Here is a 248,098-nt window from a genome sequence, read left to right on the forward strand (position 1 = left end):
TTTACATGTCAGCAAGGATGTGGAGCAACTAGACTTCTCATACACTGCTGGTGAGACTAAAAGAGGGTATGGGCACTTTGGAAAACAGTCTAACAGTTCCTTTAAAAATGTAACATATAGGAGCGTCTGGGTAGCTCAGTTGGTTAAGCAACTGCCTTCAGCTCAGGTCAGGATCACGGAGTCCCAGATCGAGTCCTGCATTGGGCTCCCTGCTCAGCGGGGAGTCTGCTTCTCCTGATGACCTCTCCCCTCTCATGCTCTATCTATCTCTCAAAAAAAGAAAAAAAAGGTAACATCTATCTACCATATGACCTGCTATTCTGCTCCTAAGTTATTACCTAAGGGAAATGAAAGCCTCTGTCCATACAAAGACTTGTACACAAATATTCATAGCAGCTTTATTATAATACCCCAAACTGGAAACAATCCAAATGCCCACTGAATTAGTCACTGTTCTCCAAAGAAATAAAACCAATAGGAGATACAGACATAATATAATTTATCATTAATATTTTATGTATTAATATTCAATGTATTAATTTAATAATATTTATTTTAATATACGTGAGATTTATTATAGGAATTGACTCATATACTTATGGCAGCTGAGAAGTCCTACCATCTGCCATCTGCTAACTGGGGAATCAGGAAACCCGGTGATCTGATTCAGTCCATGTCCAAAAGGCCTGAATCCTAGGGGAGCTGATGAATGTTCCAATCTGAGTTTGAAGAACCAAGAGGAGCTCCAAGGGCAAGAGTGTATGTCTACTCAAGCAGAGGACAAATTCACCCTTCCTCTGCCTTCTCTGAACAGAGGCTTCTGTTCATGTCCTCAGCACATTGGATTGATCCCCAAAGGATTGGATTGATCCCCAACTGGATGAGGGTGATCTTTTTACTCAGTCCACCAATTCAAATGCTATTCTGGAAACATCTTCACAGACACACCAAAAAGTAATGTTGTTTTTTTTTTTACCAGCTCTCTAGGCATCTCTTAGCCCAACCTGAGACATAAAACTATCACACCCATCAAGTAAATGAATAAACAAATTATATTATATCCATACAGTGGAATATCACTCAACAGTAAAACGGAACCAACTATTGATACTCAAAACTGCATGAATGAATCTCATTTTTGTTGAATGAAAGAAGCTGGGCCAAAAAAAAGGTAAACTCTGTATTACTTCATTTATATAAAATTTTAGAAAAGGCAAACTAATACAGAGTGACAGAAAGCATCCCAGTGGTTTCCTGAGTGAGGAGAAAAGGCTGCATTACAAAGAAGCAATAGGAACTCTGGGAGGTAATATATATGTTTATTATTTCAATGCAGCTATGGTTTCATGCATGATTACACACTACCAAAACTCACCGTTATACACTTCATAAATGTACATTTCATTGTGCCTTAATTATATTTCAATCAAGCTGTTACATGTTCGCTGAATTAGTGAGTCTCACATACTAGGAACTCTACAGACATTCAGGTATACTGACAAGTGATACAAGAACATCTGTTACATATCCAAATCACATTCCTTAGAGACAGAATGGGTAAGTTTCTTAGTTTTTTCTTTTGTTTCCATAGAAGCAGAGCCTGAGAGAAGGGCTTGGATTTTGTAGTTCATTTGGGAGACGCTCCTGGGAAGAAGTAAAGGAGTGGAGAAAGTGAACTAAGGAGAAAAGCGGACCGGGGTTGCCTGCAGATTGATAGAGGAAAGGGCAGTAATCAGATGGCTAAGGGGCTCAAGAAAGATTCTGGGGGTTGGATGGATACCTTCGTCAACTCGACTGTGGTGATGATTTCATGGTGTATACGTATGTCAAATCTTATCAAATTTACACTTTAAATATATGATCTTGTTATGTATCAGTTATATTTTAATAAAGCTGTTTTTTAAAATATTCATCATGTTTTCCAGTGTAAAACAGACTTGTGTGAATATTTTGTCCAACTTGTTCTGTCCTCTGGTAAAACAAATCTGTTGGATTCAGCTTCCAGCTCAAAGAATTAATACCAGATCTGTCCTTCTGCTGAAGGATAAATATACTTTGTGTAGAGAACTACACAAAGAATATTAAATGACTACTGATTGTACATTATGCATTAGTTTGCTAGGGCTGCCTTCATAAGATACCAGATTGGATGGCTAAAATACCACAAATTAATCTTCTCATAATTCTGGAGGCCAGAAGTCACCAAGGTGTCAGGAGGTTTGATTTCTTCAGAGGTCTACTTTTTTGGCTGGCCAGTAGCATTGTTTTACTGTGTTCTCACATGGCCTTTGCATATGACCTTTGTATCTCTTCCCCTTCTTATAAGGCCACCAGTCTTACTGGTTTAGAGCCCAAACTTATGACCTAATTACCTGTTTAAAGGCCCTGTCTCCAAATACAGTCACATTCTGATATGTACTGGAAGATAAGAGACTTCAATATATGAATTTGGGAGGGATATAAGTCAGTGCAAAACAAACTGGAAAACAGACTATGCAGTACTGTGATCCACGAGAAAAGAGTAATAAATGAGGTAAGTGCTTGTCACAGCCATCTGCCTGGAGGCATTATTCAATTCGCTGCATAGGAAGGAGGCCCCAAGCAGAGCTGATGGTCTTGCTGCATTGAGAAGAGATGGGTGTTTGATGAGGCGGAAGCAGCTGGAATCTGTGGAACAGACTACTAGAATGGAGGGAGCTATACAAAGAAAGAAATCTGTGTAAGGCTTTTTAAAAAAAAGTATTTTATTCATTTATTTGAGAAAGACACAACGAGAGAGGGGAACACAAGCAGGGGGAGTCGGGGAGAGAGAAGCTGGCCTTCCAACCAAGCAGGGAGCCCGACGTTCAATCCCAGGACCCTGGGATCATGACCTGAGCCAAAGGCAGACGCTTAACTACTGAGCCACCCAGGCGCCCCTGTATAAAGCTTCTTTTGCATTCTTGGCAGAACACTAAACTATGCACATATAGAATGAGACTCCATCAGGTCAAAGAACAACTATTTAAAATTGAACAGCCAAGGCACTATAAGACGAACCTAGAGCTTCCACAGACCTGGGAAATAATGGCATTCTGTCGATCCAAAACAGAAGAACCTTGTTACACACCTGGGGCATCTGGCAAACACTAGAATTAGCTCTTGGGAAAAGGCCATATATACATATGTCATTTTCCCTAATTTTCAGATTTGTTTAAAATATATTTGAGTATTTAGGCAAAAATAATATTTTTCTAGGGGTTATAACACAAGTAGAAATAAAGTATGACAATAACACAAAGGATGGGGAAAATTTATCTTAAGGTTCTAACTTCTCTGTGAAGAGGCATATATTTGATGGTTAAGGAGTGGTAAGTTAAAGGCGCATACTGAAGCTCTAGGGCAACCACTAAGACACACTGAGAGGAATAACTTAAGTCAATAGAAGGAATAAAATGGAATACTAAAAATATTCAGTGTAGCCGAAGGATAGCAGGAAAAGAACGAAAAGGAAACAACAGAACAAATAGAAAACACATAATAAGATAGGAGACTTAAGTCTAACCATATTGGTAATTATATTAAATATATGGTCTAAAGTAGACTCCAATTGAAAAAGATTATCAAATTGGTTGAAAAAGCAAGCTTCAATATACTGTCTGAAGAAATGAACTTTGGGGACACCTGGGTGGCTCAGTCAGTTAAGCGTCTGGCTTCAACTCAGGTCATGATCTCAGGGTCCTGGGATTGAGCCCCTCATTGGGCTCCCTGCTCAGTGGGGAGCCTGCTTCTCCCTCTGCCTGTTACTTCCCCCCTGCTTGTGCCCTCTCACTCTGTCAAGTGAATAAATAAAATCTTTTAAAAAAAGAGAGATAACTCAAATCTTATAGAGGATGGCAATCTTACAGAGGACGGCAAGACTCCAAGAAAGAGGACTAACCAAAGCAGCTCAGGAGCTTGCCAAAATTCCGTATGTGCTAAAAATGAAACTCAATGGGTCCGAATAAAAATATGAAATTTTTTATAAAGTAAGCTCTAGTGGTGCCGTGGTGGCTCAATCAGTTAGGTGTCTGCCTTCGGCTCAGGTCATGAACTCAGGGACCTGGGATCAAGCCCCACTCAGGCTCTCTGCTCAGTGGGAGCCTGCTTCTTCCTCTCCCTGCTGCTCTGCATGCTTGTACTCTCCATCAAGTAAAGTCTTCCCCAAAAAATTAAAAAATAAAGTAAGCTCTACGCCCAACAGAGGGCTTGAACTCAAAACCCCAAGATCAAGTCGCATGCTCGACTGAGCCAGGCAGACACCCCAAGACAGGTTCTTTTTACTCACAGCACAGCAAACAGCAGGGTAACACCAGATGCCTTCCCTACTCGTCCCCCTGGTTTCAGAGAAATAGAAAATCCTCCTGCCAACGGTGATCCAGCTACTTGCACTCTAGACTCTTTCCTCTGCCTCCAAAACTCCAAACTTTTGTTTTACAGAGTAACTTCTTGCCTATCCTTAGTCTCTTTCATGAGATTTTTTTTTTTTTTTAAAGATTTTATTTGAGGACTCTGGGATCATAACCTGAGCCACCCAGGCAGTCCTCTTTCATAACTATCATCTAACAGAGAGACACAGTGAGAGGGAACACACACAGGTGAGTGGGAGAGAAGAGAAGCAGGCTTCCCAGCTGAGCAGGGAGCCCGATGCCAGGCTCGATCCCAAGACCCTAGGAACATGACCCGAGCTGAAGGCAGACACTTAAGAACTGAGCCACCTAGGTACCCCTTTCATAAACTCTTAGTTCCAGAGTCCTAGTGTTCTCAGCGGTGAATCCTCAGATTCTTCATCTTGTATATGCTCCCTGGACAATCTTACTTGGGTGCATGACTTCAACTGTTACCTATAGGCTGATGAGCCCCAAATACATATTGCAAGCGCACTAGTCTTCCCTGAGTTTCCTGTGAACATACAGGGTTTGGATTCTGGTATACCATGAAACACCCCTTTCAGAATTGAGTCCCTTGCTCCCCCAACTTTCCTACAGGCTCCTAACTCTATCCCTTTCTGGGAACAGTCCTCAGTTGAGGGGTCTCTTCTGAGTTTATGCCCACCCTTCCCCACATTCCACTAGAGTCAATATCCAGCGGGACAAAAAGGCTCAGCCCCTTACAATCACTTTGGGACAACTCTGAAGGGCCATTTCATGGATTGGCTGAGACCTGTTCTATGTCAACTTCAACTTTCCCATCTAAGCTTGTTTCCTTTTTACCCCTTACATGTTATTGCTGAGTGCACTGCTTGTTAAGTCTCCCATCTAAAACAATACCCTCAGAGGATCTGGCTGGTTGTCAGTTGAGCAGGAGACCCTAATCTTGGGGTCATGAGTTAAAGCCCTGTGCTGGGCATAGAGCTGAGAAAAGTAAAAAAATACCCCCCAACTGCCTAGTTACATAGATCATTCCATTTCCATGCTTCAGCGGTATGCCTAGGACTAGAGAATGGTTGTGACAATAGATTAAACTTACGTAACCTACATAAAGGCTCTGACACATTAAGTGGTACATATATTTTGTTTCTCCCCCTTTACACCTACGTAGACCTCCCCACTAGAACATCCTTTCATCTCTGTTATCTCCATTTTAAGTATGTATCTGGCACAAAAGAGACAAAATGTCTTGCAGATAAATGTCCTTTTGGCTAAATCAAGTGTATTGCTGATAAATGAAAAAAAATGAATAGTCTATGAATATCAAGACGCTAGCGGTCTCAAAACATCTGCACTTTGCCCACATCAGGCTCTCTGCCTACTTGAGATCAAATAAAATGTTTAAAAGAAAATACTTAAGAAAACAAAAACCCAAAACTGTACCTGCAAATTCTCACACTCCTTCCATTGAGGGATGGGGGGGGGGGGATTTCCCCTCCCCATTAATCTCATTGGGACTGTGACTGTTTCTACCAAGTGTAGAAGTGACAAACCTAGGTCAGAGAGGTCACGTCATGCAGCTTCCATCAGGGTTTCTTGGGATGCTTACTCTGAGGGAAGGCAGCTGCCACCTAAGTTTGACTACCCTGGTATCTCACATCACAGAGATTATGACCTGAGCTGAAGGCAGACTCTTAACCAACTGAGCCACCACGGAGCTCCAACTGCTAAGTCTTTAAATCCATGAACATGGGATTTTTTTCCCCAATTGAACCTTTAATTTCTTCCCAGTCTTTTTCATGCTCAACCTCTTGGTAGTTTTTCCTTGCTAGGCTTCCTCTTGCACAGATTTTCAAAACAAATCCCATGGGAACAGTGACTGCTTTGGCTTTCAACTCTCTTCCTTTGTGCTTTTTCAAGTAACACTGAGCAAGATGTTCTAAATTCTGAGTTTCCTCTATTTAATTACAGCAAGCTAACAAATTTTGCACTCTAGGTAACGTGGCCCACAGAGACAAATCAACAGAATTACCTTTTAAACATGTGCTTCATACCTTTTCCTGAATAAATGATTAAGCTGGTGCCAAACCACCCTTTGACTAAACTTGTCAAGTTTCAACGAAATAACTAGAGTGAAGGGAGAAAAGCAGATTTTACTTCCAAATTTCTTTATTGAGCTGATTTCACAGTCGATTCCAACAATCCTTCCCTTCCGCTTCTATTCAAAGAATCTACTCCTATTTCACACTGCTTATGAAATTCCAATTCATTTTAACTTCAAGAAATTGCTACTCAGGGTAACCCAAACATGATTATTTGGCAAGATGGAATACTAATTCAGTCTGTGCTTCTTTGTGAAGTAATGTCAATACTCTTTAACCGTCCTCTGACAATTCTTTGGGGAAATACAAAAGCAGGATACAAAATGGTATTATGACTGAAGCCCAATCAAGGAGGGGCATGTAGTTATAATTGCTGTATTTTATTACATGCGGATTTTAGGAATAAAACCTATAAAGATTCAAGGCAATTATAAAATATTGATGGCTTAATCAGTTAAGTTAGGACAAGAGCAAGGAAGGGCCATCAGGCTGATCAGTAATTAATGTTGAAGCAGCTCGGCCAGAAAGCCCAAGTCCTGAATCACTATGTTCCATGCCCATGTCACCTAAAAACAAGGTGATGACATATAAAGAAAATATTACAAACAAAAAGTCCTACTTAAACACAAAATCCAAAACAAATAAAAGCACAATCTGATTTAAAAATATCTTTATTAACAATTAGGCTGCTCATTCCTCTTTGCCCTGTTCTTCATTGGTTTTCTGGACAGAGTTCACCTGATCCTGCCAATTAAAAGAAACAATTACTCCAAAAGATGTTAAGAATCAGAGTTGTCAAACACTCACCGTTTAGCACTAACCAAGTAAACCTTTTAATATCAAAGTAATACTAATCAAGAAATGGGGTATTAACAGTATTTAATGATCATTAAGTATTGTTAATCTTAAGTATTAACAGTACTTACAGATCATTAAGTACTATATAGTTAAGGATTTAAGATGCAGATTATTTTACCACCAGCCTTTGTCACCAGCTAGTTGATTCACCTTTAATTCCATTTATTAGAACTTTAGTTGCAACCATTGAGAAGGGAGATCTCTTAAGACACTCCACTACCTGCCACCTCCCCTAGGTTTAAAATCCAGTCAATTAACTTAACACTATTTCTACCTTACTCTTAAATGATTATGACAGCCCTTTAACTGAGCTATAATCTAACTATATCCATTTGTATTAGATGATGAGACAACAGGCTACTGTCTACCTACTATTTTTTTTTATAAACTCTTGGCACGCAGCCCTGTCCCTTTGTTTACATACAGTCTATGACTGCTTTCCCAGCTACAACAGAACTGAGTTGCCCTTTAAAACTGCCAACCCTTCTAGGACATCATCAACTCTAGATGACCCCATCTTATAAGTATTTGATTAAAAAATAGACAATTTCCAATTTTCCAAACCTTCTCTTTTGCACAGTTCTATGTATATGGAGGCAAACAAACTCCTACAGAAAACTAAAGTCCCTTTTCTTTTTTTTAGAGAGATTTTATTTATTTGACAGGGACAGAGAGAGTAGGAACACAAGTAGTAGTGGGAGAAAGAGAAGTAGGCCTCCCACTGAGCAGGGAGCCCGACATGGGGCTTGATCCCAGGACCCTGAGATCTTGACCTGAGCTGAAGGCAGATGCTTCACGACTAAGCCACCCAGGCGCACCCCCCCTTTAAAAGATTTTATTTACTTGACAGAAACACAGCAGAAGAGGGAAATGAAGCAGGGGGAGTGGGAGACGGAGAAACAAGCTTCCCACTGAGCAGGAGCCCAAGATGGGGCTCAATATGGGGCTTAATCCCAGGACCCTAGAATCATGACCCGAGGCAGAGGCAGCCGCTAACGACTGAGCCACCCAGGCGTCCCTACAGTCCCTGTTTTTCTGAGGTTTGAGGCAAACCAACAACAATGCCTACAGCCTCAAGAGGGCTATTAAAAGGACTGTAAATATTTTTAGTAGTATAAAAACAACATTACTCCCTACAGTTATAACACAGAGTAAATTAAAATTAAATATTCACACACAAGTAATTATGTCTGTAACACCCAAGAGTTCTTCTGAAGGGAGTTTACAAAATAAGAAACATTCAACTTACCTAGATAGTTCCTCAGTCTTACAGGCTGTGGCTTTCCTTCTTGGTTCACATTGTGTGATGTCGTCTTGAGACTAATAGCTTATCCACCTATCATTAAAAATATCATCTTATTAAAATAACATGTATAGCATACTACATTTTCATTAACTATAGTGTGTACATCTTTTTCTCAAGATCACCAAGAGGCACATTTTTGGGCCCACCCAATCAGTGGTTTTTTTCTTTTGTTTTGCTTTGTTATTGCTTAGAAAAGACCTGGTCTGCACTACAGTTAGTCTTCTAAATTTCCTCACACACACTCAGTATTTTCCTCCTATCCAAGACTGGACTATTCTCTAAGTAAAAGAGAATTTCTTTCTTTTGACAGACAGAGATCACAAGTAGGCAGAGAGGCAGGCAGAGACTGGGGTGGGGTGGCGGTGGAGGTGGAGGTTGGGGGTGGAGCAGGCTCCCCGCTGAGCAGAGAGCCCGAAGTGGGGTCGATCCCAGGACTCTGGGATCATGACCTGAGCCGAAGGCAGAGGCTTTAACCCACTGAGCCACCCAAACACCCCAATAAAAGAGAATCTTAAGGGAGATTCTGAATGGGTCAAGAGTGGAATTTAGAGTTCTAAAAATATGGCATTTTCCCACTAATTCAAGCTGGTTTCCCTTTACACAATCTTTTATCTCTATTATTTTTGGATTTATTTATTTATCTGACACAGAGAATGCACAAGCAGGGGGAGCAGCAGGCAGGAGAGAGAGAAGCAGGCTCCCCACTGAGGAAGGAGCCTAATGTGGGGCTCAATCCCAGGACCTGAAATCATGACCCAAGCCAAAGGCAGACATTTAACCAACCAAACCACCCAGGTGCCCCAATCCTGTACCTTTTCTTAAAACTGAAACATAAAACACACAACAGTCTATTAGGTTTAGGTATACAACACAGCTTCACCCATGTACCTTCTGTCAACTTGTCTACCGTCTTGACACTTTTATAAATAAAATAGTCCCCACTTTCTCAAGCTCACACACCCAATTTTTTAAAAAATTTACTTGAGAGACAGCGTAAGTGCATAAGAGAACATAAGCAGGGCGAGGCAGAGAGAGAGGGAGAAGCAGGCAGAGAGAGCCTGATGCAGGTCTTGAACTCAGGACCCCAGGATCATGACCTGAACCGTGGGCAGATACTTGACTGAGCCACCCAGATGCCCCCTGCATGTTGTTTTCAAAAACCAAAACACAGGGACGCCTGGGTGGCTTAGTGGGTTAAAGCCTCTGTCTTCGGCTCAGGTCATGATCCCAGGGTCCTGGGATCGATCCCCACATCCGGCTCTCCGCTCTGCAGGGAGCCTGCTTCCCTTCCTCTCTCTCTGCCTACTTGTGATCTGTCTAAGAAATAAATAAAATCTTAAAAAAACAAAAACAAAAACACATGGGTATTATCTCAGAAGTAAACATCTTAAAAAATCAAACACATTTGGGGTGCCTGGGTAGCTCAGCCATTAAGCGGCTGCCTTTGCTCAGGTCATGATCCCAGGGTCCTGGGATCAAGCCCCACACTGGGATCCCTACTCAGCAGGGAGTAGGGAGCTCCCACCACCCCCAACCCCACTTGTGTTTCCTCTCTTGCTGCGTGTCAAATAAATAAGATCTTAAAAACCAAAAACAAAACCCCAAACACGTCTCACCCCACATAGCTAAATCACATTGTTTAACCTTTGTTAACATATCACACTCAAAAGTCTTTTACAGGTTAGGACTTCTAAGGAAACTTACTTGAAGTGAGTGAGTACTCCAGTATCAGCCAACCTCAATCATTCTTACCTAAAGAATAATAAGAGAAAGTTAATATAAAAGACAAGGGTATAAAGGTTTGAAAATGCTAGTTAACTTTAAAATTTAGAGAGTAAAATTCCAGAGACAAAGATTAGGGGCAAGTTACAGCATTAAAAAAAAAAAAAAAAAAAAAAAACCAAGAAAAAAAAAAAAAGAAAAGAAAAAAGGAAAAAAAAAACCAAAAAAAGAAAACAGGAAGAAACTTGATGGGGGGAAAAAATCTAAAATTATTTTTATGTAAAGTAATAAAGTAGACAGCTCAATTCAAAGAATAAAAACTGTATCTTATTTAAAATACAAAAGCCTATCTGCTATTTTCACCAGTCTGAGCACAATCAAGTTTGACTGCAACCCAAAATATACTATCCCTTATGTGAAGGTATGTGACAACGTTTACCTTACCAAATGAGTTTTAACATCAGCTCTCTTTTCATATGAAAGCACGTACCCTGCTCCCCATTCAAGTATGTCTTCCGGTCTCAGGTGGACTGACCACCTGCAGCAGGAGTCCTCCAAGAGTGCCCTCCCCCATCCACAGTACACAACAATGCAGTTGTTATCCTGCAATCCTCTGTATTTGCCTCGTTCTTTCCCTCCAAGTCCTCACTGAGTTTTCAGTTAGGGCAGGGAAGCTAGGCCTTATTTGGGACAGCAAGGAACCTGAGTTTTTCTGAGGGAGAAAACATTCACCTTCACTATATATGCCTGGCAGGGCCACGGTGCACAAAAACCAGAAAGATCAGCCTTAATTCAAGTTCCAGGTTTTTCTTCCTCCCTGATTATCAGTTACTGCCAAGGGGATTAAAAAAAAAAGCTCCCTGTTGCACATGTACCATCCATAAGGGATACTATATCGTTTGCATTCTCCCCCATTCTCCAGATTATCCTATCCTGCATCCAGCCCCCTTCTCACCCTCCAAATAAAATCTTTTCAGCACTGGTGTTCAAAAGCAACATTTTTATGGTTGATGGTTTACCAACTGTGAGATTTCCACAGTTGAGTCTTAAAAATTGCCAATCATTATCTAGCAGCAATGACAGATGATTAGGAACAGTCAAATCCTCAGAATTCTTTCCCTAATAGGCAGCCATTTGAGAACTGCACTAGCTGACAGAACACTGAAACATTATCAGCTAAAGCCAAAACCAAATAAAGGCCCAGAACAAACATCCTGGCTCTCTCAAACCTGTCCAAAATCATTAAGGGAAAGGCAGTAAATGCAGGACTGTGGATCATGTCACTGCAGCTGACAATGATTAACAATAGGAGACATGCAACCCCCATTTAGGTTAAAAGTCCAAACTAGTCACACGCATCTCTTCTCTAGGGGAAAAAAATGAGACTATTATGCATTCTTTGTAGGTTTTGCAACCTGTGTGAAGAGCACCCATTCCATTTCTTTCATCTTTCAGAAAGCACCGGTATCTGTTCCAAGGGCCTAACAGTACGAAAATGCATTCTGGCATCACACCTCTGAACTTTAGACCATTCTCATTAAAAAGAATAATTTGGGTTTGTAACAAGAAAAGACTATGAAATACAATGCAAGCACCTCGGTATAGTGTTGTTACTGCAACCCATTTATTCCCAGCTTTTTGAGTGAGTGAGACCCTCTACACTAAGATTCACAAATTATAGCTACATACAAATCGAAACTAGTAAGAATCGACTTAAGTCACAGGTTTCTCATTTCAAAGTGCAAAAACCTATTCATCTTGAAATAAGCAGAAATGAAGCAAAATTAACCGCCCTCCCCAGTAATGTTCCTCAAGTCCATAGATTATAACAAGTACGTTCTCTCAAAATTGTTACTGGCTATTAGGAAATAAACCTGAGCTTTTATTTCTAAGCACTCGAATCACTAAATTACGGCAGCAAGTGTTGGCCACCGATTTAATGAATTATGCCACAGGAAAACCCCATCAGGGTTGTATGTCAATTTAGTGACACTCTCGTCACTAATACTGAGCATTATGTTTGCACTGCATTGTACTATCAATATAGAACTAAACTAGTCACCATTTGCTTTTTTAACAGGAGAGTCAAGTTATTTGCTTGAACAGACTACATATTAAGTACCAATTTGTCCCCACCTTGTGAATTGCTTGCCAAAGAACAAGCCATTTTTCTTGATAGAGTGGAAGAAAATTCTCAGTCATGAAGAGTTTTCACCGGCATTTATGCAAAGTAAACCGAACTTTCCAGTTACAGAGCAGAAAGCATTATACATGATAGCGGTTTCTCATGCATGCTATCTAAAAACCAGCTCAGAGACCAAAGTTAAGTTGAATTGAGGTCTGGAACAACAGTTGATGCAAAGCTTACAAAGCTTAAGTCCTAAGCAACAAAAGAAGGTGCTTTTGAAGACTTTTCTTTTTCTTGGGTGAACATTTTGGATTATATAACATCACATCCCTAAAGCTAATAAGGGAACCAAATTTGAAAAGCTACTCTGAACATGTGCAGTTATCCTACAGAATACGACGAAGGCTTAGGATTGGGAAATGATTCCCAACATGTATTCAACTGCAGGCAAATCAACATGCCACACCACTTTCCCCCAGGTTTAGAGCAGAGACATTTTTAGATAAGTCACATAACTTGAACTATACACATTAGATTCCCACCTAAGCCCACATTAGTAACAAAGGTATTCATTCCCATGAAGCCCATAAAAAAAAATAAAATTTAAATCACATTACAAAAAAAAACTGTACTTTGTCTTAATTCACTCAACCTACAGAAATTACCGAGATTGCATTCTGAAATTGATATTGCTGACCTATGAGGTCAGTTTGCTACAACAGAGACTCAGTATCACAGGCTATACAGTCGTGTCAATATGCTTAAAAGCACTCTACTTCCCAAGTATGGTTTGATTCCCTCTCCCCCACACCACTGATATGCTCCAGGTTCTCTTCAGTTACAATGCAACTAAAGGAAACCACGCAACTGAATCAGACATACCAAAGAATCAAGTTTGCACTTTTTATCTGAGAACTGCAACAGCACTGAATTCTGCCTGACAAATTACAGCTCTAAGCCCAAACCCACGCAGTTTTGATAGAAACTAGCTTTACCATACAAGTGTTAGGTGCTGCACTGCAATTTCATTGTCAGAAGTGTGATGTCAGAATGCCCACGGAATAAAAGTACATAGCAAGTCACCAAGTTAGATTATATTGCTTGTTACCTACCTGTATGCAGTCGGCAATGAGAATCTTGGAGCAAGCAGGAATACTACATCCGGGTCCTAATGTCCATTGCCATTTGCGGTACTACGTTCCTCACAGTTACGCACTGCAGAAATGCTGGCTAAACGCAGTTATGTAGCAGGCCACTACTTTAATAGTGCATAATTGCAGTCCAAGAACACCAGAAAACATTCCGCCACAACAGAGTGGCGCCCAAGAAAAGCCAAGTATCTAAATTTTTGTCTGCCATAATATGCCACTTATAAAAAATTGCACAGGCGTACCGTTACAATTTCCCAAATTATTATCTGTTTATATTAGTGGTATAATACATCTATAAAGAGTGGTGGGGTTTATAGTACTTCTACTTAGGAGTTTAATTAGTGTTCTAAGTCAAGAGGATTAGGGTTTCACTGAATGTGAGCCATTGGGTTAATCTTAGAAGGTACCTACTAAATACACTGGGGTCTCTTAGAGAATGCAATTTCTTAAGATTAGGAGTAATTAGCTTAAAACGATCAGTGTTCCTCTTAACACAAAATTATGAGAGAAAGTAGAGGAGAGGAAATGGGGGCAGGTGATTACTTTAAATGAGAAAAATGACTAAAATACTTCAAAGGTACTACACTCCCTTTCCCACCCCACATTTCATTATCAGCTTTTAGGAAATTCCTTTTTAAGATGATTTCAATTCACATTAGTCTAAAAACTATCATATGCATTCCAAGACTTATTGAAAGTCTATTTGAGTAGCTTACAACCCTTGGTACACTGCTGTTTCAGTGATTAAAGGCAAAACTTAGTTGGAACTAAGCAACATTATTTGCTAAACAACGTTTAGCAATTCTACAGCCCACAGTAAGGCTATCAAAGCCACAAACTTTCAGGAGATTATCCATTAAGCATCCTTCACCACTCTTCAAAGGTACAGTACTACAAAAGCTTATTTTAGGGGTCTGTGCCAGCATCCCTTATAAAGAAAGGCATGTAATCTGAAAAATAAACTGAAACATTAATTTTATAGGCAGATTTTCCCACTTCCCCACCAGCCCCCGCCCACACACATTCAAGTTCACCCTCTATGGGTGTCCCATGAACACCCCTTATGTTATCATTAGTGGAGTCCCTACCATACAATTCAATCAGATTGTAATGGATTCCTTTCAAATCCACACCCTTGTTTCCATACAGATAACCTCATACATATCACCAATTGATGACTTAGGACAAAACTTCCTTATTGATAGAATAGTGGTAGAACTACTACCCATTTCCAAATGTCTTGGTGAAGAAATGATGATTTTCTAAGGAGACTCTCTTCCTTAATTAGCACACCATGTACCTGTCAGTCACACAAGCAGAACTGGGTGACACGCCTATAATTATATTCCCCTAGTGTTTTACTTTTAGTATTATCCAGTCTCCTATGCACAAAGTGCTCAACTGTTTCAACAATAGGTTTCCCTTTGTACTCAGGCACAATACTAAACTTCAGCATTTTAACCAAGATTTGATTTAGAATTTTACTTTTGCCAATTAGCACCAAGAACAGAGGTGAAAAAGAGGAAGACACATTCCATAGTGAGAGCTCTGTAATGTACAAATTTGAATGGAAACGTAACTAAGAACAAGCCAAACCGTTCGTTACTTTACCTACTTTTAGGAAACTCTTCCTCTGCTAACATATATGCACTGGGAAAACAGGTTCCCGTTGTACTAACAGACAACAGTAACGATCTACTTTAATAAAAGTCAAAATGTCTTTCCTAATGGAAGGAGATTCAATGAAGTTGACAATCAACTGACAACACCATCGAAACACTCCAAAACTTTATGGTGGGAAGAAGGGCTATTTGTACTGTGTAGCATAAGCAACTCTCTCCAGAATTAGTGCTACATCGAAAGTAAACTATGGAAAAACATGTTAACAAATATTTTACAGTAAGAATTATTATCTGCAACCCTATTTGTCATTAACAGTCACCACTAGTTCTTAGACAAGAGAACAAGTAGATTGTTACAGTCCTACAGATTTTGCCCACCAGCAGTAGCACAAGGAGATGTAAAAAGTTACAGAGTACAAATGCATACATAGCTAAAGCTACTTTATGGTTACTACGCTTCTTACTTTCCAGTTGCATTTTTCAGACTAAACCCCATCTTCATAAATCACTTGAATACATGAAAAGGCTTCATGTTTAACAATCTTTAATTCAAATGTGAAAGTTCAATACAAGCCATATGTAGGGCTTGGGACTTGTTCTTTTAAAAACAAGAATGGAGAAATGCAACAGAATGATCTTTCCACTTTTTCTTCAGAAACTTTCAAGGAAAGGATAGATCATAGGGCCATAAAGATCCATTTAGTCATACCCACTTTCTCTCCCTACCAATAGTCTTTCACCCATTCCATCATCTTAATACACATTCCCGAAGGAAGATTTACAGTTCAGCTTGCTTACATAACCATTTAAAAATACTTAGCACCAGCTTGCTTCCTATAATGCCAAACAAATCAAATCATGAAACTACTTCAATATGCATTTCTTCTTTTTAAAACAAGGGGGTACTTGTTTGTAGAAAGCAATACTTAGCCTACAGATACATTTCCCAGAAACGGCAGGTGCCATTTGAAGGCCTAGACACGCTCATGCTTTCAAAGTGGAATACCTAGCCTAATGTGCATAGAAGCATGAATGGCAAAGTTGAAGATCGATATTATAACTATTTTTTCTATTTATTTGAAGCACAGTAAAAAAAAATTGGTACACTTTGGAAATTCAGTGGCACAAGGTACACTGCCATAACTTGAGGGACATTATACAGTTAAAAAAAAAAGTAAATAAAAAGAAAAAAAAATTCCCGTTTGAAACACTGCATTACATAATTTTACCTGCCCAAACAGACCATTTACAAATATTAGGTCAATAAACTGCTAACATCCATAAAAAGGTAGCTTTCTTACTAAAATGCAAGAATTTAAAAGATTGGTATCTAAACAAGAAAAGACAAAAACAAACTGGAATGAAAACCTAGGTATCACATCTAAAATCGGGGCTTTTTGTTTGGGCCTTCATACTCTTCTCTCCCTCTACCATATCCTGCTGGAGTTCCAGGCCCCATTCCTCTAGGACCCTGTCCACCCACAGGTCCCGCACCTCCCTGCCCAAAGCGCTCAGTACGCTATTGGAACAGTAAATTAACAGTTCATTATATGTAGTTGATGTCCATGTGTGTTAAGTAAATATTTTAGAAGGTTCCGTAGTCAACGTTCGTCGATACAATCACCAATGAGTCGATCCACAGGTACCGGGAACATAGAAAGGAAAAAAGGGTAATTTGAAAATTAGTTTACGATAATACATGCCTTGTGGTATGTTCCCACTTGAGCCATTCTCATACACCTGTTTCAAAGAATAGGTCTTCCCTGTAGTGCTAAAAAATTTAAGCATTAGTGCAGATGTGAAAACCCATTCCAAAATGAGTTTTAAGAAATTTCACATCAGATTAACCCACTGGAAAAGCTTGCAAACTTCTCACTTTCAAGGTCTGAACAGGAAATTTATTTTCCAAGTAAGCCTAACAAGCCCAACCAGACAGATTCAATGCACTCAATGAAGTGACAAAGACCTACTCACCAGTTAGTGGCATGAGCTGCGTAAGAAACCTTGTGCTTTTCAAGATCTTAAGACACATCTGCTAACTTGCAGAAATCTTAAAAGGTTCAAAGTTTTAATAAAATGCTACCAGACTACAAAAAGAAAAAGCATAAAAGACTAACAGATTTAGTCACTTAACCGGCACAGTAACTTCATTAAAAAGTATTGCCATATTCTCACAGGTATACCACCTTCAGAACCATCACTACATAACCAGAGACAATTATATGTTCCCAGTAGTCTGTGTTGCTGCAAATTGACTGAATATACAGCCCACCCCCACACCGGCCCAGCTTTTTCTTCAGGTCTTTGAAAGTCCACTGGTTAGCTATGATTCCACGTTTTGGCTTTCTCCCAAACAACTAAACACCAAGCTCAAGTAACTGCAATAAAGCAGGATTTCATGATTCCACCTGGTTTTAAGTACTTCTAATCTGAGAAATCTATATTCCCCAAATAGAAAAACCCTATAGATATGCAAAGCACAGAAGCCTCAACTATCTTTCAAATTCCATTCAGAATAAATTACTGCGAGCATCACTCCAAAAATGCAGGGGGGGAGCATCAGGGTTTAACTGTTCCTATACATATTTCCAATAGGTTTCCTACTGAACACTATAGAACTACTTAAAAAACTAAACCTCAACCCTCTAAACTATTTCTCAAAATCCCATTATGCTGTGTATCTCAAAAGCTCTAAGAAAATTTTTGGGTTTCACGATTAGGGTTTTCCCTATCTGTTACAAGGGACATACAAAGAACCTTAATTGTGGGAACATCACGTCAAATTAGTTTTACAAATCTGATACAGACCTACAATCTACCTTTCAGAAAAGCATATAAACCAAAATGTTACCCACAGTATTTTTTTAAAACTTAATTTAAAGAAAGCTAGTAACACTATATTTTAACCCAACCAGGTATTTATGATTCTAATTCTCAAAAAACCTTATGGAGATTTTAAATAGACTAGGCCCCATACTAAATCCTTATACTCCTATATGTAAAATGAATCTAATAAGCTTCGTGCTAAAGCTTCCCTCCTTTGCCAAAAGTTTGCAGGTGAACCAATCAGATTCAGTTCAGTTGTGAAAATGCATTCTTCTCTAAACCCACCTCTAAATCCAATATTCAATTTTCCTACAATCTGTAAAGCCCTAACACAGCCACTCAGACCAACTCACTTGGTGGTTCTAAAGCATCCTGACAGGCTATCTGTACAGTTAAAATATGAAAGCATCAAGAAGGTTCAGATCAAATGCACACAACTAGTATGCTTAAAACTGTCAATGATTTTTGCTATCCTGTAGCAAAATAGAGATGTCAGTTTATTTTAGAAGGTGCACCTATTGACAGGCCCAACAAGTGGGAAACGACGAGTCAAAACAGTGAACAACTCCCTTTTCATGGGTAGAAACCACACCAAATATAGATCAAAGTCCTACACATCACTAGAACATGCCTAAAACTATAAACTACAAGTCTGATTCATACTTATGGCAAATATCAGCTTAATGAATGACAGTTTGCCATTTGATTACTCTCACTTGGATGTAGAATAATCAGGTACATCATCTAACATTTAGAATTTCAATTTGCCATGTGCTAGAGTGCAAAAGTACACAAGCAATATAATAGAAAGCACCTATGTCTATTTATTGCCAAAGAGAACTCCAACATACTACTGACAGCATTGACTTCTTGTTGGCAACCATTTCTGTTTAGGTTACCACACACTGAGTTCTTCTATGTTGCCAAAGTACTCCTCGAGATTATGATTTACGTGATAAGGGAACTAAAAAGAGGTCCAGTTACCTACTTAAAAAAGAAAAAAAAACCAAAAAACAAAAAACAAAACACACACACGTAAGTTGTGAAAAATGAGAATTTCCTTCGTACTACGTCATACAGGATACATTACCATGTCGCTTCCCATCATGGAACCACTCATGGTTGCTGGTGGGACTCCAGGATTAGCTTCATAACCTATGCCACCTCCACCACCTAGAGGTGGAAATTTCTGGCCTCCTGAACCATAGGGATCTAGGAAACAAAAATGCTGGTTACAACTCAACCAGGACACTGCTCTCTAATGGTACTGCTAATTTGATTTTCCTGCTTACCTCCCATGTTCATTGCTCCTCCACCACCCATTCTCATGTCTCTTTCTCTCTGCAAGAAAAAGAAATAAAAATGAACCCTTTCATACACCTGTACTATACCAAAAAATTTCCAAAACTTAAAAATCAGTTAAGACTACACGTAAAACCAGTATTCTGAAACCAAATGTTGAGAACTCAATTATCAGAAAACCTGTAAGGCTTCTTCCCAATCAGTGAAATCTTTAGGCCCAGCCAAGAAAATAAAACTTAAAAGTGTATTAATCATAATAACACACTCGTATAAAGAACGGCCGTCAAGTAAAAATGTCATTTATTTGAGCAAAGTTTCATTTGAGGTACCTCCAAGTTTTGTAGACAACTCCAATTACATTTCAAAAGAATTTTACTTACTGGATCCATGTAGCCCATCCGGCTATAACTTTCTTCTCTTTGGCGTCTCATTTGTTCTTCCATTTCACGCTGACGAATCATCATCTCTTCTTCCCTTCTACGTCGTTCTTCTTCTTGCCTGGAAATATTCACCAAGCATATAAACTAAAGTGTCATATGCATCTTTTAAAAGCCAATTTAAAGAAAGCTAGTAATGTGCCTCAGAGCTTTATTTACGAAGTCTAGATTACAGCAAACACACATGAAAGCGTGGAGTGTAGAAGAGACTTAGAAGCATTCTGGCAAAGAAAACAGACGTCATCAATCAAAACCTTACATTCTACTCCAACTTTGTGTTAAACCAACACTGACCAGTATGTAACCTCCCTGTTACATCAGACTCGCCTGCAAAATTTAGGCCCATCTTTCCCTCTGAATGTTAATCCAGAAGCAAAGGCTTATTAGCCTAACAAAATTTTACCTTAGTTGCATTTCTTTACGTTTCTGCATTTCTTGATTGTGAAGTTCTTCCATGCGTCTTAATTCTTCCTGGCGTCTCATCAGATCTGAACATTAGAAAATTGTTTTGAATTCACATCAATGGGACTATAAAAAAATTTCAAAAACCAACTGATCCCATCAGTGATATTTACACAAAAGGGTCTTTACCTTGACGCAGAAGATTTGCCTGATGCTCATGATAGGCATCTTCCATTTCACTTTCCAATTTGTCTTTTGCATCTTTCATGTTTTTTTCAACTTGTTCCCTTTGCTGTTTTTCCATTTCATCCAGGGATTTCCAACGCTGAGAATATTCATACTCAAATGTGCCGTGTTGGGCAAAACGAGGAGGCGTTTCTCTCTCCCTGACAGTATTTAAACATGAACCAGTTTGTGACACACGCAAGAGATACTACCTGATTGCCCTAAAAACAGACGTCCCCCCGGCCTATCACATGTAAGAAATCCCAAAAGGGAACAGCCTCCTTGGTTCATGTAAAACAGCCTACATTAAAAATGGCATGTTCCAGGGCCAGCTGCTTGGCTCATTCTGAGTCTTGATTTTGGCTCAGGCCATCAGAGTGAGCCCTGCCTCAGCAGAAGTCTACTTAAGATTCTCTCCTTCTACTCCCACCCACAACCACGCCACATGTACCTGGCCGTGCTAATAAACAAATCTTCACAAAGTTATAAATAACAGATCCCAGGACAATAAATCCTGGGAAATAAATCCCACCTTCCTCATTTCCTAATTTTATTTCCTCTACCCAAATTCCTATTCAAGGACTTTTTTTTAAAAGATTTTATTTATTTATTTGTCAGAGAGACAGCACAAGCAGGCAGAGGCAGAGAGAGAAGCAGGCTCCCTGCTGGACAGGGAGCCCCACGCGGGACTCGATCCCAGAACACGGGGATCATAACCTGAGCGAAAGGCAGCAGCTTAATCTACTGAGCCACCCAGGCATCCCTCAAGAGCTGTTTTTTTAATCCTTAAAAAGACAGGTATTCATCATGCAGTTGTTCAAAGGCCAAACAAAACTGCATATAAAACATTAAGCAACAAACATTAAGCATTTGACTATCTCTGCTTCAAAACCTCTAAACTTCCTGACCCTTATATTTCTATCAAGCACATGCATTTCAAAGAATCTCTCATTCTCTAAACAAAACTGAAAAACTACTACAAGTTCTCATCTGCAATTAAAAATTGCTCAGATAAAAAAAAATTGCTCAGATTAAATCAATCTTACTTTTGATACATTGGATTCTTCTGTGCAAGTTTTTCAGGAAGGCCATCTTCATCATCTAATTGTTCAAGTGGTTCCACAATGACTGGACGAGGAGTTCTAGTAACAGAAATGGTTCCATCTTAACTGCTTTCAGTTTTATCCCAACTTCCTCATCCAAGTTAATAAATAAAAATTATTGTAAGCATATGAACTTACGTTGTCAGTAAGAAAACACCTTCACTGCATCTTTCAAAGGCTTTTCTTGCTGCTGGTTTAGAAGCAAATTCAACAATGCCTTTCCCTGTAGATCTCCCACGATCATCCACAATTACAACAGCCCTTTCAATAGGACCAAATTGGCTAAAGGCTTCTTCCAACAGTTCATTGGAAACGTAAGGTGAAAGATTTCGAACGGAGAGAGCGGCAGCGTGTGTGGCAAAACGAACCCGAAGCTGTCTACCTCTCATGGGTGTATCATCAAGTTCAGCTTTGGCAATTTCAGCCAATGCCCTAGATTCCTGAAAGTATCAGACATACTCATGTTAACATAACTTCAACATCAGTTAACATCCACTCCAGAACGGTCAAAAGCTTAACTCCCTTCCCTTTCTCCAGCTTAGCTCAAGATCCGCAGGCAGCTCTCCCTGACACCACCCAGGGTAGGTAAAGGTCTTACCCACCCACTCCTGTCTTTTCTTAGTACCAACAATTATTCATAATACAAATGCACCTTTTTTGTAAATAACGATGAAAATTTTAAAGACCAACTTACTGCTGTTGGCTTGAACACTAGAGTTTGCAGTAGCAAAAAAACAAGGGAAAACCCCTGAAAACCCCTCTAAATCCACATTAAAAAAGAAAAAAAACTCACAAGTTTAATAAACCCAAATCCTTTGCCTTTATTGATAAAAACTTCTCCTGGTTCTCCATATTTAGCGAAAAGTCTTTTGAATTCATCCTCTGTGATATCAGCAGGTAGATTCCCAACAAACAACCGACAACGCTGAGTGTAAGTTTTCTCTCCAGGCCTCCTCAAGAGAGACAAGTTGGCTTTAAATCCCTAATGAAAAAGGAAGGAAATTTTCAGAAACCAATGAATGACCTTAACAGGTAGAAAAATCCAGTAATAATGTTCGCTTTCCCAGACTGGGTAATACCACCAATCGGGTTGCTTTTCTGTTCCATTTACAGTCAAAGTCAAGATTCCGTATCATAGGGATTTCCAACGTATTAACTATCATCAAATAGCCCAAACCATCCAAAACACTCGAAAATAGACCTATAGCCCTCTCCAAACTCGACTCAACACAATCAACATCAGCTGTATATATTAAGTATTCCTGGCAAACCTAAATCGTAGCATTAACACATTAAGTTAAAATGGCCACCGACTATTAAGTGAAAAAAAGGATGCGATGAAAATCCTGCTATCACCGGTACCTTTGTGCCTGCGCTTTTAAGGTCTCCCCCAACCTGGCCAACCCTGCATTTCACGCTCTACTCCGTCCCCAGGATCCTCTGGTTTTAACAGGGCCGAGCACAGCTTCTCAGCGCTGCCTCCTCAGGCCACCCACCCTCGGTCCTCAGCCAGCCGGGAGACTAGCCTGGGGCCAGGAAGAGGACCCACGCCTTCCGCCCCACACTCCGGCAGCGGCCCCGCCCTCCACCGCCCGCGCGCACGCGCCTTCCGGTCTCCGACAAAATGGAGGCCGGGAAGGGAAAGAGGAGGGGGCCGCCGCCATCTTAGAGAAGCCGACGCGTAGCTCCGGGAGACACTCACCTCTGAGTCGGAGATCTTCTCCTCGCTGCGGCCGCCTGGCCCGCCAGGCGGGGGGCCCTGGTGGTGCTGTTGGTGGTAGGGCGGGTGGTGCTGCCGACCTCCGCGGGGCTCCCCGCCGCCTCGGTGCGGCGGCTTGGGGTGGCCGCCAGGAGTGCTTAGGCCCGGGCCACCGCCGGGCTTCGGCCCGCCTGGCATTTTGCCGCCCTTCGGGCCTCCGGGTCCTGGGCCCTGCTTAGGCCCAGGGCCTGGGCCCCCTGTGGGTGGAGGCGGCGGGCCCCCGGTCTGAGGTGGGGTGGTGGGGACCCCGCTGCTCGGCGGCGCGGGCGGGGGCGCCCCGGGGGGCGCCGAGGTGACAGCGGGCGGCGGGGTCGGGGTGGGGCCCGGCCCCGTAGGGGCCCCGGAGGTCGGAGGAGTGGCAGGCGGTGCCGAGCCCGAGGCCGGCGGAGCGCTGCCCACTCCGGGAGCCGGGCCGGGTCCCTGAGGAACGACGGGCTTGGACGAGTCCTGTGGCGGCGGCGGCTGCTGATGCGGCGGCTGATGCGGTGGCGGCTGAAGCGGCGGCGGCTGCTGTGGTGGCGGCTGTTGCGGCGGTGGCTGCTGCTGTTGCTGATGCGGAGGCGGTGGCGGGATCGGGGGCTTGGGACCACCCTGGCCCGGGCCGGGCCCCATGGGTCCGCGGTTCTGATTGAGGCCCATGCCGGGTGGCGGGGAGCGGAAGTCGTGGAGGCCGCCGCGGCCGCCGCCTCCTCCGCGCCGGTGGAAGCCGCCACCGCCACCGCCACGGCTCCGGAACCGGTCCCGAGACATGTCTGTGATCAAGGGGCGGTCGAGGCAGAAGCGGAGAAGACGCTCAGGGAACGTGGAGGCCACCTTGCTTCGCACAAGATGGCGGATGACACAGGCGGCGCGCCGCCTTTGTCCTCGTCTTATATAGACCAGCTGGTATGGCCCCGCCTACTTCTCGATCGGTAGCTCCAATAGCCAATTGCAAGTACGGTACTTGATGACACTAAGTTACGGAGCGCTTATCTTTCCGATTGGCTTCCGGATGAGAGGAGGGAGGTGTAGGGGGAGGGGCTGAAGTTTCCAGTTGGCCAATGAGCGGAAAAGGAGTTGGCTGTAGGCCACTGTGATTTGCTGTGAGAAATTTGAATGGGTTCGCCAGAGCAATTTTCCCTGATAGCCAGGGCCCTATCAGCTCCTGGGGAGAGATGTTAGAGGACCCTTTTCTTTTCTTGATTACCCCCCAAGAGCTGCCTGCCGGTATTCTTGCCCGAAAAGAACAGATGTTCTCTGGTTCAAAAGCATAAATTACTTGTGCTTACTACCTACTCTACCTTGTGCTGGGCCAATTAAATTAGAGAAATAAAATCTTACCGATTTCACACACAGTCTTATTAATTTCATTTTGGAACCTCACTGGAGTACAGATTTGTTTTAGCAATATAAACTTTGGAATAGGCTTAAATTAGTGCACTCTTTGCTCAAAAAGAAAAGTTTTAATTGTGTACATATATGCGTGTGTATAGACTAGTAATTTACATACACAAATCACAGAATGAATATAACATTTTCTTTAACTCCACTAGTACTGGGGCATCTGCCTTCGACTCGGGTCATGATCCCAAGGGTCCTAGGATGGAGCCCCGCGTTGGGCTCCCTGCTAGGCGGGGAGTGTTCTTCTCCCTCACTCTCTCCCTCTGTCCTTGCTTGTGCTTTCTCTCCCTCTCTCTCTCAAATAAATAAAATAATCCACTAGCACTCAACACTTTGTGAACAGATTAAGATACTTTAAAATTACAATGTTAAAATATCTATATGGAATCAAACAATGGACAGTATCCTTCTTACTTCAAACTCTAAGTTTGGGGGTACCTGGGTGGCTCAGTGGGTTAAAGCTTCTGCCTTCGGCTCTGGTCATGATCCCAGGCTCCTGGGATCGAGACCCGCATCGGGCTCTCTGCTCAGCGGGGAGCCTGCTTCCTCTTCTCTCCTCTCTCTCTGCCTGCCTCCCTGCCTGCTTGTAATCCCTGTCTGTCAAGTAAATAAATAAAAATCTAACAACAACAAAAACTATTGGTTAAAAACAACAACAAAAAAAAACCCTCCAACTTTGAAGTACCCCAGCCATGTCCGTTAATACCCTTCCAAGTTACTGTCATCCATGGACCTTTTGATGGATCATAGGAAGGATCCTTTATTAATACTAGCTCATGGCTCTTTGTCTTCCTTTCCATCTCTACTTCTGCTCATCATTCAACATCTATTTGGATGACTGCCGGATATTCTGTTAATTCTTCACCTCCAACAATCTTCCCTTCCATCCTATAGTATCCACCTAACCCTCCACATAGTAATCCGGTGTTTGTTATTGCTAGTAACTATACCCTCTCTAAGATCTCCTTTTAAGCATCTCAACTTTCTGAACAATAGTAACTCTGATTTTTTTGACTTCCTCAAAACCTTCAGATCATTAAATGTATTACTTTTTCACTTTCACATTCTTATATTCATAACATCTGTCGCCAGGCTTAGATGTTATGATTGCTCACAAATACAGTTCTTGTTTTTCTCTTTCTCCATTGTACTCACTTGGTAAAACCCCAATTCTGAGTGGACCTAACAATTCACTTTCTTTAAAAGAGCTGAGGCTTTCACTTTAAATTCCTGACCACAAGCCTCAAAGGGCATTAGACTTTTCTGGCAATCTTACTGAATCTCACTAGTAAATTCACTTTCCCACTTCCCCACTTCCAGAGATAGTGTATTTCATGCTTTCTGTCTTCAAACTCTTATACCTTCTTCTCTCACTTCATCATAACTAATTTTCCTATTTTCTTTGAGAAAATACAAATCATCAGAGAGGAACACTCTCATCTAGATGGAAAGCCTCAAGCCTGCTTATATTTGTACCCATCCTCTCTGTCTTTCTTCCTGATACCACGAAAGATGTGTCTTCGCCCCTATCAAAGGGCAGACCCCTCCTCTAGTGCTGTGGATACCCACCCCCCGAATGTCTTCTCAAGGATTTTTCCTCGCTGTATCATCAGTTACTTCTACTGAGACACAACCATCTTCAAAATAAACAAAACTTTTATCCTTTCATCTCATGTCTTCATTCTTTTTTTAAAAAAAAGATTTTATTTGTTTATTTGACAGAGATCACAAGTAGGCAGAGAGGCAGGCAGAGAGAGAGGAGGAAGCAGGCTTCCCACTGAGCAGAGAGCCCGATGCAGGGCTCAATCCCAGGATCCTAGGATCATGACCTAAGCTGAAGGCAGAGGCTTTAACCCGCTGAGCCACCCAGGCGCCCTTTCATTCTTCTTTACAAGAAAACTAAAACAAGTTGTCTACACTAGAGGTCTCCACTTCCTCACCTCAATTTCCTCTTAAATCTACCCTAATCTGTCCACCCTTCTCCTCTTAAAAGATGCCTTGCCAGGGATGATAGTGATCCACATGTTGCAAAATTTAATAAACACTTCTCTATAATTAACTCTTTTTACCTGTTAGTAACCTTCCACATGGATGGCCCTCTGTCTTTGATGAAACACTTTTCTCACTGGCATGTGTGACACCACACTGATGATTTTTCTCCTGTTTCAGAGATCCCTCTCTGTCGCTGACTCCTCCCTTATAGCACTTCTAAATGCTGAGATATTTCAGAGCTCATTTCTAGACACTCTTTAACAACTAACTGTTCTCTCCTTATGTAGATAATCGCTTCAAGACCAAATACCACCTAAATGTTAATAATCTTTAAATGTATAATTCCATAGTAGGGTAGGTCTGTCCTTTGAGTTCCTATGTCATATATTCAACTACTTCTTAGACCTCTCCACTTGGAGGTCTTGCTGGCATATCAGATGGAGTATATCTAAAATGGACCTCTTGATTTTATCAGCCTAAACTGGTGGGGCACCTGGGTGGCTCAGTGGGTTAAGCCTCTGCCTTTGGCTTGGATCATCATCTCAGAGTCCTGGGATTGAGCCCCGCATTGGGCTCTCTACTCAGTGGGGAGCCTGCTTCTCCCTCTCTCTCTCTCTGCCTGCCTTTTTGCCTATTTGTGATCTCTCTCTCTCTCTGTCAAATAAATAAGTAAAATCTTAAAAAGAAAAAGCCTAACCTGTTCTTCCCCACAATCTTCCCCAGCATACTAAATAGCATCACCTAGTTAAAAACAACAAGGATTTGGGCGCCTGGGTGGCTCAGTGGGTTAAGCTGCTGCCTTCGGATCAGGTCATGATCTCAGGGTCCTCGGATCAAGCCCCGCATCGGGCTCTCTGCTCAGCAGGGAGCCTGCTTCCTCCTCTCTTTCTCTCTGCCTGCCTCTATGCCTACTTGTGATCTCTCTCTGTCAAATAAATAAATAAAATCTTTAAAAAAAAAAAAAAAAAAAAAACAAGGATTCATCCTCTTCATAAAATCCAGAACTCAGTTCTACCTACTAAGTGTATCATGAATCTATTTACCTCTCTCCATCTCTACCACTATAACCTAATCTTTTTTTACCTCCATCTCTCAGCTAAATTACTGCAACCACATTTTAATTTGTCATCTTGCTGTCTTTCTGGGTGCTCTCTAATCCATTTTCCATACGGCACCAAGGGTGATCTTTTAAGAAATATAATTCAGGGGTGCCTGCATGGCTCAGTTGGTTGAGTTTCCCACTCTTGATTTCCACTCTGATCATAATCTTAGGGTCACAGGATCAGCCCCTCATGGGCTCCCTGCTTAGTGGGGAGTCTGCTCAAGATTCTCTCTTTCCCTCTCACTCTGCCCCTTCCCCCCCCATGAATAAATAAATCTTTAAAAAACATATTTTGTTTATTTATTTATTCAAGAGAGAGAGAGAAAAAGTGCCCTTGTGAGAAAGCATGGGGGGGTAGGGGCAGAGGGAGAGGGAGAAGCAGACTCCCCACTGAGCAGGGAGCCACCCAGGCGAAATGTATATAAATAAATCTTTTTTTTTTTTTAAGATTTTATTTATTTACTTGACGTACAGAGATCACAAGTAGGCAGAGAGAGAGGAGAAAGCAGGACCCCGGCTGAGCAGAAAGCCCAATGTGGGGCTCGATCCCAGGACTTTTGGATCATGACCTGAGCTGAAGGCAGAGGCCTTAACCATCTGAGCCACCCAGATGCCCCTATAAATAAATCTTTTTTTAAAAAAACCATTATTCAGGGGCGCCTGGGTGGCTCAGTGGCTTAAGCCTCTGCTTTTGGCTTGGGTCATGATCCCAGGGTCCTGGGATCGAGCCCCGCATCAGGATCTCTGCTCAGTGGGAGCCTGCTTCCCACTCTCTCTCTGCCTACTTGTGATCTCTCTCTGTCAAATAAATAAAATCTTTAAAAAAAAAAACCCCATAATTCAGATGTTATTTTCTTCTCTTATTTAAAGGCCCTACAGTGGCTTCCCATTGCTCCTAGAATAAAATTTAAACACTAACTTACCGAGTTCTGATCTGATGTGACCCCTGTCTGCTTTCCCAGTCTTTTTTTTTTTTTTTTTCCATTATGTAAACTCTACTCCCCACACGGGAATTGAACTCACAACCCAGGGATCAGGAGTTGCATGCTCTACTGACTGACCCAGCCAGACTCCCCAACCAAGTCTTATCTGTCTAGTTGCCTGACAACATCCACTTGTTCTTAGGATTTATCAGGTTACTTTGTCTGGATGCTTTTTGCTTCAGGGTACTTGGACTTGCTGTTTACTCAGCCTTGGAGTGCTTTCCTCCTTCCACCACCACCCCCACCCCGCCCCCAACTTTCTACAGTTATAGCTTCTTCATTCTTCTATCTCAGCTTGAATGTCACCTCAAAAAAACTTCCCTGCCAACCACCACATCTAAAATAAGCCTCTGTTACACCATGCTGTACGTGGTGTCATGTACAGAACAGCTCTCTTCACACATTGGGTTTATTTTGTGTGTTTCTTCACTTGCTTATTGTTGATCTCTGTAAGACTGGGATTGGGAGCCTGAGGTGTTTTCTTGTTTTTCTGAGAGAGAGAGACAGCAAGAGAGAGCACCAGCAGGGGGAGGGACAGGGGAGAGAGAGAAGCAGACTCCTCACTGAGCACAGAGCCCCACAGGACTCAATCTGGGCTCAATCCCAGGGATCCTGGGATCATGACCTGAGTCAAAGACAGATGCTGAACTGAGCCACTCAGGCGCCCCTCTTAGACTGGGATTCTGAGTCTGAGTTCTTTAAGGCTGTACCACTGGTAGCTAACACAGACACCAGTACAGGGATGCTTCATAAACACGTGTTGAATGAATGAAATCATAACACTGAAAAACAGGCTCTGGTTCATCTCCGGGGCTTTGTCCAAGATCCTTCACTTTTCTTTCTTTTTTTTCTTTTTTTAACATTTTAAAAAAATTTATTTGACAGAGAGAGAGACATCACAAGTAGACAGGCAGGCAGAGGGGGAGGGGGAGGCAGGCTCTCGGCAGAGGGGAGAGCCTGATGCGGGGCTGGATCCCAGGACCCTGAGATCAGGACCTGAGATCAGGACCTGAGCCAAAGGCAGAGGCTTAACCCACTGAGCCATCCAGGCATCCTGATCCTTTACTTTTCTAACACACTCCCTAAGTGGTACCTATGGATTAGGGAATTTAGGAGGATTATGCGGAGTCTTCAGCGGTTTCTCAGCCCTCAGTAAATCTTAGCTATTGTTGGGAAAAAATCAGGGATCTCTAAAGGCATTTGAGTATTGAAGACAAGTAGAATTCAGTAAAGTCTTGTTAGTGTATTCTTGAAAGGCAGAGAAGTTTGGAACGATTTTTTCTTTCTTTCTTTCTTTTTTTTTTTTTAAGAATCTGAATTTATTTGGCAGCTCCTGGGTCACTGAGTCTGTTAAGCATCTGACTTTTTTTTTTTCTTTTTTTTTTTAGCAATTGACTCTTGATTTCGGCTCAGGTCATGATCTCAGGGTTGTGAGAATGAGCCCTGTGTTGGCCTCTGTGCTGTGCTTGGACCCTGTTTAAGATTTCTTTCTCTCCCTCAGGGCGCCTGGGTGGCTTAGTCGTTAAGCTCTGCCTTTGGCTCAGGTCATGATCCCAGACTCCTGGGATCAAGCCCTGTATCGGCCTCCCAGCTCAGTGGAAAGCCTGTTTTTCCCTCTTCCACTCCCCCGTGCTTGTGTTCCATTTCTTCCTGTGTCTGTGTCAAATAAGTAAATAAAATCTTAAAAAAAAAAAAAAAAGGATTCTCTCTCTCTCTCTCTCTCTCTGCCCCTCCCCACCCTTGTAAAAAATAAATAAAATAAAATTGAGTTCTATTTTATTTACTTATTTTTATTTATTCTTAAGTAGGCTCCATGCCCAGTGTGGAGCCCAATGCTAGACTTAAACTCAACGACCCTGAGATAAAGACCTGAGCTGAGATCAAGGGTCAGGCACACCAACTGAACCATCCAGGCACTCCTATTTTATGTGTTTATTTTTTTACTCAATAAATAAATATTTATTTATTGATTCAGTAAATATTTATTTATTTAAGACTTTATTTATTTGAGAGAGAGATAGGAAGAGAGAGCGTGAGTGGGGAGAGGGGCAGAGGGAGTGGGAGAAGCAGGCTCCCTACTGAGCAGAGAGCCCAAAGCAGGCCTAATCCCAGGACTCCAGATCATGACCTGAATCAAAGGCAGATGCTTAACAGGCTCAGCCACCCATAAAATAAAATAAACCAAATAAAATAAATTTTATAAATAAAATAAATTGTATTTTATTTATTTTATAAATAAAATAAATTGTATTTTATTTATTTTATAAATAAAATAAATTGTATTTTATTTATTTTAAAGCAAACTCTATACCCAATGTAGGGCTTGAGCTCATGACTCCAAGATCAAGAGCTGCATGCTCTACCAAATTCTCTAGCCAGGAGCCCCTTTCATACATTTTTCAAGAAAGTCTATTCTTGAATTCAACAGTAGACTAAAAGAATGATCCACCCCAGCTAAGTAAGGGTTTTCTTAGGAATAGTGGGATGTCTTGGGGTGGCTGGGTGGCTCAGTGGGTTAAAGCCTCTGCCTTCAGCTCGGGTCATGATCCCAGGGTCCTGGGATTGAGCCCCGTATTGGGCTCTTTGTTCAGCGGGGAGCCTACCTCCTCCTCTCTCTCTCTGCCTACTTGTAATCTCTGTCAAATAAATAAATAAAATCTTTAAAAAAAAAAAAAGGAATAGTGGGATCAGGAAAGTTATTAAGGTATCAGAAGAAAAGTATTAAGATAATACATCCCATCAATAAATAAAAACCAGGTGTAGGAATGCCTGGGTGGCTCAGTTAGTTAAGTGACTGCCCTCGGCTCAGGTCATGATCCCAGGGTCCTGGAATTGAGCCCACATCCAGCTCCTTGCTCAGTAGGGAGCCTGCTTCTCCCTCTGCCTGCCTGCTGCTCTCCCTGCTTGGCTCTCTGTCAAATAAATAAATAAAATTTTAAAAAGCCACAGGTGTATGCTGAAATGGCATTTGATAAAATTCAAGAATCATTGAGTTTTACACATCTAAAAAAATTGAAACAGGAGGATACTTCTAGAAAGTTTTTATTATATTATATTGAGTGAATTCAGATTATACCAACCACATTCAGACATGGAAAAGTAGTAATTTCATGCATTCTACATATTGGGATTATCTGCCAGTTAACGACCACTTGCTTTGTACCAGACACTCTACTATCTCCATTCATCTTAACAACAATGCTATGAACGAGATACCATGATTATTTCCATTTTACAGATGAAGAAACTGGGGCTTACCGAAATTTAGTGACTTTCCCAGCATTGCACAGCTCTAAATGACCTGGGATTTGAATCTGAATCTCTCTAACTTGACATTTCAAGCTCTGAGCCTTTCAAGCATCAAGCCTCTATCTTTCCTCCTCTTTCATTCCAGATGTTAATGCTTAGGTTCAATTTTAAGCTTAGTTATTAATTTTTAAAAAGTACACGAATAGTACACTCACACATGTTAAGTGTAAAAGATTCAGGTAATGAATACATTTCTAGAATAAAATCTGACCTTCATTCACTCTCACTCTATTGTTAAAAGTACCAAAAGGAAATTTCTTTAATATAGTAAGAAACAGCTGCCTCAAAAAACAGCCAATATCATAACAGTAGCCAAAATTAACTGGTCATTTACCATATGCTAGACACTTGTGTAAATATTTAATATTGAATTACCATTTTAACTATAAGATTGATGGTATTGTTTTCCTCATTTTACGGATTAATACACCACTGTAACCCCAGCGAATACAGTAACATGATTTTTCACCAAAGCTGCTTAAATGGAAATGGTGCTGTAAGTGCCCTCCTCCTTCCTATTTTCCAGGCAGCAATCAAAATCAACTTTTAAAAAAAACAAGACTGGGGCGCCTGGGTGGCTCAGTGGGTTAAGCCTCTGCCTTGGGCTCAGGTCATGATCTCAGGGTCCTGGGGTCGAGTCCCGCATTGGGCTCTCTGCTCAGCAGGGAGCCTGCTTCCTCCTCTCTCTCTCTGCCTGCCTCTCTACCTACTTGTGATCTCTGTCTGTCAAATAAATAAATAAAATCTTAAAAAAAAAAAAAAAAAGCAAGACTGATGGGGTGCCTGGGTGGCTCAGTTGGCTGAGCATCTGCCTTCAGCTCAGGTCATAACACCAGAGTCCTGGTGTCGTGCTCCACATCAGGCTCTCTGCTTAGCAGAGAGCCAGCTTTTCCCTCTCCTGGTCCCCCTGCTTGTGCTCTCTCTCTCTCTGTCAAATAAATAAAAAATTAAAAAAAAAAAAAAAGCAAATCTGATGCTTCTTACCCTACTCTTTAAAACTCCCTATTGGGAAAAAAAGAAACAAAAACTCCTTATTGGGGCATCTGGATGGCTCAGTCAGTTAAGCCTCCTGACTGTTGATTTCAGCTCAAGTCATGACTTCAGGGTCATGGGATCGAGCCTCGAGTCAGGCTCTGGTCTCCGGGCTCAGCAGGGAGTCTGCTTGAGATTCTGTCTCTCCTTCTCCATCTGCCCCCACCCCCAAATAAATAAATCTTTAAAAGAACAAAACGAAACACTCCTTATTGCCTTTGAGTCACCCTTAGGAGAAGCACAAAAAGCCCCGAAGTCCTAAGGCTGCCCTCCATTTCTCTGGCCATCACATTCTTCTTCCCTTGTCTCTCCCTCTCGCATCCTTTGCTCAAGTCACATGACTGCTTCTAAGTTAAATTTATCATGGGGCGCCTGGGTGGCTCAGTGGGTTAAGCCGCTGCCTTCGGCTCAGGTCGTGATCTCAGGGTCCTGGGATCGAGTCCCGCGTTGGGCTCTCTGCTCAGCAGGGAGCCTGCTTCCTTCTCTCTCTGCCTGCCTCTCAGTGTACTTGTAATTTCTCTCTGTCAAATAAATAAAATCTTTAAAAAAAAAAAATGTATCATGCTCTCACCTAAAATAGCCTCCCTCTGGCCACTCTCTTTCCACGTTTTGTTAGCTCCTATCCGCTGCTCAGGACTCAACTAGTACCTCTCCTTCTCTGAAGGCTTTCTGTGACCCCAGAGACCAAGCTGTTTCACTCGATTGTCACCCTGTTGTTTACTCTCCTAACATCATCTCACTGATCGTGGAGACTTTCTAAATCGTACCCTCTAGGCTGTGAGATCATGAGCGAGCAATGACTGAGATTCTCTGTTCACCGCCATAGCCCCAGAGCATGGTGTTGGGACACTCTATATGGATTTGGATGAATGAAGAGATGAGTGAATGAATGACTCCATTAATCTGTCCTTTTCTGAGCCATTGAAGAATGCCCCCAGTCATCAGTGACTAATTTCAGATCCTAAGCACAACTCTGCAGTTCACATGTGTGGCAAATTATCCTGGAAGGCACGTGGAACAATCTTCACCTTGTAATAGTCCGAATGTGGGTGAGCCTACAATTCAAAACTATAATTACAATAAATAAGAAGTATAATTATCCTCTGGTTCAACTTTCTGTGAGCCTGGAAGGGTGGGGGATGGAGATCATATGCTCGCTGAAACACACTGCTGCTCCCTAATGAATATTAATGGCACTGACTAAATTTGCATCTTAAACTGCATCCCAGGGCTTGAGAATCCATGTTGGTCCGCTTAATTTGGGTTCATTTAGCTTCATGGCTCCAACTTTGCAGAGGCTATTCAGTTTCCAGTTCTTTTGGCACTTGTTTCTGTAGCTTCATTGCCCGCAGCAGAGGCCTTAAATTACGTTTTGGGGAGGAGCAAAGAGGGCACCTAAGCCCCTCAAACGTACACTCCCCTGTAATAAATGTTTCCTAGACAAGCCCAACTGGCTAACTCTAACCGTGCAGTAAAGATCCTTGCCACTAGGTGTCTCAGTGGCCGTGCCACTTCCTCCATCTCCTTGGAAAGCAGCTAGCTGCACACACCATTACTCTATTGTTACTGAGTCTCCAAGCAAAGAACACTTCCGAAGGTTGATTTCAACACTGGGTTAATTTTCCAGCAGATCTCATGAGTAGTTAGATCGTCTCTCTTAATAATAGGAACAACTGGATTAATCGCAGTGTCTCACTCTTCTTACTTTCCTTTGTTTAGGGATGACATGCTGTGTTGGCTATACATGCATTTACTTGATTATTTTTCTATCTATGTATTTATTTTTGCAGGAATGAGTCTTCATCTGAGGTGATTATGATGTTCTACCTGATCTTGATCACCTCTCACCCCCACAATGAACTAAATGTCCTTCAGGCTCCCTGCACATAAGTACCATATTACCTTGAAGACATCCATCAGTCTTAGCTGCTAAATTGACCACTTGAACTGATCTTACAGGTGAAAAAAATAATTTAAAGAATCACCAAATGGAGGAAGATAGCACAGAGAAAGATCCCATATATATGAATTTTTACCCTAAGGTGACATCCAAAATGGATGAAAAATGAAATAAAAATTCAACAAATAATATTAGAATAACTTGTGCATACACACACACACACACACACACACATACACACAGATTATCAAACTAATTCCAGGTGGATTAAAGAGATAAAGATATTATTAAATCAGATTGTGAAAGAATGAGAAAGAAAGAAATGTGAATATCAATTCTTTGTCAGGAACAGAAATTTCTGAGATTTAATGTGATAAAATAAATGCAAAACTAAACAACAATAAATTTCCTGGAAATCACCATGTGGGAAAAAAAAAAAAACAAGAAATAACGATGGCTAAAAATTAAACTGAAAAAATAGTTGCAAAGAAAAATTAAGTGGTTAATACCTCCAATATATAAAGAATATACACACAGTCTTATAAGCCGAGATCCCAATAAACAGCCAAAATAAATGAACAAACATATGGAAAATATTCGACCTCACTGGTAATTACAGAAATGCAAATTAAATTGAGATACCACTCTTAATCTAGGTTAACACAAATTGAAACAGCCAATACTGATTTAGCATTTCCAGAAAATAATTTAGTATATCCTTCAGCAAATTCATTCTTTCTCTCTTCTCTCCCTACAGGCTCCCTCTCCCTCCAGCTGCTTCCCTCCCCCCCTTTCATTCATGCATTTTTATTCAACAAATACCCTCTGTGTGCCTGCTAGGTACTGGAATCTAGCCTAAATTCTAAATACAGGAAAAACTTTATGTACAAATTTGCTCACTTCAACATGATTAGTAATGGCCTCAAATTGAAAACATCCTACATTGTCATCCACAGACAAGGTAACAAAATGTCCTGTTTTGCTTGGGACAATCTAGGTTCATGCCTGATGTCCCCACATAATTAATAAATGGTGCCCCCTATTAAGACAACTTTCTGGCTTATTGACAGTTAAGTATCCTGAGGCAGGGCCAACTTTTGTAATTTGCACAAAAGCACCACTGAAATTAGCTGCTGTCCATTGAGTTACTGAGCTTGGGCAATTTCTGGTATTTTTCTCTATTTTTCTATAATTTCCAGATTTTCCAAAGTGGATTTTATATGCATATGGGCTTTACATGCATTAACTCATTTAATTTTCATAACCCTATAATTATTCTTCTTTTCTTATTTCACTGCCTTTTTTTTTTTTAAAGATAAGGAAATTGGAGTACTGAGATATTAAATTACTTATCTAGAGTCATGCAGTTTTTAAGTGGTGGAACCGAGAATTATATACAGACAATCTACCTCCATACCTTTAAACACTAAGGTGTCCTGCCCATAGTGATAACTCTATCAAAAGTGGGCTTCTTATACATTTATGGGGGAATAAAGACTACCTATGCTTATAAATGTTATTTGAGGAGTACCAGAAAGATTTCTCTTTATTTCATAGAAACAAAGTATTTCCCCTTAAATCCACCAATTAGAAGCATATTATAAATAACTGATTTTTAAGAAACCCTTTACGAGGCAAGTTCATAAAGAAATAAGTAAACTGTAGGAATCCCAAACATCACATTATGAATGTTTCTTTTTGATAGATGTTTATATGTCTGTTTAAATTTCAGCACAATTTTTTTTTAAAGATTTTATTTAGTTAGTTGACAGAGAGCGAAAGAAGGAATACAAGCAGGGGGAGTGGGAGGAGAAGCAGGCTTCCTGCTGTTCAGGAAGCCTGATTCGGGGCTCCATCCAGGACCCCAGGATCATTACCCAAGCCGAACGCAATTAATGACTGAGCCACCCAGGCGCCCCTAAATTTCAGCATACGTTAAATACACACAGTAAAAATATCTGTTTTAGGGTTGTCTGTCTGACTCAGTCAGAAGAGCATGCAACTCTTGATCTCAGGGTTGTGAGTTCAAGCCCCACGTTGCGTGTAGAACTTACTTTTAAAAATGTATTAAAAATACCTGCAGCAAGGGTTGCCTGGGTGGCTCAGTTGTTTAAGCATCTGCCTTTGACTCAGGTCATGAGCTCGGGATCCTGGGATCAAGCCCCTTGTCAGGCTCCTTGCTCACCTGGGAGTATGCTTCTCTCTGTCTCCCTCTGCCCCCCACGCCCCGGCTCTCCCTGCTCATGCTCTCTCTCTCAAATAAATAAATAAAATCTTTAAAAATAATAAACATATTGGTGGACAAATATTTTTCTTGTATCATTAATTTAAAATGAATTAAACAGGTGCCTGGATGGCTCAGTCAATTGAGCATCTGCCTTTGGCTCAGGTCATGATCCCAGGGTCCTGGGATGGAGCCCTGCCTGCATCGGGCTCCCTGCTCGGTAGGGATTCTGCTTCTCCCTTTCTTTCTGCCTCTCCCCCAGCTTGTGTTCTCTTTCTCCCACTCATTCTCTCTCTCTCAAATAAATAAAATCTTTTAAAAAAGAAAAAAAAAAAGAAACTGGGATGCTTAGGTGGCTCAGTCCATTAAGCGTCTGCCTTTAGTCTGCATTCGACTCCCTACTCAGTGAGGAGCCTGCTTCTTTCTCTGCCTGCTGTTCCCCCTACCTATGCAAGCTTGCTCTCTATCTCTGACAAATAAATAAAATCGTTAACAAAAAAATAAAAAGAAAAAACTTAAACATCTGGGTTTTTTTTTTTTTTTAATCATACATTACAGAAGGGCAAAACTTAAATTATTTCCCTAAAACAGATCCTGGTATTTTTAAATACCACCTCACCCATCTGAATATACTCTGCTGGCACCAATCAATTAAACTCCCTTTATAGGCTTGAGTTGGCTAAAGAGTCACAGATCATGTTGAAGGTTGGATATAGATGTCTCATCCATCATGTGTTGACATCTCAGAGTTTCATTCTCAACATTGGAAGCAGCATGGGTTGGCTATGGAATGAAATAGGTTCAGGTTCCTATCCCAGCTCCAAGTCAGGCTGTTTGTCCTGTTCAAGTTTCTGAACCTCTCTGAACTTCAGCTTCCTCATTCATACAATGGTAAGCTAATAATACCTCCTGTGTTGGCTTGAGGATTAACTGAAATGGGTCATACTAACCACTAAACACAGGGTCTGGCTTCTAGTAAGTTCTCAGTTAAAGTTAGTTATTATTATCATCATGACGTCCAAGTTGTGGGAACCCACCTGGAGCTCTCATGTGGTGACTCTAGTTGGATGGGATCGCATTTGAAGATAACTTCACAGGCTTGAGCAAAGAAGGACACAGCGGAAGCATAGCGTGGGTGACATTTCCCAAGAGAACACAAGGGAACAATCTAGAAGGGCAGGGCAAAACCGGCAAGATTATCAAGACTGGTTTTTGGCAAGCATGCTAGGTACTGCAGTGGGGGGTATCTGGGGCAAACCAGATTGAATTTTAATACCCCTCAGACCACAAAGGGGATAGACTTCCTGTCCTCCTGACACCACAGTACAAACCAATTGGGGCACTAGTCCTTCCCGCCTGGTCAACGGGACTGTAGTGAGAGCAGCAAACAGTCTTTGTTGCCTCTGCCTCTCCTCAGACATCCCCAGAATGGGCCTTAGCTCCAGGTTAAGTGCTACTACTGACGGCTCTCACGATCATCGAGTAACATGCCTAGAGGGTCCACGAACACTGTACCACGCTGCGGTTGCTGGGGGAGCACAAACAACATGGGAGGCAGCATGCCTCGAAATCCCTTTGCCACCTTTTGAAGTTCAACTCAGGATCAAGGTTGTAGGGCCCTGTATTTAGTACAGGGCCCAGCATGAAATGTTGGCTATTAATCGTCTGTGTCCCCATGCTCCACGTGACCTGGAATGCAGTGAACATTGGTTGACGACTTCTTTAGGCAGGGCCTGCCACTTCCTCTTTTGGGATCCTCAACCCCCTGTGCTTGGCTTGTCATCATACTTATCCCCCTACATTTAATTTCTATTATCTGCTGACTTACATGTTTCCTCCACGTGGCTGGGAGTTCCTTGAAGGCAGACACTGCAGCCTCCTCTGTGAATTCATATCTTAGTTGCTTAGTGAGTGTTTAAAGACTATTCACTAAAGCCATAAATATATATATGTATTTAATATATATATTAAATCTTTAATATATATATATTAAAGATTTTACTTATTTGAGAGAGAGTGAGATCACGAGCAGGGAGTCAGAGCAGCAAGCAGAGGGAGAAGCAGGCTCCCCGCAGAGCAGTGACACCCCCCCCCCCCGCAACATACAGGACCCCATCCCAGGACCCTGGGATCATGACCTGAGCCGAAGAGGATGCTTAACCGACTAATGTTCTTTTTTTTTTTTAAGATTTTATTTATTTATTTGACAGACAGAGATCACAAGTAGGCAGAGAAGCAGGCAGAGAGAGAGGTGGAAGCAGGTTCCCTGCTGAGCAGAGAGCCCACGCAATGTGGGGCTGGATCCCAGGACCCTGGGGTCTTGACCTGAGCCAAAGGCAGAGGCTTTAACCCACTGAGCCACCCAGGTGCCCCCCCACTAATGTTCTTGATGAAGCAGTAAAAATTGAAAGAAGTATGCATTTTGGAATTTTTATAGACCCAACTTGAATCCCAACCTTGTCATTAAAGCTGCGTGTCTCTAGTAGGTTACTTCACTCAGAGTCTGTTTCCTCACCTGAAAACAGGCATGAAAAACTCTCCCCCTTAACACTGCTTTAAGGATTAAACAGGATAGTGCAGGAAAGCCTAAGTACCACCCCCAACCTGGTCAGTTTTAGGTGCTCAGGAAATCAGTTCCCCTCCCCCTCTGGGAATTTACACAATAAATAAATAACTACATACATAAATACATAAATAAAATACCAATCTCCTGGACTCTGAGTTTCCTTTACTTTCTGATAGAGTAAGAATACCCAAGATAAATGAAAAAATACTCTGATGTCTTTGGCTAAGCAATGGGTGTCTCAGCTGAAGGAAAAATCTAAGGTGTTATCACTGTGGTTAATTAATCTTCTTTGACATTTTTCTATAATGGAAGAAAACACCTTCTCCTTGGGGGGTTCATTCAAGGGACACTACTCACAGGAGGGAAAGTCTGGGGCAGGAGTCATGGCGGGGTGGTAGCTCCACACCCCCACCTCAGGCAGCACCATCTCTTCCCAAGCCTCTTCACAGGCACTAATGACAGTGCCAGGCCCTGGTGAGTGCGCCCTCCTCCTCCTCTGGGGCTGCTCTGGGAGCCACCCCAACCAGACCAGAACTGGAAATAGGACTGAGGATTCATCAGCTCTGGTGGATGGCTGACAGCAGGGGCTGAGTCGGCCAGAGGGGGTTGGATTTTAAACAAACACAAATCTGATTGGACAGAGGTAAGAGATGATGAGAGGGGGGAGGCAAGCCAAAGGGGTAGAAGGAGAGTTCTCCACGAACGCCCGGTAAACCAGATTCTGAGGTTGCGCAGTAGCTCCTCCTGCAGGTCCTGCGTTTACCCAGCTTCCATCCCTCCCCCACTGCCTTCTTGCTGCCGGCTGAATTTAGACCACAAACCACGTGCCTGCTGCCTTTTCGGAGCCTTTCTGGGAGCGAGAATCTGACGCTTCTGAAGCAGCCCAGTGATCCCCGTCACAAAGTCAAACAGCCTGCTCCTTCTGTTTGCCACAGTTGGCCCCAGTCGTTTGGGAGGAAAAGATGCAGTCACACAAAAGATGCCTCTAGGAGCCAATGGCCTAGAATTCTGAACAGCATTGTCACAAAACTCAATGAAACCCATCATCTGCCCACAAACCCTTTGAGGTATCATTTCATCACCGCTCCACCACCGTTGGCTGCCTCCTTTCTCTTTCACGGTGCCTTCCCGCTGGGGCCTACTCAGTGCAGCACGGCCTCTTCTGCCCCCACTTCTTCCCCGAGTTAAAAAAAAAATATATATATATATATATTATTTATTTATTTATTCATTTATTTATTTATTTTTGCAGAAAATTACCTCAGCCTCGCAATCCTGAACCCATAATTTTGAAAAAACTCAAAACCTGTATTTCTAAAATATCCAACACCTCCAACCTCTTCTCTTGGGATATTTTCTCCAGCTCCATAAGAAAATTGCCCTACACTATGTTTCTCATGCTCTCAAAATTCTCAAGGAATTGTGTGCCTCTAGATATCTTAAATTACTTTCTGTTTTATAAAAGAACAACAGGGCGCCTGGGTGGCTCAGTAGATTAAGCATCTGCCTTTGGCTCAGGTCATGATCTCTGGGTCCTACTATCAAGTCTCAAGTTGGGCTCCCTGCTCAGTGAGGGATCTGCTTCTCTTCTCTCTCCTGGGTTGCACTGTTGCTTTCTCTCTTTCTCACTCAAATAAATAAATAAATAATTTTAAAAAATACATAAAAGAACAGCAACAATGAAATCAAGAATGTTTCAGGAAATAGAAGAAAAAACTCATTCCTGGGAAGCAGTAAATGTAGCTACTATTTTTTAAATTATTATTATTATTTTTTTTTTTTTTTAGATTTTATTTATTTGACAGACAGAGATCACAAGTAGGCAGAGAGGCAGGCAGAGAGAGAGGAAGGAAAGCAGGCTCCCTGCTGAGCAGAGAACCCGATGTGGGGCTCGATCCCAGGACCCTAGGATCATGACCTGAGCCGAAGGCAGAGGCTTTAACCCACTGAGCCACCCTGGTGCCCCTTAAATTATTATTTCTTACAGATTTTATTTATTTATTTATTTGACAGTGAGAAAGAGCACAAGGTGGGGGAGAAGCAGGGTTCCCACTGAGTGGAAAGTACGACGAGGGGCTCCATCCTAGGACCCTGGGATCATGACCTGAGCCAAATGCAGACGCTTAACCAACTGATCCACCCAGGCGCCCCAGTAAGTATAGCTTTTAAAAAGCACATAAATGGTACAGACTGACTGTCTTGGTTTGAATCCTGGGTCTGCCACTTACTAGTTATATGACTTTGCCAAGTCTGCGAACCTTTTTGGGCCTCCCTGGAAATATGGAGATGATAATAATAGTACTTACTTGTAGCATTAGGAGGATTAAGTGACTATTTAAAGCACACAGAACAGCATTTAGCACATGAAACATGCTATACAAATATATACTACCGAGGAGGTTGGCTGGCTTAGTTGGTAGAATGTGTGACTCTTGATCTTGTGGTCTTGGGTTTGAGCCCCACTTTGGGTGTAGAGATTACAAAAAAAATAAACTTAAAAAAGAAACTATTTAAAATACATACATACTATTATTTTACTAGAATGCAGATTTGAACTCCTCTATGTAGATAGCAACTGAGATTTATATCCTAGGTCTTTAATAGCTTAACTCTTCTGGTACATGCTGACAAACCACCATTCCTAGCTGTTCCCATTTAGACCCTGCTCCAACCTTTTACCTTTCTTCTGTTTGGCCAGCTGAATGCTCGTTCTTAGAAGAATAAAGTAACTCCCATCTTTGAAAGAAGAGAATGAACCCTTCTGGTCAGAATTTCTGCTTTGGTAAAACTGTAGTAGCTCAATTTCTAGGTCTGGAGGGATTTCAACTCATGAAAATGAGATTGGAGAGTTGAATGGAAGAACAGCAGCGCCCGCGCCTCCCCCACCAAAAGGAGACTCAGGACTGAATGAGTTAGAAGGGTCAACAGAGCCCATAAGCCTAGACAACAACCACCACAGGACTGCAGCTGTACTTTGAAAGGTCACTAACGTCCCTTTTGAGATAGTCCAGGACTTTATTCAGTTCTCATGCTTCTGGAGTCTTTGTAATTCCTTCTTGGCTCTGCACCAATGCCTGCAAGCTCCTTGGGAGGAATGTTCAGGGGGATGGTGGCAAGGACACCATCAAAAGATTACAAATTCCCATTGCAAGTCAAAAAAAATATAGCTGTGTGGGGATGGATATTTACTAGACTTACTGTGGGTGATCATTCCACAATGTATACAAAAATCAAATTATGTTGTACACCTGAAACTTAATATAATATGTTAATTATATCTCAATTAAAATTTTTTTTTAAAGGTTAAAAGGAGCCTCCACTAAAACAAGAGCAGAGATAATACATAAGCCAGAAAAGACAGAAGCTAGGGATGCAGCTGCACCAAAAGCCACAGGACAGACTTAAGGCCTTCTTTCTTTTTTCTCTTCTATTTGCTTTCCTAATGCTAAGGATAAACATTACAATGAGGAGAGGAGATACCTTTCCTGGGAGGAGAAAACAGGCTGTAAATATGTAGACAAGTTGATAATGTCTTTCTTTCATAGCACTTACCTAAGTTATCTTTTTATTAATTGATTCTGTGGCTTTTTCTTTTCTTTTTTAAAGATTTTATTTATTTGAGAGAGAGAGCGAGAACAGGAGCAGGGGGAGGGGTAGAGGGAGAAGTAGGCTCCCCGCTGTGCAGGCTCCATCCCAGCACCCTGAGCCAAAGGCAAATATTTAACTGCCTGAACCACCCAGGCACCTCCTCTCCTCTCCTCTCCTCTCCTCCCTTCCCCTCCCCTCCCCTCCTCTTCTTTTTTCTCTTTAGAGCGGGAGAGAGAGGAAGGCTGGGGAGTAGCAGAGGGAGAGAGAGAATTTCAAGCAGACTGTGCTGAGAACAGAGCCAGGCACAGGGATCCATCTCACAACCGGTCTCACAACCCAGAGATCTTGACCTGAGCTGAAATCAAGAGTTAGAGGCTTAACTGACTAAGCTACCTAGGAGTCCTAGTTTTGTTCACTTTTTCAATTATCCTACCACAATGTAAGCTCCAGGAGGGCAAGGCTTCCTTATCCCTATATCCTCAGCCACCAACACAATTCCTGGCATATGGTTACAGATTTTAAGATAGCAAACAAGCTATAAAAATACTAGAAAGAGATACTGGAAAACATTTATTTGGGGAGCCTGGGTGGCTCAGCTGTTAAGCAGCTGCCATTGGCTGAGGTCATGATCCCAATGTCCTAGAATCTAGTCCTGCATTGGGCTCCCTACTCAGCAGAAAGCCTGCATCACCCTCTCCCACTCCCCCTGCTTGTGTTCCCTCTCTTGCTGTGTGTGTGTGTGTCTCATATAAATAAATAAAATCTTTAAAAAAAAAAGAAATAAAACATTTATTTTTACATCCTTGGGGTACATAAAACCGTCCTAAACCAGAGAAAATCAAGAAGCCATGAAGGAAAAAAAAAAAAAAATAGATCTAACTACATTAAAAGAAAATACTGCCTGAAGAATAGTAATTATTTGTCCCTTTATATGTGCCAGTTTATCATCTAAGCATTTTATACATCTTAACTAATTTAAGTATCCTAATAAGCTTATTATCGTCTGCCTTTTACAGATAAGGGAACTGAGGCACAACAGGATTAAATATTTTAAGATTAACTACTAAGTGGTGGAATCCAGATTTGAACTCCTGCAATCAAGTTCCAGGGTCCGTGCTCTCAACCATTACCCTGAAGTTGTTCCTGGAAGAAATGATAGCAAAATTTTAAAAACAAGCACAAGACTGGAGGAAAATTTTTGCAACATGTATAGTAGACAAGGGCTTAATAGTCATAATATATGAGTTTCTAAAAATCAATAAGAATAATACAGCTATTCCAGTTGGAATACTAGCAAGGATTATGAATCAAAAATTCACTGAAGAGGGCGCCTGGGTGGCTCAGTGGGTTAAGCTGCTGTCTTCGGCTCAGGTCAGGATCCCAGGGTCCTCTGATCGAGCCCCGCATAGGGCTCTCTGCTCAGCAAGGAGCCTGCTTCCTCCTTTCTCTCTGCCTGCCTCTCTCCTACTTGTGATCTTTCTCTGTCAAATAAATAAACAAAATCTTTAAAGAAAAAAAAAATTCACTGAAGAAATAAATACAAACGGTCAATAAATTCCTCACTAGCAAGTAGTGATTCCTAAGCTATAACCATAGTGGACAAGACAAAAAATTAGTGTAAATACACAGAATTGGCAAGGGTATGGAGAAATAGAAAGAATAAATCAGTTAAACTGCTTTCCTGTTTTATTTAATGGGTTATTTTTCATCACTCTCATGAAATGATTGACTAATCAATAGTGATTGGCTAATCAGTAGGTGTTAATTTTTATTTTTTAATTTTTTAAAAGATTTTATTTATTTATTTGACAGAGAGAGGGGCACCAGCAACCAAAGTGGCAGGCAGAGGAAGAGGGAGAAGCAGGCCCCTTACTGAGTAAGGAGCCAGCTCTGGGTCTTGATCCCAGGACCTTGGGTTCATGACATGAGTGGAAGGCAAATGCTTAACCAACAGAGCCACCCATGAGCCCCATGGGTGCTAATTTTTAAATTGTCCCAGGTTTGACCAATGGGAGTTTCTTCAATACAGCACATGTATCCTTTTGACATGGTAAGTCCTTCTTTTTTTATTTTTTAAGATTTTTAAAATTTAATTGACACAGAGAGATCACAAGTATGCAGAGGCAGGCAGAGAGAGGGAGAAGCAGGCTCCCCACCGAGCAGAGAGCCAGTTGTGGGGCTCAATCTCAGGACCCTGAGATCATGACCTGAGCTGAAGGCAGAGGCTTAACCCACTGAGCCACCCAGGCACCACTTCCGTCCTTCTTTGAACACTACTTACTTTGTGGCATAACAAATATTTGCAGGTTCATTCTATCCCAGCCTTGTAATTGGTATTTCTCTAAGGGGTTCGGGTTCCTTGTAGAAACCAAGTGTATTCAGTGTTATTATATGTTATTATATATGTATATAATGTATTGTTTATCGATTATCTTATTTACCATATTATTAATGTTATTAATTATTAATAATATTGGGTGTGGGAATGGGTTAGCCTGGTGATGGGTATTAAGGAAGACACGGATTGCATGGAACACAGGGTGTTATATACAAACAATGAATCATGAAATTTTACATAAAAAACTAATGATGTGGGGCGCCTGGGTGGCTCAGTGGGTTAAGCCGCTGCCTTCGGCTCAGGTCATGATCTCAGGGTCCTGGGATTGAGTCCCGCATCCGGCTCTCTGCTCAGCAGGGAGCCTGCTTCCCTCTCTTTCTCTCTGCCTGCCTCTCCATCTACTTGTGATTTCTGTCAAATAAATAAATAAAATCTTTAAAAAAAAAACTAATGATGTACTATATAGTGACTATCATAACATAATAAAAATAATGTAATTGGTCATTAATATAATATGTATATTTTATTAAGTGTCATTATTTTTAGGTCCTCTCAAAGGGCTAGAAAGTGTATGTAAAAATGCTTCATGATGAATATTAAGTAAAATAAGACAGAAAATTGTACATAAGTATGGTAGTTTTCATTAAAAACACTGCTGGGTGGCTTAGTCGGTTGGGCATCTGACTTTTTTTTTTTTAAGGTGTTATTTATTTATTTGACAGACAGAGATCACAAGTAGGCAGAGAGGCAGGCAGAGAGAGAGAAGGAAGCAGGCTCCCTACTGCATGGGGGGCTCGATCCCAGGACCCTAGGATCACAACCTGAGCTATAAGCAGAGGCTTTAACCCACTGAGCCACCCAGGCGCCCTGGCATTTGACTCTTGATCTGAGCTCAGGTTTGATCTCCAGAGTGGAGCCTACTTAAAAGAAAAAAAGACAAAACACACTGACGATGCAGCAATTTTTCAAGTTTCAATTTGTATTCCAAATTTTCTGAAATGATTATTTCTTATTACTTTTTTGGTAACCTTTTATGTTAGAATAGATTTAGATTATAGAAAAGTTGGAAACATAGGACAGAGTTTCTTTATTCCCCATATTCAATTTCCTCTATTATTAACATCATTTGTCACAATTAGTGAATAAATATCAGTCATTATTATGAATGAAAATCTGTACTTTATTCAGATCTCCTTAGTTTTTGGCTAATGCCCTTTTTATGTTCCAAGATCCCATCAAAAATACCACATACATTTAGTCATTCTGTCTCTTTAGTCTCCTCTTAGTTGTGAAAGTTTTTCAGACTTTCCTTGATTTTGATGACCTTGGTAGTTTGGGGGAGCACTGGACAAGTATTTTGTAGGATGCCCCTTCAAGTGATTTGTCTGATGTCTTTCTGGCGACTGGACTGGAGTTACAGAGTTTTGGTTGGAAGACCATAAAATTAGAGTACCATTCTCATCATATCATATCAAAGGTACTTACATTAGTTGTTGGTATGTTACTTTTAAAATGAAAAAAAAAAAAAATAGAGGTGCCTGGGTGGCACAGTGGGTTAAAGCCTCTGCCTTCAGCTCAGGTCATGATCGCAGGGTCCTGGGATGAGCCACCCATCAGCTCTCTGCTCAGCAGGGTGCCTGCTTCCTTCTCTCTCTGCCTGCTTCTCTGACTACTTGTGATCTCTGTCTATCAAATAAATAAATAAAATCTTATAAAAAATAAAAAAAAGGAAAAATAAATGTGCTTTTTAAAAATTCTGACTAAGAGCAACAACAAAAAATAAAGTTCTGACTATGCAGAAAGGTAATCCGTTCTCTTATATATTAGTTTAGGATGAAATTTGGCTGCTATAACAAAAAGAAACAAAAATATTAAAACATGATAGAAGTTAATTTCTTTCCCTCAAAAAGATCTAGACAAAGCAGTCCAGAGCTACTAGGGCAATATGTTTAACAAGGTTGATAAAAGATCCAGTTTCCTTCTATCTCATGGTTCTGTTTTCCTCAACAAGTATCTTCCAGGGCTACAGTGGAAGCATCTGTGGTTGCAGGATTAGGGTGGGTGCTCTAGAGTTTGCCATCATATCCACTTCCAGTGGGACATGTTCAATATGCTCTTTCTTTTAAAAACAGACCTGGGGGGCGCCTGGGTGGCTCAGTGGGTTAAGCCGCTGCCTTCGCTTCAGGTCATGATCTCAGGGTCCTGGGATCAAGCCCCACATCGGGCTTTCTGCTCAGCCGGTAGCCTGCTTCCCTTCCTCTCTCTCTGCCCGCCTCTCTGCCTACTTGTGATCTCTCACTGTCAAATAAATAAATAAAATATTTAAAAATAAATAAATAAATAAATAAAACCACACCTGGAAGATGAGCATTTCATCCATTTTGTTCATTTCTCATTGGACAGAACATAGTCACATGACCATACCTAGCTGTTTCTATTCCACTGGTCGTGGTCATACCTAGCTGCTCATATTCCATTGGCCAGAACATAGTCCCATGACTATACCTAGCTACCCATGTTCCATTGACCAGAATATAGTCACATGGCCATATGTAGCTGCAAAGGGGACTGGGAAGGATAGTCTTTTATTTTTTATTTTTTTAAAGATTTTATTTATTTATTTGACAGAGATCACAGGTAGGCAGAGAGGCAGGCAGAGAGAGAATGGGAAGCAGGCTCCCCGCTGAGCAGAGAGCCTGATGCAGGGCTCGATTTCAGGACCCTGGGATCATGACCTGAGCTGAAGGCAGAGACGTTAACCCACTGAGCCACCCAGGCGCCCCAGTATAGTCTTTTAGTAGACAGCTCTGTGCTCAGCTGAAACTTCTATGATGATTAAAGAAAGGGAGGCTGGGTTTGGGGGAGGTAATCAGCAGTCTGTCAAAGCTCCAATGCAAGCATACTAAGGGTAAACGATGGATATGGAAAATCTAACACTTTAGTGACTATTTTTTTAAGACTTTATTTATTTGACCGATAGAGATCACAAGTAGGCAGAGAGGCAGGCAGAGAGAGAGGAGGAAGCAGGCTCCCTGCTGAGCAAGGAATTAGATGTGGGGCTCGATTCCAGGACTCTGGGATCATGATGGGATCATGATGGGATCATGACCCGAGCCGAAGGCAGAGGCTTTAACCCACTGAGCCACCCAGGCGCCCCCACTTTAGTGACTATTAGTCATTACCTTTATCACATTACCACCAAAAATTTCAATGCGAACACAAGACATTTCTTTTTCTAATGTCATTTTTTTTTTTAAGATTTTATTTATTTGACAGTGAGAGAGAGATCACAAGTAGGCAGAGAGGCAGGCAGGGTGGGGGAGGTAGTAGCAGGCTCCTTGCTGAACAGAGAGCCCGATGCAGGGATCTATCCCAGGACTCTGGGACCATGACCAGGGCCAAAAGCAGAGGCTTAACCCACTGAGCCACCCAGGCGCCCCTCTAATGTCATTTAGTTACATAGCCCCCCAGCCTCATGCTACTTCCGCATTTCTCTGCCCTATGCTATTCTCCTTTCCTCTCCCTCTCAGAGGCAAAACCAAACTCCTCCATTCACTTGATGTGGTTTATCCAGCTACAGTCACGACCATAGGGTTTCTCCTTCTACTTCAAGAGGATTTTCAAGATGTTTTCCCAAGATCTACTCTTAGAAAATTTCAGTACCTTTATGCACAGGTGAGGTAAAATTCCCTTGTGTCTGGTACTACCTGAACATGTCTTCATATGGCAACCAGGACTATAAGCTGAAAACCACTGTTTGCAGCATAGCCTTGGCCCATGTAGGACTATAATGTTGAAAAACTTTGTTCTCAGGTGATTTTAGTTTTTCGCTACACTCTTTGCCTTCCCCTAAGCTTTCCTCTTCTTCCTTTCCCTTCCTGGTACTCCCAAGCCTTCTTCCTGCCTTTGATTTTTCAAAATAATTCCTGAACTACCTTTGAATAAGGTATTAATAACAGTAAGGCCTCTAGTTACTGATTTAAGGGCTATTTACATTGTAACAGAGACTAAAGACTGAAGCCTAAGAAGTGAATGTCTAAAGGATAGAAGAATTTCAAGTATCTCAGAGTTCTCCGAGGAAACTCTTTATCCTTAATATCATTCAGGCAAAGGATGTGATAAAAACATACTTCTTAACTGCTAGTATGGACTAGGCCTTGTGTACCACATATTCACATAAGTCGGTGCATTTGGTTCACACATTAATCATGAGTGACATTATTTTTTTTTAAATTTTATTTATTTACTTGAGAGAGAGACAGTGAGAGAGAGCATGAACGAGGAGAAGGTCAGAGAGAGAAGCAGACTCCCCATGGAGCTGGGAGTCCGATGCGGGACTTGATCCCGGGACTCCAGGATCATGACCTGAGCCGAAGGCAGTCGTCCAACCAACTGAGCCACCCAGGCGTCCCCATGAGTGACATTATTGATCCTATTTCACAGACAAATTGAGGTTCAGAGAGATGCAACCATTTGAACCCAGCTCTCTCCAGTTTCCCAAATCTGCACTGTTTCCATTATAGCAGTTGTGACTATTTGCCTGAAGAAGAGAAATAAAGGATTCCCCAATCTCATGGGGACCAATCTTCTCTGGAATTATCCCCAGACAGATTTTGGACCAGAATTACCAAAATAGGGAGTGGTTGCAAGAAATAAGTAAATTCTATACCCAGCCCAGACCCATTTTTGCGGTGTCTCCCAAGAAGTGGCCTACAATAGAATCACTGGGGACTCTTTATCGAAATGTGGTCTCCTGAATCCCTTCCCGAACAACTGATTCCCTCCAGGGACACAGCCCTGGAATCTGCATTGTATTTATTTTGTGATTTTTTTTTTTTAATCTTTAAAAGATTTTATTTGTTTATTTGACACGGAGAGAGAAACAGCTAGAAAGGGAACACAAGGAGGGAGAATGGGAGAGGGAGAAGTAAGCTCCCCGCTGAGCAGGGAGCCCAGCGTGGGGCTCAATCCCAGGACCCAGGATCACGACCTGATCTGAAGGCAGACACCCAACCTACTGAGCCACCCAGGCACCCCTGGAGTCTCCATTTTATTTATTTATTTATTTATTTATTTATTTATTTATTTATTTTAGATTTTATTTATTTGACAGGCAGAGATCACAAGTAGGCGGAGAGGCAGGCAGAGAGAGAGGAGGAAGCAGGCTCCCTGCTGAGCAGAGAGCCCTATGCGGGGCTTGATCCCAGGACCCTGGGATCATGACCTGAGCCAAAGGCAGAGACTTTAACCCACTGAGCCACCCAGGTGCCCCTGGAGTCTCCATTTTAAATAAGATTCCCTAAAGTGCACTAAGTTTGCAAATCACTGGCTTAGTGACTAAACAGAAAAGAAGAGCTGTAATCTTCCTTCCAAGACTGTCCATAATTTCCAAGCTTGTTAGCACTCTTAAGAGGCTGGGAACCAGAAAGGTTAAGATTCATTCTTCTAAGTTATTTACTTAACAACTATTTATTTCATGCCTTCAAGTATGCCAGGCATAAGAAAGCAAACACATTGCTTTTGAAATGTATTAGAAGGGAGGACAAAAACCTGGGGTGGGGAGTGGGAAGGCGACTTGAGAGCAATGGTCAAGAAGAAACAGAAATTATTTGACTGGTTGATCACTTGTGCAGACTTTCAGGGTCTCCAAAGAGGTGTCTGCAACAATCTGGGACAACACCGGAGTTGCTGGTTACCTGTGGGCTCTCGGGCCACGAGAACAGAGCATGCCTGTCCAGCTCAGCTGGTCGAAGAAGGAAAGGCGAGAGAACCATTTCTCCTCTGTGTCTAGTGGAAAAAGCAGATTGTTCGCTTCCATCTAACTGGGGAGGAATTCATTTCCATGTAAGCAGCAGATCCAGATTTTGTAGGACCCCCAGCTTTTACACTTCTGGAGGCCCTCTCCAACAAAAAGAATACAATATGATGAGTACAATTTTTGTATGAATGTGAATCTTTATTTAGAATGAGAAAAGGAATAAAGACAAATTATTGAAGACTCAGATTCCCATCTCTCTTTTCTGAGATTTTTAAGCAGTTTTCCAGAAATGTTTCTTGATGGCAAGCTGCTTCCTCTCTTCAACTTCCAGACTACAACTCCCAGCAACCCCCTGCTCTCCCAGGGACCCATGCAAGTGAGGGGCCCTGAAATTTAAGCTTCACCCACCTCACAATAAATCCTTCTTCTTTCCTTCTTCCTTATAAGGCAAAGTGCTAATCTGCTGCAGTGCCCTTTGCTGTAGGCTAACTCCAACAAATATGCACAAGGTCAATTTAACTGATTGAGCTGGGGAGTTAATCTTGGCCACCATAAACTCTGATGCCAGTGGAAGTATAGGTAGAGAAAATGGATTATTGAATCTGAGAGAGTTACCCCACTTCATGTTTCCTAGGGAATCTGAAAACAGCAAAGGGGATCTGTGAGCATTCCAACATAGTTTAGGTATTTGCTTCAGCCAGGCTGTGCAAGCAGGGTAATAAAATTGTTTGGACTTGAATTTATTAATTCACTTAGATTGCCAGAAGAATCTCTCTCCTGCTACTCAGAAATCCTCACTGATTTTCACCTGGTATGAGTTATACACACCAAGAAAGAGAATCAATACCTTCTTAGCAAATGCAGTTTGTTTAGTGGATAAAAACATGGTGTTCAAGGGAAGAGCTTTCATTGTAAAAAGGCTGAGGAGTACAGTTCTGGTCCCAGCCCCTCCCTTTACAGATGCTAAAACTGCGTTGAGAGAGAGGAAGAGATGTACTGAAAACCAGAGTCAGGCGCTAGTAGAGCCAGACTGGAATTTCCAGTCCCAACCTCTCTTTGACTAAAGAACCTTCCCAGTTCAAAAATCTGGAGGCAAAGGAATGACCCAGGAAGCAAATAAAAAGAACCAGTTAAATTGGGTTTGGAGTTGCTGACAACCTAGTGAGGAGATTGTGGGCCAGACTAGCCCTCTGGTGAGTACAAAGCAGCCAGGCATGGCTGCAGAGTTACTTGGCATCCGGTATCAAAAGCCTTGAACATATATGTATGCCCAATCGCCTGATCCTGGAATTCTAGCTCTCAGAATTAATTGGGAATAATCAGAAGTGAGTACAAAGGCATATATATATATATATATATATATATATATATATATATTTATTTATTGCAGCATCATTTAGAACTTAAAAATTTGATCTAAAATTTTATACATACACAAAATTAAAACTTCAGTTAGGAGTAGTCTTATCATAAAATTTTCCTACCAGTCCCACCCACTAACTAGTTCCACTGGTCAGACTGTGGACTGAGTGGTCTCTATTTTTTTCTGGTATCTTTCTACATGTCTCAACCATATAGGCCCATACTGCTATTCCTCAGTTTTTCAATGGAGACATTATTCATTGATTCCTTATTATGGTTAACTGAGGATTTAGCTCCTCTTACCTCTCCCACTTCCTGTCTTCATTCTCCTAGTATCACAATTGTTTGTTCCATCAGTAATCAGTATTTGCACCGTTATGATTTCATAAGCGTTACTCATTTCTGTGCCTCGTGGAATGCTGATTGCAGTTTAGTTTCTGTCCTTCTGTTGTATGGTTATAGTGAATCCCTCACTTACCTATTTGCTTAGTTCTCGATATTCATAAAACTAGCTGTCCTTGTGTGTTCTATGGGGTCAGCTATATACCTGTCAATATTATTTTTCTTTCCTTTTTTTAAAGATTTTATTTGCTTATTTGAGAGAGAGTGAGCACACACACACACGAGCAGGGAGAGGGGCAGACGGAGTGGGAGAAGCTGACTCCCTGTGGGGCCTCCATCCCAGGACCCTGAGATCATGACTGAGCCAAAGTTAGCTGCTTAACCAACTGAGCCACCCAGGTGCTCCTACGCCTATCAATATTGTTATGATTTTTAAAAAAAGATTGTATTTATTTATTTATTTGACAGAGAGAGAAAGAGAGAGCACAAGTAGGCAGCCCAGCAGGCAGAGGGAAAAGGAAAAGCAGGCTCTCTGCTGAGCAGGGAGCCTGACCTGGGGGTCGAACCCAGGATCATGACTTGAGCTGAAGGCAGATGCATAACCAGCTGAACCACCCAGGCATCCCTCAATATTATTTTTCTACTGGTCATACATATCAGATAGTCTATCAATTTCATTTTTTCCCCTAGACATCTCTGTTCCAGAGCCTTCTGTTGTTCCATTCTGGAGTAAGAGTTAGATTTCTAGATCTGCCACAAGCTATTACCATTGGATATCTTTTGGGACATTTTCCTGTGTTATGTCTTCTCTCTTCTCCATCTTACTGCTAAGTTTATTTTCTTGTTTCACTGGAGAATATCCTCCAGGAGTTTCTCTAGTAAGGGGTCATGTAAGGTAAATCTACTGAGTCCTTATAGATTGGAAAAGTCAACTCAATACTTACCCTTAATAAAGTGTGAGGAAGTGAGGAAAACTAGATTTGCCCCTCAGAATTTAGAAAGTTCTTGCTCCATTGTATTCTAACTTCTAGTATTACATTCTGATTTCAAAATGTCATCTGTTTTTACCCTCTGGAAACTTCCAAGAATTTCTTTTTATAGCTTGTTATTTGAAGTTTTGGGATAATTTTATTCATTGTGCTGGGCACTTTGGTAGGCTTTTTGAATCTGGAAACAATTTCTCTTAATATAAAAGTATATAAAATATCAATTGTGCCTGGATTCTTCTTAACACACAAAGGGTAAAAATACAGTTTGATTCTCTTCAACTTCTCTATATTAAATTCTCAAATTCCCCAGAGTTGCACAATGCAGACCAGAAAGGGAGATATTTACTGAGATTATGAATGGCCACAAACACACTGAACCCTCTTTAAAATTATTGTCTCACTCATTAACTTCAAGTGGAGAATGAAAACACAGCCCATGTTAAACACACACATTTCCTTTTTTTTTTTTTAGATTTTTAAATACTTTTAAAAAGATTTTATTTATTAGAAAAAGAGAGAGGATGCACACATGGTGTGCACAAATGGGGGGAGGGATAGAGGGAGAAGCAGATTCCCCAGAGTAGGGATCCCAATTCCAGACCCTGAGATCAGGATCTGAGCTGAAGGCAGATGCTTAATCAACTGAGTCACCCAGACACCACCCTGCTTTTTTTTTTTTTAAAGATTTTATTTTTAAGCCATCTCTATCCTAATCATGAGGCTTGAACTCAGAAGCCGGAGGTCAAGAGTGGCACACTCTTCCAACCAAGCCAGCCAGGTGCCTATATATACACATTTTCTAACTTTTCCTTTTCCCATTCTAGTTGATTGAATATATTGGTTGATAGAATTTTGCATTTCTTTGTTTCTTGAGATATGTTTTTTTTTTAAATTTATTTCTAATTCTTTCTTTATTTTTTTGAGATTTTCTTTTCTGGGGCACCTGGGTGGCTCAGTGGATTAAGCCTCTGACTACAGCTCGGGTCGTGGTTTCAGGGTCCTGGGATTGAGTCCCGAGTCAGGCTCTCTGCTCAGCAGGGAGCCTGCTTCCCCCCAACCCCCTTCTCTCTTTCTCTGCCGGCCTCTCTGCCTACTTGTGATCTCTCTCTGTCAAGTAAATAAACAAAATCTTAAAAAAAAAAAAAAAGATTTTTTTTCTTTAAAAAAAAAAAAGATATTCTTTTCTTAAGCAATCTCTACACCCAACATGAGGCTCAGATTCATGACCCCTGGATCAAGAGTTGTGTGCTTTACCAACGGAGCCAATCAGGAGTCCCAGCCTTTTTAACCATCTTTAAGTGTACAGTCCGATAGTGTTAAGTACATTCCTGTTATTGTGCCACCACCATTATCCTCCTTTTCCGGAACTTTTTCATTTGCAAAACTAAAACTTGACACCAATTAAACAACAACTCTCCTATTTCTCCCTGCCAGTAGCTCCTGACAACCACCATTCGACTTCCTATTTTTATGAATTAGACTAATTTAGATATTGCATATCAATGGGAAAATATAGTATTTGCCTTTTTGTGACTGGCCTGTTTCACTTAGCATAGTTTTTCATCATTAATCCATACCACAACATGTGTCAGAATTCCCTTCCTTTTTTTAAAATATAAATTCCCTTTCTTGTTGAGTAACATTCCATTGTATGTATATACCACATTTTGTTTATCCATTCATCCGCTCATGGACATTTGGGTTGCTTCTACCTCTCAGCTACTGTGAATAGTGCAATAATGCTATGAACAGGGGTGTGCCAATATCTCTTTGAGATCCTGCTTTTGATTCTTTTAGATATTAAAGTGGTATGATAGACCATATTGTAATTTTTAAAAAAATTTTTATTTATTTATTTGTCAGAGAGAAAGAAAGCAGAATGAGGGGGAGCAGCAGGCAGAGGGAGAAGCAGACTCCCCACTGAGCATGGAGCCTGTTGCAGGACTTGATCCCAGGATCCCAAGATCATGACCTGAGCTGAAGGCTAATGCATAACCCACTGAGCCACCCAGGCACCCCAATCATACTGTAATTCTATTAATTTTTTGATGAATTGTCATTGTATTTTTTTCTTTTTTTTTTTTTTAAAGATTATTTATTGGGCGCCTGGGTGGCTCAGTGGGTTGGGCCGCTGCCTTCGGCTCGGGTCATGATCTCAGGGTCCTGGGATTGAGTCCCGCATTGGGCTCTCTGCTCAGCAGGGAGCCTGCTTCCCTCTCTCTCTGCCTGCCTCTCCATCTACTTGTGATTTCTCTCTGTCAAATAAATACATAAAGAGAAAGAGGAGGAAGCAGGCTCCCCGCTGAGCAGAGAGCCCGATGTGGGGCTTGATCCCAAGACCCTGGGATCATGACCTGAGCCAAAGGCATAGGCTTTAACCCACGGAGCCACCCAGGCGCCCTGTCATTGTATTTTTCATTGTGGTTGCACATTTTGCATTCTGTTACTTGTGTTTTTAACTGTATTGATATTTGGATGCTACAAATCAATGATGGGTTGATCTTCTGTCACTATAGCACAGTAGCCCCAAACTGAATATGTATTCTTTAATGACACACAATCACAGTAGAACAAATGTTCTTGTTTTTTTTTTTTTTTAAGATTTTATTTATTCATTTGAGAGAGAGCGAGAGCGCGAGCCCCTGAGTCAGGTGGGACAGAGCAGACTCCCCACCAAGCAGGAAGCCCCACATGGGGCTCTATTCCAGGGCCCTGGGGTCATAACCTGAGCTGAAGGCAGACGCTCAATTGACTGAGCCACTCAGGCACCCCAATAAAACAAATGTTCTTGATGAAGCAGTAAAAATTATTTAATTTTAATTTTCCTAAATCTCAACTCTTGAGTACAAATCTTATTAATATTCTGTGCCACAAAATATGATAAAAGTATAAAGACTTCAAACAGCATATCAAAGTATGAGGTTGATTCCAGGGGAAAGCACCTGAGGAGTCACGTAAGTTTGGAGCAGATCTAGCTGCTCTTTTCAGGGAACACCATTTTCACTTGAATAATGATTGACAGGAATGCCTGGGTGGCTCAGTTGGTTTAGCATCTGCCTTCAGCTCGGGTCATGATCCCAGGGTCCTGGGATGGAGTCCCTCATCGGACTTCTTGTTCAGGGGGAAGCCTGCTTCACCTCTCTGCCTGCCCTGCCTGCTGCTCCCCCTGCTTGTTCTCTCTCTCTCTCTCTGACAAATAAATAAATAAAAAAATAAAAAAAAATGATTGACAAACGGTGATTATGTAGACTTGGCAGATATTTACTCAAAAATGAGTGAATGAGGCTATTACTTCAAGAAAAACAACTGACAGTATTTGTTCATAATAAAATTCAAGCTTTTGTGTGAAATTAGAATTTTGGAATACTTGCATCTGTCGTCAGGACCTTTACAGTTTTGTAATACTTGAAGGCTTTTATGGTAAAAATTGATGGTGATGTTAATAAATGAGATTTTTGACATTTTGTAATGAAACGTGTAAGCATTTGGAAGATCAGCATAATGCAGTGAACCAGTATTTTCCGAATGACCAAAGTATGGTGTTCTAAAATTATTCATGTGTAGGGGTGCCTGGCTAGCTCAGTCACTTGGGTGCATGCCCCTTGATCTTGGACTTGTGAGTTTGAACCCTATGTTGGGTATAGAGATTACTGAAAATTAAAAAAAAAAAATTAAATAATTCATGAGTGGGAAGCCTGGCTGCACAGTTGGTTAAGTGTCTGACTCTTGGTTTCAACTCAGGTGATGATATCGGAGTCCTGAGATCAAGCCCCATGTAGGGCTCCACACTCAGCACAGAGTCTGCTTAAGGTTCTCTCTCCCTTTACCCTCCTCCCTTCTCCCCTCTTAAATAAATAAATAAACTTTTTTTTTTTTTAAGATTTTATTTATTTGACAGACAGAGATCACAAGTAGGCAGAGAGGCAGGCAGAGAGAGAGGAAGGGAAGCAGGCTCCCCGCAGAGTGGAGAGCCCAATGCGGGGCTCGATCCCAGGACTCCGGGATCATGACCCAGGCTGAAGGCAGAGGCTTTAACCCACTGAGCCATCCAGGTGGCCCCAGAATACAGAATTTATTGACATGGTTTTAGGTCCCACACTGAAACTAACTTTTAAAAAACTCCTATTTGGGGCGCCTGGGTGGCTCAGTGGGTTAAAGCCTCTGCTTTCGGCTCAGGTCATGATCCCAGGGTCCTGGGATCGAACCCCGCGTCGGGCTCTCTGCTCCATGGGGAGCCTGCTTCCTCCTCTCTCTCTCTGTCTGCCTCTCTGCCTACTTGTGATCTCTGTCTGTCAAATAAATAAATAAATCTTTAAAAAAATAAAAAATAAAAAAATAAAAAACTCCTATATGTTGATTACTGATATTATACCAAGGAAGAATATCCACGTCCAGGTTTTTAAAATACTTTTCCCTTTTCCAATAACTGTGTGAAGACAGATTTTCTTCATAGACTTCAAACAAAACTGCATATCACAGTAGATTGAATACAGAAAATATTAGAATCCAGCTGTTTTCTATTAATCCAGACATGAAAGAGGTTGGCAAAATGTTAAACACTCCACTTTTCTCATGAATTTTTGTTTTAGAAAATACAGCCATTTGTCATAAAACATATTTATATTAACATGCAATGGATTTATTGCTATAATTTTAAGTAAACAAGTACTTTGAAACTTCCTGTTTTATTTTCAAATATAGTAAATGTACATAGACAACAACTCAATAATGTATTAATTATCATTTTTTACCTTTTTAGTGTAGTTGACCAAAAAAAAAAAAAAAAGAAAAGTTCAATAGCTTTGAAGAGTGTAAAGTGGTCCTGATAGGAAGAGCTTGGGAACTGCTGATTTAGACAAAATGAGACCGTTTTTGTTTTTGTTTTTGCTTTTGTTTTGAGAGACAGAGAGAGTATGTGGGTGTTAGTGGGGGGGGGTGAAGAGGGAAGGGCAGAGGGAGGAGAGAGAAACATTTTTTTATGATTTTGTTTATTTATTTATTTGACAGAGAGAGAGGGAACATAAGCAGGGGGAGTGGGAGAGGGAGAAGCAGGCTTCCCACCAAGCAGGGAGCTGGATGCAGGGCTCAATCCCAGGACTCCAGGATTATGACCTGAGCCAAAGCCAGACTCTTAACAACTGAGCCACCCAGGTGCCCTGAAACTTTTCTTTTTTTAAAAGATTTTATTTATTAGGGCATCTGGGTGGCTCCAGTTGTTAAGTGTCCACTTTTGGCCCAGGTCATGTTCCCAGAGTCCTGGGATCGAGCCCTGCATTAGTCTCCCTACTCAGTGGGAGTCTGCTTTTCCTTCTCACTTTGTGCACACACTTGCTCTGTCTCTCTTTAATAAATAAATAAAATCTTGGGGTGCATGGGTGGCTCAGTGGTTTGAACCTCTGCCTTCAGCTCAGGTCATGATCTCAGGATCCTGGGAGCAAACCCCGCATCAGGCTCTCAGCTCCACAGCTCCCCTCTCTCTCTGCCTGGCTCTCTGCCTACTTGTGATCTCTGTCTGTCAAATAAATAAATAAAATCTTTTAAAAATAAATAAATAAAATCTTGAAGAAAAAAGCTTATTTATTTATTTGACAGAGAGAGAGAGAGGGAGAGAGAGCACATGTAGGAGATACAGCAGGCAGAAGGAGAAACAGACCTCACCCTGAGCAAGGAGCCTGATGGGGGCTCATACCCAGGAACCCAGATCATGACCTGAGTCAAAGGCAGCCCCTTGACGGATTGAACCACCCAGGTGTCCCAGGGAGAGAGAATCTTAAGCAGGCTCAATGCCCAGTATGGAGCCCAATGCAGGGCTTGATCTCACAACATTGAGATCATGACCTGAGCCAAAACAAGAGTCGGAGGCTTAATAGACTGAGCCATAACCAGGCACCCTCCTTAGAGCTATTTTTAAGAATGTAATTTTGGGGTGCCTGGGTGGCACAGTGGGTTAGGCCTCTGCCTTCCGCTCAGGTCATGGTTTGGGGTCCTGGGATCGAGTCTCACGTCGGGTTCTCTGCTTGGGTTGGAGCCTGCTTCCTCCTTTCTCTCTCTGCCTGCCTCTCTGCTACTTGTGATTGCTCTCTGTCAAATAAATAGATAAAACCTTAAAAAAAAAAAGAATGTAATTTTGAACAGAGTGTATGGAAAGTCTGAAAAGGTGAAAAATCAGAGGCAAGGTGACCAGTGAGGAAGCTATTAAAATAGTTGTAGTGTATATGTTAACTATACTGTTATTTAAAATAAAATAAATTAATTAATTAGAAAAATAATTCTAATGAACATTCTATAATCTCAGTGCAAAGAAGTAACAAAAATACAGATGAAAGTTTTCAATACAATAGAAACTTTAATACTTAAAACTGTAAGCTACCACTTTTCATCTAATTGATCAGCAATGCTCAAGAAGTCTGGTAAGAGGCTTAGTAGGTGAAGGTACATAGAAACAGTCACTTTCATACATAGCTGGTAGATGAACAGATTTTTACAAAATATTAATACCTATCAATAGTAAGAAAAAAAAATATATGTATATATATGGCACCTGGCTGGTAGAGCATGCAACTAACTCTTGATCTTGGCGTAGTGAGTTTAAGCCCCATGTTGGGTGTAGAGATTACTTTAAAAAAAGATAAAAGAAAGAAAGAAATTTGGTTTAAAAATAAAATAAAATATATGTGTATGTTGACCCCAATATTCCACTTCTAGGGATTTGTGCTACAAATATATGCACATTTTTAAAAAATTACATGTATAGAGAATGGAAAGACTGTTCATATCTGGGTCTGGTTAAATAAATTAAGCTATGCATACAACGGCATAGTATGAAGTTATTGAAAAGAATGAATCCACTTTAAGGGTATTAGTACAGAATTATCTCCAAAATATATTGTTTTTGTTTTTTGTTTTTTGTTTTTTAAGATTTTATTTATTTATTTGACAGACAGAGATCACAAGTAGGCAGAGAGGCAGGCAGAGAAAGAGGAGGAAGCAGGCTCCCCGATGAGCAGAGAACCCGACGCAAGGCTTGATTCCAGGACCCTGAGATCATGACCTGAGCTGAAGGCAGAGGCTTCAACCCACTGAGCCACCCAGGCACCCCTCCAAAATATATTGTTAATGAAAGACAAGGTTGAGAACAATGTACCTAGTAGGCTGTCATCTATGAAAAATGTGTGTGGTGTGTGTGTGTGTGTGTGTGTGTGTGTGTTGGATGTGTAGCCTCTGAACAGATAAAACAGGAAACTTATATAAACTTTTGCGATCACTCTGTTGTACACCTGAAACTAACGTAGCACTGTGTGACACTGTGTGTCAACTATACTCAAATAAAAAATATGACAAAAGCATGGGAGTGAAGTTTGAATGAAAAAAAAAAAAAAAGAAATTTTAAAATAGAGAAAAAAATAGAAACTTGTATTAGTGGCTATCTCTGAGGTGGAGAATTAGGTGGCCAGAAGACAATTATGGAAGGGAGATTTACCTTTGGCTACATGACCTTTTATGTCTTTTTTTTCTTTTTCTTTTATGTCTTGAAAAAAATTACATTTCTTTTTTTTTTAAGATTTTTTTTTATTTATTTGATAGAGAAAGAGTGAGAGAGAGCCATGAAAGGGGAGAAGGTCAGAGGAAGAAGCAGACTCCCTGTGGAGCTAGGAGCCCAATACGGGACTTGATCCCAATACACTGGGATCATGACCTGAGCCGAAGGCAGAGGCTTAACCAAATGAGCTACCCAGGCACCCTGAAAAAATTTACATTCTCTGGGATGGGTTTTTGCCTTAAAAAAATTTTTTTTTCACATCAAGAGTATGTTTTACTACTTAAAATTTTCTCCAGTATGACAAGATTTTCACTTAAAAAATATGCTCTATTTTTATATTATAATTTTTCAGTAATTTGACAGAGATAGAGAGAGCACAAGGAGGGAGAGCAGTAGGCAGAGGGAGAAGCAGGATCCCCACAGGATCCCAACACCCTGGGATTATGACCTGAGTCAAAGGCAGGTGCTTAACTGACTGAGCCACCCAGACCGCCCTCATATTTTTTTGCATAAGTAATTAAGAAAAATAAAATAGTTCCAACCACAGTCGGTGAGGGTCTTATCTATGGTTGAGGCAGTGAAATGGATTGATGGCTATTGCCAAAGTAGAATTGATTGATCTTGATAACTGATTTGATTTTGAAGGGGTGGGTGGTGATGGAGCTAAAAGAAAGACAAAGAAGAATTAAAGATGATTTAGTTTACTGGACAGGGTGACCGATGGTCACCCTGAAAGAAACACAAAATGTGGAGAGGTTTATGGGTGATAGTGGGGAGGGGGGTAAGAGTGAGTGTCACGTCTATCTGCTGCTATCATTTATGGGAGATGCACCTATAATTTACTAAGTGCTGCTAAATTTATTTTCACAAACATAGTCTCTTGAATTCAAACAAAAGCAAACAATGCCCTAAGAGGTAGGAATTACTATCCCTATTTTATAGTAACAAAATAGCCTCATTGATGTTAAGAATCTTGCTTAAGCCTGAAGGGCTATTAAGTGACAGAGGCTGCACTTGAAAGAAAGCTAGTCTTGTACTCCAAGAACACCACCTCCCCTCCACCTTCCACCCCCTTCCATATGCCAGATACCAGGCTTTGACTGGCAGAAGCAGCAGCTAAGAGAACAGGCTTTGGACTTAAACAAACTTGGATTCAAATGCCAATTCAAAGGTTAATTCTTAGCTGTATGACCTTGAGCAAGTTACTTCATCTTTCCAAGGTCAGTTTTTCCCTCTGTATCTAATAATGAGATTTATTTTTATTTATTTATTTATTAGAGACAGAGAGAGAAGTGAGAAAGAGAGAGAGAGAAAGTGCACATGAGTTGGAGTGGAAGGGGCACAGGAGAGGGGCAGTGAGAATCCCAAACAGGCTCTACACCCAGGGCAGAGCCTGCCTGGGACCCCATCCCAAAACCCCAAGATCACCCCTAGATCAAGACCCAAGCAAAATCAAGAGTCAGACACTTAACCGACTCAGCCACTTGAGCGTCACTTGTAATGAGATTTAAAATAGATGATATACTTACAGCCCTTGGCAGACACATGGTTGTTTACTATATGGCAGTTCAACTGTCGTATTGGTCGGACATGAGACATACTAGTTGGCAAATTGACAATAAGTACTTCAGATCTGGAGTTAAGGAATGAGCACGGATTTACCTCACATAATGATCATTCAGTTAATGAGATTTTGCCATAAAAATTGTTTCACTTTTTCTACAGTATGACAAGCTTTTCACTTAAAAATATTAAAAATATGCTCTATTTTTATACTATAATTTTTCAATGCTATGGTTTCAGGCAAAAACACCAATTTACTTGATACAACAGATTTAGTCAGAGAATATTATAAGAAAAACTTTGAATTGTGCTCCAAACTTAGATGAACACAAATGTTTTGTTTTGTTTTGCATATGTATACCAAGTGAGAAAAATGGAACATCTACAATCCTTCAGTCAGTTGTGTGTATATGTCATTTACATTTTCCTTTTATCAAGTTTTTATTTAAAATTCAAGTTAATTAACATATAGTATAATATTAGTTTCAGGATTAGAATTTAGTAATTCAACGCTTACAGCACCCAGTGCCCGCCTTTTTTATTTTTATTTTTTTTTAAAGATTTTATTTATTTATTTGACAGAAAGAGCCATGACAAGTAGGCAGAGAGGCAGGCAGAGAGGGAGGGGGGAAGCAGGCTTCCTGCAGAGCAGAGATGCAGAGCTGGATCCCAGGACCCTGAGATCACAATCTGAGCTGAAGGCAGAGGCTTAACCCACTGAGCCACCCAGGCGCCCACCCAGTGCCCTCCTTAATCCCTATCACCAATTAACCCATCCACCCTGGCCACCTCTCCTCCAGCAACCATCAGTGTGGTTTTTTTTTTTTTTTAAAGTTATTTACGATTTTCGAAGCACTTTGTATGTAGCCCTTTATTTTACTCTAGGAGTATTTTTCTATGTAATAAATTTATTTTCAAGTGCAATTTAAGTGAAAGGTAACTATGAGTCTGAAAACGTTGAAAAATTGGTGAAGACCAACAAAAGAATATACCCTTTAAAGAATAACTTCCTTGCACCCCTCCTCCACTAACCACGTATCACAATTGAGCCTTCTCTTCTTCCTTTGATAAGTTTAATAAAACAAATTAAATTACATTTTTAAAAAGATTTTATTTGTCTATTTGAGAGAGAGAGAAGGAGCAGGGGGAGGTCAGGGGGAGGACAGGGTAAGCAGCAGAGGGAGAGGGAGAAGCAGACTCCCCATGGAGCAGACTCCCCAGGTGGGCTTCAATCCTAGGACCCTGGGATCACGAACTGAGCCAAAAACAGATGCTTAACTGATTTGAGTCACCCAGGCATCCCAAAACTAATTGAATTACATTTTATGGACAAATGGTATTAACCTTCAAAGAGTTGTTTATTTGAAGGTTCATATGGTATATGACATGGTGTACATTATATATACAATATATGATATATAATGGTATATATTAATATATTATAACACGTAAGATATGTAATGTAATATGCCATATAATGGTATATATTTATAATCATATTATGGTATATAATTCTATTGTATGTAATTATAACAATAATCATATTATACTACATATACATATACATGTATGTACATATACATATAAATATATGTATAATATAAATAATATATAAATATGTGTGCATAACATAAATATATATGGCATAATTATACTAGATAATTAATATGTTTATACATAAGGTAACATTAATGTATTAAATATAATTTATAATAATTACAAACATATAATCATAAATATATAATACATAATTGTACATATATACATATGATAATACTATATAACTATGTATTATATGCTTATAATTATATGTTTATAATTTATAATACATTTTATATATTAGTGTTATCTTATATATAAATATAGTAATTAACATATTATATAAGTAACAAATTGTACATTATATAATATATAATAAATATACAATACATTATATATATAACATAGTAACAAATATTATTGTTATATAATATAAAAATAGTATGCTAAGATATTATTTTAATATTATATATAATATACTTCTAAATACATAATTATAATATAATTAAATAATGTAATATAGATTATAAATGCATTTAATACTTTTAATACATATAATTAGAAATACATTTATATTATAAATTATAATTATATAATCATACTACATAATTGTGCTATGTAATTATTACATAACCCATAATTGTTATTTATACATTATGATACATACCATCATGATTATAATATATAGCATATTATATTATTTATATTTACACAATATATCTTTATCAATGGTATATATTGTATATTGTAATATATTATTATAAATAATCTGTTATAAATTATAAATTATATAATTTATAATTGGGCACACAACCAGTGGGATGTGTGTGTGACTCTTGGTCTTGGGGGCTATGAGTTCAAGCCCCATGTTGGGTGTAGAGATTTCTTAACAAATAAATAAACTTTAAAAAATAATAAATTATAAATTATTATGGAAGTTATATCATTATATAACATACAAATCTATTTTATTGCCTAATATTTATTTTCAATGCTTGATAAATAGATTTCCTTACCTTCAAAAATTATTTACATTATCTTGGTTTCTAAGTTGAGTCCCAAGTTTTCCATCCCCCTGTGTACACTCTCTATAAAATCCCTTACCATTAAGTTATGGGTAGAACTTGTAAATGTTATGGGATTTCATTCTGTGATTAAGTTATTTTATACAACAGAAGTAAGGAGTTGACTTTTTTTTTTTTTAAAGATTTTATTTGTCAGAGAGAGAGAGAGCACAAGCAGGGGGAGCAGCAGGCAGAGGGAGAAGCAAGCTCCCCACTGAGCAAGGAGCCCAATGCGGGACTCAATTCCAGGGCCCCAGGGTCCCAGGATCATGAGCTGAGCTGAAAGCAGATGTTTCACTGACTGAGCCACCTAGGTATCCCAGGTGTTAGCTTTAATCAGTTGATTTTAAGGTTCTCATATGAGAGATAACCCCGGGTGAGCCTGACCTAATCAGCTGGGGTTTTTATGAAGGAGCCTAGATATCAGAGATGGAAGAAGTTGCAGAGATTCAAAACATCAAATGCTCACCTGTTGGCCTTGAAGAAGTAAACTGTCGTATCTGAGAGAGAGCCATGTGGCAGGAAATCATGGGTGGGTCCTAAAAACTGAAGGGCCCAGTTCTGTGACTAAAAGAAATTGAATTCAGCCAATAACCAATGAGCTTGGAAGAGGACCCCAAGCCTCAGATAAGATTGAAGTCCTGGCTGACATCTTGATTTCAGCCTGATAAGCCCCAAGCAGAGGACCCACATAACCCATGCCCAGATTTCTGACCCACAGAAACTATGGGATAAGAAATGTGTGTTATTTTAATCTATTAGATTTCTGGTAATATGTTATGCAGCACTAGAAAACTGGTACAGATGTACTTAAATTAGCTATTGTCACAATAATTCTATATACCAAACCATTCCAAAATTCAGTGGCTTAAAGGAACTGCTATTTATTTCTCATGAGTCTATGGGTCACCTGGGCAGTTCTTTTGACTTGGGCCTGGGTTAGGCTAATCTCACTTGAACTTGTTTATGAATCTATAAACACCTGTTGGGTTTGCTGGGGATTAGCTGGTCTAGAATGACCTTGGATGAGATGACTTGGCTCCAATTCACATAGTCTCTCATCTTCCTGCAAGCTAGCTGTGTTTATTTTCATTGTAGTGACAAGGTAAAGAGAGGAAGAGAAAACATACAAGCAACTTTTCAATTGCTTGCATCATTTGTTACTGTTCCATTGACTGAACCAAGTCATATGAGATGAGAAATGAAAATATGTCCACACAAAGACTTGTAAAAAGTGTTTATAGAAGCTTTATTCATAAGAACCAACAACTAGAAACAACTAAAATGTCTATCAATAATAGAATAAACAAATTGTGGCATACTCACAGAATTGACTATTACTCAGCAATAAAAGAATGAATTACTGATATAAGCAACAATGTAGATGAACATCAGAACCATTATGTTGAGCCAAAAATGTGAGACATGAAAGAGTACATATGAATATTTCCACTTACATGAAGTTGGAAGATAGGTAAAGCTGATCCATGTGATACAAATCAAGGTTAACAGTTGTCTAAAGGGGAGAGGGATTGAGTGGAAGGGAGCAAGAGGGCACTCTCTTTTGGAAATGTGCTTTATCTTGATCAGGGTAGTGTGTATTCATATACACATGCATATGAATTTATCAAAATTCATTAAATTGCACACTTTAGATCTATGCATCCGCTATAGCTAAACTTTACTTTAAAAAATAAAACAATGATTTAGTGGAAAGAATATATAAGTTTTGGTGTTGAAAAGCCTTTAATTTTTTTTTTATTGGCTTTATTTATTTATTTATTTATTTATTTATAAACATATAATGTATTAGTCCAGAGGTACAGGTCTGTGAATCACCAGGTTTACACACTTACAGCACTTACCATAGCACACATCCTCCCCAATGTCCATAACCCCACCACCCTCTCTGGATCCCCCTGCCCCCAGAACCCTGTTTTGTGAGATTAAGAGTCTCTTATGGTTTGTCTCCCTCCCAATCCCATCTTGTTTCATTTATTCTTTTCCTACCTCCCCAACCCCCCATGTTGCATCTCCACTTCCTCATATCAGGGAGATCATATGATAGTTGTCTTTCTCCAAATGACTTAAGAAAGGCTTTAATTTTTTAAAACTTAGTTTTATTTTATTTTTTAAACTTAGTTTTATTTTAATTCAATTAATTAACATATAGTGTATTATTAGTTCCAGAGGTAAAAAGCCCTGAATTTTTACTTCCTACATGCGTTTTTACTTCCCAAAAGCATTTTTACTTCTGCCTGTGCAAAGTCACTTGATCTTGATGGGTCTTAACGTTTTTCATCTATAAAATGAGAAGGTTGCTTACCTCAGTGGTTTTTCTTATTGTGGTAAAATATGCATAACATAAACATATCATTTTAATGATTTTTTAAAGATTTTATTTTATTTGTTTTAAAGTTTTTAAAAATTTATTTTATTGACAGAGAGAGACACAGCAAGAGAGGGAACACAAATGTAATGGGAGAGGGAGAACAAGCTTCCCACTGAATAGGGAGCCCAATGCAGGGCTTGATCCCAGGACACTGGGATCATGACCTGAGCCAAAGGCAGAGGCTTAATGACTGATCCACCCAGGCGCCCCTTAAGATTTTATTTTTAAGTCTCTACACCCAGCATGGAGCTTGAACTCACAACCCCAAGATCAAAAGTCCATATGCTCCACCAACTAAGCCAGCCAGGTGCCCCTAGTTATAATGATTTTCAAGTGTATCTTTCCACAGCATTAAATACATTCATATTGCTCCGTAACCATCAACATCCCATCCAGCTCTAAAACTTTATCTTCCCCAAACAAACCATTGTACCCATTAAACACTAAATATCCATTACCTTCTAACCTAGCTCCTGGCATTTACACTTTGATTTCCTGTATGTATGAACTGAACTATTTTAAATACCTCATATAAGTGGAATTATACAGTAGTTGTCCTTTTGTGAATGGCTTTTTCACATAGTATAGTTCTTCAAGTTTCATCCATGCTGTGATGTGTGTCAAAATTCCCTTTCTTTTAAAGGCTGAATAATATTCCATTATATTGATGTACTACATTTTAAAAATACATTCATCCGTTGATGGACACTTGGATTGCTTCTACTTTTGGACTATTATGAATAATGTTGTTATGAACATAGGTATACAAATATCTGTTTAAACCCCTCCTTTCGGGATGCCTGGGTTAAGCGTCTGCCTTTGGTTCAGATCGTGATCCTGGGGTCCTGGGATTGAGCCCCTCATTGAGCCCCATATCAGGCTCCTGCTCAGTGGGAAGCCAGCTTCTCTCTCTCCCACTCCCCCTACTTGTGTTCCCTCTCTCTCTGTCTCCCTCTGTCAAATAAATAAAATCTTTTTTAAAAGCCCCTCCTTTCGCTTCTGTTGGACATATATCCAGAAGTAGATATGCTGGATCATGTAGTAATTCTAGATTTGTTTTTTTTAAGTAATTGTTGTATCTTTTCCCACAGTGGCTGCCTTATTTACATTCTCACCAACAACATACATGGATTCCAGTTTCTCTACATCCTCACCAACATTCATTCTCTTTATTTTTTATAATAGTCACCCTCATGTGTGTGAAGTGGTATCTTAACTGTGTTTTTGATTTATATATTCCAATGACAAGTGATGCTAAGCATCGTTTTTTTTTAAGATTTTATTTATTTATTTGACAGACAGAGATCACAAGTAGGCAAAGAAACAGGCAGAGAGAGAGGAGGAAGCAGGCTCCCCGCTGAGCAGAAAGCCTGATGCGGGGCTTGATCCCAGGACCCTGGGATCATGACCTGAGCCAAAGGCAGAGGCTTTAACCCACTGAGCCACCCAGGCACCCCTAAGCATCTGTTTTTAAACTTATTGGCTATTTGTATATCTTCTTTGGACAACTCTCTGTTCAAGTCCTTTGCTCATGTTTTAATTGGTGGTTTGTTGTTGTTGAGTTATATATGTTCTTTATATATTCTGGATATCCATCATGTATCAGATATATGATTTGCAAATATTTTATCCTATTCTATGGGTTGTCTTTTCACTCTGTTGATGTATCCTTTGATAAACAAGTTTTAATTTGGATGAATTCCAACTTAGTTTTTTTTTCTTTTGTTGGTTTTCCTTTTGGTGTCATTCTAAAAAATGGTTCCATATCTATTGTCATGAAGTTTTTCCCTTGTGTTTTGTTCTGAGTTTTATAGTTTTAGCTCTCATGTTTAGGTCTTTGATCCATTTTGAGTTAATTTTTGTATGTGGTTATAAGATAAGGGTAAACATCATTCCTTTGCATGTGGATTTCCAGTTTTCTCAACACCGTTTGTTGAAAAACTGTTCTTTTCCCATTGAATGGTCTTGGCACTCCCTTGGCCCATATATGCAAGGGTTTCTTTCTGAGCTCTCCAATTGCTTCCTTTGTTCTGTGTGTCTGATTTATGCCAGTACCACAGCATTTTAATTACCGTAGCTTTATAATAAGTTTTAAAATGAGAGAGTATGAGTCCTCCAGGGTTGTTTTTCTTTTTCAAGACTATTTTGGCTATTTGGGGTCCCCTGAGGGTCTATACAAATTTTAGGCTGGGTTATTCTAGTTCCATATAGAAAGTCATTGAGATTTTGATAGAAATTGCACTGTATCTGTAGATCACTTTGGATAATATTGCCATCTTAACAATATTAGGTCTTTCAATCCATGAATGTGGGATGTTTCCATTTATTTATGTCTTATTTAATTTCTTCCAGAAATGTTTTGTAGTTTTCATTGTACAAGTCTTTAACTTCCTTGGTTAATTTGCAGGTATTGTATTTTTTTTTTTTGATGCTATTGTAAATGGAATTGTTTTTGTAATTTCCTTTTCATGTTGTTCAGTGTTAGTATATATAAATGCAACTGATTTTTGTGTGTTGACTTTGTATCCTGCTACTTTGCTGAATTCCTTTAGTCTAACAATTTTTTTGTGTGGAATTTTTTTAAAAAGATTTTATTTATTCATTTGATAGACAGAGATCACAAGCAGGCAGAGAGGCAGGCAGAAAAAGGAAGGGAAGCAGGCTCCCGCCAAGCAGAGAGCCCGACGTGGGGCTCGATCCCAGGACCCTGGGATCATGACCTGAGCCGAAGGCAGAGGCTTCAATCCACTGAGCCACCCAGGCGCCCCTTGTGGAATTTTTAAAAAATATTTTATTTATTTATTTGACGGAGTGATAGAGAGTGCACAAGTAGGCAGAGTGGCAGGCAGAGGGAGAGGGAGAAGCAGGCTCTCCGCTGAGCGGGAGCCCAATATGGGGCTTGATCCCAGGAACTTGGGATCATGACCTGAGCTGAAAGCAGCCGCCCAACTGACTAAACTACACAGCCACCCCTTTTTTGTAGAATCCTTAGGGTTTTCTATAAACAAGATCATATCATCTGTGAATAAAGAATTTCATTTCCAATGTGGACACTTTTGATTCATTTTTCTTGCTTAATTGCTCTATCTAGGATTTCCATTGCTACATTGCATATAGTAGTAAAAGTGGACATGCTTACCAGGTTTCTGATCTTCAAGGAAAATGTTTTAGTTTTTTTTACCTTTGAATATGATGTTTGTTGTGGGTTTTCATAGGTAGCCTTTATCATGTTGAGATAGTGTCCTTCTATTAGTTTGTTGAGTATTTTTATCATGAAAGGATATTTTATCTGTCAAATGCTTTTTCAGTATCATTTGAGGTTATCATGTGTGTTTTTTTTTTCTTCATTCTATTAAAGTGGTGTTACATTCATTGATTTCGTATGTTGAACGATCTTTGCATTTCAGGGATAAATCCCATTTGGTCATGTTCATAATCCTTTTAGTATATGCTATTGAATTCAGTTTGCCTGTATTTCATTGAGGATTCTTGTTTCAGTGTTCATAAGAGATATTGGTCTATAGTTTTTTTTTTTTTATCATAGTATCTTTGGTTTAGATATCAGGGTAATGCTGACCTAATAGAATCAATTAGGAAGTGTTCATTCCACTTCAATTTTTTGGAAGAGTTTGAACAGGACTGATGTTAATTCTATAAATGTAAATGTTGATTGTAGTGATGACATCTGCCTTGGACTTCTCTCTTCGTTTCTATTTTTGTAATTACTAATTCAAATTTTTCATATTTTCTTATTCTCTCTCTCTTTTAAAAAAGATTATACTTATTTATTTGACAGGGAGAGAGATCACAAGTAGGCAGAAAAGCAGGCAAAGAGAGAGGGAGAAGCAGACTCCCTACTGAGCAGGGAGCCTGATGCAGGGCTCAATCCCAGGACCCTGAGATCATGACCTCAGCCAAAGGCAGAGGCTTAACTCACTGAGGCACCCAGGTGCCCCATTCTCTCTTTTTAAAAGATTTTATTTTTATGTAATCGCCACACCAAAGTGGGTTTGAACCCAGAAACGCAAGATCAAGAGTCATACACTCCATTGATTGAACCAGCCAGGTGCCCCATCAGATTTTCTTTTTTCATTCTTTTAAAAAAAAAAAAAGATTTTATTTATTGTTTATTTGAGACAGACAGAGTGAGACAGAGAGAAAGCATGAACAGGAGGAAGGAGGAGAGGCAGAGGGAGACGCAGACTCCCAGCGGAGCAGGGAGACCATGGCAGGGCTTCATCCCAGGACCCTAGAATCATGACCTGAGCTGAAGGCAGATGCTTAACTGACTGAGCAACCCAGGCACCTCCCTCCCATCAAATTTTCTATTCATTATTTAGTCTTGGTAGGTTATGTCTTTAGGAATTTGTCCATGCCTAAATTTTCCAATTTATTGGCAGATGATTGTTTACTTTTTTATGATCCTCTTTATTCCTGTAGAATTGGTTGTTATGTCCCAGATTTTAGTTATTTGAGCCTTCTCTCTCTTTTTTTCCTAGTCAATCTAGCTAAAGGTTTGTCAACTTTGTTGATCTTTTGCCAGAACTAACTCTTGGTTTTGTTGATTTTCTCTCAGCAGCTTTTTGTGAGGATTAAATAAGATACCAACTCCTAAAGAAGAAATACAAAGGGTTGAGTCACATTTTAAAGAGTTCTGCCTCCTCAAATAATTCAAAGAAATTAAGTTAACAGTAAGATACTATTTTATCAAATCAGCATAGTTAGAAATAGAACCCACCTAGAAATCGATCCCTTGTGTGTGGGTTTAGTTACTAAAAGGAAACACCTGGGGGGGCTTCTGGGACATTGCTAATATTTTATTTATTGATTTGGGAGCTGATTTCATGTTTTAAAAATTCATCAAACAATGAGGACTTATTGTTTACTGGGTACAGCCTTGAGTTTTGCAAGATTAAAAGAATTCCTGAATTGGATGGTGGTGATGATTTAAAAACCATGTGAATGTACTTAAAGTCTAAGAATTGCACACTTAAAAATGGTGAGATAGTAAATTTTATATTTGTGTATTTCACCACAATTTTAAAAGTTTATTGAGCTATATACTTATAATTTATACACTTTTATGTATATAAGCTATATTTTAATTATTGAAAAATATAGTAGGGTATCTGAGTGGCTCAGTCATTTAGTGTCTGCCTTTGGCTGAGGTCACCATTCCAAGGTTCTGGAATTGAGTCTCATATTAGGCTTCTTGCTCAGTGGAGAGCCTGGTGCTACCCCCCTGCTTGTGCTCTCTCTTCCTCTTTCTGATAAAAAAATAAAATCTTTAAAACAAAACAAAAAAGCTATAACCTTTGTCTCAGCAATTCTACATCTAGGAATTTTTCTTAAGGAAATATTTAAGATGTTTGCAAAATAATGCACAAAAGGACATTTACTCTAAAATACTCTTATAACAGCAAAAACTGGAAACCACTTACACGTCCTATTAAAGGGGCCTGGTTAAAAAGTATACATTAGAGTCACACAGTAGAATATATAAAGCCATCAAAAATGCTGTAGATTAATCTTTATCAGCATGATAATATATTTAAACTATATCAAGTAAAAATTTTAGAAAATAAATATGAAAGATATAAAAAGCAGCAAAATATTTGCCAATGGTCATCTGCTTTGGGCAATAGGAATGTATTGGCTCTTTCTTTCTTTCTTTATCCTTTCTTTCTTTCTTTTCTTTTCTTCTCGACTTTCTTTAAGGAACATGCTACTGCCATTCTAATAGTAAGACAAGTCTTCAAGTTATCAGCAATTAGAAAAACTAGTGTTTGGCACATAGTGCAAACTCAAAAACAACAGTACCTGCTCCTTTCATTTGAAAAATAATCACTGGCTGCTCACCGCCTGTATTACTCAGGGTTCTTTTTCCAAACAGAACTAATAGGACGTGTATATATAGAGAGCTTCATTTTAAGAATTTTGCCCATGTGATTATGGAGGCTGGCAAGTTCAAAATGTTCTGGGTAAATTGGCAGGCTAGAGACCCAAGGAAGAGTCAATGTAACAGTTCAAGTACCAGGCTGTCAGCTGGCAAAATTCTTTTTCCTGGAGGGGGGAGTACCAGTCTTTATTTATTCTTTTAGGGCCTTCAAAGGATTGGATGAGATCCACCCAAATTATGGAGGAGAATCTGCTTACTCATAGTCCACTGAATTGTTGTTGTTTTTAAAAGATTTTATTTATTTATTTGAGAGAGAGTGAGAGAGCAAGTGTGCATGAGGGGGGTGGGGGCAGAGAGAGAGGGAGAAGTGGATTCCTCGCTAAGCAGGAAGCCCGATACAGGGCTGGATCCCAGGTCCTGAGAACATGACCTGAGCCAAAGGCAGATGTTTAACTGTCTGAGCCACCCACCCTGTTTTTGTTTTTAAGATTTTATTTATTTATTTTGCGAGAAAGACAGAGAGAGAGAGAAATTGTGTGTGCAAGTGAGTGGGGGGCAGGGGCAGAGGGAGAGAGAGAGAATCTCAAGCCAACTCCACACTGAGTGTGGAGCCAAAAGCAGAGCTGAATGCAGGGCTCTACCTCATGACCCAAACCAAAATCAGGAGTCAGATGCACAATCGACTGAGCTACCCAAGCACCCCTCCACTGAATTAATTGTTAATCTCATCCAACAAACACAAAAATATGCAGGAACAATGTTTGACCAAATATATGGACATTGTGGCTTAGCCAAGTCTACACATAAAGTGACCATAATGTTACCATTCTGCATGGACTCCTGATGAGAGGTAGGAGAAAAAGACAAAAGGCAGTTCTCTGAGCCATTTGTGTGTTTGCAGGTTACATAGACTTCCCACATGGAAGACAGCATGCTCACAAACTCTTTCAATCTGCTTTAGTTAAGTTTTCACAAACCAATTTTCTGAAATAGTTCTAGTCTAGATCAGCAGTGACCTTCGAATTTTATAGTCAATTCTTGGGCCTCATCTTACTTGTCTTCTTACTGATATTTGACAAGTTGGCAATTGATCCTCTCTCAAAATACTCTTGGTTTCTTTTTTTTTTTTTAATTATTTATTTATTTGACAGACAGAGATCACAAGTAGGCAGAGAGGCAGGCAGAGAGAGAGAGAGAGGGGGAAACAGGCTCCCCGCTGAGCAGAGAGCCTGATGTGAGGCTTGATCCCAGAACCCTGAGATCACGATCTGAGCCAAAGGCAGAGGCTTTAACACACTGAGCCTCCCAGGACCCCCATACTCTTGGTTTCTGACACTGTGCTCTCTCCTAGTTTTCCTGCTACTTTAATTGATCCTCTTTCTCTTCCTGAGTTATAAATGTTGGAGTGCTTCAGGGCTCAGTTTAATTTACTTTCTCTGCTTAATCCTATCCCGTCTTATGGCACGTACTGATGACTGCAACATTCCTATCTCTAGGGCCCGTTATCTCTCCTGAGCTTTCCCACTTCAGCAGAACTTCTGGGGGGGATCTCCAGGGACTTCATTGCATAGGGTTAGGAACTTAGGTTCTCACAGTGAAGAGACCTGCCTAAGGTTTTACAATTAGAGATGGAATCAGAACAAAAACTACAAAAAACCAACAACAAACAAACAAACAAACAAACAGGTTTTCTGAAATTCATTCTAGGGCTTTCTGCTTCACCAGACCTTTTGGGGGATCTCCAGGGACTTTATTGAATAGGGTTGCCCTGGGGCACCTGGGTTGCTCAGTGGGTTAAAGCCTCTGCCTTTGGTTCAGGTCATGATCTCAGGGTCTTGGGATGGAGCCCCGCATAGGGCTCTTTGCTCAGCAGGGAGCCTGCTTCTCCTCTGTCTCTGCCTGCTGCTCTGCCTACTTGTGATCTCTCTTTCTGCGTCAAATAAATAAATAAAATCTTAAAAAAAAAAAAAAGCGGGGCGCCTGGGTGGCTCAGTGGGTTAAATCCTCTGCCTTCGGCTCAGGTCATGATCCCAGGGTCCTGGTATTGAGCCCCGCATCGGTTCAGCAGGGAGCCTGCTTCCTCCTCTCTCTCTGCCTGCCTCTCTGTCTATTTGTGATCTCTGTCTGTCAAATAAATAAATAAAATCTTAAAAAAAAAAAAAGCATAATCGCTGAGATCCTGCTTAATTTCTTAAAAAAAAAAAAAAAAAGGGTTGCCCTGAAGGAATTTAGGTTCTTAAAAGTCATGTCAAGTCTCCATGGTTGGCTTTTAGTTTCTTAAAGTATGAGTTTGGGTGAGGACAGTTAATGAGTTCAAGTGGAGACATATTTACAGTAGTTGGAGTCTACACAAATTAGGTACTTCTCCTCTGGGCTCCCTACCATGCTGTATATTTATCTTAATCATAACAACCAGTTTGTCTAATTATATGTCCATTTTAGCCATTATCTCATTTATCTTGTCACCTCTAATTTCTGGCATGTGCCAGGTTCATAAATACGTAAATTATGTTAAATAATCATGCAGTGGCTATGAGGTTCTAGAGCTCAGGGAAGGGTATGGATTGATGTAAGAAGTCGTTAACGACTGTGTGATGGATGAACTCCCATTTGGAAAAGTTCCCATCTTTTAGATCCTGTAAAACCAAGTCTCCTCCCATGTCTGATCATATCTTACATATCCAGTAAACATTCATGTCTTAGTGGGTCTTTTAGGGTGCCTGGACCCAATACTAACCTTGAGGGTAGGTTCTCCCCCTTCCTCCCACAACACCAAGCACTTCGGAGAATTCTTTGAAAATCTGAGAATTCAACTCAATTCTGACACTATCTACCCAGAGGTACAATCTGATGCCACAGGTTAAGGGTTTAGTCCTACAAGACTGCCCTCTACTCTCCACTTCAGAAACCAATACAAGACACAGGCTGGTACCTGGGCTTTTGACTGACAGGCTATAAATTGGAGGGTAAAACAATCTCTTGCTTAGGTTCAATTAATTTGCTAGAATGGCTCATAGAACTTAGAGAAACATTTACATTTACCATTTTATTAAAAGATATGATAAAGGTTATGAATCAACAGTCAGATGAGGGGATAAATATGGTGAGGTCTCCAACAAAGGAGCCTCTGATCTTATGGACCTTGGGGCCTAGGTTGATGGCACATGTATGTATTCTGGTTCCCCAAGCATGGAAGCACTCTGAAAAGGACCACAAAGCTGACCTCTTAGGCTTTTATGGAGACTTCATTAAATAGCCATGATTGACTAAGTCATTGACCATTGGCTGATTCAATCTCTAGTCCCCCTTACTTCTCTGGAGGTCAGGGGGTGGGACTGAAAGTTGTCCTGCAGAAAAACAGACCCCACCTTAGGATGGTTTTAAAAAGTCACCTCATTAACATGACCAAAGACACCTTTACCTCTCTCAGCACTTGGGAAATTCCCAGGTTTTGGAAGCTCTGAGCCAGAAACAAAGAAGACTACATGCCTGTATGTATGTGTATATATACATATATGTGCATATATATTTTATTTTATTATTTTTTTTTAAAGTAGGTTCTATGCCCAATATGGGGCTTGAACCCACAACCCCGAGATCAGGAGTTGTATGCTCGAAAGACTAAGCCAGCCAGGCGCCCCTAAATTAATATTTTTTATAATATATCACAATATCACATGGAAGTTTTTGTTTTTGTTTTGTTTGTTTTTTTAACAGTGGATCATCTTTTAGTGAAGGGAAATGGGGAAAACCTCTTGTTCATATGAGGGCAATGTAATTAATACACTTGAGATAATACACATGAGGGCATGATACACTTGAGATTTTTATAAAGAATAGTCACTGAAAAAATTGAATTGAAAATGTGGACAATCTACTAATTAAAGGTGTGTAAACTTGACATAAGGAATCTAAATAACTTCAAATCAGTAACACTTTTCTTTTTTTTAAAAGATTTTATCTATTTATTTGTCAGAGAGAGAGACCACAAGCAGGGGGAGTGACAGGCAGAGGGAGAAGCAGGCTACCGCTGAGCAAGGATGTAGTCTGATGTCTTATAGGATCCCAGGACCCTGGGATCGTGACCTGATCCAAAGGCAAAGGCTTAATTGATGGAGACACCCAGTCACCCCTTAACACTCTCCATCTTGTTTCTGCATGCTATTTTTTTGAAAATGACAAAGTATCCCTTATTTCTCCAATGTATGTCAAAGTTTGGAATCAGGAAAGATTTAGCTCAAACTCCCACACTTTCTTTCAGAGAGTAAGAATCACTGGTTTCTGACTTGATGGCTCAGGGGTACCACAAAATTTTGAAGTGTTTTCAGATCACCGAATCATGATTAAATTCTGTTCTGTGTCAAATCACTATGTTATACATCTGAAACTAATGTAACATTGTGTGTTAACTATAGCTGAAAAACAATAAATAAATAAAATAAATAACATTTAAAAACTCTATTTTGAATCTTTTAAATTATATAGTCATTCTCCAAATTTTTGAATTTTTTTATGACATGAATGTTAACTATCAGTTACGCTGAATGTTCTCCCTCTTTCCTACCATTTTCGCTAGGTAGGCTTTTATTTGTATTTAGGTGTTCAGTTCTCTAAACCATTCTCCTCAGACACACATGTCATGGAAGCTGAAAAGTTTCCATGGTCCTTCTTACTATTATTTTTTATTCGTTCAAAAAGATATAGAAATATATTTTATCACTTGCTTTAATTTCAGTTTTTCCATTGTCCTCATTTCAGAATGAGAATCTCTACATTATTTCTTTTCTTTTCTTTTTTTTAACGATTTTATCCATTTATTTGACAGATAGAGATCACAAGTAGGCAGAGAGAGAGAGGAGGAAGCAGGCTCCCCGCTGAGCAGAGAGCCCCACGTGGGGCTAGATCCCAGGACCCTGGGGTCATGACCCTAGCCGAAGGCAGAGGCTTTAGCCCACTGAGCCACCCAGGCGCCCCTCTACATTATTTCTTAATTTAATTTTTTCTTTGATTTAATTTTTTATTTTTATGAAATAATATTCCTTCTTTCCCTTAAAGGTTTTATTTATTTATTTGTCAGAGAGAGAGAGAGAGAGAGAGAGAGAGAGCTGGGAGAGCCTCCGGCTGGGAGAGGGAGAAGCAGGGTCCTTACTGAGCAAGGAGCCTGACATAGGGTTCAATCCCAGGACTCTGTCTGATGACTTGAATCAAACGCAGATGCTTAGGTGACTGAATGGCCCAGGCATCCCTGAAGGTCATTCTTTAAGTCAGAATTTTGTACATAATAGCCTGGTGTTCTGAAAAAGAGATAAGCATAATTTCCTCCATTTTAGGACAAGAAAAACAAGAGCTATCCTTTAACAAAAGAATTCATCTTTTCCAGTTTCTGCTGGCTTGGGTTTGGTTTGAAGGGAAGGAGTAGACCAGATTTCTGGGTCTTCATTACTCAAGGAGCAGTGTCAAATTGGAATATCAGTTTTTTTTTTCCTGTACCTTCTTCTCTCCATTCTCATTGACACAAAGGCAAATACTCAAAACGGTGCAATTAGATTGGGATAGATCTCAATAGTAGTCATAAAAAATGACAGAATCAAAGAAATCTAGAATTGGAAATAATTAACAGAGCATTTAGCCAAGGGATGGGATATGTGATGGGTGATGTCACTTCCACCCCTCACTGGTGGCAGACATCACTAATCAATTATTGAACCTAAATGTGGCTCAACAGATGTTTTCTGCACAATGCCCCCAGTAGCCATTACCAAGTAATTGGAGCCGTCAGTGAGGCCCTCCCTAAGGTATTCTAATCATTTAACATTATGGGAACACTGAGGTCGATAAAGGTAAGGGCCCTGGCTCAGTGACTGACAGAGAACCCCTATTCTTTTTTTTTTTTTTAAGATTTTATTTATTTATTTGAGAGACAGTGCATGCAGGGGGAGGGGTACAGGGAGAGGGAGAAGCACATACCCTACTGAGCAGGGAGCCTGATGGGGAACTCAATCCCAGGACCCCAAGATCATGATCTCAGCTGAAGGCAGATACTTAACCGACTGAGCCACCAGTGCACCCCTAATTGTGGAATTCTTGAAACTATCCCACCAGGTAACATGGAAAGAAGGATGGTTTCCCACTACAAGCAGCATTCCAAAAGAAGGGACACACAACTTCCTCTCTACTTGTTTAGTTCTCAGAACCAGAGTTCAGAAGTTCTTCAGAAACTAACTAAAGTAACTAATCAACTAAAGCAGCACTCTTCCAGTCACTTTTTATCCCGACGCCTGTTTACTTTCAACATCCTCAGATGTTATCTTATGTATCTAAACGTTCAATTTTGTTTTAAACATATTTTAATCTAATGGATAGTCTTCCTCTAGGTAATAATAACTTCTTTGGGGAAGAAACTCCAAGTCTTTCATAGCCTCTCTCTACCTCTGCACACGTCCTTAAGATGACATCTGCATGTGTGAGTTGTTAATGTGTTAAGGAAGCCTGAAACCTTGGATCCATTTGGTGTCCTTGTACTACATTTTACTTCTCTGGATGCTCAGCAGCTTATTGGTCAATGAGTGCTGTATCTTGTACCCTGGCTTCTCTAAGCTTATTAAGAGACTACAGGCAAACCTCATCTCTTTCTGAGGCCTGGGTGTTACTGCATTTTGTTCTAGGACTGGTGAGATCTACAGAGCTACTTTCCCCTGTACTTACCAGGTAATCTCATGGCTACTTTCTCTATGCCTCCCCAGAGGGTGAGAACTTCTGGATACATTCTAAATCACAGTGGGATTATGGGCCACTCACATGCAGAACTTCTTCCAAGACCCTATATCTAATTTTGTATGTGGAAGTTTGTGTTCTATTTCTTTAAAAATTTCCTCCCTGCCCCCATCACATAAGCTTCAAAACCCATGAAAACTGGATTCACCCCTAACTGACAGACACTCTGAGGGCCTCAGTGCAGGCCTTCTCTCTCTTCCCAACTGCACGAGGCCATTACTTTTACTTGTATGGGGCTGTTTGCCTGTTGGCATGGATACAGTCTGCAAATCATCTCTACCTGGAATTTCAAACAGAAGCAAAACAAGAGTGCTTTCTACTTAAGAGCTAGAGTAGGAAGACAGAGGCATTTGTCTCTCAATCATTGTCTCTCTTTCCCTTCTTCTTTCCACTACTTCTTTCCTTTACTTCCCTATGTCACAGCCTCATGGCTTATTGTCTTAGATGAAAGGAGCATCTCTTCCGGAGTTTGGGAGAAATGAGATTCTTACTATGTGCTGAATTTTATAAGTTAAATAGAATTAAGGAAATTTAGCAAATTCTTTTTCTCTTCACTAAGCCTATTCTACTCTTTCCTGATTAGGGAAATAAGTCTCAGAGCTCCACTTCAGGCAAGAGTCAATGATGGAACATGATTTAAAGAAGCAAATTAAAATGAATTGGCTTGATATTTGCAAAGCATTATACCATTATACTCTCCTTTTTAAAAAAGAAGTCAGAAAATTGGATTTGTACATGACATAATCCTATTTTAAATGTTGGGATCTAATTAAAAAATAAAAAATTAGAATATATAAAATAATATATTCTTACGACGCTAGGAACCAAAAGGGTTCTGAGACATTTAGAAATATTAACTAATTCTCCCAACAACCTCTTTTACAGATGAGGAAACTGAGGCATGGTGCAAGTAACTTGACCAAGATCACATAGCTGTATGTGGTGCAAACCAAATACATGTCTGTGGGTAGAGTTGTTGCAAGGCAGCCAATTTGGAACCTCTAGTTTATGATATGTGTGAATAAGCTAGAAAGCAAAAGCCTTTGAATTCTGGCTTGGCTTCTCTGCTCAATGACCTGTACTAGTCACTTAACCTCTAGAAATCCCTCTGTAAAATTAGGATACTGTGATTAACCTTGCAGTGCTGAGTGTTGGTTTTCTTTTTTCTCCTTCCTTTTAAATGGATGACTGCAGTGAACATTCATGATATGCTTGTATATTATCTGGGATGCACAAATCTTGCCTATTGTTCAAGACCCAATATATTCCTAATACTTCTAGAAATAATCTGCTATAATAGACAGTGCTAGGCTTGGGGTCAAGAAGCTTGTTTCAGTTCTGGTGCTGTTTCTGAGCATACAAGTTTCTGAGCCTCAGTGACTCTGTTTACAACGTGGAATTCAACTAAGTTAATGGCTTTCAACTGTGTTTTGAGAAATGCTCTATTTCTCTAAAAGTGAGAGAGGGCATTGAAGAAGAGAGAGGACAAGGGGAAGGACGGGTGAGCAGTTTATGGGTTCCCATCTCCACTACTAATTTTGCAACTCCATTTTAAGCTGTCAGATTTTATTAGAAGGGAGTATTCCACTGCCAATAAAATAGGTGGAAACCACTAGACCTTTCATGTACCCACATTCTCTAAAAGTCTTTTCTTGTTTTCTCTTTTTATTTCCTTTTTGTCCTAAACATGGAACTAAAGGGTCTGACAAGTTTCAAAAATTCCAGCTGAAATATACATTCTTTTGTCCTTTTCTTTTTTCTACCAAGAAGTGAAATTAAAGATGAAGAGGCCTCAGCAAGGACCATCGTGGAAACTTCCAGCAACTTCACAGATAGTTTCCAGCAAAATGAGATGGGTTAGGAAACTTTTCAGTTTCCAAACAGCTACCAAGTGACACACAAAAGTCATAAATTACCTCTCATTAGCCAGTGATTTTAGGAGTTTCTCATTTGCATTTGAATGTTTCTTACTGTGGGGGAATGACCTTCAAGAGGCAGCTTCTTTGTCTTTCTTACTTGATTGTCTTTAAGCTATCATTATGAACTCCATTAGAACAATTTTTCTCCACCTGAGGCTAAGGAACTGGAAGGTATGAAGAGGAATAAATCAAGCCCTTATTCTCGACAGTCTTCCTCAGCTTCCATTTTAGGGCAAGACAGACCCAAATTTATTTCCCAGTTTTCTGCTTGGAAATAAGATGATCATCCTTTAAGCCAGAGTCTCAAAGCTCCTTGAATGGAGGTGAATGAGGACACACAATTATCTGCGAATCATCACACGTCTTCAGAGGAGAATTACAATATTCTTGAAGTATCATGGAACTCCCATTTCTGATCTTCTAGATGAAAATTGATTTATATTTTGCTTTGAAGACAGGTTGGTACATTGAAAATCCTGGAAGGCTGTTGCTCAAATCTTGATTCTAAATTCACACGAGCATTCAGGCGCCTTGAGGCAAATTACTTTTCTGGACCAGACAGCAATTTTACCATTGGGAGCATTGCAGTAGATGCTTTCTGAGATTCTTTTCGATTTAGGTAGTCTAAAGACAAATTACTATCGAGGAAATTATCTCCAATTGTTGGTTTGGTCTTCAAAATCATTACAGGATCTGATTTTGAGGTTAGGCTGTCAGAATTGGCCCTTAATATTCTATGGCCCGTGCTTCAGATTGGGCTATGTAACGGAAGGAGTTGGGTCTCCTTGAGTTGACTGGCTTGTTCCCGTATTGGTTGGGATTCTCTTCATGTTCAGAGGTCCACTGAGATCTTCAGCTCAATGGCATCGCCGCAGTCAGGTGTAAGTTGATGATCTGGACCCCACACTGACATTTCACCCAATTCTCCAGATAGTCATTTCATCAATTTATTTCATTTCTCCCTCATCACTGCGTCATGGTCCCTTTAAGGCAGCGGCCATAGTTGAGTGGTGGGAGCAGCTGCTGGCAGCAAAGAGACTTGCAGGATTTGGCCTACCCTTGGCCACTCACCGCGCACGCTCAGGACCGGGGGCTTGGTGGGAAAGGAAGGAGGGGCTTAAGGTGCGCCTGCGCATCTGGGGCGCGCGCAAGGGGCTGGTTTAGTGATCCCTTTAAGAAACCGCAGGCGGAGGAATTTCTCTGAGAGAAAATAATCCTACTCACGGGGCCCCTTGGAGGCCATTAACCCCCCGAGTCCCGGCCCCCCCCTTTCCCGGGCAGGCCCTACCGCCCACGCGCGCACCCGTGGGATCTCTACATCTCCGACCCGGCGCGCGGCATCCGCCCCCTCCTCACTCTGAGCGCCAGGCCCGGCTGGGTCCGGGGAAGCTGCCGCGAGGCGGCCGTGCCTGCAGTGTGGGCGGGGGCCGGGGGCCCGAGAGGTTCCGCCGCCACCGCGCCGGGAGCCGCAGCGGTTCCGAGCGGGGCCCAACATGGCGGAGAGAGAGGTGGAGTCCGGCCCCCGAAAGAGGGTAGGTGAGGTGAGGCAGAACTCGGGCGGCGGGCGGCGGGGGGCGGGGCGGGAGTCGCGTCCCGGGGCCGGGAATGGGCCAGGCGCAGGCTCGTGGAGGGGTCGCTGAGGCCCGGTTGGGGAGAGGTTGCGGGCAGGACTGAGGCAACCTTGGGTATGGAGCGCGCTGGAGAGTGGTCCTTCGGCAGGTGGGACAAAGATTTGCTGCTGGTTAGGAGGGGGAGGGGCGGGGGTTGTTGTTTGCTTTATTTTTCTTTTTTTAAAAAAAATTTTTCTGGCACTGGGGGTGGCTTATGTGGGCCAAGGGAGGGAAGGTGTCATATTCTTAAGTGCATCTTCAGTAAATCAGAGTCTGGAAGTTTAACTGGGGAGAGGTCAGGTGGGGGTGGTAGTGGCGGGAATAAGTCGTGGACAGGTCTCAAGAGGAATAACCTGGAGGGTTCTTAAGTAACACCATCGCGAATTCATTTTCCTACCTCCTTTCCCCTCCCCCCATAACCGTTATCAGACCAAGGTGGAGGTGGTGCTCTTACCTGTGAAGAAGTGGGGTTGTTGGCATGTCCTCATTTAGATTTTGTCAACTCTAAATGTCGTGTTCTAGTCTAGCCTCTTTACCAACAATTAAGAACGTTATGACAAGTTTTGTCATCACAAGGGTGTACCCAACCAACCTGCAGAGGTGAAGCCAGTTGTACATGAGAGTTATTGAATGCCTTTTAAAGTTTGTCTTGAAACTTTTCTTATTTAATTCTGAATGATTTTTTTTTCAGACGGAGATCAATACTGTACTATCGATTGGGAAATATTTTTCAGATTTTTAAAAAATATTTCCTCCCCACCTTCCCAAACCTTAGCATGTTGAGCAATGAGTTTCCTATTAGGAGTCTTCCTTTGGGGAATGGTCACAAAATGATCAAATTAGTGTTAAGCCAACCACGTAAAAAATTACTACTTAATTTTTACTGACAATGCCTTTATGATTTAGCATAGAATTAGCAATCTCATAATGAATTACAGCTAACATTTTGAGTGCTTACTATGTGCCTGGCACTGTGCTTTATAGGAGGAATTTAACTTTGCCTTAGCTTTGTAAAACCCATTTTGCAGATGAAGAAATGTGGGCGTAGAGAGTTTAAGTAATTATACTTACGGTCAGATAGCTCTTTAAGAGGTTAATCTGGGATTTGAATTCAGGTTTGTCCCAACTACAATGCTTGTGTCCGATGTCAATCTCTGTGTCTCCCGTTAAAACCCTAAATTATAGGGGCACCTGGGTGGCTCAGTTGGTTAAGCATAAGATCTTGATCTCAGCTCAGGTCTTGATTCCAGGGTCTTGAATTCAGGCCCCGCATTGGGCTCCATGCCTAGCATGCCTACCTAAAACAAAACAAAACTTAAATTATAAATAACCAGAGAAATGTCAAATAGTTTTTTTCCAACAGTTTATTCTGAAGTATTTTCAGTTACACAGCAAAACTGAAAAAATTTACAGAGACCGTTCGTATACTCACTGGCTAGATTCAACTATTAACATTTTTTTTTTTTAAAGATTTTATTTATTTATTTGACAGAGAGAAATTACAAGTAGATGGAGAGGCAGGCAGAGAGAGAGAGGGGGAAGCAGGCTTCCTGCTGAGCAGAGAGCCCGATGCGGGACTCGATCCCAGGACCCTGAGATCATGACCTGAGCCGAAGGCAGCGGCTTAACCCACTGAGCCACCCAGGCGCCCCAACTATTAACATTTTATTGGCTTTATAATGTATTTACTCATATATGTAGCCTTTTATCCATAATCAGTTATTTTATAATGTCTTTCATTGTATTTGGAGCAATTAAAATTTAATGTTGATAGTCTTAGGTATATAGAAGTTTAAATCTTTTTTATGTAAAAATTAGTCGTAGCTAGAACAAGATATGTTGTATGATAGTATATTAAATAGTTCATTTAATATAAATATTGGGTATGGAATGCACATGTTTTGAAATTTTAAATTACTCTTCAAGCTCTGAGTCAGTTTAAACTGGATCCTCATTTGAGGAAAGGCACATGGCATGTGGTCAGCCAGTTAAAATACATAGGATGAATTACTTTAGCTGTGTAATGTTCATTCAAGGAGATCTCTGAATCCAGTTGCTACTGATGCTATTATCATTCATCTTATAAAATGGAATGTTCTGGAAAACATCTAAGCAGGTTGGTAACAAATTCATCTAGATTTTAAATACTTCTTTTTCTTCTAATATACTTTAAAGGTGCCACACTGGTAGTAATCTAAACCATTATTTTTTAATATGTAATATATAGATAACTCTTCTACAGATTTTTCCCATTATTTTACCAATTTCATTGTGGAAGAAGGTTATATTCATTAACTTTTAGGCTCCATAATCCATTTTTTAAGTTATTTTATTTTATTTCATGAATTTTTTTTTTTAAGTAATGTCTATACCCAGTGTGGGGCTTGAACTACAACCCTTGGTCAAGAGTAGCATGCTCTACCAGACAGGTGTGCCTCCGTTTTGTTTTTGATATTTGGTTAGAATGTTCAGTAGGGTTATCCTGAACTGTACACATGGTACACATGCTTTGTTTCTCCCCTCATTTCTTTGATATGTGCTAAACTCATGGATTCCATATGTGTATATATTCTAAACAGATTAGTGGGGACTATGTACAAAAGAACAATATCTTTTTAAGTAATTTGACTGCTTTGATGCAGCTAAAAAAGTACATAGGCCTAGATAATAAGTTTAGGTTATTTAATCTAAATAGTATTGATGAATGACATAGTGTTGTATTTGTGATGCTTAGCTGCATTGACCTGTATAATCATTAGTCACAAAAAGTTGTTGAGCACATATGCCAGTTGTTGAACTGTATGCTATGTATTACGTTGTGATATTTATGATCATCTTAGATAATTTATTCTGGCTCTCCTGCTTTTTTGCATCTCCAAAACCTATGACTTCCATGTAATAGGAACTCAAAAAGACTTACATTGATATTTGGTTAAGAAAGTTCACCTGTTCAAGTAGAGGTTCTAGGGCTTGGGTACCGGGTTACTTGCTTTGTAATTTTGGTTGCTTCAGTAAATCTTACATAGCATCTTTTATACTCCAGAATTGTCTCCTGTGGATTCAGATTTAGGGATCTTCTGATTGTTCTGGATTATGGTTAGATGGGAAAGTGTATTTTACGACTTGAGTTGATCTTAAATTCTGTGTAGGACTGCTGGCTGTTTTTTATGCTTGTGGGCATTTAGAACAATAGGTATTCATTAGATAAGGTTGATTTGATTGTATTCTGACTATATTGGAATGCCAGTCTTTCAGTTTTTGAACTTGGGGAAGCTAATTATGTGGGTGGGTCAGCACCATATCCATCAATCATCTGTGCTAAAAACCAAGTTCATATGAAGTTCATACACACATAGTCTTTCTTTAAAGTTAGGATATTTTTGAGATATTTATGAATTTTAAGATTATAGAATTTTTATTTTCTAATGTAAGTTTTAAAATTCATTAGGTAGGCTTGTAAATAGTGGAATTATTTTACACATGGCTATTAAAATAAACTTACGAAGCATGCATGAGATCTAACTAAATCTAGTGGCCATATTTTTTTGTGAAATCCCTGTATCTTTTCAAAGTTTACATACAGAATGATGACTTTGGTAAGTGTATATGTTATTACATGGTCTAGTAAGTTGTATCCACTCAGACTTGTCTGTATATTAAATTTGAGGCATATGTGTTTGGTATGCTTAAAAGAAAGATAAGCATATGTATAAGTAGTATGCTTCCATTTTTGTAAAAATTGACCATTTTCCCTTCCCCACATATGTGTCTGTACTTGTATATGTATGAGCTTGGAGAAAGTTGTGGAGGCTACATGTCAGGCTACATGTTACTGTTGATTACCTTCAAGGGGTGGGGATAAAGAAGGAAAGAGAGTAGGGAAAATTTTTTGCAAAATGGAAAAACAGTCATGGTATACGTGAAAATATAGGCTATAAAGTGTTATCCATATTATTATTGTAAATATGTAAAGAGTGAACATGCATGTAGGTAAGGAATAACAAATAACATGAACAAATGAAAACATTGATTTTTATCATGTGATGGGATTATGGAGTTGTTTTGTTCTGGGTTTCTGTTATTTTAATATTTTATAATAAAATAATTGCAAAAGGTTGATCCCTCTTAATTCCTTGATGAACTTTTAATCTTTTCTCTTTTCACTATATGTGTTACTTAAAAAGCACAGTGGTACATACTAAAAATATTTGCAGCTCACATGTACACAGTGTAAAGCATCTACTTGAATGCATTGGCTTTGTAGAGAGCATTTGAAAAGGCCATTCTAGCGTTGATGATTCTGAATTATTTTCACGGTACCCATCTTATAACTAGCAGAGGTTTCTGTAAATAAAGTAATACTTGATATTTATAAGCATTTAAGTTTTAGTCATTATTTTAATTATTTTATGTGTAATATATCCTCCAATCCTCATTAATTCCATAAACAGTGATCACTATTACTGTCCCATTAGGAAACTGAGGTTCAGAGATTTTCTTTTTGCTCAAGGTCATAATATAATAGGCTAAACCAGTATCAGGTATTACTGAAAAATTATACTGTTTGATAGTAGATTAGAATTCATTATAATAACATAAAAGTTAATGTGTTAATCGTATGTAACATGTAACATAAAATACATGTATGTAATATATATAATAATAGTCTAGGTACTGAATTATCTGGGATTTTTGGTGGTTAAAATCAGTGGAATCATACTTAAATTGAGGTGTAAATTCTTAGGATGCATCGAAATCCATTCTAGTTTGAGATAACCTTAAAACATCTTCACAACTCAGAGGTTTATTTTTAAGAAAGTATACACTAAATATTTTAAAGCTATTATTTATTTTAAAGATAAAGTTTGTGCTTCCTTTGAAAATAGAATGATTTCCTAATTTACTAAAGGCCATTTAAGGAGATAAATGTAAAATTGCAATTTTATGGATATTTAGTGAATATTTTCAATTCTGTATTAGGAAACTGACCACTCTTTAAGGAAGACTGATGTTTCTTTTAAATATTCTGATTATTTTACTGTGCATTAATTATGTAATTATTTTAGCAACGGAAAGAGAAAGGAAAGCATTATAGCATAGTATTAGGTTGAACCATATAAAATTGCTAATACTTGACCATTTGATTTATAAAAAATGCATTTTCTTTTTTTAATTTTTTTGAACAACTAATCAGTTTATTAAAAAGGTTGACATAAGCATGTGCAATGGTGACTTCAGCCTCAACTCCTGGCTTAGTAGTGATGAACGTAATTTGCTTTAGTAATCTCAAAAGGACGGTGCAAGTCAGTGAGTTGCTTGTGGATCCTCATCTGAAAATGATCCCAAATTTTAGAACCTTCACTACAAGGAGTTTTCCTTGTAGTGATTTTCAGAGTCGTGGTAGGCATCCAAAGTTGTCTTTATACTTTGAGATTCTTCTTTGTCCCTCTGATCTAGTTGCAGATACCTTCTCCAAAGATTTTACATTGTGCTGGTTAGAGTAATTCTAATTTGTTGAATTCCGCCTCTGTTTCCACGGGTGTCTCCTGGTGTCTTTAAAAGCCCTGTCTGCAGCGCAGCTTTCTGATGGACTTGTTCCTTGGAGAGAGCAAGCAGTGGTGAGTGAGGAACAGAAGCGGAGCACCCAGAAGCTTTCTTGTAGCTATGACTGTGTCTTCCTTAAAGAGCCAAGAATGCATTTTCAAATAGCTGAACGTAATAGAGCATGGGCTTTTCAAAGTCAGGTTATGGTACAGTCTCTAGTATTTAGTAATATTGGGATAATAACACCCACACCCATTTATGCTTAGGGAATATGCATAATATTACTTTGATTTCATTCCTATCTTTCTGGCCTCCTGGAAGCTTGTGTTAGCTACCTTCCTGCTTTTCACCAAAGATGATACCTGAGCAAACCTTTTCTATCCCACATGGTCTACCTTCTACTCTTTGAGGTTAAGGATCATGTGTTCATCTTTCTTTACATCTCCTAACTTGTTGTTTTATAAATTTAAATGTGATATATATATGTACACATAGAAATACATACTGTATATTTATAAACAAAAATTAAAAACCCATATTTATTGTTTCATAATTTGATACTAATAGAATATAAAATACAGATTGGTACAGTGAAACTGCATATTCCTCTTACCCAGCTTTGACAGCTGAACAGTTCTCAACATTTTGCTATTCCTCTCTCATCCAACTTTTTTTTTTTGGTCAAAATAATTTTAGTATATATGCTTCTGAAGTGAGCACTTGGTCAAAATAATTTTAAAGAAATCTCAGGTGTGACATCACTTAATCTATACATACTTGGGCATGTATTTCTAATAAGTGAGAATTAAAACTAAACAACTCCAATACCATACCTAATAAAGTTAAGAGTTCCTTAATCCAGTCTGTTCAGATTTCTTTGATTCTCTAAAAATTTTTTTTTACAGTCGGTTTGTTTAAATCACTATCCAAATAAGATTTGCCATTTTATTTGGTTTATCTGCCTCTTAAATTTCTCTTAACTTCAACTATTGCCCTCCCTACTGTATACACCCTGTACTTTTCCCCATGCTATCTCTGTTGAAAAAACTAGGTCATTTGTTCGGGAGAATTTCCCACATTCTGGATTTGGCTGCTTGAATTCTTTTGGTGTTTTAACATGTTCAATTACCCTTCATATTTCCCACAAATTAGTAGATACATATAGAGCAGTTCTCAACTTTGGCTGAAACTTGAGAATTACCTGGAGAGCTTTTAAATATCCTGATTCTCAGGTTACATTTCAGATTCATGAAATGAGAATTCATGGCTGGATTTTAGGCATCAATATTTTAAAAAATTCCCCAAGTGATTTAGTTCTGTAGTCAAGATTGAGAACTTGAATTGGTAGAGCTTTATGAGGTTTAGGTTCAGTTTCTTTAAGAAAGAAAAATTCGTAACAAAAAAAGGAAGAAAAATTCATGAATAGAGTTATATATAATTTATTTCCAATCAGTTTTAAGAATAAAAGGGTGTGCTGTTTACAGTGGGGTAATAGCCATAAACTGGGACTGTCTGGACAAATTAGGATATATAGTCACCCTATTAGATGATGCTAGTAGACAGTGAATTCTTGCTGCATTATTCCAGGAGGCACACTTTTAGTATTACTAAAATTGGTCAATTTACATTCTGTTCAGGGGATCTAAACATTATAGTTTTTTGTTTTTTAAAAATTTTATTTATTTATTTGAAAGAGATCACAAGTAGGCAGAAAGGCAGGCAGAGAGAGAGGAAGGGAAGCAGGCTTGCTCCTGAGCAGAGAGCCTGATTTGGGGCTCGATCCAGGAACCCTGAGATCATGACCTGACCCGAAGGCAGAGGCTTTAACCCATTGAGCCACCCAGGCACCCCTAAACATTATAGTTTCTTAACATCTCACGTAATGAATTATCAGTCATAGATGATTCTCCTAGGTCTTTGATTTCATTAGAGGAGTGATTTTTTTTTTTTTTTAACATATGTTATTCACTGGAATTCTTCTGTAAAGAATTTCTTCATCAGTTATTTGGTCACCCTGTAATATTTTTAAGGAGAAGCAGAGAGTGAATGCTTATTTTTTCTCCTTTATCAACTTTCAGAAAAATGAATCGATGCCAGAGCAAATCCTAAAGGCGAGGCCTGGGAGGTGATATCATTATGAAGACATAGATTTTCTTTTTCTTTTTCTTTTTCTTTTTCTTTTTTTTTTTTAAAGATTTTATTTATTTATTTGACAGAGAGAGACCACAAGTAGGCGGAGAGGCAGGCAGAGAGAGAGAGAGAGAGAGAGGAAAGCAGGCTCCCTGCTGAGCAGAGAGCCCGATGCGGGACTCGATCCCAGGACCCTGAGATCATGACCCGAGCCGAAGGCAGCGGCCCAATCCACTGAGCCACCCAGGCGCCCCAAGACATAGATTTTAATATGTTTGCTATATTTAAGTGTGTTGTGGTCAGTATTCTTTTTGATGTTTAAATTTGTCTCATTTTTTTATTAATGGCTATCTGTATTAGAATCCTAACATAACATCCATATGTTATCCATGTGTAATCCATAACAGATTACTACCAGTTTGCTGGCTTAATATGGCAGAAATTTATTCTCTCTCATTTCTGGATGCTGGATATTAAGGTGTCAGTAGGCCCAGCTTCTCTCTGAAGGCTCTAAGGAAGAGTTTTTCCTTCATCCAGCTTTTGGAAGGATTCTGGAAGCTTCTGGTGGTTTGATTTATATTCCTTGATTTGTTTAAGCATAACTCCAGTCTGCCTCCCTCTTCCCATGGCCTTCTGTGTTTTCTTTTCTGTCTCTTTTAGGGATGTCTTCATTGGATTTAGGGTCCAGCCTAATCCTGGATGATCTTGTCTCAACATGTTTACCTTAATTACATCTGTGAAGACCTATTCTCCTCACAATCTGAGCTTCTGAATGCTTATGTCTTTTAGGGGCCACAATTCAAGCCACTACAGTCCACCTTCTTGTCCCTCAAACTTGACATCCATCCCATATACAAAATACATTCATCTCTATCCCAGCATCCCCCAAAGTCTCAACCCCTTATAGCATGAATTCTTTTTTTTTTTTTTGAAGATTTTATTTATTTATATGACAGACAGAGATGACAAGTAGGCAGAGAGGTAGGCAGGAGAGAGGAGGAAGCAAGCTTCTGGCTGAGCAGAGAGCCTGACTTGGGGCTCGATCCCAGGACGAGTGTGATTCTGGGTATGACCCATCTGGGAAAAAATTCTTCTTCATCTGTATTCCTGTGAAACCAGAAAACAAATTTTCTGCTTTCTTTCTTTTTTTTTTTTTTTAAAGATCTTATTTATTTATTTGACAGACAGAGATCACAAGTAGGCAGAGAGAGAGGAGGAAGCAGGTTCCCCGCCGAGCAGAGAGCCCAATTCGGGGCTCAATCCCAGGACCCCAGGATCATGACCGGAGCCGAAGGCAGAGACTTCAACCCACTGAGCCACCCAGGTGCCCCAATATTCTGCTTTCTTGATACAATCCTGGGTCAGGCATGGGATAGACATTCCCATTACAAAAGGAAGGAAATGGAAGGAATAAAGGGATCACTGGTCCCACTTAAGTTCAAAACCCAGCTGGACCAATTTCCTTAGGTTTCAGGACCTGAGAAAAATTCTCTCTGGCTTGATCTTCTGCCTTCTGGGTTTACTGAAACAGTGTAGACCCCTGCTTTGAGCCTACTTCTCTGACTTCTACTTCTGTGGACCTTTCTTTTTCTTTGAAGGATAGCACATGTTCACACATGAGTAGCTTTATTAGCTCTTTCCTGCCAACAGAATTCCAGATTTTTTTTTTCATTTTTGTCTTATCTGTTCTTTGAAGTATAGGCTGGTAGTGTTTTTGTTAGTATACTATGTTCACACACTAGGGCACCTAGGTGGCTCAGTCATTGGGCATCTGCCTTTGGCTCAGGTCATGATCCCAGGGTCCTGGGATTGAGCCCCACGTCAGGCTCCCTGCTTGGGGGGAAGGAAGCCTGCTTCTCCCTCTCCCTCTGCTTGTGTTTCCTCTCTTGCTGTATTTCTCTCTGTCAAATAAATAAATAAAGTCTTTTAAAAAATGTGTTCACAAACCTCGAGTCTTCTATGTAAAGGGGGTCCATACAGTTAGACAAGAGGGTTCTTCGTGGATCTGGATAACCCAGTCTTTATTCCTGATTTAAATTGAGGTGACTGATTGGACCCATGAGTCATACATCTGATATCTTCAGCAAATAGTTGTCTAGCTATATCCTTGGCCCTTTCTCTAGAGCACATTTCTAACGGTGAATTTCATAATTTTCACATCCTCTGAGATGGGCTGAGAACCTCCCAAGTCATCAAGAGTTGTTTCCTTTTTGCTTAATATTTTCTCAGTTTATCTCTTGGGTCTTCCTTTTTACTCTTAGCAACAAAAAGAAACCAGGTTGTGCTTTCAACTCTTTGCTTAGAAATCTTAGTAAATATCTAAATTCATTGCTTCCAAGTTCTGCTTCCTACCCAGTAAAGAACACAATTCTGTCAAATTTTCTGCTACTTTATAATGATTACCTTCTAGTTCCCAATATTCTTCGTTTCCTTCTATTTTTCCTTCTAACATCTCACCAGAACCATCTTTAACAATCAGATTTTTCTCAACATTTTGTTCATGGTATATATGTGTTAAGATGTTAAAAACTTTCTCTTCTTGTTCCTCACTTCCTTGTGAAACTACCAGAATTGTCTTTATTTTTTTTTTTTTTAAGATTTTATTTATTTATTTGACATAGAGAGATCACAAGTAGGCAGAGAGGTTGGCAGAGGGGGTGGTGAGGCATGCTCCCCACTGAGCACAGAGCCTGACATGGGCTCAATCCCAGGACTCTGGGATCATGACCTGAGCTGAAGACAGAGGCTCAACCCATTGAGCCACCTAGGTGCCCCCACCAGAATTGTCTTTAATACTTATATTTGTACCAACCATCTCTTGAAGGCAATCTAGATTTTTTTTCTATCACGCTGCTCTCTTGTTATTTTTTTAAGTAGGCTCCACGCCGGGTGTAGAGCCCAGCCTGGGGCTTGAACTCATGACCCTGAGATCAAGACCTGAGCTGAGATCAAGAGGGATGCTTTAACCGACTGAGCCACCCAGTCACACCCCCTCCCTTTTTTTTTGATAGTTGACAGATTGCCTCTTACATGCTTCCTAAAATTCATCCAGCATCGGGGCACCTGGGTGGCTCAGTGGGTTAAAGCCTCTGCCTTCGGCTCGGGTCATGATCCCAGGGTCCTGGGATCGAGCCCCATGTCGGGCTCTCTGCTCAGTGGGGAGCCTGCTTCCCTTCCTCTCTCTGTCTGCCTCTCTGTCTACTTGTGATCTCTGTCTGTCAAATAAATAAATAAAATCTTTAAAAAAAAAATTCATCCAGCATCTACTCATCCAGTTCCAAATCTTTTTCCATATTTTTAGGTATTTATTACCACAACCTACCATTTCCAAGTACCAAAATCTGTATTAGTTTACTAGGTTTGCTGTAAGAACTCACCACAGACTTGGTGGCTGAAAACAACAGAAATTTATTCTCTCATAGTTCTGGAGGCTAGAACTCCAAAATCAAGGGGTCAGCAAGGCTATCCTCTATCTGAAGGCTCTAGGAAAGAACCTTCTTTGTGTCTCTTTCAGCTTCTGGTGGCCTTAGGTTCCTTGATTTGTGGCAGCATTAACTCCCAGTTTTTACCTCTGCTTTCACATGACCTTCTCTGTGTTTTTGTCTTTTCTAAGGAGAATTAGGGCCTACCCTAATCCAGGGTCATCTCATTTCAAGATCCTTGCGCTGATTACATCTGCAAAGATCACATTCTGGGTACCTGGGAGGACATATCTTTGGGGGCCACAGTTCAACGTACAAGTCTTTAAGGTTAGCACCTGAATGTTTTAAAAAAATTATATTAAAAGTTACCTTAGGGGTGCCTGGGTGGCTCAGTGGGTTAAGCCTCTGTCTTCAGCTTAGGTCATGGTCTCAGGGTCCAGGGATCGAGCCCCGCATCAGTCTCTCTGCTCAGCAAGGAGCCTGCTTCTCCCTCCCCTTCTGTCTGCCTCTCTGCCTACTTGTGATCTCTCTCTGTCAAATAAATAAATAAAATCTTTTAAAAAAAGTTACCTTAAATTTTTTAAATGTGTTTAAATACACATGACATAAAATATACCATTTTATTCTTTTATTTATTTATTTTTACTTATTTATTTTTAAAAAAGATTTTATTTATTTATTTGACAGAAAGTCAAGTAGGCAGAGAGAGGAAGAAGCAGGAGCAAAGAGCCCAATTCGGGGCTTGATCCCAGGACCCTGGGATCATGACCTGAACTGAAGGCAGCGGCTTTAACCCACTGAGCCACCCAGGTGCCCCTAGAATTTACCATTTTAATTATTAAAAGTGTGTAACTCAGTGGAATTAAGTACATTTTAATAGTGTTGTACAAGTATTACCACTGTCTTTTCTTTCTGTTTTTTAAAAGATTTTATTTATTTTAGAGAGAGTGAGTGTGGGGAGGGGTGGAAGGAGAGAGAGAGGGAGAGAATCTCAAGCTCTGTGTGGAGCTTCATCCTGACTCAGGGCTTGATCTCAGGACCCTGAAATCAAGACCTGAACTGAAACCAGGAGTTGGAAGCTCAACTACCTGAACCACCCAGGTGCTTCTACCACTGTCTTTTTTATCCCGCACAGAAAGTCAGTCCACATTAAGGAATAACTGTTTTCTCTAGCTTCTGTTATGCTTTAATTTACTTTATAGCTCAATGAATTTGCCTATTCTAGATATTTCACATAAGTGGAATTAGACAATATTTGACCTTTGGTGTCTGACTCATTTCACTTAGCATAATATATCAGAACTTCATTTTTTTATGGCTAAGTAATAGTTTATTGTATGTAGGTAATACATTTTATTTATCCTTTTATTTGTTGACAGGCACAGTTGTTTTTATCTTTTGGCGATTATGAAAAATGTTGCTATAAACAGTGCTGTACAATAATCTCAGTCTATGTTTTCACTTCTTTTGGATATAGACCTAGAAATGGATTTGCTGGGATAAATGGGATTTTTATGTTTATCTTTTTGAGGAATCCCCAGTTTGTTTTCCACAGAGGTGTATTAGCAATGCACAAGGGTTCTGATTTCTCCATATCATCTTCAACGCTTGTTCTTTTTTCTTTTTTTTTCTTTTTCTGATAATAGCTGTCCTAGTGGGTGTGAAGCAGTATCTCATTGTGGTTTTGATTTGTAATTTTTAAATCATTATTGATGGTGAGTATCTGTTCTTGTGCTTATTGGCCATTTATATATCTTCCTTGGAGAAATGTGTTTTTAAATCCTTTGCCCTTTTTTAATTGGGTTGTCTTTTTGTTACTGAGTTATAGGAGTTATTTATATATTTTGAAGATTTTATTTATTTATTTGACAGAGAGATACCACAAGCAGATGGAGAGGCAGGCAGAGAGAGAGAGAGAGAGAGAGAGAGAGAAGCAGGCTCCCTGCTGAGCAGAGAGCCCAATGCGGGGCTCGATCCCAGGACCCTGAGATCATGACCTGAGCTGAAGGCAGCGGCTTAACCCACTGAGCCACCCAGGCGTCCTATATTTTGGATATTAAACTCTGATCAGATATGTGATTTGCAAATATTTTCTCCCATTCAGGTGGTTTTTCATTTTTGATATGTCCATTGAGCCACAAAAGTTTTCAGTTTTGATGAAGTCTAATTTGTCTGTTTTCCTTTTGTAGCTTGTGCTACAAAAGTTTAAGAAACATTTGCCAAATATAAGATCCTGTAGTTTTTCCCATATGAAGAAGTCTGAGTTTTGTAGTTTAGCTCTTTAATGTAGGTCTTTTTTTTTTTTTTTTTTAAGATTTTATTTGTTTATTTGACAGAGAGAGACAGAGAGGTCACAAGTAGGCAGAGAGGCAGGTAGAGAGAGAGGGAGAAGCAGGCTCCCCGCCAAGGAAAGAGCCCGATGTGGGGCTCGATCCCAGGACCCTGGGATCATGCATGACCTGGGCCGAAGGCAGAGGCTTAACCCACTGAGCTACCCAGGCGCCCCTTTAATGTAGGTCTTTAATCCATTTATAGTTAACTTTTGTTTATAGTGTAATGTATGTGTTCAGTTCTGTTCTTTTGTATGTGGATATCCAGTTTTTCCAGCACTATATATTGAAGTTTGTTCTTTTCCCATTGAATGATGTTGGCACCCTTGTCAAAAATCATTTGGCTTTTGTATTAATCACTTTGTGTGCTATAACAAAATAGCATAGATTGGGTGGCTTAAACCATAGAAATTTATTTCTCCTATTCCTGGAGGATGGGAAGTCTAAGACTAAGGTTTTAGGAGGTAGATTTCATTTGGTTTGTTGGCAGCTGCCATTTTTGCTTTGTGCCCTCATAATCTCTTTGTGTATTCTCAGAGATTGAGTGAGCTCTGTGGTTTCTCTTATTAGGAGGGCACTAATTCTGTCATGAGAGCCCTACCCTGATAACCTCATCTAACCCTACTTACCTCCCAAAGGTCCTATCTTTAAATATCATAACATTGGGGTTTCAGTCTTCAACATGTAAATTTTGGGGACAGAAACATTCAGTCTATAACAGCCATGTATATAAGGGCTTATTTCTGGATTCTCAGTTTTGTTCCAGTGGTTTATATGTCTCTTTGTGCCTATATTACACTGTTATGATTACTGTAGCTTTGTAGAAGTTTGAAATTGGAAAGTGTGAGTCCTCCAACTTTGTTTCTCCTTTTCAAGATTGTTTTGGCTATTTGGCATCCCTTAAAATACCATATGAAATTCAGGATTTTTTTCCTATTTCTACACAGTATGCCGTTGGGATTTTGTTAGGGATTGAATTGAATTTATAAATCTCTTGGGTAGTATTGTCATCTTGATACTATTAAATCTTCTAGTCAACAAATGCAGGGTATCTTTCCTTTTAGCTATGCCCTTTAAATTTTTTTTTTTTTTTTAATTAAGTAAACTTAACCCCCAACGTGGGCCTAGAACTCATGACCCTGATATCAAGAGTGCCACGCTCTGCTGACTAAGCCAGTCAGGTACTCCTGTCCTTTAAAATTTCTTTCAGCCATATTTTGTCCAGGTCTCAGTGTACAAGTCTTGTAGCTCCTTGGTTAAATTTTTCCTAAATATCAGTGTAATTCACTGTATTAATAGAATGAAAAAAACCCTCACATGATCATCTCAGTTGATGTAGGAAAAAACATTTGAAAAACTTCATCAGACTTTATTTAATAAATTAGGAATAGAAGGTAACTTCCTCAACATGATAAAAGCTATATTTGAAAAATTGTAATTAACATCATATTGATGGTGAAAGACTGCAAGGCTTTCCCCTTAGATCAGGATGCCCTCTTTTGGTACTTCTAATCAATGTATTTGAAGTTTAGCCAGAGCAGTTAGGCAAGTTAGAAATGACATCCAAATTAGAAAGAAAGAAGTAAAAGTATCTCTTACTGCAGATGACATGATTATGTATATAGAAAACCTTAAAAATCCACCAACATCCCCCATCCCTGCAGACCCTGTGAGAGGTGGTAAGTTCAGCAGAGTTCTGGATTTAAAAAATCTCACGAAAATCAGTGTATTTCCACACATTAGCAATGAAATCCTGAGAGGAAATCAAGAAAATTATTTCATTTATATAAGCATCAAAAAATAAAATACTTAGTTTTCTGTATTCTTTTGATTTAACTCAGTGGTCCTTGAAAGTTTATTACCTTTTGGTCAAAAAGGATGGGCCTAGGCTTATGCTTTTGTTACTATCTCAGACTTGGAATTAACTCCCAAGAAGCCTTGGGTACCTTTCAGTAGTAGGAAGTGGTAGTTACAGAGTATAGTCTGAACTGAGATATGCTTTTTGAAATTAGAGGGATTTTTTGAGACTGTTATTGCTTGTGTTTTTTATACTTCTTCCTCAACTCACATCTGGTTTTTCCTTCTGTTTCCCCACTGAAATTGTCTTTAACATCACTGAAATGACCTAATAATTACCAAGTCTAATGGATGCTTTTCAGAGCTTTTATTTGATTTCTCTTAGACATCTGACCCTATTGCCTGTTCCTCCTTGAAACTTCTCCCTTGTTTATAAAGATGGCATTCTCATGGTTCTTCTCTTGAATTGCTTCTTTTCGGTCATCTTTGACTCTTTTTGCATGCCCATTAAGTGTTGTTTCCTTGGCCTGTGTTTTTCTTGGGTAATCTACAGTTGCTTTAAAACTACCCATTAAATACATCGTGATTTCCTTTCTGCTTTGCTTCTTTTTTTGTGTGTCTAAAACTCAAAATCTGTATTGCCAGATGTGTTTAGTTACTGTCTTCTAGTCATCCATGTTAGAAACTTCTGAGTCATCTTGCTTCTTCTCTTTCCCTTATCAATACGTTTTTTTTTTTTTAAAGATTTTATTTATTTATTTGACAGACAGAGATCACAAGTAGGCAGAGAGGCAGGCAGAGAGAGAGGGAGGAGCAGGCTCCCTGCTGAGCAGAGAGCCCAATGTGGGGCTCGATCCCAGGACCCTGGGATCATGACCCGAGCCAAAGGCAGAGGCCTTAACCCACTGAGTCACCCAGGTGCCCCTCAATACAGTTTTAATTGGTGAATCTTACTGAGATTACCTCAGATATGATTAAGATTTTATTTCTACTAACACCAGCCTAATTATGGTACTCATTTTGTTTGCTTCATCTTAACTTTTCTTGCCTTTATTTATTTATATTTTATTGCCTTTATTTATTTATTTGACAGAGAGAGAGAGATCATAAGTAGGCAGAGAGGCAGGCAGAGAGAGGAAGAAGCAGAGAGCCTGATGCGGGGCCTGATCCCTGGACCCTGAGATCACTACCTGAGCCAAAGGCAGAGGCTTAAGCCACTGAGCCACCATATGCCCCTTTCCTTGCCTTTAAAACTCTTCCCCCCACTATCTGTGTTGTTTCCTCTCCCATTCATTCTGTATACTGGAGACTGATTTATTCTCAGAAATGAAAATCTGTTCATCAATATGGTAACAATTTGGCTCCCTTAATAATTATTCAATTCGCTAAAATAGGTGCTATTCAGATTCTCTTCCTGTGGCAAGAAGCAGGTTGCATTAGGGCTCTGACTCTTCTCTTCGAAATATACTTTTCAAAAGAAAAAAGAAAAAAAAGAAATGTATTTTCCCTTCATGGGAGAGGTTTTTTCTAATTGTCTCTGCTGTTGTCATGCTAGCTTGGTTGGTATGGGTCCTCCTTGGCCCAGCAGCCAGAATGTAGAGATAGAATCTTTGCTTTATTCCACCCAGCACAGTTGAGACCAGGCTGTGACTTTTTAAAAGATTTTTTAAGCAATCTTCACATCCAGTGTGCTGCTTGAATTTACAACCCTGAGGTCAAGGGTTACATGCTCTACTAACTGACCAATTCAGGTGCCCCCCGAGGTTGTAACTTTTAAACAAGACTTTATTAAAAATTGAGTATAGTGGGAGGGAATTACAAAACCAACACAGTAGTCCACCCCCACCCGAAATCTGTGGTTTTGCTTTCTGTGGTTTTAGTTACCCACAGTCAACCGCGGTCCATCCGGAAGCACATGATCCTCCCTATTGTCGGGAGGTCAGTAGTAGCTTAACATTGTATTGCAGTGCCTGGTTGTTCACCTCATTTCATCTCATCACATAGGCATTTTATCATTTCATGTCAACACAAGAAGAGTGAATACTATATTTTGAGAGAGTAACCAATTCACTTAACTTTTATTACATTGTAGTGCTGTAATTGTTCTGTTCCTGGTGTTAGTCTCTTCCTGTGCCTAATTTATACATTCAGCTTTATCACATTTATGTGTAGTTGGTCCTTGAACAACAGTGGGGTTGGGGCATCTGTCCCCCCACAGTAAAAAAGCTGCCTATTAGTTTTTAAAAAATAAATAAATAATTTTTAAAAGACTTTATTTATTTGACAGAGAGTAGGGAGAGAGCGAGAGAATGCACAGGCAGGGGGAATAGCACAGGGAGAGGGAGAAGGAGGCTCCCTACTGAGCAGGGAGCCCAATGTAGGACTCAGTCCCAGGATCCCAAGATCATGACCTGAGTCAAAGGCAGACGCTTAACCGACTGAGCCACCCAGGTACCCCTTATTTAAGTAATCTCTACACCCAGTGTGGGGCTTGAACTCACAGCCCCAAGATCAAGAGTCTCATACTCTTCTGACTGAACCAGCCAGGCACCCCTGCCTCTAACTTTTGACTCCCCTGAAACTTAATCGCTAACACCCTACTATTGACTGGAAGCCTTAGTGATAACATAAATAGTTGATTAACACATACTTTGTCTGTTGTATGTATTACATATTATACTGTTAACAATAAAGCAAATTAGAGGAAAGAAAATGTATGTGTATATATACATACATATATATGTATGTGTGTATGTGTATATATATATATATATTTTTTTCTTTCCCCTATTTTGAAAGAGGTAGAGAGAGAGGCTATGAGAAGGGGGTTGAAGGTAGGGGAGAGGGACAGAGGGAGAAGGAGAGAATCTTAAACAGGCTCCATGCCCAGTGTGCCACTCTGAGCCTGATGCAGTCTCCATCTCACGACCCTGAGATCATGACCTGAGCAGAAATCAAGAGGCAGACACTTAACTGACTGAGCCACCAAGGCACCCCAAAAAGAAAATAATTTTTAGAAAATCATAAGGTAGAGAAAATAGATTTGCAGTACTGTACTGTATTTATTGAAAAAACTGTGTAAGTGGACCTGTACAGTTCATACCCATGTTGCTCAAGGGTCAGCTGTACTACCTTTAATAATTAGCTATTCCAAAATTTTTTTTTAAGATTTTATTTATTTCTTTGACAGAGATCACAAGTAGGCAGAGAGGCAGGCAGAGAGAGAGGAGAAGCAGGCTCCCTAACAAGCAGAGGGCCTGTTTCAGGGCTTGATCCCAGGACTCTGGGATCATGACCTGAGCCGAAGGCAGAGGCTTTAACCCACTGAGCCACCCAGGTGCCCTGAGCTATTTCCAAAAAACTTTGGAGGTGCCTTGGTGTCTTAGTGGGTTAGGGCCTCTGCCTTCGGCTCAGGTCATGGTCCCGGGTCCTGGGATCGAGCCCTGCTCCTCAGGGAGCCTCCTTCCTCCTCTCTCTCTGCCTGCCTCTCTGCCTAGTTGTGGTTTCTCTCTGTCAGATAAATAATAAAAAAATAAAAAAACAAAAACGAAAACTTTGAACACCAAAAATTAAAAAAAAAGGAAAGAAAGAAAAAAACCCCTTCATTCTGGAGAAGGAATTAATATAATTAAGGACCATGGTACAGGAAAATACAGATATGGTAACTTTAATGTTGTGATTGATCAGAGAATATAATTATGTTCTTTTATCACATAGAACAAATATTACTGCATCTGTGAAGAAAGAGCGTATTATAGCACTGTCTAAAAGTAGTTTCAGATGTGAATCTTGAGTAGGAGACACTGAGTAATGTAGTGAACATTGTCTTCAGTAACATTTTCTTTTTAACAGAAGAAAGTCTCAATTTCTCTTCTATAAGTTTCTGTATGAACATTATTTCTTTTGGGTAAGTAATTAGTGGGATTGCTGAGTAATAAAAGTTTTCTTTATGTTGTGTTTTGAGTTATTTTATATATTTTGGATATAAATCTTTTATTAGATATGTGTTTTGCAAATATTTTCTCCTAGTCTGTGGCTCATCTTCATTTTCTTTCTTTCTTTTTTTTTTTTAAAGATTTTATTTAGTTATTTGACAGAGAGAGTTCACAGTAGACAGAGAGGCAGGCAGAGAGAGAGAAAGAGGGAAGCAGGCTCCCTGCTGAGCAGAGATCCCGATGCGGGACTCGATCCCAGAATCCTGAGATCATGACCTGAGCCGAAGGCAGCGGCTTAACCCACTGAGCCACCCAGGCGCCCTCATCTTCATTTTCTTAACATTGTTTTTCAAAGAGCAGAAATTGAGATTGAGGCTGGTGAACACATACACGTATACAGACATGGATTTAATTTTGTGGGAATCAGCAGATAGATAACAGGAGACCCAGGAGAATCATGGTGTTTTCGTTTTTAATTAGCAATATGCTTCAGAATCCCCTGAGGGAATTCTATCCCTGCTCCTTTACAATACACAAATGTCTAGTCCCTATCTGTCCCAGACCTTCTGAAATAGATTAAGAGGAGGATTGCGAAGTAGGAACCACTATCATAGTGGTTCATAGTACAGAGTAGATGTACTATCATAGTACATTTTGGCCTTAGTTCTTACCATTAACATGGTTTTTGTTTCCTTACAGATAAAATAGAAATAAAGATCTATGTAACTTAGTAGGTTTCAGGAGGTTAGTGCAGAAGAAATACTAGCATACACTGGGAGGTGTTTTCTGGAGGCAAAGGGGAGAGATTGAGTAGTGTCATGGAAGCCTTGGAAGTCATTGTTGGGAAGTGAATGTGAACATTACTATTTTCTTGCCTTCTATTCTGTGTGACACTTGAATTATTTAAGAAGCAAATGTTTGCTCCAAGTATTCCTTTCATTCAACCCTTTTGTTCCCATGAAATTGACTATGATGTTTTCTTTTCTTGAATTCCATTATATCATAGTAACTTTCTTGCTTTTCTATAAGATCTTCATATGATTTTTCATAGAGTTTATGTCAGAGTTGAATTATTTCTCTAGAGATAGTTATAGAAAATAGGCATGCTTAGTCCTTCAGTTTTTCTTCATGTTTGATGCCTTAATATATAAGTAGTTATTTTCCTCACTATAATTTTTATATATGGAAAGTAAATTTTAAGACGCAATATCTGATCATTACCAACAAGGAAAAAAGGGTGTTGTATCCAGTAACAAAGGAAGATTTGCTTTATTTGTTTAATTGTCATTTGTTGGAAGAAAAGAATATAGAGAGGCCCCAAAATAGTCATTTTGAGTTGTTATAAGTGATATTATATAGAAAAAAAGCTGCTTGTTTTATATGAGGAGTACAGCTGTGCATTTAAGAGGTTTCTAGGGATTATTACTTTTTTAAAACCTTTGTTACAGAAACTTGAAATGTAGAGCAAATAGTTCAACTAATGGTTATATATTCATCATTCATCTTCTTTAATAGTCAACTTTCTGCCTTTTATTTATTCCTTTCACATGTCTTTCCCTATAATTTTTTTTAAAGATTTTATTTATTTATTTGACAGACAGAGATCACAAGTAGGCAAAGAAGCAGGTAGAGAGAGAGGAGGAAGCAGGCTCCCCGCTGAGCAGAGAGCCCGTTGTGGGGCTCCATCCCAGGATGCTGGGATCATGACCTGAGCCGAAGGCGAGGCTTTAACCCACTGAGCCACCCAGGCGCCCCCCTATAATTTAAAGCAGATTGTAGACATACTTCATTTCACCTGTTTTATATCTCTAACAAATGCAGTCTCTTTTTTTTTTTTTTTAAAGATTTTTATTTATTTATTTGACAGAGAGAGATCACAAGTAGGCAGAGAGGCAGGCAGAGAGAGAGGAGGAAGCAGGCTCCCTGCTGAGCAGAGAGCCCGATGCGGGACTCGATCCCAGGACCCTGAGATCACGACCTGAGCCGAAGGCAGCAGCTTAACCCACTGAGCCACCCAGGCGCCCCAATGCAGTCTCTTTTTAAAAAAAAATCATACCCTTATCACACTGAACAAAATCAACATGATTCCTTAGTGCCACCTAATATTTGTACAACTTTCTTGTTTCACAAGGTTAGAAGCTAAAACAAGGTTTGTGGCTTGTTATGTCTTTTTAAGCCTCTTTAAATCAGTAAATCTCCCCATTTAAAAAGCTGCCATTTATTTTTAAAAGACATTGGATGATTTGTTTTGTAGCATTTCCCACATCCTGGGGTTTGCTGCTTATTTTCTAGTGTCATTGCACATGTTCTTCTATTCTTCATGTTTCCTGTAATTTGTAGAAGTGTGATTAGATTCAGGTTCAAATTGTTTTTTTTTTTTAAGGAATTCTCCATAGGGGGTGCTCTGTTCTTCCCATGATGCCACTTGTGGAACTATCACGTTTGTCCTTGTTCAAGTGATGAAAGCTTAATCCATATATTTAAAAGTTCCTCTTCAGTTTTTTTTTTTTTTTAAAGATTTATTTATTTATTTCAGAGAGGCAGATAGAGTGTGCAAGAGTGCAAGTGAGCGGGGGAGGGGGAAGAGGGAGAGAATCTTTTTTTTTTTTTTTAAGATTTTATTTATTTATTTTAAATAGAGCACAAGGAGGGGGAACAACAGAGGGAGAGGGAGAAGCAGGTTCCCTGCTGAGCAGAGAGCCCAATGTGGGACTTGATTCCAGGATGCTGGGATTATGACCTGAGGTGAAGGCAGAGGCTTAACCCACTGAGCCACCCAGGCGCCCCTGAAAGAGAATCTTAAGCAGACTCCATGGTAAGCATGAAGGATGATATGGGGTACCATTTCATTCCTGAGATCAGGACCTGAGCAGAAACCAAGAGTCAGACCTGAGTCAGGGGAGGGAGTTATTCCCTCCCCTTCAGTTTTTGACCTGAATGGTTTTAGCTTTCATTGATAGTTACTTCCTTTCAAAAAATTTTATTTATTTATTTATTTACTTTTAAAGATATTTATTTATTTATTTGACAGACCGAGATCACAAGCAGGCAGAGAGGTAGGCAGAGAGAGAAGGGGGGAAGCAGGCTCTCTTCTGAGCAGAGAGCTGGATGTGGGGCTCCATCCCAGGACCCTGGGATCTTGACCTGAGCCAAAGGCAGAGGCCTTAACCCACTGAGCCACCCAGGCGCCCTTCTCTTTTTTTAAAGATTATATTCCTGGGGCGCCTGGGTGGCTCAGTGGATTAAGCTGCTGCCTTTGGCTCAGGTTATGATCTCAGGGTCCTGGGATCGAGCCCCTCATTGGGCTCTCTGCTCGTTGGGGAGCCTGCTTCCCCCTCTTTCTCTGCCTGACTCTCTGCCTACTTGTGATCTCTGTCTGTTAAATAAATAACTAAAATCTTAAAAAAAAAAAAAGATTATATTCCTTAAGTAACCTCTAAGTCCAATGTGGGGCTTGAACCCACAACCCTGAGATCAAGAGTTGCATGCTTCACCTGGTGAACCAGCCAGCCACCCTGATAATTATTTCTTGGTTCAGTCTTTTTTTTTAAGGAATTATAAAATGATGGTTTCTTGATCTTTTATTTCTCCCATGTCTGTTAGTTATGATTATTTTGTAGAGCACTTTCCCTTATCAACAAACATTTGGTTTCTTTATTACCTTGAATATGTTAATATATGACAAACACAAGACAAAAAAGACGAGATAAAGACAAGATAAATGCTTGATTCTTTTGTCATTTTTAAGAATGAATTGAAGACTTAGCAGCCTCCATAAATAACCATTGAGGGTTGTTTTTTGGAGTAAGGGGAATAAATGATTTATAATGACAAATCATTATAAATAGATTTGTATATTTATTGTATGTTAGTCTATTATGCCATGTTTGGTGGGTAAAAGCCTCTTTAGGTTAGCTCTGGAGTCATTTTGCCATGACTCCCCAGTAGTCTTTGATAACTTCTTGTTTTCTGGTGCAGAATGAATCAGTCTCATGTGTATAATTCCTATTCCAGACCTGAAGTACGCCATTTCCCCCAGGAGGTCTGGTTCCTTTTAGTGGGAAATGGTATTTAGAGACCCTGACACTTAACCACTTTTTAAAGTTGTATCATCTTAAATTTTAGATTTAGAAGGGTTCTTTGAAATTTCTACCCAGTGTAGGAGTCTGTGTCCTCTTAAGTATTTTTCATGTTCATAATTGGATTCATTTGGAAACCATTTAAAAAGGTTAAATGACAAAGATTCTCATGTTGAATATCATCTCTACTTACTTAGAAATATAAAATGAAATGAAACTAATAAAAGTTAAAAATAAAAGGAGGCCAATGTGTCAAATTTGCAAGTGCAGCAAAAATGATAATTTCTTTTTTTAATTTTTTTTTTTTAGATTTTATTTATTTGTCAGAGAGAGGAAGAGAGATCGAGCACAGGCAGACAGAATGGCAGGCAGAGGCAGAGGGAGAAGCAGGCTTTCTGCTGAGCAAGGAGCCCGATGTGGGACTCAATCCCAGGACACTAGGATCATGACCTGAGCCGAAGGCAGCTGCCCAACCAACTGAGCCACCCAGGCGTCCCAAAAATGATAATTTTAATACGAAAACAAAGCTATTCATGGCAAAAGTAATTAACTTTTTAATTTGTTAAAAATTAACTTTTTTTTTAAAGATTTTATTTATTTATTTGACAGAGATCACAAGTGGGCAGAGAGGTAGGCAGAGAGAGAGGGGAAGAAGCAAGCTCCCTGCCGAGCAGAGAGCCCAACGCGGGACTCGATCCCAGGACCCTGAGATAATGACCTGAGCCGAAGGCAGTGGCTTTACCCACTGAGCCACCCAGGTGCCCCGAAAAGTAACTTTTTAAAGTCAGAAATTTCTGACTTTGTTTGTAGGAGCTATAATTTTTACACTGAGGCTGTAACTGCCACAAATCATTATGTGTCAAAAAATCTTGTATTGGCAGATATAAAACCATAGTTTTAACAGTTTAGAGGAACTGAAGTTCATTTGAATTTGGTACACTTCTAGAGAAACATGACCATCTTTTACATTTTCATGGAACATTTATAGAATTTAATCATAGTTGGTACATAATTCATACTTCTAGAAAAAAAAATGCAGATTTTAAAACCTTAAAATTTAGAGACTGCATTCTTTGATCACAATGCAATAAAGCTGAAGTGAATAAAGTCAATTAAAGCAGTCCAGCCATTTGGAAATTTTAGAACTTGTAAGTAATTTTGGGGTTAAACAAGTTGGAGCTGATTTCAGTTACAAACTGTTGAGAATGTAACAGTATGTCAGTTACCCCTCAATAATCATAGTAAAAGGGGCGCCTGGGTGGCTCAGTGGGTTAAAGCCTCTGCCTTCGGCTCAGGTTATGATCCCAGGGTCCTGGGATCGAGCCCCACATCGGGCTCTCTGATCCATTGAGAGCCTGCTTCTTCCTCTCTCTCTGCCTGCCTCCCTGCCTGCTTGTGATCTCTGTCTGTCAAATAAATAAATAAAAATCTTAAAGAAAAAAAAAAAGAAATGACAGGGGCACCTGGGTGTCTCAGTCGTTGAGCGTCTTCCTGTTGGCTTAGGTCATGATCCCAGGGTTCTGGGATCAAGCCCTGTATCAGGCTCCCTGCTAAGTGGGAGGCCTGCTTCTCCTTCTCCCACTCTCCCTGCTTATGTTCCCTCTCTCACTGTCTGTCAAATAAATAAATTTTTTTTTAAAAAAATGGGAATTGGGCGCCTGGGTGGCTCAGTGGGTTGGTTAAACCTCTTCCTTCAGTTCGGGTCATGATCTCAGGGTCCTGTTATCGAGCCCTACATTGGGCTCTCTGTTTGGCAGGGAGCCTGCTTCCCCCTCTCTCTGCCTGCCTCTCTGCCTACTTGTGATCTCTCTCTCTCTGTCAAATAAATAAATTTTTTTAAAAGATTTTGTATATTTATTCATTTATTCGACAGACAGAGATCACAAGTAGGCAGACAGAGATCACAAGTAGGCAGAGAGGCAGGCAGAGAGAGAGGAGGAAGCAGGCTCCCTGCCGAGCAGAGAGCCCGATGTGGGGCTCGATTCCAGGACCCTGGGATCATGACCTGGCAGAGGCTTTAACCCACTGAGCCACCCAGGTGCTCCTCAAATAAATAAAATCTTTAATGAAAATGGGAATTAATGTCAGAGAACAGCCCAAGTTTATAATTATTCTTTGTACCATTGAGTAACAGCCCATTTTCATGTTTTAACAATATTTGCCAAAATAGAAAAGATCTTATTATATAAAGGTGCTAATAAGGACTTTGATATATTTAGTATTCATTTTCTATTAATAAAGTCTCTTTATAAAGCTAAGGATAGAGGGTCTTTCACATAATAAACATGTTGGAATCCAGTAGCCATTGAAATTTAGGAAGGATGCCTGCTATTACCACAGTTATTTATTACTCTTCTGGAAGTTATAGAGTAGTATAGTTAGATGAGGAAAAGAAACAAGAGGTATCAATCTTGGAAGGCTGGAGAACAAAATTATGATTATTTTCTGGTGATACATTTATTTGTCTGGAAATCTCAAGAGTATCAGTAGAAAATATTTTAGGGCTAAGAAGTAAAATTTCAAAAATGAAAGCAATCTGGAGGAAAAGAAGAAAAATATACTAGGATTATAATGGGAATAGTAAAATGTCTAGTTATAATATTAAAATATTTTTAAAAATCCTATAAAATTTAATGACTTTGTAAGTAGTTGGAAAATAAAGATTGATTCACAAAGTAATAAAAAACTGAATTCTTGGGATAAACCTGAAATATATGAGACTTGACAAGAGTTTGCCTAAGGACAAGGTAATTAATAATAATAGTTACAACAACAACTAATCTTTATGAGGATTGTTTTAAGTACATGTTTTAACTCAGTCCAGAAAATGACCTTATAATATAGTGTTAATGCCTGAGGACAACAGAGAGGTAAAGTGCCTTGTCGAAGTTACATAGGTGCTAGAATAAAGAATAATGGGATTGGAACCCACTCAGGCCATGTGAGTCCAAACTCCAAAGAGTCTGTAACCATTATGCTTTGTCGGCTCTTGAAAAAAAAAAAGTGATACACCTTATTCCTGGATGGGAAAGTCCAATATAATAAAAATATATGTCCCATAAGATTAATATTATATTCATCAGTAACCCAATAGGATTTTCTTTTTCTTTTTCTTTTTGATGGTGAGGATGGTAGACTTTGAGAAAATTGATGAAGTTCATTAGGAATTATAACTATGTGAAAGATAGCTAGCTAGTACAGTTTTGAATTAGAAGAATAATGGGAGAGTAGAGGAGTAGGGGAATGGTGGGTACTTTGTTATACAGAATCTTGAATATAATGCTGCTATACTAAATTATTACAAATAAAGAGATTCATGGCTGTATATAAGAATATAGTTATAAAAGTTATTCTTTACAAATTGTGTTTGGACAGTTTGCTGGTCATTTGGGCAAAAAATAAAGTTAGATCTTTTCCTCCAGATACCAAAACAAATTTATAGGGATTGAATATATAGATGTAAGAAAATGCAACTATTCACCAAAGAATGGAGTGCCTGGGTGACTGCCTTCAGCTTGAGTTATGATCCCAGTGTCCTGGAAACAAGCCCACATCAGCCTTCCTCCTCAGTGGGGAGCCTGCTTCCCTCTCCCTCTGCCTGCTGCTCCCCCTGCTGTGCTCTCTCTTTCTCTCAAATAAGTAAAATCTTCAAAACCAAGAACAAAAAAACAAAAAACAGTTGCCCAAAGGAAATACGGGTAAATACAACAAACATCTTGATACAGGGAATACCATTTTGAGCATGAACCAAAAAAAGATAATTCAAAAGAACAGTAGATTTGCTTACATTGAAAATGTCACATTTTTAAATAGCAAAACTATTTGAAATATCTGATGATCAGAATTGACTTTATGGAAGAATGGGGGTACTGGGCAGATAAAAGCAGATAACCACTTAAGGAGTCATCTTAGAATTCCTTAGGGCTTCACATTCCTAATTTCCATCCAGTCACATTCATGCTTCCATTCAAAAAATGAGTGTCTGTTATGTACAAGGAACCATTGTAGGAACTGAGGATACAGTGATTAATAAAATGGAGAACATTTCTTACAGAGTTTATGTTCTGTTGATGGAATGAGACCTGTTTAATCAAATAATGAATATAGAGCATTTAAAATGGAACACTACTGTAGAGAAACATAAAACAGAAAAAGAATATACTGTGCTATGGTGGAAGGGGCATTGCCATTTTAAATAGGGGCATTTAAGCAAAAATCGGAAGGAAATGAAAAAGCCAGCTATGTTAGTATCTCTAAGAGTAGGAAAATTACAGGTAGAGGGAACAATAAGGGTAAATGTTATGATGCAGGTGAATGCTGTGTATATTTTATGAACAGCAAAGATAGCTGAAGCTAGGTGATAGTAGGAGATGAGATCATCTAAATATGGAGGGGCTTTTAAGCTGTTGTAGTAACTGTAATATACATTGTTGGATGTTTCACAGCATCCCTGGCATCTACCCTCTAGATGTCAGTACAGTTCCAGTTGTGATAACCAAAAATGCCTTCAGATATCGCCACATTTTCTAGATCTGGGGAGCAAAATGCCCGTGCTTGAAAACCACTGTTCTACCTTATGGCTGTAGTCCCTTTGGGAAGTTTTGGAGAAAGATTTATGGTATGTACTTGTGGTAATGGTACAGAGCCCTCCTTCAGGTGGACTCAGTTTATCCTTGATCACAAGAGGCTATGGGTCTGTGAATTGACCCAGGTCTGGAAACTGGGCAGATGTCTGACTTTTACTGTGATGATTCAAGTCAGTTTTGGGCCACCAGATTTAGACATTTTCTGTCTAGATTAAACTGCCCATCTATTTCATTCCTAGGAACATCGTGATCAATTAGCCACTGCCAAAGATCCCTGCGGGCCAAAGCATTCTGATTACCGGTACGTCCCTGCTGCCCTTATCTTTGGAGTTAAGTGTTGCCACTTGGCCTCTGCTACTTTGGGATCCCATCACCCTCAGTGAAATCAGGGAGCCCATCTCAGTGGTGACATTCCCTGCAGTCATAACCGACTTAAAAAGAGCAGTCACATAGCTTTCTACTATGTGGTACTTACCTCACTAATTACAGTGTCTTCTGGGCCTTCTCATGGAATGCAGTTGGGTAGCAAGTGTATAGATAGCAGAGGATAAATCCACTTCAGTATTCCTGTCTCCCTAAGCCTTTGGATTTCTTCTTCCACGTAATGCTGGTAAAACTTCAATATCTTAACCTTATTAAATATTCATTGTCAGTGTTAGAATAATTTTGATTTGCATTTCCTTACTGATTATAGCAGTATTGTTGAGTATGTTTCAGTCAACAAGCCAACTTCAACTGCACAAGTTATCACATCAACTTCAGAATCTGTAGAAGCTCACTCATATTAATGGATTCTAACCCCCTTGGTCTAATACCCGTATCAGCATCTATTTTCAGACCCAGGTTTTCTCCTTTATATATTAACACAATTTGGGCATTTTTTTTTTAGTGTGTAAGCTGTTTTCTCTTGGTCCTGTGTGTCCCTGTTCCTCTATAACATGCTGAGATTTGAACCTACTTTTGGGTCTAGTGTCCGCAGGGTTGATTGTAGTTGGTCTTGAGAATGAGCTTCCTCCTTCAAGTCATTTGCTGAACATATGATCACAGGACTTTGAAGCAAAGGAAAGTGTCTCTTTAGATACAAAAGGGTAGGTTAGTGCCAGGTTTGAAATTGAAAATTTTGCATTTGATTTTCAGCAGTGTCAACCTGTGGTTATAAGAATGAAGAGATTTTTTTGGAGATTTTTTTAATACTGCATGAACGTGGTGTTTTTCAGACTGTGATTAAATCTGATAGTTAATGGACTTGAACTTATTTTTCTGTGTGCTTGTTCAAGAGCACACAGAGAATACATCTCATGTAACAGACCTTGTAGTTATCACTGTTGCCTTAACAGTCAAGTACAACAGCCACTTGGGGTCCCAAGGCACTTACTTCATTTGGTACTGCATCACAATCAACCACTGTTGATAGCTTGATGAATTGCGATGCCACTGCATGCCAGGGATTGCTAGCATCCTATTTCCTGTGTAAGCCAGAGGGCACAACCAAGCCAGTTTCCATATCTCATCTTTGTAGGTCTGTTTTCTGTGACCACTACCAGTATCAGTTCTATGTCAGTCAGAGGTCAGAAACCACACCGTAATTTGAACAGGGAAAGTTTAGTATAAAGAATTACAGGGGTGCCTGGGTGGCTCAGTGGATTAAAGCCTCTGACTTTAGCTTGGGTCATGATTCCAGGATCCTGGAATCGAGCCCTGCATTGGGCTCTCTGTTGGGCAGGGAGCCTGCTTCCCTCTCTCTCTCTGCCTGCCTCTTTGCCTACTTGTGATCTCTGCCTGTCAAATAAATAAAAAAAAAAAAATCTTTAAAAAAAAAGAATTATTAACCTGTAGCAGAGAATTAACCCTAAGGGGGAAAGAGAACTTTAAAGTGTGCACAATAGCAGGTAGGGGGAGCAGTCACTGCCTCTGGGGCTGAGGCCCAGTAGCAGGGATAGAACAAATTTGGAAGATGCTCCATTTTCTACTTTCAGGGCTAGAGATTCAGATCATGTTGGAGAGGTTGTGTTACGCTGGATGATGGAGAAGTTGGACGTGTGCGGATTTTTGCTGTCAAGCAGGAAACCCCCTTTTGGGGTGCTGAGAACAGAGTCACTAGGCAGTCTTTTTCTGAACCTGGCTAAGAAGCCAGCTGGAACACTTTTCTGGGAAGTGTCTGGCCTTTTGGAGTGTTGCTGAAACTTGCTGGGCAGCTGCTGTCAGGGGTGCTGACAGAATTTTCTGGGAAACTACCTGTAGGGTTGTATATGTGTCACTGAGACTTGATGGGAAGTTGGTGCCTGGGGAGAGGGCCATTGTGTGTTTTGCATACCACTGTCCTCCACTGGAACTAGCAGGTTAGAACACACTAAAGGGAAGAGTATCCACTTTATCCACTTCTGTCTGGAGTGTTCCTCCAATGCCATCTGCTGACAAAGGTTAACATTTTGTCAGCAGGCAGAGAAGAAATGTTTACAGGTACCAGCTTCATTATTGCAAAGCAGAGTAGAGAGAAGTAGATTTGGAGTTGGAGGCAATATATTTATAATTGGTACATTCAGGTATTTACATTTCTAGTACCTTCATTCTTTTGGGTAGACCCTAATTTCCATATGTTATCCTCCGCCCGGCCCCAACAAATACACCTTTAATATTTCTTTCTGGGCTGGTTTGTTGATGAAGAATTCCTCTATCTGAAGAATGTACAGCTGAAAAACCCTTTATTTTGCCTTTAAAAAAACAAAATAGATGTAGAAAACACATAAACTTACTGTTTTACCCATTTTAAGTGTATAGTTTAGTGATAACATTTTTGTAATGTTGTGTAACAACACTTTTCTTATAAAATTAAACACTATGCCCATTAAACGATAATCCATATTATCACCTACCCCCAATCTTTGGCCACTACTATTGTACTTTCTGTCTCTATTTCGTTTAGTATAATATCCTCAAGTTGCATCCATGTTGTATGATGTTAGTGTTTTTATCATGAAAAAAGGTGTTATATTTTGTCACATGCTTTTTCTGTATCAGTTGTGAGACAGTCATGTATTTTCTTTCTCCTTCATTCTGTTAATGTGTATTGTGTTGATTCATTTTCGTGTGTTGAACCATCCTTGCATTCTAAGAATAAATTCTGTTTGATCATGGGGTATAAGTTTGAGAAAAATGGGTCATTTTCTTTAAATGTTTTTTAGCTCTGGTGACGCTATCAAGTCTAGGACTTTTCTTTTTCACAGAGTTTTGTTTACTGATTCAGTCTTCTTACTAGTTATAGGTCTATTTGGGATTTCTATTTCTTCATTATCTTTTTATTTATTTAAGTTTTTATCTTTTTGAGAGAGAATGAGAGCGAGCATGAGCACGGGGAGGGGGAGAGAGGGAGAGGGACAGGCAGAATCCCTGCTGAACGCAGAGCCCCATGAGGGGCTTGATCCCACAACCCTGAGATCATGACTTGAGCCGAAATCAGATGCTTAAGTGACTCAGCCACCCAGGAGCCCCTCTTTCTTCATAATTAAGTTTTGGTAGATTTTGTGTTTCTAGGAAATTGTCTATTTCATTTAGGTTATCCAATTTGGTGGTGTAAAATTATTCATAGTACTCTGTTATAGATTTCTGTAGAACCAGTAATGTCTCCACTTTCATTTTTTAATTTTAGTAATTTGAGTGTTTTCTTCTTTTTTCTTAGTCTCTATAGCTAAAGTTTTATCAGTTTTGTTGATATTTCAAAATATCAGCTTTTGGTTCTATTATTTTTTCTTTGTTCTTTTTCTGTTCTCTATTTTTATAATTTCTGTTCCAGTCTTTTTTATTTATGATAGGTATGAGTTTATAACTATAAATTTTTCCCTTAGCATTGCTTTTGCTGCATCCCATAAGTTATGTTATGTTGTATTTTTGCTTTCAGTTGTCTAAAAAGTATTTTCTAATTTCCTTTGTGATTTCTTTTTTGGTTCTTTGCTTGCTTAAGAGTGTGTTGTATGAATTTGTGAATTTTCGTATTTTACTTCTCTATTTATTTATTTTTAAATACTTTATTTATATATTTGATAGAGATGAAGCAAGAGAGGGAACACAAGCAAGGGGAGTGGGAGAGGGAGAAGTAGGGAGCTTGATGTGGGGTTTAATCCCAGGACCCTGGGATCATGACCTAAGCTGAAGGCAGGTGCTTAATGACTGACACACCCAGTTGCCCCCCATTTTACTTCTATTACTGATTTTTAAATTCATCATTTTGTGGTTGGAGAGGATATTTTGTATGGTATCTGTGTTTTTAAGACTGAGACTTTTTTTTCTTTTTAAATATTTATTTTAGAGAGAGGGGGAGGGAGTGAGCATGAGTGGGATGCGGAGAGCGAATCTGGAGCAGATTCCTTACTGAGCACAGAGCCCAATTTAGGGCTGAATCCCATGACCCTGAGATTATGACCTGAGCTCAAACTAAGAGTTGGACGTGTAACCGACTGTGCCACCAAGGCACCCCAGTCCTTGACCTAACAACTAACAAACGGTCTGTCCTGGAAAATACCCCATGTGCACTTGAAAGGAATGTATATGCTGATATCGTTGGGTAGAGTATTTTGTATATGTTTGTTAGGTCTAGTTGGTTTATTGTGTTGTTAAATTCTTCATTTTCTTATCTATCTCCTGTATGGTGGTTCTATTCAGTATTGAGAGTCGGGTATTGAAGTATCTAATAATTATTGTAGAACTATTTCTGCTGTAAATTTTGCCAGTTTTAGCTTAATATATTTTGATAGTTTGTCATTAGGTACATAAATGTTTATATTTGCTATATCTTACTCTATCAGACTGTTGTATTCATGTATGTCACTTGCAACCTTTTAGATTCAGGCTGTTTTGTACAATGTTAGTGTAGCCACTCCTGCTCTCTTTTGGTTACTCTTTGCATGGAATATCTTACCCTGTCTTTTACTTTCATCCTGTCTATCTTTATTTTTTATTTTTATTTTTTTAAGGATTTTATTTGTTTATTTGACAGAGATCACAAGTAGGCAGAGAGAGAGGGGGAAGCAGGCTCCCTGGTGAGCAGAGGGCCCAATATGAGAGAGCCCCACATTGGGCTCTCTGCTTAGCGGGGAGCCTGCTTCCCTCTCATTCTCTGCCTGCCTCTCTGCCTACTTGTGATCTTAGTCAAACAAATAAATAAAACTCTAAAAAAAAAAATAAAGTCATTCTCTTGAAGACAGCATATATATATATCATATCTATATCTATCTATATATATATATATATTTAAGATTTTATTTATTTAGTTGTCAGAGAGTGAGCACAAACAGAGAGAGCAGGAGGCAGAGAGAGAGAAGCAGGCTCCCTACTAAGCAGGAACCCGATATGAGACACCATCCCAGGACCCTGAGATTGAGCTGAAGGCAGATGCTTAACCATCTGAGCCGCCTGGGCATCCCTGAATTGTATCTTTTTATTAATTCTGCTGCTCTGTTTTTTGATTGGGGAGTTTAAGACATTTAAAGTAAATACTGATAAGGTAGAGACTTCTGTCATTTTGCTAATTACTTTTTATGTGTTTTATAGCTTTTTTGTTCCTTATTTTGTGTATTACTTTTTTTTTTTTAAAGATTTTATTTATTTATTTGACAGACAGAGTTCACAAGTGGGCAGAGAAGCAGACAGAGAGAGAGGAGGCAGGCTCCCTGGTGAGCAGACAACCCGATGTGGGGCTCGATCCCAGACCCCGGGATCATGACCTGAGCAGAAGGCAGAGGCCTTAACCCACTGAGCCACCCAGGCGCCCCTACTTTTTTTTTTTTAAGATTTTATTTATTTATTTGAGGGAGAATGAGTGAGAGAGAGCATGAGAGAGAGGGTCAGAGGGAGAAGCAGACTCCCCAAGGAGCTGGGAGCCCGATGTGGGACTCAATCCTGGAAGTCCCAGATCATGACCTGAGCCGAAGGCAGTTGCTCAACCAACTGAGCCACGCAGGCGCCCTGTGTATTACTTTTTTGTGTTAATATTTTTTGTAGTGAAATATTTAAACTCTTTTCTCGTTTAATTATTATTATTGAATAATAATATTCAATTATATATTATTATATAATATATAATATTATATATAATATATATATTATTCTGTATATTCTAGAGCTGTATTCTTTGTGGTTACCCTGGGGATTGCATTTAACATCCAAAAGTTAGAACACTAAATTGAATTTATACCAGCTTAATGTCAATAACAGAGTACCTGCTTTTTTATAACTCCAACCCCCATCTCTTTGGTTATGATATTACAGACTTAAATCTTTATACATTGTATGCCCCAAAACAGGAGGTAGGCGTTTTAAAAATTGCATTAGTGTCTTAAATCCTGTAGAAAACAACATTTGGAATAACAAAACAAAGTTAGAATAATAAGAGCTTTTTATTTATTTATTTAAAAAAGATTTTTATTTATTTATTTGACAGAGAGATCACAAGTAGGCAGAGAGGCAGGCAGAGAGAGAGAGGAAGGGAAGCAGGCTCCCTGCTGAGCAGAGAGCCCGATGCAGGACTCGATCCCAGGACCCTGAGATCATGACCTGAGCTGAAGGCAGAGGCTCAGCCCACTGAGCCACCCAGGCGCTCCTATTTTTTTATTTTTTTGGAAAGCTTTCATTTATTACAGAGCATAAGAACCAGAGGTGGGGGAAAAGGCAGGGGAAGTGGCAGAGCGAGAGGCAGACTCCCCACTGAGCAAGGAGCCTGAGATCATGATCTGAGCTGCAGGTAGACGCTTAACCAACTGAGCCACACTGGTGTCCCAGTACAGTTTTATAATTGCCGTGAATTTACCTTTATTGAGATCCTCATTTCCTCATGTGGCTTTGAATTACTGTTTACTGTCTTTTCATTTCACACTGCTGGACACCCTTGAGCATTCTTGTTTATCTGAGAATGTCTTAATTTCTCCCTAACTTTTGAGGGACAGTTTTGCCAGACATAGGAATCTTGTTTGACTGTTATTTCTTCTTCTTCTTCTTTTATTTTTTTAAGATTTTATTTATTTATTTTAGAGAGAGAGAGCGATAGCAAGAGTGAGGGTGAGCACAAGCAGGGGGTAGGGATGGAGAGAGGGTGAAGCAGGGAGCCTGATATGGGGCTCGTTCCCAGGACTTTGGGATCATTACCAGAGCCGAAGGCAGACACTTAACAGACTAAGCCACGCAGGTGCCCCTGACTATTTCTTCTTTTAGCACTTTGAATATATTAACTCACTGGGTTCTGTCTTCCAACATTTCTGATGAGAAACCTGCACATATACTTTTTGAGGATCCATTGTATGTGAATCATTGTTTCCTTGCTACTTTCAAGATTCTTTGCAGCTCTTCAAAGTGTCTCTATATAATTTCTTCGAATTTGTCTTATGAGAGACTTGTTGAGCTTTGTGGATATTTATATTCATGTCTTCAGTCAATTTAATGAGTTAATCAATGTCTTTAAGTTTCCAGTTTATTATTTTTCAAAATATTCTCCCTGCCCCTTTCTCTCTCTCTCTCTCTTCTCCTTCTGGGACTCCATGGTGTGTATGTTAGTCTGCTTGTTGGTGTCCCTTAGGTACATAACTCTGTTCATTTTGTTCTGTCATTTTTCTTTTTGTTTCTTAAACTTGGTAATTTTCATTGTCCTGTCTTCATGTTTGCTGATTATTTCTTCTGCCTGCTCTTATCTGTCTTTAAATCTCGCTAGTGAGTTTTTCATTTCATTTACTGTACTTTTCATCACCAGAATTTGTTTGGTTTCCTTATAGGTTTTTTAGTTTATTGATATTTCTACTTTGCTTTATTAGTATTATTTTAAAAATCTATATTACATCTTTTGCATCAGAGTGTAAAGAATTTACATTTTATTTTATCCACTTGACAGAGAGAGAGTACACACAAGCAGGGAGAGTGGTAGAGGGAGAGGGAGAAGCAGGCTCCCTGCTCAGTCTCCCAACATGGGGTTTGATTCCAGGACTCCAGATCATGACCTGAGCCGAAGTCAAATGCTTAACTGACTGAGCCACTCAGATGCCCCTCTGCTGTGTTTTATACATTGTTTTCTTGACTTTCTCTATATTTTCCTTTATTTATTTTTAAGATTTTATTTATTTATTTGACAGAGACAGACACAGAAAGAGAGGGAACAGAAGCAGGTGAGTGGGAGAGGGAGAATCATGCTTCCCACTGAGCAGGGAGCCTGACATGGGGCTCGATCCCAGGACCCTGGGATCACAACCTGAGAGAAGTCAGATGCTTAACGGCTGAGCCACCCAGGCACCCCTTCCTTTACTTCTTTGAGCATCTTTTTTTTAAAAGATTTTATTTACTTATTTGACAGAGAGAGATCACAAGTAAACAGAGAGGCAAGCAGCGAGAGGAGGAAGCAGGCTCCTGGCTGAGCAGAGAGCCTGATGTGGGGCTCGATCCCAGGACCCTGGGATCATGACCTGAGCTGAAGGCAGAGGCATTAACCCACTGAGCCACCCCGTCGCCCCTTCTTTGAGCATTTTTTAAAAAATTTTATTTATTTATTTATTTTTTAAAAAGATTTTATTTATTTATTTGTCAGAGAGCGCGAGAGCGAGCACAGGCAGACAGAGTGGCAGGCAGAGTCAGAGGGAGAAGCAGGCTCCCTGTGGAGCAAGGAGCCCGATGTGGGACTCGATCCCAGGACACTGGGATCATGACCTGAGCTGAAGGCAGCTGCTTAACCAACTGAGCCACCTAGGCGTCCCTCTTTGAGCATTTTTAAGACAGTTATTCTGATGTCTTTGTTTAGTAGGCCTATCATCAGGTCTTTTTCAGGAACATTTCCTGTTAGTTTATATTTTTCCTTTGTATGGGCTGTGTTTTCCTCTTATTTGTGATTTTTGCTGTTGTTGAAACTGGACATTTCAGTCTAGGAATATGGTAATTCTGAAAATGAGAATCTCCCCTTCTTCAGAATTTTAAAAAATATTTTGTTTTTTTTGATTGTTGTAGACTGTCTTTGTGGTTACAAACAACCTGAGGTGTTAGTTTAAGTTCTTCTCAGCTCTTTTCTCAGTCATTGCTTTTCCCTAGATACGGGTGGTAAGTTTCTTATTTCTTCTATATGTGCAGTTGCTTTTGAATGTCGTACTCTTTTTAATGTTTGGCTTTCAAAGGGGACAAAAGAAAAAAAAGGAAGGGAGGAGTAGGGTACTGAGCAGAAGGGAAGAGACCTGTAGTTATGGGGGATTGGTGCAACAAGAATGGCCGTATGCCTCTTCCGCTTCATTTCTGTGATTGGAAGCAGCGATGAGGAATTAGGGCACAGATGCCCAATATTTGGAGGACGTGGTCATTTTTTCCCACCCTAGCTCTCATAAGCTGCTTCTGGAAGGTATGTTCACCTGCCTGCCCTGTAGTTGGAGATTGAGGATAGGTAGATGCTACCCTTCTAAAAGCTGAAATTGACCCCAAGTTTCCTTCCAAACCTACCTGCTGGAAGTTGCAAACCTTTTTTTTTTTTTTTAAGATTTTATTTATTTATTTGGCAGACAGAGATCACAAGTAGGCAGAGAGGCAGGTGGCAGGGGAGGGAAGCAGGCTCTCCGCTGAGCAGGAAGCCTGATGCTGAGCAGAGAGCCCGATGCGGGGCTCTATCTCAGGACCCAGAGATCATGACCTGAGCCGAAGGCAGAGGCTTAACCCACTGAGCCACCCAGGCGCCCCTGGAAGTTGCAAATTTTCAGTGGACTCTAGAGTTCCAGAAGCAGTTACGTCAGACAGATTATGCCTGTGTAATTGTTGTCTAGGTGGGGAGACAGAATCCTGGTGCTTCCTTACTCTTCCATCTTTTCAGAATCTCAAAGATGACCTTTGAACAGCATGGGTTTGAACTTCATGGGTCCACTTACACTCAGATTTCCTTTTAAATTTTTAAAAAGATTTTATTGATTTAGTTTTGGGAGAGAGAGAGTGAATGCCAGTGCCTGAGTTGGGGTGAGGGGCAGAGGGAGAAGCAGATACCCATGAAGTGGGGAACCTGATGCGGACTTGATCCCAAGACCCTGGGATCATGACGTGAGTCACTTAACCGACTGAGGCACTCAGGTGCCCTATACTCAGATTTTATCTGATAAATACCGTACATACAGTATAATATTGTAAATGTAATTCTTCTTTCTCATTTTCTTAATAATGTTTTCTTTTATCTAGCTTACTTCACTGTAAGAATATAGTATATAATACCTATACAAAATATGTATTAATGGACTGTTAATGTTTTCTGTAGGGCTTGCAGTACAGTCAGCTATTGGTATTTAAGTTTTGGGTGAGTCAAAAGTTGTGTGTGTGTGTGTGTGTTTTAAGGTTTATCTGTTTTTAGAGAGAGAGAGTGTATAGGGGTTGGGCAGAAGAAGAGACTCTTTCAGACAGACTCCCCACTGAGCAAGGAGCCCCACGTAAGGCTCCATCCCACAACCTATGAGATAATGACACAAGCTAAAACCAGGAATTAGATGCTTAACAAACTGATCCACCGAGGTACCCCATATGTGGATTTTTGACTAGGGGTGGGGTCCATGCCCCAAACTCCATGATATTTAAGGGTCAACTGTATTTGTTAGTAAGTTTTGAGAGAGATTGGTTGTGATAGAGAGTTGGAGATGGGGATTTTAGCTGCCTGCTATTATGGTTAACTTTACACTTGGAGATCTCAGAATACTCTGTAGTATTCTCATTTACTCATTTCCAAATAGTACTATTAGAGAACTCTTTTGAAGTGGCACAGTTTTAGCTTAATTAAGTATATTGTGGTTATTTTTGAATATTTTCTTTTTATTCTATAGACAACCGTCATTGTAGATGATTTGAAAGATTTTTTAAAAGTGTAAAGATAAAAATCTCTTGTAATATCACTATTTAGTGTATTTATAATTATGGCACATTTATCTTGCATGCATGTATGTATTTTATTTTAGAGATGAACGTATGCCCTTAAAATTCTTTTTTTCATGTTTGGTGTATAGTTGTATAAATTTTAAACATAAGTATAGACTTCTGTAAGCACCACAACAAATAGGATAATAACAATTCTGTTGTTCCAAGAAATTCCTACATGTTATCCCTTGTTGTCATGTTCTCCATTTCCTCTTAACTCCTGGCAATCACAATTTTATTTTCTGTCACTGTAGGTTTTTTTTTTTAGAATATCATAAATCGATGCATATGGTATTTTTAGCATTTTGAGACCAGCTTCCTTTTAAGAAATTTGGATCCCACTGTATAGGTTGTATTACCCTTTCCCTTGTTGTTATTGTTATTTCACAGATGTATAACAAATCTCTATCATGTAATGTTATTTTTACATTTAGTTGTCAACATGTAAAATAAGGGGTATAAGAATGGCTTGTATTTTATAAGTAATACTTACTTCGATTGTTACCAGTTCTTTATTTCTAATAATCTAAATTTTCTTATATTTTACTTTTCCATAAAAAACCTTTCTTAAAGTTCTTTTAGAGGAGGCTTGCAGACAGTGAATGCTTCTTGTTTTCTTCATTAGAGAATATCTTGATTTCACCTTTATTTCTCAAGGGTATTTTTATTGTATGTAGCTGTGTGGGTTGACATTTTTTTCTAGCACTTTAAAAGTGTCTCCTTCTGGGGTGCCTGGGTGGCTCAGTTTGTTGGGCGTCTGGTTCTTGATTTTGGCTCAGGTCATGATCTCAGGCTCATGGGATTGAGCCTTGTGTTGGGCTGTGCCCTCTTTGTGAATTCTGCTTATTCCTCTCCCGGTGCTCCTTGCCCAGCTTGCACATGCTCTCGCAAATTCTGCCTCTCTCTCAGATAGATAGATAGATAGATAGATAGATAAATAAATAAAATCCTAAAAAAAAAAAAAAGTGTTGGCATTCAAGAGATCTGAGAGAAATCTGCAATGATAAGTAATATGCCATTTTTGTCTGGCTGTTTTAAAGATTTTTTCTTTGTCTTTAGTTTTTAGCAGTTTCATTCAGAGTTTCTTGCTTTGGATATCTTTAGATTTATCGTATTTGGGATTTGCTTAGCTTGAATATGCTGAATTTGAGATCATGACCTGAGCTGGTATTGAGAGTCAGGTGCTTAACTGACTGGGCCACCCATGGTGTCTCAGCATCTGCCATTTTAATCATTATTTTAAAATTTTATTTATTTATTTATTTGATACACAGAGATCACAAGTAGGCAGAGAAGCAGGCAGAGAGAGGGGAAGAAGCAGGCTCCCTGCTGAGCAAAGAGCCTGATGATGCGGGCCTAATCCCAGGACCCTTGTATCATGACCTGAGCCAAAGGCAGAGGCTTGAATCCACTTAGCCACCCAGGTCCTCCCGTTTTAATCATTATTAATTAGGTTTATAGTTCAGAGGCATTAAGTATATTCATATTGTTATGCAAAGATCACCACCATCTCCAGAACTTTCTACCTTATTCTTTGTAAAGTCTGCATAGAATTCATAGTATAATGTGTCTTAATAAATCACTTAATCATTTCTCTGGAGGGACTTTTTTCTATTATTTCGTTGTTGAAAATAATGTGGCAACAGATGTCCATCCTGTGTTGTAAAGGCACAGGAACAATTCTAGAGGTTAAGAGATTTGTAAAGATGTGTGTTGGGGCATCTGGGCTCAGTTGTTTAAATGTCTGCTTTGGGCTCAAGTCATGATCCTAGAGTCCTGGGATTGAGTTGCACATCGGGCTCACCACTCCATGGGGAATCTGCTTCTCCCTTCAGCCCTCCCTCCTGCTCATGCTTTCTCTCTTTCTCTCTCTCTCAAATAAATAAAAAATCTTTAAAAAATAATCTTTAAAAAAATCTTAAAAAATCTTTAAAAAAATCTTTAAAAAATCTAATCTAAAAACATTAATCTTAAAAAATCAATTTAAAGATCTAAAAAATTTTTAAAAAATCTTAAAATATCTTTAAAAAAGATTAAGTGTGTGTTAAGATAAAAAACTTTTACTATATTATCACTTGTTGCTATTCCTTTTTAAAATGTTCATATTAAAAGTATATGTTATCTATTAAATGTACATATAATTTATTAAGGCTTAAAATTGTATTTTCTGCTTATCAAAGTAATACACACATGTGCAATTTAGATGTGTATAATTGGTCTGTTCTTGGTTTCAAGGGATAGGTTTCAGGTCTATGTGGATCCTTTAAGAAAATGAGCAACTGATTTTAAATAATTCTAAAATAGCATTTGCATTCATTTCAGTTAAGAGTTTAGAGATACGTATTTTGAGTGTATCTAGTTTCTATACCTAGGAAGGCAATTTACTAGTTTGCTCATAACTAATTTATATGTATTATGCCTTTTTCTGTCCTTTAGAAAGAGATAGCATGTATGTATTTAGCAAAATATTCGTTCAAAAAGATGAATAACTCTAGGGGTGTCTGGGTGGCTTAGGTCACGATCCCAGTGTCCTGGGATCGAGCCCCACATTGGGCTCCCTGATCGCGTGGGTGTAGCCTCTTTCTCCCTCTTCCACTCCTCCTGATTGTGTCTCTCCCACTGTCCCTCTCTCTGTCAAATCAAATAAATAAAATCTTTAAAAAAAAAAAAAGATGAATAACTCTTGTATAAAGTGAATGATCCAGGCATGCTGAGTTTTCCTGTTTGTTAAATATATATATTTTTAATTGGTTTCCTATATGTTGGTCTGTTAGATAATCTGGAGTTAATGTAACATGACACTATAAATTATGTTGAAAACTGAGAACTACGAAAATTTAGTTAGAAATTATTTTTTTGTGACAGTTTTTTTAAGCTTTTATTTTTTCAAGTAATTTCTATACCCAGTGTGGGATTTGAAACTCAAAACCCTGAGGTCAAGAGTGTTATGCGTTACAGACTGAGTCAGCTGAGTGCCACCATTAAAGAGTGTCCTATTAAAGAGAGTGAGAAAGGAGGGGCCAAGAGAGCAGAAGAGCAAGAAATATAAGCAGGGTCCACATACAGCACAGAGCCTGACATGGGGCTCAGTGTCACAACCCTGAGATCATGACTTACTCCAAAATGAAGAATCGAACACTTGACTGACTGAGCCACCCAGACACGCCCAGGTTGTCCCTATTTTTTAATGGCATTTTACGTTTGAGCTCTCTGGCTTCTGCCTTTATTATCTTGTGTAATGTATTAAATGTTATACTAAAGTACAGCTACATACGATCTTATATTAATTGTAGTTTGGGGAAAAAACACAGAGTTTAGATTTTGGTATTGTCTTCCATGATCAAAAAAGTTAATGGGATATCTCCAAGGGAATAAATATTTTAATTACACTGGGCTTGCCTTTAAGGTATTCTTTAAATAGAAGTACTTTTTGATTTCTAGTTACTTCTACAAGACACACTCTTCTAAGAAATTTAAAATATTTAAATTGTATTTTCTCTTAATATATATCCAGGACAGTCATTATTGGGCAGTGATAAATATAGTGACTACCAGTATTGTTTGATGTCACTGCCTAAGGGGCCAGAATTCATTTTGCACCTTAGTGCAAATGTCAACACGTAAAAATACAAATAATGTGTTAGTATTATGGCAAAAATAATTTTTACTTTGGTAACTCCTGAAAGGACGATGGGACCCCTAAGGAACAACTATTTCTCGGGTTTTCTTCTTTTTTAAAAGTTTCTTATATGGTTACAGATCTTTACAGGCAGAGTTATCTTTGCTTTCTGTCTTTATTTCATAAATATTTTGGGGGGCGCCTGGGTGGCTCAGTGGGTTAAAGCCTCTGCCTTCGGCTCAGGTCATGATCTCAGGGTCCTGGGATCCAGCCCCGCATCTGGCTCTCTGCTCAGCGGGGAGCCTGCATCCTCCTCTCTCTTGGCCTGCCTCTCTGCCTACTTGTGATCTCTGTCTGTCAAATAAATAAATAAAATCTTTTAAAAAAAGAAATATTTTGAAGCTAGATATCAGTTGGTTCTTCAATTTTTTTGTCAACGTATATGATTTTGGGGATTTCTTTGGATTGATATTTGTTTTTCTGGTTTCTGGCAGGTTTACCTCTTGATTGAAGTCAGGGTTATGAGGTTTTTATTTTCACCTTAAATAATTGAAGAAAGCCTTTATTTGTTGTAAATTTTGTAATTTACAAGTTCATACTTGCTGTAGATTTTAGGAAACACTGAAAATACTTGCCTTGAGTAACATAGACTTTTAAATTTTTATTTTTTTCATCATAGATTTTATTATAAATGTTTCTGGTTTTCCAAACTTAAAACAAATTTATGCATTATGTTGGAGTATTAAACTTGGTGACAAGTTTAGTTTAATTGTTCCAAACTTATACAGAATCATGGGAACATACATTTCCTCCTTCATAAGTTCATGTGTAAGGATAAATATAGCATTCTGTACATTCACATTGAAAGGGAGACATTATCCACTTACTCCAAATGACTTTTTCTATTTAAAGTCTAGATAGCTTATGTTTCTTCTTAGCTGTTACAAAAAGAAGTCATGAAAGAAGTCATTTTAAGGTGATAACTTTTCACAATTGAATCTGGTTTTGTTTGAAGCTGTTTTCACAGCAGTGACTAAAAATCTATACTGTGAATTTGGTGATAAATTTAGACTTTGATTTCTTCTCTTTTTATTAGGTTTTTATAGCTATCTAAACAGATTATTTCCATAAAAATACATAGTGTAAGTTTAACACTCAAGTGGTACATTCTGTGAATTTTTTTTTTTAAACCCTAGAAGTTTACACCTCTAATCCCCTGCAGGTATTTTGTCCACACTCCAGCCTCTCCCCACTCTGGTAACCAGTAGTTTCCTATATCTGTGAGGCTGTTTCTGTTTTGTTTTGTTTTGATTTTTAGATTTCACATCATATAGTATTTGTCTTTTTTTTCTGTTTGACTTAATTCACTTACTGTAATACCCTGTAGGTCCATCCATGTTACCACAAATGACAAGATTTCATTCTTTTTTGAGTGGGGTGGATTAAAGACTTTATATTTTATTTTATTTTATTTTGGAGAGAGAGAGAGAGAGCCTGAGAGTGGGGAGAGTGAGGGATAAAGAATCTCAAGCGGACTCCATGCTGAGTGCAGAGCCCAGTATAGGGCTCAGTCTCCTGACCCTGAGATCATGACCTGAGCTGAAATCAAGAGTCATACCCTTAGCTGACTGAGCCGCACTGGCATCCCATGATATCATTCTTTTTATGGCTGTGTGATATTCCAGTGTATATATATGTGTGTATATTTAATGTATTCACATGCCCACCCAAATCTCTATCCATTCATCTTTCGATGGACATGAGGTTGCTTCCCTGTCTTGGCTATTGTAAATAATGCTGCAGTGAATATAGGCGGGCATATTTCTTTGGAGTTGTGTTCTAATTTTCTGTGGGTAAATACCCAGAAGTAGAATTGCTTAATTATATGGTATTTCTTTTTTTTTTTTTTTTTTTTTTAAAGATTTTATTTATTAATTTGACAGAGAGAAATCACAAGTAGACAGAGAGGCAGCCAGAGAGAGAGAGAGAGGGAAGCAGGCTCTCTGCCGAGCAGAGAGCCCGATGCGGGACTCGATCCCAGGACTCTGAGATCATGACCTGAGCCGAAGGCAGCGGCTTAACCCACTGAGCCACCCAGGCGCCCCAATTATATGGTATTTCTACTGTGAATTTTTTGAGGAACCTCCATACTTTAATTTTAATTTTAATTTTAATTCCAGTGTAATGTACAGTGTTATATTCACTTCAGGTATACATTGTAGTGACTCAACAATTCCATATATTATCCATTATTTATCAAGATTAAGTGTACTCTCAATCCCATTTACCTACTTCTCCCATCCCCCACCCATGTCCCTTCTGGTAACCATCCGTTTGTTCTCTGTAGTTAAGTCTATTTTTTGGCTTCTCCCCCACCCCTTTTTTTTCATTTGTTTTTATCTGTGAAATCATATGGTATTTGTCTTTCTCTGATTAGCTTATTTTGTTTAGCGTTATACTCTGTAGATCCATTTATGTTGTTGCAAATGGCAAGATTTCATTCTTTATTATGGCTCAGTAATATTCCAGTTTATATATATACACCACATCTTCTTTATCCATTCATCTGTTGATGGATACTAAGGTTGCCTCCATAATTTGGCTATTGTAAATAATGCTGCTGCAATAAACATAGGGGTGTATGTATTCTTTTGAATTTGTATTTAAAAAATTTTTTTTAAAAGATTTTATTTATTTATTTGACAGAGAGAGAGAGATCACAAGTAGGCAGAGAGAGAGGGGGAAGTAGGCTCCCCGCTTAGCAGAGCCCAGTGTGGTGCTTGATCCCAGGACCCTGAGATCATCACCTGAGCTGAAGGCAGAGGCTTAACCCGCTGAGCTACCCAGGTGCCCCTGAATTTGTATTTTTGTAAGGGTCTGCATACTTTTGTATGGCTGTATCAATTTATGTTTCTTTTTTTTCCCTCTTACTTACTTTTCTTCTGACTGTGTACAAGTGTTCCTTTTTCTCTGTGTTTTTGCCAACACTTGTTATTTTCTGTATTTTGGTAATAACAAATCTGATAGATATGAGGTGATATATTGTGGTTTTTGATTTGCATTTCCATGATGATTGGTGGTATTGACCATGTTTTCATGTGCTTGTTGCCCATCTGTATGTGTTCTTTCAAAAAATGTCTATTCATGTCTTCTTCCTTTTTAATTTTTTCTTTTTTCATATTACGTTGTGTAAGACCTATATATATTTTAGATATTAACCCTTTATCAGACGTATAATTTGCAAATATCTTCTCCCATTGGGTAGGTTGCCTTTTCATTTTGTTGGTTTCCTTCGCTTTGCAAAAACTTTTTAGTTTGATGTATATCCATTTATTTTAGCTTTTGTTGCCCCTACCTGAGGAGACTGATCAAAAAAAAAAAAATACTGCTAAGACTTATGTCAAAGAGCTTATTGTCTGTTTTTCTTCTAGTGAGTTCCTGGTTGTGGGTCATGCATTCAAGTCTTTAATGCATCTTGAATATGGTATAAGATAGTGGTCCAGTTTAATTGTTTTACGTGTAGTTGTCCACTTTTCCCAACACCATTTATTGGTAAGTGTGTATCTTTAATAATACATTTCTTTTTCTTTCTTTCTTTCTTTTTTTTTTTTTTTAAGATTTTGTTTCTTTGAGAGAGAGAGACAGAGAGGGAGCATGAGAAGAGAGCATGAGCAGGGGAGATGGGCAAAGAGAGAGGGAGAAGCAGAATCCCTGCTAAGCAAGGAGCCTGACACAGGGGTTGATCCCATGACCCTGGATCATGACCTGAACTGCAGGCAGATGCTTAACCTACTGAGCTACCTAGGGTCTTCTCTTTCTTTCTTTACTTTTTTTTTTTTAAGCTATATCATTTTTATTTATTTATTTATATTATTATTTTTATTTATTTTTTTAACCTATATTACTTATTTTCCTTTTAATTAATTATGAAATTTTAATTAACATATGTATTATTTGCTTCAGGGGTACAGGTCTGTAAATCATCAGTCTTAAATAATTCATAACACTCACCATAGCATATACCCTCCCCAGTTCCATTACCCAGCCACCCTATCCCTCCCTCCCCACCCCACAGCAACCCTCACTTTGTTTCCTGAGATTAAGAGTCTCTTATGGTGTGTCTCCCTCCTGATCCCATCTCGTTTCATTTTTGCCTCCCTATGCTCCACAACCCCTGCCCTGCCTCTCAAACTCCTTATATCAGAGAGAGCATACGATAATTGTGTTTCTCTGATTGACTTATTTTGCTTAGTGTAATATCCTCTAGTTCCATCCACATCCTTGCAAATGACAAGATTTTGTTTCTTTTGATGGCTGTACAATATTCGATTGTATATATATATGCACCACATCTTCTTTATCTATTTAGCTGTTGATGGACATCTAGGTTCTTTCCATAGTTTGGCTGTTGTAGACATTGCTGCTATAAACATTCGGGGCACATGCCCCTTCAGATCACTACATTTGTACCTTTATTTATTTATTTATTTTTTAAATTTTATTTATCTATTTGACAGAGAGAGAGATCAAGATCACAAGTAGGCAGAGAGGCAAGCAGAGAGAGAGAGAGGGAAGCAGGCTCCCCGCTGAGCAGGGAGCCCGATGCGGGACTCGATCCCAGGACTCTGAGATCATGACCTGAGCCGAAGGCAGAGGCCCAACCCACTGAGCCACCCAGGTGCCCACATTTGTACCTTTAGGGTAAATACCCAGTAGTCTGATTGCTTGGTCATAGGGTAGCTCTATTTTCAACTTTTTGAGGAACCTCCATACTGTTTTCCTAGTGGCTGCACCAGCTTGCATTCCCACCAACAGTGTGGGAGGGTTCCTTTCTCTGCATCACCAACATCTGTTTCTTGACTTGTTGATTTTAGCCATTCTGACTGGTATGAGATGGTATCTCACTGTGGTTTTGATTTGTATTTCCCTGATGCCAAGTGATGCGGAGCACTTTTTCATGTGTCTGTTGGCCATTTGGATGTCTTCCTGGCTGCAGTGTCTGTTCATATCTTCTGCCCATTTCTTGATTGGCTTATTTGTTCCTGGGGTGTTGAGTTTGATAAGTTCTTTATAGATTTTCGATACTAGCCCTTTATCTGGTGTGTTATTTGCAAATATCTTCTCCCATTTTGTCAGTTGTCTTTTTTGGTTTTGTTGACTGTTTCCTTTGCTGTGCAAAAGCCTTTTATCTTGATGAAGTCCCAATAGTTCATTTTGCCCTTGCTTCCCTTGCCTTTGGTGATGTTTCTAGGAAGAAAGTTGCTGCGGCTGAGGTCAAAGAGGTTGCTGCCTGTGTTTTCAAGGATTTTGATGGATTCCTGTTGTACATTGAGGTCTTTCATCCATTTTGAGTCTATTTTTGTGTGTGGTGTAAGGTAGTGGTCCAGTTTCATTCTTCTGCATGTGGCTATTTGATTTTCCCAACACCATTTGTTGAAGACACTCTCTTTTTCCATATGACATTCTTTCCTGCTTTGTCAAAGATTAGTTGACCATAGAGTTGAGGGTCCATTTCTGGGCTCTCTATTCTGTTCCATTGATCTGTGAGTCTGTTTTTGTGCCAGTACCATCCTGTCTTGATGATTACAGCTTTGCAATAGAGCTTGAAGTCTGGAATTGTGATGCTGCCCAGTTTGGTTTTCTTTTTCAACATTCCTTTAGTTATTCAGTGTCTTTTCTGGTTCCATATAAATTTTAGGATTATTTGTTCCATTTCTTTGAAAAAAAATGATGGTATTTTGATAGGGGTTGCATTAAATGTGTAGATTGCTTTAGGTAGCATAGACATTTTCACAGTATTTGTTCTTCCAGTCCATGAGAATGAAACGTTTTTCCATTTCTTTGTGTCTTCCTCAGTTTCTTTTGTGAGTACTTTATAGTTTGCTGAGTATAGAATCTTTGCCTCTTTGGTTAGGTTTATTCCTAGGTATCTTATTGTTTTAGGTGCAGTTGTAAATGGGATCAACTCCTTAATTTCTTTCTTGTCTCTTGCTATTGGTGTATAGAAATGCAGCTGATTTCTGTGCATTGATTTTGTATTCTGACACTTTACTGAATTCCTGTATGAGTTCTAGCAGTTTTGGAGTGGAATCTTGAGTTTTCCACATAAAGTATCATATCATCTGCAAAGATTGAGGGTTTAACTTCTTTTCTCATTCAGATGCCTTTTATTTCTTTTTGTTGTCTGATTGCTGAGGTTAGGACTCCTAGTACTATGTTGAATAGCAATGGTGATAGTGGACAGTCCTGCTGTGTTCCTGACCTTAGGGGAAAGCTCTCAGTTTTCCCCCATTGAGAATGATATTTGCTGTGGGTTTTTCATAGATGACTTTTACAATATTGAAGTATGTACCCTCTATCCCTACACTTTGAGGAATTTTTGATTAAGAAAGGATGCTGTATTTTGTCAAGCTTTTACAGCATCTGTTGAGACTGTCATATGATTCTTGTTCTTTATTTTATTAATGTATTATATCACATTAATTGATTTGTGGATGTTGAACCAACCTTGCAACCCAGGAGTAAATCCTTCTTGGTTGTGGTGAATAATCCTTTTAGTGTACAGTTGGATCCTATTGGCTACTTTCTGGTGAGAATTTTTGCACCCATGTTTATCAAGGATAGTGTTCTGTAATTCTCCTTTTTGATGGGGTCTTTGGGATCACTAGTTTTGGAATCAAGGTAATGCTGGCCTCATAACATGAGTTTGGAAGTTCTCCTTCCATTTCTCTCCTTGAAACAGTTTCAGGAGAAGAGGTATTAATTCTTTCAATGTTTGGTAGAATTCCCTTGGGAAGCCCTCTGGCCCTGGGCTCTTGTTTTTTGAGAGATATTTGATGACCCGTTACTGGTTATGGGTCTGTTCAGGTTTTCTGTTTCTTCCTGGTTCAGTTTTGGTAGTTTATATGTCTCTAGGAATGCATCCATTTCTTCCAGATTGTCAAATTTGCTGGTGTGTAGTTGCTCATAATATGTCTTGATAATTGTTTGTATTGCTTTGGTGTTGGTTGTGATCTCTTCTCTTTCATTCATGATTTTATTGATTTGAGTCCTTTCTCTTTTCTTTTTGAGAAGTCTGGCCAGGGGTTTATCCATCTTATTCTTTCAAAGAACCAGCTCCTAGTTTCAATGATTTATTTTACTGTTCTCTTGGTTTCTGTTTTGTTGATTTCTGCTCTGATCTTTATTATTTCTCTTCTGTTGGGTTTAGGAGTTCTTTGCTGTTCTTTCTCCAGCTCCTTTAGGTGTAGGGTTAAGTTGTATACTTGAGACCTTTCTAGTTTCTTGAGAAAGGCTTGTATTGCTATATACTTTCCTTTCAGGACCGATTTTGCTGTGTCCCAAAGATTTTGAACAGTTGTGTTTTCATTTTCATTTGTTGCCATGAATTTTTTCAATTCTTCTTTAATTTTCTGGTTGACCCATTCATTCTATAGCCTCCATGTATTTGAGGTTGAGTTCTAGATTCAAAGCACCGTGGTCTGAAAATATGCAGGGAATGATCCCAATCTTTTGGTAGACCTGACTTGTGACTCAGGATGTGATCTATTCTTGAGAATGTTCCATGTGCACTAGAGAAGAATGTGTATTCTGTTGCTTTGGAATGGAATGTTCGGAATGTATCTGGGATGTCCATCTGGTCCAGTGTGTCATTTAAAGCCTTTATTTCTTTGTTGATCTTTTGCTTAGATGATCTGTCCATTTCAGTGAGGGGGCTGTTAAAGTCCCCTACTGTTACTTTATTATAATATTGCTATATTTCTTTGATTTTGTTTTTTAAAAAAATATATTCTATTTATTTATTTGACAAGTAGGCAGGGACCTGCAGAGAGAGAGGGGGAAGCAGGCTCCCTGCTGACCAGAGAGCCCGATGTGGGGCTCGATCCCAGGACCCTGAGATCATGACCTGAGCTGAAGGCAGGGTTTTAACCCACCAACCCACCTAGGCGCCCCTGATTTTGTCATTAATTGGTTTATATAGTTGGCTGCTCCCATGTTAGAGGCATAAATATTTAAAATTGTTAGAACTTCTTGTTGGACAGACCCTTTAAGGATGACATAGTGTCCTTCTTATCTCTTACTACGGTCTTTGGCTTAAAATCTAATTGTTCTGGTATAAGGATTGCCACTCCAGCTTTCTTTTGATGTCCATTAGCATGGTAAATTGTTTTCCACTTCAAAACCTTAAATCTGGAGGTGTCTTTGCGTCTAAAATGAGTTTCTTGCTGACACATCTTATTTTTTTTACCCATTCTGATACCCTTTGTCTTTTAATTGGAGCATTTAGCCCATTTACATTCAGGGTAAATAAAGATTGGAACTTAGTGCCATTGTACTGCCTGTAGACTGTTACTGTGTATTATCTCTGTTCCTTTCTGGTCTGTTATTTTTAGGCTCTCTTTGCTTCGAGGACCCCTTTCATTTATTTTATTTTATTTTATTTTATTTATTTATTTGTCAGAGAGAGAGGGAGAGAGAGCGGGCACAGGCGGACAGAATGGCAGACAGAGGCAGAGGGAGAAGCAGGCTCCCTGCCAAGCAAGGAGCCCGATGTGGGACTCGATCCCAGGACGCTGGGATCATGACCTGAGCCGAAGGCAGTGGCTTAACCCACTGAGCCACCCAGGCGTCCCTCGAGGACCCCTTTCAATATTTGCTGCAGGACTGGCTTGGTGTTTGCGAATTCTTTTAGTTTATGTTTGTCCTGGAAGCTTTTTCTCTCTCTTCTTTTCTTTTTTTTTTTTTTTAAGATTTTATTTATTTATTTGACAGACGGAGATCACAAGTAGGCAGAGAGGCAGGCAGAGAGAGAAGAGGAAGCAGGCTTCCCGGTGAGCAGAGAGCTTGATGCGGGGCTCGATCCCATGACCCTGAGATCATGAAGGAGCAGAAGGCAGAGGCTTTAACCCACTGAGCCACCCAGGCGCCCCATCTCTCCTATTTTCAATGACAGCTTAGTGGGAGATAGTATTCTTGGCTGCATATTTTTTCATTAGTGCTCTAAGTATATCATGCCAGTCCTTTCTGGTCTGCCAGGTCTCTGTGCATAGGTCTGCTGCCAATCTAATATTTCTATCGTTGTATGTTACAGACCTCTTGTCCCGAGCTGTTTTCAGGATTTTCTCTTTGTCAGAGACTTGTAAGTTTTACTATTAGATGATGGGGTGTGGACCTGTCTTTATTGATTTTGAGGGGGCTTCTCTATGCCTCCTGGATTTTGATGCTTGTTTCCTTTGTCAAATTAGGGAAATCCTCTGCTGTAATTTGCTTCAATATGCTTTCTGGCCCTCTCTTTCTCCTTCTTCTGGGATCCCAATTATTCTAATATTGCCTCATCTTATGGTATCACTTATCTCTCGAATTCTTCCTTTGTGGTCCAGTAGTTGTCTCTTTTTCTCAGCCTCTTTATTCTCCATCATTTGGTCTTCTATATCACTAATTCTCTCTTCTGCCTCATTTATCCTAGCAGTAAGAGCCTCCATTTTTGGGGTGCCTGGGTGGCTCAGTCATTAGGCATCTGCTTTCGTCTCAGGGCATAATCACACAGTCCGGGGATCTAGCCCTGTATTGAGCTCCCTGCTTGGCGGGAAGCCTGCTTCTCCCACTCTCACTCCCCCTGCTTGTGTTCCCTCTCTCTCTGTGTCACTCTTTTTCAAATAAATAAATGAAATATTTTTTTAAAAAGCCTCCATTTTTTATTGCACCTCATTAATACCTTTTTTGATTTTAGTTTGGTTAGATTTTTAGTTCTTTTATTTCTCCAGAAAGCGATTTTCTAGTATCCTCCATGCTTTTTTTAAGCCCACCTCGGACTTTGATAATCATTGTTCTGAACTTTATTTCTGACATATTGCTAATGTCTGTATTGATTAGATCCCTAGGCATTGGTATTGCCTCTTGTTCTTTTTTTGTTGTTGTATTTCTGCCTTGTCACTTTATCCAGATAAGAATAGGTGAATGAGAGAACAAAATACTAACAAAATACTAAAAAGTGTAGCAGTGACTCCAGAAAGATATTCACTAACCAAATCTGAAGAGACCTGAAACCAGGGGATGAAGAAAGACGGAAAAAAAAGGAAACAGTAGTTATATAAACACACACACACACACAAATATATATTAGACTGGTGAATAGAGCAGAATTTGATTTTGGGTTATTTTGGTCTGTTAGAAGACACTACCTCCTATAATTTCAAAGAAATAAAAACTTAAATATGTACAAAAATAAGGGTAAACATGATGAAGGGATGGAATATGAATGTAAAAATGAAAATTAAAAAAATGATTCTTAAAAAGGAATTGATAAGAAGTTGGTTAAATAAAGAAAAGAAAAGAAGGAAAGACTGTCATCAGTTTGGAGACTAGAACATTGCCATGAACTAGATATAGGGTATATTTTGATCTGTTAGATGAAACTTTATCCCAAAATTTTGAAGGAAGAGAAAGCTATATGTATACAAAAAATAAGGTTAAATACAATGAAGGGATAGAATATGACTATAATAATGAAAATTTAAAAAGAATTTTTATTTTAAAGATTTTTAAACAGGTATTGATGAGATAAAAGAGTTTTAAAAAGGTTAAAATAGGATTGAGGAAAAATTAAAAAGAATAAGAGAAAAGTAAAATTTAAGAAATTAACTTTGAAAGACTATAGAATCTTGGGGACAAAGCCATGAATTGTATTTGTTGTTTTCCCCTAGCTCTGGAGTTCCATGGGTCTCACTGATTGGTGAACTTGGTCTTGTCTGGATATTCTTGCTCATCTTCTGGTGGAGGGGCCTGTTACAGTGATTCTCAAATGTCTTTGCCCTAGGTGGAATTGTACCGCCCTTGCCAGGGGCCAGGCTAAGTAATTTGCTCGGTTTTGCTCTTGGTAGCTTTTGTTCCCTGAATGCTTTGGAGGATGGGAATGAAAATCGCGGCCTCCCAGTCTCTGCCCTGTAGGACTTGAGAGCTTGGGGCCCCACTCCTTAGTGCGCCCTCAGAGAAAAGCAATGAATATCTTCCGTCTCTCTGGTCTCTATCTGTACTTCATGCTCATCTGGCCTGTGACCAAGCATTTCTGTCTCTGGTGCATGGCCCCATTTGGAATCTCCAAACTCAGCAGATTCCTGCAGTGCACTCCTGTGCCACTCCTCCCAGATGAGAAAGGAGGGGGAGTCTTCCTGGATCAGCCACTTGTGGGGTTTCTGCTTGAAGAGCAGTGGCCTGACTGTGCCTTGGATCACAGTTTAAGGTGACCCTGAGCTGAGAGCCCTCTCCTTGGCTCCCTCTTTGCAGCTGGCTTCCCTGCTCTGATACCTGGGAGCTCTGCCACACTTAGACACCCCTGGTCTTTTTGTGACCCTGTGGGTCCCGAGACCACACTGTTGCTGCAAGGGCTCCATTCCCCTCTTAGGCTTTGGAGTGATGGCCCTCAGTGGAGTAGATTTCTAAAAGTTCTGATTTTGTGTTCTGCTGCTTTACCCCTTGCTGGGCGCTGACCTCTCCCCTCGTCTTCTCTCTTTCTAAATATCGCCTTGGATTCACTTCTCTGCATATCCTACCTTCTAGAAAGTGGTTGATTTTCTGTTCCTAAAATTGCTGCTCGTCTCTTCTCTCTCCTGTTGAGTTTGTAAGTGTTCAGAATGGTTTGATAACTATCTAGCCGAACTCCTGGGGTCTGATGATATTTAGGTCTCCTACTCCTTCTCCATCTTCCTCCCAAGTCCCAATTTTTTTTTTTAAGATTTTATTTATTTGTCAGAGACAGAGGGAGAGAGAGCGAGTGAGCACAGGCAGACAGAGAGGCAGGCAGAGGCAGAGGGAGAAGTAGGCTCCCTGCCGAGCAAGGAGCCCGATGTGGGACTCGATCACAGGACCCTGGGATCATGACCTGAGCCGAAGGCAGCTGCTTAACCAAGTGAGCCACCCGGGCGTCCCCTCAATTTTTTTTTAGAGTAAGTTCTACACCCAACATGGGGCTTGAACTCAGAAACCTGAGATTCAGGATTCGCATGCTGTACTGACTGATGGACGCCATAATAAAACATTTTCTAATGGCCGAGTTCAGAAATTTTTGAACTTGAAATTAATTCAGTTGCTTCATTTTATAGAATTATTAATTTGTAAAATCCAGCTTACCTCACCTGCTTTTACTTAGAACTTTGGTTTTTATTCTACACAACCTTTAAGAAACATTATTAAACTGGAGTGCCTAGGTGGCTCAGTCAAACATCTGCCTTTGGCTTAGGTCATGATCCTGGGGTCCTGTGTTTGAGCCCCACATTGGGCTGCTTCTCCCTCTCCCTCTGCCTGCCACTCCCCCTGCTTGTACCCTCTCTGTCAAATAAGTAAATAAAATCTTAAAAATAAAAAAGAAGCATTACTAATAAAGCATGCTGACAGCACATGAAATATGAATCAGAAATGCTGGGGGGGCACCTGGGTGGCTCAGTGGGTTAAAGCCTCTGCCTTCGGCTTGGTGGGGCGCTCTGCTCCACAGGGAGCCTGCTTCCTCCCTCTCTCTGCCTGCCTCTCTGCCTACTTGTGATCTCTGCCTGTCAAATAAATAAATAAAAATCTTAAAAAAAAAAAAAAAGAAATGCTAGGTATATCTACTGTAAGTTGATAGTTTTATTTTGATGGAGTAGTCAAGGCTATTTAATTTTTAGTTCATTCAAAGTAATTTCAGTGGGAACAATTATTAACTTTACATAAGTTTTACAATGAATATACATATGATTCTTTTTAAATTTTTCATTTGCTTATTTTATCTCTATTTATTTATTTTTTAAAAGATTGTATTTATTTATTTGACAGAGATCACAAGTAGGCAGAGAGATAGGGGGAGGCAGGCTTCCCGCTGAGCAGAGAGCCCGATTCGGGGCTTGATTCAGGACGCTGAGATCATGACCTGAGCCAAAGGCAGAGGCTTTAACCCAGTGAGCCACCCAGGCGTCCCTCATTTGTTTATTTTAAAAAGATTTATTATTTAGAGAGAGCTTGAGTGTGAACGCATTTGAGTTGGGGGAGTAGCAGGGGGAGAGAATATTCAAACAGACTCCCCACTGAGTAGGGAGCCCAGCAGGGCTTGATCCCAAGACCCATGAGATAATGACCTCAGCTGAATCCAAGAGTCAGACCCTTAACTGACTGAGCAAGCTAGGTGCCCCTGATATGATTACATTTTAAAGGAAGATTTGTTAATATCCTAATAAATCATTTAGTTAGGAAATGCCATTATGGAGAGAAAATGAGATTTACTTTTATTGTATCTTTATCAAGTTTTCATTCTCCCATTACACCAATTCGTTTTCTTAATTTATGCCTCACTTGGAGTGAAATGTGAGCATCAAGTTTCAAAGTTTGGAGAGAACTTTCAGGATTTTGTAGACCAGTTTCATTAATTACAGGGGTTGAAAAATGTGAGACCCCAAGGAAGTAAGTTTCTTGCTTAAGGTCTGTAAGTATGTTAGTAGCAGATCAGTGACTAGAATGGAGAAATACTGATATTTATAGTCTTTTTTAAGACCTGTCACATACTTGACAGCAAATATTTTCCACATCTAACTACTTTTTTCTTTGTTTAGTTTGTGCTCACTTTGCTTAAGGTTCTATTGCCACAGTTTTGTTAAATAATACCAGTCCCCTAACAACACATTTCATATGTCATTTTCGTGGTATGCGAACTCTCAGTTTTTGTGTAGTGCATAAACTGTGCTAGCTCTTCAGTTCACAAATCAGTAGGTAATTACTAGATGTCAGTTATGAACAATGACTAGTCATGTTACTTCTCTCAAAGTCTATTGGAGATTGGTCACTGTGCGTCTGTTCAGTTCTTGCATAAACAACAAAGGATGTAGTTGTGTTACTTCTTTGTCTTCTAATGGTAAATCTGTGTGGCATTTCACAAAACTGGGTAATCAGAGGGGAGGGTTGACCAACAAAGATCAAAGTGCAGCAAAGAAGTGAAAAGTGATAACACTAGATTTGAAAATTTGGATATCATAGATCATTTGAAAACAGTGACAGAGTATAGGTCACTATATGAAGGTATAGGCCTATATGAAGGTATAGTAGGAACTATATTGAAAAACTTGGAAGTATATAAAAAACAAGGTAAAATCACTTTAACATCATTAGATTTAAATTGTAATAGGAACTCAGTTTGGCTATTATTTATTAGTGTTGAAGTTTATTTGCTGCATGAAAGAAAACAAAAGAAAAGGAGACTGAAGAACTTTTTATTGCTAGTGAACGATGTTTTCTTTTCAGAATCAGCATGGATTAAGCTACTAGAGCAAATTGGGATGATGAACGAACTTCACATCCAGATTCCAAAGATTAATGAGCAAGTAATTATCATCAACAGTTTAATGTGCGATCAGTCTGTTTGGGAATGCAGGCCATCAGTAACTTAATGTGATGAAAGATACAGTGTTCATAAAGGGAACAGTATTCATATGAAGCCCAAGGAACTTACAGTAAAGGTGAATTTATCAACATGAGTGAGGAAAGTCATTGTGATAGAAAGGATGAAGATGTCCCAAAGGAAGGGATTCTAGCAAAAATTCCACATTAAAGAAATTCTTGGAAATATTTGATAAAATATTTGAAACGTCAAGGGTAAAAGGTTGGAAGCTGAACCATACTTCGAACAGCTGTAGAGAATTTGCCAAGGCATAGAAAACCTGTTTAATCTGTGTGATAAGTTATGTGAGGAAAATGAGAAGGCAAGAACTGCCTACTCTTGGTAAGGTTTTTTTAAGAAAAAAGAGAACACTCTTATTTTTTATGTTTGTTCTGTTTTAAATTATAAAATAGTGAATATTAATCACACAATACTTGCCATTTTCCTGTGCACTTATAATTGACAGTTAAAAAGTCTTAAATGGTTTTAAATGTTATGACAGAAATTTTACAGTTCACAGAACAGTTGTGATTTTTTCCCCCCTCTGATTAATGAGATTGCTCAGTTTCAGCTTGCAGGGTCTTTTTCATGGTTGTGCGCTGCAGTTCAAAGTGAGTACTGTTTTGTTACATTTTCTAACTTGATAAAATAATTATAAAGATCATTGGTATGAACAAATTTGAAAGTATAAGTAAGGGATGTTTAAATTGGAATAATAGTAGGGAAAGATAAGCATTACCATTTGGGGTTGAAGGAAAGAGCGAAGACATTTAATTTTGAGTGGTCTCTTACTAGTATAAAAAACATTTTGAAGTTTCTGCTTAATCTTTGAGAGTCTTGTAAATTTTATTTTTATCTTAAAGATCTTATTTATTTGAGAGAGCGTGAAAGAGTGTATGCGTGCACAGAAGGGGAGGGAGAGGGACAGGCAGACTCTGTGCTGAGTGTAGAACCCGATGCAGGCCAGAACCCAGGATCCTAAGATCATGAACTGAGTCTAAACGAAGAGTTGGACATTCAACTGCCTAAGCTACCCAGGCACACTTATTTTTGTAATTTTTAAAGGTATACTCTTCGGGGACACCCAGGTGGCTCACTTGGTTAAGCAGCTGCCTTCAGCTCGGGTCATGATTCCAGGGTCCTGAGATCGAGCTCCACATCAGGCTCCCTGCTCAGCAGAGAGCCTGCTTCTCTCTCTCCCCCTCTCCCTGACGCTCTGCTTACTTGTGCTCTCTCTCTAACTCTCTGTCAAATAAATAAAATATTTAAAAAAAAAAAGGTACACTCTTCGGATGTTTAAGTTTTTATTTTAAAAGAGCTTTACATTACTGACTTTTATTTTTTTGAAGATTTTTATCTATCTGAGACAGAGACAGAGAGCATGTACAAGTTGGGGGAGGGGCAGAGGGAGAGGGAGAAGCAGACTCCCATCTGAGCAGGGAGCCCAATGTGAGGCTCCATCCCAGGACCCTGGGATTATGACCTGAGCTGAAGGCAGTCATTTGCTTAACCAACTGAGCCATCCAGGTGCCCCCTTTAAATTACTTATTAACTAATAAAAATAATTCATTTATTCAGCAAAAGTTTATTGAACTTCTGTTTTATACTAATCATTGTTATAGGTGCTAGGCTTACAGCAGTATCCAACACAAAAATCTGGAGTAGCATATACTTTAACCTGTTTCCTTTTCTTTTTTCTTTTTTTTTTTCCAGACTTTTTTTATTTATTGAGAGAGAGAGAGAGAGTCAAGCATGAGCAGGAGAGAGGAGCAGAGGGAGAGGGAGAAGCAGACTTCCTCTCCGTTAAGCAGGGAGCCCGACATTGGGCTCCATCCCAGGACCCTGGGATCATGATCTGAGCCCAAGGCAGGCGACCAAAGGACTCAGGCACCCAGGCACCCCGAACTGTTTCCTTCTTTGAGAAATGTCAAATCTCTAATTCTTTATAGAGTCTTGATTTAATTTAGACTGAAGGAAACTAGATATTTTTAATTTTTATATAACTCTAGAGGCTTTTGTATAAAAACAGCATTTTAAAAAATTGGGTTCTGTTTTAGATGGTCTCCACAGTGGGGTTAAAACTCCACACCCTGTTGTCCGCAGATTGAGCTACAACAAGAATGGGACATTTCATGTGACAGCTTCAGAAATACATATAGGAACTTGATTCCATATAGCATTCCCAACTTTAGAGTAAATTTTTTATAGAGCTATTATAGACAGATCTGCTGTAGTAGTGCTGTGAAAGAGAATTGTGAATTCTACCTTGTTCAGAAAGTTGGGCATATGTGCATTGTGTGAGATTATGGCATTATTAACGAGTTGTAACTTTAGTTCAGTCAGGATAGCTGAATAGATGTTTATGGTGGAAATATGACTAGAAAAGCTAAAGCACTGTGTGTAATGGTTGAGAGGCATGAAACTACCAGAAAGACTAGGTAAGCTACTGGTCATTTGTAATAAGTCGAGCATTTGCTTTTGGGGTAGGGAGGCAATGGGAATATGAAGGCAGGAAAAGATGAAGCAGTTGAGGTAGGAGGAGCCAGATTTTGGATGTTTGGACTTTTTTTGGGGAGCCTTTTTCAGAGCTCTTTGTGTAAATATATGTATGTTCCCTTAAATTCTCAGAACTGCATTTCTTCATTTGTAAAATAGAGGTGCTGACAGTACTTATTTGATCAGATTTGGGGGAGACTAAATTGAATTAGGTCATGTAAAGTGCTTGGAAAAAAGTGCCAGGCATAGAGTGAGGTTCTTGCTAAGTTTTAACCACTAACTATAATGGTTTGGGAATCTCTGCCTCAGGATCTCCTAAAATATTCCATAATCAGGCAGTTGATAGAAATAGTCACAAATGGTTAATAACTATTCAGAAAGATTCTTATTCAAAATTTTAAAAATGAAAATGAAAATGATTAAATGGAAAATATCACAACAAAATGCAAATTTAAGCAATGAGATTACATTTTTCCCTACCAAACTGAGAACGATGAAAAACACTTCATACCAAGTTGTGGAGAAATTCTTAAGAAATAAGAATTCTGGGATACCTGGGTGGTTCTGTTGGTTGGGCGGCTTCCTTCAGCTCAGGTTGTGATCCCGGGGTCCTGGGATTGAGCCCCACATTGGGCTCCTGGCTCGGTGGGGAGCCTGCTTCTCCCTCTGCCCGCTGTTCTCCCTGTTTGTGCTCACTTGTTCTTTCTCTCTGACAAATAAATAAAATTTTCAAAAAAAATAAAATAAAATAAAAAATAAACAAACCTAAAAACACAAAACAAAAATTCTGCCTATTGGTTTCTGTATATATTGGTGAAATGCTTTTGGTGGGCAATTTAGTAACATCTATCAAAAATATATATTCACCTCTGCCCCATCCCTTTTTTTTCTTGCAAAAAGGTGTTTCTATTAATGCACGGGGACAGGACCTGTGGCAGAAAAGAGTTTCCTCGTCTATGCCCTTTAACCTCTTGATTCCATTTTTAGGAATTGATTGTATACACACACACACAGACACACACATATATGCTCACATATGTAAGCCAATTTATATATACAAGTATGACAACTATAAATAGTACTGTATTGAAAAATGGCTGGAAACAACCTACATGTGCATCAGTATAATATAATAAAAGATTATGTGGCCGCTCTTTTTTCTTTTTCTTTTTTTTTAAAGGTTTTATTTATTTGACAGCACGCATAAGCAAGCATGGGGAGTAGCAGAGTAGGATATTGACATTGTAATGTTATTAATATAAACTTTTACCCCAGATTGTCCTTAAGGATTTTCAGTTTCTAAACCTGTTTCTATTTCTGGTAATATGACTTTCCTATCTTACTAGGGTTTGTTTTTTCAATTTGTTTTTAATCTGTTTGGTATTTATTTTGTTGTAAAGTGTGAGGTGGTGATCCAAATTTTCTCACCTTAAGTGATTACTGGTCATATTCTCACTCTTTTTTTTTTTTTTCATATTCTAACTTTAAAAAAAATTTTTTTTTAGATTTTATTTTATTTTATTTTATTTTGACAGACAGAGATCACAAATAGGCAGAGAGGCAGGCAGAGAGAGAGAGAGGAGAAAGCAGGCTCCCTGCTGAGCAGAGAGCCCGACGTGGGGCTTGATCCCTGGATCCTGGGATCATGACCTGAGCCGAAGGCAGAGGCTTTAACCCACTGAACCACCCAGGCGCCCCTCATATTCTAACTCTTAAGTAAACCTTGAACTTTGTGTTTTCTATTCTGTTTCATTAATCTACTAATTTTCATGCCCATACCACATACTTGATTTATTGTACCTTTGATATATGATAGGGCATACTTTTCTCCTTGCTAATATTATAATTCAGTATTTTCTTTGATATTCTTTTTAGCTTTATTTTTCTAGATGTCCTTGATAATTGTTTTATCTACTTACCTCTTACTCCCCCACCCTATGTCTTTTGTGAGGAAATTATATTCTTCATAGTATGGAATTTTTTTTCTTTTGTCAAAATGGTATATTATCTGTTTACTGTCTGAAAAATTTTGTAAGTTCTTAGATAATTTTATGTATTTTTAATTTTCAAAATATTTTTACTTATTTATTTTAGAGTAGGTTTTTTCTTTTTTTAAAGATTTTATTTATTTATTTGACAGACAGAGACCACAAGTAGGCAGAGAGGCAGAGAGAGAGAGGAGGAAGCAGGCTCCCTGCAGAGGAGAGAGCCCGATGTGGGGCTCGATCCCAAGACCTCGGGATCATGGCCTGAGCGGAAGGCAGAGGCTTTAACCCACTGAGCCACTCAGGCGCCCTGGAGGTACACCGAGCCACCCGGGTGCCCCGAGAGAGAAAGAATCTTAAGTAGGCTCCTTGCCTAGTGCAGAGCCTGTTGTAGGGCTTGATCTCATGACCCTGGGATCATGACTTGAGCTGAAATCAAGAGTCAGTTGCCTAACTGACTGAGCCACCCAAGTACCCAAATGGCAAGATTATTTAAAGAAAACCTCAAACATATTATTTTGGAGTATACTTCTAAACTAAAAATTGACCTTGTGTTAAAGTTCGTTAGAAACATTCAAACCTTTGATGCTGATGTTACTCACTGAGAAAAGGTTTGTATTTCTCGTATTTATTTGATCATAGAAATCGTTCTATTGTAATGTATCTTGCAGATTTTACATAATAAATATTGAGAAATGCAGAATCAACGGCATTTGGTTAATATACGAGATAACACTAATGCATTACAATAGGCACAATACGATATATTAGGGCCTGTAGGTATCCCAGGATGAAAAAAGTTTTATCTAGAAAGTGATACTGACATATACGTAAGTTAAATGTGCCTCAATGGGTTATCAGGCAAGGCTTCCTTGAAGAACTACACTTTGAAGAAGCAATGGGGTTTCATCAGGTAGATGTCATTACCAGTAGGTAGAAAAACAGTAGGAGAGTAGTATGATTAGAAATTTGGGTAGGAGTGAGAAATTATTTTCACTCCATAGCCTGAGGAATTATTTCCTGACATCTCTTACAGTGCTTTTTCTTAAGGTAAAGACCATTATCTAATCACTAATATTTAGGGGACCAAACTGAGAAACTAAGACAGTTTTGAGAGTGAAGAGGAGCACATTAATAACTAAATGGATATGATAGTCATAAACAACAGTACCACTGGTTAAGTGGAGTGTGGTCACCCCATCTGTGAAGAATGTCCTTTGGTGTTTGGCCCATAAGTTGGCATTAGTTTTATCTTACAGACTGGCCTGTTTTACTCACAGAATTCTAATTTGCCTAGACTTTTTGTTTCTTGAATTTTCTATTCTTGCTCCTTCTAAGAACCTTTACATTTGCTGTTCTTTTCTTTAATCTTCTCTTCTACCTTTTCACCTGTTTTAATTCTTGGTAATCATCCTTTAGATCTTAAATTAAGGAACAGTTCCTGACTTGTATAGGTTAGCTCATCCTGGTAGAGATTTATCTGAATCACCAAGATGTTTCAGAAATAGATGTTTCAGAAATGAAGATTCTTACTATTGAAGGGAATAGGGGAACACCCTAATTTTGAGAGTTCTCATTTGACTTCTAGGGTCTTGGGGCTGTGACTAAAAGGAAAAAGGGGCCAGTTATAAAAAGATCATGTTTTAGAAAAGAGGAAGAAAATGAAGCACATTTGACAGTTTTTATTCTCTACTTAATTATTTATTTGACAGAGCGAGAACATACAAGCAGGGATGGGTGGCAGGTAGAGGGAGAGGGAGAAGCAGGCTCCCTGCTTGGCAAGGAGTCCGATGTGGGACTGGGATCATGACCTGAGCAGAAGGCAGATGCTTAACCTGCTGAGCCACCCAGGTGCCCCAATAAGTAGAATCTTTATTAAAAAAACTTATCCCAAGATCCAGTAAATTTCTAATTTTGATTTTTTTTTCTTTTCAGGTGGGTGTGGGTGGTAAGGCTTACCAATTCACAGTATATTTGGATTTTTCCCCCCTCCTTCTAGTGTTTTGTTTTATAACTAAAAATGTACTTTATCCCCAGTGCTTAATTTTTGCAATACAGGGGCTGAGTCATTTGCCTAGAGCTTTCCTTTTATTTTAAGCAATAGAATTATTTTATAAGTGAAATGTTCTAGTGAACCCTAATTTTTTTTTTTAAAGATTTCATTTATTTTATTTGACAGAGATCACAAGTAGGCAGAGAGGCAGGCAGAGAGATAGGGAGGAGGAAGCAGGCTCTCTGCTGAGCAGAGAGCCCAATGTGGGGCTTAATCCGAGGACCCTGCGATCATGACCTGAGCTGAAGGCAGAGACTTTAACCCACTGAGCCACCCAGGCGCCCCATGAACCCTAATTTTTTAATCAAGGGAAGATATCTTTTAGTAGTGTGATAATTATAGCTTGCATTTATTGTGAATTTACAGTTTGCTAAGCTCCATGCTTAATATATTCATTTAATCATCCGGACAATCCTGGGTAGTAGGTATTACTATTTTTATATGTTATGGATGAAGAAATTTAAGTCTAAAAGTTGTTTATCTGGTAAGTGGCCAGAGTTGGATTCAGACTCATGTGACCTGAGACTGGAGTGCATGCTCTTAACTTTGTGCTGTCATACTTTTTAAGGTTGTAAGTTTTATTTTATAAGTTTATGCATGTAACATTTACATGTTTTGAAGTTAATGGGTAGAACCCATGAGACTATTTCTACAATTAAAAATGAACTGGTATTTTTTGTCTTAAATCAGTATCTACACTTGTTTATTTAAAAAATTTTTACTTTTGGTTTCATAGTATTGAGAAAATCCCTGCATATACACAATAATTATTACAGACTCTTAAAAATTAAATTTGGTTGGCTTTTAAATTCAGTTAAATCTATATGAAATGTGAGGGATGACTAGTAGGACATTAATTTCATAGATAAATTTATAGAAACTGCTTATACTAATTTCTTATAAATGTACAGGTTGGACAAGAAGCACTCAAACATGGTTCATAAAACCATTATATCATCACCAAACTAAGTGTTACTTATAAGTTTTTGTCACCCAGTTGTTGAGATATAGGTGAAACAGGTATCCTGGAGTCTTGCCTGTCATTTAATTGAGAGTATTTTTAGTGTTACCTGCTTGCACATTGTTGAGCAGCCACACAGTTCAGTAGTTTTTAATATTTTCATTGTTGTGCTATCACAGTCAGTTTAAGGACATTTTCATCACCGAGAAAGAAGTCCTGTACCCATATTGACTACAAAGCTGTAATAAAAAAGTATAGTACTGGTACAGTACCAGTACTGTGGTATCTAGTATCTATCTATGTGTCTAGATAGATATGGTATCTAGACACATAGATCAGTGGAACAGAATAGAAAGCCCAGAAATAAGCCCATGTTTGTATGGTTAGTTAGTCTATGACAAAGGCGGTTAAGAAGGGAAAAAACAGTCTTCTCAGTAAGTGCTAGGAAAAACTAGACAGTTACATACAAAAAATAAAACTGGACCACTTTCTTATACCATATACAAAAAAATAATTTCAAAATGCATTAAGGACCTAAATCTGAGACCTGAAACCATAAAGCTCTTAGAAGAAAATATAAACAGTAATTTCTTTGACTTTGACCTTAGCAGCATTTTTCTAGATATGTCTCTTCAGACAAGGGAAATAATAGCAAAAATAAAATATACCAAAATAAAAAGCTTTTGCACAGTGAAGGAAACCAATAAAGTGGAAAGGCAGCCTAGTGGATGGAAGAAGATACTTGTAAATGATAAACCTGATAAAAGGGTTAATATCTCACATATGTAATGAACTTACACAACACGAAAAAGAACCAAATAATTTGATTAAAAATGGACAGAGGATCTGAAAATACATTTTTCCAAAGAAGATGTAGAGATGGCTAACCGGACTCATGAAAAGATGTGCAACATCACTAATCTTTGGGGAGATAGAAATCAAGATCACAATGAGATATCACCTCACATCTGTCAGAATGGCAGAAGTAACACAAGAAATATGTGTTGGTGAGGATGTAGAGCAAAAGGAACCCTTGTGCACTGTTGGGAATATAAATTATACAGCCACAAGAAAGCATCTGTATAGAGGTTCCTCAAAAAACTAAAAATAGAAATACTGTGTGATTCCACTACTGGGTCTTTACCCAGAGAAAATGAAAACACTCATTTGAGGAGGTACATGCAACCTTATTTATTGTGGCATTATTTACAGTAGCCAAGATATGGAGCAACCTTAATGTCCATTGCTGGATGAATGGATGAAGAAAATGTGGTATATGTACACAATGGAATATTACTCAACCGTAAAAAAGGAGGAGATCTTGCCATTTGTGACAACATGCATGACCCTGGAGAGTATTAGGCTAAGTGAAATAAGCCAGAGAAAGACAAAAACAAAGTGATTTCACTTGTGTGTGATATCTCATAAAGCAAATGAATAAGCAAAAAGGAGAACCAGACCCATAAGTAGGGAGAACAAACTGGTGGTTGTCAGAGGGTGTGGTGCTGGGCAAAAAGCAGTCAACGGGAATGGGAGGTACAGGCTTCCAGTAAGGAAATGAGGAGGTTATGGGGATGAAGGGTACAGCATAAGGAATATAGTCAGTGGTATTTTAATCATGTCATATTAGTGATATGTGGTAGCAACACTTCTGGTGAGTGTAGCATAATGCATAACAGAGAATTGTTGTATCTCTGTGTTGTACACCTGAAACTAACACTGTGTCAACTATACTACAATTAAAAAAAGAAAAGAATGAAAAAGCATTCCTACTCTTGCTACTCCCTTCAGCTTTAGGCAGGCACTAGTCCATTTTGTCTCTATGGTTTTGAAATGTTTACCAGTGTCAGAAAAAAAGGGGGGGGGACACATTGTGGATGATACTGTATATTACAAACAAACTTGTTAGTTGCTTGGCATCCGTGGCAATATTTTCAGTCTTTGTCTTTGTTTTTGTTTTCTGTTTGGGAGGGAGGGAAAGAGAGGTAAGAAAGCAGTTTCTGTTTTGAACTGTAGAGAAGAAAATTGAATCATAGAATTTTTGCCAAACAAACAAAAGTGTTTTCTGAAGTGTCTTCTTATGTTCTTCCCATCTAGGTCTTTTTATTTCTTCTGAATCATAATTAGTTGCTTCTGTTTCTTGTATCCAGTATAATTTTAATCCATTTTGTTAAGTATTTTTCATAATAAAATTTGTATGGTATAAGTTTTTTTTTTTCTCTTAGAACTTGAAAATCATTGAGCTTTTGTGTTCCAGCTTGCAGAGAAGTATGATATCAGCTTGATTGTTGTTTCTTACAGAACATGGTTTTAGTTAGGAGACTAAATCACAATACTATATTATTGCTTAGGTTTTGTTTGTTTGTTTTTAAGATTTTATTTATTCATTTGACAGAGATCACAAGTAGGCAGAGAGAGGAGGAAGCAGGCTCAATGCGGGGCTCGATCCCAGGACCCTGGGATCATGACCTGAGCTAAAGGCAGAGGCTTTAATCCACTGAGCTACCCAGGCGCCCCTTGCTTAGGTTTTATAATCAGTTCATATAATTATATGTAAATGGTATATAATCCAATTTACCTTAGAAAATCCCTCTAATTTACCCATAAAGTATAGACATATCACCATGGGTAGTGTCACTACTACGTTTTATCTTTTCTTATATCCTTGAGCAAGATTGTAGTTTCTTCTGTTGTGTATGCAAAGTGTATAGGAGCAGTATTGTATAACATGTGTCTTATCTTTAAATGCTTAGATCCCCTTCTGTTCATACAAGTACTTTGATTTTTTGGCTTGCCGAGTCACATGTCCCATTTCTCTTTTATTTTGGGTCATAACTCGTTGGGTAGTTGGTAGGTGGAGTGGCCTTTACTATTTCTTTCCATTCCTTTTCATGTTTATATAGTTGAGTTCAGTTATGTTAAATGTGTTTTATGAATCACCTACAGTATAATCTTTTTTTACTCCTCTGCTGTTTTCTTTATTTATTTTTTATTTTTTTATTTATTTATCAGAGAGAGAGGGGGAGAGAGCGAGCACAGGCAGACAGAATGGCAGGCAGAGGCAGAGGGAGAAGCAGGCTCCCAAGGAGCCCGATGTGGGACTCGATCCCAGGACGCTGGGATCATGACCTGAGCCAAAGGCAGCTGCTTAACCAACTGAGCCACCCAGGCGTCCCTCCTCTGCTGTTTTCTTTTGGAATTCTGAAATTTCACCAGGATGTATCTTTTTTCCATCTCTTCTTTGGTGTTTGGTAGGCTCATTCAGTCTCAAGTGTTTGTATTTTTTTGTTGAGGAAAATTTTCTTCTGTTATTTCACCTTTCCATTATTCTCTCCTGTGGGGGTGCCTTTGAGATTGCTCCTAGACCTACTACTTCAGTCCTTCCATGTCATCATACAGGCTGTCTTTTCTAGCTCTTTGACTTTGTTTTTGTTTTTTTTTTTTTAAGATTTTATTTATTTATTTAACACACACACAGAGAGAGAGAGAGAATATAAGCAGGGAGAGTGGGAGAGAGAGCAGGCTTTCCGTCAAGCAGGGAGCCCGATGTGGGACTTGACCCCAGGATGCTGGAATCATGACCTAAGCCAAAGGCAGACGCTTAACGACTGAGCCACCCAGGAGCCCTGTGATTTTGTTTTTGAAACAGAATTTTATCACTAGACTTTCCAGTAAAATTTAAATTTTTGCTGTCATTTTTCTGTTTCTAAGTAGTTCCTTGTCTCCTTGTCATGGTTGTTTCTATTTTTCTTTTTTTTTTTTTGTATCTTAGAAGTTTCCTTTCTGTAAATTGTTTCCTTCGAGAGTATTGATTCTCTTTATTCACCTTGAGCTTTCTCCTTCACACGGTTTTTTTTTTTTAATTTTTCTTTTTAAAATTTTATTTATTTATTTGACAGAGAGATCACAAGTAGGCAGAGAGTCAGGCAGAGAGAGAAGGGGAAGCAGCCTCCCCACTGAGCAGAGAGACCTATGTAGGGCTTGATCCCAGGACCCTGAGATCATGACCTGAGCTGAAGGCAGAGGTTTAACCCACTGAGCCACCCAGGCTTCACATAGTTAATTTATTTCAGAAACCTGGGATCGTTGGTTGTCTCTTCACATTTATACATTTCAGATACTATAGATTACTACAGCTAGCTTTTGTGTTTCCTCTGTAGTTACGTAGGTATCTAGGCAGTTCTTTTTGAGAAGTTTCTCTCTTGAATGGGGATACATACTTTGGGCGTCAGTGGACAATGTTTATCAAGAAGCAGCCTTCCTTGTGTTCTTGCCTTATTGATGAGTAGCAGGAAGAAAAACAAGAGGCTGGAATGCTCACACTTTCCAAAATGAGGAGAACTTTACAGACTAAAATGGAGCATGGGAATGTTTTTAGCTTCTGAGTAGAGTTGCCTTTGTTGTAGTTCCTACCCCCCATCCAGGCCTCTGATAGATAGATAGATAGATAGATAGATAGATAAAATTTTCCTTTTTTTTTTTTTTTTTTTTTAAATAATCTCTACACCTAACATGAGGCTCGAACTTACAACCCAGAGATCAAGAGTGGCATGCCTCACCCCTGAGTGAGTCCCATCCCTCCCCCCACCCCTTCTGGATCTCTGTCTTAAGGATCCAAAACTACTTCAGACTTGGCTCTGCTTCTGTCTTAGGCCATAACATTATGGAAATAGGAACCATTTCATTTGAAATTTGAAAATTTGGAAATTTGGCTTTCATTTGAAAATTCTTTTTTTTTTTTTTTTTTAAAGATTTTTTATTTATTTATCAGAGAGAGAGAGGGGGAGAGAGCGAGCACAGGCAGACAGAATGGCAGGCAGAGGCAGAGGGAGAAGCAGGCTCCCTGCTGAGCAAGGAGCCCGATGTGGGACTCGATCCCAGGATGCTGGGATCATGACCTGAGCTGAAGGCAGCTGCTTAACCAACTGAGCCACCCAGGCGTCCCTCATTTGAAAATTCTAAAATGAAAATTTGAAAATTTGGCTTTCATTTGAAGAGTGGCAGATTTTTGGCCAAGAGCAAAACGTATTTGATGCTGATTGTTCTGTTTAATTTTGATTAGAAGTTTTATGTAGTTACCAGTTAAGTGTTAGTAAGTTTTTTGTAAGTGTGGCTGTCTTTATTATTATTATTTTAAATGTATATGACTATGTATTTTGTGACTTAAAAGTGATTTAAAAATAAGTTTTTTATATGAGGGCATGTATTTATTTTTGGTTTGGGGCTTTCATGTAAGGATTTCTTTTGTTCTAAATTTTACTCTGTGTGGCAGTGTTTTGTTTATGTTGTGAATTTGTATACTTTGGGTTGGAAATTACAGGTTTTGGGGGAGTGAGGAGGGATACTGGAAAGTAAGATAGAATGTGACAATAATGTTATTTTTTTCTTTCCTTTTTTGCTTTTTCAGTTTGAGCAGAAAACTGGTGCAGTTTTTGATGAAATTGTAGAGAACTGTAAGTACCATTTTAGAAAAAAAACAGTCATGTCCTTAGATAGATAGTAATCGAGTCTAGATAGAGCATTTATCTGTAACAGTGTTTAATTAGGGCCTATTAATGTGATGGTATAATTTGATTTAGTTTAGATCTCATCACCCTATTAATATCTTAAGCAAATTAATCTTAATTGTAAGAGTTTTACAATTTTTTAGTAAATATTTTATTCTCATAGTTACTAATGTTGAAATATAGCCATGTTTTGTGTATGTATGAATCATATAGAAGCTTATAATTACTATTCAGTAAAGGTTATACTTTGTTTACAGGGTCTCTTAATTTTCTGTTTATAGTCTTTCTGTGTTACATGATTCTCTTAAAAAAAAAATACCCAACTTTGTTTCTTAGGATTATAAAAGTAATACATTCAATTTTATAATACAAAAATGATTAAAATAGAAAATGAAAGCCTTTGTCTTCACTATTCTCTAAAAATAATCAGTTTTAAAAGTTTAATATATATCTTTCCAGACTTTTTTTCTGTGAATATATATATAGATCTATAGATGATGAATGGGGATTTTTGTATGTCTATAGGGATCGTGTGGTACTGTTCTTCCTTTTTTTATTCAACTGCCTAAACGTCTTTCTATGTCAGTGGATTTTGGCCTATTCCATCCTTTCTGATGGCTACTTGGTATTTCATTGTATGGCTGTATTATAATTTAACCAACTTAACTCTTTTATATATGTGTATATTATTTTCAGTTTTTTATTATTACAAACAATATTACAAACAATATTAAGTATGTATTCCTATACATACTTGTTGTTTACTTGTTGAAGTAGACAAAGTGAGTGTATCCTTTTCTGTAGAATAAATTCCAAGAATAGAAGTGATGAATCATCCAAGGGAATTTGTATTCTTAAGATAAGTTTTGTTATCTAGCCTTACTGAGTCAAGGAGAATATGCAATTTTTTGTTTTGTTAATTAAGGTAACTTCCATAAGTAGGGTCTATGAGTACTTTCTTTCTCTTTGGAATTAGTTTGTTAATATTTTTGAGAGATAAGAGGTTTTTTAGACTACATAGTGAGAGGTAACTAGCTCTCCTGAACTTAGTGGTCTTGGAATAATCTGTAAGTTTATTCATTCATATCTGGTCTGGGCTTTGAGGGCACAAAAACTGGGACTGCCAGCTTGAGTGCCTCCTATGTGTCAGCATGGCAGCTTCAGGATAGTAAGACATTTTTGTTGGTGGCTCAGGCTCCAAGCAAGAGTAGTTCAGTGAATAAGGTGGAAGCTGTATCTTTTCTGACCTACCTTCAGAAGTCACATAGCATCACTTCCACCACATTCTTTTGGCTATGAGGAGGTCAGTCACAAGCATGCTTAGATTTAGAAGAAAAGAGTATTCATACCTCACTTCCTGACAGAAGGGTCAAAGTCACATTGTAGAAAACCATGTAGACAGGAGCTACTGTTGCAGCCATATTTGGAAAATACAACCTGACTTCACAACATATAATGCTATCATAGGATATTTTATTATGTATCAGAAGATGACTTTAAAAAAATTAATCTTTTAGGTCTATATTTGGATCTTCGTAACGTTGACTGCCTCCTATAATATAGAAACACAGATTGATGAATCTGATCATATATAATTTTTTTACAAGTAACGTTTTCTCTCTTAGTCTTTCCTTTTTTTTAAAAAAAGATTTTATTTATTTTTTATTTGAGATAGAGAGCACAAAAGAGCACAAGTGGAAGGGAGGGGCAGATGGAGAGGGAGAAGCAGATGCCCTGCTGAGCAGGGAGCCTGACAGGTGTTTCATTCCAGGACCCTGGGATCTTGACCTGAGCCAAAGGCAGACGCTTTATCAACTGAGCCACCCAGGTGCCCCAAGTTTTCCTTTCCATATTATTGTCCCTATACCTCCATCCCACCTACACCTTTGTAGGTAGTCTTCCATGTTTTTCTCCATTGTTTCTAAAATCATTATTTGCATAAATGTATACAGATAAATATATGTAAGGGTTTTGAAGCTTTTTAAAATTTTTTTGTTCAGCAGGTGGTGTCATCATTTACATAGATTTTTCTGCCTACCTTCTCTCATTTAGGAGTATTTTATGATATCCTTCCACCTCAACTGGGAGAGCTCCAGCTCTTTGTAATATCCCATGATTTAGATGTACAAGTCATCTTTTGCCCTGCTAGGCATTGATATTATTTTAGTTTTTTTTACCATAATGAATGATGATGCATTAAAATTCCTTTAAGAAGGTCCTTATGTGGGTTAAAAATGTCCATTTTGTATGTGTACGTAGATTATGAAGAGTGGGTATTGTTCAGTAAAGGTATGTGTAATTTTAATAGATGTTGCTTGCCTGCTTTTCAAAATTTGAATGCCTTACATTTCCATGAGAAGTGTATAAGAACACCCCCCCCATCCCATTAATGTATATTTTAGTTCTTCTTCAGGTTTGGCGATCTGACGGATATGAAATAGCACATTATTAACTTGATTCTGCATTTTTCTTAACTCCTGTTGAATTGAATTAAGCAGTTTTTAATAAGTTCAGCATTTGGACTGGCTCCTCTGTATTGTCTAGTTATAAATATTTGTTAACTAAATAAGTATTCTTTACCCGTTATCTTAAAGTTTTTTCATGACAATTTGTAGTCTTAAAATTTTCAAAAAAATATATTTTTAAAGATTTTCTTTATTTGTCAGAGAAAACAAATGGGAAGCAGCAGGCAGAGGGAGAAGCTGACTCCCTTCTGAACAAGGAGCCTGATAGAGGACTTGATCCCCAGGACCCCAGGGTCATGATCCAAGCTGAAGGCAGACGCCCAACTGATTCACTCAGGCATCCCTAAATTTAAATTTTTAAAAAGATTTTATGTATTTATTTAGCAGGAGTGCACACATGCACACATAAGCAGGGGGAGGGGCAGTGGGAGATTGAGTGAGGGATTCCCAAGCAGACTTCATGCTGAGCATGGATCCCCGACAATGTGGGGCTTCATCTCAGGACCCTGAGATCATGACCCGAGCTGAAATCGAGTCCAAATCTCAACTGACTAGCCACCCAGCCATGCCAGGCTTTTTTAATACTGTAATATTAGTTGTTAAGGTGAGTCATAGTAGGCATGGTAAAGATAAATCTGAAAGAAGATTTAGGTATACCTTTTTTTTTTTTTAAAGATTTTAAAGATTTTATTTATTTATTTGACAGATCACAAGTAGGCAGAGAGGCAGGCAGAGAGAGAGAGGAAGGGAAGCAGGCTCCCCGCTGAGCAGAGAGCCCAATTCGGGGCTTGATCCCAGGACCCTGAGACCGTGACCTGAGCCGAACGCAGAGGCTTAACCCACTGAGCCACCCAGGCACCCTCAGGTGTACTTTTAAAAAGATGGTCATTCACTCAGAAAATTTAACTTAATAGAATATGTGACCTACAGTTCTTTAAATAATGGAGTAGGAGTTTTTGATTTCCTTTTTTTGTTTCCTTTTGTTTGCGTCATCATCTTTTCCTAAACAAAAAAAATTTTTTAAGACTTTATTTATTTATTTGAGAGAGAGAACATGCAGAAGAGAGAGACAACACAAGTAGGAGGTAGAGGGAGAAGTGGACTCCCCGCTGAGCAGGGAGCTGGATGCTGGACTCCATTCCAGGACTTTGGGATCATGACCTGAGGCCAAGTCTGCTCAACCAGCTGAGACACCCAGGTGCCCCTAAACAAATGTTTTTAATATAAAAAAATTTGATCTTTTTACAATCACAGTTTGCAGTCTTGGTTAAAAAAGTTTTCCTTACCCTTTAAATATATGCTATCCTAGTTTCTTGGAGTATGAGAAAATACTTTTATAAAATATTAAATACAAAATATTTATAATGTGAGCTATATTAAAAATAAAAGCCCTTGGCTTCACCACCCTGCTTTTTAAAAATGTGCATTGGGGCGACTGGGTGGCTCAGTGGGGTAAAGCCTCTGCCTTCAGCTCAGGTCATGATCCCAAGGGTCCTGGGATTGAGCCCCATAACAGGCTCTCTGCTCAGCAGGGAGCCTGCTTCCTCCTCTCTCTCTGCCTATCTCTCTGCCTATTTGTGATCTCTGTCAAATAAATAAATAAAATATAAAAAAAATAAAATGTGCATTTTTTTTGTGTGTTTCATGCCAATCCTTCAGTCCCATTTTGTTCTTGTCTCCAAATAGCTATTATCCTGGATTTTGCTTATTTCCTTGCTTTTCTGTATACTTTTTATGGCCTCTACACCATTAACAAGATATTCTTTAGTTTTGCTTGTTTATGGACTTTGTGTAGTTTTTGAATTCTATTGTATGTTACCACTTTCTGTTTATTATATATTCCTGAGACTTGACTATACTGTTGTATGTAGCTGTGATTCATTTATCAGTGATTTGTATTTATTCAGTAAATACAATTTTAAAAAACCATGGTAAAAACATAAAATGTAGCATCTTAATTATTTTCTTTAAAGGTTTATTTATGTATTTATTTATTTAGGGAGAGAGAAAGGGAGCTCCTGTGTGAGTAGCTGGGAGCGGCAGAGGGAGAGTGAGAGACCAAAGCCTCAATCAAACAGGCTCCCTGCTGATCGCGCAGTTGGAGGTGGGGCTCAATCCCAGGATCCTGAGATCTTGCCCTGAGCTGAAACCAAGAGTCACCAAGAGTTGGCTGCTCAAGGAAACGAGCTATCCAGGCAACCCCCAATCTTAATTATTTTTAAGTGTATAATTCAGTATCCTAAGACTGAGCTCTTTAAAGGCGCCTTTGAATAGCCCTTTCAAAAAGAACTTTTGTTCAAACCACAGTTGCAATGTTAGTCAGTCTAGTTCTTTGGGTTGGGTTGGGTTGATCTCCCCTCAGATATGAACATACTTCAAAGATTTCCCACCTGTAATATTTGGGATCCAATTTCTTTATTTTAGGGCCCTGGAAGTCAAATTGTAGGAAGTACATTGATTGCTATTTTAGGCAAGTGGTCTAAAATTACTATTCTTTGTTTCTGGTATTGAAAGGTCTTGTTACTTCCTCTCTATTCCATGAGATTAGCAGAAAATGTTATAGCTCTCATTGTTACCACTGCAGTAAATTTGCTGTGATGGAAGCATAACTGTGTCTCAGTGTAGTCATAGGTCATACTGTTTCTATTGTAACAACTCAGCTGTGTGTTCTTGGCAGGTATGTAAGGGTATTAATGTGTCTGTTTCCAGTAAAACTGTGGACACTGAATTTTGAACTTCACATAATTTTCCATATGTCAGGAAATGTTTCTCCTTTGGTTGTTGGTTTTTTTTTAAACCATTTAAAAATTCTGGATCTGGCATGCACACATAGTTTATCTGCCCTTGTTCAAGAGTATATATGGGACGGTGATTGCTCAGTCCTAGCCTGTGTATATTCTAAACTTAACCAGAAATGCAGAATTTATTTTCCTAAGTAGTTTATCTATTTTCACTTATACCATTGTGTTCAGAGTTTTTTTCACTGTGCATCTGGCCAACACGTGATGATATTGGACTTTTAAATTTTGTCAGTATGGTAGATACAACATGGAATTGATATTTTTTAAAACATTGCATTTCCTTGATTAGTAATTTAGTTGAATTTTTTCATGTTTTTAGCCATTTCTGTTTCCTCTTTGGCAAAACACCTGTTTAATTAAATGTGTTGTCCACTTGCTATTTGGTTCTTGGTCTTTTCTTTTCTTTTAGATTTTGTTTATTTATTTGACAGACAGAGATCATAAGTAGGCAGACAGGCAGGCAGAGAGAGAGAGGGGGAAGCAGGCTCCCTGCTGAGCAGAGAGCCCGATGCGGGGCTCGATCTCAGGACTCTGGGATCATGACCTGAGCCAAAGGCAGAGGCTTTAACCCACTGAGCCACCCAGGCGCCCCTGTTCTTGGTCTTAACTGAATTGGAGAAGCTCTCTAAATATCCTTAACAAAAATTCATCACTTACAGTTATTGCAAATAACTTCCAATTCATGACTTGTGTTTTAAAAGTTTTTTCATAAGGAGAAGTTAATTTTAATGCAGTTGAATCATAGTAAATTTATGAGTCTTTTCCGTTATGTTTGCTTTTAAAATAAAGTTTCCTTTTGGAAAAGCTTATCTAGGCTGAGATAAGAAAGAGACCTTGTATATTATTTCCTGAAATAGTCATTGATTTTATCTTTTACATGTAGCTCTTGAATTATCCTAGATTTAATTGTTTATATAGCTTGGGTTAAGGTTTCTTAATTTGATTTTTTCATAATGCTAACAGATTGTCTCACCACCATTTATCAAGTAGTACTTCCTTTTCATGGTGATCTATGAACCTACTCTATAATGTGTATCTGGGGTTTTTCCCACATTTTTGGGTAGGCTATTTGTTTATTTCTGGGCAGTACCATGTTTTAATTAATTTGATGTATGATAAATCTTGATAATCTGATACTTCACATCCCAGAAAATTGTTTTTTTTTTTTTAAGATTTTATTTATTTATTTGGCAGACAGAGATCACAAGTAGGCAGAGACGCAGGCAGAGAGAGAGAGAGGAGGAAGCAGGCTCCCTGCTAAGCAGAGAGCCCAATCCGGGACTCGACCCCAGGACCCTGGGACCACTACCTGAGCCGAAAGCGGAGGGAGGCTTTAACCCACTGAGCCACCCAGGCGCCCCCAGAAAATTGTTCTTTAGGAATATTTTGCTGATTCTTGCCAGTGTTCATTTTAGAAATATTTTACCAATTTCCTTTAAATAACAAAATAAAATAACAAAATTGGGAATAGATTGGAATTTTCCCGAGTCTGTAGATGAACAGAGGATTTGTATGTATGTAATATTTAGTCTCCTATCTATGAACTTGGTATGTCTTTCCATTTATTTAAATCTTTAATGCTTTTCAGTAACATTTTATGACCTGTAGAGGATTACCTTGTAAGCTTTTTATGTTTTAGCATTTAAGTCTTAATTAATTTGACATTTATTTTTGGATGTAGGATAAGATTAGGATTCACTCTTTTTTTTCAAATGGGTGGCGCATGCTATTGGATGTTAAATAATTCATCTTTCCATCTAAATAGTTGATCTTTTTGTCACTGAACTGAATTGGCACTGAGATATATTTAAGTTCTATATGTGTGGAAATCTCTTTCTGGAAATTGTTAAAATTCTGTTAATATTTACAAAATTATATATTACTATATATTAATATTTATTTCTATACCAGTGTCATTGGTTTTATTTGTATGTATTATTATATAAAATATTTTATTATTACTATATATGCATTGGCTTTGGGTATAGACATTTTCCTGCTGTGTTAAGCCATTGCCTTCTTAATTTTATCCTTTGTTCATTTTATTTTATTTAATTTTATTTAACTTTAATTTTATCTATTTTTTTAAGTAGGCTCTGTGCCCATTGTGAAACCCAATGAGGGGCTTGATTCATGACCTGAGCTGAGACCAAGAGTGGGACACTTAATTAGCTGAGCCACCCAGGCATCCCATCTTTTGTTATTTTAGTTTTTTAAAGAGAGGGGTGGTTACAGGAAGAGGGAGAGAGGATCTCAAGCAAGCTCTGCCTAGCATTGAACCTGAAATGGGTCGTCTCCAACTCGTGATCCTGAGATCATGACCTGAGCGGAAACCAAGAGTTGGCCGCTTAGCCATCTGTACCATCCAGGTGCCCCTAAATCTAGTAGTATTTTATTTATTCACTTATTTATTTATAAAGATTTTATTTATTTATTTGACAGAAAGAGAAACGAGAGAGAACACTAGCAGGGAGAGTGGGAGAGGGAGAAGTGGGCTTCCCACTGAGCAGGGAGCCCCATGTGAGGCTCCATCTCAGGACCCTGGGATTAGGACCTGAGCCAAAGGCAGATACTTAATGACTGAGCCACCCTGGCACCCCTCTAGTAGTAAAATTTTTAGTAGCAGTAAAATTTGAATCTGTAGTTATCCATACAAAACCCTATCAACTAAAATTATTTTATTTCTCTTTTCCAGTGACTGCTCAAGTTATATAATTTATTATTTTTTTTTAAATTTAGAGGATTACATTAAATGATAATCATGGTAATTGTCACCATTGACTAATTTATGAGTTCAGTTAGTTGCTTCTCATATTTTGTTATTTAGGGCTTATTATTGTTAGTTTGTATCACTTAGGCTTTATTACATTTTTTTAAAAGGTTTTATTTACTCAAGAGAGAGAGCATGACTGGCCGGAGGAGCAAGGGGAGAGGGAGAAGCAGGCTTCCCACTAAGCAGGGAGCCTGATGATAGGACTCGGTCCCAGGACCCCAGGATCATGAGCTGAGCTGAAGGCAGATGCTTAACCATCTGAGCCACCCAGGCACCCTACATTTTTAAAAATATATTCCCAGTTTACCTTGTGGAATGGCTGAAAAATACTGGTAATTCATATATTCCTGGATTCCATTTGTTAATATTTTGTTAAAATGGATAGTTTGTTTACACTTGGAGTTATAGCTTTATTAAATGTTTTCTAGAATTCACCAGTGAAATTTAGGCTTGGAGATTTCTTGGTGTGAGAGTTTAAGTTATAAATTAAAATGTTCAAGTAGAAATTAAGTTTTTCTATTTTTATATTTCATCTTTTGTCAGTTCTGGCAAGTTTTCTTTTTCTTTTTTTTTTTTTTAATTTTATTTATTTATCAGAGAGAGAGAGGGGGAGAGAGCGAGCACAGGCAGACAGAATGGCAGGCAGAGGCAGAGGGAGAAGCAGGCTCCCTGCCGAGCAAGGAGCCCAATGTGGGACTCGATCCCAGGACGTTGGGATCATGACCTGAGCTGAAGGCAGCTGCTTAACCAACTGAGCCACCCAGGCGTCCCCAAGTTTTATTTTTCAAGGAGTTTATCCATTTTATTTAAATGGTCTTTTTGTCTTTTGAATTTGAGGCAATTTAGTGGGAAGGACAGTGGCATCTAATTGTGGTTTTAATTTGCATTTTCTTGCTAATGATGTGTCACATCTTTTTTAATGGGTGGATTGGTCATTCTTAAATATTCTTTTGTGAAGTGTCTATTCAAATCATTGCCCATTTTAACTTCGGTAGTATGTTTTTTTGTTATTAGGTAGTAAGGATTCTTACAGGTTTTGGATGCAAGTCTTCTGTTACATAGACCAATAGATTGAAATAGGTGGGGATATTTATCTCCATCTATCTGTATCTGTCTGCAAATTTCTTCATATCCATCCACCCATCTTGTGACTTGGCTTTTCATGACCTCAGTGGTGTCCTTGAAAAGCACAGTTTTTAATTTTGATGAAAAAAGCCCTCATTTTATTATTATTTCTCTATTTTTGTGATCTGTGTTCTTTGTGTCCTAAGAAACATATTCCAAGATCATGAATATTTATACTTTCCCCCCCTAGAAATTTGATGGTTTTAGCTTTAGCTTTTATAATTAGGTTCATCATCCATGTCAACTTGGTTTTTGTATATAGTATAATGTAAGAGTCAAATATATAGTTTTGTGTGTGGTATATAGTTGATTCAGCACCATTTATTGAAAAAGTTATTCTTTTATTGATTTGTCTTGGTACTTCTGTTGAAAATCAGTTATCTGTATGCTGGGTCAATTTCTGGGCTCACTATGTTCTGTGGATCTATAGGTCTGTTCTTAGGCTGATACCGCACTGTCTTGACTAATTTTATATTAAATCTAAGGCATATTTTTCAAAGTTGTTTTACTATTCTAGATACATTTTTTTAAAGATTTTATTTGTTTATTAGAGAGAGAGCATGAGCAGGGGGAGGGGCCGAGGGAGAGGGAGCAGGAGCCCACTTCAGGGATTGATTCCAAAACCCTGGGGTCATAACCACCCTAAGTCAAATGCTTAACCAACTGAGCCACCCAGATGCTCCATTCCACCTCTGTTCTTTCTTTTCTTTTCTTTTTTTTTTTAAAGATTTTCATATTTTTTTATTTGACAGAGAGAGATCACAAGTAGGCAGAGAGAGAGAGGAGGAAGCAGGCTCTCCGCCAAGCAGAGAGCCTGATGTGGGACTCGATCCCAGGACCCCGAGATCATGACCTGAGCTGAAGGCAGAGGCTTAACCCACTGAGCCACCCAGGCGCCCTCCACCTCTGTTCTTAAATATTGTTTTCTCTGTAGAAGTCCTTTGCATTTACATATATATTTTGGAATTAATATATAAATTTATACAGATAAGCCACTGGGACTTTGATTGGAATTGCATTATCTGTAGATTAATTTGGGGGAGAAGTGACATCTTAAATATATTCAGTTTTCTTATTTAGGTCTTCTCTGTTTAAATAGTATCTAGATTATTAAGTTTCTAAATAATCTTGTACTTCTTAGTCTACATATTCTGCACATGTTTAATAAAATTTAATATAAATAAAAATAAAAATAAATAAATATATGTATGTGTACATATCTATATCTGTCTATCTATAGCCTTTCCAGTATTGTGCCTGGATTTTTTGTTTGTGGATCAGTTTATGAACAGCTTTCCCGCACGGAGATAGCCAGTTATTCCTTGCTACGTTATTGAATAATAATCCTTTCTTTGCTTCCTTCAAATGTATTTCTACTTTTTATTACATTATAATGATTGAAAATTCTTTTTTCCGGTTTCCAAATGACCTTTATTATCTTTGTAGATATACTCCCTGGTCTGAGGACTTTCTCTTCTCTTTATATTGTTTGCTCAAAGATTTTTTTAATGAATGAATATTAAATTTTGTCAGATGATTTCTCTTCATTTACTGAGATGGTTTTGTTTTTTCTTTTATTGTGTTATGTGGTGAACTGACTTATTTCAGTACTAAACCTATGTTGCATTCATGGGTTAAATCCTACTTTGTTTTGATGTATTATTTGTTTTATATATTTTTATTCAGTTTGCTAGTATTTTAAGTATGCTAGTCTTTTAAGCATCTATATTTATGAAGGGTATTGGTGTAAAGTTCCTTTTTTTGTTGTTAAAGATTTTATTTTTTATTTTTTTTAAGACTTTGTTTATTTGACAGAAGGTGATCACAAGCAGGCAGAGAGGAGGAAACAGGCACCCTGCTGAGCAGAGAGCCTGATGGGCTCATCCCAGGACCCTGGGATCATGACCTGAGCCGAAGGCAGAGGCTTTACCCCACTGAGCCACCCAGGCGCCCTAAAGATTTTATTTATTTATTGAGAGGGAGAGAGAGATTTTAATTGGGGTGGAGCAGAGGGAGAAGGGACAAACAGAGTCCATGCTGAGCTTGGGGCCCCATGTAGGGTTTGATTCCAGGATGCTGAGATCATGACCTGAGCTGAAATCAGAGTCCATGCTTACCCTGACTGAGCTACCCAGGCTTTGCAAGTTCTCTTGTAATGTCTTTCTTTGGTTCTGATTCCAGAGTAATACTAATCCCATAAAATTCGTTAGGAATTACTCCTTTCTTTTATATTTATTGAAAGAATTCATGTAAGACTGGTATTACATTTCTTTAAATATTTAATTTGTTAGTAAAGTTATTTGGGCCTGGTGCTATTCAGATTTCCTTTTTCTTCTATGTCTGGTTTGGCAGTTTGCACTTTTCAAGGCATTTCCTGTAAGTCAGCATAGCTGAAAGGAACTTTGCTGATGATGGAAGTGTTCTTTATGTACACTATTAAAGTATAGTAGCCACTAGGTACTGTGGTAGTTGAGCATTTGAAATGTCATGAGTGCAGAACTGAAGTTTTAATTTAATTTAAATAGACATAGGTGGCTGGTGGCTTCCTTTGTTGGACAGTGAAGATCTAAGCTGGCACATTTATTTCCATAAAGTTCTTTTTTTTGGGGGGGGTAAAGATTTTATTTATTTATTTGTCAGAGAGAGAGAGAGAGTGCACAAGCAGGCAGAGTGGCAGGCAGAGGCGGAGAGAAGCAGACTCCCTGCCGAGCAATGATCCCGATGTGGGACTCCATCCCAGGACCCTGGGATCATGATCTGAGCTGAAGGCAGCGGCCCAACCGACTGAGCCACCCAGGCTTCCCTTCCATAAAATTCTTAATAATTTTTAAATGTATTATCATTCAATTCATAGCTTTTAAAAATTTATTCTTAATTAAGGTTATATTTTTTAAAGATTTTATTTATTTATTTGAGAGTTTGCATGCGAGAGCATGAGCAGGGGGAGGGGCACAGGAAGAAGCCGACTTCTCTCTGAGCAGCAATCCTAGTGCGGGACTCAATCCCAGGACCCTGGGATCATGACCTGAGCTCAAGGCAGATGCTTAACCAGCTGTGCCACCCAGGTGACTCTGTTTATTTTCATTCTCTATGAAATCATCACTACTGTACCTTTCATTCCTGATACTAGTAATTTTTTGTTCTGTCTCTCCCAACTTCATATTAATTTTTATTAGCATATTTAATTGTGAATATACATAAACTGAAATTTACCATCTTAGCTTTTTTTTTTTGAGAGACTCTTAAGTAGACTCCACCCCCAGCACGTGAGCTTGATGTGGGGATTGATCTCACAAACCTGAGATCATCACCTGAGCCGAAATAAAAAAGTTGGATGCTTTATTGACTGAGCGACCCAGGCACCCCTACCTAGATCTTAGCTACTTAAAAAAAAATTTTTTTTAATTCATTTATTTATTTGATAGATCACAAGTAGTGGAGAGGTAGGCAGAGAGAGAGAGAGAGAGAGAGAGAGAGAGAGAGAGTGTGTGTGTGTGTGTGTGTGTGTGTGTGTGTGTGAAGCAGGCTCCCTGCTGAACAGAGAGCCCGGTTTGGGGCTTGATCCCAGGACCCTGAGATTATGACCTGAGCCAAAGGCGGAAGATTAACCCATTGAGCCACCGAGGCACCCGATCTTAGCCATTTTTAAGTGTACAATTCAGTAATGTTAAGTACACTGGCATTGTTGTGCAACCAGTCTCCATAACATTTTCCATCTTGCAAAACGGAAACTGGTATCTTTTAAATAATAACTCCCCCCTCCTCCTCCTCCCTCTAGCTGTGTCAGCCACCCTTCTACTTTCTATCTATGAATTTGACTACTCTGGGTACCTCATATAAGTGGAATCATACTATGTTTATGTTTTTATGACTGGCTTATTTCACTTAACATAATATCCTCAAGGTTCTTCCATGTTGTAGCCTGTGCCAGCATTTCCTTCCTTTGCAATTAGTAAAATTGGTGTATCTTTTGTTTAATGAGCTTATAAGAGTAATAGAGTGAAATTATTACAATTTTACTGATGCTGTTGAGAGCAAAAAAGTGCATGTCAATCTGTATAGTCTTATAGCTCTTAAAATTACTATTTTAACATTGCAATTTTTTCTGGCTATAAGGAATAGGGTAAAAAATTGGGTTCTGGGTATGAACAGTTCCTGTTTATCTCATAGAAAGAGTTATCAGCTGATTCTGGTGGGTAAGAAGGGAGATAAGATGAAAATTAAAAATTTCATTTTATAAATAATATAACCATGTTACAGAAATTTTGGGATTAGAAGGAAGAATAGCAGGAATGTATAACTATAGGACACAGCTGGAATTGTTTCCTCATACTTCTGTGGCATGTGCTTCCGGAACTATTGCCTAAATTACTTTTACTTTTATGATGTTTTTAAAATTTCATTTTATTCTGCTTTGAAAAATAATATGCATTGAAATACTGAAATATTATAAAAACATGTAAATGTTTTACTTCATTAAAGTGTATGAGATTCTGTTACAGTGATGTATTTTAGTTTTAATAGACCTTGGACAGTTTTTAGGTATATACGGAATGTATCAATTATTTTATTTTATTTTATTTTACAGAGAGTGGATAAGCAGGGGGAGTGGAAGGCAGAGGGAGAGGGAGAAGCAGACTCCCTGCTGAACAGGGAACCTGATGCAGGGGCTCCATCCCAGGACCCTGAGATTATTTCCTGTGCCAAAGGCAGATACTTAACGACTGAGCCACCGAGGCACCCCAGCTATCTTTTGTTTCTAATAGAGTGCATGAGGGGAGGGGAGGGGCAGAGAGACAAAAAGAATCTTTAGTAGACTCTGTTGAGTGGAAGGAAGTCTGATGGGAGGCTCGATCTCACTATCCTGAGATCATGACCTGAGCTGAAATCAAGACTCAAGTCATTCAACAGACTGAGCCACCCAATGCGTCTCTGCATGTTATCAGTTTGTAGATATTGCTGCTTTCTTGATAATTACTTTTAGAGCACTATAAATATCAGTGAACATTAAATAAAGTAGTCTGTTGCCTTTAGTTGTCCTCAGTGAAGAACAAATGGTTATTTGTTTTATAAGGTATTTTATAATTGCTTTAAAATCACGTTTTTTTATCTTAATAGTGTACAAAGTAGACTGTTGAAATTGATTATGTGTAATTTCTGTCAGAGGTATATCAAGTGTCAGCATTTGTTGGTCACCTTTTAGTTATAAATAAAATGAAATCACTCTAAATATTCCTTGGTTTCAAACTCCCCCCCCCCATGGGAAAGATAAAAGCAAAAATTAGTAAAAGTAAGTTCTGTGAATCTTACCTATGAGTCTCATCTGTCCTTATTGAATTTGTAGAGGTTACAATGACTTACTTGAATAGTTCCACAATAACAATGCATAATTAAATACAAACAAGAAAAGAGAGCTGTAATCTTCAGTTGGGACTTCTTGAGGGAACTCATTCATCTTCATTAGGACTTAACAGTCATTTCTGGTATGGTAGGACATTCATTGGTTCATCTTTGTTGGTAGAAGATTCAATGGGCTGGGTTAGTGGGCTGTTTTCGTGGAAGAAATTGGACCATCTGATAAAGAGCTTGACTTGATAAATCTGAAGATTGCTTTCAACCTCTGGATGTGGTGATTTACTATCTGCATAGTTTATTTATGGCTGGCTCATAAAAAACTAGGACCTGTTACTCAAGGGGTGCTCTCTGCATCAGCAATATTAGCATCACCTGGGAGTATCTTAGAACTCAAATTCTGGCTCTCATCCTTGACCTACAGAATGAGAATCTTTTCGGGGGTGATGTGGAAATCAAGTATCTGTTTCCAGTAAGGTCACCAAGAGATTCTGATGGCCGATAATCATTGATTAAGCTTTGCTTTAGCTCAATGATCCTCCAGCATATCTGTGCATTAGAAGCAAGATTATCTAGGGGGTGCTTGTTTTTGTTTTGTTTTTGAATTCTTTACAGTGAGATAAAATTCGTATATAACATTGCATTAGTTTTAGCTATGTATCATATTGCTTTGCTTTATGTATGTATTGTAAAATAATTACTGTAATAAGTTAATATCCATTGCCAGTTATCTAACTTTGACACATATAGAAATATATTTTATATGGAGACCTATGTGTATACAAGCATTTTTGTAGTATTACTTACTATCACTCTGAATGATGTACTTCGTTTTCTATTCTAGCCTTTTTAAAAAAATTTTTTTTTTAATTTTTTAAGTAATCTCCATGCGTAACATGGGGCTTGAACTCACAACCCTGAGATCAAGAGTCATATGCTCTACTCACTGAGCCAGCCCCATGCCTCTTCTATTCTAACCTATTAAAAAACAATTTTGTGGCCCTGGCTTGCTTATGGGAAATACCTGCAAGTTGAAAGAACACTGGATTATTGTATTCTAATTATTGTCCAATTTCCATGAAAAGTTTTCTATTGTTACTGGCCTATTAATAGCCAAGGTTGGTTTTCAGTTTAGTATTATATATATGAATTACCATTCTTTGTATTACTGTTAAGTGTATCCTAATGAGAGTCAGGGTCTGTCAATAAGGGTAGAAGTTAGAATGTCAGACAAAGCCACATAAATTCAGCTGTTGATGAATTTCATGTTTACCAAGAGTCAGTGTTTTCAAACCTATTTCTTTTAGTAATACTTGTCATAGTAATTGTATGATTTTAATTGTTTTTACACTAATGAAGTTTACTCTGAAAAGTGAGTTGTTTTCTGTGAATAATTTGAATGCTTTGGAAAAACTTAGTAGGTAAGTCAGTAAAAACATGGAGGTGCAAGTGTCTTTATTTTGTCATCCTGCTTTAAAGAAACCAAAAGAGCAGTCATGAACTTTGCATTATGAATGGGACTTGTAAGAAAGAACTCAGATTAGCATGCATCTTTTGCAAGTATTGGTTGATCATCAAATGATTGGACAGTGTGCCTTAATATATCCCAAATAAAAATAAATGTTTCATTTTTTTAATGATTCCTGGCTTTATTGGATTTTAACTATTAAACTACATTCTTGATTTTATAGTTCAATGAGGCTTTTATTATTGAGGAAATTTTATTTTAATGAGTCAAAATCATCTCTTAGAAATATGTCAAAATGAACCAAGATTACCTTGTTTTATGCTTATTCTTACTTGTTTTACATGCTTCAGAGTTTTTCTTTTCTTTTCTTTTTTTTAATCTAAGAGAGAAAAGCAACCTTAGTGTTCCCATCTCAAGAAATGATACCTTGTTGAAATGATACCATGTTGAAGAGAGAGAACCATGATTTTTTTTTAAAAGAATTTATTTGTTTGAGAGAGAGAATGAGAGAGAGAGCAATAGAGGGGAGAGGGTCAGAGGGAGAAGCAGATTCCCCACTGAGTAGGGAGCCTGATGGCGGGACTTGATCCTGGGACTCTAGGATGAAGACCTGAGCTGAAGGCAGTCGCCCAACTAACTGAGCCACTCAGGCACCCGAGAACCATGATTTCTAAAGTTAAAATTAAAATTAACCTTACTTTATCTCTGAAAATTATGCTTTGATTAAGAGCAAAAATGTATGAAGGCATCAAGTAATATATTGGCAATGAAAGCAACAGCCCTTTTGCACTGTTCACTTTCGTGTTTATTGCATTTCTTGGTTGGTTTTGTACCATCATTTTAAGGTATGTTGATTCTTAGGTATAGTGTAGAAATATCAGTATGCCTCTTAAAGCAATGACTAAGCAGGAAGACCAGGAGTAAAAAGCTAACCTGGCATCATGAAGTTTACTTGCAGTATCAAATGAAAATATTGTACTTAAATTGCTTAAAATAACTTTAATTCTCCTTTCACAAAGTCTTACAACTTACTTGAATTTAACGTTAACGTATACTCCTATCATCCTTTATGAAGGAAGTTTATGTACTGATCATATCCCCTGTTACACACAAATTTTCCTTCTGAACTCATTAGTTAGTATCTTTTATTGGGTCATTCCCATGAGTATACTACAAGCTGTAATATTCTCCATCTTTTAAAAATAACAAGAACAATTCACCAGAAAGTAAAAAAATAACAAGGAAAACAGAACAAAAATATAAAGTCAGAAAGAGTCTTTACTGCTGCATATTATAACAGTTTCTGCTTATTTTCTTTATTTTAGAGCAAAATTCTTTTGGAGAGTTTTCTGAACTTAAGGTTCCCCACTCCTGTCTTCTCTGTCTCTGTTGTCTCTGTTGAGGTCAACCCTCTCCAATTTACACATTCATTTTTCCACTGATAAAGCTTTTGTCAAGTTAGAAGTTCATTTCCGCATTACCAGTATTAATAATCATTCCTGATCTTCATTTTATGTTTTATCTCAGTAGCTTTTGTTACGGTTGCTCAGGCCTTTCTTGTTGAACTACTTTCTTCACTTAGCTTCTTTGACTTCAGTCACCTAATTTTCTTCTTGCCTCATTGGCTGTTGCATCTTAGTTCCTTTTCCTGATTCCCTCCTTTCTACCAGATTTCTAATGTTGAAGAGGATGTTTTAGCTCTTTTCCATCCATAGTAAATAAATTTGCTAGGTGTTATCTAGTCCCATTAGTTTTAAGTACCATCTTTTTATTGATTTCCAAATATACATGTCATTGCTTGGCAAGAGCCTCTTTAACTCCTCTTTTTAATGTATGTCCAGTTGGAAATTCTCAAAATTAACAAGCCTAAGATCAAGTTACCCTTTTCTTGTCTGTTTCTCCCTTAGTGTTCCCATCTCAAGAAATGATACCTTGTGTTAACCTTTGCTTCTTTTATATCTGGCCTCTTACACATCGGGAAATGCCACAGACCTTTAAAACATACCCAGGTCTGACTGTTTCCCCACATTCACCATTACTACCCTGGTCTTAGCCACCAATTTTTCCTTGGATTACTGCAGTTGTCTCATAACTATTCTTCCTGCTTCCATTCTTCATTCCCTGTAACATTGAACAGGCTTGAAGAAGTCATATTGAAGCTAGGGTGATCCCTGTAAAATATAAATCATGTTAATCCCTCTTCAGGATCTTTTAATGACTTCCTTTCTCACTTGAATATATAGCTCTTTTTTTTTTTTATTGTCTGCAAATTCATAATAAACCTATTCTCTGGCTTTTTCTCTCTTCTCATTTTTTAGCACTCTTCCTTTCACTCATTCAGTTCCAGCCATATGGTCCTTGCTTTTCCTCACATGTGCCAAGCATGTTCACAGTGTCTAACAGCTAGGAGTCTTCCATGAGAAATTTATGCTTTCAAGTGTTACACTTGCTTCTGTGATTCTCAAATGAATGTAGTATCTTGTAGATTTAGGCTGTGAAAAACAGAAGCCATTTCTTTTGATTATTTGGGCTTTAAGGATGAGGAGAGTTCTTGTTCAGTTAATTACATGTCTTAATATAACTAGTACTTATGTTTTAACTTCGTTAAGATTTGTTCAGCCTACAGATCTCTTGTGTGATAACTAGCAAAATTTCAAATTCAAATTAGATGTTTTGTTAAAAATTGTTGTCTCTGAAGAAGCTTTAAATCTCAAGTGCATTTTCAAATAAGGGTAAAAAAACTTTTTTTCTATAAGTCATAGATATATGTGCTTCAAAACTCAAGATACAAAAGGTGTGCTTTGAAAAGTTGGTGTTTCTGTCTTCTAGCTACCCAATTATGGTATTCATAGAAAATCAATGGAAGATATTTTTATATATAAATAATTATACGTACACATAAATTTTTAAAAATAAATCAGTGATATCACTTAGATATTTCTACTTAATTAACCTGGGAAACTCCTATAAAACTACCTCATTCTGTTTTATGACCACATAATATAACATTGTAGGTATGTCTTGTAATTAATTTACCCTCATTGATGAATAGATATTTCCAGTCTTTATTGCTATAAATGTTTTTTTCATAGTTCTCTTGCAATATTATATCTGTAGGACTAATAAAACACTGTATGTTGACTCTACTGGAATTAAAAAATGAATAAAGATTACATCTGTAGGAAGTTGAAATGCTGGCTCAAAGGTATTAGTATATTTAAAGTATCATATATTTATCTTCTGGTTCTTTTATTAGGATCATACTGGTTTATATTCCTACCAGTAGTATTGGATGGTAGCAATTGGCAAACTTTTTTTTTCTTTCAAGGGCCAGATAGTAAATATTTTAGGCTTTTCAGCTCACATATGGTCTGTGTCACAAACTCTTCTTTGTATATATTTTTTGGCTTTGGGCCAAAGTCTGGCAGCTTTGGCCTATATCATAGCTGCTAGGCTGTTACCAAAACCTTTTGTCATTACAAACCTGCTATGTGAACATGGTATCTCATTGAATTATTACTTTGCATTTCAAGTAAATTATTACTTTTGCATTTCGAGTAAAGCTTATCTTTCATGTTCCTTTTCTGTGAAATGTTCACTCAAATCCTTTTATATGTGTATTTGATTGTTTCTATTTTTGCTGAGGTATGAGAATCTTAATCTTTTATTCATTAGGGAAGTGACCCTTTCTTACAGAATATATGATAAAATCTTTTCAACCACTTTATCTTTAATCTTTTGGTTTGCTTTGGGTTTTCTTTTCTTTGGGAATTATTATTATTTTTTTGGTTTTATTTAGGGAGAGAATGAGAGAGTGCATGAGTGGAAGGAGGGGCAGAGGGAGAAGGAGATGAGAAGCAGAGTGTGGAGCTTGACTTGGAACTTGATCCCATGACCCTGAGTTTATGAGTCAAAATCAAGAGTTGGATGCTCAGCTGACTGAGCTACCCAGGCACTGCTAGGAATTTTTTAATTACATTTGATCTGTTAATTGTTTTACTCAATTAATTAGTTTTTTTTAAAGATTTTTTATTTATTTGACAGAGAGATCACAAGTAGGCAGAGAGGCAGGCAAAGGTGGGGGGCGGGAAGCAGGCTCCCCGCTGAGCAGAGAGCCCAATGCTGGGCTTGATCCTAGGACCCTGAGATCATGACCTGAGCCAAAGGCAGAGGTTTTACTCATTGAACCACCCAGGTGCCCCAATAAATTAGTCTTTTATTCTAGATTTTGTGTCATTTTTAGAAAGACTTTTCCTTAGTTTAAGACTTAAAATAATTTTTCCATTTTTTAATGTCAGTATTTTATTTTTAATGTTTTTTCAAGATTTTATTTATTAGTGAGCAAGAGAGAGAGAGCGTGAGCGCACTTGTGAGAGTGCAGTAGTGCAGTAGTTGGGAAGGGAGAGGGAGAGGGAGAAGCAGACATCCTGATGAGCAGGGAAACCCAGTGCGGAACTTGATCCCAGGACCCTGTGATCATAACCTGAGCAGAAGGCAGATGCTTAACCTTCTTAGTCACCCAGGCGCCCTGATTTTTTATGTTTAAACATTAAATACCTCTGGAAATTATTTTGAGAGCAGTTAAGGATCCACTTTTTCCAAGTGGTACCCTTTTCTTCCAATACCATATCCTGAATTTAAATATAGTGATTTTGAAAAGTTCGCTTGCAATATTACTTTTTACTATTGACTTCTCATATACTAATAAAATTTGGATTAAGCTGCTGGCCATATGAAATGCATGTTCTTTCATCATGAACCATTACTGAGCATGTGCTATGTGGTCTGGTCCTAAGGATAAAGTGTTGTTGAAAGTAAGAATATGGTTGCTTCCTATATGTTCATGTAGATGTCCACAGTAAGAGATGTTGAGCGTTGGAGTAGTGACATGTGGAGAAGACTGGAGAGATATTAAGTAGTACAGTTGATAGAATTTGTCCAGAGGGAAGGAGAAGTGGACTGATTCTCTTTTCATAAGCAAACTGCTGTCTTGGTGATGCTGTTAATTAAGTGACAGAAATACAGGAAGAGTATGCTTGGAATGGGAACATGATGAGCTTGGTTTTAGAAGTACTAAGTTGGAGATTCCTGGGGTTTAGAGGAGCTAGGTGAATGTAGAGATCTGAATCTTGGAAGAAAGGTGTAAGCTAAAGTGCTTAGGAAGTTCACAGCAAAGGTGAAAGCTACGGGGGTAAATTAATCTGTTCCGAGTGTATAAAATGAGAAGACAGCTGGCATATTGAGGGCAACAACAGAGGAAGAGGTAGCATCAAATAAATTAATAGACTAGTTAGAAAGATAGGATGAAGTGTAGTGTCATAGAAACTAAAGGCCTTTATTCCAGGAGGCATATGCCACTTGACGATTGAAAAAAATCAGTTGGATTTGACCATTAGGAAATCACTGAAGATCTTAATGAGAGCAGTTCCAGTGTGAAGTTGGGACCGAAGTTGCATTAAGTTCAAAGGATTAATGACTGGGAGGTGAAGTAAAAACAAACCAGCGTAGACTTTTTTTCCTAGAGAATTGACTGTAAAGGAGAGCTGAATAAGGGCTGATAAGGGCTGCCTTTAGATATTTACTGTTGTAAACATTACCTGCTGTCTTTATTAGAGTTAAACGAGAGACAGTGAGACTTTAAGACCAGAGACCTGGGTTCTAATCTCACTTCCCCAGAATAATCACTATAATAATTAAAACTATCACTTTTCTGTTCCTTCTGTGTATCAGTTACTGTGTTAAAAGGCCTTTTATAATACTATCATTAATCCTCACCACAAATTAATCTCTAAGGTGAGTATTACACTGTTTGATAGATAAACCCGAGAGTTTATTTCTCAGGATCACATAAAAGATTTTTAGTGATCACACTATGGTTCCAACACAGTTATGTCTGATTTTGAAGTTGGTTCTCTCGCTTTCTCTCTCTCTCTCTCTTTTTTTTTTTTTAGAATGGGGTATTACATTGCCTCCTTTCTAACCCAATATAGCTTATCGAGTTTTAGGTCCCTGTTTCCTTTTCTGTCACTTTAGGGTAGTCGTATCTGTCACACATGTATCAAAGTACTAAATGAATACTGTGCTGTTATTTTTCTTATATTTTGTTTGAAAAGAAAAATTATGTATTTGGTTAAGTACCAGACAACCTTATAAATGTGGTCCTCTTTAGCACTGTCGTTTGTCTAAACAGTATTTTACTTTTTAAGGTGGTGGTATCATGGATACAGAAATGTCTGAAGATATAGACCACAACTTAACTCCTACCCTTGACAGCATGTCTTATGGAATGCCGAATCAAACAGGATCTGAAAATTCATTGCTGGATGAAGATGATTATTTTTTGAACTCTGGGGATCTTGCAGGAATTCCAGTCGTTGGTAGTGACAATGAGGATGAACAGGATTTTAGTTCAAAGGACAATCTTGTTTCTTCAATTCATACTGATGATAGCTTGGAAGTAGAGAGAAGAGTCACACAGCATGAATCAGACAATGAAAATGAAATACAAATTCAAAATAAATTAAAAAAAGACTTTCCTAAACAGTTTGATCAGGTTTCTGTCTTTAAGTCCATACGGAAAGATTTTAGTCTAGTAAGAGAAAACAGCAAAGAGACATTTTCTGGAAAGGAGAAAAATAGAGACCTAACTTATCATGAACGTGAAAAACGGTTGGATAAACCCCATAAAGAGTTGGATTCAAGGTTGAAAAGCAGTTTTTTTGATAAAGCAGGTAATAATTGTTGGAATAGAGCCATAAAACACAATAAATAACAACGTACTGATAATAATATAACGTTTATTACTTGTGATGCTAAGCAAAATATGAACAGTTAAATTCATTGTAAGCTTGTCATTTTTCTTTTATCCTTGTTCTTTGCAGAGTGACTGAATTTCTCCCAGTAACTTTTGGTAATGGTAAAAATGATTGAAAAATAGCTCTAAACCTCATTTCTCCCTTCCCTGGTTGCAATATTTTGATGAGAAGGCAAGATACTCAAGTCACCTGTTCATTTTCTTTGGTTGAACATTGGAACCTGAAGTTGGATTTAACTTCTTTGTGCTGTAAGCACTAATTCAAACTGCTGTCCCACAAATTAGTCCAACTTAGGGAGGGTTTTTCTATTTGATAACATTTCTATTGTATGTTTTAGAAGTTTCTCGGGGCCCTCTCTTGAGCCTCTTTGCCCAGTGTACCCTATACTGTAGCTCCAGTTCCATTCTTGAATATGTCACATATTTTCCTATTTCTCTGCCTTCTTTTCGCCCTGCTATTCCATTTGTCTGTATGTCCTTTTCTTTCTTTGTATATATGCTTGTAAGAGTACTTCTATCCAATAGTACCTAAGTCAAAAACCTCTTCTACTCTGTAGTCATCCCTAACCTCTCTACATGAAGAATGAATTATTTATCTGTATTTCCATAGCATTTTGTTTATACTTCATTATTTGTAGTCCTTACAGTATTATACTTCTGTATTTGTTTTGCCTTACTTACTAGTGTAGGAGTTTATTGAGAACCAGATTGTGTCTTATTCATCTTTGTATTCTTGGGGCCTAACCTGGTGTAGGGAAAATAGTAATATTAACAAATGTTTAATAGATGTGAAGGAAAGCAAGGTATAATATAACAATCCTTACGTTTTTTTCTGACAATGCTGGGAACATATGGTAGAAAGAACAAATTAGTATCATTAAAAAAGAACAATTAATTTACGTATCTATTATATACCAGGCTGCTATAAAGGGTATAGTATATTTTTCACTATATATTACTCAATATATATATTTGATATTCCTACAGGGGATAAATTATGAGGGTATTTATCCTCAAGGAACATAATGTCTAGTAGTAGAAGGGGTAAATCAAGTAGTAGAAGCATCAGTGACCAGTTGAATAGCACAAGATTTAATTTATAATTAAAGATAATGGCAGAAGATTTTTTTTTTTACAAGATTTCTTTCAAAGAATTGAAACAGTGCTTTAGGTGTTCTTAGAAAAAAGCTGATTTTTTAACTAAGTGGTCAGTGAAGATTTATAGAGGACAGGTGGATTTTGAACTAAGAAGAATCTGGAAGACCGTATAGGGATTAAGATAGATAGCGGGGCCTTGAAATGATATTAGCAGAAATGGACAAGAACAAACACAAGTAGTTTTCAGGGCATAGTGATTAAAGTAACACTTTATTTAGGTTTGAGCAAGGAAAGTGTAAAATGAGGCTAAAAGTAAGGTGGGGCCAGGCTTTTGAGTGAAGCTATCTTTTGGGTATTTTGGGGGACCCATTTCATTCTAATAAGCATCTTTATTGGACAAGAGAGGTGATTATCAAATGACAGCTTTTTAGGTCACTCTTTATAAGATTTGTTATTCATATACATGTGTTTGTTTTGTTTTTTTTTTCCTTCAATAGCTAATCAAGTTGAAGAAACATTACATACCCATTTACCACAAACCCCAGAAACAAACTTTAGGGTAAGTTTTCAGTGTGTATGTAGATTGCTGTAACTGTGGCAAGTGTCAAAGTTTTCTTTATGTCATTTTCTAAACTGTAACTATATGTGTTAGGTAGAGCACGGGTTTTTTAAAAAATTTGCTTTATTATTTGGTAAGGACATCTTTGAAGGTGTTTTAAGAAGCTTCAGATCCTAGTTTCTTTATTGTATTTGATATTTAGATAGATCACATTTACTTTTAGGCATAGGGACTCTAAGGAATATCCATAGAGTTCTTCATTTCCAATGAGCTTATCTTTGGGTGTTGAACCTGAAGAGGAATAATTTTTAAATCTGAATATTTATTAATCCTTTATATTGTGTTTTAGGATTCCAGCTATCCATTTGCCAGTAAAGAATCCATTGGTTCGGAACTGGGAAATTCCTTTGCATCAAATATTAGAATTAAAGAAGAACCTTTGGATGATGAGTATGACAAAGCAATGGCACCACAGCAGGGACTACTAGACAAAATAAAAGATGAACCTGACAATGCTCAAGTAAACATTTCACCTTTATTTTCCTCTTTCTTTTTTGTTCCACACATGAATTACTCATTTGAGAGAGGAAGTTCCTGATTAAGAAGTGAAGTAGTTTGTTGACAGTATGAGAGGAGACTTTTAATGAAAGTTGAGGTAATTTGAATTATCTTGTGAGAATAATGCTAAGGAATCAAGAATTATGTGAAACTTTTCCTGAGTAGTAATTTAGGCTTTTAATCCACTTTGTTCTTTAATACCACTGTTGTGTGATTTTTAGTGAATCTTCAAGGATTTGAGGGTGATAAGCAGGCATGGTTGAAGGTTTATGGTTGTTTATGAGTTTATGTTGTGATTGAGTTTATACAAAGTAGTAATAAGCCTTTTGCAGTTTTTGCTAATGAAGTACAAGCTCTATATGGATTTAAGGGTTGTGGGGGAGGAATTAATGGATAGGTTATCTTTGAAAGAGTTGTTTGAAGAACCAGTTAATTTCATCAGTGGATAGAAGGTAAAGGAGGCTTTGGTGGGTGAAATGGGATTCCAGATTTCAGACTTGTAATTAATCAGGAGGATCAAGTTCTTCTATTTTAAGATTGCTCTGGAGGTAAAAGTTTCAGAGATCCTATAACTGAAGTCCTGAAATCAGTGAAGATATCCACGTAGTTAATGATGCTACAGTAGCTAGAATAGAAGAAAAAAAATATGTTAGTTGCCGTAATCATTTTGGAGTATATGAAGGGGACTGAGGGATGAGTACACAAAGTCAGCAATTTTTTGAGAGTGTCTATGTTTTACACAGATGGCATTAATTCAGAGGCTGAGAAGTAAAGCTGGCATGAGTTAGTTATTTCTCTGAAATCACATTTGATCTGGAGAAAGGTTATCTTTCCATATAGCTCTTTGGAGGGCTGAGAATGTGAGACTTCTGTAGAAGAGGTATTTTCATTCAGATGGCTGTAAGCACAGTTTCCCAACCTTGGCACTATTGACATTTGGGGCTAGATAATTCTTTGTTGTGAGGGGCTGCCTTGGGCATTGTAGTATTTTTAGCAGCATCCTTGGCTTCTACCTACTTGATATTAATAACACCTCCCCGCCCCCACCCCAGTGTCTCCAGACATTGCCATTTGTCCCATTGGAGTAGGGGTCAAAATTGTCTGCTGTTGAGAACCACTCTTTTATAGTAAGGAGTTGGAAGAATAGATATTTTGTATGAATCAGATTGATACCCAGTTAAGCAGGAATTTCTTGGTGTTCAGTGGAAGGTAGCTGTATAGGATAGTGATGATAAAGATGTAGGAGCTGGATGGTTATGAGTGTGGTGGCAACACAGAAGAAGATGGCGATGGCGGAGTAGGAATATGAAAATAGTTACATACAGGAAGGCAGAATGGAGATCTTGGTTGTCTGAATTAGGGTTAAAGAAATGTACTGGTAACCTAGGAAAAGTTCATGTGGCACTGTATGGTTCAGAAGAGTACAAACATATCTGTATATAGGGAAGATTTTCTGTCTCTTACTTGCCCCAATGTGAACATGGGAAATTCATAAGAAATCATAATACTGGCAGGGATCCAAAGGCATCACTTTCTCTCTGTGACCCCGTGGTATTTTCCTTAGGATGGAAAGGCAGTTATTGCAAAGACCAAATAAATAACCTTCAGGGAAGAGTGCATCAGGAAGGATTATTTTTATTACTTTTTTTTTTAAGAAAACATTCAGTGGTCTGGGAATACCAATAGGATGGAATTGTTAGAAACACCTACATTTTTTATATTCAATTCAGAGAGTACTAATGTGTTATAAAATGACAAATGTGAGATTTCATCATGATTACAGGAAAGAACTTCCTCAAAGGCTCAGCACCTGATTGATTGGACTCTTCAGAACCAAGCAGGAATGTGTGTAGGTCTTGGGCATTCTTTATTCTGACACTATAATAGGCAGTCCCAGGATGTTAGTAAACCTAAGTTAGTAAACCTAGGTTTTCTCTGAGAAATCCTTTCTGTTATTACCACATCAATTCTGTGGGATCAGACCTTTTATAATTCTTCTAGAGATCCCTCCAGGGACCTTCTGTTAAACTATGGCTATGTGGTCTTTCTTTTCTTTTCCCTCTTTTCTTACTTTTCCTTCCCCCTCCTTCTTTCCCACCCCTTTTCCTCTCCCTTCATTGTCCTGTTCTTTTAAGGTATTTCTCTACCATATCATTGGAAGTCTGTATTTTTTGCTGTTCAGTACTGCCTAATGCGTTATCACTCTTACTCACTTCGGATAGACTGGAAAAGGGAGTTCCAATGTATTATTTTAATAGTCTCTAAAACAGTACCGTTAACCTAACTCTCATAAAATACTGATAGGTTTAATGGTTGTGGACACACTTTACTTTTGACTATCAATTGCTACTAGTAAACTTTTCTTGTGATTTAGTAAGATGATAGCTTTAGCTCATTCCCCCTTTGTCAAATCTCCTTTGGATTTTCTCTTTGCTTAACTTGTAGTTTTGTTTTCAGCTAACTTCCTAATTCTCCTTTTTACATAATTCATTTTGGTGTTAATTTCATTGATTTCCATCCTTTCTTTTCTTTCCAAAGTACCTAAAGTGCTGAAGTGTGTGCCTATATATTTAAAGACTTCTACCCATTTGTTCTTGTTTATTTCTTCAGTTATGGTATTCTGGGTTCAGTTGTCATTCTCCTGCCTCTGTTATTGACATAATATCATTTGGCCTTCCAGTTTCATTTCTTTGTTCAAATTCCCATCACATGTTACTATATTTTCTTTAATATTTTTACAGGTATAGATGCTTTTATGTGTACCACGCTGTTTCATCTTTCTTACATAAGATGACCAGAGTAGGTGATAATTAATTCCATTCATAAATGAGGGAACTGAAGTTCATAAAGGTTAAGCTAGTTACTCAAGGCCATGTGGTCAGGAAGGAGCCACTATGGGGTCATAATCAAGGTCTTACTATTATTAGTCTGACAATCTTTATATAAATAAAAGTTGTTTCATTTTTTAAAAATGCCCAGAGAAGGTTTTAAATAGAAATTTTAAAGAGCCAGAGACCTCATTTTTCCTTTTCCCCTTTTCTCTAGGTTCTAAAAGTTTGAAATTCAGTGCATACTACATTTAAGTTAGGAGTTTTTGTTCTTTTTGCTCATAGTAGAAAGCTAATTTTAATCTCTTGTTAAATGGATTAGGGTGGGGAAGCAAATGAATTATCAATAATAATGAGTCATATAGTTTTAAGAAGTGGAATGCAATAATTAAATGTTGGGGCTTTCTTTAGGTATGTCAGATTAACTTGGCTGAAGGTGCTGGGTCCTTCATTTCCAAAATACTGTCTTGGGGTACTGCTACAGGTCTTCCTTTATTGTAAAGGGAAGGTAGAGCTATTGATAAAGGATTTTTTTTGTTTTGTTTTGACATCTGCTTTTCTACTTCTGAAAGTCTTTGAGTCATCAGATTTTCACTTCTCAAGTTATTAGTCATTGTTTATAATTAAAGGTTTCTGAAGTTATTCATTATTAGGGGGATACTGACATAAACATGATTCTGCCTTGAAGGCATCCTGTGGTGTATAAGTAGAGTACTTAAGATATATACTTATTTTACTATGTTACAGAAGTAATATGTACTTGAGGCTTAAAGAAAAATCAGAAGTTTGGAATAATTGTCATAAACAGTGAGAAAAGTTGCTGACTGGAGACCATTAAAGTATGCCAATGAGTATTAGTTTGGGGGGGAGTTTCCTGAGATTAAAAAAATTGTTTTCTTCCTTGAAATTTTCTTTAATATACTATATAATGTAGGAATGTCAGGATGAGTCAATATTAGGAAATCTTTTAATATATAACTTCAACTGGTCAAATAAGAGTATATGGGTAGATATGTAGATACAAAAAGACATCTCGTAATTTACTATTCATTTTTCATAATAGATGCTCTTGCTCATGGTAAGGAAATCTCTACTTCAGATCACTAACAATCATTATTTAAGAGTAAAATGATGAAAACCTGTTAATAATTAGTAAAAGAACACAAATTACTGCTGTCAGCATTATTATTTAAATTGTTGGATTTTTGACCTGGTACATGTTAAAGAAATTAGAAGAAATGGAAGAGGGGGAAAATTATCATTGTTTACTAGTAACGCTCTATTAGGGAATTAATAGAATTCATGGAAGTTTAATGAAGTAGTTGAATTTTAATTACATAAAAGCAATATTTCTGTAAATCATTGTTTCTCAGGTAATACGAAAATGTATTCCCTTTGGTAAAGCAACTTTTAAAAAGTACTTATGTCAGGTAAAAAACAGTTTAATAGAATAGAGAGACTTTTTAAAAATGTAAGGTATTAGTGATTCCTAAACTAAGAGAGAGTTTCGGTATAATACTGAAAATATCAGTAGGTCCTGATGTTTTGAAGAATAAATAGGCATGTATGCACACAAACATTACACGTGTGTTCTAAAAATTTAGGTTGATAGTGGTGGACTATTAAATGGTTAGACCTATCCCAATTAGGTTTATTAGGAGAGTGTGATATCCTAAAATTAGGCTGATAACGGGGCACCTGGCTGGCTCAGTTGGTAGAGTGTGCAACTCTTGATCTCAGGGTCGTGAGTTTGAGCCCCATGTTGGGGTAGAGTTTACTTTAAAAAAAAAAAAAAATTAGGCTGATAATGATACAGAATAGATTGCCACAAGACATTTTTAAACAATTTGGTATGTTAACAGTGAATGGAAGGAATTCAGTAGTTACTCAGAGAAGGGGAAAAAATGCCCTTTAAACATCAAAGTAAGTAAATTCCAGGTGGATTAAATTAGGAGTTGGCAAATTCTCAGCAGCACGCCGAATCCAGCCTGCTTTCTGTGTTTCTGTTTTGTTTTTGTTTTTCTGCACACTGTTCTTGTAAATAGAGTTTTATTGGATCATTGCTGCATTCATTCATTTACATATTGGGAGTACTTTTGCTCTACCAGGGCAGAGTTGAGTAGTTGTGGTAATATGGCTTCCAGGCCTGAAAATATTTAGTATCTGACCCTTTTCAGATAACGTTTGCTGACCTCTCATTTAAAGGACTACAGCTTTATAAGAAATCAAAGGAGTTACAAAAGTAAAAATTAGATTTTTGGCATAGAAATGAAAACCTGTACATAAAAAATTTAAAAAGGAAATATCAAAAAAATGTTGATAACATGCTACACAAAGTTAATATTGGTACATTACAATGCTGTTTTTGTAAGTAGATATTACAAAACGAATTGCAGATTGAGACAACAGTGGAGAAAGACTTTTAAATGGCTTTTTACACAAATTGCTAGCATAAATCTAATTAAAAGTTTAAAAAAACTACCATTGTGTATCAAGAACATTGACTGTGAACCTTTTTACCTATTAATTTCACTTCAAAAATCCTTTCTTAAGAATGTAATGCTAAGTATGAGAGTATGAGTATTCACAGAAATGTTCATCATGGTATTTCTGATTATACCGAATGTTGGGAAACAAGTGGACTGACATTGGGTTATGGTTATATATTCTCAGTGTTATGTAGGACCATTAAATTGGAGACTGAGGCCAAAGGAAAAATCAGTAATACTGATCCTGTCTTTATTTATATAAGTTTTCTTGTTTTGTTCATCATGGATTGTACTTTTAAAAAATTATGCATTAAAATATTGACCGTGTTTCCTGAGATTTTTGGTACCTTAATTTTGTGCCCGAGGCCGGTTTCTCACTCCCCTAATCCCAGTCTCATCCCTGTGTAATCTGATATGTCTATTAAATCATTTATCTATCAATATTTCTCAAATGTGAGTAATGCACCAGATACCTCTTACCACAAAAGAGGAGGTTATATTGGAGTTGTCTGAGAATTCCAAGAAAAAGACTTCTGCGGGGGTTTTGCAAGTTTCAACGTGATAAACAATGAGTGAAAATAAAAGTTAAACCTGCCACTTAAAGATTTCACAGTGAAATAATATAATTGTAAAAACAAATAACAGCACTGAAAACTTGTAGTACAACTCAGTTATATGTGTTTATTCATGCTGAAAAATGTTTACATTCACCAAAAAAGTCATTGAAATAAATAACATTTTAAAAAAGTATTCTCTCAGAATTCTCAGACTCCCTAGAATACATCTGCAGACCACAGGGTCTTGGAATCCAGCTTAAAAAACACAGAGGTAATAATAGCCAAATGTTCAGTTGACTCAAGTGATCAAGAAATCATTTTATTAGAATGATATATTCGGTTTAATTACTGAATATAGTATGATATATTCAGTTTAATTAATGAATCTACTATGTAGAAAAATAAAAGCCTCTGAATTACAGGAGGGGAAAAGACTGGAAAGAAATATACCAAAAGAATAACAGTGGTTGTTTTGGTGTAATGGAAATCTGAGTAGAATTTTTTCCTTATCTCTGCTTGTGTAAATTTTGTATAGTGTGTATTACTTTTATAATAGATAAATAGCAACTTAAAATACTGTAATAATAAGAATTTTCAAAAATAATTTAAATATCTGATAGTGCTACAGACTGTAGGCTTTCACTTTTTACCCCTTACTTTCTCAGCATATGCAAACTGATTATACCCTTATTGCAATTATAGTTTGCTTGCTATTATTTCTTTCTAATGGTAATGTAGTTTGAACATTTTCTCCCCGCTGTGTAGCCAAAGAAAATGTGTTGAATGTCTGGATTTCTTTATATACAGTGTATTTCTTCTTTTCTCTAAGTATTTACTTATTTATTTTCTTTTTTGAAGGAGTATAGTCATGGCCAACAGCAAAAAACTCAAGAAGGGGAATTGAAAATTAGTGCTGTCTTTTCAGTCAGTGGCAGTCCTCTTGGTAAGAAACAGAACTGAGTAAAATGCATCATGTTTATTTATTCTGACCAGTATGATGAGAAGAAGTATCTACTTGATTAGTAAACTAGGCAGTTCTCTGCCCATTTAGAATGGCTTTAATTGTATATTACAGAATTAGTTTTGGATTTCAACACTAGTTCTAGAAGAGAAAGAAAGGATATATATACTTAAAATTCATGGCAAAAAGTAAAACATTAAATTTTTTGTTTGTTTGTTTGTTTTAAGCTCCACAGTTGACTACTGGCTTTCAGCCTTCACTGGCGTCATCTGGCATGAATAAAATGCTTCCTTCAGTTCCAGCCACAGCTGTCCGAGTTTCCTGTTCTGGTTGTAAAAAAATCCTCCAGAAGGGGCAAACTGCTTATCAGAGGAAGGGGTCTACTCAGCTTTTCTGCTCCACGCTGTGCCTCACTGGATATACAGTTCCACCTGCCCGCCCACCGCCTCCGCCCACCAAGAAAACTTGTTCAAGTTGCTCAAAGTATAGCAGAATTCTAAATTATCTCCTTTGTTTGTTTCCTTTTAAAGTACTTTGTTCTTATCTGTGTATTAATTTTCTACGTTTCCATGTTTATTGAGAATTCCCACAGCATGTTGCTGCTCTCAGTTCTGTTTTGTTTGTTTTTAAGATTTATTTATTTGAGAGAGACCAAGCTGGGGGGGAGGGGAAGAGGGAGAGGAAGAGAGGCAGAATCTCAAGCAGACTTCCCACTGAGAGTGGAGCCTGATGTTGAGGGGCTTGCTCTCCCAACCCTGAGATCATGACCTGAGCCAAAATCAAGAGTTGTACGCTCAACTGACTGATCCACCCAGGCACCTCTCTCAGTTTTTCTGAATACTAAGTGCTCAGCTTATTTTAATTGCAGACAATGTGACTTTCACATATTAAGATATGTTTTTGAAATAAGCCTTCCCATCCTTGTTAATTGCGATGCTTTATAAAACAAAAACTATGCCATCATGTAATACCACAACATTTTATCTTACAGGTAATAGAAATCCACAGATATTTGAAGTTGTATATCTTATCTTTTCTTATATTTAAAAGGTCTTCAGTGTATATATTTTTTATCTTCTCTGAACTACCTCAGAGGTTGCATTTTAGTGTTTAATATCAAAAGAATATGACTTTAGTCCGTGATAACAGTCATCCTTGATATATTTGAAGAATACGAATTCATTTTGGCTGATTTGGTAAGGTGATCGTTAGAAACCACTTAAATAAGCCAGAGAAAAATGAATAATGCTCTTGTTCTAAAACATTTTGGCCTCTATTTTTAAGCTACTCAAAACACAATTTGTTAATTTAGGTATTTGTATTTATAGTTCCTGACATGGATTCTTCCCTTTCTCTGTCTGGAAAGGGAACAAGATGCTCCCTCTTCTGGTTTAGTTGGAAAAAGGCATTTTATAGACTTGATAGAAATTTGAATGTGGTTCCAAGTCTTTCTCACAATTAGTTATGTGGCTTCCTTTTATGTTTCATGTTTGATTTAGTTAAAACAGACTTCTTTATTTATACTGTTTGAATTATAAAACATACTTTTAAATGTGTGTACTTCATTTCTATATTCTCGTATACTTATTAGCAGGTTCTAAGATTAGATCAACTTGAAAATTATAATTTTTATAGGGTTTTTTTGTTTGTTTGTTTTGCCATGAGATAATTGCAAATAATAACTTTCTCTTATGCTTCTTTATTTAATTCTACTTTAGTGATTGGCACTTTCTAAAATTTGTTTTATTTCTTCTTTCATAATAACAAATGTTTTCAGAGATATATCAGTGAATTTTAAAATGACCATAGAACACTCAGAGAAGTTTTAAAATGTATGCCCTCTTTCTGTCTGTGTTTTTAAATTCTTGTCCATACATATTAATTCTTTTCATCTAAATTTATTATATCCCTTTGGTTGCCTAGTGTTATCTGGAGATAGGTCATTTTCACCTACTTGTCATATCTTACCCATCTTGATCTTACATAGTTCAGTTATCTTTTAAAATTGCATTTATCTTTTGTTATGTTTGGTCTTATCCATAAATCTTCCATGTTTTCACCCTGTCATTCCTTGACTCTTTAACTGTTTTATCTCTTCATTCATTCACTTATTCTACTTAACTCTTCTACTTCCTCATTCATTCACTTACCTGTTACGCTTTTTTCACCCCTTGTTCTTTTCCATTTGCCTCTTACTGTTCTCCAGCAGGTACTGCTTAACGGCCTGTCATCTCTGCCTTTTCTTCCCATTTGCTTCCTGACTTTTCTCCCCTTCTCATTTTATAGGATATCTTTGCTGTTGCTGCTCAGCCCTCACACATGATCGGTCTTCATTTTCCTTGCATTCTGTTTTGCTTCCTGAACTACTCTTTCATTTCCTTTTTACCACTTTACCCTGCCTACTCTTGTTTTCCTCTTTTTTTCTTCTTTTTTTTTTAAACCCCCTCAACGTTGGCTTGAATTCATGACCTTGAGATAGAATCTGACTTGAAATCAAGAATTGGACGCCTAGGGATGCTTGGGTGGCTTAGTTGGGTAAGATTCTACTCATCGAGTCCCACATCAGGCTCCTTGCTCATTGGAGAGTCTGATTCTCCCTTTGCCTGCTGCTCCTCCCTGCTTGTGCTCTCTCTCTCTCTCTGACAAATAAAATCTTTAAAAAAAATAATAATTGGACGCTTAACTGACTGAGCCACCCAGGTGCGCCTGTTTTCCTCTTATTTACACAGTCATTACAGCAGTTTGGGATAGTCTGGTTTATCTGACTATAAAATTGTTCATTTGGATTATACCTTAAATATAAGGAAATTGGATTCAAAGAAGTTAAAAGATTTCCTCAGAGTCACATAGCTGGTTAATTTTACTAACTCTCTTCCACCTGCCACCCTGCAGCTCCCCACCCCCCACAGTCTATATTTTCAAACAGGTTTAAATTGTAAGTTAATCCCCTGAAGGAGCCCAAGAAGGGTTTCAATTTAATTTGAATGGGTGGAGATAGAAAAAATTTCCTTCCTGATAGCCAATGCTATTTTTATAGACCAGTAGAAATATAGCAGCAGCACTTGGGTTGAAAGAAACTGATTAGCTATTTGAAGTAACAGTTTTATTTTTCTTAACCTCTTAACCAAATCTTTTACCATCTTTAATTTAACCTAAACTCTTGAGTATATTTTGGGTAATCATCATTTAATTTTCAGGTCTCCTTAGTAATAAGGACCTAGCACTGTTTTTAAAAATCTATTTCAGATCCTCCATAAAAGAGGTAGTTTGGAGGATAATTTTTTTAATATTGTTAGATCAGATTACTTGATGTAATGATACTCAAAGAAGTCACTATTTCAGGATTGTCTGTATCATTTCTGAATTTTTACTATTTGGAATCAGATATAATCTACAGTAAGATGCAATGTAGTTGGATGTTAGGCATAAGAGAAATAATACTTGCTTTTATTTTTCCTTGCCTTGATCCATGCTGCTCCCCAATCCTTATCTCCTTAACCTTCCAAAGCTCCTATTTTAGATATAGATAAAATGTCAGGTAGGGTAGCCTTTCATGTCACATATTGTCTGAAATAATTGTTTCTTCATTTTTTTTCCTATTGTACATTATGCTTTTTCATAATTATTTTACTTTTATATTTTTAAGGACACTTGTGTGATGGTATTTTATATGTCACTTGTCTTTTTGTCCCAGTATACTGTAAGCTTCTTGAGTACGTGCTTGTACCATATTGTGACACAGGGTGTAGCTAGTGCGTGATTCAATAAAAGTACTCAATAAGTACCCCTGTAAATGTACTATATAAAAATCTAAGGGCACCTGGGTGGGTCAGTTGGTTCAGCGTCTGCCTTCAGCTCAGGTCGTGATCCCAGGGTCCTGGGATAGAACCTCATAATGGGGTCCCTGCTAAGTGGGGAGCCTGCTTCTTCCTTTTCCTCTGCCCCTCCCCCTGTTCATGTTCTTTCTCTCTCTCTGTCAAATAAATAAAATCTTTAAAAAAAAACTAATTAAAAAGTAATTGTGAAGGCAAAAACATGCAGAAAGTTAGAAGAGCCTACAGCTATTAAGTACAGAAGATGAGGTATGGAGTTATACACTCCATGAGTATATGCAAGGTATATATAGAAGGTATATATACAAGTATATACAACAAGGAGGTATTCGTTGTGATGATTCCGTTATGTTTACTATTATCTTTTACTGAAGTTGTAATCTTTTGTAAAAAGTATTCTATTAGTAAAATCTAAGATGAAAGGTTGAATATAATCATTTATATACTATTAATGTGGGTGTATACTCATGGGAGAGAGATACCATTTAGAAAATTTTCATCAAGGCATTTTTCCCCCCACTGGCTTTTTTTTTCTTCCTGAGAGAGTACAAGCATGAGCCAACAAGGGCCAGAGAGTGGGAGAGAGAATCTCAAGCAGGTTCCATGCTCCGCGCAGAGCCCAACCTGGGGCTCGATCTCATGACCCTGAGTTCATGACCTGAACTGAAATAAAAAGTTGGTTGCTTAACTAACTGAGACACCCAGGAGCCCCTTCTATTGGCTTTTAAAATGGTTTGCACTTAATGTATTTAATAAACTGCTATGTGGGAACACTGGTTTGGGGTTAGAATAAGGTATGGAATGGTAGGGGGCCTTAGAAGTGTTTGAATCTTCATTAGCTTTGCTACTAATGCTTATGAATTAAATTACTACTATTATTTAAGATTTTATTTATTTATTTGACAGACAGAGATCACAGGTAGGCAGAGAGGCAGGCAGAGAGGGAGGAAGGGAAACAGGCTCCCCGTTGAGCAGAGAGCCCAATGCAGGGCTTGATCCCAGCACCCTGAGATCATGACATGAGCTGAAGGCAGAGGCCTTAACCCACTGAACCACTCAGGCACCCCTACAAATTAAATTATTTAAAAAGTACTCCGGGTGCCTGGGTGGCTCAGTGGGTTAAAGCCTCTGCCTTTGGCTCGGGTCATGATCTCAGGGTCCTGGGATCAAGCCCCACATCGGGCTCTGCTCAGCAGGGAGCCTGCTTTCCTCTCTCTGCCTACTTGTGATCTCCATCTGTCAAATAAATAAATAAATAAAATCTTAAAAAAAATAGCAGTACTCAATTTTATATAACTATGCTAGAGTAGACACTGTGTAGCTTGAAATGTATTTTCACATATATTTATTTATTAAAGATTTTATTTTTAACTAATTTCTGCATCCAACATGGAGGGTCTCTCAACCCCAAGTTCAGCAGTTACATGTTCCACCAGCTGAGCCAGGCAGGTGCCCTGTAGTTTCACTTTTAAAATACTGTGTTTCTAAAATTTTTCAAATGTATTATTTTATGGAATATTTTGAAAATGCAGAAGAGCCTAAAGAAGAAAATTAACATCTCTTATAATCCTACCTACTAGAGATAATGAATGATAACTGTTTGATGTATATCCATTTAATCTTGAAACACCTTATACTCCCAACAGTTCTATGAAGTAAGCCATGTCTTAGTTCTATTTATAGAACAGAATGTAAGGATCAGAGCAATTTATCAGTGTACCTGGGAAAACCGAGGTGTTCTTATTTAAATCAGTGTCCTTTCCATATATATAATTGTCTCTGACTTATTTATTTATTTAAGATTTGAAAGAGAGAGAGAGAGAAAGATAACAAGAGAGAGCATGAGCAGAGAGGGGAGAGAGAGAGCAGCAGACTCCCACTGAGCACGGAGCTGGATGCAGGATTCCATCCCAGGCAGGACCCTGGGACCATGACCTGAGCCAAAGGCAGACACTTAACCAACTGAGCCACCCAGGCTCCCCTGTTTTATTTATTTTAACTGACAAAAAGGAAAAATACAAATGATACTGTGGCTTATCCTATTTTTGTTATCATTTTTAGAGATATTTTAAATCCAAAGGATGTGATCAGTGCCCAATTTGAAAATAGCACCACTAGTAAAGATTTTTGCAGCCAGTCATGTCTGTCAACATATGAACTGAAAAGGAAACCTGTTGTCACCATAAATACGAACAGCATTTCAACCAAATGCAGCATGTGTCAGAAGAATGCTGTTGTAAGTCATCTTACTTTTGGGCAGGGGTTCCAGAGAGATTAATGTTTGTGCTTAAGATCAGCTTTTGATGGTCTCCGCTTGTTGGTGGTATATTGTTTTTTAATTCCTAGATTCGACATGAAGTTAATTACCAGAATGTGGTACATAAACTTTGCAGTGATGCCTGCTTCTCGAAGTTTCGTTCTGCCAACAACCTCACGATGAACTGTTGTGAGAACTGTGGGGGTTACTGTTACAGTGGCTCTGGGCAGTGCCACATGCTTCAGATAGAGGGCCAGTCCAAGAAGTTTTGTAGCTCAGCGTGTGTCACAGCATATAAGCAGGTACATGACTGTTGTTCCTTTTAGGAGGATCTATTTGTTTTGGTAGATCTTATTTATGAACATGTTGTCACAAAAATACTAAGATGTTATTATTAGCTTAATATTTTAACATATAAATAGAACCTGTCAAATGAATATGTATTAAAAATCCACTTACAGAGTTTTATAAGTAGCATATTTTTCTCTTCATGCATTTGAAATACATGTTTTTAGGGCATGGCATTGGTATTTAAAATATGATTCATGTTTTTGAGCAATATTTTGAAAATGCACAAAGCAAAATAATGCATCTCCCAGAGAGACCCAGTCTCAACTTTTTGGTGAATAACTTTCTCTGAAATATATTTTTGTTTGTGTATAAGTGTATACTTTATTATTTGACAAGGTAAGGTCCAAGTTAACATATATTCTTGCCATCAAATCCATATAGTTGAAATTGGAATTCAGAAAAAAAAACAATCTTAGGATTGTTTTTAAAAGGTTTTTCCTTTTCTTCATGAAATAGGAAAAAATAAATGTACATCATATATTTGTGAATTGATAAGGTTAATAGAAGATGAATTAGATGAATGCTGTATGACAAATGTCTGTTAGGTAGTTTCATTTTTACTGTATTTGTATTGTATTAGTAAATTTTGATCACAAATTAGATTTTAAAGTTCATAAATCCAAAGGAATAGTAAAAACCTTTTAGATTTTAAATTTTACAGTGCCTTCCTGTTTCAGTGCATTAGCTGATCACTCTTTTTTTAAAATAGTGAATTTTTATACAGTCTAACAAGATTCATGAATGTAATGTGTGAGAAATTTCTTTTAAATTATTATTAATACTTTGCAGTGATTTTGTAATTTTCAGTGTTATACAGTGTTTCTGTCTATTTCTTATTATTATGGAGCACATTAAAGGGGCTTAGCTTTACTATTTATTTATTCCTCTAGAAACACCTTGGTTTTGCTTTCACAGGGGGAAAAAAGCAAGTATCTTCATGAGCTTATCCTTGTCCAAAGGACTATTTTCTTGGTATTGTTTCTTGGTATTGTTTAAAGTTACTTGGATTCAGTCCATTGAAAGATGGTTCATATTCCACAAGAGGAGAAATAGGTCGAATAATCTTAATTTTATTTTATTTATTTATATAAAAAAAGATTTTATTTATTTATTTGACAGCAAGAAATCACAAGTAGGCAGAGAGGCAGACAGAGAGAGAAGAGGAAGCAGGCTCCCTGCCAAGCAGAGAGGCTCATGGGGGACTCGATCCCTGGACCCTGAGATCATGACCTGAGCCAAAGGCAGAGGCTTAATCCACTGAGCCACCCATGCACCTGAATCATCTTAATTTTAAATTAATTTATTATTTTTAATTTAGCCAATATCTATTAAATTTCTCACATATTAATATGTACTGTGATTTAGAGAAAGAACGTGAATTTAGAATTAAAGCAGATCTCTATTTGATTACTTGACTTTCTATTCAAACAGAATTTTACCATGGGGAAAGCAGTTAAACTCCTGGGCCCATTTTCTTATCTGTGAATGGATATTATACTACTATTGTTACTGAGATGTTCTTAGGATTATGTGAAGTAAGAATGGGAAAGTACCTCGTATAGAACCTGACGTATTGAAGATGGTCATATCTGCTGCTTTCTTTCCTTTTTCATATATAATTTTTTTCCTTCTTTATATGTAGTTGATTAAACAAACATTAGATGTGATTCCTGTTTTGAAGGTCTGCCTGTCTCTCCCAGGCAGATTAGACCTACTGCTGAGTAGAGATGGTATGATGGAAGTATTATGGTACAGGAGGGCACAGAGGAAACATGACCAATTCTTCTTGATAGGATAAGATGAAACTATCAGCAGAAATATCACAGAGATAATGAATACTGGATATACTTCATAAGTTACCCTGAATACATGATACATTAGTAGTATTTAGCATTGATGCTAAACAGACTCATTGATTGTTTATATGTAGACACTTTGATATCCAAAGTTTGCTCCCACTTCATTGCTTCCTTGCTTATTGCTTTGTGTGCTTTGTTGTTAATACTGGTAGAGTATTTGGTAATGAATTTTCTAATAAGTTTATTCTCTTGAATTCACATTTTATGGCCATGGATAGGACCTTTGGGGGGGGTTCTTCTGATCTTTAGTATAATGTAAGAGCATGAATTGCCTGTTGTGTACTTTTTAAAAATTCCATTTTTAAAACTATAGTTACAATCAATTAATAGATCCCCAAATTAATTGACAGGTTATGGTCAGCCTTATTTTTTAATGAAATAAAATAGAATGTAAAATATAAACATGCATCACATGCCATCATGATTTATATTGTTTTATGAAACTTTTTCAGTTTTATATACATATATGTGTAATACACAAGTAAAACCTCAAAAGTATGTATTGGGTCACTTTGCAAAATTTATTTCTTACTGAGGATTGTAATCGTAAAAGTTTGAAAGCCACTAATTTAAAATATCTCAACCAGTGTTAAGTATAAACATTTCAAAGAATTATGCTTTTATTTATAATTTGGTAAAAATGAATGTTATTTTATTCTCTTAATAGAAATCAGCCAAAATTACACCATGTGCGCTTTGCAAATCATTGAGATCCTCAGCAGAAATGATTGAAAATACCAATAGCTTGGGAAAGACAGAGCTTTTCTGTTCTGTTAATTGCTTATCTGCTTACAGAGTTAAAATGGTTACTTCTGCAGGTAATACTGGTTTCATAAACTATATAATAGTTGACAAAAGTTATGGTTATTGCTCTTTTGTATGGTACAGATTTTTGTCTAAATTTAATTGATTTTTAAGGCAGATTTAAAATATTTCAGATCTGTTTTGTAAAATATCACCTCTTGCCACGATTTCTTAAGTTAGACGTTTATTTGCTTGCCTATTTGTGTATTCCCCTTTTCCAAAAGAATTTCATATGGCTTCTTTAATATATCTTTTTATCCATACCTAATTTATTTCAGTATTCATTTATTTTGTAGTTTCAGGGTAGGCTGTTCCAACTTTAAATTAACAGAAATGTTATTAATGTTAAGTTAGTTTCTGTCTGTATGTGACATGATTTAGTTTCAGTTCCTGCAACTTGACCTGGCCCTTGAATTTTCATATATTGGATAATAGTTACTTATTTTCTCAAACATTTGTATACATTTGTATATATTATTCATTAGTTTTTATTTTGATTTGCTAAGGTGTACAAGTACAGTGTAACAGTTGTAAAACCTCAGCAATCCCTCAGTATCACCTCGCCATGTCAGATGGAAGTATACGCAACTTCTGCAGCTACAGCTGTGTTGTCGCGTTCCAGGTACGGCTTCAGAAATCTTCCTCTCCTCCAGTCAGTGAGGCGCCTGCTATGTAGTATGTAAACTTGGTAGGTGTTTGCTCCTGCCCCAATTGCCTACACTTTCTCAGTCTTGTTAAACGTGGATTCTTTGACTTTTGGTGTGTTTGGAGGATTGTTGTTTAACTGCCTCCCATAACATTAAGTGGAGTTGTTATTACCCACATTATCTATTGGGAGGATATTATTTTTTTTTTAAGATTTTATTTATTTATTTGACAGAGAGAGACCACAAGTAGACAGAGAGGCAGGCAGAGAGAGAGAGAGAGAGGGAAGCAGGCTCCCTGCTGAGCAGAGAGCCCGATGCGGGACTTGATCCCAAGACCCTGAGATCATGACCCGAGCCGAAGGCAGCGGCTCAACCCACTGAGCCACCCAGGCGCCCCAAGGGAGGATATTATTTTTTTTTTTTTAAAGATTTTATTTATTTATTTGACAGAGAGAGATCACAAGTAGGCAGAGAGGCAGGCAGAGAGAGAGAGAGAGAGAGAGGAGGAAACAGGCTCCCTGCTGAGCAGAGAGGGGACTCGATCCCAAGACCCTGAGATCATGACCTGAGCCGGAGGCAGCAGCTTAACCCACTGAGCCAACCCAGGCGCCCGGGAGGATATTATTTTTAAAGGAAGTTATTAGTTTGGGGCCCTGGCTGGCTCAGTCAGTAGGGCAAACTGCTTTTCATCTCAGGATCAGGACTTCAAGGCCCATGTTGCACGTAGAGATTACTTTTTTAAAAAGTTTAAAAAATTAATGAGATTATTGGTTAAATTATTTTAGTTTTTGGATATAAGTGAAACTGTGCCCATTCAGTTATAAGCTGCTCAAAGATAGTGAATTTTGCTTGTTTATTTGAACAAATGATTACATTGATCATCTTGTTTGTTTCATTTTTCAGAATTTGTTCAATAAACCAGCAGGAATGAATTCTTCAGTAGTGCCCTTGTCTCAGGGCCAAGTAATTGTAAGCATCCCCACAGGTTCAACAGTGTCAGCAGGAGCGGGGAGCACCTCTGCCGTTTCTCCTACTTCTATCAGTAGCTCTGCTGCAGCTGGTCTCCAGCGACTTGCTGCGCAATCCCAGCATGTTGGGTTTGCACGAAGTGTTGTGAAACTCAAGTGTCAGCACTGTAACCGTCTTTTTGCCACAAAACCAGAACTTCTTGACTATAAGGTAAAGTATAGGATCCTGATAAAGGGTTTGAGTATAAGATGGCCTATATATAAAATCATTTCTGGCTTTTAATCTCTCAGAATTACATTACATGTTTTGAAAGTAAGAGAGAATAGAATTTCCAAAAGATAAACCAAATGTTTAATTAGTACTTGATGATTATTTCTTTGCAGGGTAAAATGTTTCAGTTCTGTGGCAAGAATTGTTCTGATGAATATAAGAAAATAAATAATGTAATGGCAATGTGTGAATATTGTAAAATTGAGAAAATTGTAAAGGAGACTGTGCGATTCTCAGGTGCTGACAAGTCATTCTGTAGTGAAGGTAAAGGCAAGATCATCTTACTCCTGATCATGTTGGTCCTTTTAAAAGTAACTGATGGTTTAAGCTGTTACTGTTTAAGCATATCTAGTTTATTCTTTGTGTATAACAACAAAGCCTTTTGTTTACACTTGATTTGCTTTTTTCTTCTGAGCTAGTCCTTCATATCATATAGATGTCAAAATGAAGGAAAAATCATTGAACTGTATTACAGAAGTTGGTGGTGATATGAAAAACATTTTCTGTTCTTACGTTGATAGGGATCTTGTAGTTATTGCACTTTAAAAAATCATTTATTTATTAGGTGGGGGAGGGGCAAAGGTAGAGGGAGAGAATCTTAAGCAGCCGCCCTGCTGAGCATGGAGCCTGAGTCAGGGCTTCACCCCAGGACCCTGAGATTGGTCATGACCTGAGCCGAAACCAGGAGTTCAGATATTTAACCGACTGAGCCACCTGGGCACTCCTGTTACTCTTATTTCTAAAGAGAACTTCCTAAATTTTGGTAGCATCCTAAGATTATACTTCTTTTGTTTTAAATGGACATGTTTCTGAATAGGCAAATCAATGTCAGATAGATTGTCTTCTTTATTTAGATTAGTATTTTCTATGTTTAAAATGTTTTGTTTTATTTTAAAACTGTACACAATTGGCTTCCTAGATTAGTGGCTTTCAAACCTTTTGACCACAACACACAAGAAGAATACATTTTACATTGTGACCTAGTATGTTATCACCCACCCAAGTAAAATAAAACTTTTATGAAATAAAACTGGCTTTTATTATGTGTGATGCATAATAATGTTTTCTGTCCTATCTACTTTGTTTAATAAAAGAAAATGATATTTCTTTAAGTTGTTCTCTTAATCTACTAATTGGTGAGGATCCAAGTGTGAAAACATTTTCACAGGGCATTTAAGTTTAAAGATGTAGATACTTAGTATTTTTTTCTCACGTAAATTTTATTTTTCCTGTTTTTAGGTTGCAAATTGCTTTATAAACATGACTTGGCAAAACGCTGGGGAAATCACTGTAAAATGTGCAGTTATTGTTTACAGACATCTCCCAAATTGGTACAGAATAATTTGGGGGGAAAAGTAGAAGAGTTCTGTTGTGAAGAATGCATGTCCAAATACACAGTTCTGTTCTATCAGGTAAATATAATCCACATCCCTGGAGTTTTTCAAGTTAGGGCATATATTGCTTCCTTTTATTTTTTAACGTAGTACGAAGGGCAGTTTAGTGATTTAAAACTTGTAAGTGTTAACTGTATGGCATTAAAGAAAATAAATGTATTATGTCCTCTTTCAGTATTAATACAAGATTTAGGAAGACTTTAATGTCACTGAAGTTACATTCTTTTTTAAAAATTTCCTTATAGAAGATTTACCAGTCTTAAGATATTAAAGTATTTAAAATTAGCGTTTTATTAATTTTTTATCTAAAATAAATTTGTCTTCTGATGATTTTGAAGGTGATTGATGATTTTGAAGGTGATTGTGTCTTATTTTGATTTCACTGTGTTTTTAAATTACCCTTTATTGGCATCTCTATAATGTGACTTTTAATGTTTATTTTAAAGATAGTTTAAAGTTTAGTTTAAAGATAAAAATGTTAAATACCATTTTAGGGTAGTTAACCTTCAGTTTTGTATTCTAGATTCTAAGTTAGTTTCCTCACTTGTCTTTTGTGTGCTGCTTTAATTCTGTCAGGCCACAGATAATTTGTTTTTTACTCCTTTACCATCTTACTTCATTTTTAGATGGCCAAATGTGATGGTTGTAAGCGACAGGGTAAACTCAGTGAGTCCTTGAAATGGCGAGGAGAAATGAAGCATTTCTGTAACCTGCTTTGTATCTTGATGTTCTGTAATCAGCAGAGTATGTGTGACCCACCTTCACAAAACAATGCAGGTAAAATTAAACTTTACAGTCTTTGATCAGTGCCAGGAACAACTACTGTTCTACAGATTGGGAACTTTAAACAGCTGTTAATAATTTCATAAAATGCAAATTTACAAATTTCATTCTGTTTAGATGACATTAACATTTAAATCCCTGTTTTGTTTAACATCTTGGATTAAGGCTTTGTATGAGTTCATTGTATTTTCTCTGAGCACATTGAATTAAATAAACTCTTTAAGAACTATGGGAAAGAATGGCAGTTAATATTTATAATTGTGTATATATACCTTGACATCCTTAAAAAAGGATTTGAGAGTAAAACAAAGGACGTAGAGTGTAATCACATGCCTTTTAACTATACCACATGCAGTTATGCAAGAGAAAGTACATGGAATACTTTTAAGTTTCACTAATTAAAAAGGTAGACAAAAGCCCAGTTAATCCTAAAGTGATTCTTAGAATTTAACCTTGCTAAAAGCATCATTTAACCTCCTTGAGATGTTGATTTCTTTGTTTGTGCATGTAAATTATAAGGTTTTTAAATTTTTGTTTATTAGCAAGTATTTCCATGGTGCCAGCTGCTTCAGCAGGGCCCCCATCTCTAAGAAAGGATTCAACTCCAGTTATAGCTAATGTAGTATCATTAGCCAGTGCTCCTGCTGCTCAGCCCACAGTGAATTCTAACAGTGTATTACAAGGTATGTCTGATTTGAAAGCATTTATCTAGCCTTTTGAAGTTGAATACAGTCAGTCTGTATCTTTTTTTTCCATCAGTGATCATTTTCCTGTTTGACACACTTATGTTATGAGTGGTGCCTCCCTATGGGCTGCTGGGCTTTAAACAATGTCTTCATCACTTCCAGATATTTTTTTTTTTTCATGTGACACTTTACATGTAGTATTCCTGTGAATTAAGATAATTCTTGTTTTTGTTAAGAGATTTTGTCTGTCATTACACCATCAGCTTTAAATGCTGCTGTTTAAATAATTGTGTAAGGTCCTAAGTATTTATTTTCATTTATATTAGGTGCAGTTCCAACAGTAACAGCAAAAATCATTGGTGATGTAAGTTTTATTCTTTTAACTGGTATTGCCACTATATTTATGTTCCAGCTTTATACATATGAATATGTCTATGCTAATTTTCCTTGCTTTATTCTTTCTTATATGAAATAAATTTTATAAGCTCATTTAATCTTTGGGAACAAGATATTCTGGTTATTTCATTAGGCCTTTTATGTACTTTGATTTCTTTGAATGCTTGTTCTGTATAGTTACTGAAGGCTGTTTTTTTTGTTGGGTTGGTTTATGTTTTTGTTGGTTTTTTTTTGTTCGTTTGTTTTTTTAGTTTAGTTTTAGAGAATTAAATTTTACATAATCCAGGTGTAAAAGATATTTGAGGTGTTTTGTAATGTAGTCAGATTATAGATGAAATATTTACAAAATGTACTTTGTTTTTCACCCAGGGCAGGTTATCCTTAAATAAGCATTGTTGGGTTTTTACTCAGTATTTTTTTTTTTTTTTTTGGTCTCTTAAGAGAAGAAAAAAGTAAATATGAGAAAACCTTATGACTAGAACAGGGGCATTTCTAAAGTGTTGTCTGGTCTCTGGGATAACTTTTGTATCTTTCTTTTACGTTACTTAAGTGACCCTAAGTGGTTCTGTTATTTCTAGTTATCTTGAAAACAAGGTCTTCTAAGACTAAACCCAGGAAATAATAGTTCTCATTTTAAACATAGCCAATATTGTTTTGACCAACAGAATCTTACAATAGAAATAGTGTTTTTCTTGGTAAATAGAACTATTAATTAGATACATTCAGAGTCCATATATAGTTATCAAACTATTTTATTACTCTTGCTATTTCAGGAACATTGTATTTCTTAAATATTTAGTAAGTTCTCTGCCTTACATGTAATACCATTATAGTATTTCCTTTGAAGTTATAATATTTCTTGTAACTAATCATAAGCTTTTGAAAACCTCTTTGGTTTCTGATTTTTTTTTTTTTACTAGGCAAGTACACAAACAGATGCCCTGAAACTGCCACCTTCCCAGCCCCCAAGACTTTTGAAGAATAAAGCTTTATTGTGCAAACCCATTACACAGACTAAAGCCACCTCTTGCAAACCACATACCCAAAACAAAGAATGCCAGACAGGTATATTCCTTGCACTTTCTTCCTTTAAATTTTTTTTAGGGGAAAGGAATATGAAAGCTGCTTACATTGATTGAATACCTACTGTTTCCTGCGTTATGTATTTGGTTGCTTATATACTTTACCCAGTTTTGTTCTCACAACAGTGAGTTAGGTATTTTCACCCTGAAAATTAAGAAATTATGGCAAAGAGAGGGTTTTAATTTATAATACCATGCTTTGAATACTTCATTTTCTTTTGTTATTAATAACAGTGTAATTTTATGAAATAAGCCTAGATTTTGGAATTCTATAGACAGGGTCTTAATTAAGATGAACTGTTGTTGTTGTTGTTGTTTAAGATTTTATTTATCTATTTGAGAGAGAGAATGATGGGGGAGGGGGAAGGAAGAGGGAGAAGGAGAAACACACTCCCCACTGAGTAGGGAGTCTGAAGCAGGGCTCCATCCCAGGACCCTGGTATCACAGCTTGAGCTAAAAGGCTAACGCTTAACCGCTTAACCACTGAGCCACCCAGGCGCCCTGAGGAACTATTGTTTTGTAGAGCATCCTTAGGTTTGAACTTTTCCACCCTCTCTTTCAAATAAAGTCAGATTTTTGTGCGAGAGGGCTTTCTTTTCTTATGAATCGCCTCTCCCCCAGGCAAAAGCTCTCAGCTACTTTTCTGGATTCTGGGTATGGTGCTATCCTTTGATTTTCTCAGCTTGCTTCTCCTGGCATAGAATCTCTGCCCTGCAAGTGATTAGGGCCGAGGGTGATTGGGACCCAGTATTCTTGGCCTGCCATTCCTGCAGTAGGGCCTCCACCCAGGTACCCAAAAAGTCTCAGAATTTTTTTTTTTTTTGGTAATATTTTATTTATTTGACAGAGATCACAAGTAGTCAGAGAGGCAGGCAGAAAGAGAAGGGGGAAGCAGGCTCCTTCCTGAGCGGAGAGCCCGATGCAGGGCTCCATCCCAGGACCCTGGGATCATGACCTGAGCCAAAGGCAGAGGCTTTAACCCACTGAGCCACCGAGGTGCCTCAAGCCTCAGAATTCTTAAACCAGAAAGTAATCCTAGATCTGGAAGGTTATCCTGTAGGTCAGTGTTTGATAAAACATCAATATGCATATGCATTACTTAGGAATTTTATTAAGTATGTTGTAATTTAGTGGGGTCTGAGGCTTTGACTTTCTTAAAGCTCCCATGAACCACATTGACTAGTAATGCTACAGATGACATTAGCCTATTTGTATTAAATTAATAATGACTTAGTATTATGTAGCTTGGTTATCAGACATTGCTAATCACGTGATTTGGGAATTTTTGTTTTTGAGTATAGTTAACACATAGTGCTATATTAGTTTCATGTGTACAATTTAGTGATTTGAAAAGTTCATACATTATGTTCAACTCAAGTATAGCTACCATCTGTCCCATCACATTGCTATTATGGTATCATTGACTGTATTACTTATACTCTACTCTTTATTCTTATGACTTACTCTTTCCATAACTGGAGGCCTGTATTTCCTTTTCCCCTTCACCCACTTTTCCCAGTCCCCTATCCATAAGTAATTTTTTTTAATGTCCACTGGACCATGGTAAAATTGATCTCATATTATTTCCCACCTCTGACGCTACTCAGCTTGTCAGCTTTTCACTTCTTGTCACTAGCATCATCTTTCTTTTACATTAATGGTTTTATAATCTTCTAGGGTATTTTTCTGGCACATAGAAAGGACTCTGTAGGATACCTACTAAATAATTTAATGAATTCCCCATCATACTCACTTTTTCCCTACTCATATTTAGGTTTCTATGTTCTATTTCATCTTCTAGTACCTCAGAACATCTGCTTGTATATATTCATTCTTTTTTATAGGTATCATAACCATCCTGGTTGAGGTCCTCATCATCATAGCTCTACACATTGCAATTGTTGCCTACTTTTATACATGATATTCTTCTTATTCCATGCTAAGAGGGTCTCCAAATTAAACTTTTTAAAGCAAGGTTTTATTTATTTATTGAGAGAGAGTGTGTGTACATGTGCACATGAATGAGGGGAAGGCAGAGGGTGAAGGAGAGGGCGAGAGAATCCTCATGTAGATCCCATGCTACCGCAGAGCCCGATGTGGGGCTCCATCTTATGACCCTGCCATCATGACCTGAGCTGAAACCAAGAGTTGGATGCTCAATTGACTGTGGCACCCAGGCACCCCCAAATTAAGCTTATAAAACAACATTTTCATCAGATTACTCTGTGCTAACCAATCTGTAGTAGTTCCGGGTTATCTACTGGAAAGATTTTTAAAAGTTCATTATAGCCTCACAAAAATGGCTCTTCTGCCTACTTAATCTCAACATTCTGTTCTTATTCATGTTATCAGTTTTCAATTACTCTTTCTAAGATTACTGTTCCAGTTCTTTATATTCATTAATCCAAATTATATCCTTCCTTCACTGTATCTTCATATCAATCATTGTTGTGTTGACCGCTTTTAATCACTGCTCTCTTCAATCCTTTCTTCTCTATTCATTTATTTCTACTTTTTTTGACTCAGAGTGTCAAAGATTACACTTACGTTGAACTATAAGTCTGTGTGCTTTATTTTTTATTTTTATTTTTTAAGATTTCTTTTATTTCTTTGAGAGAGAGAGCACAGGCTGGGGGGAGAGGCAGAGGGAGTGGGAGAAGCAGATTTCTGCTGAACAGGGAGGGAGCCTGATGTGGGACTCCATCCCAGAACCCTGGGATCATTGAGCCGAAAGCAGATGCTAAACCAACTGAACCACTCAGGCACCCCAAGTCTATGTGCTTTAAAAAGTTTTTAAATTATAATTCTTTTGGACTATACATCTTTGTTCCTTTAAAAGTTTTTTGTTATTGGAATGTTTCTAACTCTCTGTTTTTTGTAATTTTTTTCCCCTTCATTAGAAGACACTCCAAGTCAGCCCCAGATCATCGTGGTACCAGTTCCCGTACCAGTGTTTGTGCCCATACCTCTTCATCTTTATACTCAGTATGCACCAGTCCCATTTGGCATTCCAGTTCCAGTGAGTAATCATTTAGAGATTAAGACTGATTTAGTGCACGTATTCCTCAACTAATATGTTAGAAGGCCATAAAAAATTCTTCACTTGTTGGTAAAATATTCCTGACTATAGTTGGTTATTATCATATCACTATATTTTTTAATATGGAGTATGTGAAGGACTGCCTCTCTTTATAACCTGCCTTCTCAGAGAATGCTGTGATGTAGCCTGTTCATAATGTTTCATACACAATAAGACCACTCAAACAGAAAAAGAACAGAAACTGTGTGTATGTGCTAAAATTCTAGAGTCTAGCGGGGGTGGGAAAGTAAAAACTGTGATTTACATCATTCTTTTTCTTAGAAATGTATTCTTTTTTTATTGGAAACATATTTTTCCTTGGTGAATTCTTAAGGAAAATGGTTGTGTGAAACTGAAAATGTTAAGCAAGAATATAATCAGAAACAAAAATGTGTTAGATAATTACTCTTTTAGATGATTCAGAAACACATTTTTTTGTTGATTGTCTAGAAAATTGAACTGAATTGAATTTTTATTCAGATGGCTCTAGTCTTATAAGAACAAACTAGCAGGACTGTTTTAATCATTAGTAATAGAAATACCTGCATTTGTTCATTATTTTAGTACTTAAATCATCTCACAAATAATAGTTTTGTTGACAGACATACTCCCCAGAAACTGTTCTTGGTCTTTCAGATGCCTGTCCCTATGCTAATTCCATCCTCAATGGATAATGAAGATAAAGTCACTGAGAGTATTGAAGACATTAAGGAGAAGCTTCCTTCACATCCATTTGAAGCTGATCTTCTTGAGATGGCAGAAATGATTGCAGAAGACGAAGAGAAGGAGAAAACTCTATCCCAGGGAGGTTGGTATAATTTTAAAGTAAAGAAAGTAAAAAGTTCACTTAAAAATATTTGGGTAATTCAAGTAATATTAAGTATTGGATAGTCAGGTGTTTCTAAATAGCAAGTATATGGATTTGTTAAAATTGATAACTGAAAGTTCTATCCTTTTTATAAAACTAAGTATTAATATTCTATTTTTAGTTCTTAATTGTTCCAGAAAAATAATCTGTAAATCCATTTTCATGATTATGTTCTGGCTTTATTCCTATATTCCAAGCATGATACCTATTTAAGAAATTCCTGTTGTATAATAGTAAGCATTTTGATAGAAGAGCCTTAGGATGGGAAAACTGTTTGGCTCAAAATAACCATAGATAAATCCCATGATAGATAGATAGACCATCAATAAGAATAGTAGTTATGTGCTTACCATACCCTGGGCATGTCCTAAATGCACTCATTTAACCTTTACAGCCACCCTGTGGGGTGAATACTGTTTACTTGAAACTCCTCATTTGGAAAATAGGATATCATACTTGCCCTGGTTATGCAGTCAGGATGTGATGGAACCAGTTGAATTCCGTTTGACTCCAAAGCAAATGGCAGTAACAAGAAGTTGCAGTACATATCCAGAAAGGTTTCTAGCCTTAATTAGTACCTCCTTGATTTGTTAGGTATAAGAAGAGATAGAGAAAATGGTGTTTGGATAGTTGAAATACATGAAGGCCTTTTCCTGTATCACTGAGGTGTCAGGAAATTGTTTTTTCCTGACTTATGTTTTCTTTTTTTCAGTGACAGTTTTTACAAAGCTAGACACCAGGTTTAGATTTTGCATAATAAATGCTAGATGATTTTCAGAACACTGTAGCATTTGAAAAAAATGTCAGCTTTCCTCTTGTGTTGACATTAAGTTTTAAAATCATATATATTCTCAGAGATGCATAAAAAGCCTATTTGTTATTATCTCAGTTTCTGGTCTCATTTTGCTCTCTAGTATATAATCTTGTAATTTGAGACCTATTTGTATGTGGAATTTAATGTCTTAGGGTATTGCCCCCTGTGCTTTATCTTCTAATTTCTGATAATTGGTTTAGAAGTTCGAGCAGTTCCTGATAATAAACTTCATTTTGGGTTGCCATCTCCATTCATATTAATAGTTAACATTTTCAGGTGCTTCCTCTGTATAAATATTGTAAGTTTGCCTTAACCTAAAAATTGAGTCAGACTGAAAAAACTTTCAAAACTAACCTTCAAGAAAGATAGTTCTAATCACATAAGTAAAATCAAATGGTTTAGAAACATGCAGGAGGGAGAAATGAATTCCATCTGAAGGGAACTGGCTAATTTATATATGATTTCAGAGAAAAAAAGCAATTTTCCTAGGCTTTAAAAAGCATTTTTCTTTTCTTCTTCTTCTTCTTTTTTTTTTTTTTTTTTTTTACTTTCAGTCCTTACACTTTTTATTTTTTAAGTAGTTAATTGGTAAAACTCTGTTCTTTTCAGTGCAGTGGTAAGGCATATTATATTTTGGGAGAAAAAAGCAATTCAAAGCATATTTTTTAATTTGTAAGTTGTGGGTGTGTGCGTATGTGTTTCATGATAAAAAAAAAAATTCAGAAAGCACAGGAGTGTAAAATCTAAAATAAAGGTCTCTCTTGACCTGACTTCTCTAGAAATATACCTACTTATGTTTTCTTTTTTTCAGTGACAGAAAATATAGAAATATAACCTAGAAATATAACTACTGTTACCAGTCAATTTCTTTGACTTCATTTACCACTAATGCCTAGTTTTATTAATGAATCATTCTTTCTCCATATGAAGGCTTTTTAGCATTCCCTAGTACGATTTATTTAGGTAATGCAGTTATTTCATTTGAGATCCAGTTTACTTTATATATACATGTAAGTTGTTAAATGTATACCTTTTTTTTCTTTCTTTAGGATCCCAAACTTCTGAACAGGAACTCTTTCTAGACACCAAGATTTTTGAAAAAGGTTTGTAATTCTACATATATTTCAGATCTTAGAATACAATCCTCGGGGCGCCTGGGTGGCTCAGTTGGTTAAGTGTCTGCTTTCAACTCAAGTGATGATCCCTGGGTCCTGGGATAGAGCTGTTGTCAAGTTTCCTGCTCAGCAGGGAGTCTGCTGCTTCCTCTTCCCTGCCCTCTCCCCGCTTGTGTTCTCTCTCTCATAAATATATATAATCTTTAAAAGAAAATATTTAGTAATATAAATAATAAAGTATTAGTATCCTTGGACTTAATATTTGTAATTTTATTTACTTGTAGGGTGCATCAGGTGTTTGTGTATGCTTATATGTAATGAGAATAATAAAAGGTACCTCAGATACTGGTTTTTTTCTTTCTGGGTTGTTGTTTTTATTTTTAAGATTTTATTTATTTATTGGACAGAGAGAGGAAGATAGAGAGTGAATACAAGAAGGGCGTCTGGGGGTAGGTGAAGCAGGCTTCCAACTGAGCGGGGAGCCCAACGTGGGGTTTAATCCCAGGACCGTGGGATCATGACCTGAGCCAAAGGCAGACACTTAATGACTGAGCCACCAGGCACCCCTCACATACTGGTTTTAAGGATTAATTGAGATAAAATCTAAAGTGTATACCAAGAATATGAAGCCAGTTTTGTGAGGCTGGTGAAGAAGTTTTCATTCTTTAGTGTACTTAGTTAAATCAGCAATCATATCTCAGTTTTGTTATTCTGGAGTTCAAGAAGGCTTCTCAGCTATATAGAGTCTGTCTTATTTTTAGTTTGTTTTCTGTCTGTTTCAGACCAAGGAAGTACATACAGTGGTGACCTTGAATCAGAGGCAGTATCTACTCCACATAGCTGGGAGGAAGAGTTGAATCATTATGCCTTAAAGTCAAATGCTGTGCAAGATGCTGATTCAGACTTGAAACCGCTCTCAAAAGGGGAAACTGAGCAGGATCTGGAAGCAGATTTTCCATCTGGTTTGTGTGACATAAAATACTCTTGATTTTAGAACATCTTGATTTGTTGACATTATGAAGCAGATATACTGTGTAATAATCTAGGACACAAATGATCCCTACCTTTGAAGGTTAAATGATAAATGGTTAATTTTTTTAACCTTTCCATTGTAACCATGTAGGAGGTTTCCTTGATTTTTAAAGAAGTTTTTAAGTGCTATATTTTTTGTTTCTTTTAAGAATATAAGTAAGTTATTTTATCATGAACAAAATAATATAGAGATGATTACCTGATGTTTCCTCCCCCAGTCTGTCTTTATATAAATCTGTGAGTTATTTACCTCAAATTATGCTTTCTGCTAATTATTATAGAATCCTTTGACCCGCTGAATAAAGGACAGGGAATCCAGGCTCGTTCCCGAACAAGACGACGGCACAGAGATGGCTTCCCTCAGCCTAGACGAAGAGTAAGCAGTAGCTTAATTTTTTTACCATTTTCTTTCCTTGGTGTTTTTTAGTGTATTCCATATATTGTTTTACACAGTCTTGTAGTTTTGTGCCTTTATTTCTGTTTTGTATAATCAAGAACCACATCTTTTGAATATTATAAAGGGATGTGTAAACCTTGATGTTTCGGTAATAGAGTTGGTAAGATAATGGTAAGATAAGTTTTCTAGCGCAGCACATGGCATATGCTTAGTATGTGGTTATTATGTAGCTGCTCAGTGTTTGTTGCCATTGTCATCATCTGGATCATCAATTTGCAGTTTACTAGTGGATAGTTTGTTACTCTGTTCTGCTACTCACTTGTGTTACAGTAAGTCATTCTGGAGTTACTGGGGTCTGATGAGCTAGGAGCATATACTTACTCATGGTCCAGGCTTCAGCCATACAGACACAAGAAAGAGCAGCATTCCTGCCACTCCACAATAGCATATGACACAACACCTTTGTATGTGCCACATAATCATTACATTTTAATGAATTTGTATTATAATTGATGAACTAAAAATATCAATAATATGACAGACAGCTGTTGTTAAAAAAAAGACCATTACTTTGTATTTCTTTTATCATGGTCTTTCTCTTTGGTTTTTATAATCAAGGGTGTTTTGTTCTATTTTAGTTTAAAAAGTTTTTTATAATCTTCGTTGTATACTTTTTTTAAAGTCTCTAAATTCAGTTTTTTTTTCTTTTTTACATATTATAACAATGAAGTTATTATTTTTTATAATTAGTATAATAGTGAAATTCACATGGACTCTTTATTATATTGATAGGATTTTCCCATACTAAAACTGAAAGACTAAATAGCCTTATTATTATTTTTTAAAGATTTTATTTATTCATTTTACAGAGATCACAAGTAGGCAGAGAGGAAGGGAAGCAGGCTCCCTGCTGAGCAGAGAGCCCAGTGCAGGGCTTGATCCCAGGACCCTGAGATCACAACCTGAGCCAAAGGCAGAGGCTTTAACCCACTGAGCCACCCATGCGCCCCACTAATAGCCTTATTTTAAAAAAATTATCTCTTTGGAGTTATAATTGGATTCAGAAATTTATAAATTTTAAGTGTAAAATTTGATGACCTTCAACATACATATTTAGTATGTAATTACCACCATAACCATAGCTCTTCCACTGTCCCAAAAAGCTCCCTCATGACCTTTGGAATCAATTTTCTCTAGCTCCTGATAACCACCAATCTCCTTTGCAAATTGATACAAAATGGTACTGCTTTGCCTTTTTTCAAAATGTCATATAAATGGAATTACATAATTCATAGTCTTCTCTGTTTGGCTTCTTTCACTTAGCATAATGTTTTGGAGATTTACTTATGTTGTTTCATGTATCAGAAGGCCATTCATTCCTTTTTATTTCTGAGTAGCATTTCATTGTATGGACAAACCAGAATTTGTTTTAACGGTTGGAAATTCTGGGTTATTTCCAGGTTTGGGCAATTTCAAATACAGCTGCTATGATCATTCTAGATATAAATGTCTGTGTGAACATACAGTTTCATTTGAGGAAAAACACGCAGAAGTGGGATTGCTAGGTCTTACAGTATGTGTGTTTTTAACTCTGTAAGAAAGCTTATCAAATGGTTTTCCAAAGTAATAGCTGGTACCATTTTGAATTCCCATCAAGAATGTATGAGTTCCAGTCAGCTCCATGACTTTGCTAATACTTGGTATTGTCAGTTAATTTTAGCCATTCTAGTCAGTGCATAGTGGTATCTCACTGTGGCTTTAGTTTATGTTTTCCTAATGACTGATGATGTTGGACATCTTTTCATGTGCATATTTGTCATTATTATATCTTCTTTTGTAAAGTGTCTGTTTAGAACTATTGCTCATTTTTTAAACTGGGTTGTTTGTCATCTCACTGAGTTGTGTTCTTTATTATGGATATAATTCTTTTCTCAGACATGACTTTTGTTCCTATTCTGCAATTTCAATTCTGTTTTCTTAATGGTGAAGAGCAGAACTTTTGTGATTTTGTAAAAGTCCTTTTTTATCAATTTTTTATTCTTTTATGATTCATGCTTTTTAGTATTCCATGTAAAAGTCTTTGCTTAACCTGTGAGAACTAAGATATTCTCTTCTGTTTTCTTCTAGTTTTATACTTTAGCTTATATGTGTCATTCCAAGATTATTTTTATGTATGAATTGAGTAAAATATCAAGGTTTCTTGTTTTTGTTTGTCATGTCCAGTTGGTTAGTACCATCTTGGAAAAGACTGTGCTTTCCCTCATTGAATTATATTGCACTTAATAAAAAAAAAACAACAAAAAACATTTATTTATTTGAGAAAGAGAGCACAGGGGGAAAAGCAGAGGGAGGGGGGAGGGAGAGAATTCCAAGAAGACTCTGCACTAAGTACAGAGCCTGTTGTGTGTCTTGATCCCAGGACCCTGAGATAATGGCCTGAGCTGAAATCAAGAGTTGGATGCTTAACTGAGCCAGCCAGGCGCCCCTGTGTTGCACTTCTGTTAAAATCAGCTGACTATATATGTGTCGGTTTATTTCTGAATTTCTGTTCTGTTCCCTTGAATAGGGAACAATGTCTATTTTAATATGTCTGTTTTGTATATTTTAATATAGTACCAAATGTCTTGATTATTGTAGCTTTATAATGAATCTTGAAGTCAGGAGTGTAAGTCTTTGAACTTTGTTCTTTTTCAAAATCATCATTTGCATATCCATATAAATTTTAGAATCAACTTGCCAGTTTTTACAAAAAAGCGTGCTAAAACTTTGGTTGGGGTTGTTCTGAATCCATAGGTCAGTTTGCAGAGAATTGATATTTTTGCAATTTTGAGCTGTCCGATCTATGAAGATGGTATTTTTCTCCTTTGTCTTTAATTTCTCTCAGCAGTGTTTTAGGGACACCTGGGTGGTTCAGTTCATTAAGCGGCTGCTTTCGGCTCAAGTGTGTGATCCCAGGGTCCTGGGATCGAGTTCTGCATCTGGCTCCCTGCTCAGCAGAGAGCCTGTTTCTCCCTCTCACTCTATGTGCTGCTCTCCCTGCTTGTACTCTCTCTCTGTCAAATGAATAAATAAAATCTTTATAAAACAACAAGTGTTTTATACTGTTCAAGTCTCATACTTGCTAAATATAGTAAGTTTTTGAAATGTATTTTGATCCTGTTTTAAGTAGTAGTATTTTTTATTTCATTTTCTGGTGTTCATTCTCATATAAAAATAGAGATTTTTTTCTTTTATTTTTAATTTCTTTCGTAATATATATATTTTTTGTTTCAAGTTTTTCTTTAAATTCCCGTTAACATGATACTTTTTCTTTTTTGAAAAATTTTATATATTTTAGAGAGAGACTAAGAGAGAGTACAAGCTGAGGGAAGGGCAGAGGGAGAGGGAAAGAATCTCAAGCAGATACCCCTGCTGTGAGTATTGTCCACTGTGGGTGGGCCTTGATCTCATGACCCTGAGATCATGACCTGAGCCAAAATCAAGAGTTGGGTGCTTAACCCCAGCACCCCAAGATTTCTTTTTCTTTATCGATTATATGTACTATGATTTTGCTCGATTAAAGTCTAGGATATCGTACCTTAGACAATCCTGTTATTTGTGAATAAAGATTGTTTTACTTTTTCCTTTCCAATCTTAATGCACTTTCTTTTTTCTTTTCTTTTTCAATGTATTGTACTAGCTAGGATTTTTTAATGTATTGTACTAACTTCAGTACAGTGTTGAAATATTCGTGATGAGAGCAGATCTTCATGCCTATTCTCTATCTTAGGGCAAGTGTTCAGTCTTGCCATAATAACTATGATATTACTTGTAGGTTTCTTGTGGATAGCCCCTATCAGGCAGGAAGTTCGCTTCTATTTTTAATTTGCTGAAAATTTTTATCATGATTTGTGTTAATTTTGTCAGGTGGCTCTCTTGAATCTATTGAGATACTTACCTGGTTTTTCCTTTCTGAGTCTATTAAATGATGACATACATTAATTCTTAAAACGGTCAACTAACTTTGCATTCATGGGATAAACCTTACTTTATTCTGATGTATTTATTCTTTTGTCTGTTGCTGGATTCAGGTTGCCAATATATTGTTAAAGTTTTATAAATGTTTCCATTGAAGAGAGAGATTGATCTGTAGTCTTTTTTTTTTCTTTTCAGAGATTTTATTTATTTGACAGAGAGAGATCACAAGTAGGCAGAGAGGCAAGAGAGAGAGAGAGAGGAGGAAGCAGGCTCCCTGCCGAGCAGAGAGCCCAATGCGGGACTCAATCCCAGAACCCTGATATGATATCATGACCTGAGCTGAAGGTAGAGGCTTAACCCACTGAGCCACCCAGGTGCCCCTGATCTGTAGTCTTGTATAGATTCTTTGGCCTTGTTCTCAGCATAATGGTAGCATTGTACAGTGAGTTGGTGTTTACTCCTTTTCTGTTTTCTAAAATAAAATTGATAGAATTTAACTGGTGGGTCTACAGGGGTTTTGTAGGAAAGTTTTAAACTATGAATTAAATGTTTATGGCTATTTAGGTTATCTCTTCTAGAGCAAGCTTTGTTAGTTTGTGTCTTTCAGGAAATTCCTTCATCTGCCTTATCAAGTTTATGGGCATGACTGCATTCTCTTAACTCCCCTTTTAATGTACCTAGGGTCAGGTATTGGTAATTTATGTTTTCTGTCTTTTTTTTCCTGATCATTCTAGCTAGAAATGTATTGATTTTTTAAAAAATTTTTTGAAAGAACCAGCTTTTTAATTTTATTATTTTTATCCTCTGTCCCATTTTTATTGATTTTTTCCTTATTTTTATTATTTCTTTAATTTTCCTTACTTTGGGTTTTATCTTATTTATTTATTCATTTATATTTAGTGTGTGGTAGAGACAGACAGAGAAAGGCAGACATAGGGAGAGGGAGAGAGAATCCCAGGCAGGTGAGCAGGCTCCATGCCCAGTGTAGAGCCTGATGTGGGGCTTGATCTCATGACCCCAAAATCATGACCTGAGCTGAACTCGAGAGCCTGATGCTTAACTGACTGAGCCATCCAGATGCCCCTCTTACTTTGGGTTTTAATGTGGTCTACTTTTTTCTAGTTTCATAAAGTAAAGCTTTGATTCTTGATTTTAGACTTTGATTTATTTTTCATAGAAACATTTTAATATTATAAATGTCATTGTAAGCTTTAGTATTATGGGGGAAAAATTGATGTCTTCATTTTCACTGAAGTTCAGAATACTTTCTAATTGCATTTGTGATTTCTTCTTTGACCATGGGTATTTATAAATGTGTTGCTTAATTTCTAATTCTCGAGAATTTTCTTAACATCATTTCATTATTGGTTTCTAGTTTGATTTGATTGTAATTAGAGAATATATGGGGTCTTTTTTGTATCCCAGAATGGATCTGCTCATCTGTTCCATGAAGTAGACCTGAGTGGTAATAATGGTTATTCATACCTCATTGGGTGGGTTCAGTATCTGGAACATAGTGAGTACTTAATGTTAGAAATTATTAGAGTCCTGCATTTCAGCTCTCTCTTTTTTTCTCATGTGGTTTTGATTAACCTCTAAAACTCTTTCTAGCTTGAAGAGCTTGAATCTTTAGGGTCTAATAGTTAATTGTGTGTTCTGTAAATTTATTTTTTTCTTTCATTGAGAACTGTGTTTCTTAAAGATTCATAACTAAATTTTATATTCTGTGAATTTTTGAAATTCTTACAGGGACGGAAGAAGTCTATAGTAGCTGTGGAGCCCAGAAGTCTTATTCAAGGAGCCTTTCAGGGGTGTTCAGTGTCTGGGATGACACTGAAATACATGTATGGGGTAAATGCCTGGAAGAACTGGGTTCAGTGGAAAAATGCCAAGGAAGAGCAGGGGGATCTGAAATGTGGCGGTAAATACACAGCATGAATTTGTGTCTTGATTGAGAGGGTTGGAGTTATATAATTCAAGTCATCAATCTATACAAAAGGGATACCTACTAGGTCAAAACTGTATAAAACTTTGGTTTTGGTGTTAAATTTTCCCATTTTTATTTAAACTTCTTATTTCTTTTTCTCTTCTTGTCAGGTATTGAACATGCTGCATCTAGCCCATGTTCTGACTCTTTAGGAAGTTCTCAAGACCATGCACTCTCTCAAGAATCCTCAGACCCAAGCTGTAGAGGTAAAATCATTTCTCTCTTTGTAGTCTGAATTCTCTGAATCACTTTTAATATTATTGCCAATTTTAAATTTGTAAATGGGAATATTTGAGATTGTTTAAAATTTGGAGTTTTATGGTAAAAGAGAAATTAATATCCTGTTCTCAATTATAAAGAGCTTGTTATAAAGGTAAGGTTGTATGGGCATGAATCTGTTACACAAATATGAGGAATTGTGTTCCTTTCTCTAACATTATGTGGGTGACTCAAATCTGTATTCTTGAGCCCTTATCTGTAAAATAACCCATATGGAACCCAGTGTAACACTTCTGCTTCTGGTGGTGGTGTTGAGAAAAATACCTGGAAAAGCCTTTTCTCTTCTGTGGGAATTTTTCCTAATAATAACCTCTATGAGACTGGGTGCTAGGAAATTTGGGACCCAATAAACAATTCACATAGAGCAGCAGTGTTTAATTTTAGAGTCTACTTGAACTTTTTTCTTCCCTGGTATTGAAGTTCCTATTCTAAACTTTTGTTTTTAGTTTTTATTTTCTTTTTTATTATCTGTGTTTTATGTAAGATACTTGCTGTAATCTTTGTGGAATGAGATGGGCATGGCAGGAATGGATGAATATGTCTTTGTCACTAGATATTTTGCCTCTTTCCAACTATACCTTCTTTTTAACAACCAGGTAATTGCGTGCACTCTTGGCTTCATCTCAGTCCACCCTGCTGGCTTTTAGGTACATGTCACTCTCCTTATTGGAGCAGTTACTGGCTGCTGTGGTCTGTGACTGACTCACTGAGTTCCTGCAGATCATGTATAATCTCTGCTGAGTGATAAAAGTATACTTCTGTGAGGGAGGTTTATTATGCCCTTTAACTCCCAGTTTGAACCACAACACTCTTTGTTTTAAAGAAGAAAGGGGTAGGGAGAATGAAGAGGTAATATTATATTAGACTACCAGGCCTAAATGCGATAACCGCAGGAGATGCCTACTCATTTCTGCTATTCATTCATCCAAAAAGTACTGAATTTATGTACCAGGTATGTACCATGCATGGTGGTTAGTTACTTTGGTGAAAAGGTCAAACATGGTCCTTGCCCTTCTGAACCACCATTTACCTTTTGCAAAACCAAATCAGGGAAGCTCAGGTGCGTCTTTGAAAACATGCAAACTTGTCTAAATGCAGAGTAGCAGTGACTAGAAAGAGTGCTTCCACTTTAATCCGAATTGAAGTAGAGTCTCTACTGGAGTAGTTTCTCTACATATCAAATTGTAGGATCTGCAATTTTTATAGGATCTCTGCAAATCAAATTGGGTCACTCTCCTGGTAAAATTAATTCAGTTCCTAGTTGTCTTCAAAGCCTTAATATGCTAGGTTAGATTTACGACAGTCTACCCTGATCTACCCTTCTTGATTTTTTCCTGTACATCTGAGTCCCCTCAATCTTCATTTTTCTGTATTCAGCATTTCTAGGGTCATGAAGATGTTGTATGTTATTTGAAGTGTTCTCTATTCTAATCTGAGTTAGAGGAAGTTACACAGCATTTTTATACAGATACTCTCAGAACCTTTAATAAACCTCTTTTTATATATCTTTGAAAATTCTTTAGACACTGATATAATATGCTGCTGTTTTCTAAATTTATCAGATCTTAGAATCCCGGTTTTCTCCAGCTCTCATGTTACTAGTATTTTGTGGAATATGCTTTGGTGAATATTTTTATGTCCTTAGATTACCATTCTTTATTCATTTGTTTAACTCTTTTAAACCTTTCAGGGTCTGGCATTTGTGTCGCATCCTCCAGAATCTCACCTGACCCTTCCCTGTCAGATAGATGGTCCTCATTTGCTTTCCTAGAATCCTTCTTAAATTCAACCCGTCATAGCACATGTTACACATGGTGCACTGCATTGTTTTTATTTCTTTAACTGAAAAAGCCTTGAGATCGGGTTTATCTGTAATCCATGTATTCACCAGTGTACACTACAGTGCCTGAGCCCACAGTAGTAGTCAGTAGTTTTTCAGTGAATAATGTTACTGTGTTTCTCATAAGTTAATGTTTTTTAATAAGTTAATATTCAGATGTTTTCTACCTTTTCGTAGTCCGTTCTATCAAGCTGAAGGAAGATATTCTGTCCTGCACTTTCGCTGAGTTGAGTTTGGGTTTATGCCAGTTTATCCAAGAGGTGCGGAGACCAAATGGTGAAAAATATGATCCAGACAGTATCTTATACTTGTGCCTTGGAATTCAGCAGGTATCAGTTTCAGTAATTGTTCTAAAATATATTGCGTTTTTAATAATTTTGATAGCTCCTTTGATTCAAGTTGAAAAATTATAGTGTATGTGGTCGTTTGGTATTCCTTTTATACTCTGTTCTTAATGAACCACTTCCCCTGGTTTAAAAGTCTTGATCATATCATAAGTCAAATTGAGACTGTTAGTAGAAGAACAGAAATTGAGGATAGTGCATTTTATTCAGTTATGGACAAAAAAGGCAAAAATAACAAAATTCACAAAAAGTGACATAGGTGACTGTATGTGTATATGTGTTTATGTAGATCATGTGGTTTCATTAAAATTTTTTTAAATGCATATTAAAATAACAGAGGTACCTGGGTGGCTCAGTCGGGTAAGCAGCTATCTTCAGCTTAGGTCATGATTCCAGGGTCCTAGGATCGAGCCCAATGTTGGATTCCCTACTAAGCAGGGAGTCTGCTTCTTCTCTGTCTTTTCATGTGCTCTTTCTCTCAAGTAAAGAAATAAAATCTTAAAACAAAATAAAAATATATACCATTATTTGTCTATCACATTAGCAAAAAAAAATTATAACAGTTTTTGTTGATATGAATTCTGTGAAGGGAATTTGCCTTCATAGCTGTTGGTAATTAGTACACACTTTCTAGAAAGCAGTTTTGAGCACATGTTTCAGGAATATTTTTGAATGTTCATACTCTTTCGCCAGTAATACTTTCTGGGAATCTGATAGGGCTAATACTCTGAAGTTCAGACATCGTTTGCACAAAATCAGAAATAACTTCTAAATAAAAAAAAAAAAGAAATAACTTCAATGCCCCCCAGAGATTGTATTTACTTATTTGACAGACAGAGATCACAAGTAGGCAGAGAGGCAGGCAGAGAGAGAGAGAAGGAAGCAGGCTCCCCTCTGAGCAGAGAACCTGATGCGGGGCTCGATCCCATGACACCGGGATCATGACCTGAGCTGAAGGCAGAGGCTTTAACCCAGTGAACCACCCAGACCCCCGCCCCCCAGAGTATTATGTTTAAGTAAATTATGGTATATTTATAAAGTTGCATATTATGTAGCCAATAAAAATTGTTCACAGAGTAACTTCTGATAACATGTAAAAATATAATATTAAAGCATTAAATGAACAAAATGAGAGTATGAATTCTGTGTGCTTTGGTATATGTTAACATACAGTGATTTAAAAACCAGTCCTATAAATATGTAATAAAACGAAATGCACCAAAATAGGTTGATAGTGGTTATCATCTCGGGTGGTAAGGCTCTGGATGTTGTTAAATTTTTTTTTTTTTCTCTATTTGCCAGATTTTCTTCCATTTGTATGGTGGGGAGGATATTCTTTTATTTAGGCATTCATTCCTAAAGTTTTGTTTTTAAATTATAAAAGTAGTGTGTGCTCAGTGTAACTGTTAAAACAGTGAGTTGAACGCATATAAGGATAATTTTTTCTCTTTCATTCCCAGTCTCTGATAACCAGTGTTGCATCTGTCCTGTGCCACACATTTATGAATGTGTATAGATATTTTAGATGTGTTTAGTTTTTAGCAAAATGGGGTTGTTACCATACACATTCTTTTGCAGCTTACTTTTCTCAATCTGTGTGTCCCTCCAGGTGAGTATAAATCAAATTGCTTCCTTTATAAAAGCAAGCAGCATAATACTGCAGAATATGAGTATACCAGTTATTCACCCTTTCTTCTTTTAAAGTATTCAGGTTACTCCCCCTTATTCTTAAAAACAGTGCTTTGGTAAATATTTTACTTGAATGCCTGATAAACTGGCGCTTTTATTTTTAGGTTAAAGCATATATAGGTTTTTCTTTCCTTCTTTCTTAACCTTTTTTAAAAGAAGATTTTATTTATTTATTTATTTGTTTGTTTGTTTGTTTATTTATTTATTTATTTGACAGACAGAAATCACAAGTAGGCAGAGAGGGAAGCGAGGAGGCAGTCTCCCTGCTGAGCAGAGAGCCCGATTTGGGGCTCAATCTCAGGACCCTGAGATCATGACCTGAGCTGAATGAAGGCAGAGAGGCTTTAACCCACTGAGCCATTCAGGTGCCCCTCTTTTTTTTTTTTTTTTTTTTTTTTTTAAGATTTCATTTATTTATTTAAGAGAGAGACAGAGCATGGGTGCGGGGAGGGACAGAGAGAGAGGGAGAGGCAGACGCTCCATTAAGCAGGAAGCCAGAGGTGGTAGGGCTTAATCCGGGGATCCTTGAATCATGACCGCACCTGAAGGCAGATGCTTAACCAACTGAGCCACCTAGGCACCCCCAAATATAGATTTTCATTTTACTACCCAGAATGGTTAATTTACAGCTTTACCAGCAGTGTTATGCATGCCCGTTTCTTGAATTCTCTTCTTTTTAATGTTGTTATGGTCTAGGCTCCAGTTTGTATTTTCCAGTTTTATAAAGTAGAATCTATTTATGCTGTTGGTCATTCAGATTTTTCCTTTCCGTCTCTAGGATCTCTTTTATGTCGGGGATAGGAACTCTGATGTAAATGCTTGAAACAGGTTTTTCCAGTATATTTTTGTCTTCCAGTTTTTGTTTGTATATTTGCCATTTAAAAATTTTTCATTTTTACATAGTTTAATAATCATTTATTTTCCTTTAAAATTCCTCATTTTTCTGTGTTGCTTAATATGGACTTCCTACTTTTAAGTACTCAAATTCTCATTAATTTATTTCCAAAAAATCATTTTTTAAGATTATCTTTAATACATCTGAAATTCACTTTTGTACATGATACAAATATATTTCTGATGAATAATGTTTGCAATGGTATCTAGTTATGCAAGCTGCATTCACTTCCCCTAGATTCAAAAGAGTACTTTCCTTATTTAATTATTGCTCCCTTTATATTTTGGTTCAGTTCCTTGATTGTAAAAGATAATTTTTAAAATCAGCATACGAGAGGATTTTTGTAGGTTCTTTCAACCAATAAAATTTATTACCATGTGTGCATTTTGGTTAGGTAAAAATTGTGAAGACTCTAAACAGACTTCCTGTACTTATAGAGTTTATGATATTATGAATCTAAAGAACATTTTGTGGTTTTATCAGTGGAGATGTCAAGTGTGGTAGTGATTCCTGTTCTGATTTGAATATAATCAAAACGTTGTTGCTGTGATTTCAGTCAAAAGCATTTGACTGCTTTGCATACCAAATACTCTGGTACCTATAAAATACTCTCTAATTTATGAGATAAGTCATAAACTTATGAAAGTTTTTTCTAGTGTATTTATCATGTTTATAGTTATAAATGAGTATAAAATACTAATAAAAAGATTATGTAAGTTAATAAATTATCAGCTGATTGTTTTAGAAAATAAATATTATGAGCCTTTTACCAATTTTGACAAATAATAACTTTCCTGGAAAGATTTTTAAAGTTACTTATGTTGACATCTCAAATGTCCTGCTTTTTTTCTGATTATAAAAATAATTTTGCTTATTGTAAAGAATTTTGGAAATACATAAAAATGTAAAGAAATAAACTAAATTCAACTGAAATATCAACACCTGGGCCACCACTGTTAACATTAGCCAAGAAGGGGGATGATTGACAAAAGAAACAAATAGACAAGTAACAAGGAAAATCAACAGCCAACAGATATAATGTATAGGAATGCCTAACAATCATTTACTGTGTTTGCTATGTATTAATATAAGCTTATTTCATATTTTAACTCATTTATTTGTTAGTGTGCCCCTTTGATGTGTAAGGACTCTCATCATCACCACTGCTGAGGCACAGTGAGTTAAAACTTGCCTGAAGTTCCCAGGATATTAATTGGCAGGGCCAGGCTATGAATCCAGATGGTTTATTTTCAGAGTCTGACCTTACGATCACTTTGGTGGACCACCTCTCTAATATGAAAGGTGTTCAACTATAACCAAAGAAAAATTTCACCCATTAGGCTGATTAAAAATTGAAAGATTTGAAAAGTTTGGTAATACCAACTATTAGTGAAGATAGGTGTACATTTTTCTTGTGTGGGGGCCTTTTCAGAGGGCAAGTTGATGTGACTATTAAAACTTGAAATGGACGGAGGGGTGCGTGGCTGGTTCAGTGAGTGAAGTATGCAACTCTTGGTCTTGGGGTTATGAATTTGAGTCCCGTGTTGAATATAGAGATTACTTCAAAATCTTAAAACAAAACAAAACTTTAAATGCATGTAGATTCTTCCATCTAGTAAATCCATTGATCAGTATTTTTCCCCAAAGAAATGCACACACTTGTACATAGACGTGTACTGGTATTTTCATTGTAGCATTGTTTTTAGCAGCAAAAAATTGGAAACCATCTTTATGTTCATCAAAATAATAATGGTTCAATCATCTATAATCTGTCTGTACTGTTGAATACAGTATTCCTGGAAAGAGTAGTTAAAAAGCAGTGAATTGCTTTTATATATATTTACATGGAAAACTCTTAGAGACATATATTTTTAAAGTAGTGTAGTGCAATATTTATGTTATGATAAAATACACTATCATAAAACTTAACCATTTTATTTATTTATTTTTTAAGATTTTATTTATTTATTTATTTGACAGAGAGAAATCACAAGTAGATGGAGAGGCAGGCAGAGAGAGAGAGAGGGAAGCAGACTCTCCGCTGAGCAGAGAGCCTGATGTGGGACTCGATCCCAGGACTCTGAGATCATGATCTGAGCTGAAGGCAGCGGCTTAACCCACTGAGCCACCCAGGCGCCCAAAACTTAACCATTTTAAAGTGTACAATTCAGTGGCATTTAGTACATTCAGGATGTTTTACAATCTCATCACTATGTTGCTCTAAACTTTAATACCCTAAATGGAAATATCATTCCCATTAAGTAGCCACTCCCTCTTACCTCCTCCGTTTCATCTCTGGCAACCTAAATCTGCTTTCTATCTCTATGGATTTGCCTATTCATTTGAATAGAATTACACAATTTTATGTGGCCTTTTGTGTCTGGCCTCTTGCAACATAGAGTTCACCTATGTTGTAGCGTGAATCAGTACTTCACTCCTTTGGTGTACAAATTATTTAATGCTTGGGTGTATACCACATTTTGTTTATTTACTCATCTGTTTATAGACATTTGAGCAGTTTCTATCTTTTGGCTATCACGAAAGGTGAATGATACTGTGAACGAACTGTGAACATTCATGTACAGGATTTTGTTTGAACGTCTGTTGTTAGTTCTTTTGAGTCTTATACCTACAGGTGGAATCGCATGGTCATGTGGTAACTCTATGATTAGCTTGTTGGAAAACCACCAAACCATTTTCTACAGTGGCTGTACCATTTTATGTTCTCAGCAACAGTGTATGAGGGTTCTATTTGTATTCCATAGCCTTGCCAACATTTGTTCATTTCCTTTTTTCTTAATAGTCATCTAATGGCTGTGAGGTAATATCTCATTGTAGTTTTGGTTTGCCTTTCCCTAATGACTAAATGCTATTGAGCATTTTTTCATGCGCTCGTTGGCCATTTCTTTTTGTCCTCTTTGGATAAATATTTACGTCCTTTGCTCCATTTCTGTATTGGGTCATTTGTCTTTTTGTTGTTGAGTTGTAGGATTTCTTTTTATATTCTGAATATTAAACCCTTTATCAGATAATGTGATTTGCAAATATTTTTTCTTAGTCTCCAGGTTTTCTTTTCATTCTCTTGTTAGTATACATATGTATGCATAAAAATATACATAAAAATTTTGAATTTTGATGTTCAGTTTTCCTGTTACTTATGCTTTTGGTGTTTTATCTAAGAATCCATTGTCAAATTGAAATTCATGAAAATTTACCCCCTCTGTCTCCTTTTAAGAGTTTTATGGTTTTAGTTCTTATATCATTGATTCATTTTGAGTTCTTTTTTAAATCTCATGCAGGGTAGGGAGACGTGTGAGTTAGGGATAACTGGGTATGTAGATATCACCTTTTGTTGAAGAGACTGTTCTTTTTCCATTGAATGGTCTGTTTTAGCATCCTTGTTGAAAATCATTTGACATGTGCTCATTTTGGACTTCCAATTCTAATACATTGGTCTGCATGGTTAATCATACGGCAATATACACTTTTGATTACTGTTGCTTTGTACTAAATTTTGAAATAGAGAAGTGTGATTCTTCAAGGCTCCTTGCAATTCCATATGACTTTGAGGATTGGCTTTTCCCTTTCTACAAAAAAATAAAAAATTAAAAAATTGAGATTTTGATAGGATAGCACTGAATCTGTAGATTGCCTTTGGCAATATTGCCATTTTACTAGTATTCTCTTCAGATCCATGAATACGAGTTTTGTTTTTTTTTTTTAAAGATTCTATTTATTTATTTATTTATTTATTTGACAAACAGAGATCACAAGTAGGCAGAGAAAGAAGGGGAGAGCAGTCTCCCTGCTGAGCAGAGAGCCCGATGCGGGGCTCAGTCCCAGGAACCTGGGATCATGACCTGAGCCTAAGGCAGAGGCTTTAGCCCACTGAGCCACCCAGGCACCCCATGAGATATTTTTCTTAAGTATTCTTTAATTTCTTAACTTTTTTTTTCCTTCTGGTAGTTTTTAAGTGTGTCAGTCATGTACCTCCTTGGTTGAATTTATTCTAAAGTATTCTTTCTGATACAATTGTAAATTGAATTGTTTTCTTAATTTCCTTTTTGGATTGTTCTTTGCAAGTGATTTTTCTGTTGCTTTTCTGTTAACTGCTGAATTCATTTATTAACTCTAATAACAATTTCATGTGTTTGTATGTATGAGAATTTTCTGTATGTAGGCTTATGTCATTTATAAACAGGTAGTTTTACTCTTTAGAACCTTTCCTATTTGAATGCCTTTGTTTTTCCTGCCTGGTTACTCTGGCTAGGACTTCACGTACAATGTTAAATGGAAGTGGCAAGAACAGGCAATTTTGTCTTTTTCCTGGTCCAAGGGGGAAAGTGATTTTTAAAACTTTTATTTTATATGATTCATGCGTTTGAGTAAAGGTATAAAACTCAGCTCTGTATTTCTAATATGTAGTGAGTTGGAGTATGTCATTCTTCTACTTTCTCTGTATTTTAACTTTTTTCTGTAATGAGGATATATATTTTTAGGTTGTGAAAATTATTAAAAGAAGAAAAAGGTGACGGGACACCTGGGTGGCTCAGTTGGTTGGACGACTGCCTTCGGCTCAGGTCATGATCCTGGAGTCCCGGGATCGAGTCCCGCTTCGGGCTCCCAGCTCCATGGGGAGTCTGCTTCTCTCTCTGACCTTCTTGTTCATGTTCTCTCTCACTGTCTCTCTCTCAAGTAAATAAATAAAATCTTTAAAAAAAAAAAAAAAAGAAAAAGGTGAATACTTCTCAACAGTAAAACTGTAATCTGGCAATGTCATGAATTGCCTTTGAAGAGGCCTATTAAAAATGTATGTTGAAATGGCTTATAATTTTCACTAGCCAGAACAAATGTAACTAAAGTTTTTCTCCAGGTCACACATTGGATAGAAGAGCAGAAAACCAAAATAGCCATAGAAAAATAAGTCAAAAATACCGAATCTCAAAAACAGCAAAAGATTTTCGGCATGTAATTATACCTTGTGTTGTTCTATAAATTCTCATATTATTTCTCTGAGTGATGTCATCTACCTGACCTCTACCCTCAAGATGTTTTTTAGCAGTACTTTACCCACGTTGTTTCATGTTTCCCATTCTGTGAAATGATTCTTTGTTATAATTAGGATAGTATTATATCCCATAATTGGACTTGAACTTTTTGAAAGCTGGGTTGCAGGGCAGAGAGCTGAGAGCTGTGGTTTAAAACTTGGGTATCTTTAGGTCCCCTGACACTAGCTAACTGAATTATTTCAAGAAGTGATCTTGTAACTAGGCTATAAAACCAAAAACTTCTGAGAGTACATTTGCATTCAGATCCTGTTAGTTTGAAAAATGATTTGGAAAATACAAATTAGAACCAGTTTTTAGTATATCAGTTTCATGAACTGAGTAAAAGGTACTTGTAGTATTTATTATAATTATCCTGTATCATGCATGTTTTAAAAAGGAAATAGAAAATTTTACTTTGCAAGCTCAGTGGTTGGGATATTGATAGTTCATATGAAAAGGACCTTATAGTTTGCATCCTGGTATGTCAAGGTGTTTCCTTAAAATGGTTCACAATGTTAAGGGCAAAAATTAAGGGTAAACTTTATTCCTTCAAATAATCTTTTTAAAAAAGCTTGTGTTTTCTTTGTATCAACATATATGTTTCCATTTTTTCTCTTGTAGTACCTGTTTGAAAATGGTAGAATAGATAACATTTTTACTGAGCCCTATTCCAGATTTATGATTGAACTTACCAAACTCTTGAAAATATGGGAACCTACAATACTTCCTAATGGTAGGATGCTTATCTTTTATTTTGATTCTTTTCATGATATGCCTTCCTAAAGTGCTTAATTTTTATGATTATCTTTTTATAAATTGTTCATTTATATTTCTGTCTTGATTTATAGCATATTTGGACTTCTGAGGAGAAACTCTTTGGTTTATTATTGATTTTAGTAAAATTATAACTTCCATACAATGTAACAAAAATAAAACTGGAAGTTGTATTTACTTTTTAGAAGCCATTTTTGGTTTGGTAGTGTCAGTGAAGTTGAATACTATACCAGCAGCTAACATATACTTTACTTCTAGACTGTAGAAGTAAAGCGGTGGACCTTCCTCAGTAGTTCGTTATCAGTACCCTGTACTGGTTGTTAGAGGAGTTAAGTCTTCATTGTTGAATTATCTTTGACCATACGTTGTTGGACAACTTCCTCATTTACTCCTGGTCTTAGGCTCCTTGGCTGTGAACAGAGAGGTTGACCGTGACGTTTAGGATTTTGTGCCCTTTTTGGGCAGAGAGCACCTTTGAAGCATTCTGAGCAGGGTGGTGTCTTGATGCATTTAGCATCCAAAGAAGAGACAAGGGAGATAGAGTTGGAAGTAATAAATTCTTGCTTGTGGTTATTCTCCCAAGAATAGAATGCATAAGCAGCAACAAAGAGGATTGGTGAGAACATGAGAAAGGACCTGCGTTTAAAGGCTGTCATGAGGAGTGTGCACTTAAAGGTGTACTCATCTTAATTCTTCTGTAGGACACCTGCTTTTCAAAAAGAATCCCATATATGTCATCACAGTAATCACTCTTAATGTAATTTAAAAATAAGAGGGTGTATGAGGGAGGTAGCTGCCTTTTAATGATCTGAGTTAAAATGAAACTGAACCAGTTAATAGTAAGCATAATGATCTCAAACAGGAGTCTGCAAACTGCTTGATCTGGCATGCTTCCTGTTTCTGTATAGTTCCTTGAGTTACAAATGGTTGGAGAAAATCTAAAGAAGAGTAATATTTTGTGAGAAATGAAAATTAAAATTGTATGAAATTTAAATTTCTGTGTATAAGTAAACTTTATTGGTACACACCACACCTGTTTATTTCCATATTGTCTGCTGCTCCCCATCTTCGGTAACAACAGAGTTGTTCAGAGCCTCCGTGTCCCACAGTACTTGAAATATTTACCATCTGGCCCTTTACAAAAAAAGTTAGCCAAACCCTGGTCTAAAATAACAATGGATTAAAACTGTTTCAGAGGATTGCTCATGGCGTCTGCTTCATTGGACTCATCTGCTCGCTCTTTGGGGTGCCTTTTCTGATTTTCCATAGAAGGGAGGAGGGGAGAGGGGAACAATGGGTCGTTTCCTTTAATAGTCCTGTCTGAGAATTTATTACTTGGTCCTGTTTAGCGGGAGCTTAGTACTGTTACTGCTTTCCCCCTTCTTCGGTGCAGGTTACATGTTCTCTCGCATTGAAGAAGAGCATTTGTGGGAGTGCAAACAGCTGGGCGCCTACTCACCCATCGTCCTCTTGAACACCCTCCTTTTCTTCAATACCAAATACTTTCAACTCAAGAATGTGACTGAACACTTGAAGCTTTCCTTTGCCCATGTGATGAGACGGACTAGGACTCTGAAGTATAGCACCAAGATGACATATCTGAGGTTCTTTCCACCTTTACAAAAGCAAGAGTCAGAACCAGGTGTGTGGTGGAGTTTGTGAGATTTTTATTCGAAGTCTGGTTAGTATGTAAATAGAGACTTATCACAGAAGGATAACTAAAAATTCTAGACATGGAAGAGTGTAGCTTTAGATGTAGCTTTAGAGTATAGATGCTTTTTTATTGCCAACGCTAGGTTAAAGACTTGCCACGATCACGTGCTTCACTGTACTTTTATTGGCTTTTAAATTAGAAATTCGGATTTAATGGTCAGAAGTAGAGCCCAAATAAATCTGTATTGTAAAACTTTCCAGAGAATTTAAACACACAGCTAAGAGTCAGAATCACTGATTTAGAGTTAATAGATCACCCAATTGCTAGTTTAAAGGAACCTAATTTTTAAACCTATTATTTCTAAATCTTGATTGATTGATTTTTAGTTAAAAAAATAGCTAACTAAAACTCTTTATATTAACTGTCAATTTCTGAAGAAACTTAAAACCTGACCTAGAGTATGCAGATGGTGTTTGACTTAATTTTCCAACTTTACAGTCGTGAAAAAGCGACATGCATGCATTCAGTAGAAACTGTACTTTGAATGTGGGTTTGGTATTTTCTTGGGCTAGTGGAATGCAATATGATCCTCACTTGTGATGCTGGGCGGCAACAGTTTGCAGCTCCCAGTCAGCCCAAGGATCACAAGGGTGGACAGTATGCTTATAGCCATTCTGTACCCAGTCAGCCCTTTCACTTTCTAGTATAGTATTTAATCAATGACATGAGGTAGTCAATACTTTAATATAAAATAGCCTTTGTATTGGGGGATTTCTGCGGAGTTGTGGGCTATATAAGTGTTTCGAGCATGTTTTAGCTATGGTGTTTGAAAGGTTACATGTATTAAATGCATTTTTGGTTCGGGGTGGGTTTTTCAGGTTGTAACCCCATTGTATGTCAGGGAAGATCTGTATCAGTTTAGTACACAGTGGAGTAATGTCAGTGGTCAGAATTTTCTTAGAAGGTTTATGGTCTTACATTCCCAACACAGCCTACTCAGTAGTAGTTTGTTTTTAACATTTTAAAAAAACTAACATATTATGGAACTAGAAGTTAAACATATTAATTCTAACCAAAATTGTAAGTTCTAAAATTCCGAAAGTCAAGTTGTTACTTTCTTGGGATAAGAATGAAATATATATATGTTTTGAATGTGAGACTTTAAAAATTACTGAAACTAAAGTCTGTAAAGAATACTTGTGATGTTCATGGTTGTGTTAACTTTTCTTTCAGTTGCTCCTTTCCTTTAGAAAATGTAACACCATAGTGCTTTTTCACCCCATGACTATGTCCTGTCTCCTTTATTTTGCTCATATATAGCCCACTTTATGCTCTTATTGATATTGGGGGCAGGGAGAGGCAATCAGGTAACATTTCCCTGTTTTCTGATGAGGTGCTTTACAAGACTGGTAGTAAGTTCAGCTTCTTTTCTGAATGAATGAGCCTTTATATTTAGGTACCCTCTAAATAGAAAACTGGGGTGAATTTTAAGTAATAACTAATGCAGGAAGCTGGGGAAAGTTCTTTGCCACCTATTAAGAGCAGCTATAAGAAAAGAAGAAAACCTTTTTCTTCAGGTTTGCAGCAGATCCACCACCCACTAATATTCTCTTAAAGCCTGAATGGAGAAAGTAGGAAAGAAACAGCTCTACTTTCCATGTCTTCACCCCAGTTTCTTTTTGATAACCCTTGGTCTCTACAAAATTCTGTTGGGGAAAAGGGCTTGCCCTTTTCTTATCAAATGGTCAACTTGGAATTTCTTTTCCCAACAACGATTCCATTTTTTATAATACTATGACAGCTAGAAGAAACTTGATAATGCCCACTGGACTCTGATGCCCCACGGTAAAAATATTTTCAGGTGAAGAGGTGACAACTTCTCTCTTGATCTCTTCTTTCTAGAAGAGCACTTAGAACCCTTTTTTTCCCTTCTTTATCTTGCTGTGGCTTTAGATATACCTGATGAAATTTCATAGCAAAATCAGGTTCAGAATTAGGACCTAACTCTCTGTACCATGATTTTGCCATGCTAGACCCATTTTGATGAGCTGGAAAACATAAATTTTGCAGAATGGTGGCTTTGATTTGTTCAGTCCTTTTAAGCAGTACTTAAAACACTGTCTAGGGCCTCCGTAGGTGCTCAGTCAGTGCTCATGGGAGGAGAAGGGACTGACAGTTCTGACTGGAAACAAAGCTCAGTGCCTGTCTTGAGACTGGAAGAAAAGATTCTTCTAATATTTTGATTATTATTTCCCATCTCAAGATAAACTAACTGTTGGCAAAAGGAAACGAAATGAAGATGATGAGGTTCCAGTGGGTGTGGAGATGGCAGAGAATACTGACAACCCATTACGATGTCCAGTCCGACTTTATGAGTTTTACCTGTCAAAATGGTAAGCAGCCTTCCTCCGGACTAGGTTCAGCACAGTTCAAAAAGTAGTTAACATGTCTTGGATTTAAGATACTTGAATATCAGAAATACAACTTTAGACAAGGTATATCTTTAATCTCCTTTTTGTCCCTTTTCTCATATCTGCCTGGATTTTGGACCCCAAAACAAACTGCTTTATCTTGATAATTGTTTTTCTAAAAATCTCTTCAAAAGCAAGAATCACAGCTATTGTTTGATCTTTACAACTGTTGCTCACCCTTTATGTGGTAACTATGTTGTGATTTTGCTATTTATTTAGGAAAAATTTTAAGAGGAGACGTTGTACTCCTAAATCTGTAAATAGAAAAACAGTTTATTTTTAAGGAATTTCTATTTTTTGAATGGTCTTTCTCTTACAGAAACTTTAAGACTTTAGAGTTATAGGAGCCACACTAAAGCACTTTTTTCTCAGAGAAATGTAGTGACTGGGTTTGCCCCGTGGTAATGTGTACTGAATGCTCCTGGGGATCATTCCAGGATATTGGGTGCTGAGGATATGTGGTTCTCAGCCATAGTGTCATATGTGAGTTGAATTTTTTGTTGCTCCTAATAATGTTTTAAATACTAAAGTTCATGAACGACTTATACTTTGTCTTCTGTTAACATTATACTCACCTCCGGTGAGTATAGAAAATGTGCAGTCACAGGTTGCACCAGGGGGTGAGTGCTTGTAAACTTACTTATCTCCCTGGGTGCATCGCTTATCTATGACATTAGTCACAGTAGGGAAAAAGGCGAGAGCCACTATATTAAAGAGTAGTTACATATTTCCTACATTTTCTGATCCCCAATTTCCTTAGTTTCTTTCTTTCTTTCTTTTTTTTTTCCCCTGTGGATAGTTCTGAAAGTGTGAAGCAGAGGAATGATGTGTTTTACCTGCAACCCGAGCGCTCCTGTGTTCCGAATAGTCCCATGTGGTACTCCACATTCCCGATAGACCCTGGGACCCTGGACACCATGTTAACACGTATTCTCATGGTGAGGGAGGTACACGAAGAACTTGCCAAAGCCAAATCAGAAGACTCTGATGTTGAATTATCAGATTAAAGTGGAAGTGGGGTTCCTATTTTCATACACATGGGTATGCACCAAACTGTGAATGCATCCAGCTTTGGAAAACGATGTACAAGTCCAAGTCCTCTTGACTTGATTATAAGATAATGGAAAACAGATGACTCGTGAACCACAGTGTGGATGTACAAATGAAAACTGAAGGAAAGAATATGAACCTGAGAAATGTTGTTCTTTGGCAGTGATATAGTTCTTAGACATCTTCAGAATGACTAACCAATTTCTCTGAGTGGTGCATAATCTTATTTTGTTTGGGAATAACAAATTGTGGAATATTTTTAAGGAAAACTGTTGTATAAAACTCTACCATAGTAACCTTAGACCTTAGAGAGGTAGCTTTGGAATCAAACCTTGGCTGCAATAGGCTACTTGGGCAAGCCCTATGTGCACGTCAGGGGAGAAATCAGTGCAGAGCTAAGAGTGACATCAGATAAGGACTGTGGGACCCAGACTTGAAGACCCAATAAAAATACTCAACTTTTTTTTAAAAGGTAGAGAGTGATGTGGTCTTGATTTTGATTTTCACTGCCAAGCCAGTTCTGTGAAGGATAGAAGCCTCTGGTGCTTTTGCCATGGGCCCCTCACATCAGGGAAAAAGGCCTTCACTGCTGTTCACACAGTAATGTGTCCCTTCACTTTCTGGGTCTAGCCTTCTCAGCTGTGGGTTTAGATGTGGGTAAATTGAGGTAAAGGGGCTGAAACTCCACGAACTGATTATGCACACAGAAAATCTGTGGAGCCCATTAGACCCCAAGTGTCTTGAAATGTTTGTAGAAAACCCACTAAAATGCCCACTTCTCTGGGTGTCAGCCTTTATTGCTGCTGTCTCATAGCATGAGCTGTGGTACACAGAAATGGGGGTTGTTTTGTTTTCATTTTATCCCCAAATGGCAGCTTTTCTCTCATTGTTTTATCTTCCTGTTTCCCAGATCCTCTTATTTTATCTTTTGCACCAGTTTCTGGAGGCCCTTGTCATTTCAAAAAGAATAGTCTCTCTCCTTATTCTGGCAAACCTGTGAGTGATTCCACAAAGACACAGTATTACTTAGCTGTCAGAATTATGGTAGAAAAGGTCCTAGTACGTTCCTATAAAGCATTTGGAAGATGATCTTATTGCCCTAAGAAACTTGAAAATATGGATTCTGGGGTTAGGATACAAAGACATTGACTGTCTTGCATATCCACAGCAGGTCTTATAGCATTATTCCAGACTCTAGCTGTTGTAGTAGCTCTTTGAGGATTGCAAGTCATAGGTGTGTTTGGCATATCAATCCATCTCCCTCATCTCCATTCTCAGCTTCTACCCCAGAAAATTTTGACTCAAAGCTTTTATGTTGTTGGCCAATCACAGAACTTCTTTAGCTGAGGTGAATTTGACCCTGTAATAGAAATGCAAGAAGTCCAAAAAGCCTCTTAGAAATTTTAACCTTGAAAGACTTTTCAGTATATCCCATTTTTTAGATGGGGGTGGCAGGTGTTTTGGTTTTTTTTTTTTTTTTTAAATAAATGAAAGTCATTTAAGTACAATAAAAGTTTAAAAGTAGGCCTTTTGACGTTGTATACTGATGGTTCTGTCCCTCTGCCTGTAACGAATTTCGTTTTGGTTACCAGGAACTTTGTGAAAGAAGTAAATCTGCCCCAATTCTGTATGATTAATTCCATCTGTGTTTGTCATTTCTGACTGGAAAACTTCTTACATCCAGATCTTGTTTGATATGGAGGAAAAGCAACTGGATTGTCTGATAAGTCTGCCAATAAACTATCCAGAAACATCAGTTGTAATAGCCCCCATTATACAAATTTTATGGTTTGTATAAACACTAACATTTCCCCTTCTGTAGTTGTATCAAGAACAAATATTGTTGGCATAGTAGATACATTTGTTAGAAAACACCAGAGAGAAAAAAAGAAGTCTGTATTTTAACTGAGAACAGCTAATACCCAGGTCAATGACTGTATCAGGACTTCAATTGCATGTTAGTCCACAGAGTTGTCCAGACCCTAAATTAATACGTAAAAGAAAATCTTGATTAATTATTGGTCATTCTTCATAAGCATAGCTGTTGATATGTGTGTCAGACTATTTGCTTTTTAAAATTTTATTAAAATTATGTAAAATTGCATTTTTATTTCCAGGGGAGGGAAAAAAAACATCAAACAAGCAAAACATCTAAATTATCCTTTCTGTTCTTTTTTGTTTTTTAACCACTTTTGGGTTTTCCCCTTGCAGAAACTACAGAAATATTCCCTTAGAATAAAATAGTATATTTGTATTTGATGGGTGAGTTATTCCTTTTCTTTGTCTTGAACAAATTTTAAATATTTTTTTTCTGTTTAACCTTATGTGTATGAGCCAACAGATGGTATATTACTAAGAGAGAGCAGTTTTCAGGAAATAAATTATTTGGTTTTTACTTAGTGCAGTAAGCATATTGTTTCATTGTGAAGTTTTTTCACTTGTTTTCTTTTTCCATCAAAAGACTCGTTCCCATTTTTAGTTAATTAACTATAGGGAGAGCACTGAAAGCTTAGAAATACCAGGTAGTCTATAGGTATATGTTTCATTTCAAGCAAAGTTTTTTGAGATTTACAAAGCTTGCATCAGTTCACCTTGAATGATTCTGAAATTGTGAGACTGGGATAAAGAATATATATCTATTTCTTAAGGATAAATATGTAATTGTGAGACTAAATGGCATTTTCTATCAACTCTCACTCTATCTGGGTATTGTGCAGACCCACTATCAATTCCACATGGACTATTTCTGTCTACTGCCTTTTGGCATTCCTAATTTTGTAGAACAGGACTTTTCCAAGAAGTCTAAAGTAAAATGAGTTTCTACGTATGAATCCCAGTTTTCTATTAAATTCAGAATTTAATTTTCCATGCAAATTAAAAAGTTCACTGTCGTAGTGAGTTGAAATTTGAGGAAAGAATTAGGCACTAATTCCCCTAGTTCCTCCTGTGTATTATCATTGTTGAAAGAATAATCATTGAGAGGCATTGTTACAGAGTGGCAAGATCTGAGGCTTTGGAGCCTAGTCTTTCTACTTATTGGTTGTATAGCTTTAGGTAAATCACTTAACTACTGTGTGCCTCAGTTTTCTTACAAAGTGGGAATAAGAATAACTTTCATGAATTTGGCACATGTTAGGCTTTTGGATGTGATAGATTTTTTTATCATAACATTGCTAGGCATATAGCAAGATTTTAAATAAAGGTTAATCCCCTTCCTGCAGCCTGTATTTTCACTAAGTTCAGTGCTTCTGATTCTTTTTTTTTTCCCCCAAGATTTTATTGATTTATCTGACACACAGAGAAAGCACAAGTAGGGGGAGCAGCAGGTAGAGGGGGGAGAAGCAGACTCTCCACTGAGCAGGGAGCCCAGTTTGGTACTCGATCCCAGGACCCTGGGTTCATGACCTGAGCCAACAGCAGCTGCTTGTTTAACCTACTGGGCCACCCAGGCACCTCAGTGCTTCCAATTCTGCAAAACATAATATCCTATATGATTTGAATCAAATATTTAGAATAAGTACCTTATGTAATCCTAAGTTCTTTACTCTTGCTTATATACATATGAAGAGTAATTGACATCACAGAAATCCACTGATAACTTACTACAGTTAGTTAGAAGAAGGAGGAAATACATGATAGACCTTTTTTTTTTTTCAATTACAGAAATTTCCGCAGTTGAATGAAACGAAATTTCATTTACTTAGTAATGGTTATATCCCATGATTTGGGAGCAAGACAACTATACAGCAATATACATCTCCCCACTTCTTCTTTCATTAACAGAACCGCGTACTCCTCTGCCTTGTTTTAGTTAGGCATTAGTTTCTTTGGTAAGCGCTTATATTTTCCAGGCTACTTTGCAACTGTGAACATGGGACTGACTTTTGACCAAGGGGATGGAAACCGTTTATAACTAGCAGGCCACATCCTTAAATGGAAAGAAAGAGCTTGCCTTCGTCTTGTAATTTCCCCTTTTCAATGGGCCAGAATGTCACTACGCTCATGGCAGCCCACTTTTGTCTGCGTGGGAAAGGGCAGCATATCAAAAGCACATTAACCTTGTAAGGCAGGGGCACTTCTCTACTGAACTGCCTGCTAGCGCAGACCTTCACATGAGAAAGACAGAAACTTTCTGTCTTACTTCAGCCATTGTTATTTGGTCTCTGCTAAAGTAAACAAATGAATTTCCTAACAGATTTACTACACCCAGGGTCATGCTACTGCTTAACATAGAACTAGAAATTCTAATCCTGACCATAAGGAAGAAAAAGAAAGAGACTGTCAGTATTGGAAAGAGAAAACTCATTATTTTTATTTTATTTATTTATTTTTTAAGTAATTACACCCAGTGTGAGGCTCCAACTCATGACCCTGAGACAAGAGTTGGATGCTCCACCAGCCGAGCCAGCCAGGGTTCTTATGAAACTCATTATTTTTAAGTCATATTTTCAGATGTGCAATGACACCTGTATTTAAGAAAACAGCAAACTCTGAAAAATAAGTTTAAGAATGATAGCATGAACAAAATAGTTCATGAAATTTCAAGCACTTTTCTACTAGAGCAGCAGCTAATTAGACAATGTGATTAAAAGGAAAAGATACTATTCACAGTAGCACTGAAAGCTATAAAGTATTTAGTAATTAAGTAATGTGCAAAAATCCTGTGTTTGTTTTAGTAGGTGGTGTTGGAAAACTGGCTTTTTACATGGAGAAAACAGGATACCTAACTAGCATCATGTCCAAAGGTGGGCTCTCAATGGATTTAAAGGTCTTAAATGTGAAAGGTAAAATTATAAAATTAATAGAAATACGGCAAATATTGTTGTGATCTGGGGGAGAGTAGGAGTTTCTTAAATGAAATTCCCAAAGCACAAACCATATGGAGAAAATTTATATATTAACTTTGTATCAGAATTAAAGGTAATTGTCAGTAAGAGATAGCAAACGGATGATAGACTCAGAGAAGACTCTCTGAAAGTACAGCATTCCTATGAAAACTTAAGTAAGCCAAAACAGTGTAGAATGGAAATCTCTATGGAAAATTTTAGCGTTCCCAGACCCAACCCCTCTTAGTTTTTCTGATTCTTGGCACATCTTTCTAACAGATGCAGAAAATAAACCAAGATAAAGGACAGATGCTCCCAGACACCTTGCAGAGAGAGTTACGGAGACGGAGGTGGTTGATGCTGAGACGCTGAGGGTAGTTCCCAGGAAAGGCGCTTAGTGGTGTTGCTTTTGCTCTTTGGGGTGTGCACTGCCTCTGTAAGGACTAGCTGCAAAATTCAGAATGCTATTTTGGCATTGTGCCTTTTTTGTGAAAGTGAAAATCGTCTTCTGTTATCTTTCGGTTAGCAGAAATGGGTACTAATGTAAGTTTTTGTAAAAGTGAAGTGGCTTAATACCAACTTTCAGAGAGTGGGAATACCTGCACTTGCAAAACTACCAAATGATATATATCTCGAATATACCCACAACTGCTGAATTGTAAAGAAAAGTGAACAAAGAATAATGAATACTTCATAGAAGGGAAACCCAAAGAGGGAATATGTATGTGAAGAGATGTTCAGATTCCTTTAGTAATCATGGAATTTCTCTTCAGATCTATCAGTTCATGTCCTTAAGATTGGCCAAATAAGAAAAGTGAATAATGCCAAGTGTATTCGTATTAGGATATAAAAACCCTTACATATTGCAGGAATAACTGATCTGTATAGTTGACCCTTGAACAACACAGGAGTTGGGCAGTAATCACACAGTTGAAAATCAGAGTATTAGTTTTGACTCCCCAGAAACGTAACTACTGATAGTTGTTGACTGGAAGCCTTACTGATTTAACAAATAGTCAATTAACACATATTTTGTGTATTATATGTATTATATGCTGTATTACAATAATGTGAAGAAGAAAAAAGAAAATGTTATTAAGAAAATCATGAGGAAGAGAAAATATTTATGGTACTGTGCTATGAAGTAATTCAAGTGTATGTGGACCTTACAGTTCAAACTCATGTTTTTTGAGGGTCAACTGTATATCCAGTCTGGAAGGCAATCGTAAGCATCAAGATAGGAAAGTTTTGATAGCTTTTACTAAACAAAACAAAACAAAACAAAAAACCTCCCCTCCCCCCACTAAATAAAAGATTATTACCAAATGCATTTTATGTATCTATATAATTTGTATTATTATTCATTTAGTGAAATACATTGATCGAGTTTTCTGATCTCAAACCATCCTTGCATTCCTTGATGAAACCCTGGTTTTACATGTATTTTTAATATATACTTTTGGATTAGATATATAACCTTTACCAAGGACATTCCCTTCTATTTCTAGTTTGCCATGAGTTTTTCTTTGTTATAAAAAAGTATTGAACTTGCAGATGTCCTTTTTTAATAGTCCTTATTTTTTGCCTTTATTAATGTTATGAAGCACATTAATTTTCTTATGTTGGACAGTTTCTGCATTTATTTACAAACCCTTATTAATTTAAAAATATGTATATACTGTTAGGTTTGGCTAGCTAGTATTTTGTTTTGCTTTTGTGTCTGTAATCACAAGTGAAATATTTCTTAATTTTTTTTCTTGAATTCTCATCTGAATGAGATGAATTAATTTGGAATCACTAGATTCTAGAATCATTAGTTCTAGAGTCTAGAATTACTAGACTCAAAAAGAATTGGGCAAGTTTTATTCCTTTTCCATTTTGTGGAACTTACAGAAAACTTGTTTTTGAATGTATAGTCAAACTATAAAATTTATAATTTGTTAATTGTTTTTATCCCTCTAAAGGGGAGGTCTTTGCCATTTTAATTCACTGAATGTTCACTGGCCTATTCAAATTTTTTATGTCAATTTGGATTTTTATATTTCTCTATAATTTTATATTTTCTCTGTAATTATATATTTATAAGTTTTTCATAGTTTCATTTATGTTCAGCTTTATTAACATATCGTTCATAAATTTTTTTTCCTTCTTTCATTCTGTATTTGCTATTCTTTGCCTTTTCTCTTTTTTCTCATCCATCTTATCCAAGAATCTTTTCAAAAAACCATCATTTGGTTTTGTCAGTCTTACTTTTCTCCTTATTTCTAATTTTGTTACTATGTTTCTTGTTTTGTTTTTTTGATTCATTTTTTAAATTGAATTATTGCTTTATTCATTCTTAATCATTCTTACTGCTGAAAATGATTTCATGAAAATGAAAAATGACTTCAGATCTATTTTTCCCTTCAGCTCTTTAATGGTGTCCCTAGATTCAGACATGATTTTATTATCATCAGTCTGTTTGGAGGTGTTTTCTCATTTCCTTTTTTAACCCAAGTGTTATCCACCCTCCCTTTCCTTGCCTAAAATTTTGTCAGTTTTCAGGCTATCTTTGAGGTATACTAATATCCATTTTCTTGATTAATTGCTCTAATCAGTATGCAGTCTCTCAGTCTTTTTTTTTTTTTTTTTTGGTATTGAATTCTGTCTTCTCAGATACTATAAATATTGATCCCTTACCTTTCCCATAATTAACATTTGCCTGATAATGTTTTCCCATCATTTTTGCTATTGTTAGATGTTTTATATAGAATTCATAGAATCTTTTAATTTTTTACTCTTTTGTTTTATATCAGTATAGACTCATGGATTCCTATTTTACTCATTGGGTTATAATCTGATACTCTCATTATTTGTTTTAATACTCAGATTGTCCTAGATTTAACCAATGGAAGCCTGTTCTGGTCGCCTCCTATGTCCTTCTGATATCTCCCCATCATTTTTTCAGCATTTACTTACTCAAAACAAGATGTTCCAAGATTATTCTGTACTTTCCCTGCCCTAATCTTGGAATCCGTCGTGGAATCCTAATGCCTTAGCACTTGGTGCTCATCTTACTGAGGTAAAATTATTTCTTATGTCCTATTGGTGTATAGAATCAGTCAATCCATAAACAAATTACACACATATCACATAACTGTATACAACTATATCTTTCTATCCACCCATTTATTTTAGCTTGTGAGTTCTTAACATTTCTTGAAATTTCAATCCAACCCCTTGGTTGGGGTTCTTTCTAGCCTTCTCCCTTTACACATTCATAAATCATTTTATAAAACATTGAGAAATCTGGCTCCCATTATTCTCAATGTATGCACTTACTTTCTGAATTACTTACTTGCACAATGTTTTCTGTCTCCTTACCGTTCTGGCCACCCACCACCTCATTTGCTCTGCTGCTAGGCTGCTTCACTGTGGTATCCCTCACCAGCAGACTGCCTGGGCTCTGGGCACACCCAGTTACTCCACACCCTTTGCATCCTCAAATGCTAATGTCTCTGTGCAAAAGTTGCTGGTGAAGATGGAAAAGAAGGAGTGGGAGTCTTTCTTCAGTTAAGTCTAAAATGTTTATATTCATTTTAACTACTATTAGAACTTAGGTCTACCATTATTTTTCTTCTCATTGTGATAAGTGTATTCTTTAATCCCCATCACCTGTTTCCCCCATCCCCCTCAACACCTGCCTCCCCTCAGGTAACCCATCAGTTTGTTCTCTATAGTTAAGAATCTGTTTCTTGATTTGTCTCTCCCCCTCCCCCCCTTTGCTTATTTCTTCCCATGTATAAGTGACATCATATGGTATTTGTCTTTCTCTGACAATGCTCTGCTAGCATTATACTCTAGCTCTACCCATGTTGCAAATGGCAGGGCTTCATTTGTTTTCATGGCTGGGTAATACTCCATTCATCTATCTGTGGGCACTTAGGCTACTTCTGTAGCTTGGCTATTGTAAATAATGCTGCATTAAACATAGGCGTTCATGTAATCTCTTGGAATTAGTGTTTTTGTATTTTGGGGGTAAATATCCAGTAGTGCTATTACTGGATCGCTTTGCATTTCCACCAGCAGTGTAAGAATTTTCCTTTTTCTCCACATCATCACCAACTCTTGTGTTTTTGATTTTAGCCTTTCTGACAGATGTAAAGTGATATCTCATTACAGTTTTGATTTGCATTTCTCTGATTATGAGTGCTGTTGAACATATTTTCATGTGTCTCTTGGCCACCTGTATTTCTTCTTTGGAGAAATGCCTTTTTCTGTTTTCTGCCTATTTTTTAACTGGATTATTTTATCTTATCAGTTTATAGATTTTGGATACTAACCCTTTATTGCTTAGGTCACTTGCAGATATCTTCTTCCACTTAGAGGTTGTCTTTTAGTTTCATTGTTTGGTGTACAGAAACTTTTTATTTTTATGTTAATTCCAGTAGTTTGTTTTTGCTTTTACTTCCCTTGCCTCAGAAGACATATCTAGAAAAATGTTGTTATGGCCTCTGTCAGAGAAATTACTCTTTGTGCTTTGCCCAAGGATTTTTATGGTTTTAGGACTCACATTTAGGTCTTTAATCCATTTTGAGTGTTTTTGTATATGATGAAAAGAGTGGCCCAAAGTTGTCCAGTTTCATTCTTTTGTATGTTACTGTCCAGTTTTCCCAATACCATTTGTTGTAGATACTGTCATTTTACCACTCTATATTCATTCCTCCTTTGTTAAAGATTAGTTAATACTTGTGGGTTTATTTCTGGTTTTCTGTTCTGTTCTGTCGACCTATATGTTTATTTTTATGCCACTGCCATTCTGTTTTAATTCCTACCACTTTGTAGTATAACTGAAATTTGGAATCATGATACCTAGTTTTTTCTTTTTCATTTTTTAAAAAGGATTTTACTTATTTATTGAAGAGAGCATGAAAGTGAGAGAGATCACAAAGGCAGAGGGAGAAGCCAACTCACTGCTGAGCAGAGAGCCTGATGTGGGACTCAATTTGAGGACTCTGAGATCATGACCTGAGCCGAAGGCAGACACTGAACTGACTGAGCCACCAGATGCTCCTCTTTTTCATTTTGAGCATTGCTTTTGCTGTTTGAGGTTTTATGGTTCCATACAAATTTTAGGATTGTTCTAATTCTGTGAAAAATGCTATTGGTATTTTGATTCAGATTACATTAAATCTGTAGATTGCTTTGGGTAGTATAGCAATTTTAACAATACTTGTGCTTTCAGTCCATGAGCACAGAATGTCTTTCCTTCTTCACATCACCTTGAATTTCTTTACCAGTGTCTCAAAGTTTTCAAAGTACAGGTCTTTCACCTCTTTGGTTAAGTTTATTTCTAGATATTTTATTGGTTTTGGTGAAATTGAAGATGTGATTATTTTCTTAATTTCACTTTTTGCTGCTTCATTATTAGTATATAGGAATGCAACAGATTTCTAGACATCAATTTTATATCCTGCAACTTCACTGAATTCATTTGTCAGTTCGAGTAGTTTTGGGTAGTCTTTAGGGTTTTCTGTATATAATATCCTGAGTTTTACTTCTTCCTTACCAACCTGGATGCCTTTTATTTTTTTATGTTGTCTAATTGCTGTGGCTAGGACTTCAAGTGCTGTGCTGAATAAAAGTGGTGAAGAGCGGATGTCCTTACCTTGTTCCTGGCCTTAGGAGAAAAACTCCTACTTGATGGTTTTTCACCATCAAGTATAATGTTAGCTGTGGGTTTTCGTATAAAGACTTTATTATGTTGAGGTGCATTCCCTCTAGGCCTACTTTGCAGATGGATTTTTATCATGAATGGATATTGTACTTCGTTGAATGTTTTTTCTGCATCTGTTGAAATCATCATCTAATTTTTATCCTTTCTCTTATTGAAAATAGTCATACTGCTTGGTGAATATTGAACCACTGTTGCATCCCAGGAATAAATCCTACTTGATCGTGATGTATTTATGTTTTTTTTAATGTATTGTAGGATTCCATGTACTAATACTTTGTTGCAGATTTCTGTATCTGTATTCATGAGAGATGTTGGCTTGTAGTTCTCTTTGTTTATGGTGTCTTCATCTGGTTTTGGTATCGGGGTCATTCAAAACCACTGTTTCCTTGTTCATTTTCTATGTGGATGATATGTCCCATCCACTTAAGAGGGGTGTGAAAGTCCCCTCCTATTATTGTACTATTATCAGTAATGTCCTTTATGTTTGTTATTAACTGTTTTATGAGTGCTCCCATCTTGTGTGCGTAAATATTTACAATTATTATACTCTCTTGTTTGCTTGTCCCCTTTATTTTTATATAGTGTCCTTAGTCTCTTTTCAACAGTCTTTGTTTTAAAGTCTGTTTTGTCTGATACAAATATTGCTACTTCAGCTTTCTTTTGACATCCATTTACATGATAAATGTTTCTCCCCTCTCCTTACGTTATCTTTTTAGGTCTAAAACGAGTCGCTTACAGGTATCATATAGGTGGGCCTTTGATCCATTGTGTTACTCTGTCTTTTGATTGAAGCATTTAGTCTACTTACAGTTGAAGTAGTTATGGATAGGTGTTCATTGCCATTTGTTACTTGTTTTGTAGTTGTTTCTATAGATTTTTCTCGGATTCTTTCTTTTGCTCTCATGATCTGTTGGCTTTCTTTAGTGATATACTTGGATTTGTTTCTCTTGATTCTTTGCATATCTTTGCATATCTGTTACTGGTTTTTCATTTCTGGTTATCATTAGGTTTGGCTGTAACATCTTCTATATATTGTAGTCTATATTAAGTTGATGTCGCTTAGATTTGAACCTGTTCTTTATTCCACTCCTCCCTGTGTTTTGGTATATGTTGTCATTTGCATCCTTTTATTTTATTAATCTTTGACTTATTTTTATAGAAATACTTACTTTTACTTTTTGTGGTTTTGTGGGTTTTTTTAATACTCCACTTAGGGTCTTTCCACTTAAACCCCCCCCCCTTTAAATATTTATTTATTTATTTATTTTTAGAAGATTTTATTTATTTATTTGACAGAGATTACGAGTAAGCAGAGAGGCAGGCAGAGAGAGAGGAAGGGGAACAGACTCCCTGCTGAGCAGAGAGCCTGATGCGGGGCTTGATCCCAGGACCCTGACATCATGACCTGAGCCAAAGGCAGAGGTTTAACCACTGAGCCACCCAGGTGCCCCTAGAGTCCCCTTTAATACTAACTTCTTTTAGGGTTCATTTAGTGGTCATGAACTCCTTTAGTTTTTGTTTGAGAAACAGTCTCTCTCCTATTTTGAATGATAACCTTACTGGATAGAGTAATTCTTGGCTGTAGATTTTCCCTTTCAGCACTTCGAATCTATCAAACCATTCCCTTCTGGCCCTCAGGATTTCTGCTGAAAAAACCTGATAACCTCTGGAGTTTACCTTATATGTAACTGTGGTCTTTTCTCTTGCTACTTCTAATTTTTTTTTCTTTAGTAGTATTTCTTGCCATTTTTAAAAAGGTTTTATTTATTGGAGAGAGAAAGGGGGAGAAAGAGTGCACAAGCAGGGGCAGAGAGAGAAGCAGGCTCCCTGGGAGCCTGATGTGGAGCTCAATCCCAGAACCCTGAGATCATGACCTGAGCCAGAGGCAGAAGCTTATCTTACTGAGCCAACCAGGCACCCCTATTCTTTGCCATTTTTACTTACTTATTTATTTATTTATTTAAAAGATTTTATTTGACAGACAGAGAGGGCACACAAGCAGTGGGAGAGGGAGGGGGAGAAGCAGGCTTTCTGACAAGCAGGGAGCCCAATGCGGGGCTCGACCCCAGGATCATGACCTGAGCCGAAGGCAGATGCTGAACCGACTGAGCCACCTATATGCCCTTCTTTGCCATTTTAATTAGTGTGTTTCTTGGTATGGACCTCCTCAGGTTAAAGTTTTAGGGGTGTCTCTGCTAGCCTCCTGGATCTGTTTCCCTCTGCAGATTAGGGAAGTTTTCAGCTCTTATGTCTTCAAATAAATTTTTTGCCTCCTCTTCTCTGTCTTCTGAGATGCTCTGTGTTCTTGGTGTCCGGTTCTTTTTGTTTCTGTGTTAAGGGTCTCATTGATATCATCCACTCTTATGTTCATTGAGTATCTTTATGAACATTGCTATAAATTCTCTATCAGGCATATTACTTATATACATTTTACTTCGGTCTCTTGCTGTGGTTTAGTCCTGTTCTTGAGTTGGGACATATTTTTCTGTCTTCTCATTTCGTAACTTTGTGTGTCTGTTTCTGTGCATTAGGAAGGTTAACTACTCTTGCTTTTAACAGTAATAGCCTTATGAAGAAGAGGTCCCTTAGTGCCCTGAAGTTCAGAGTGCTATGTTCCCTGCTCCCCAGGGCCCAGCACTTCAGGGAGTATCTCCTCTGTGTGTTGTATGTGTTTTGCTGTTGAGTCTGGCCTCTTTTTCCTTACTCCAGCTGCATGCGGAGGTTCTTTTTGACCATTGTGGGCAGTGTTTGATCCCCAGCAGGGGTGGGGCACATTGAAACAAGGTATGTGGTGGTCTGCTTGGGAAAAGAGGCCGGATGCCTCCTCCCTCCCCATCCTGCCACCCCAGAGGTCCCATAAAACAGGAGTCAGGAGATACTCCGGCAAGGTTTGCACTGGTCTTTTGGAGTGGGGCTAGAACCAAGACTTAATGGTGAGTGTCACTGAGAAGAGCAGATACGCAGAAGTGAGGAGGGATGGAGATTGTTGGTGCAAGGAATTTAAATAAAGTATCAGGGCAGGATCCCTGCTGGTTGGGTTTATGTTGGGGTGTGAGGGAAGGAAATGGTGACTGCCAGCTTCTTTGTTCCTGGAGGCATCTTTCTGTGATCCCTGTTCTTCCAGGCCCTGCTCTAAGATTAGTAAATCACTCACCCTCCCATCTCCACCTGGTGTTTTTTTGAAACTGCTCCTTCCATGCTGTTTTTGCACAGGCTGTGCTATCTCTTTAAGGGTGGGGACTTTGCTTTCTAAGGCCCTGCAGCCAGGCTTTCCTAAGAGCTGAGCATGCAGAGTTTTAAAATCCTAGGCTGGTGCCTGGGTGGCTCAGTGGGTTAAGCGTCTGCCTTCGGCTCAGGTCATGATCTCAGGGTCTTGGGATCGAGCCCCGCATAGGGCTCTCTGCTCAGCAGGGAGCCTGATTCCCTGCCTCCCCACCTGTCTCTGCCCGCTTATGATCTCTGTCAAATAAATAAAATCTTAAAAAAAAAAAAATCCTAGGCTTTAAATCCCTCTGGTTGTGAGAACTCACAAAATTCTGCCCCTGTTGCTTTCAAAGGCAAATATTACAGAGATTCATCCTCCCTGATCATGGGCTGTCTGATGTGAGTCTTTTCACCACCCCGCCCCACCCCTTCTCTGCACTACTGGCTTCCTTCTTCAGTGTGGCCCCTTCTCTTCCTTTAGTTGTGGAGTTTGTTCTGCCAGGCTTTGGATCATTTTTCTGTGTTATTTATATTGATGTGAGTGTTTTGCCTCTGTGGGAGGAGGCAAGTTTAGGGTCCTCCTACTCCGCCATCTTCCCAACTGACCTATTTCTGCTGGTATTTCAGAGCTTAGGTACTGTACTCTGTTTCCCCCTTGCTTTCCATGGAGTAGCAATGGAAAATTTTCTTCTACCTGTTTAAAAGTAGTAATATATTCCCGTTTATTTTTATTGATTTTACTGAATACTAATCATTTCTGTTTACCACCCGCCTCCCCCAATTGGTGTAACTACCATCTAAATCTTCCCAGTAAGACTATTAAACTCTTAGGTTCCTTTGGACTTCCCAACTGTATCAAGTTGGTACTCTTTGGAGTTTTGATTTTAGATTATTGATATACTTCATTTTGTGTTCCATTGGCCCAGGCTGTTGCAGATTACAGACTTTGACAGAGTATTTTATTTGCTCATTTTTACTTCCTATAGCTCTTCTCATGTCTAAATTTATTTTTCATACTTTACTGCTTCTTCCAAGAGTATTTTTAAAATGGATCTTTTGTGAAAAATTCTGAAGCTTTGTATTCCTGAGAGTTTGGGGGTTTTTTGTGTTTTGTGTTTCTTGTTTTTTGTTTTAAGTAAACTTTGCCCCCATTGTGGGGCTTGAACTCACAGCCCCAAGACTGAGTCACATGCTCCACTGACTGAGCCAGCCAGGTGCCCTGAGAATATTTTTTATTACATTCTCATGCTTAAATGAGTTTGTCTTGATAGGAATTTTGAGTTCAAAGTTTCTTTTCCTTTAGCTTTTTGGAAATGTGATTCTTTGTCTCTCACTTAAGGATACTGTTAAGAGACCTGATGTCAGTCTGGTTCTTTTCTCTTTGTAATTGATCTGCCATTTCTCTTGGGATCTTTTAGAGTTTTTGCTTTTCTTAGATGGTCTTAAATATCTTTTACTATAGTGTTTCTGTTTGTACATTTCCCTACCTTTTCATCCATGAATTCTTTCATTGTTAATTATGGTCAGTTTGTCATATCTTCAGATATTTCCTCTTGCACTTTTCCCCCTTTCTTCAAGGACTCCCATTTACTCAGATGTTGGCACTACTACTCTGCCCCTGCTGTGCAGAGAGCCAGTGGTGATCCCAGGACCCTGGACCTGAGCCGAAGGCAGAGGCTTTAACCCACTGAGCCACCCAGGCGCCCCTCCAGTGTGGTTCTTATTCCTGTTTCATATGGCTAATATTTCCCTCTACATTTATTTTGCTTTATTTTCAGTTCCTTGCCAGTGTGTATGTTTAGTTTGCTGTCTTTGGGGGCTAAGGATTTTACTCCTCAGGCAGCATCTGGTTACTTTGACCTATAAGCTTGTCATGTTCCTTCACAGCACCAGTTCCTGTCTGGTGACATTTACTGATGAAAGGCCAGGGCCAGGGGCCAGGTCCATCCTGTCCAAGCCAGCTTAAGCAGGGGAAAGTAATGACCTCCAGATACCTCATAGTCACTGTTGACCACTCCCTCCAGTAGGTGTTCAAAGCTTTACCTTCAGATCCTTAGGAAGAAGCAGCAACTTCCCAGCTGTCATCTACCAGCCCTGGGGCTTTGGAGAAGGTTTTTTAATCCCAAGAGTAGCCTAGCCCATCCCTTTCTTTTCAAGATTTTATTTGTCAGAGATAGAAGGGACCACAAGCAGGGGAAGCAGCAGGCTCCTCACCAAGCAAGGAGCCCAATGCAGGACTCCATCCCAGGACCCTGGGATCACCACCTGAGCCGAAGGCAGACCCTTAACCAGCTGAGCCTTCCAGGCATCACAAGCCCATCCTTTTTCATCCCAGCAGAGCTCTTGGGCTGCCCTAATAGTGTCCCACTGACAGCAGGGACGTATGTGACTGACGATCCCATGTACAGCAAAGGCAGACAATGTCACTGTCACTGATGCCCTACTTCCCAGTTTATGATGACTTTCAGTCTCCTATGGGTTTTTACAGGATTTGGGAGGGATTTTTGGTAGATTCTGGGGAAGGGAGCCACTTCATTGTCTTAATAGGAGCCAAAACCCGTAGTATAGTTTACTATCTCTCTCTCTCTCTCTCTCTCTCACACACACACAGTCTTTCAGTTATATTTTAGGTGTCTCTCTTACATAGTTTTACAAATATATTCAATCTATTAACTTCTGTTTGGAAGTGATGGTGGTGGTGGTTTTAATACCCAGTCTGATAGCTTTTGCCCATTTAAGTGTCACATTTTTAATGCTTTTTCCCCCTTCTTTCCTGTATTTAGTTTCATTGATTGATGTATTCTTTTTTTTTTTTTTTTAAGATTTTATTTATTTATTTGACAGACAGAGATCACAAGCAGGCAAAGAGGCAGGCAGAGAGAGAGGAGGAAGCAGGCTCCCTGCTGAGCAGAGAGCCTGATGCGGGGCTCGATCCCAGGACCCTGGGATCATGACCTGAGCCGAAGGCAGAGGCTTTAACCCACTGAGCCACCCAGGCACCCCTGATTGATGTATTCTTAATTTGTTTTTCTCCCCTTGTCTGGTGTAGATGTTACATATTCTAGTTCCCAGTGGCTTTCTCAATACTTAAAACATGAATACATGACTTAAACTCTAAAGCTAATTATCATTTTTTACTGTCCTACTATGGAAGGATCTTAGCTTACTTTAATTTCAGTCATTACTTGATCCCCAGCCCCCCATTTTTTGTTACTGTTCATATTTTAATTCCTTCTCTTTATTCTACTCCCTAAGTAATATTACTAGGAACTTAGTGGGTTGTGTCCTCCTCAGGTGTCAGCTCAGATCAGCAGTGATGAGATCTGCCTTCTTTTCCCTTGTTCGGCTGCCATTTCCCTTTGAGGAACCACGTCTCACCCACCCTCTGTGTTCCACTGTGAAGTGTGGACCAGCCACTGTGCTGGGGACTAGCAACAGGACAATGAGTAAGAGGGCATGGGTGCTTTTGTAATGCTGAAAGGGTATTTCAGTGCTCCTGAGCTGGAGGCAAATGGAGGATAGCAGCATCAGTTCCTGGATTTTGCCCTTTTTATTTATTCAGCTCTGAGACGGAGGCATATCCTCAGTGAGCTGTGGCTGAGGTTAGTTAGATATAGAAATGATACTCCCCTGCCAGAACAGGAAAAGTCT

General features: G+C 38.0%; 2 protein-coding genes across 16 annotated transcripts; one reads left to right on the forward strand and one right to left on the reverse strand.

Moving 5' to 3' along the window:
• Window positions 1-7,145: 7,145 nt before the first annotated feature.
• SFPQ (splicing factor proline and glutamine rich) lies at window positions 7,146-24,200 on the reverse strand. 3 transcript variants are annotated; one of them, XM_045064174.1, is made up of 13 exons: window positions 23,275-24,199; window positions 22,366-22,554; window positions 21,711-22,012; window positions 21,516-21,611; window positions 20,434-20,630; window positions 20,246-20,330; window positions 19,786-19,903; window positions 19,396-19,444; window positions 19,194-19,315; window positions 13,617-16,796; window positions 10,359-10,406; window positions 8,598-8,684; window positions 7,146-7,234 (listed from the first exon to the last, which is right to left on the reverse strand). In XM_045064174.1, exons 1-10 carry the CDS (start codon window positions 24,079-24,081, stop codon window positions 16,659-16,661), a joined length of 2,103 nt encoding a protein of 700 aa, XP_044920109.1. In that variant the 5' UTR covers window positions 24,082-24,199; the 3' UTR covers window positions 7,146-7,234; window positions 8,598-8,684; window positions 10,359-10,406; window positions 13,617-16,658. The 3 variants fall into 3 exon arrangements, with proteins under 3 accessions (XP_044920109.1, XP_044920110.1, XP_044920108.1); XM_045064175.1 differs by lacking the exon at window positions 13,617-16,796 and having other exon boundaries at window positions 23,275-24,200; XM_045064173.1 differs by having other exon boundaries at window positions 10,359-16,796.
• Window positions 24,201-84,011: 59,811 nt separating this feature from the next.
• On the forward strand, window positions 84,012-239,167 carry ZMYM4 (zinc finger MYM-type containing 4). Of its 13 annotated transcripts, none has more exons than XR_006601710.1 (31): window positions 84,012-84,418; window positions 154,129-154,174; window positions 176,419-176,943; window positions 178,622-178,683; window positions 179,033-179,203; window positions 185,974-186,058; window positions 186,304-186,559; window positions 191,971-192,145; window positions 192,256-192,468; window positions 195,044-195,194; window positions 195,687-195,802; window positions 196,731-197,006; window positions 197,180-197,330; window positions 198,306-198,478; window positions 199,087-199,237; window positions 199,786-199,926; window positions 200,256-200,293; window positions 201,246-201,390; window positions 204,309-204,427; window positions 205,124-205,295; window positions 207,219-207,272; window positions 208,067-208,246; window positions 208,598-208,692; window positions 214,420-214,591; window positions 214,768-214,863; window positions 216,954-217,105; window positions 225,374-225,485; window positions 226,920-227,168; window positions 229,444-229,573; window positions 235,378-235,485; window positions 238,475-239,167. XR_006601710.1 is itself a non-coding variant. In XM_045064181.1 (31 exons), exons 1-30 carry the CDS (start codon window positions 84,380-84,382, stop codon window positions 235,430-235,432), a joined length of 4,500 nt encoding a protein of 1,499 aa, XP_044920116.1. In that variant the 5' UTR covers window positions 84,012-84,379; the 3' UTR covers window positions 235,433-235,446; window positions 238,475-239,167. The 13 variants fall into 13 exon arrangements, 12 of the variants coding, with proteins under 12 accessions (XP_044920116.1, XP_044920115.1, XP_044920114.1 ...); XM_045064181.1 differs by having other exon boundaries at window positions 235,378-235,446; XM_045064180.1 differs by lacking the exon at window positions 238,475-239,167 and adding an exon at window positions 235,807-236,871 and having other exon boundaries at window positions 235,378-235,446.
• Window positions 239,168-248,098: the final 8,931 nt, after the last annotated feature.

The sequence above is a fragment of the Mustela putorius genome, unplaced genomic scaffold, assembly GCF_011764305.1.
Source record: "Mustela putorius furo isolate JIRA1106 unplaced genomic scaffold, ASM1176430v1.1 tig00003853_pilon_pilon_pilon, whole genome shotgun sequence".
In the NCBI taxonomy this organism is placed as follows: domain Eukaryota; kingdom Metazoa; phylum Chordata; class Mammalia; order Carnivora; family Mustelidae; genus Mustela; species Mustela putorius.

Coding starts and splice junctions, on each gene's coding strand:
- SFPQ (XM_045064174.1), bottom strand. CDS start 24,081: ATGTCTCGGGACCGGTTCCGGAGCCGTGGCGGTGGCGGTGGCGGCTTC. Junction 22,555..23,274: donor AGAAGATCTCCGACTCAGAG/GTGAGTGTCTCC, acceptor CTTTTTCATTAG/GGATTTAAAGCCAACTTGTC. Junction 21,612..21,710: donor GGTGTTTTCTTACTGACAAC/GTAAGTTCATAT, acceptor TTCTGTTACTAG/AACTCCTCGTCCAGTCATTG.
- ZMYM4 (XM_004740826.3), top strand. CDS start 84,380: ATGGCGGAGAGAGAGGTGGAGTCCGGCCCCCGAAAGAGG. Junction 178,684..179,032: donor CCCCAGAAACAAACTTTAGG/GTAAGTTTTCAG, acceptor ATTGTGTTTTAG/GATTCCAGCTATCCATTTGC. Junction 200,294..201,245: donor CAGCAAAAATCATTGGTGAT/GTAAGTTTTATT, acceptor TTTTTTTACTAG/GCAAGTACACAAACAGATGC.